The sequence below is a fragment of the Mus caroli genome, unplaced genomic scaffold (assembly GCF_978045245.1).
Source record: "Mus caroli unplaced genomic scaffold, Mus_caroli_1 scaffold_3, whole genome shotgun sequence".
NCBI classification, from domain to species: Eukaryota; Metazoa; Chordata; class Mammalia; order Rodentia; family Muridae; genus Mus; species Mus caroli.
In genome coordinates, this window is record NW_028227258.1 from 141,799,313 (window position 1) to 142,075,906 (window position 276,594).

General features: G+C 40.5%; 4 protein-coding genes across 17 annotated transcripts; 2 read left to right on the plus strand and 2 right to left on the minus strand.

The window, feature by feature from the left end:
* The first annotated feature begins 38,494 nt into the window (after positions 1-38,494).
* Gyg1 (glycogenin 1) lies at positions 38,495-72,116 on the plus strand. Of its 2 annotated transcripts, XM_029475534.2 has the most exons (8): positions 38,495-38,633; positions 40,773-40,908; positions 42,543-42,717; positions 42,969-43,131; positions 55,579-55,705; positions 68,741-68,960; positions 71,033-71,083; positions 71,337-72,116. In XM_029475534.2, exons 1-8 carry the CDS (start codon positions 38,495-38,497, stop codon positions 71,508-71,510), a joined length of 1,185 nt encoding a protein of 394 aa, XP_029331394.2. In that variant the 3' UTR covers positions 71,511-72,116. The 2 variants fall into 2 exon arrangements, with proteins under 2 accessions (XP_029331394.2, XP_021013564.2); XM_021157905.3 differs by lacking the exon at positions 71,033-71,083.
* Positions 72,117-75,586: 3,470 nt separating this feature from the next.
* Positions 75,587-134,600, minus strand: Hltf (helicase like transcription factor). Of its 3 annotated transcripts, XM_029475292.2 has the most exons (26): positions 134,418-134,600; positions 133,287-133,494; positions 128,132-128,298; positions 127,465-127,598; positions 126,744-126,841; positions 124,701-124,775; positions 122,886-123,077; positions 119,883-119,978; positions 117,297-117,363; positions 115,093-115,186; positions 108,432-108,511; positions 108,308-108,352; positions 107,420-107,500; positions 105,130-105,227; positions 100,875-101,018; positions 99,689-99,827; positions 96,067-96,202; positions 94,319-94,498; positions 88,406-88,590; positions 87,698-87,876; positions 86,106-86,231; positions 85,356-85,468; positions 84,755-84,935; positions 80,511-80,591; positions 77,393-77,564; positions 75,587-76,668 (listed from the first exon to the last, which is right to left on the minus strand). In XM_029475292.2, the coding sequence occupies exons 1-25, from the start codon at positions 134,435-134,437 to the stop codon at positions 77,412-77,414; spliced, it is 3,072 nt and encodes a 1,023-aa protein (XP_029331152.1). In that variant the 5' UTR covers positions 134,438-134,600; the 3' UTR covers positions 75,587-76,668; positions 77,393-77,411. The 3 variants fall into 3 exon arrangements, with proteins under 3 accessions (XP_029331152.1, XP_021013349.1, XP_029331151.1); XM_021157690.3 differs by having other exon boundaries at positions 75,587-77,564; positions 88,466-88,590; XM_029475291.2 differs by having other exon boundaries at positions 75,587-77,564.
* Positions 134,601-149,686: 15,086 nt separating this feature from the next.
* Hps3 (HPS3 biogenesis of lysosomal organelles complex 2 subunit 1) lies at positions 149,687-193,540 on the plus strand. 9 transcript variants are annotated; one of them, XR_015046787.1, is made up of 19 exons: positions 149,687-149,943; positions 154,063-154,554; positions 155,529-155,700; positions 155,801-155,886; positions 158,823-159,012; positions 160,884-160,965; positions 163,432-163,586; positions 164,463-164,571; positions 167,355-167,536; positions 169,142-169,322; positions 170,422-170,655; positions 171,951-172,136; positions 172,464-172,652; positions 174,073-174,180; positions 179,251-179,457; positions 180,281-180,371; positions 190,147-190,319; positions 191,599-191,640; positions 192,657-192,766. XR_015046787.1 is itself a non-coding variant. In XM_085836008.1 (18 exons), the coding sequence occupies exons 1-17, from the start codon at positions 149,727-149,729 to the stop codon at positions 191,601-191,603; spliced, it is 2,886 nt and encodes a 961-aa protein (XP_085692134.1). In that variant the 5' UTR covers positions 149,687-149,726; the 3' UTR covers positions 191,604-191,640; positions 192,657-192,766. The 9 variants fall into 9 exon arrangements, 2 of the variants coding, with proteins under 2 accessions (XP_085692134.1, XP_021013747.1); XR_003836218.2 differs by having other exon boundaries at positions 190,147-190,283; XR_015046789.1 differs by lacking the exon at positions 190,147-190,319 and having other exon boundaries at positions 180,277-180,371.
* Cp (ceruloplasmin) lies at positions 173,270-232,925 on the minus strand. 3 transcript variants are annotated; one of them, XM_029475374.2, is made up of 20 exons: positions 232,620-232,925; positions 225,337-225,584; positions 223,427-223,636; positions 222,516-222,689; positions 220,700-220,954; positions 219,639-219,810; positions 217,964-218,103; positions 216,808-216,960; positions 215,664-215,860; positions 213,449-213,599; positions 211,518-211,730; positions 209,791-209,998; positions 207,501-207,640; positions 205,936-206,064; positions 203,788-203,894; positions 201,842-202,058; positions 201,345-201,484; positions 200,208-200,373; positions 177,454-177,558; positions 173,270-174,450 (listed from the first exon to the last, which is right to left on the minus strand). In XM_029475374.2, exons 1-19 carry the CDS (start codon positions 232,763-232,765, stop codon positions 177,467-177,469), a joined length of 3,258 nt encoding a protein of 1,085 aa, XP_029331234.1. In that variant the 5' UTR covers positions 232,766-232,925; the 3' UTR covers positions 173,270-174,450; positions 177,454-177,466. The 3 variants fall into 3 exon arrangements, with proteins under 3 accessions (XP_029331234.1, XP_029331233.1, XP_021013744.1); XM_029475373.2 differs by having other exon boundaries at positions 215,664-215,863; XM_021158085.3 differs by lacking the exons at positions 173,270-174,450; positions 177,454-177,558 and adding an exon at positions 196,545-196,983 and having other exon boundaries at positions 215,664-215,863.
* Between the last annotated feature and the right edge of the window lie 43,669 nt (positions 232,926-276,594).

Below are 276,594 nucleotides of genomic sequence, written 5' to 3' on the forward strand. Positions count from 1 at the left end.
AAAAGAACTCCCACTTATCCTAACACTTGTCTTGTAAGACTTCAAATGGCAGTTTCAGGGATTTGAATACATTTGAGGATTTGAATATTTAATGGAGTTAGGGCTGATGTGATGGAGGTTCCTAGCATCCACCCTGGCATTTGAGGAAGTTATACATGTGCTACAGCATGAAGCTGCTCTCAGTGGACTTCAAAGCACAGGATCATTGGTTATCTAGCTTTTGGAGGGAATCTTAGCTATATGGGCATCCACATAATGTAACATCAGCCTTCAGAATATGTCCTTGTTCCACTTGGATCTCACCGGAACAAAATGCTAAAGGTCTCAGCTTGGTTCAATTCAAATTAGTCTTGGTTTTGCAGGGTCTCTCCCCAGAGTTGCAGTCACTGTACCATTTTGCATGTTCAGGCTTTGTGTGTAATGGAATAAGTAAGATATGCCCTTGAACTTCCTCTGAATGTCATTCTATGTCATTACTGCAGCTAACCTTACTTCAATTAGAAAAGTAATGTATCTTTTACCTTTAAAAAATGCCATTAAAAACATTTTTAATCCTTATTCCTTCCCTCTCTCCCTCTCCTTCTCTCACGTCTATCTCCCCCACTAGCTTTTCAGCTGATAAAAGAATATTGACAAGTATCCACCTTGCCATAAACAGGTGGGGTGGCTTAGAGTGTTCTCCACAGCTTATGAAATATAGTGAACTCAATAACAATCTGACTTCCATGAATATGTCTAGGGCCTGGCTTGTTCACAGCATGAGTTTCTATTCTTTATCCAAGAGGCTCCATGTCCTTCATGTGAACAACTATAAAGTAACAGTTTGCACCTGGCTTCGTCAGCCCACTTCTAAATGAGGACTGTCCTCAAAATGAATGACTTGCTGTATTGGAAACTGTTTGAAAACCGGGACTCATATTTCCTGAGCCACAATGGTGTGTGTGTGTGTGTGTGTGTGTGTGTGTGTAAGAAAGTGTGTGCTCTAGAGAAAAAAAGATAAGACAAGAGCTGGCTTAGAGGGTAAGGGCACTTGCAGTCGAGCTTGATGAAATGAGCTCAAATTCCAGGTCTCATAGAGTAGAGGGGAGAGCTGGAGAAGTGATTCCTGCTGATCCTCTTAACCATAGCTGCACCATGACCCTCCTCCTCACACTCAGGACCAAAACACACACAAATAAGTATATGTACTATAAAAAATTTTAAAAACAGAAAATAATAACTAAGGGATTACCAATGTTCCCTTGGCTGTCCCTATTGAAGACAAAGAATGAGAGAATTTGAGGGATACAAAAAGAGAGAGCAAAATCTAAGAAAATATTCAGAGAAAGAAAATTAACAAAAACTGATGTGATTTTTAAAAAGCATTTTTTAATAAAAATATCTTTAAATGTTGATGAAGCTCATCTTTAAAAGTTAAAACAAAATATAGAAATAAAAATTCTCAGAATGGCCAGCTCCTCATTGTCCTGTGTTTCTGATGCTGTTCTCAGTATATCTAGGCTCCAAATGATGTCTTGCTGATTCCAAGCAGCTGGGAGTGACTTGCACTATATACAGAACTCTCTTCTGGCACTTAAAGAATGCACAAGTCTCCTGGTCCTTCCATTTTCAGGAAGCCATTATTATCAAACGCTGTCATCTTTCTGGCAGGCAGGATGTTTGCAAGCTGTCTGTATGAAGTGTGGTGCAGATGATTTGACCAGATATCAGACTTGGCTTTCAAATGTGCATCTTTGAATTTGTCAGTTCATCCTGCTAAGTGCTGATCAGAAATTGGTTTTGTTTCTTGTAGCCAAAATTATACAGGGTCATAAATATTTAATACTCTTGGCTCTCTTTCATGACCTTGCCTTCCCCTAGATGGTTCTGAAAGGCATGCTGGATAAATTTCCCAGATGCCAGGCCATTGATGAAAATACTCAAATATGATAGGGTCCAGCAACTTCCTTCCTAGGGAAAAGATGTGGGAGACTGGATACTCAACAGATGTTTGATTACAAAGTGCTCACTCAGCCCTGCCTTCCACAGAGATGTGGAGCAGACTGTATTAAAGTTCCATGTTGGCTAGACCTAGGTTTTCAGGTTTAAATAAAGTATTATTCCAAATAATAATGTGCTATAAAATTGAGTTTATAAAGTTACTTTTAAAATCACATAGTCCATATATCTGACCTATAGCCTCTATGATAAAGCCATGTTGAATTTTATCACTGTCTCAAGATATGACATAAAAAAATTAAATGGAAGAATGAGTTTGCATTCAGTAGACAATTTGCTCCATTGTGTCCAACTTTGTGGCCAGGCAAATTAGAGCTGAAGAAGGCCATGGCAAATTGGAAATATTCATTTCACGGCAGCCAGGAGGCAGAGAGACATAGAAAGCATCCCTGAATTGTTGAGTCTCTACTTCCTATTTTTTGCTTCATCAGTATAAGCAATGTAATATAATGCAATATAATAAAGTTGCAAGGTTGTAGATTACAAAGCTGATATAGAAAAGGCAACTACTTTCTTATACAACAGTCATGTACAAATAGAATTTGAAATAAAAGAAAATATTTACATCCTTAAAATTAAATACTAAGGGAGCTAAAGAGATGGCTCAACAGTTAGAAGCACGCTTGCTGCTGCTCTTCCAGAGGGTACATGTTTGTTTCTCCATACAATATCTGGCAGCTCACAACTATCCATAACTCCAGATCCTGAGGATCCAGTACCTCTGCCTTTCATGGGTACCTGCACTCATGTGTACACCTCACATGCAGACACGCACACACACCTACACATACCTAAAAATGATGAAGATAAATATTTTAAAATATTAAATACTTAGGTATAACACTAAAAACAGATTCAAGAATAATATAAAGAAAGCTATAAACCCCAATGAAATATACTTTAAAAATTAAATCGAAGACATATTCCATGTTCACAGAGAATGTGTCAGTTCATTCAAACTGCTGTTATAATACAATACTATGGATTAGCAAACAAGATAAATTTATTTTCACAGTTCTAAAAATCTGTCCTTACAAGAAAATTTGGATCAATAGAGGTAATATTTATAAGAGATCATTTCCTGGGACACACAGTGTCCTGCTTGTGTCCTTGAATGTTAAATGGAATAAATGAGCTCCTTTGGGATGGTTTTCTAATACTAATTCTTTTTATGAAGGTTCTGCCCCGTGACCTAAACAGCTCCATCAAAGCCACGCATCCTAATGCTATCATCTTGAGGACTAAGACTTTAATACAAATTCTTCAAGACATAAGCATTCACTTGTAACAGAAGCAACCATGTAAGGTTATAGTTTTACCCAAGTTGATCTGTAAACTCAGTGCAATGCCTGTCAAACCCAGGCTATCAACATAGTAATTCTAAAGGTTATACTGAAAGTCAAAGGGCACGGAAAATCCACCTCAATATTGAAAAGCAAGTCCAAATGACTGAAAGGTACCATAAAGCTACAGTAATCTAAAGAGTATGTATGAAGAAAGATTAAAGTAAATTCCTATTACTTACCATGTATAAGGAAAATTTCAATTTCAAGTGGATCAAAGATCTCAGTGTAAGACCAAAATCTTTGAAACAAAGTTTCAAAAGCCCATGAGTCAAGCCATGTCCTACTTAGGTTTCCTTTTTTAATAAATAAATAAATTCTCTCACCAAGCATTACTTTTAATCTTTCCCAGGTTGGGCTTAAACCCAGACTTATAGGACAAATATTTCAAGATATGAAAATTGCAAGAAATTTTCAAAAAGGCATATACCAACACAGGACATAATCCTAAGAACTGATGTGATATTACATGAAATTAAAAAGCTGCAAAGAAAGTAAAACAAAGAAAACAGTCACTGGAGTGAAGAGACAGCTGAGGAGAGAAATCTTCACCACTGCATATCACATACCAAATGAATATCTAGGATATATGAAAACCTCAAACACCCAAACCCAACTCATCCATTCCACCAATCAATGGCTTGATGTAACGAACAGATAATTGTCTGAAGTATATGTAGAAAACTTTATATACTTGACAAAGTGTACAACACCCTTTGTCATCAGGGAAATTCAAATGGGAGGATGTGGGACTAATGGTCTAATGACCATATTATGAAGATGTCACAAGAAAAGTGACATCTTTCTATATGCAAACCTAAAGAAATGAAATTTGTAAAAAGTGAAGAAACTGAAGATTAGAGGGGAAAAACGAAGTGATTTTAATGAAGAAAAAGTCATTCTAATTAGTCAGTGCACTGAAGAGAGTCTAAAAATAAACCCACACGAAAATGGTCATATTTATATGAACATATTTAACAAGGGGAAAGGTCAATTTCAGAGAAAAAAGATAGTACATGTACACACACATGCTCATATACATACATATACACATACACATACATATACACATATACACATACACATATACACATACACACATACACATACACACATACACATATACACATATACATATACACATACACATACACACACACACACACTCAAACACATACACATATACATATACACATACACATATACATAAACACATACCAGTGAAGCTGAGCCTAGACTTTGTGACCTTTACAGAAACTAACTCGGGATTAACCATAAACCTGAGGATACAATGCAAAACTGCAAAGTTCCTAGAAGATAACTTAGGAAAAATTTATGATCTTGCATTTGTTGATTATTTTTTGTAATGATACCAAAAGGAAAACTGCAAAAGTAACAACCCAAATAGGCTAGATTTCATTCAAATTTAAAAATTTCTACTTTGCTAAAGCCATTGTCAAAGTAAGCACAGTCACACGTGCCTATAGTTCCAACACATGGGAGGGAGAAGTAGGAGAATCATCTTTTGCCATGTGAGAGATCAAGGCCTGCCTGAGCTAGAGGAAACACGTGCGATCAGGGTCATGAGTGTATCAATATAGACACAGACAGAAAAACAGTTATTCAAGAGATTGAAATGAAAAACCACATACTTGATTGGCAGCAGACATCTTGGTTCCGGAACGCCACTGAGAGAATTCTGCACAGGTGAGAGTGTGGAATACAGAAGCTAACAGCTTCTGGGACAGGCAGGAGCCACAGAGCTTCTAAGGCAGCCCCCTTTTCGGGCCCCAGACATCCAACCACTTTCCCGGCCAGAGGATAGGTGTCCACCTGACCTGGGAGTGCTTTGCCTGAGCATCAGCGGCAGACATCTTGGTTCCGGGACTCCACCAAGAGTATTCTGCACAGGTGAGAGTGTGGAATACAGAAGCTAACAGGTCCTGTTTTGGGCCTTCATCTTCATCTTCATCTTCAGCCAAGAGGGAGGTCTGAACGCAGGATATCTGTGCACCTTCCCTGTAAGAGGAGAGCTTGCTTGCAGAGAGTGCTTTGACCACTGAAACTCAGAGGAGAGAGCAAGTCTCCCAGGTCTGCTGATAGAGGCTAACAGAATCACCTGAGGAACAAGCTCTAACCAAAGACAACTAAATCAAGTAACTCCAGAGATTACCATATGGTGAAAGGTAAACGTAAGAATCTTACTAACAGAAACCAAGACCACTCACCATCACCAGAACCCAGCACTCCCACCTCGCCCAGTCCAGGGCACCCCAACACACCTGAAAAGCTAGACCCGGATTTAAAAGCATATCTCATGATGATGGTAGAGGACATCAAGAAGGACTTTAATAACACACTCAAAGAAATACAAGAACACTGCAAAACAGGTAGAAGATCTTAAAGAGGAAGCACAAAAATCCCTTAAAGAATTACAGGAAAACACAACCAAACAGGAGGTGGAATTGAATAAAACCATCCAAAGCATAAAAAGGGAAGTAGACACAATAAAGAAAACCCAAAGTGAGACAACGCTGGAGAGAGAAAACCTAGGAAAGAAATCTGGAACCATAGATGCGTGCATCAGCAACAGAATACAAGAGATGGAAGAGAGAATCTCAGGTTCCATAGACAACATTGGCACAACAATCAAAGAAAATACAAAATGCAAAAAGATCCTAACTCAAAGCATCCAGTAAATCCAGGACACAATGAGAAGACCAAAACTACGAATAATAGTAGATGAGAATGAAGATTTTCAACTCAAAGGGCCAGAAAATATCTTCAACAAAATTATAGAAGAAAACTTCCCAAAGAGATGCCCATGAACATACAAGAAGCCTACAGAACTCCAAATAGACTGGACCAGAAAAGAAATTCCTCGAGACACTTAATAATCAGAACAACAAATGGACTAGATAAATATAGAATATTAAAAGCAGTAAGGGAAAAGAGTCAAGTAATATATACAGGCAAGCCTATCAAAATTACACCAGATTTTTCACCAGAGACTATGAAAGCAGGAAGAGCTTGGACAGATGTTATATAGACACTAAGAGAACACAAATGCCAACCCAGGATACTATACCCAGCCAAACTTTCAATTATGTTACGTGGAGAAATAAAAGTATTCCATGACAGAAACAAATTCACACATTATCTTTCAACGAATCCAGCCCTTCAAGGGATAATAACAGAAAAAAACCAATACAAGGACAGAAACCACATTCTAGAAAAAGCAAGAAGGTAATCCCTCAACAAACCTAAAATAAGACAGCCACAAGAACAGAATGCCAACTTTAACAACAAAAAAAATAGGAAGCAACAATTACTTTTCCTTAATATCTCTTAATATCAATGGACTCAACTCCCATTAAAAAGACATAGACTAACAGACTGGCTACACAAACAGGACCCAATATTTTGCTGTTTGCAGGAAACCCATCTCAGGGAAAAAGATAGACACTACCTCAGAGTGAAAGGCTGGAAAACAATTTTCCAAGCAAATGGTATGAAGAAACAAGTTGGAGTAGCCATTCTAATATCGAATAAAATCGACTTCCAACCCAAGGTCATCAAAAAAGACAAGGAGGGGCACTTCATACTCATCAAAGGTAAAATCTTCCAAGAGGAACTCTCAATTCTGAATATCTATGCTCCAAATACAAGGGCAGCCACATTCATTAAACAAACTTTAGTAAAGCTCAAAGCACACATTGTACCTCATACAATAATAGTGGGGGACTTCAACACACCACTTTCACCAATGGACAGATCATGGAAACAGAAACTAAACAGGGACACAGTGAAACTAACAGAAGTTATGAAACAAATGGATCTAACAGATATCTATAGAACATTTTATCCTAAAACAAAAGGATATACCTTCTTCTCAGCACCTCATGATACCTTCTCCAAAATTGACCACATAATTGGACACAAAACAAGCCTCAACAGATACAAAAATATTGAAATTGTCCCATGCATCCTATCAAATCACCATGGACTAAGGCTGATCTTCAATAACAAAATAAATAATAGAAAGCCAACATTCATGTGGAAACTGAACAACACTCTCCTCTCAAGGAAGGAATAAAGAAGAAATTAAGGACTTTTTAGAGTTTAATGAAAATGAAGCCACAACATACCCAAACTTATGGGACACAATGAAAGCATTTCTAAGAGGAAAACTCTTAGCTCTGAGTGCCTCCAAAATGAAACTAGAGAGAGCACACATTAGCAGCTTGACAACACACCTAAAAGCTCTAGAACAAAAGGAAGCAAATTCACCCAAGAGGAGTAGATGGCAGGAAATAATCAAACTCATGGGTGAAATCAACCAAGTGGAAACAAGAAGAACTATTGAAAGAATCAACCAAACAAGGAGCTGGTTCTTTGAGAAAATCAACAAGATAAATAAACACTTAGCCAGACTCACTAGAGGGCACAGGGAAAGCATCCTAATTAACAAAATCAGAAATGAAAAGGGAGACATAACAACAGATCCTGAAGAAATCCAAAACACCATCAGATCATTCTACAAAAGGCTATACTCAACAAAACTGGAGAACCTGGATGAAATGGACAAGTTTCTAGACAGATACCAGGTACCAAAGTTAAGTCAAGATCAGGTTAATGATCTAAACAGTCCTATATACCCTAAAGAAATAGAAGCAGTCATTAATAGTCTCCCAACTAAAAAAAGCCCAGGACCAGATGGGTTAAGTGTAGAGTTCTATCAGACCTTCAAAGAAGATCTAATCCCAGTTCTTCACAAACTATTCCACAAAACAGAAGCAAAAAGTACTTTACCCAACTCATTCTATGAAGCCACAATTACTCTGATACCTAAACCACAAAAGACCCAACAAAGATAGAGAACTTCAGACCAATTTCCCTTATGAATATCGATGCAAAAATACTCAATAACATTCTCACTAACTGAATCCAAGAACACATTAAAGCAATCATCCATCCTGACCAAGTAGGTTTCATGCCAGGGATGAAGGGATGGTTCAATAAACGGAAATCCATCAACATAATCCAGTATATAAACAAACTCAAAGACAAAAACCACATGATCATCTCATTAGATGCAGAGAAAGCATTTGACAAAATCCAACACCCATTCATGATAAAAGTCTTGGAAAGATCAGGAATTCAAGGCGCATACCTAAACATGATAAAAGCAATCTACAGCAAACCAGTAGCCAACATCAAAGTAAATGGTGAGAAGCTGGAAGCAATCCCACTAAAATCAGGGACTAGACAAGGCTGTCCACTTTCTCCCTACCTATTCAACATTGTACTTGAAGTCCTAGCCAAAGCAATTCGACAAAAAAAGGAGATCAAGGGGATACAAATTGGAAAGGAAGAAGTCATGGGCCACTCCTCTCCCATAAGTCTTGGACATTTGAATACTTGATTCCCAGTAGGAAGCTGTTTGGGAGGCTTAAGCAGTATGGTCTTGCTGAAGAAAGTATGTCACTGAAGGAAGACTTGGAGGTTTCAAAAGACTCCTTTTGAGTTGCTCATTCTTCTTTCTGCCTGCAGTCTAACATGTTAAGCTCTCAGTTGTTCTTGGCTTTGTGCCTGGTGATTTCATATGTATGATGATGAACATCTCACTGAAACCAGGAGCCCCAACAAAACCCTTTCTTTTATAAATTGCCTTGGTTGTGGCACTTGATCACACCGACAGAAAAATGACAGACTAATGACAAGATCATGGCTTCCTTGCCTGACTGTTTTGAAGCCATGGATACCTTGCCAGGTGCCCTCCAGTCAGAAAGACTGTAGGCCAAACAAACTTCTTTATTTATGAACTTTGCAGTATAAGTTACATAGGTATCTTCTTATAGCAACACAAAATGGCCATCTCTTGTAAGTTAGTTATAAGCCAATTTCTATGTATTTCCCAAAAGAGTTAATTGTTTACTAATTTTTTAAACTAACAGAATCACACAATAGTTGGGTTTTTTTTTTTCATTCTAATCCTGGAAATTGGATTCCAAACTTCTTGAGACCAACAAAAGTATTTTTAAAATCACAAAATTTCCAAAGAGGGGAGGAGGAATCATATCCTAATACATGAAGGACTATATAACAGATCTGCATCCCTATTTTAAACTCTACAATCAAACTCCTGTGATGGTTCATCTTCTTCATCAACTTGATTGGATTTGCAATCACCTAGGAGACACAGTAGGGCAAGTCTGCGAAGCTGTTTCCAAAGAGGCTTAACAAGGAACATGAGAACGACTGGGAATACAGGTGGTGCTATCCATAAGAGGTCAATGACTGGATTGAAAAAGAAAGTGAGCTGAGCACCAGAATCCACCCTTTCCAGCTTCTAGACTATGGATGCAACGTGGCCAGTTGCTTCATGCTCCTACCCCATGCTTTTCCCCCCATGGTGGGCTGTATGCTCCTAAATTGTGAACTAAAACAAACCTTTTTTTTTCTTAATTTGCTTTTATTAGTATTTGTCACAGCAATGAAGAAAGTAACTAATACAGTTCCTAAGTCTTAAAGGTAACACTGGATCCTAGCTGTCTAGATCATGAGTATGTTAAAGAGTCCTTTACCCAGAACATAGACGATGAGAACTACTAGACACAAAGGCTCTAATCATTGGGCCAGCAGTTCTCAACCTGAGGGCTGTGACTCCTTTGGGGGTCAAATGACTCTTTCACAGGGTCACCTCTGACTGTCAGAGAACACAGATATTTATATTATGACTCATAACAGTAGAAAAATTACAGTTATAAAGTAGTAATAAAACCTATTTCATGGTTGGGATTGCCACCCATGAGGAGCTAACTGTATTTAAAGGCTCTCAGCATTAGTAAGGTTGAGAGCCCCTCGAAGACTATGTGAACTACGACACATAAGGCTCCAATCCTTACAAGAATGTTTCCCTGACCTTAACAATAAAATCATCTAAACACCTTTTCCAGACAAATGCTCTTTTACTTAAAACCAATTTGTCTAAGAAGTGTTTGGGGCAAACTGCTGCATACCACTGAGCTACTGTCTCATCGACATCCCTCTGTGATTTTTCTATCTCATGGTCTCATACTTTTATGGTGAATCTGATTCTGGTATAATACCCCAGAATTTTAAATAAGTAGCACTTCAGGACCAGTGGACAGGAAGTTCAGTCCCACATCCTTTTAGTAAAACTCATTTATTTCTAGAAAGGTCTGCATCTGACTGGCACCAACAGAGCTTGTGAAGATGCTCATATTTGAGTTTATGGGGAAGCCCAATGAGGTCAGCTACTGTCAGTCCTCCTAAGCTTTCGGCTGTGACAGAAGCTAGATACCAACCTGCATGAGCAAGTGAACTGTGACCAAGACCTTGGTCACAAAACTCTGGCAATAGAATGTATGGTATCAGAATCGGGTGAGGCTTTAAGATCTATAGCAGTAAAAGATCCCAGGATAAAAAGTCATTTTTATCTAATCCAAGCTGGCAAAGAAAAATCTTCAGCCCAAAGTCAGTTCATGCAATGCGGAGCCAACACATGCAATAATGTAAGCCTTTACATTGTTGATTGTAGATCTGTTTCCAACATATAGATATAGTAGACTTTACTCCATAATGATTAGTTTAGATTAACAAATAATGTCTTACTGAGCCTAGTAGCACAGACTTGGTGCCACCATGCTAAAGCTGTCTAGAGTTGCAAGAATAGATTCTTTTTTCCCTCCTAAATAAAAAGCAGAGAAAGCAAGTTCTCAGCACACAGCCAAGAAAGAAGAAGAAGGAGGAGGAGGACAAGGAGGAGGAGAGAACCCCATAATGGAGAAGGAACTCAGAAGACCTTGTCCACATTTGTTTGCTAGATCCAAGACTTTATTTTAGGGATTGGGTAACTCACTTACTTCCGCAGAATTGTTTGGTCAAAGAATGAGAAGCTGATTAGTCCAAAAATTATAGCACAAAAAATATAATACAAAAGGAAGAGGCAGAAGAAGAAAAAGAAGAAGAGGAGGAGGAGGAGGAGGAGGAGAAGCAGGAGGAGCATGAGGAGCAGGAAGAGGGAAACTGAAGGTTCGCTTGGGAAAAAGCAAAAGCAACCAGAAGCTTGCACTCTTCAGAGCCATGTAGCAGAAAAACTAGTGAGGACATTGTCTTATGGATCAAGGACCACACTGACCTATATGGAGTTATTCAGCCACTATTCTTATCTTTTAAAAATGCTGACAATATATCTGTGGGAATGAAGGCTTAAATATCCCTTAATGATCTTTAAGCACTAAACTAGTGTAATGGTGCTCACCCTTAATCTAAGCACTGGAGAGGCAGAGAGACAAGTGGGTCTCTGAGTTCAAGCCCAAACTCAGCATAATGCAACACTGTCTCAAAAACCAAACACAAACAAAGGAAAAAGTTTGAGTAATAGGTAATTTCTGCCTCTAGATAAAATCCTCTTCAGTTTATGACCACAAGAGAAGTAAATGATGTATTATTACATTTCCCAAAACAGTGATGCATTAGTGTAGCTTTTGAAGACATGTTTAGATATGTAAGGATGGATTCTATTGGTGGAGTATACAAAGCACATAGGACCTCTTTCAGGAGGATGGGTTCTAGTCACTGAGAGGTAAAGCTCAGGATTGGGGGGCGGGGCATACAGGTGAAGGCTGCACCCATAGAACACAAAAGATCACTAGGTTGTTAGACGACATTCACTCTAGCCTTCTGGGTGAGCAAGCATAGGTCATTTTCTTCCAGAGGAGGAAAAAATCCTGAGGGTTTAACAATTCTGGTTTTTGTTTTTGTTTTCCTAATTCTTTTGTAAGCTTTGCTTCCTACAGTGGGTGAAATATTTGTGTCTTTTGTAAAAGAAATTTCAGGCAAATGGAGATATTTGGAGGTCTAAGACATCAATATGCTGTTTTTTTTTTAAACTTTTTTATTTATTTATTTTTTTAATATTTTTATTACATATTTTCCTCAATTACGTTTCCAATGCTATCCCAAAAGTCCCCCATAGCGCCCCCCACTTCCCTACCCACCCATTCCCATTCTTTTGGCCCTGGCATTCCCCTATATTGGGGCATATAAAGTTTGCAAGTCCAATGGGCCTCTCTTTCCATTGATGGCTGACTAGGCCATCTTTCGATACATATGCAGCTAGAGACAAGAGCTCCGGGGTTCTGGTTAGTACATCATGTTGTTCCAACAATAGGGTTGCAGATCCCTTTAGCTCCTTGGGTACTTTCTCTAGCTTCTCCATTGGGAGCCCTGTGATACATCCAATAGCTGACTGTGAACATCCACTCCTGTGTTTGCTAGGCTCCAGCATCGTCTCACAAGAGACAGCTATATTTGGGTCCTTTCAGCAAAATCTTGCTAGTGTATGCAATGGTGTCAGCGTTTAGAAGTTGATTATGGGATGGATCCCTGGATACGGCAGTCTCTAAATGGTCCATCCTTTCATCACCGCTACGAACTTTGTCTCTGTAACTCCTTCCCTGGGTGTTGACTTTGGCTCAGGTGCCCTCTCCCTAATACCTAATACCAGGAGCAGCTTGAAAATTCCTGTAAGGGAAGCAACATTGTTGTCTTTAAGACTGCCTTTCTCAGGATCTAGAACCTTGCTCTTTGTTTGTTTGTTTATTTGTTTGTTTGTTTTCCTTCTAGTCTATGTTCCTTTTATTCCCACCCACAGCCTGGAGCCACTCCAGCTCCCTGAATCTATTCATCTCCTAGTATCCCCCATGTGTTTTTCCCTCATCAAAGGGGTCCTCTACAGATATGCAACACTCCACTCATTGTCGCATTTCCTCTGTTCATAGAAAAAAAGCAGATGATAGGAGCTTACTTCATTGGCAATGAATAGATGAATAACATCCTAAATTTTGCATTTTACTCAATTTAAGCAAAGCACTGGAGATGGGGAAGATCCATACACACAACTCTAGAAGGATGAAATTGAGCAACATTTTCACTCTCAGCTGCATCACCTGTAACAAAGGCACTAAAGCAAACTGTTTTTTACCCAAGGGAAAGAAACACATGATGCTGTTTCTAAGCTTGTTTTACACTAAGCAGTCATCAATCTGACCTATACTCTACGGGCTGAAGTTAGACATTAAACTTAGGTGCAAACGTGATTCATGATTCAACCTGAAGTTGACTGGTATCCATGTTACGCGTGGACTAAAGCTAAGATAGCTCCTAATAGACCAGGTCTAGTTTATATTATTATTTAAAATTTTAAAGCCACGGATGTAGCCAACCAGAAAGCAAAGTTTTACAGCAGATAGCAGGGGGTTAAAGGCAGTGACGACTGTTTGTGTCTTCCTCCACAGCATTCTGTTCCAGGTATGTGGGGAGGTCATGCTTGGTAAACAGGCACTGCAAGATAGGGTTTTAAATAAATCAATAAAAAAAAATCAATATCTAAGAGCCTTGGTTTTTTCTACCTCATTCTACTTCATTCCCTCCTCTGAACCTTCATAAGACCTTAAAATTTATCTTGAAGAAATACACTTGCTATATCATTGGTACTGTGCTCCTTGCTTTCATTTGTACCCTTATCCTTAATCTTTTAAAATAACATTTTTGCCTTTTCTCCACTTGTTCCTGGCTGATTAATGTAAAAAGAGCATTTCTCATTTAAAACCACATATATGCCTTTTTTAAAAGCAGCAATCAAGTCTAATCCTGTAAATTTTAGAGAGTCATTGTTGCCAATGAATCCATTTCATTCTGAAGACTATCTATTCTATATAAGAAAAAAATAGCTAATATTTTTTTCTTGTATAGAATAGAGTTTATTCAGTGCATGGGGAGGGAAGTTGAGGGAATAGAGACAGAGAAAGGCAGGGAGATGGAGTAGAGTAGAGGCTGGCCATGACCACGTGGGAAGGGGGACAGAGAAAGAGAGGGAGCAGGAGCAAAAGAGGCTCTCTCTCTCTCTCTCTCTCTCTCTCTCTCTCTCTCTCTCTCTCTCTCTAAGAATGGACAGCATGCAGTGGGAAACAATGAAGTAGAAAATGGTAGGGTATTGGGTGTGGGTGTCAGCAGGGGCGAGTTCTGGTCTTGAACTGTGGAGCTCTGGGGCAAAGGGAGTCTGAGTGAACTGTGAAGAGAGAGGAGCAAGGTGGGAAGTAAAGGTGCAGAGAGGAAGAAGAGAAGCTTCCCTGACAGGGAATCAAACCCCAGGCCGCAGTGGTGAGAGCATCGAATCCTAACCACTAGACCACCAGGGAGCTTCAAGACCTTCTTCATCTGAATAGAGAGCAGGCTTTAGTAAACCTGTTGGAAGCTTATTGAATTGGTGGTGGTGGACACTGTCAGGGTCATAACTAGCAGGGATGGTTAAAGTAGCAGAGTTATCTTATTTCTTGGACCTAAGGAATATGAGTATTTCTGGACCTCACTTCCTGGAAACACATCTAATTTAGCAGCCAGGAACACCAGTCTGCAAATGTCTCATATGCAGCTGATATAAATATACTTGGGTCAGGAGCAGTGTATATATACCATTAGGAGCTACTATACTTTTAGCTAGTCTGATACAAGCCTTTCCTTCCTCCCTCCCTCCTCCTTCCTTCCTACTTACCTACCTTACTTACTTACTTCTTTCCTTCTCTCTCTCTCTCTCTCTCTCTCTCTCTCTCTCTCTCTCTCTCTCTCTCTCTCTCTCTCTCATACACACACACACACACACACACACACATTGGACCTTTCCTATGACCTGAGCAAGTGCCATGCTAAACATGTTTCTTCTGTGTTGATAATAAGGCTTTGGTTAGTCATTCTTACTCCAAAACACACAACGTTTCTTGAATGTAAGCATAACTTGAAGATTTGGTCTAAGTAAAGGAGCTCATGGCTGGCATTTACTAAAGCCATATATCTTTTGTGAACCATAGTATCATTATGTACTCCTGGCTGGCATGTAACCCAATTATGTCGACCAGATTAATCTTTAACTCAGAGATCCACCATCATCTGCCTCTTGGGTACATTTAAAGTGTGCACCACCAATGCTTGTCTAAAGCCAGCATTTTATAACATGTTTTTCCTAGATGAAGGGATTTTTATGGTCAGTTTCTATATTATTCTTCCCTAGATCCCCTATATCCAAAGGCTCATTATGGCCTTAATTCCTTGTTTTTCTGTGGGAGCAATTTTAGATCCACCTTCCAAGATAAAGTCTATGCATGCAGATTTAGGTTAAGACCAACAGGTTCCCACATAATCCACAATCATTCTTTTATCGTCTAGCCATTTGTCCATAGCCTATCACTAGCTCTGGCCATCTCTAAAAGGAATCACAGTTTGTTTTATTACCATGGGACATTCCATCACAACATGATGAGGTTTGAAAAATGCTAAGTAGCTGGCCTATTTCTCAGTAGAAGCAATATCTGAAGGAGAGAGAAAACCTCTCTGTGGGCAGATATTTATATTAATGGGTGTCCAGGAATTGGAGTTTCCCTGAGACATGATTGCCTTCCAGATAAGTCGACATGACTACATGGCTCAGAGTGATTGAGTAGGGACTGTCCAAAACCATATTCATAGGATTAGAGGATTGGGAAGGACATATAAAGAACAGTACAATTTGATTGATTGTCTCCATTCTGAGGTCATTTTGAGCTAGTCAATTTGAGAGGCTGGTCTAGGTCAGATCTCACTATCCACTCCTCAAGCAGCTTCTGTATGGTTGTGGTATATCCATAGTTTGACATCTTCAACTTTAAGAGCTGAGAAAGTGGGAATTTTCATTCAGTATCAGCCAAAGCCTTCAAGAACTACTAGATGTAGGTGTATTCATACTCTCAAAGGTGCCCTTTACTGCCTAGTTTTATGTCAACTTGACACAGCTAGAGTTATCTGAAAAGAGGGAACCTTAATTGAAAAAAAATGGCTCCATAAAGTTCCAGTTGTAGGTCATGTTTTAAATTAGTGATTGATGGGGAGAGCCCAACCCACTGTGAGTGGTGATCCCAAGTTCTATAAGGAAGACATTTAAACAAGTCGTGAGGAGGAAGGCAGGAAGCAGCACTCAGGCATAACCTCTGCATCAGCTCCTGCCTCCAAGTTCTTGCCCTGTCTATGTTTCTGTCCTGGCTTCCCTCAAAGATAGGACTACAACATGAAAGAGTAAGGCAAAGAAACCCTTCCCTCCCCATTTTGCTTTTAGTCATGGGGTTACATTTCAACAATAGAAACCCTAACTAAGACAGAAGTTGATTCAGGGAGTGAGGTACTCAGACCTGGCCATGGTGTTTTGGGGAGGATTTTGGAAGAACTTTGGAACGTAGGCTAGAAAGGCCTTTGAGTGTTGAGAGGTCAATGTAATGTTTTGTATAATGTTGGAAAGTAAGAATCTTGAAAGCAGTGGAGACAATGGAGGCCTGACTTGTGAAGATTCAAAGAGAGACAAGGACTCTACTGGCTTTTCCTGCCTATCTCCCCAGAGGTCATTACTTGCTCTGGACATCCAGCCTTTCTTGGTTTCTTCCATTCAGAGACTCCTGAACTGTGTTTCACAGCACCATTGGCCACTGAAAAAGGACCCCAAAATTCCACTGAGGGCAACTGCTTCCCAGTTCCAGAGACCTCCAATGGACTGAAAGACCTGGGAGCAGTAGCCTTTTTGGACCAACTTAGGTAGTGGTAAAGGAGATTTTGCCAGGGCATCCAGAAATGTTGAGGGAGTTTTTCTGGAATAGCCACCCCAACAACAATGAAAGTAGAAAAGAGGAGAATGTCATTAGTGAATCAAAGCTAGGACTGCTCATGGAAGGCTTCAACTCCAGGTCTGGTTTGTAAGCTTCAGATCCATGTCTAGCGTGTATCTTCATTTTATATTCTAAAAGCACAAAGTAGGGCTAGCAAGCAAGCAAGATTTTACAGAAGTGTAAATGGCAGTCAGCAGGTTGTTAGGGGCATTGACCATTGTTTTGGCTGTTCCTCCAGGCCATTTTATTACAGGTAGCAAGTTATGCTTGGCAATTAGTTAGTATAAGCAGTGTTTTAAGAAAATTGTTAAATAAAACAATATCTAACCATTCGTCTTTTCTACCTTATTCTACTTCAGAACCTGCAGTCAGATTCTTTCCAACCCAAGACCTGGTGACAAGTATACTTTTTCCATGTTTGAGCTTCTGGAGTTTTCTACACTCTAAAAAATTCTGAAAGACCTTGAGTTAGATCTTAAACCCTTCTCAGATGGAGCTCTGAAAGCATGTTGTAGGAAAGGAAATCAAGCAAAAGCAGATGGCCTTGTATGTTTGTAGGAAATAGTTACCTTTAGTGTGCTGAGGGGAATATCCTCTTCTCCATGACCTGATATACAGATACATCATCCATTTTAAGTCATAATCAATTTTTATAAGAAACAATAAGTCCTACTCTTAGTGAGTAATCATGTCCAAATTTGACACATTGTACAAGTCAACTGCAGCAGTACAAGTTAACTGCATTAAATATAATACCTTGACCAACCAATCTTTTTTACTATTATTTTTATTGAAAATAAATTTTTTCACACAATATAGTCTGATTACAATTACTCCTCTCTCAACCTTTCCCAGATCCTTCCCTCTTACCTTTCCACCCAAATCCTCACCCTTTCTTTGTCTCTCTCATTAGAAAATGGGCAACAAAAAATCCAACAAGAAAACATAAAAAAGAACCTAAGGAAAAGTGCAAGACATGCATATAGACATATAAACACATTCACACAGACAGAAGTGCATGTAGACATAGAAAGAAGCACAGTCACACATACAGAAAGGCATATATACATAGAGAGAAATATATTCACACAGACAGAAACACATATAGACATAGAGAGAAAAACATTCACATAGACAGAAATCCCATAAAAACATAAAATAGGAAACCATAATATGTAAGCAAAAGATTTGTAAGGGGAAAAGTGCCCAGACAAAGCACTGAGAGAAACCAAACTCCAAGAATACCCCCGAGTTAACTTTATGTTGACCATCCACTGCTGGGCATGGAGTCAGCCTTTAAGTATGTCAACCAAACAATCTTATTCTTCACTCTTGAATTTTGATGACAGTTTTATGGTTAGTATGATTGCATGCAGAAGAATCCTATTTACTAGTCAAAATAAATGAATCCTTGGTAAAACTAGCAAAAAGAACAAATCCTTAAAGCAGTGTGCTTGATGAGAGAATTCAGATACACAAATACATATTCTTCTCAAATTTGTATAAAATTACAAAAAAAAGAAAAAGAAAGTTTGTATGGGCATAGATCAGAGCTGTTTGTCACAGGCCAGAATTATGGAGATGATTGTTTCCATGAAGTCAGAAGAAAAAAGTTTATGTAATGATTTAGGTATCAGATTTAAGACTATATGTAGTCCACAGCTACATGTCATAGCTCATTGAAATGTATACATTTAGATTCTGTTGTATGTACATTTTAATTAATAGAGATGATTTTAAGGAAAAATTTTCCCAACTTTGATGAGCCCTAGCTTGGCAGGAGAACACCCGTGGCAGCCTTTTCTGACCCCTGTTTACATCTCTGGTGGATCCCAGATCTCCTCCAGCTACTTAGTTATTTGTCTTAGCCCTCAACCCCAGCAGGCACCCCTATTAACCCAAGGGCTGCTCCTGCCAAAGAAACAAGTAGACTGAAAGTGGGTCCAGATCTCTCCTCTGTGCCTCTATATCTAACCCCTCTACTCTTGTCTGTAACTCTATAGCAAAATATTCATTGCAGTCTCCTGCTCCATTCTGACCCCATTCCCAAGGGATCACAAAGAGCTTCTCCTCCACTTTTCCTTTACCCTTCACACCCCATTATTCTAGCCTCCAATGCAAACAGACACACCCTGGGAACACACCAGCTGAGTAGGCCAGAGAAACAAGTCCACAGAAAATCACCTGCAAGACAGCACACAGCCACCACTCCATGCTTTATCCAGGGAGGAAACAGAAACCAAGGAACATAACACTCACCCAACAGAAACAAAGCCATATATTATTACCTCCTATAATCATTCCAGTCCCAGATGAATAGACATGAGAAGAAAAACACAATCAATAACAGCCAGAATAATATGTCTCCACTGGAGCCCAGAAACTCTACAACAACAAGCACTGGGTATTCCAACATAGCTGAATCACAAGAAAAACACCTTAAAATAGCCTGTTTGGAGATTATATAGATTCTTAAAGAGGAAATGACTAAATTTCTTAAAGAAATTTAAGAAAATATAAGTAGCGTGATAAAATAAAGAAATACCTTAAAGAAATCCAGGAAAACATGAACAGATTAAGAAAATTAATAAAACTCACCAAGACCCAAAGATAGAAATAGAATCAATGAAAAAAATCCCAACTGAGGAAATGTTAGAAATGAAAAACTTGGAAATTTGAACAGGAACTATAGAAGCAAGCTTTGCCATCAGAATACAAGAAATGAAACAGAGAATCCAGGCATTAAAGATAAAATAAAGAAATTGATATATGGGTCAGAGAAAATGTCTTGACATGACACAAAACATCCAAGAAATCTGGAACAATATGAAAAGACCAAACCTAGGAATAATAAAAATAGGGGAATGAGAAAAAACCCAGCTCAAAGGCCAAGAAATTATTTTGAACAAAATGATAGAAGAAAAGTATCCTAACCTAAAGAAAGACATACCTGTAAAGATACAAGAAGCATACAGAACACCAAATAGATTAGACCCAAAAAGAAAGTCCCCTCAGCACATAATAATATAAACAATAAATGTACAGATTTTTTTTTAAAAAGATACAAAAATTTGCAAGGTAAAAAGGCATATAAAGATATATAAAGACAGACCAATTAGAAGTGTACCTGATTTTTCAATAGACATTCTAAAAGCAAACCAGAAGGGCCTGGTCAGGTCTGTTCCAGATGCTAAGAGACCACTGCGGCAAGCTCAGATACTATATCCAGCAAAACTCTCAGTTATGATAGATGGAGAAAGTAAGATATCCCATTATCAAACCAAATTAAAGCAATATTGATCTACAAATACAGCCATACACCTGGTGTTAGAAGAAAAAAATTCCAACCTAAAGAGGTTAACTGAGACCATGAAAACACAAGGAATAAATATTCATAGATCACCAAACTCAAAGGAAGGAACGCAAACACCATCACTACCCCCACCACCTCTACCACCACTGCCAACAATAAAATAATAGGAATTAACAATCATTGGTCACTAATGACCACAATATCCCAATAAAAAGACACAGACTTGTTAGTAACTGGTGTAAAAACAGAAACCACCTTTTTGCCACATCCAAGAAACACATCTCGTCATCAAAGATGTCAGGCTCTGGCAGATCCTCTCAGAAGACAGCAATATCAGGCTTCTGTCAGCAAGCACTTCTTGGCATCCACAATAGTGTCTGGGTTTAGTGTCTGTGTACGGGATGGATGCCCAGGTGGGGCAGTCTGTGAATGGCTTTTCTTTCAGTCTCTGCTCCACACTTTGTCCATGGACCAGAAACTTTAAATCAGATCAATAACTGACTGAAATATATATATGCACGTTTGAACACATACACACATACAAATAAATACACTGTGTGACACACTGCAGTTTCCAGTGCCACTCTGACAGGTGATGGAGAATTGGGAAAGATGGAGGAACTGAGCAGTGAGTGAGCAGGGGAAAGAGATAGAACTGGAGATGTGATGGTAGTAATGGATGAGAGAGCGGGGACTGTGGTGGACAGGGAGAATGTGACAGTGCCCAGAAGAGCCAACTGGGAGGTGTGGAGAAGCCTGGAGCTTGCACTCCAACTCAGCTTTTGAACGCACTGCCCAGTTCTGAGCAACGACAGGATATCCAGGATGAAGAAGGGCTCATTTTCTGGATGAGACACGCTCAACAGTCCTCTGTTGTCCTTGATCCATTGCCCCAAGCTGTGCTGAAGCCTGGGGTTCATGTAGATGTCCATGGTCCTACAGCAATTGAGAGCTGTGTTGATGTCCCTGATCTAAGCTACTACCAAAGGCCATAAGAATGTCCTTGGCCTGCACTGCCACCTGAGGCCATATTGTTATGAGTGACCTGCACTGCCATTTGAGGCCATGGTGATGCTGGGTCTGAGTTGCCATCAAGGGTTATGTCTGGGCCCATGGTCTTGCTGCAGCCAGGTCTGTGTTGGTGTCTGTGGCCCGTGCTGCCACGAAGGACAACGTGGATGTTCATGGCCTGTGCTCTTGCCTGGGCCATGGGGATATCCAGGTCCGTGCAACTACCAAGGGTCACATTTGGATCCATGGTACAGCTGCAGCTGAGGTCTCTGTTTATGTGTGTGGCCAGTTTTAAAACTGAAGGTCAGTGTGGACACCCGTGGTCTGTACTGCTACCCGAATCCATGTTTGTGTCTGTGGGCCATGCTACTTTTTCCAAGGACCATGTTGTTGTGAGGGCCAGAGCTTCCACCTGAGGTCATTGGTAAGGTCCAGGACCTGTGCAGCAGTGGCAGAGCTGTGCTTATGTCTGTGGTCTCTACTACCACTGGAGCCCATGCTGAGAATGCTGGAGACCATGTGGGTGTCCATGGACAGTGCTCTCACTGGAAACCATGCTGAGGTATAAGATCCTTGCTGATTGTAAAGGGCAATGAAGCTACTTTTGCCGTGATATTGATGATTGCATGTCAGAGAGTGGACCCTGAAAGGGAGCCTGGTCCTCAGTTGAGCTAAAGGCTTTGAAGCCCCGTAGGCCCTGAAGGGACAGTAGGAGCTTCACCTGCTCTCAAGCACCAGGCCCCTGTCACTAGTCATAGCCCCCCATAGATTTGTGGCCATCAGTCACTTACAACACCCCAAGCCCCTCCACATGTAGGTGAGGTATCCCTAACATCTCAGACCAAAACAATAGGATAATAGATGTGATCTGTGGTCACATAGGCTCAAGACAGAGTTCTCCATGCTAATGAGGTACTTAGAGAGCTGGAGGGCATAGCCAATAAGCTTGCCTTCCCAGACATTCCTTTCTACAAAAGGTATTTAATCTCAGGCCTACCCTGAGAAGTGGGGTATGGTTTTAAACATCCACTTTCCATCATGGCAATAAATGATTTGGAAACACAGATGGTCTCTTTTCATGGAGATCCGCAGTGGGGAGCCATGGAGAAGGCCTTTGCCTACAGAGCCACTGTCTAATCTCCCATAAAAGGCCTCTCTGCACTTCCAGCCACAACCCTCACCAAGCCAGTTTGCCACCACCGACAAGCAAGGACTCTCACCGTGGGACCAGCTGCAGCTCCCTTTCTTCCCTCCCTACCTCGCCCTGCCGACAACTTCCAGTGGCACCTGGGTGTCCAAGAGCCTGGGAACTCCACTGCCCCGGCCTTGTCGCGAGCTGGGAACCCCTGAACCAGCTCCGGTGTCCTGTGCCACAGAGTGTGCTTTCCTACCCTGGGCAAGTGGTGTCTCAGCTGTTCCCCATGTGGCAAGGTATGGGATAATCGCAGTCAAACTCCCTATGTCCAGCCTCCGGAGGTTGGACTCACAACCACACAACTGCAGATTCACAGTTGAGAAAAAAACAAAGAAGGATTCTGTGACAATCACTACACCCCAAACACCTCAAAAGTAACAGCCTAGACAGAAAGCCATTGGAGAAATCTCTTTCAACATTACGATGTGAATGTTTAAAGTATTGATCCCCGCAACTGATAGTTTTTAGCGGTGGGGGTGCAGGAGGGGAAGGACTCAATTTTTAAGGGGTTGGCCACGCCACTGGGTGGTTGACCATGATCCAGTGAGTATATGGGAAACACAGAGTGGACTTGTTTGTTGTTGTTGTTTTGTTTTTTAGTTTTCCCTTTTTCCCCCCAGGGGAAGGATGTCCCAAGGTCAGGAAATGGGTCTGGGAAGACTGTGAAGTTAGGGCTGCTGAGGGTTCATGATATGAAATTTCTAAACAGTAAAAATATTAACAAAAAATGATACCATGAAATCTGAAGGCAAATGGACAGAACTAGAAAAACTCACCCTGGGTGAAGTAACCTAACCCCTGTCTGCTTTATCATACTAAAAAGTTTTACATCCATGTTTAAATTGTACTGCTGTACATAATAGGTATCAGACGATTTTTGCAGGTGTAATCAACCTAGCCCTGCAAATGTATTTGCGGCACATAATTTTTAAAAATGTTCTACTTGTTTATTTTATGTGGCTGGTTATTTGAAGTTTTGTAACTATCAACTTTTAAAATTAAATGTTACTTAGAAATTTGTGAGATGAATGGGTATTATCATTACACAGTGTAGCCATATGTAGAGAAGGTATGCTCAACATTTAAAAAACTAAATCTAGTGTTCCATTTGTGCAACTGCTCCTTTTGAACGGAAAATTTTTCTAAAACTCTAGCACTTTCAGAAGAATTTGAGATATCTGTTGCAAGGTGTTTTTCTAAAAAAATAAGAGAAATTTTGATTAACTTAATTAAAATTGGGTCTTCACAGAACTGTAATGATTCAGCTTGGTGGAAGTTCCTGGTTCATTCATTTGACAACATGGAAATTAGAATTCTGGATCCAATGTACATTAGTCAGTACTGAATTTACAGTGGTGTAATTTAAAGCTTATAGAGGCTGAACATGAGGTAAAGTATTTATGTTTAGGTTTGTGAGCTAATAACAACTGCTATGGTTGAAAAATGGTAGGCCAGTGGGCAGACAATAGCATTCAAGTGTAAACTTGGGAAAGGGATTAGCCAAGAGCTTAAAACTGTCTATAGCATTAGTTTATGACTTCTTTGACGCCTCTACCTACACAGTGGAGAAAGCATGATTAGCTGTTTAAAAGTAGGTCATTCTCTGTTCAGGCCAGTTAATTCTTCTCAGAGCAACTGACTTTATCCACCCCGAGAAGGCAACTAATTCAGGCAACGCCCATAAGCTGCATGGTTTCCAATCTAGCGTGATATGTTTCCCATGATTAATTTTCTTATCCCTGGTTAAATGACTCTCAAAAAGTTCACCATCTAACAAAGTTAAGCCATTGACCACCATGTTAGTTTTATTTCTATGCCATGGCTTCTAGTAGATTAAGTCATTGCTAATTAAAAAAATGAGTATCAAGGAATGTGTATCAAGGAAATAAAGAAGGAGTTGCCCCTATTACAAAGTTGAGGTCTCCTGTCTTAAAAAAAATAGATGGACTTTATGAAATGAAGAACAAAAGTCAGTCTCAAAAGAAATATAAATGGTAGACAGGTAGGTAGATAGATAGACAGACAGACAGATAGATAGTGGAAAAGGAGAGAGAGAAGGAGAATATGAATACAGGTACAGCACATGCAGCTAAGTGTATGTAGAGGTCCCAGGACAATGTGCAGGAATCAGTTCTTCCCTTTAACCATGTGTGTCCTAGGGATGAAACTCATAGCATCAGACTTGGCTAACAATAAATGCTTTATTCACAGAGTTCCCTGAAATCTTTTAAAAACTAGCAGAAAGCCTTTCTCACTTCTAGAGAACCTTCTTTGTTTTTGTTTGTTTGTTTGTTTGTTTTTAATTTTTATTTTATTTAATTTTTTTAACTTACTCACTTTATATTCTGTTTACTACCCCCTTCCAGTCCCCCCTCCTACAATCCTTCCAATCCCCTCCCCTTCTCCTCTGAGCAGGTATCTTCTCCTTTAACTCCCCCAAGCCCCCTTCCCCCCACCCCCACATCAAATTTCTTCAAGGCTTGGTGCATCCTCTCCCACTGAAGCTAGACAAGGCAACTCAGAATAATGTATCCAATGGACAGGCATCAGCATAAGAGATAGCCCCCGCTTCAGTTGTTTGGGCCCCACATGAAGACCAAGCGGCATATCTGCTACATATGAATGGGGAGGCCTAGGTCTCTCCTGTGTATGTTCTTTGGTTAGTGGTTCAGTCTCTGCGAGCCCCAAGCGTCAAGGTTAGTTGACTCTGTTGGTCTTCCTGTAGAGTTGCTATCTGCTTCAAGGCCTTCAATTCTTCCTCCTATTCTTCCATAAGAGTTTCCAAGCTCCATCCACTGTTTGGCTGTGGGTGTCTGCATCTGTCTGAGTCAGCTGCATGGTGGAGCCTCTCAGAGGACAGCCATCCTAGTCTCCCGTTCACAAGCATAAACGAGTATCATTAATAGTGTCTGGGATTGGTGCTTGCCCATGGATGGGTCTCAAGTTGTGCCGGTTATTGGTTGGCCATTCCCTCAGTGTCTGCCCCATCCCCTTTGACTGCATGTGTTATAGACAGGATCAATTTGGGGTCGAAAATGTGAGTGGGCTGGTATGTCTATTGCTCCACTGGAGTTCCTTCCTGGCTTCAGGAAGTGGCCTCTTCAGGAGAACCTACTTCTAGTCCCCTCAGCTATTTCTCTACTTCTAAGGTGTTTTTGTTATTGTTGTTGTTGTTGTTTTGCTTTGTTTTTGAGACTATAATTACAACATGTCTCTCTTTCCTTTCCTTCCTCCAAACCTCCCCATATACCTTTCCATACTCTTTTTCAAATTAATGGCCTTTTTTTTTTCAATTGTTTTGCAGACATGTACATATTTATACATACACTTACACTTCTAAATATAACCTGTTGAGTTCATATATGTTACTTGTATGTGTGTCCAGGACTAATGGTTTGGCATGGAACACCAACTTGGTGTGCTCTTCCCTGGGAAGACTCACCCCTCCTGGTCCCAGATTTACACTGTGGTTTTTTGTGCACTGTGCATGGTTGGGGGTCTTCTGGGCTTTTCCCTGTCTAGTTTGGCCTGTTTGTTTGTGTCCTCCTTCTTCAACTCATGTTAGGTGGCCATGTTGGTGAGATTTTATGAATATATCTTCAGATGTTACTACGAGACACAATCTCACAGCACACTTCATCATCTAAAGTGATTTTTTTAATTAAAAAATGCTATGTAAACACAGCATGACAGATAGAGGTGCAAAAGTTGTGATTACAATGGTGCTGCAGAGAGAAGTCATATGGGGATGCTACTGAGGGATTTAGTTATCTGAGACCTATCTGAGGCCTGTTGTTAGAATGTGTCTTTAGTGAGCTGAATTTTGCTAGAGGTACAAAGACAATTCAATAGGGACAGAATAGTTTTGTTAATAAACAGTAATATGATGATCTATACTCATGTACAAGAGAAGCAGATGGGAACCCTTATTTCCTGCTATTCCAAAACACAATAAAAACTAACTCAGAATGTGCAGTTGACCTAAATTTGAAATCTAAAGCCACAGCTCTTAAGAGAAAAACCTATGGGCAAATCTCCATGACCTTTGGTTAGGCAAAAGTTTCTGAGATATGGCAACAAAGGTCTAAGCAAAAGAAAAAGACAGATTGAACTATGTCAAAATTTAACTTTCATACTGGCTGCAAACATACCACCAGGGAAGTGCTGGTATTGGACAATCTATATTATGGAAGACAAGATTTGAAAATCTTCTATCTGATAAAAAGACTTTTAAAAATCTTTTTTTATTCTAGAAAATTGTTCCAGACATGTAGTATCCTTGAAAATATCTGTCAAGAGAAAGTAACCAGTCATAAAATGCTAATATAGGTAAATGCAACAGACAAACACATAAAAGAATTAGATTAATAATAGCCCAGGAATGGGAGTTGGAAGGAGGAAGGTAGGTAGCTGCTGGGTAGAGGCTTCTCTCTGTGCAGATGAAGTCTTCTAAACTTTGATTATGATAATAATTTTATAACTATGCAAAAACTATTTAGCTCCATTCTTTAAATTGAACTCAGTATAAATGGATGAATTTAATGGTAAGTAAATAGGTGTCTGTTTTCTTGAAGAGGTAATATAATCAATCAGTCACCAAGACACCAGAAACTGCAGTTCTTGACTGGAGAATGTGATAGCTTGAGATTTCAAAGATATTACTTCTTAAACTTCTCATTAGAATTACACAACTTATGATCAATCTCAATTATAAGTACAGAATTTGTACAATATCAATTATGGAAAAATTAAAAATGGTTAACTATCTCATTGCTGTATCTGAACAGGTATGATATAATTAGATCAGGGATCATCTATGGGAATCATCTGAGCCAGTAGGTTGTTCTCTGTTTTCTTTCTGGTCAGCTTCTCAACATTCTCTGTGTGATAACAGAGATGTAAGCTGATCTCAATATTATCTTAAACCAAACACAACTGGTGTATTAGTCAGGGTTCTCTATAAAATAAATGTATATGGGGGTGGGATGGAAGTAGAGAGAGAGAGAAGGGAGATTTATTAGAATGAATTACAGGATGTGGTACAGTTAATCCAATGTCTATCTATGAACACAAAGTCCAAAAATCCAAAAGATGCTCAGTCCATAAGGCTGGATGCTGGAATTCTGAAGAAGTAGGCTCCAATGCTGCTGAAGGTACAAACTTGCTAGCAAAGTGAGGGAAAGCAAGGCAAAAGGCAAAAACTTCTTTCTTCCATGTCCTTATACAGGCTTCCAGCAGAAGGTCTGGCCCAGATTACAGGTGTGTCTTCCCACATCAAGATCCTCCTCTGGCGTGTCTGAAGAGAGCAGTGGTGATGCACTTATTTGCATAAAATAAATAAATAAATTAAAAAAAAAAAAGAAAGACACTTTTTCCCCCACTGTTCGAGGTTCCATATTAAACCTAGAATCTCCATTCTGAGGGCCGTATCAATACACTCAGCCTTACCCAGTTTTATGTTCCTGCCACCATTATCCCATACTTTTAACATCCACTCCCACACATATTCTCCATATGTGCTTGAATGAATGAGCCAACTCATTAAGCTCTTTATTGTTACTGTGCACCACCTCATGGACTACACTTCCTACCTTTTCTCTAGGAGCCATTTGTGCATTAAGTCTAGTTATAGGTCTAGAGACAACAATTGGGAGGTCCTAAGGGACATCAGTATTTTCTTGCCTGTCATTTCTTTCAAAGGTCACTGTTGGTTTAGCAGACAATGAAATATTAATTTCCTCAGTCTTAGGTAGAAAAGACACTATTTCAGAGGGTAGTGAGATGAGTACATCTTCTAATGAGGTAGTTCCTCAGATAAGATCAATCGTTAAGAACCTGAGAGTTCAAAGTTCCCAGTTTCAGTAGGGTCCTTCCACAAATTTCCATTCAAAGTTACAGGATTCTATTCTTTACCAATTACTGTCCTGACTTAAACTGCCAATATTCTCTGAGCATGGGACTTCAATTTTGATTGCAATTGGGTTGATTTTCTGCAGCTTGAACTCTGTGGCTGCTGGAGAAAAGATTCTGTTCCAGGAGACATTTAGAAAGCTTTAGTCGGAGCAGGTCAATGTTATCACCAAGTTCATCGTCATCCTTCACCTTTCATGCAAGCTGTTGGTTCATTTAATGATGGTGCTCATTCCTATCATTTTTCAACTCATCCGGAGATGCTAAAAGCAACCAACCAGCATCGTTTCCCTTACTTTTTTTTTCACAAATTGTCATATGTGTGAATCAGAATAATCATGATTATTTATCTCCTTAGGTTTGTAAAATAGTTCACACCATGGGCTTTTATCATTCTCTTACCTCTCAGGAGAGGCTTGGGGACTGGCAAATTGGAAAGTCTATTCAAAATACATAAATAAATCATCTTTATACTTCTGTTGGTCTAGAAGAGCAAAATCTATATTATTCAGAGTTCTATAGATTAACAGAACTTATAGATTGAGTCTCACTCTCTGTCTCCCTCTCCTTCCCCCTTTATTTCTCTCTCTCTCTCTCTCTCTCTCTCTCTCTCTCTCTCTCTCTCTCTCTCTCTCTCCCCCCTCTCTCTCTTTCACACACACACACACACCTGAAAACGTGCCAGATATAATTCTGGTGAAGGAATGGAATTGGTAGTAATGTAAGAGCAATCACACAAAGAGCAAAGGCTTCCTGCTTCCATATCCGTGTATAGGCTTCCAGCAGAAGGTGTGGCCCAGGTCAAAGGCAAGTTTTCTACCCCCAAGATCCAAATTAAAGGTGTATCTACAAGATCTGGATTAAGAGTGCATCTTCCTATTTCACATTAAACAAATATCCCTCAGAAGTATGCTCTCCATTTTTGGATTTTAGTTAATTCCAGATGTAAACAAGCTGACAATCAAGAGTAGCCATCACAATAAGGTAGGTTCATGCCCTCAAAAGAATGGCAGAATGCATTTCACCGCCAGTTCAAAATGAATTCTGTGCTAAGTATGCTAAGTACATTCATTTAACATAGTTTTAATAGGTTAATACTTAGGCATAGCCATGTATAATATAAGTTAAATCCTTCTGGGAAGGAGTTAATAATACTGCTATTCAAGTTTCACAAGAAAATCAACAAGCTAAAATTTTGGAATATATCCATACACTTCCTCCAGTTTCTAATAAAACAAAATGTCCATCCACTTCAATATTCAAATTTGGTCCACAAAGTTGATCTAGAGATTATCTGGGAGAGTTACCTTAAGCTACTGTGATGGTTTGTATATGCTTGGCCCAGGGAGTGTCACAATTAGAATGTATGGCCCTGTTGAAGTAGATGTGGCCTTGGAGTAGATGTGTCACTGTGATGTGGGCTTTAAGACCCTCATCCTAGCTACCTGTAAGCCAGTCTTCCACTAGCAGCCTTTGGATGAAGAAGTAGAACTCTCAGCTCCTCCTATACCATGCCTGCCTGAATGCAGCCATGCTCTCATCTTGATGATAATGGACTGAATCTCTGAACCTGTAAACGAGCCCCAAGTAAATGCTGTCCTTATAAAAGTTGCCTTGGTCATGGTGTCTGTTCACAGCAGAAAAAAACCTAAGACACAACTTGGTACCAAGGACTGTGGTATTGTTGTGATAGGCCTGACCATGCTTTTGTTTGGAAGAATGTAGATTTGGGGACTTTGGATTTGGAAAGCAGTGGAATGCTTTAAATCAGACTTAATGGGCTATCCTAGTAGGAGTATGGAGGACTTTGTTAATGAGAAAGATTTGAATTGTGTGGACTTGGTCCAAGAGATTTCAGTGGAGAAATTCAATATGTGGCCTAGAGACTGTTTTTGTGGTATTTTGTTGAAGACTGTGGATACTTTTTGCCCTTGCCTGAAGAGTCTGCCTGAAGCTAAGATGAAGAGATTCAGTTTAGTTGCATTAACAAAAGAAGTCTCAGAAACACCCATCATAGACTTTGCTCTCTGGTTAAGTCTCATTGAGAGCATTTTAAACAAGCATAGCAAGCTGAAAAAGGAAAATTATAAAATATATGGTTCTAGTATTAAAGGGGTGTTGGGCATTGGGCTATACATAGACAGTCTGGTTTCCAGTTGAGTTGAGGTTTGAACCCCGGGACCGGGTGGTGATAATTCACCTACATGGAACTCTGGCTCCTGTCGAAGTTACTGCCACCCAGGCCACCACAGAGAAGGATGGTTAGTAGTCACATAGGCAATGTCCCAAGCTTCTGACCTTCAGGCTAGACTCCTCCCAAGTTACCTAGCAACAGTAAAGTTAACAGCATACCATAAGAGGGGCTGCTTGGCCCCACCTTGCTCTCTTACTCCTCTTACTCCCCTTACTCTCCTCTCTCCTCTCCTCTTCTCTCCTCTCCTCTCCTTGCCTCTCCTCTCTCCTCTCACTCTCTTCCTCTCTCTCCCTCTTACTCTCTAGCCTTTCTTCTCTCTCTCTTTCCCCTTTCTCTCTTCTTGGCCATGACCAGTCTGTCTGTCTGTCTGTCTGTGTCTGTCTGTCTCTGTCTCTCTCACTCTTTCTCTCTCTCTCTCTCTCTCTCTCTCTCTCTCTCTCTCTCTCTCTCTCTCTAAAGCTCCTAAACCATAGAAGGTCTCTGTTCCTCAAAGCCTGCTGCGCTTACTCTCACCTGTGTGGGAACTGAAACCTCTTTCCCTCTGCCCTCTCTCCCATAATCCCAGGGCTACAGGGTGTCACCCCAGGGCCCCGGTCAGGAGCTGCCCCTTGTCCATCCCCTGTCGAGTGGGGTCAGTGGCTTAGATGCCCACCTGGGGCCAAGTGGAAAGCATCCAGCAGCCCTCCCATGTCCTCCTGCCCAGAGCACAGGAGGAACTCTGGCCAGACATGGGCTATCCTCCCTCCCCACATCTTTCCACACTCCTTTTAGTTCCTACAAAGGGGCACCAAGAAGTGAAATGGAGCTGAAGCCTGTGTTCAAGGAGATATCAAATTATGGGAGTGGGACTTTGGGGCAAGATCCTACCCAGCTAAGTTTAGGTCCAGGCATTGTAGTACAAGCCTTTAATCCCAGAAGCCAAAGACAAGCAGATCTCTGAGTTCAAGGACAGCCTAGAACAGAGCAAATTCTAGGTAAAGAAAAACTTTTCTAGGCTTGGTGGACCACACCTTTAATTCCAGTGCTTAGGAGATAGACATGCAGATCTCGAGATCAAAGTCAGTTAACAGAGCAAGTTCCAGGACAGCCAAGTTTAGGTAGTGAAGGAGTTTGGAAACCGAAAGCTGATGATAATGTAATAGAATAAGGGGACTGGCCATGTTGCAGCCTCAGCAAGCAGCAGAACTTGGCAAGTACAAGAGCATTTTGGCCAAGTGGCTCTGGCAATAGAGTCCAGAATAGAAGGGACTACTGGGACAATTGATGCTGGTTAGCTGGAGCTAATTAATTAGTGGTGATTAAGAAGAGACCAGGATCAATGAAGTGAAATCTTCTGGAAAGTGTTTTTTGTTTGTTTGTTTTTTTTTTGTTTTTGTTTTTTAGTTTTTTTGAGACAGGGTTTCTCTGTATAGCCCTGGCTGTCCTGGAACTCACTTTGTAGACCAGGCTGGCCTCGCACTCAGAAATTCACCTGGCTCTGCCTCCTGAGTGCTGGGATTAAAGGATTGTGCCCCCATGCCCAGCTGGAAAGTTTTCTGAGAGCACAAAGAAGCTGTATTCCACAGACAGCCAGGATTGTACCTGGTGCTGCAGCTGGACTTGGTAATGTGTAAGAGTTACCCAGGTTGTACTGGTTTTGAGGCATGAAGGTGTCATGAAGAGCAGCTGTAGCTTGGCACTGTGAGATGCCAGGGAAGGCCAGGTGGAGGTGCGGCCTCAGTTGTAGTTGATGGTGTAGGACTGAAGGCGTCAGCAAAGGAGTTGATGCTTGGCACTATGAAGAGAGCCTATAAGAGGCTATTGGTGAAGCCTAGTTGCAGCAGAAGACTTCAGCATATTGGAGATGCCAGTACCATGGGATGATCACCAAGAACAGCAGCTATAGTGGAGTGGATCAACCTTAGCTTAAAGTGCTATATTTGGCAGAGCTAGAGAAGTGATGCCAAGCCTTTGGAGGAACCTAGAAGATCATGTGTGGATCCCAGGCATTAGATCTGCAACACTGAAATGACATGGAGACCCCAAGATATTTGAGATGCTAAAGCCATAGGATACCTGCTGAGGAAAGCTGCTAACAGAGAGTAGAACCATCCCAGGAGAAAGACATTTGTTATAGTCAACAAAGATGAAGAGGAGTTGGAGATCTGAAGACTGCTTTGACATCAGACATGGAGATGCAGAGTTTGGAGATTTCCCAGCTGGTTTCCTGTCTTGATTTGGAGATTATAAAAGTGATTTGATGGATCTCAGAAGAGATTTTGAACTTTGGACTTTTAACAATATAGAGAATACTATAGACTATGGGAAATTTTGAAGTTGGACTAAATGTATTTTATATTATGCTATGTTTAGGTATGGCCCCATAGACTCAGATGTTTGAACAAGCCTATGGGGGCCAGAGAGTGGAATGTGATGGTTTGAATATGCTCAGCCCAGGGAGTGGCAATATTAGAAGGTATGGTCCTGTTGGAGTAGGTGTGTCTCTGTGGTGTGGGCTTTAAGATCCTCATCCTAGCTGACTGGGAGCCAGTATTCTGCTAGCAGCCTTCAGATGAAAATGTAGAACTCTCACCTCCTCCTGCACCATACCTGCCTGGATGCTGCCATGTTCCTGCCTTGATGATTATGGACTGAACCTCTGAACCTGTAAGCAAGCCCCAATGAAATGTTGTTCTTTTAAGAGTTGCCTTGATCTGGAACAACAATATGAACTAACCAGTACCCCTGGAGCTCGTGTCTCTAGCTGCATATGTAACAGAAGATGGCCTAGTCAGCCATCAGTGGAAAGAGAGACCCACTGGTCGTGCAAACTTTATATGCCTCAGTACAAGGGAACACCAGGGCCAAGAAGTAGGAGTGGGTGGGTGGGGGAGTGGGTGGGGGAGCATGTGGGGGACTTTTGGGATAGCATTGGAAATGTAAATGAAATAAATACTTAATCTAAAAAAAAAAAAAAAAGAGTTGCCTTGGTCGAGCCATGCAGTGGTGGCGCACACCTTTAATCCCAGCACTTGGAAGTCAGAGGCAGGCAGATTTCTGAGTTTGAGGCCAGCCTGGTCTACAGAGTGAGTTTCAGGACAGCCAGAGCTGCACAGAGAAACCCTGTCTCAAAAAACCAAAACCAAAACCAAAAAAAAAGAGTTGCATTGGTCATGGTGTCTGTTCACAGCAATAAAACCCTAAGACAGCTACTAAATGAAAATCTAAATTTTAATAGGATTTCCAGTCAATTGGCATGTATGTTACAATCTAAAAGGCTTTGTTATCTCATACAATGGAAACTCAATGCAAAGAGGGCTCAGACAATGGGTCATTTAATTGTAGTATCATTTGAAAGAAGACTGTAATGGCAATATCAAAATGTTTATATTTGGTTCAAAGTGGTAATGTCAGAGGAAGTTGGATGTAGACAAGGCTCTGTCTTGCTGCTGGGTTGTTTGTTTTGTTTTATTTTGTTTGGTCTTCAGTGATCTCGACTCAGGTAAAGCCATACTATTGGATTCACTACAGAAGAGACTATCAGAACAAGCTACTGTGAAGCATAGTTGAAAGTTATTAAAAGATCCTTTTTAGGGGCTGGAGAGAGGGCTTATCAGTAAAGAGCACTGATTGCTCTGCCAGAGGACCTGGCTTCTATTCCTGGCCTCCACATGGCAGTTCCAACTGTCTATAAGTGTAGTTCCAGGGGCATCCCATGCTGATTTTCTGGCCTCCATGGGAACTGTACAGTCATGCTATACAGATATACAAGCAGGTAAAACACACGCATAAAATAAAAATAAACAATATTTTAAAAGATGTATTTATTATTTCATGTATGTGAGTACATTGTCGCTGTCTTCAGACACACCAGAAGAGGGCATCAGATCCCCATTACAGAGGGTTGTGAACCACCATGTGCTTGCTGGGAATTAAACTCAAGACCTCTGGAAAAACAGTCCATGCTCTTAACTGCTGAGCCTTCTCTCCAGCCCAGAAATAAAATTTTAAAGACATTTTTAGCATAGATCTTAAGCACAAGGGTTAATAGAGAGGTTCTCAGAACAAGAACAAGCCATCCATATTCAAGCAACAGTATGAACATTTTTGTAAATGTGACTGTCAATTTCATTTCCTCAGATGAAGGGATGAGATGAAAACCTGACTCAAGATTTATGAATACATGGCTTGGTCTGAGCCCGGAGCATTTTATCTAACTATCCCTAGGCCTAGGCAGGAAGCTTCTAGCCTACATGCAATCTAATCTTCCGTCAGCCTGGACCTTGAAGACTTCAGCTTCCAGTCTTTGTCTACATAGGCCTAAAATGTTTCAGCCGTTGAGTCTTACTGCTGAATAAATTCACTCTTTCTAGCTCTTTCTGAGCTCTGGATGGCTGGTTCAACTCAGGTGTTCTGGCTCAAACTCCTCTCCAGGCTGACTGATTCAAATGGGCTTTTCTCAGCTGACTGAATTGATCTGCTTGGAAAGACTGCCTTGAACCACACAAACTGAACTGCTCTGAACTGAACTGCTCTGAACTGAAGTCTGTCTCCCTCCCTGCTCTTTAAGTAACTTCTCTTACCTGTTTATTTTCCTGAAAGTTGGTTCTATCTTTGACTCATTCTGTCAGATCTTTCTCTGACTTGACACTTTGTCTGCCCCTCAACTGGATGTTATGTTTGGGATTAAAGATGTATACTAAAGGTGTGTCAATGGTGTATATTCCAGCCAGAGGGATTAAAAGTGTGTGGCATCTCTGCAGTCCAGCTGTGTCATATATTTGGATGTAACTCCTTGCTAGAGTAGCCTTGATGCTGAATTAAAACTCCTCTACACTTAAGGGAGACTGGCACTTTATTGTCTTTACAATGGCTATATCCGTAACCCTGAGGCTTTCTGAACTAATTTACAAGACTTGAAGATTAAACAAAACTTAAAATTTAAGTTAATTTTAGAAATTAATTGAAAACATACAAGCTTATTTATTTATGTAAAAGAATTTTCTTTTATAAATACACTCATAAATTTCTTTTTTCTGTGCCTTCATTTTTAAGTTATATTTCTTTAGTCTATTGTGAAAGGGTAGGAGTGGGAGCTTGCTGTTAATTATGATTGTGGAGAAAACAACTTGCAGGAGAATCCTCTCCTGCTTTGTGGTTCCTGGGCATTGAGCTCAGGTTGTTTCCTTGGCAATAAGTGCCTTTATCCACTGAGCCATCTCACTAGCCCAGAAAGTGGTTTTATGAAAGGGGGAGGTTATTTAGATTTAGAGGTGACACTGGCGTGCTGAAATAGTAAAATACAAAGTTGCAAATACATTGCCCCAAGTAAATACATTGTTGCTGTTGCCGATCATATCCATATTTAGAATGTCCTAAAACTTTATGCATTATCCCTTTCATTTTCTGTCTTTCTAAGCAGTAAAGGCTGTTCTCTCTCTCTCTCTCTCTCTCTCTCTCTCTCTCTCTCTCTCTCTCTCTCTCTCTCTCTCTCTCTCTCTCTCTCTCCCTCTCTCTTCCTCTCTCTCCCTCTCCCTCTCCCCCTCTCTCCCTCTCTCCCCCTCTCTCTTCCTCTCTCTCCCTCTCTCCCTCCCTGCTCTCTTGGAACCCAAGACCACGAGCACAACCCATAAGGGGCCCTCCCCCCTTGATCACTAATTGAGAAAATGCCGCACAGCTGGATCTCGTGGAGGCACCCAACTGAAACTCCTTTCTCTGTGATAACGCCAGCCTGTGTCAGGTTGACACACAAAACCAGTCAGTACATGGGTTTTTTCTGTTTTTTATTTTGTTTTGTCATTTGTTTGTTTGTTTACCAGACCCATCTGTTATCCTGGAAAAGAGCCACTCACCTTTGTAGCACCTACTCTATCTCCCTTCCTCCACTTAAGTACAGTTCAAGTATAGCCTTTATATCAAGTATAGCCTTTATACCTCCTAAAGAGAGCAATTCTTGTAAGCACACAAGGTTTGAGTAAGTGGACAATTGTGTTTTCCCTTTGCCCTGCAGTTTTGTTTCTTAAAAATGACATATATGCCAAATACTAGAAGGTCTTCCTTACATGGTCCATTGGCCTTCAAGCCACAGTGGGCATGGAAAGACTAGGACGGACTCAAAAGAGCTTCTTGAAGGGTAACACTTCAAAAGCTCTGACCTTAAGATCCCAGCACTTGAGAGGCAGAGGCAGGTGGATTTCCAAGTTCGAGGTCAGCTTTGGTCTACAAAATGAGTTCCAGGACAGCCAAGGCTACACAGAGAAACCCTGTCTACAAAAAAAAAAAAAAAAAAAAAAAAAGGAAAGAAAAAGAAAAAGATTCCGATTCTTTGTGTATCCCTGTAAAACTCAGGGAGAAGACTCATTTTAGGCCAGAAATATGAGGGCAGCTTTGCCTTCACAACTAGACCTTGTACCAAACAATGAAAATAGTCACCTTAGTTTCTCAAGGTAGGAGGACAGCACAATGGTGCAGCACAAGCCTGATGTGTACAACACTCTGTGTTTGAGCCCTAACATTGCAGATAAAAAAGAAAAGAAAAACATCTTATTCTATGCTGGCTCCTCTGACCTGATCATTACACATTGTAAGCCCAACCGACAATACTGCAAAAATGTATAAAGTTAATACATTATCAGTTAAAAATAGAGTGTAGTTTTCAAATGATGCCTCTAGGAGACCTGGACTAAAGAACACAAATGGACTTTTTAACTTGTACTGGTTGAGTCTAGTGGAGGAGGTCTAAGCCCACATGCCAAGGAGCAATGGTGTAGATATGGTCTAGGATGATGGGTGTGGGGCTATATCTTTACAGACCCTCTGTGAATAGACAGAATCTTCTGCCACATCTAGTACCCCATGCCATAGCCTAGCAAAAGAGTAGCATTTACGTGTTTACCTTAATGCTGCCTGGGGACTGGGGCAGGTGTTCGGCATCATGGAAGAATACCATATTGCATATCACTAACCAATGAAATATCAAAATTCAAAGTGGTTTCTGATGATGAATAATGCTTTTGAACTATTATGAAGTTGGAAATTGGAAGTTCAGCAACGACTGTAAGTTGAGGACTATATTGAGGATTGCAGTGCTGTCTTCCCTTATTCTTCAGTATCTGTTTCCTGCTTTGAATAGATATTGTCGCCGTTCATTATTGAGAAAAGATCTACAGAGCGCTGAACCACCACTGCTGTGCTTGGGCCGAGTGGGCGGGATGGAGAATTGTGTTTGCAAGGTGTAGACTACATTAGAAAAGTATTTCTCAACTTCCCCCCTGAAATGACAAATTGACCTTCAAGATTTGTGAAATAGATGAACCGAAACAACTGAATTACCTAAGCAGAATTACGGGAACTTACTACCCTTTATCCAGAACCAGTATGCTAAAGGCACTGGGGCTTTCTATGGGAGTGTGTTGATCTGAAACAAATCCTATCTTTCCTCTTAAGGCTTATTATCATAGCAAAGTAACAACTTTTCTGAGTCTGAGTTTCTCCTACCTACAAGTATATGGCAGTATGGAATTCCTATGCCCCTGACTTGGTAAAAGGGTCTTAACTACCTGATTAAAACCAGTGGTAAGAGTCTAAATATTTGGCAAAAACGTTCTCTTCAGTTTAAAAAGTTTAAATGAATACTGTAACTGGCGTGACTTTGAGAGGTCTCTGTTAATTCAAAGTTTATTACCCTTGCTTTTCCTGCCACAGGCCACACAGCTCTGCCCCCTTCCTTTCCCAGGCCCTGGAAGGAACGCCCGCGGCGCAGTCCCCAACAGGTGTCCCCTGGGCACAGCAGCCTGCGGGTCCCCAGGGCCGCCCCGCCCGCAGTGCGCACCGGGGAGGATGCGGCCTGGGCTTGAGCCTGCGCGGCCACGTGACGGCCGCTATAAGAGCAGCGGGCTGCGGACTCCCGCCCTCCCTGCTGGCCGCGGTCACCTACCGGCGCCCGGCTCCTCCGACCCACCCGGCCACACTATGACAGGTACGCCCCGCGTAACCGGGTCCCGCGACGTCGCCGCCCTTACGCCCGGGAAGCTCCGGGTAGCTCGCGAACAGTGGAGAGCGGCTCCGGCTGCTAACCGAGCCGCGCTGCATGCAGAGCGGCGGCTTCCGTCTCCCGCATCCGGGGAAGGCCAGGAGGGGTGGGGCGGGCGCGGGACGCACTGGGGTCGCACGGAGCCCCGAGGTGCTCTTGCCACCGGGAGCAGCAGGCGCCCTGCGGAAACACCGGGCTGCGGCCCTGCTCTGGCCGCTTCACTGAGCCTATTTTTAGGCCTCAGCAGCCGGGTGCTGCTACATGGGAGCCGGCTAGCGCCCCGGGCGGGCCTCGGTGCCACTTGTTGCAAAGTATCAGGCCCTAGGCGAATGAACCTCAGGACTGGGCACTAGAGGTAACTGGCCCTTCTGAAAGCTTGAAGCTGTAGCCTGGGTTATGACAGTAACTGAACGGCCATCTGAAGGTTAAACCACCCAGCTGTCAATTGGTCTTACTGTCCATTTGTCGGCTAAGTCTGGTGTTTTAGCTTGTGTTTATAACATCTGGCCCCTCCATTTGTTAATTTAACCTGAGAAAGCATAGCGTAGCTTCCTGTAGTTTTTACATACCCGTTTATTATACCACCTCCACGTTTCTCCGCCACCTCCTGAAGTCTCTTTGGATTTAACACATTGTGCTCATTTTTAAGTACTTTTGAGGCAAAATGGTTTTGAAATGTTACTGTCTCAGAATGTTCTAAGAATAACACAGATGAGTATCAGCCGAGGTTGATGGATGTGGCAGGTGTCATTACAGAGTATAATTGACTGGAGGTAGGGTATTCACAACTTTCTTCATCTTGGTAGTGTGTAGTGGGTTGTTCTGAAAGATGGCCCGGTAGTATGAGTTAAAATGGCTTTCAGGTTTCCTTCTGGGGAATGCGCTGGATAACCAGACAACCCACCCACCACACTGTCCCTGCTCAGTGGAATTCCCACGGCTTCTAGCATCCACACCGGAAAATAAGCAAGGGGAAATGAGGAAACCTGAGAGTAACACTGACAAAATCTCCTAACTCTCTTCTTGGGCATCAGTCCCCCCAAATGACTGCTCTGGAACTTGAGCCTTAGGATCCCTATGCATTTGGAGACCCAGCAACTGCTAATGTTAAAGTCCCCTTCAGAGATGGTCCCCAGAGTAATCTTACAAAAAGCCTGAAAAATCTTACAGGCTGATATAATGAGGACTCTTCAGTGGGAGAAAGAATTCATGTTTGACTTCTGTTTGGCTGGGGGTTTGGGAAAATTGGCATATATGTCCATGTCTCTTGTTAGGGGAGGAGGGGAGAATGGGGAAGGTGGTATATTGCTCATTTTCCCAGAGAAGTAAAGGCAGCTGGTCATGGGTTACACCTTTAATTACTAGTACTTGGTATGGGAGACAGGGTTGTTGTCTGGTCAGCTTGGTCTATGCAGCCAAGTCCTAGCTCAAAACAATAAAAGCTGGGAACGTAATTTATCGGTAGAACGCTTGCCTAACGTGTGGAAGGGTTCGGAAGCATGCGGATTGGGACCCCAGGGAAGAATGTGGGTTAGAATAAAGAAAAGACAGAGAAAGGAGATAGAGATGGAAGGAGACAAGAGAGAGGTTGGGTAGAGTTGGCGTCTAAACTCACCAACAGTGATTGGTCTCTAATAGGTAAGGCCACTGTGGGAAGTTCAGTCTTGGCAGCTGCTCGGTTACTTTCTGGGGTAGTGGGTAAGGAGGATCTTGCCTGGATGAAAATACCACTCACCAGGCCTTGTAAGAGAAAGGAAGTGTGCTTCGGAATATTCTCATCACCACCCGTTTCCTAAGCTCCACTCCCGGGGTACAGTTTGCTCTAAGGATTTGTATGGACTCTAACTGGGATTTGAGTTTTGTGGTGGTTATGATCGTCTTGAAGGTTATCTGGCATTCCTGCTAAACTGCAGGTTTAGCCTATTCCTAGATAGATGCCTGTGTGAGTTCTCCCACAAAAGGGGCTGCCGCCTCATTAACAGAAAGTTGATCTGTGAGGAGATGATTTTGCTGAACTGTTGGTTGAGAGAACACCTGGGGAAAATTCTTTTCAGCTGAGATATGCTTCTTTTTCTTTGTATTAAGATCAGGCTTTTGTGACGCTGACCACAAACGATGCCTATGCCAAAGGTGCGCTGGTCCTGGGCTCATCTTTGAAACAGCACAGGACTACTAGGAGGATGGTTGTACTCACCAGCCCACAGGTTTCAGACTCCATGAGGTAAAGATTACCTGCCTGTCTGTCTCCTTGTCCTCGGGACTCTAACACTCTTCTCCCTTGTACCAGTGGCACGGAGCCTGCACCTTCCTGGGGAGCGGAGCACTAAGTAAAAACAGATAATCGATGCCAAGCTAAAGATTATGGAATTTGGCATTTCTTCCCAGCTTTGGGGAGATGTCCCAGGATTCCTCCAGGGAGGTTCCATCTGTGCTCCATCTTCCTGATTCCATCTCAGGAGAGAGAACTGCCCCCTTACTGAGTCTTCTGAGGGGGATCCTGCCAAGTTCTGTCTGTCCTCACTCGTCTGTAGTCCTTTTCCCCCAAATGAAGCTAGGATTGTGTTGTTTCCTGTAAACAAGGAAACCTTCAGGTGCTATTGAACATTGTCATTTCTAGCTGACATTTGTCACCTAGTGATCTTTATGTATGAGAGAATAAAGTCCTTCTTATTAGGCTTCTGAAACTGCTACAGAATTTGTTGGGGACACATGCTGAGAAGTATAAGCTGCTTATTGATTGCATTAGTTCATTTTGAGTTTGGAAATTCAGTTTGCGATATCTGCATAGTAAACTTAAGAAGATTTTGGTGTTTCAGCAGCTTTGTGCTGTCTTGTTTTTACTACCTCCTGGCCTTCTTAGAAATTGAAAATACCTTTTATTTTTTTAAATGTAAACATAGGCCAAGGGCCTTTAAAAAATAAGGCACTATACATATGTGCATATACATATATATGTATGTATCTTCCACATTAATGACATTGATCCTACATAGCTCTTGAGAATGGTGCTCCAAACTCTTTCTTCTGATATATCCATTAGTGAGGATTGTGTAACACCCAGATCTGGTCTTGTACCCCACTACCATGACTCACTACAGTCGCCAGTGTCAAGGCCAAGGTTGCTCTGTGAACTAAAATGTATTTGTTAGCCAACTTACCTAACTTGAGAGATGAAATGCCACACCAATCGTTCTTCTGTTAAAGGCTTCTCAGTAGTTAAATGTTTGTATCGTTCAGTTTTCCTCTAGCTAGATATAGTGTCTGTTTCATTAACATGCCACTAAAGACATGGAAACCTGAATTCAATCCCCAGTACCCATATAAAAATCTGGGCCTCATGGTGGTGCATGTCTGTAATATCATCACTAGGGAGGCAGAGAGAGTTGGATCACTGGAGTTCACTAGCTAGTCATCCTAACCTAGTAAGTTCCAGGTCCCACTGAGAAAAGATTTCCCAAAGAACAAAAACAAAAACCACCAAAGCAGATAGTTCCTGAGAATGACTTCTGCACGCACATGCTCTCCTGTGTGTGCACTCTAACGGGTGAGTGTGTACACACACACACACACATACACACACACACACATACACACACACACACACATACACACACACATACTCTTAAGTTAGGTGACACCATAGCAGTTATCATTACTTATGGGATTTACTACATGTGCACGTGAACACAGTTTGTTCTGAAGTGCATAAAGACAGATGTAAGAGGGTAGACTATGTCAGCGCACCAGTTGTCTTGTGATTGACAGGTTATGAAGTAGAGTAAGGGAATAGTCTTTAAGTGTATCATGTGCTATGAAAAGAGTATATGTGATGCTTTCTGGAACTTATTTTTACAGAAAAGTTTTAGAGACTGTCTTTGATGAAGTCATCATGGTAGATGTCTTGGACAGTGGTGATTCTGCTCATCTAACCTTAATGAAGAGACCTGAGTTGGGCATCACATTGACTAAACTCCACTGCTGGTCACTTACTCAGTATTCCAAATGTGTGTTCATGGATGCAGATACTCTGGTGAGTGTGGCTTTAAGGGCTGAAAAGATGTGCATAGTAAGGGAGACCTGCTACTCATTTGAGAAATGCTCTCAAGACATGACAGATAAAGCCACTATCATAAGAAGTGTCAAGTGATGAAGGAGAATAATCCTAGGCTGCCATATAGCTGTCCCCATCTATTGTTTTGGGTAACAGGGAGAACCTCAGAAGGGTGTGCCAGGGCAAGAACATTCTTGAAACGCCTTTCTTTGTCTTTCTCCTTGAACCAGGTCCTCTCAAATATTGACGATCTGTTTGAAAGAGAAGAATTGTCAGCAGCACCAGACCCAGGGTGGCCTGACTGTTTCAATTCTGGAGTCTTTGTCTATCAACCCTCCATTGAAACGTATAACCAGCTGTTGCATCTTGCTTCTGAGCAAGGTAGTTTTGACGGTAAGTACCTGCTATCATGCATTTGATAAGCTACTAGTAAGTCTCTATATATTTAACTCTCTCTCTCTCTCTCTCTCTCTCTCTCTCTCTCACACACACACACACACACACACACACACACATCTATGACTGTATCAGAGTAACCTAAACTAAGACAGATATGTATTTCTGTGCATGTTTGTTTATGACAGGGTCTCACGTTGTCCAGACTAGCCTCAAACTCACTGTGTAGCTAAGAATGACCTTGAACTCTTGATCCCCTGTCACTACTTCCCCAAGTCGTATTCATCATAACTGGGTTTGTTGTGTACTGGTCGGATCAAACCAGGCTTCAGTCAGGCTAGGTAAATACTTCTCCAGATCCAGGCAGATGCTTAAGTGGCTTTCCCCTATCTAAATCAGAGTTAGTTTTTAAAAACTGAGAAAAGACCAAAGAATGACACACTTCTGCCTTAGTGCTAAGTTCAAAAATAGTGGCCGCTTGCTTGTTTTGAATATGTGATACCCTGGATTCAATCACTAGAACTGAATTAAACATTACTTCTGTTTTTAAACCCAAGTAAACTTCAAAAGTGTTTGTTACCCATTGCTAACAAGGATCCAGTGTTTTGTGAAGAAAACAGCCTGATAATTTGGCATTCTTTTGTAAGTTGTTAAAAACAAACCTTGGGTGAACAATCTCTATTTCCAAAGGCTCATTTTCTATAAAGCTATGTATTAAGTAAAATGCCATCTTCACAGCTGACGAGTGGAGCATTGACTAAGTTGGAAGCCTTTATTTGTATGTGTGAGTATGTCTATAGCTATAGATAACATAGGCCTAAATTGGTCTCTACAAACCCTAGGGCATGCAGTATAGTCCAAGTGATACAAGAATGAAATCGGTTCAACACTACTGGGCGGCGGGGTTGGTCCAAACCTGTAAAGTCTGATGCTGGGTACTTAATTTCAGGAATGCTTAAGTACAGTATAATTTGGAAAAGTGTTTCTTGGTGTAACACAATCCCAAGTGCACAATAAAGGATAATTACATTGAAGCTCCTTTCAAAGTGCTGTCACTTCTTTCATGAAGATAAGTTCTGTAGATAGGCTACAAGAGTTACCTTAAAAGGGCATAGGGAAGGCTCTGATCTGGGCTCGGTCATACAGATAGCACAGAGGTCATCTAGACCACTAACCACTTTCATTTCCACCCTCTGGGCAGAAAGCAGGTTCTACACCTCTTCCTCTGAGGAGGCAGCCCTGAGTGTTGTCTCCTCATGCTATCTGTGAGCAAAAGGACCTTTGTGCTCCCACTAGGCCCACATGTCTTTCAGAAAATTCTTCTCTCTCTTCTCTTTATTCCCGGTGTCAGATCTTGAACCTAGTGCCTTGAATGTGGTAGGCAAGTGCTCATCGGTGGCGAATATGAGCAGCTGAATTAGTAGTATTTGTTTCAGGCCATTGTTTTAAATAATATCAGAAACTTCACAAGACAAAGCCAGCAGTTAACACACAAAAGCAGTTCTTCAAACTGCTGGTAATGGTTTTTTAAGTAGAAAAGGTAATCTACTTAGTGCAGACAGAAAGGACACACTCTATAAAACCTGTTCAGTAGTGACTCAGTGTCAGACCGTTCGCTGACTGTGCCAGTCACAAGCAGGAACCATGGGGACAGTCAGATGCCTGGGCACTGTAGCAGATGCCTGCTTCAGCAGCTTCTTTCTTCCTAAGAACATACCTTTGATTTGAAGTAACTGGGTCTTTCAGAATAAGCTGAACCAGGCTTTCTCATTGAAATTCAACCATGATCATCAAGAAAGAGTCATTCTTGGGTTCAGGGATATGGCTCAGTTGGTAAGAGCACTTGAGATGCAAGCACAAAGACAGGTGTTTGCATCCACAGCACCCATGTAAAGGATTGGCCTGTGATCCCTATGCTGAGGTTTGGAGGAAGACATGCAGAGATTCATTTCTCTTAACCAGTTATAAAAGTTTAAAAAATCTTAATGTCTCAAAGGTTAAGCTGAACATTTGTAACATTGCTGAAGTCAAGCTTGAAACTTCACAGCATTTCAGGCTATGCATATGAGAGGTTTTTTTTCCTTGTCATAGACATCAAATTCTGTATAGTTATTTGCCTGAAGATTTGGGATTTACAGCTCTTTATAATCTCATTGCAAAGAATAAGGAGGGATAAGCTTCTCTCTTGTTTCACTAATTGGCTTATTTACATCCTGAGCTAATAGTTTTCAACTAGGAATGATTCTGTGTTGTACCCTCTGTTCCTTTACCCACCCCAATCTAAAACCAAAAGATGTGTAGCTACTTCTAGAGAATTTGTTTTTCTTGAAACAGATTGTTATCATGTATCCAAACTAGTTGTGTAGCTCAGGCTGGCCGTAAGCTCATTACCAATTCTGCCTCAGCCTTCCAAACTCTGCTTGGACACATTTGTCTTAGCTGAGGGAAGCCGGTGCTATTGGCACCTGAAGGGTAGAAGCTGACACCACTGCGTAATAGTTTGTAGTGCAGAGGAAAGCTCCTCACAATTAACTATCCAACCTACCATAGCAGCAGTGCTGAGGTTCAAATGCTCTGTTTAATGCCAGCGCTTTCTGTGCTGGCACCTCTGAGGAAGTAGTCAGGCTGGGGAGGTTTCTCCGTGGGTAAAGTGCCTGCCGTGCAGTTGTAATAACCTGAGTTCAGTTCCCAGGCACATGTAAGAAACTAATGGGAACAGAGTGCTGGAGCGTTTCTGTAACCCAAGCAATAGGGGATCCAGCACAGGAGGATCTCTGAAATGTATTGGCTGGCCAGCCTAGCTTAATTGATGGGCCTCAGGATCCGTGAGAGAACAGGAAAGGTAGGGGGCAGGCAGTCAAGCAACATACTAAATGTCAATCTTAGTGACAACAATTCTCTCTCTCTCTCTCTCTCTCTCTCTCTCTCTCTCTCTCTCTCTCTCTCTCTCTCTCACACACACACACACACACACACACACTGTCTTGCTTAAGCCACTTTAAGAAAATATTAACTGTTCACTGGGACCAATAGATAAGAGAGTGTCACTTTACTGACATGCTTTTAGCTGATACTATTTTGTTCTCATGAACAAAATGGGAATATGCTAATATTCATGTTTAAACATGTAGAACATTTCTGATCCTTACACTAAAGACAGCTGCCTTAGCAAAAATAGAAAGCAGTGATTTTTAGCAGAACTCTACTGCGTCTCCACCTTTGCTTTAGGTAGAGCTCTTTCCATTTCCTATACTCTAATTGAAGGAAGGCTAATCTTCTCAGAAAGCCAGCACAACCACTCTCAAGTTTAGAAAGTGACTCAAATTCTAAAATATATCTGATGGCCTGCCAGCTGCCTAAAAGCCATGTGATTTTCATCATCTAAAGGAATTCTAGCTTCTAGTCTAGTGGCTCGCAGTTCAGATCCCAGTAGTCACATGCCGTATTAAGTTATTCAGGGTACAACTAAAGATGAGGAAATGAAGTTAACAGCTAGCCGCCAAGAGGCACTGTGCATTATGGAGGCCCTGGTCACGGAGGGCCCGTTGCTAAGCAGCTTGAGTGTGTGCAGTGTTCCTTGGAAAGTGTGTCTGCTTTTTCAGTCAGAACTTGAACCTCTGCGATTCTCTGTGCTGCAACATGATTCTTCATTTAGCTGTAGCGTTCCAGACCCTGACCTTCTTTTCACTTGCTCCTGGCAAAGGGATGGGCTTTCTCAGGTATTCAAAGTGAAAAAGTTAAGCAGTTGGCTATTCAACATGTTTAAATTCAGTAGAAGAATAAACTAGATAATCTTAACTAAATAGCATTGCAGGGGTGTGTTGCTGAGTTTGATTCAGCAAGGTTAGCTAACTCCATACCTTAGGAGCCTGCCCTTCTCTGCAGGGATGTATAGTCATTCCCTTGGAGCAGCACTTGTGTGACAGTAATTAATGGAGCTTATACCTAAGGCCAGTAATGAACAACAACTTTCTGGTGGCAGTTTAGGATTTGTCTCAGAATTTTAATACATTTTATTTTTATTTTAATATATTAATAAATTTTAATATATTTTAGTTTGTAAGAATTATAAATACATAACATTTTTATGTGGATAAATGTTTTGTCCGCATACATGTGTTCCTTGTGCCCAGCTAGATCAGAGAGGACTTCAGAGTCCCTGGACCTGACATTACTGACTGTTTTAAGTCACCTTGGTCCTCTGCAAGAGCAGCAAGTACTCTTATATACCAAGCCTCGCTCTATCCCAATAAATATAGTCTGTGTAATATAGTATATATTACATAAGTATATTTATATGAAATAAATATATATTAATGTACTTTTAGAGTATTTTTGTTGCTGGGCATGATGGCACACACATTAATCAGAGAACTCAGGAGGAAGAGGCACAGCTCTGTGAATTCAAAGCCAACCTTGTCTGTATAACAAGTTTCAGACCAGCTAGAGAAACCCAGTGAGACCTTATCTTAAAAATGTTTGTTGTTGTTAAGGTGTTAAGTCATAGGCATGGAGGCAAACATTTTCAAATACTCCTTTCTCTTGTGCACATTCTAACACCCACAGGGTGCCCCTTCTCCTTTCACATACATTTATCAGGGCCTTGAGTATCAGCAGTGTCAGATTGCTGCCACAGAAAACTTGTTAGCAGATCATTGTATCTGTCTGAGTATCTTCAAAGTCTTGCTTAATCTCTTGGTCACATTCAAAAGACTGGAGCCTGGTGTCTCTGACAAGCCACACGGGCTGCTGATGGCTGGGCTCTTGCAGCTGCTTTTAAAGCCCTTCTAATGAGAAGGAATGTGCCTGCTATTCTTCTAATCACCAGCCTTCAGTCACATCCCTCAGCAATTGCCTCTGGCCAGGGGAAGCATCCTAATATGGCAAACCAGGCTTGACTTCTCTTCATTTCCCAAGTGTCTGAGCTACCAGAATTACAACTAGTGACAACATACTTCATTACTAGCCTCTGTTTTCCTTAGGGGCAAGTGTTAAATCCAATTTCCTATAAAGTTTTGTGTATTTTTAAATTAGCTTGAAACTTGTACTCTATTTGTTTCCTGAAAAGCTGAACAATAGCTTTTGTGAAAGTCCATTAGATTTTATAGGATACTACACAAACATTTCAGAGGAAGAAGATGAAGCTCAGGCGTATTAACGATAGAAAGAGGTCACCGTACCACAAGCCCTCATGGGGTGAAATGAAGCCGACACATTGGCCTCTAAATTTGCACTCAGTCTGCACAAGTTCTGGACTGTACTTTCTTTCCCATGTCTCTAAAATATCCTACATTAAGGCTGCTTATGGATCTGTATGTGTTAGTTTTAAAAACTCATTACAAGAGTTCATATTGCCCAATCTGGAGTGCCTTATTGTTTGTTTATTTAGTCTTGATAGTAGCTTTAATTGTTATAATAAAAGTACCCTAATTACCCTAAATTTTTAATTTATGTACTAGAACTTGGATTTATAATTAAAGTTTGGAGAAAATAGAGAATAAATATTTGTGGCAGAATATTAGATTTTATTTTACTTTAAGCTGTATCAAGGATCTGTAATAAAGTTGGTATTGCTCCAATTTCTTAATTTTCCTTGATATCCTGAGAATCTGATCATGTCTTACAGGTTTGGTGTACCTTCCCTAATCTGTGTAGTTAGTCTGGCTTTGTACTGAACTTGTCCAACAAAAGAAGGAAGGACTGAGGCATTTCAAAAGTAATGAGTACATATATACTTTTTCTTAAGACTGTTTTTCTCGTTGTACTCTTGATCCATTTTCTTAGCCATCTGTCTGCCCTTAGCTTTGGAACAAGGAGAAATGAAGAACTGTGAGAAAGAGGAGGAGGAAGGGACTAATGGGTTATGTGCCCGGAGACTCTAAACCAAACTGTTTTACATTCTCATTATTTCTCCACAGCCTGGGAGGGACAGGTTCTTGCAAGCATTTGTCAAGTAGTCACTGAGTACTCAATGCTAAAAGCTCAGGGCAGCAACTTTCCGACTGGCTCTGAGCTGGCAGCAGAGCCGGCTGTGAGAGGAGTCTTTCTCAGCTCTGCCTCGGTGTACAAGGGGAGGAGTAGAGAATTGTTGCTGTTGCATTGGTTGGTTGTTTTGTTACGTTTCTTTCCCAATTTGCCCACATTGAAACATTCCCTAGATTAAATTCTGAGAATGATTATACATGAATAAAAATATCCTTATTACCCTGTTCATTTTATGGATTCATTTCTTAAGATTCACTTCTCTGAGTAGAAAGAACAGCTAGTGCCTTAATAATTTTATAGATGAAGTGGAAAAGATTCAGGTCTTTTCTTTGGCAGCTGTGTTCCTCCCCTCTGCTCTGCGTCTGGAGACTCATTCTCAATCAGCTGTCTGTCCTCTCCTGCTGTTCTTGGATGTTACTGACTTCCCTCACCTGTGTTCCTATAATCACCCATTGACTTGATATTTCAAAACTTATCGTAACCTCTTACCAAATTGAAGGAACAAGAATAAGTGTCCTAAGTAGCACAGGTTTGGATTTCTGCCTCTCTAAAGTTTACAATATTTGAAAGCCTGTGGGTGTTTGACAGGCAGTTATGCAACTACCGTTCTGTCAGGATCAGCTTTCTAATGATCTTTCCAAGAGTCCCTGCCTCAGACTGGGATGTGTCATTCTTGCTAAAATCAATGTCTCATGGCATGCATGCAATATAACTTTGTCATTAATCTTTTTTTGGTAAGTGAAAAGAGCTGTGTGATGTGGAATGGTAAGTCAGTTGTTCTTGGTTTAAATGGATTAAAGCCAGTGAAATGCAGACATGCCCGGGCCAAGTGCCTGGATTTCCCTAAGCCATGTAGGGTTAATCCACTGATCCCTGGTAAACCTCATTACTCTAGAGGTAAACGTCCCATCTCCACTGTCCCCAGTGCAGTATTACCTGTCATTTGGGAATCTTTGGCCTGCTTCTGTGTGCAGCAGTGATGGTATCTTCCAGATAGAGTGTAAAAGACAGCTTTAGTAATCAGTTTTATGTCATTTCAGTGCCTGACTGATGATAGTTGGAAATTGTTTACTTAATATTGCACCTTTGCCCTCATTCTGAATTAAGAACCATTTGAGAGTTGGACCTTCTCATTTATCATATGCATTATACATATATCAAACATGAAACTTTGTTTTAAATAGAAATTTTTCAGTGTTGTATCCATTGATTTAGTAAATCTTAAAAGGAGTTTTTGTCTAAAAGATTGTGGACCAGTGCTCCTCAACTTGTGTGTGTGTGTGTGTGTGTGTGTGTGTGTGTGTGTGTGGTTTTCACATGGGAATGAAAATGGATTCTGAGTCAGTAGGACTGGGGTGAGAGTCAGCATTCTGCATTTCTATCAAGCTCTTGGGTAAGAACTATTGCTATTGCAACCTGAGTCATGATAAATGAGAAGAATATTCTTATGGGAGAGATACTGGGTTTCTTGTTTAATCTAGAATTGATTTAGACCTTCCTCTTGTGACAATGACCAAGCAATCTGCCAACAAACTTGGCAGTCCCAGAAACTAGAGAGTATTGGGCACATGTACACATTTCAGAGGCAACACTCCCTGTTTATAGAGCCAAGAGAACCAATGTCTTTTTATGTGTCCATGGTTACTAGGCTCAGGACCCTACTCAGAAATGCTAAGGAGCTATAAAGTAGCAGCTCTGGCAGGCTAGTGGAAGAAGCTGATACAGAATTGGGTATTTATTTTTGTTGCTAACTGGAGTCACATGTCCCTTGTTTCATTTTCTTGCTCTCTGCCTCATCTCTGCTGCCACACTCCAGCTTACCAGATCACGCCTGCTGCTGGTCAGTTCTGTGATGACTGAGGTTCAAAATTCTGTAACCTGCAAGATTAAGTCAAGATGCCTATAAGTCTGACTAAAAAGTACTAGACAAAATCCTGGCTTGTTATTTTTTGGTAGTGGAAATTGAGCAATCTTCATTGTATCTTTGTGTGTTTTGTGATGCGTGTTTACCTGTATGCACATTCTGCTTTGAACAGTGATCTTAATATTTCTTAAAAAAATATTTTTCATATCTAAATATTTCAAAAGAAAAATAGAGACAGTCTTACTGACACTAAGTATAGATCTTTCTAACCTTTCTGCATCTACCTTACTGAAATGTTAAGCTGTGTGTTTGAAAAGAGGTGACGGGAATCTCCAGACTGCTTAAGCAACAGCGTTGCCTGACAGTTGTGGTACCACACACCTGAAACCACAGCACTCTGAGGAGGAGACAGGAAGGACAGACATCTAAGGGTGCCTTGACTATAAAAGTTCAAGGCCAGCCTGGCCTACTTGGGACCCTGTCAAAACACTAGATATTACTCAATTCCATTTTTAATTCACTGTTTTGGGATAAACAGTGATTTGTTGTAGTTATATGATGGAGTCAGTAGTTATCTGACTTACTGAGCATTTCAAACACACAGTTTGACATTTCAGTAAGGTAGATAGATAAAGGTTAGAAAGATCTATATGTAGAGTCAGTAAGACTGACTTTTTTTTCCACCAGGGCAACTTTATTGCCTCTTATCCGTCCTGTTTCCTGGGGCCTCAGGGCCTCTCAGTCTTCCCTCAGCTAATGAGCTAGGAATGTCTGGGGGGATGGGCAGACAGAATGCGGAAACAGCCTTTCATGATGGAGGCTACCAGCTTGTGGCTGCACTAGGCCAGCAGCTCTGACTCCTCTTTCCTAAGCTCACATTGGGCTGACTTGGACATGAGAAGTTCTAGTCAGGCCTCTGTGGGATTCAATCGTTTAGATGCTTTGTATACATAGCAAATATTCATTTTAAGCATTGCTTTTTAATGGTCTTACATTGTACCCTAAAAAGACAATAGAAGGGCTGAGGATATAGCTCGGTGGTAGAATGTTTTTCCAGCAAGCACAAGGTTCTGGGTTCCATGCCTAGGTCTGCCAACAAACAAAACTGGTAGTCCAGACAAGTAAGTGGTTTTCTAAAGTTCAAAATAGGAGCTACTGCTTATATTGTCTGGGTATACAAATGTATACAAGTGTAGTAAGGCAATTGTGAATTTTATTTATGATTATATAACTTAATAATTACACTGGGGGTGGGGGACAATGAGATTGGATGGGTGTGCCCTCACAGAGAACACAGAACAGTCTGTAACATCCACGCTCTTAAACTGGATGTGTAAAGTTTTATTAATAAGATGTTTTATCATCTACATTATACTTTTCTGTTGATAATAAGAGCACATAAAGAGTACTTAGAAAGGTCTTAGGACAATTCTCATTCCTACTGTTTTGTATTGATATTTTTAAATTACAAAAATAAAATAAGGAAAAATTAGAGAGAAACATCTATAGCACCAATCCCCTAATATAATGTTGTTTTCATTTTTATTCTTATGTTTAATGCTTCTATCTCATGCATGCAGCCTTGTGTCTTTATAGCACACAGTGGACAACTGGTCTTTATGTTGCCTTTAAAGGCATGATAGCAATTATGGATGATTAGTGCCTTCACTAGATAGCCCTCCATGGCATGATGTTACTTCAGCTGCTCTGCTGTGGAGGTTCTTGAATATCTTGAGGGTTTTGCATTTATTCAGGAACGGGAAATAGTTTTTCTATATTTATGACATACTGTTATCTAGGAGGACGACAATGATAACCAAAAAGGAGCCAAAATCTTTGTCCTTGTGTAATTTAGAGTCAAAATGACCAACAGTTTCTTACTGTATTCTGCATTTTAATTACATTAAGCCTTTTAAACTTTTATGTGTTTATATTTCATTTGCATTATTTTTTATTTTGAGTGAATTGTAGCTTCTCATGCTGCTATAAGAAATAATAGAGATTCTCTATTGCCCTCATTCATCTCCCTCAGTGGCAACATCCTATATAACTATGGTATAATACAAAAATAAGGAACTTTACATTGATCAGTCCATGAAGATTATTCTGATTTCATCAATTTTATGCGCTGGTGTGTCTGTCTGTATGGATGTGATCTGTTCCATTTTATTACATGTATACTTTGTTGTGAACACTACCATAGTCAAGAACAGACCAGGCCCCATCATGATCCACTTTACAGCCACAGCTTCCTCTCTTCTCTCTCCTGTTCTTGGCAGCCACAAATATGCCGTCTGTGATTTTATCCCTCCAAGGAGTTTACATAAATGGGATCATTCTGGTTTTCACTCAGCAGTATGTCTCTTGAGATTGATGCCCTATGCATCAGCAGTCTTCTTTTTTCTCGGTGACTTTCTAATTATGGTTATATTTATGTACCTGTCGAATGGCATCTGGGTTATTTCTAGCTCTGCCCTTTAATAAAAAAAAAGCTGTTATGATCATTTCCTCAGATTTTGTTTTGATAACTATGTAAAAAGAGAATTAGTAAGACTGTAGACATGTGTCCTTGGCCATTAGTGTCTGTGTCATCCATATTGATGATCTTTGGGAGACTCAAAGTTAAGTTTCAGAATGGGTGTAGTGTTTGAGTATTACTACCTTAAGCCTCAGAATATATGTTGGTCTATACAGATAAGACCATCTTTTGTATTGATCTTTGACTGTAGAGTTTAGGGATGCTATTGACCAGGGGCCTGTGCATGATAGGGATTTATTTATTAGTTCTAGAGACTAGGAAGGCCAATGTCAAGATGAAGGCAGATTGTCCTACAGGAAGCTAGCACTCTGCTCTCTCACACCATTTTTTTGCTGTAACCTGAGGTGAAGAGCCTCCTTGACCACTCGGTTATGACACACATGCAGTCTTGGATCTAATCTCCTCTTGGAGATTAGGGTTTCAAAATGTACATTTGGGGATCATAGCCATTCACTTTATTGTATCTTTGAAACAGTGAAACATACTCTATTCCATTTCTGATTTCCATTTCAGTTGTTCATTGAGGAATGGGACCTGTCAGAGGCTCCTCAAACAGAACACTTTCTCCACAGATTGAACATCAATGAATGCCGTTCATCTATCAATTGAATGGATGGTACTTGGGAAGAACAGGATATACACAGTAGGGACCAGGCACATTTGGGTATTAAATACAAAGCTCCAATTTTACTAATTTTTCTTCATGTTACACAAATATCCATAATTTTGAAATCTTTTGGTCCAAAGGAAACCAAATAGCACAGATAGACTATTGATTGGACTTTTTGAATGATTAAAAAGAATACTGGATCTTGACACAAAGCAGACCCAGGACAGGATTGAAATACACGGTTGCTAGCCTCACACTTAAAGTATACTCATTTCCTCTATCACCTCACCACACACACAGTCACCATAAGTCTCTCCATAACACACACACACACACAGACCCCATGTGTCTCCTGTGTCTCACACACACTGTGTCTCCCCCACCCCACACATTTCATGTGTCTACTCAATGTTCTGACTCTTAAGCATGTTTTCTGAACTCTCAGAGGCTAAAATAGAAAACTCCTGGGCTGAAATAAAGATTGAGTTTGGAGATAATTTTTCTTAAATGTCTATTTAGGACTCCGGTCAGACGCTTAGCTTTTTAGATTGTTTCTTTGTCTCCCCTGCTTTGTTTCTGTTTGTTTTTTGAGGCAGGATCTCACTCTATAGCCTAGACTGCCCTGGAATTCACTGTGTGACCCAGGCAGGCAGACCTTAAACTCATAGCAATACTTTTAGCTTCTCCAGTTGGGGGATTATAGGCAAAGAGCTGAGAGTACAGGTAAAAACCATCATGCCCAGCTTATTTTCCTGTAAAGTGAATAGTATGTCTTCACTTTCCAAGAGAGACATAGAGTCTAGGCCCCTAACGGCACTTTACTATTTCATGGATAACCTTAGCCATAGACATGACTGACCAGCACTTGGCCAGGGACCAGGTCAGCAGCACACCCCTGATGGTTGTCACAGTGCTGGCTAAGGTGTGCGGAGAGTGTGCTAATTCTTCTCTGTCCAGATCTCCTTCTGGGCTCATCTCTCCTGAAGTTGTTAAGTGTTCCCCAGGAGAGCTCAGGTCTTAACTCAAGCACAGCTTTGCCTGGGAAGCCTCCTCTGAGCCGAACCCATGAATCCCTATAACACTTGTCCACTTTGCTTTTGTACCCTCATCCAACTGTGATCATTTTTATTGACTTTAACTTGTTAGTATCTCTATCTGCTATCACATTCCAGACCCTTGTGAGGACAGTGACCATGTGTCTTATTCACATTGGTTCCATAGAACCTGGTACAATGTATGACATAGTAGCTGTTCCTTAAGTATTTATTGAACATAAATCAGAAAAAATAGCCATTTACTCCAAGAATGTCTTAAAGAATATGACTTGAAATATATTACTTAAAACAGAATTAGTATATATTTTAAGCTTCCCATATATTTCTATAAAATTCCTGAATTGCCTTAGAGGTTTATAAACCATAATTCTATTTGTCCATTTCCTTCCAGGTGGGGACCAGGGCCTACTGAATACATATTTTAGTGGCTGGGCAACGACAGATATCACAAAACACCTGCCATTTGTGTATAACCTAAGCAGCATTTCAATATACTCCTACCTCCCGGCATTTAAAGCGTAAGTACAAACAGTTTAACTGCTGTTGGTTATGGTGAGGGTAGAGGAGTGGCCTTTCATGTCATCGTCTTTTGGAGGAAAATAATAGCTGGATGATTTTGAGAAAAGCTTGCTCTTGTAAAATCCTGGCTGCAGTTTTGAGAAGCTTGATATTATCCACTGCTCCATACTTAAAGTAGCCCAGAAACATTTTGCTGCCTTCTGGAACAGATTCCCCTCTGTTTCTGCGTTACACCACACTGGCTGCTGAACTTTGATCTTCACTCTTCCTCCTTGTCCTTCTCCTCTTCCTCCTCCTCCTCCTGTCCTCCTCCTAGTCCTCCTCCTTCTCCTCCTAGGCCTCCTCCTCCTCTTCCTCGTCTTCCTCCTCGTCTTCCTCCTCTACTCCTTCCTCCTTATTCACAATGAGGATGTTGCCAATCCCCTCCCTGGCTTTTTGTGGGGGGACTTAGAGCAGGCAGCACCATGCTGTTGTGGTTGGGAGAGGGGGTGACTTGCAACTGACTACACTCAGCTCATATCCTGAAGTTGCCGCTTACCAATTACTGATGCTGGACTAAAGTCTGAGCTGTTCTGCCTCTGTGTCTTCGTGAGGTCATTGTAGGCACTGAAACCGTAACCATGAAAGCAATTAGGAATCTGGCCTGCACTGAGCACTAAGTGAATGTCTTTCACTTAGTTCCATTTTAGAAACTCTGTGTCACTTCATTGCAGTTTATCAAACTGTGAAGGCCTGAGACCTGTTCTTTAGCTTCTGAATCGTTTGTGGTCAACTGAGATGATTCTCACTTCCTGCGCAGCGGCCTAGCTGGCAGGGTGATGCTAGGACATAGACATAAGAACAAGGCCCTTTTGGGAGTTAATCTACTCTCTCCCATCCCTGTGTGGCATGCACATTCCTGCTTTATCATCCAAAGTCCTCTCTGTGCATCCTGCACCACAATAATGAACAAGTCTGGGATTTTGTGGTAGAGATGTTTCCTTTACAACAATTTTTGGGGCAGACTCTGTGACCATCCCCAGATAAGGATTTTAAGTATCTTGTGGGGGTTTCTTTCCCCCTCAGTCCCTCAGTGTTTTTTGGCACCTCTCTGGCATGGAGTCAATTCTTTTGCCCTTCAATAGTAAGGCAGGCAAGCTCTTACACTACTATTCTGAGTAAAGCAAATAGAATAGGGTTGACATCATCAAGAACATAAATATTGTTTTTCATTCCTCAGTCCTTGGAATTATAAAATCCAATCTGTCTTGTGTGCACTTGTGGATCTGGTTTATTTTAATCCTATTGACTCATCACTAGCCTAGCCAGCTTGAACAGTGTCCTACGATCACGGCAGCTTGACCCCCTAGAGCTGAACTTGTCTATAGTAAAGCAGTTACTATAGTCCAACTGGGCAAATGAGTGTAACAAGCAAGAACCATGTGAGAGCAAAAAGAATTTAATGGCAGGAGCAGGATACTTCGTTCTTCGGAGCAGGTATCCGGGAATGAACGTAGTGGAGTGGCACAAAGCTGATGTTGTCTATTTAGCTTCAGTTTCCGAACATGATGAACTTAGTGTTCATGATGCTTCTGTTTCCCTGTGGCTTAGTTTAATCTGCTTTCCATCTTCCATGCCAACACCAGACACATCCCATGTGTCTGGACAGCTTGGTTTGCTTGAGCTCTACTTGTGCTTTTTAACACAGAAGAAGCAGGAAGAGCAGTCTTAGTGCTGCAAAAGAAGGACGACTTTGCTAGAGCTGTGGTACCTATCTCCAAGCTGTTGCATGTGCTCTAAATGAAGTTCCTAAAGTTTGAGATCTAAATAATCATAATGGCCAGGGTGGATTCTTCTTCCTAGTGCAGCACAGATGCTGGCTTTGGCAAGATCCTTGCTTTGTTGCCATTTCTGTAGAGTGTACGGTACATTGAGGAAATTTGGATCAGTTCCATTAATCACTAATCATGCGACCTATAGGCTGGCTGACACATGTATGTTCCCTTACGGTAGCTTGTCCTCAGTGGGGCCAGCTCTTTATTCCTTTGATATGATTGCTCAAAGCCAGACTTTATTTCCTCCCACTGCTGCCTGTTTAAGAACCCTGAAACCAGATTCACGAATTCATTTTCCCTACCTTCTGCCAGAAAATGTTTTTGTTTTTCTTCTAGAGACCTAGCCTGATAGACATTTCCCTCTATTTTCTTATACTGAGAAAAGGATGAGAAGATGTAGGTAGTTCCATTTCTTTTATGCTAATGTATCAATGTCAGAATCAGTTTTTTAGACTAAATTAGCCTGTCCTGGGCCACAGTAGTTTTCTACAGAGAGGCCTCTAAATTAAAGCCCATATCATGTTCAGAATAGCCCGGTGGTCTCTAGGGCTGAGTAGCTCTAGTACTTGCTGCTGCCTGTGGGTGACCATGGGATATGGTAGGTAGAAGGAGAGGCTGGACCATGGGTTAAAGCAAGGGGCTTCACTAGAAAGAATGGAGGTTTTGTCTTAAAACTGCACATAACTATTTGCTAAGATATATCTCTAAAGCCTTTAGTTGTTTCCAAATGTTATTCACAGAAGTCACTCAAAAATAGACTATTTACATACATGCACATGCACTCATGAACCCACACATGCACTTCGTGTGCATCCACATTCACTTTTAAAACATGCAGTTTCAACTAAGATGTCCTCATGGAAATTAATGTGTTTTTGAGCCATGAAGTAGTAAGTCTAATGCCCTCTTAGGAGGTACATCTCCTTGGAGAGGTATTCAGAATGGGCAAAAGGGGGTGAAAGGAGTGAGATCCCACATGCAGAACCTTGTTGAAGATTAACATCTCAATTGGAGAGGGGCTTATGGAAGGACAGAACAAGATTAAGTGGAGGTCCAGCCCTTCTCACAGATCTTCAGCCCTTAGGCTGCATTTGTCACATACGTTTCTTTCAGTTGTGCTATGCATAACTGAATTAAATTCAGTTGGCCTTGTTTAAAAATTAGGGGTTGACTCCCAGCACCACAATATAAAAAATAATTTCACATAAAACCTAGTATTCCAACTTCTGGTAGAATATGTTGAATATGACCAGTAGGTTTCTAGAGTGTGAGTGTTGCATTTCATGAGGTAGGAAGGACTTTGGATAGATGTTAGGAAGTGTATATGAACATCCTAGTGAGACTGTGAAATAGACAAGCTAATATAAAAGGATTCCTCCAACCGTGAATCACACATTTAATCACGGAACATTGAAAGCGAAGGGATGTAAAGGACGCAAGTTCTGGGAAATGGAGAGGGGAGGCTTGTGCAATGTCACCGTCTAGATGCTGTGCAGCGACTGCCCTCATGGGCTCACAGCAGCTGCACTTTCTCACATTGAGACTGCACAAGGCAGGCCTGTCACATGTCAGCTAGGGTTAGGGAAAAGGCTGAACTACTGGCTACTGATAAATCTATCCGTAATGGGAACCTTTGTTTTCAGGTGTGTACTCCATGCTAAGGTGATCAGGATCCACTGGATAGGATAGCTCCAAATCCATGATCACAAAGATGGCCCCAATCAAACTCAGTGGGTCACCCACAAACATGACAAAAGCCATGAATATAGCAATTAGTAAGGAAGGGAAGTATATAGAGGAGGGAGAGAAATTAGGGACAGTACTGGGTAAGAGCATATATACATCTTTGGAATAAGGCCATATACATACATCTATGTAACTGCCAAAGAATCAATTTTAAACAAGTCACACATTTAGGAGAGAGGTATGAATGGGACAAAACTGCCAGCACATAAATGTTTATAGCCACTAAACAAGATGATGTAACCAATGGACTGGTTATTGGTAGAAGAATCCCCAAAACTGAGCCTGGGGAGAAGGGGTAATAGACCCAGAACAGAAATGTACAAGGAGACCCAGCAAGATGGTAGTATTGTGGAAAGCCACTCAATGAAAATGTCTCCAGGAGAAAGGAACACTTTATCTGTGTGGAGTGCTATTGCAGAAGAAAGGACAACTTAGAATGGTACAGAATGTAGACTGTAGAGGACACTGGTGACTTCAGCAAGTATACCTGTGGTAGAGTGGTGGAGGAGAAACTCTGGCTGAATCAGGCCTAAGAGAATGAGGTTGGAAATGTACATTGCTTTCCTAGATGCCTGCTTATCAAAGGAACTGGAAGGGGGTGGCAGCTGACTGGGAAAAGAAAGCAGATGTTACATGTTTCTAGCAATAGGAGTGGATTTGGAAGGATGCCATTAATAAAGCAGAGAAGTGAGAGAAGAGCTGAGAGTGATGCCTTTGATAGGATGAGAAGGAAGAGATCCAGTATACACATGGAGAGGTTGTGCTCAGAGAACATCCTCAGAAACATGGGGGAAATGGGTGTGTAGTACAGGTATGGATACTGGCACATGAGTCAGCTGGTAGAGGCAGAGAATGACATGCTACACCAGGAGAATCTTCCTCTTGACGTTCAGAGACATTGTGGCAAAATGCTGTCCTGACAGGCAATGTAACTGACTAGGCCCAATCAACACTATAGAGTGTCTATGCTCTGACTAGGATACTGTGAGAGGATTTATTTGTAAGGCATGGAAAACAGTATGGCATTTCGTTTGTAGCTGTGAAACAGCTTTATCTGAGGATGGGACAGGCATGGTTCTGTGTTTCACATCCCTATTTCACTTGGTACACAACTCTCTCTGCAGGATTAACCATATCTCACAGGCATTTGAGTTTGCGACTTTTAAAAAATATTTGTACTAGGTTGGGCTGGCCTTGAACTCACTTTGTAACTCAAGCTCTCCTCAAAGTTAGAACAATGCTCTTACCTCACTCAGCTCCTCACTCCCAAGTGCTAAGAGTTTAGGCATGAGCTAGCACGCCAGGCTCCTGACTAACTGTGGATGGGTGAGAGGGGTCCATTTTGGTGAGAGGAGAGAGGTATTCATCACTAGTGGGGACGAGCTGTTGTGACACTGTCTCAGCATGTGTAATCTGAACAGGCATATGAGTGAGTGGTGATGAGACAGAGAGCGTACTCCACACTGGGGTGGGCAAGAGGATACCCGGTGCCTTGGACACATTTCCAGAGGAGTACCATGCAAGTACTTCTTTCTCTTTCGTAGTGTCTCATAGAACATTGCATATAAAAGTTGACTGATTAAATTGCTTCTGTGTGTGTGTTGTCCTGGATTAGTTCCTTTCTGTTCTCACTAGGTCTGAAGCCTCCTCTGTGTCACTAACCACTGAGCAGCCATACGATGTCCATCTGATCTTGTGGTAACATCAGGTCACAAGGATTATTTCAACAGCTAACATAAGCAGTGTTGTTGCTGGCTTCAGTTCAAACTATGTCTTGTGATCTGGATGATGACTCCTTAGAGATTCTATCAAGTTAAAATTAGAATACTTATTTTAAGAAATATATGCAAGCTGATACAAATCCCCTTAGTGGGTCAGAATAAATGGCTCTTGATAATTTAGAAACAATTGAACCAAACTTCCTTTTTAAGTTTCTGGCTAGTGATTTTGTGGATAAACCCTGGGTAGGTCAGGAAACCACCTCATTATTCCTGTCAGAGCTGGAGTTGATTGAGTATTATGCCCTCTTCCTAGCCACTGTGGTGGGTGTTTGTTTGTTTGTTTGTTTGTGGGTTTTTTTTTTTTTCTTTCTGACAGGTAGTATACCTTCTATCTACTTGCGGCTTTAACTGAGGGAAATGTAAACTGTTCACCTACACTAGTATTGAGGCTGAGATTATTTGTTCATTTATCTGTTTGTATGTTTGCAATGCTAAGGCTTGAGCCCAGAATTACACGCATGCCGGGTACCCTACTGAATGAAATTTCCATACCCTTAAAAGTCTTAAAAGACTAAAAGCATTTTTCTTTTACTTAGGACCTTACTCTTAATTCATTTTCATATCATTCTTTTTTATTTTATAAATGAGCAAAAGGTGGAGTTCTTTTTGCATTTTTAAAAACTCTTTTTTTGATCTTTGTGAGTTTCACATGATATACCCCAATCCCACTCATCTCCCTATCCCCTTGTATCTGCCCTCCTCCTTTGCAACCTCTTTCTCCCCCCAAAATAAAAAATACACAAACTAAAAAACAAAACCACAAAAAAAAACCCAAAGCATAAAAAAAAAAATATTGTCATAGAAGCTGGAGTGTGTCATGGTGTGTCTCAGTGTCTTTGTTAGAGTTTTGCTGTTGTGAATAGACACCATGACCAAGGCAAGTCTTATAAAGGACAACATTTAATTGGGGCTTGCTTACAGGTTCAGAGGTTCAGTCCATTATCATTAAGGCTGGAATATTGCAGCATTCAGGCAGGCATAGTGCAGGAAGAGCTGAGAGTTCATCTTCATCTGAAGGTTGCTAAGAGATTACTGGCTTCCAGGCAGCTAGGTTGAAGGCATTTAAGCCCATCCTCACAGTGACACACATACTCCAACAAGGCCACACCTCTTAATAGTGCTGTTCCCTGGACTGAGCATATGTAAACCATCACACACAGTTTATCCCTCTGTCTACACATCTTCTCTTGCAAATGTTCATTGCAATGAGTCATTGGTATGGCTCAAGATCTCTGGCTTCTGTGACATCATTAATGGTGGATCCTCTCTGAGACTCCTCCCAGTTATCCTGTTATCACTCATAGAGATCTTGCCGTTTTGGGTCAGCAGAACTGGCCCTTTCATGAACTCAAACAGTTCATAGATAATGTAGATTTGGGGGTGGGCCAACTCAAAACCCTGTTTCTGGGCCTGGCTAATAGCTGAGCTGGTCATCCTGACAGCTGTCCTGCATCCACACCCCCAGGGCACCAGGGCAAGCTCTCCAGCCCTGTTCAGCTAGGCTACCCAATGCTGTGGCAGGAGGCAGGGTCAGCTCTCCTGCTCTCATGCCCTCATGCCAGCTTGCATGTACCCACACCTCCAAAGCCAGCTCCGCTCTGCTGCCCAGTCCATGCACTGGACTCACTCTCCCAAGTGCTACAGCCAGTGAGGGGTGGACCAGATCTCCTACTCTCACATACTCAGGGCCAGCTCACCCAACGACTGCAGGTGGTGAGGGGTGGGCATCACCCCTATGCCCATTCTGCCTGATGGCAGACAGTGGCAAGGCCAGATCTCCCACACTCACAACCTCAGCCTGCTCCCCTAAATGCTACTGCTGTTGAGAGGAGGTGGGGTCAGCTCTCCAGAGTGCTATAACAGTGAGGAATGACATGAGTTCTGCATAGCCTTTGGATACCGACATGGTCCTAGGAGGCTGTCCAGACCAGGGATTTCCCCATGGTCTCTAGTGGTAATATAAGCCACAGGCATCAACACCGACTTGCTGCAGCATGGCCACAGACCCAGGCATGGCCCGCCCTCAGTGCCAACATGGACTGGAACTTCCCCATGGCCTCAGGTGGCAGGGCTGCCTACTCCTCCCCACCCTCTCATCTCCAGTTCTGCCTCTGTTCATAATGCTCAGTGCTCTGCTTCTCTTCCTCTCTGTCTGTCCATCACATACTTACACACTGTAGTGGCTTCCACTCCAGGCTAGCCACATGTCTGGCCAGCCTCTGGGTGACCTCATCATCTTCCACTGCATGGCATAGCAGCAAGCAGGACTCTAGGTATCTAAGCCTGCCGATGTGACATGGCAGTGGGTTGGTCTCTGGATGTCTTCCTCCTGCTGGGCTGAATTTCGCTACACTGCAATGGTGGCATACAAGCCTCTCTGTGTCTACAGCCTACCTGTGCCATGCAGTAGAGGGCAGGTCTCTCTGGGTGTATCTCCCCACCAACACTGCATGGCATGGCTGGAAAAAATATTTTTTAAGTCATTCCCTCATGCCCATAATGTAGATGTAAAAAGTCTGAAACTTGAATTCAGATAAATTGAAACCTTGGACACAAAAACTAGCCTAGTGTTTGAGACCTTCTGCTCATCGTTTTTTTATATAAGATTATTGGCTAAATCCTTTAGCCTCCTTGGCTGTTCTGCTAAGCAGCTAGTATACTGTGATAGAAGCGAAGGCACTCTTTAACTTTTGTGACCAGTGTGGGACCCAGATAGTGCTCCTCACACTGCAATAGCCCTACACGATTTCAGAGATTGTTCTCTGCTGTGACTACTTTACGTAAAACTGGCAAGTTTGTCTCCATTGCTATTCCTGAGTGCAGTCTGCTTCCCATTTAGCACTGCCTTATCACTCCCTTTGCCTCAGTCACCCAGGAGCTCTTGGGCTGGCCCAGACCAACCACTTGTTTAGTGACCAGTGCAGGTGCCAGCTCTTGCATGTTTTCTTTCTCTTGCTCTCCACCACTATCTATTTCTATAACCATTGTATATGTGGCAGTTTAACTACTAAAGTATGGAGAAGTCCTCAGTCCTTGCTGCCCAGAAATGAGTACCGTAGCCTCAGCTGAAACCAGCAGCGACTGCTCTCTGGTTCCTGCACAGCCATCCTTGCATCATTCTTCTCTCTTCCCTGCTTCCTCCCAGCTTCCTTCAGGAGCTGCTGCTTGTCTTCTCTTATGTAGTCTGCTCCAATTAGCATTTTAGAAAGCTACACAAATCCTATGTATTGTTTCGTTACAGAAATCTGGTCATTGTGCCATGTAATACTTTCTATGGTCCTGCTAATCTTCATCTAAGAAATTCTTTACCTTAGGTCAAAAAGAGCAATTCCACCCACATCTCAGACATCTTATACACTGGTTCTCAACCTGTGGGTCAACTCTTTGGGGAGTTGAACAACCCTTTCACAGTAGTCACATATCAAATTTTCATTATGAAATATAGCAGTAGCAAACTTAGGTTGAGGGACACCACATGTGACAAACAGCATCTACCTTAAACAAAGCTTATTAAGTAATTTAGGACTGCTTTGTCTATTAAAAAAAAATAACCACTGGATTTAGTTTTTTTTTTCTCTCTCTCTCTATTAGGATAGGATAAGTAAAGATATTTCGTAGGAAGAGGATCCTTTCTTTATTACAAAAGGCAATAGTGATCTAGCTAATGAGTATTGGAAACTGGCATTCATGAATGTAGATGCCAAGGCCTGGACCACAGTGAAATGTAGGCCTGTGGGTATCTCCAAATGCCGTTGCTGTGGACATTCGAGAGGAGAACCCTGGGCCCCAGCATAAATCCAGGGAGGTTGTGGCGAGGATCTGAAGATGAGCTGCACATTCCTGCCCACAGCAGAGGACCAGACCATCTGTGCAGATGGGTTGGCTCGTTTTGTCCTTCTCCTCCATGCAGCTTGAAGCCCCAGTTTGCAGACTGAAGTCCCAGGTACAGGAGAGCATTAGATGATCAGTGCTCTGCATTGCACAGTCTATGCATTGCTCACTGTGGACCTGAGGTACACCATCCACTTCTTGTTCTGATTTTCCTTTTTCTCCCCAGACTATGTATAAATTTTATCCTTCTAAGAACAGTGCTTAGACTCTTGGTACTATGGAATTTTCCTGTTGGTTACTTCTACTGCACAATCCTCAACTATACTATGTATTCCCTTTTCTGCTTAGATTGGCTGCCCATGGATGGAGATTAATAGATGCCACTCATCAAACAATGCCCGATACTCCCAAGCGTGTGTTTACAGAATAACTCATCCTGGCCTGGGTTAATCACAGCCTGTTCATTCACTAGCCCTGTGATTTAGCCTTTGACATACTCTTTAACTTTTAGCCTTGCCTGCCCTCCGACTCACACAGTAGTTTTAGAGACCAAATGAGGTACACAATGCAAATGCTAAACATAGCGTAGGGTTTGTACTTCAAAGTATGTCAACTGACTCCCGGTAGCTCACATCTGTGAACTGTCAGGACCCGTAGGAAAGGATAGCTACTCCCTAATATTTCCATGTATTTTAATTATCCTTGCCATCATGCTATGACAGTATAGCATTTATACAAGATACAGGCTAATAGAAATATAAAGATCAGTATATCAGTATATCAGTATGTAGGTTGAGGTTTAGTGCTTGGCTAATACTAGAGGAAAAAATAAGTGCTGTGGCTTCAAGCAGGGCATTTTCATCAGGACCGGTGAGTGTCTGAGACCTGTGCTTCCTTATGTGTGCCTTCTTGCATAATTTGTACTGCTAGGATCAGGCTGTGCCTGCTGCCACCACCTCTGCAGCACACAAACATACACACCCAGATCTCTGAGACAGAATCCCTCACCATCACTGGAACATGTGAGGATGACTACTTGAATCCTGCCTGCCTTTCCCAGGCACTGCTCCATCCCTTACTTTCTACTTGAAGCCTGTTTTGAAAACCCACCTTGGAATTTCCATAATCCATAATATCACCACCCTAGTGGCCCTGACTTGCTTCCTTTCACTGACTATTTTTATGTGACCATTCTTCCTTCCTGGACAAGGCTTCTTGTGGATACACAGCTAACATAGTACCTGGGATATAATAGGACATTATCTTTAGGACATTAGGATTTCTGTCTGTTTAAGTGCAGAGAGCGGGGAGGATGGATGGAATGGAGAGACTGCGCAGGGAAGACAAAGACTTTGTGTATAAAATAGAGAGCTTGGGATACAATCCACCCATTTTCAAAAAGAACTAAAGAACACGAGGAAGACTAAACAAACCTTGAAGAGGAGCTTTTCTTCCCAGCTTTAGTTTTCTTCCAAGATCACAGGTTAAGCTCTGGCCTCAGGCAAACCTGTATGTCTCTGCCACTTAACAGCCATATGACCTTGAACAACAGTCTCTTTAGCTTCAACTAGTATGTTAATCGAAGCCTACACAATAGGATTATTACGCCCAACCATGTCCTTACAAAATCTGGACCTATCCCAAACATTACAAAATAAAATTGGAAGGCAGGAAATGTTACCCAAATGGTCTATGCTATTTTGTTTGTTCATATCACTCAAATATGTTGACTACATATAGGGTAAATCCATAAGTCTAACTCTTTAACCCAGTACACAGGACATATATCACAGTTTCTGGCTATGGCAGTGGCACATGGTTGTGTCCACAGGCTCACACCTGCCATCTGACTGTTGGCATTTGGTACAGATACTCAAGATGTCATCCATATAAGCTTGAAGTTGCAATGTACTGTCTCAAACTTCTGCCCTCCAGCAACTGACTTGTAGTGCCTTCCTTCGCTCTGAAGTCTCCAGCACCCAGGGTTCCCTTTCCCCTTGTGGCGGTTCTTGCACTTGCACTTATTTTATCTTAACTTTGAGACAGATTCTCACTGAGTAATTTGGCCTGCACTTGAACTCACTGTGTAGCATAAGTAAACCTTGAATTGTAAATCCATCTTTCTTGTTCTCTCAAGTAGCCAGGACCACATGCCTGTACAAATAGGCCCAGCTGGTTGCTGGTTGCTGAAATTCATCACCATCATTTTTGTGCTTATCCTATGTGACATCTTAGTTATTCTTTTTTTTTTTTTTTTAAATTAGATTTACTCATCTTGTTTTGTCTTTTGACTAATTGTATGTATGGGTATCACATGCATGCTTGCTGTCAAACGAGGTCAGAAGAGGACATCAGATCTCTTGAAACTGATGGTTTGTGAACCACCATGTGGGTGCTGGAAACTGAACCCAGACCCTCTGCAAAAGTAACAAGTGCTCTTAACCACTGAGCCATCTCTCCAGCCCCTATTGTTTGTTTTTAAATTCACGGTTTTTTTTTCAAGCTAATCAAAGGACCAGGCTTAGCACCTATGCATTTAAAGTATCATTTGCTGTGAAATTGGGTGTGTATTACAAAAAAATTACCTGTCAAATAAAAGTGCAGTGTAAGGCTGGAGAGTTGGCTCAGCTGGTAAAGCCTGCTGTGTAAGCAATGGCGCCTGCTTGGTAAGCAATGACATCCTGAGTTTGGATCTCCAGCGTTCACATAAAAAGCCAGGTACAGGCACCTGTAACCCCAGTTCTGGGATACAGTCCAGCTGTCTCAAAAATCAAGTAGAAAACAATTAAGAAAGGTACTGACTGTTCCCCTCTGGTCTCTGCACATACAGGCATACATGTGCACACACCCACATCACTTCACACATATATCATATACAAGCTAAAGTGGGTTTCAATTTTTCATATGTCTGTGTATATGGGGGAGGGGAGATGTGTACAAGTGAATACAGTGTCCTCAGAAGCCAGAAGAGGTCATTAGACCCCATTGAACCATGTGTGATGTGGGTTGCCCAGTGTGGGTCCTGAGAACTGAACTCAGGTCCTCTCCAAGAGCAGCAGCACATGCTTTTAACATAACATAACCTCCCTCTTCCACCACAAACTACAGGGTTTTTAAATACTTGCCACTGAAGAAATATCACAACATAGTAGGATGACTGTAGATAACAATATTCTATATATTTCAAAATGCCAGAAGGATTTTCAAAGTTTTCACCAGAAGGCAACAATACAATCTTCAGGAAATGTTTGAGAACATTGATCTAATTATGTAGTGTATATATTTATCAAAACATTACATTCCTGATAAGCAAGTATTTATTACTTAATATCTTCACAGGCCAAAAGAGACAGTTTTAATCTATTCCTAGCTGAAACTGGAACCAGGCCACAGATTTGAGAGAGAAATCCTATGTAACTGGCAGGCTATAGACAACATGGTTCTGCTGGCAGGAGTTTTAACTTCCCAGAAAGAGTAAACATAAGCAAGTTGGCAAGGCAATCAAGTCAGATGAGCGTGTTTAGTAGGAGGTAGGAAGTCCATCCTCTCTGTGGAGAAAGGGAGGGGTGCACATTTACTGTTCAATAGCCTCATCTAACAAGGGTGTGGACTGCTTCTAGTTTGACTAGAAGCACTGTAGTAGCTGTGGCATTGTAATGTCTGCCACTGCACAAACCTATCTCTTTAGAACAGGTGCCTGAGGGATTAGCTCCTGGGAGGCAGAGCATGGGCATTTTGTGTCTCTTATTTTTGGTGTAGTTTTCTTTCCAACTTCTACCACAGGGTAGAAGGTGCGTAACGGAAGCTTTACAGGAGAAGGTGCGCACAAACTACTCACCCTCTCTACCTGTTCACTGGGCAGGTTTGGTAAAAATGCCAAAGTTGTGCACTTCCTGGGACGAACCAAGCCATGGAATTACACTTATAATCCCCAAACAAAAAGTGTCAACTGTGACTCCCAGGACCCGACCGTGAGTCACCCAGAGTTTCTGAACCTGTGGTGGGACACTTTCACCACCAACGTCTTACCCCTGCTCCAACACCATGGCCTTGTCAAAGATGCCAGCTCCTATCTAATGATGGTAAGTTCTGTTTGCTTTACTCTTACTTCAGGAAATTTAGTGCTGTACTTTTTAAACTTGATATAGAATTCAGTAATTCTTAGTAGTATTTTAAATAGAGGAGGACTGTATGGGAAAAACTATAACTATCTTAGAGCTGGGAAGAGAGAATACCACAGAAACAAGGACATTGTGTAGCAAATTTCATTAAACCTGAAAATAGATGGTTTTGGAATTCTATAAACTCATACACTGAAACTATAGAATTCTTGGCTGGATAGTCATAAAAATGATGCTTAGGTTATTCTTAATATTGTAAATCTACATAAAGAGTGCGTAGGCTAGCATTTAGCCTCGTAGAGAAATGCTTACCTAGATTGGGCAAGCTCTTCATTACATCTCCAGTAATGGCTAGGAGAGGTGAAGAGAATGCCATATTTAAGGTTTAGGAACCTCAAGCCTTTAAATATATGTTGTATTTTCAATATGCTTAGAAAAATGAACTTTCTGTTTAAAAAAATCACAATAGGGATACATAATACACAATAAATACTGTAGGAATAGTCTCATTTCCTGTTTTATTCTCCTAAGATCTTGAAAGGATCCCTTTGTGGGAGGGAGACGACGCTGTAAATTTTATAATAACAACGTTCATTAGCATCTTTTCTGATTTTAAAGGTACTTTTCTGAGGTTTGTTCTTCATGCTGAATTGGAAGATGAAGAAGAATGTTATTTTACATACTAAGATACACACAACAAAATTAATGAGTAAATGGTGAGGTAGTACTCAATATAGGTGTAAGAAAGGGATAAATACCATACTCTTCTTAATCAGTACTGTGTGCATCATATACCTGTTGATAGAGTTGGTAGCAACTATATGTTGGTAGTGTCTACCAACATAGTAAGTCCTTAACTGTCTAGAACAATTTGTCCACTCAACTAAATAGTTGTTGTTAATATCCCATCTTTATAGAGGAGTTATAAGGCTTAGAAATCATAGAATTTTACGCACATAAAAGATTACAGTAACAACTAGGACTCAAACCTATGGTCTGAAAGACTATACTCTTTACGAAAATTTGATCTCTAGAGCCTATAATTATAGCATTTTATGGTTGAAGGGAGAATTTTATAATTAGATGCTCATCTATTTTGTTAGCTCCATACCAGGTTTGATTGACCTCAGGTGCCTCTCTCTTAGGGGCAGTCACTAGAGTAAACTCTAGTTACTGTACTGTAATGACCCTGTCTTTAACATCTATGTTGCAAGTAGAAGGCAAAGGTAGGGTTGATCTGATACGCATACTTCCTTGCTTTGCCTGAACTCTGTCCTTGTTCTGTGCCTAAACTACTTGGAGCTTCAGGACATGGATTAATAGTTGTTCACATGATAGTTAAAAACCCTGTACCTTGGAGCTTCAGTACTCTTAAATGTTCATCTACAGTTTTACACATCAGTAAAAACCCTTTACCTAAACTCTTGGGAGATTCAATATCCTTAAAATTATAATATTTATGCCAATAAACCAAGTACAAAAAATGTTCCACCATTTTTTTTCTTGAAAAATCATTACTTGTTTTTATTCATTTTTCTTCCTCTAGTAAGATTTTCACCACCAAACTCAGCTGAGTTTCTGACAGCACAGTGTGCCATTTATGGTACACTTAGTTGATTGTCTAGCCTAATGCAATGAAAATCTAGTTTATTGTAGAGTAGGTTTGCTGCATGTACCATTCTTTCCACCACACAAAAGCTGAGGATTATAAACCAAGAAAAGGTGAAGATGGGAAGCAGTTGTCTAAAACCAAGCAGATTATCAGAAGCTACAAGAATAGATGCTACTTGCAAACCAAATGAAAGCTTGGACAGAAAAAATTGGTACCACCTCAAACCACTTAGCTTTCTTTCATGTAACAATGATTGAGTGTGCACTGTCGCTCTCTGGGTAAGTTTTCTATGAAGCACAGTATCTAGGAATCATTTTGTTTAAGTTCTCAACCTTTCCAAGCCCACATGGATCAAGAATTTATCGTGAAATTTGTGTGCCCTTGTCCGTCCATCTTACACTTTCTACTGAACTGTTTGCAGCTTTCAGACTTGGTCTATACACTGGCTTTCTCTTGTGGCTTCTGTAGAAAGGTATGCAGAACTTAAACATTAACCCTAATTATCTTGTTCTCCCAATGTTTCACTGAGTCAAGAAGTCTTCATTTTTTAGAGGAAAAAAAAATCATATTGCCCTTGTACTCTTGTCTTTTGTTTGTTTGTTTCATGTAATGCTTTTCAGTTTTTTGCATGATGATTCATTTTGGCTTTTCTCATTCTGTTGGTTACATTCTTTAAGTTCATCAGGACTTCAGCTCTTAAGGTGCCTCTGATGACTCTCTTCTAGGAACATGTCTCAGGAGCCTTGTCAGACCTGTCCTTTGGGGAGGCCCCAGCTGCACCACAACCTTCTATGTCCTCAGAAGAAAGGAAGGAACGGTGGGAACAGGGCCAGGCCGATTACATGGGAGCAGATTCTTTTGATAACATCAAGAGAAAACTTGACACTTACCTGCAATAGAAGCACTGCCATTTTCCTGTGGACACACCCATGTCTTAGGCACATTTCGATACATAGTATGTGAAGTCTGTTACAGTTGTTAGAGGCTTTCACTAAACCTCATCAGATGAGGGGTTTGGGCAGGACAACAGGTGAGAACTGGGCAAATGTTATTAAGTCATAATTCCATCATATGGACACGTGTTCTGTTTAATCCTAGACTTTTTTTTTAAACTCTCAATTCTTAAATTGCCAATGTGTGATAAAAGAAAGCCAACATTACGCTACTAAGATGGCTCTCTCAAGTGGTGCATAACTTGACTCTCCATCTTCAAAACAAGGTGTGACATTTTCCAATCTTCACTTGTTGCATCCTTCACAAGACCTGCAATGTAGAACTGCTCAAAGCCTGTCGGAGAAGTAGCTTTCCAGACTAAAGTGGCCTTTATTAACACTGCTGAGTGATTCCTAAGCCTACCAGCTAGTGTTAGTTCACCAGTTTTCTATGCACCGTGAAGGCAGCATGCAGACTTGTTCTTTCTCAGTTGTCTACTTGAAAATTGCAGTGTGCTCTCTGATGGTAGCTGTGGTAGCACTGTGTATAACAAATAAACACTTATTGACATATCTTGGTTGTTTAAGTACTTCTCTACCTCACCTTTGGGGGGCAGGGGAAATCATTCGGTAATGTTTCAAAATTTGTGCAATTAGTTTCAAAAATACAAACCTTCACACTGTAATATGCTTTAAAAATTATTTGAATTTTAAATCTATTCTCTAGCGATTGTGACAGATCTGATCAGTGGAGGAAAGTGAGATGAAAGGTACTTAGTCTATCATACATTGCATCACTGATGAGTATTCAGATGTATTCTTCAAACCTTAAAATTACCAGGCCATGGCAGTAAGCAGGATGCTCAGCAATCTTTCACAACTATCAGACTCAGTCCTGAACCGGTGATTTCTAGTGTTTTAGACAAAACAATACAAGTATTTTTGTTAAACTTTTGGATACCTGAGTCTACATTCCTTCAGTCACCCTAGGGGAATGACCTATAGTATCAAGAGTGTAGGCAGCAATGGGAGGCAAGCTGTGAAGGGTGAGGCCTAAAGCAGTATTATATAACCAAACCAAGGAATCACAAATGATTCTGCTGAAGAAAACAGAATATGAATGAGGAAAACAAGATTTAATGGACAGAATCTGCAAGGGCTTTTATGCCCTACCTCTTATATTCCCTAACTACTTTTCTGTAATATCTTACAGATACTTGGGTCATTCTTATTTGGTATGGCTGAATGAATACACAAGGGTTTGGATACCTCAAGACAAAAATGACTAGGAAGCAACTCAGAGGCAGACTATAGAAACTCTTAGTGATAAAGTATCTCTGAGGCAGTTGGACCAGTAATCATGAGCTGCTAGGATCTTCAATGTAAGAAACATTTACCAAAAGGACGGAGGTGCCTTTGCCACTGGTCAGATGATGTAACGGAATTACAGATGACGTCCAGTTAACTTAGCTAAGTCCTATGCTGCTTCCTTTTTGGCTTCTGAGTCTAGGCTAGAGATAAACAGACTTCCACCTTACCTGTGGCTAAGTAATATGTAGTCCAAACACAACATACAGGAAACAGTGTAACTGAAAATCCTTTTTTTATAATTTTTTTTTAGGTATTTTCTTCATTTACATTTCAAATGCTATCCCAAAAGTCCCCCAGACCCTATCCCCCCACTCCCCTACCCACCCACCCCCACTTCTTGGCCCTGGCATTCCCCTGTACTGGGGCATATAAAGTTTGCAAGACCAAGGGGCCTCTCTTCCCAGTGATGGCCAACTAGGCCATCTTCTGATACATATGCAGCTACAGACACAAGCTCCGGGGGTACTGTACTGGTTAGTTCATATCGTTGTTCCACCTATAGGGTTGCAGACCCCTTTAGCTCCTTGGGTACTTTCGCTAGCTCCTCCATTGGGGGCCCTGTGTTCCATCCAATAGCTGACTGTGAGCATCCACTTCTGTGTTTGCCAGGCCCTGGCATAGCCTCACAAGAGACAGCTATATCTGGGTCCTTTTAGCATAATATTGCTAGTGTGTGCAATGGTGTCAGCGTTTGGAGGTTGATTATGTGATAGATCCCTGGATATGGCAGTCTCTAGATGGTCCATCCTTTTGTCTCAGCTCCAAACTGTGTCTCTGTAACTCCTTCCATGGGTGTTTTGTTCCCAATTCTAAGAAGGGGCAAAGTGTCAGAAAAGATTTATAAACATCAAATTCTAGGAAATCAAGCACTGAATTACTATTCCCTATTTTTAATACAGCCTAAGAGAGTAAGCTTTAGGGAGAAAGCTTCCATGATGTTAGATTTTGCTTAGTAGGTATTTAGTGAAGCCTATCAATGTTGTTAGAGTTAGGAGCGGTACACATTTACCACACAACATGGTACAACACTGTGGGATGATGGTAAGCTGTGCGCAGACAGCCTGGTCCCGGTTGAGCACAGGCCTGGAACCCCAGTGACCCTAAGGGACAAGACATTTGTCCACACCTCCTGGGCCCCTGGCTCCTGTCTCAGCTACAGCCTCCCACAGCCCCCTGCAGAGAGGGGTGTGGCCATCAGTCACAGACAATGCCCCAAGCTCCTGGTATTCAGTCTGGACTCCACCAGATATGCTCCTCCCCACAGTTACCTGGCAACAGTCAGGTATGCTCCTCCCCAGTTACCTGGCAACAGCCAGGACGGCCCAGCCCCCTATAAAAGGAGTTGCTTGCCCCCTCCTTGCTCTCTTGCCTCTCTTACCCTCTTTTTCTCTTACTCTTGCTCCCTCACCCTTCCCCCTCTCCCCACGTGGTCACCCCCTGTTTCTCTACTCTCTCCCCCTGGCTGCCTTTCTACAATAAATGCCTTAAAACCATGAACCATTCTCATCAGAACTTGCTGTGCTGGAGCAATGGAGCAGGTCTTCACATTTAACCTCCCTAGGAAGTCTTCCTATACTCTAGTCCCAGCCACCAGCCAACCAAGCAGCCCTCCCAGATAGCTGCCCTCTCCTCCCCACGGTAACCTGCCAGAGGTCTCCTCCTACCCTTTTCCCTCAGAGAGTCCCCACCCGTTTCTAAGCTCTTCCGTGTCTGGGATGTACAGGAGCAAGAACCTGTCATCCCTGGCCTCCGTGTGGCCCAGGGACCCCAGAACTGGCTCTTCCGCGGTGCCCCAAAGCATCTGTGGTGCCGGAGAGTCAGAGCCTGACTCCGGCAGTTCCACAGTGACCTCAGATTGTGCCTTCCTCACCCCAGAGCTCGATCCTGCAGCTTCTCACAGTCCAACGCCCACTGGCCCCTGGCCCGCCCTTACGGTTCCATTGGGTTCCGTGGGGTTGCGCACAGGACGGTCCGCCTCACCCATCGGCCCTAGCTCCAAGTGGACTCGGGACCCCATTTTTGTCCCACACAATACAGATAATGATGTATCTGCCTGTGTGACTGCAGTGGCATCACCAGCAGCCTACCATTCCTTTGGTAGACTTCATCTTTCAAAGAAGCCTCAAAGTGAAGTCTTTCCTTACTGAAACATCTTTCAAGATTGTTTGCAGGAAGCTCACATACCAAAATACCTCCCAAAAGTCTGAAAGTTTGTAATAAGTTGTATTTGTTTTAAAAAAGGCATTAAGTCAATTTATAAGGTGGAAATTCAAGGAAGTGATCAATATGCCCTTATATTTTTAAACCCTGTGAGCAATACTGGTAATAAACTACTAATCGGATTATTTCTAAACATTATTTTAAGGGCAAAATCTATAATTTACTATACATGGTTATTATAACTCCCTTTGTTCTTAAAATGAGGAAATTAAATGAAACCCAGTGTTTTATGCCAATTTTTATATAAACTTTAAACATACGCTAAAATCTTAACAAGAATTTCAATAGTTGTACCAAAATTAAATGTGAATGAGTAAATTATAATAACAGTACTTTTTACGTGATTCAATGAAAAATTGTGTAACAAACATTTACAGAAGTGAGATGCTTTTGTTTATGTTAAAGGAAAGGTTAAATAGTTCAAAGGAAAATAGTCACTAAGTGACACCAAAGAAGGTAAATTAGATTTTTATTGATTTTTTTTTAATTTAAAGAACAATCCAGTTGGAAACACAATTTGAAATATAATATTTTCAGTACATTTCTAAGTAGTAAAACAGCAGAACATAACATTCTTCATCCCAGTGGTTTGTTTATATATCTTAGAATTCACTTTTTTTATGAACACCAACTTTGATTATTCTCATGTTTTAAAGCATAGAGAGCTCTGTAGTTTTCTGGACAAGACACACATGGCCTTCACTTTTGAACCTCGGTTTATTTGTAATTAAAATGAGTAAACTGTGTTTGTTTCTTGTTTATTTGGGCCATAACTAGTTTACACTTAATTTCACTGTGTATAGGAACTAAAGAACTCCAATGCCATACATAATGAGACTTGATTTGTATGTGATACTAGTCCTACAAAATCTCCTATGGGCTACTCACCCAAGCAGGCCAATCCCAGTTATTCCACTTTCACTGCTACAGAAAACCTGACCTGAATGCTCCTCTGCCTCGCCTGGCTGCCCGAGCACGGGAGCTGAGAAGATGCTTGCTGGCTATCCTGTCTCCTTGGAGGACTAACAGGCTGGGGAGGATTTTGTGAGGATTCAGAAGGGTATCTATCATCTCTCTTAGTCAAGTAAGACTCTTATAGCATAAATACAATCTCAGTTGTTCTTCAGTCTATACCATAAACCATAAAGCTTTTTCTAGGTCATCTTGTCTCTGGATTCAAAAACAACAACAGAAAAGAAAGCTATTGTTATATACCCTGACTGAGTATTTGTTTTAACTATGAGTCATAGTTCCCAAAAAAGGGTTTAAAAAAATGAAGAGATCAATTAATAAAATTCCAAAATTAAATTCTGATTCTAAACTCACAAAGGCATTTTTAGATTGGGGATTACAATGTCTTTAAGAGTTGAGCTGTGAAGGTAATTTCCATCCTGATTATCACCCCTCTCAGGCTCAGTAGTAAAATGTCTTTCAGAGTTGAGCTGTGAAGGTAATTTCCATCCTGATTATCACCCCTCTCAGGCTCAGTAGTAGTCTTCTGTATTAAACTTATAAAGTTGGACTTCCAAAAGACCTATATAAATAGAGAGCACTTATAAAAATATCTATTCAAATTACATAATATAAGCATTCAAGGCAAACCAGGTAGAACTGGTTCCTTCACCCCTACATACCATTTACACCTTGTGCCTCTATCATCACATTTAAATAATGAAGGCACCACTTCACTAAAATGAACACACAATGCTTTTTTTTTTTCTCTAAATTGTCTCTACATTTGGAAAGTCACATATTTGTTATATCTCAACAAAGAAAAAATTGCAATTAACTTGCCCTCTGAACTTTGGTGTTTTATTCAAGGTTTAGTTATGATTGCAACTATAATTTTTGAACATAAAATCTTTCTTATAGTCTGTATATATTTGTTCATAATTTACAAGGACTGTGGATTCACTGAATCATTACCAAAAGGCTTTGGTGAGTAAGTGGTTAGAAGTAGAAGCTTCAACTGCACTTCAGTGAAGATGTGGGATACACGGGAAATGTAGGAAAATACTCAGCAAGGGAATGCAAACCTGGAGCGCAAAGGGCCCTCTATGCACACGTCTCTCAGGCCGGTTTACAATGGAACTCACTGCTATGTGAAGTATCATAAAAAGAAATTCAGGTATAGAAGAGATGTGTCAGTAACACTACTGTATTAACATAAAATATGCCCCCCCATAAAGTATTCTCTAGATCCCATCCTTAAATATATACTTTTCATCTGTAAGACTTAAGTGTCTGTTCAAACTGACCTTAGAAACACCCCACAAATTATAAGTCAATTAAAGTTCTGATTTCATTGATTTTAGCTTGTTTCATTTCATTGGCGTCTGTTTTCTTAGTGCCAAAGGCTCCAGCTGCCAGGTCTCGCTTCGTGTTCTGTATTTTCAACATATTTTCTTCAACAGAGTCCTTCACAATGAACTTCAAACAGAAGAAAATAAGTTAAAAGTCAAGTTAAAGTAACAGTTAAGAACTTTTCAGCTAAAAAAATGAAGTTTTTTAATGCTCTTAAGAAACCTTTACTAAGAAAATTAGCCTTTTCCTAAACTGCACTAAGGATGGACTAACAACACTGCACACTGAAGTCAGAATGAAAACATGGAGACACAGTGAAACAGTAATATACATACCTTTAAAAGAACTTGTATTTCAGGAGTACCCACATTTCAAAAGTGTACCCACATTTTAAAAGTGACATGATCACTTATACATACATACAGTATTATCAAGAGTCAAATGAAGTTCCCACAAATGACAGTCTATATACATACAAAGGTACATATCAATGAGGCAACAGATAAGTAAGAAACTCTTGATAAAATTCATCATTTCTGGTAAGAATCTTAAAAAGTAATAACAAAGTCCTCACCTAGAAATAAAAGGCACATCCAAATTTTATTCATGATCTCTACTAGAAACTTCTTAGGAAATAATGAAGTATTTCTAGCAAATGCTAAAATATCCTTGTTACTGTAATAACAACAAAAGCTATATTTCAGAACATTACTGAAATACACTTAAAAAACTAGATATACTATTTAATATGTTTCTGTACAAAAACACGTCTTATTCCTAAACATGATAGTTATCAAAGGAATTATAAATTTAATAAATCCTGAGCAATATTCCACAAATGAGATATAATGGCATAGATTCAAATTTCCAATAGCAATAGTGATAACTAATAAAAGTTTCAAAATGAACATTAATTAGAACACTTTATCAGATATCTAAACATACTTTGTAGTCTCTGTCAGTAGAACCTAAGTCAACCTGCAGTACCCATATTTAAAAAGCTAAGCATTGTTCAATATGCTTCTAACAACAGGGCTGGGGAGGTGGGGGCAGGCAAATCTCTAGGATTCACTGGCCAGCCAGCCTCGCTATGTGGTAAGCTCCAGGCCAGCGAAACCCCAACTCAAAAGAAGGTACATGGTTAAAAAATAAAACCAAAGGTACCAGTGCTTGGGTAGCAGCACACAGGCTGTCCTCCAGCCTCCATGTGCACATGCTTGCACACACATACACATAGTTTTTACTGAAGTTACTTTTATTTGTGTGTGTGTGTATGAGAGACAGAGAGAGAGGGGGGGGAGAGGGAGAGAGAGGGAGAGAGGAGAAAGAGAAAGAGAGAGAGAGAGGGGGGAGAGAGGGAGAGAGGAGAGAGAGGAGAAAGGGAGAGAGGAGAGAGAGGGAGAGAGGAGAGGGGGGGAAGGAAAGTGAAGGAGAGGAGAGAGAAGGAGAGAGAGGGAAGAGAGGGAGAGAGGAGAGAGAGGGAGAGAGAGAGGAGAGAAAGGGGGGCGGTCCAGAAGAGGGTGTTAGATGATCCTCTGGAGCGGAAGTTACAGGTGATTGTGAGCTGCCTGACCTGGGTGATGTGAAAAATCATAATTATAAAGTATTATTCTAAGGACAGGAAGACATCAAGGAAAGAGAACAAGGGAACGGACTAGAAATAGACCCACATGCACATTTCTACATATCTACTAGCAGATAGACTATGGACTTTTTAAAGCAAAACAAACTCCAAAAGCATAAAAGGAAGGTGACAGAACAATAACCTCTTAATTTGGGAAAGAAATAAATGTAGAAGCACTTCACAAAACACAGTATCTTCCAGAAGAATCATACAGACTGCCCCTTTTAAAAATGCAAATAAGGCCATAAGTACTAGGACATTAAAACTAATATAAACAAAGACTGCTTTGATATCTTATAAGGTAAAGGGTTCTCATAAGGCTCACTGCTATGTAACTACAGAAAAAAGGCCTTAGAAAAACATATTTAAATAAAAATAGAACACATTTGAAAACATAGAACTTTAAAATCTTCTCTCAGAAAGGTTACAGATAAGAGCTGGGGATAAACCATTTTCAACATATATACAACTAAAATCAAAATGAAAGAAGTCCTTGATACTATAAAACTGTGCTTACACTACAAGCAAAAGCAAAGCAGAAATGAACAAGCAGGTCACAGCAGGAAATACAACCATGAGCAGCAGACACATGAAATATATGTAAGGCCTATGTTTAGGGTAAATGCAGATTAGCGCATTTTCATTCACTTATGGTCACATAAATTTACACCCCTCCATACGCCATAAAGACTGTTTGACTTTTGTCTTACAATGCTAGTGATCAAACTCGAGGCCTTCTATAGGCTCGCAGCTCCCAGCAGAACTACACGGCCTACACTGAAATCAACTTGAAGTTACTCAATATCAATTCCAAGTCTCCAAGTATAGTTTTGTAAATCTACCCAGAGGAATTACTGGTATACGTACACAAAGATGTACTCCTTTCATGACAACACTTTTTATTCCAAAGCTTAAGACTAAGTCATGGTGGATCTGTGTGGAGGTGCTAATGAGGACTAAGACTCACAAACAAAGCAAACAGTGGTTAGAAGTGGCTTGGGGGTAGAGAGCAATGGGGAGTACAAAGGAGAATGAAGTGTAAGTCCAGAAGAGTTCTGTTGGGTATGGCACAGACATTCTGTGATGGATGGTGATGGTGACAGCACACTGTGAATATTCCTAATGTAAATGTATGTGTTCAAAATAATGGCTGAATGGTCTTACCACAGGAAGAAAGTGTTCATCTAAATGGATATAGACAGTGATATGTTTAAGGGAAAGGAATATATTATGAAATAATAAAGCATTACCCCATTTTCTTTAAATTATTTTATATTGAGATATGTACATGAAAAAGAACATATGCTAACTACAGAGGAAAAACAAATCTTTGAAAATGTTTGAAACTACAAAGGAGATAAAGTGAGTTTTACATTTTCTCCATATTCTACTTCAATCGTGTGTTACTTTTAAAAAGCAAACAATCTTAAGTAACTTTTAAAACTCACTTTTGTGATGATCACCTCTTGCTTCTGGCCAAGTCGATGGCACCGGTCAAAGCACTGATCTTCTGCAGCAGGATTCCAGGCCTAACAGAGACATGACTGCATTACTACTGCTCTACTGAGGCATGTCCTCTGCACTAGTCCTTCATCCCAGTGTGTCTGTATGCCTTGTTCTCTAATGAAGCTCAAACACTGGTATTACATATATACCCAGAAGAAGGCTATTTCTCCATTACTACTAAGGCAGCCAGCCTTTTCCCAATATACTGCATTTTACCCACTACAACTGTGGCTGAGAATCTTTTCTAAAATGTTTAAGACCTGTGTGTTTCAAAGCTCAATTTTTTTTAAGATTCTGAAATGTTTGCATAGATCCACAGTCCAAAATCAAACATCCAAAACTTTCTGAAGTTTGTGACAGTACTCAAATAGATCCAAGTTTTAGGGCATCTCAGACAGGTATGTGCAACCTGTGTGCAACTAAAGCCTGACAGGTGTGGCAGGAACAACATAAGACCTGCCAGTTGATCAGAAACCTTGTGGCTTTCTGGTCACAAAATGAAACTGTGCATTCTCTCGGATGGTCTAAATGACCAAACAAAATATGTCATTCTTGGGCCCGCATATGAAAAAGTTTCTCCTCTTTTGGCGAGCATCGGTTTTCTTTATATATTTTTTGCTTTTCCATATTGATGAAATTCAAAACAGTTTCAATAGTAGTCATAAGTCTTAAAGCTGTTTCAGACTTGTTGATACAACCAACAATTTGTTTGCAATCAGCTGGATTTGAAAAAAATGTACTTTAAAAGTACGTACGTTCCGACTTAAGCTCAGAGAACACCCAGCTACAGAGGTCTTCAGTAGCAGCCAAATGGCTTCTATTGTTGTCATCCTTGATCATTTCAATGTTTACACAGTCACGTTAGTAAAGACTTTATGTGTGCAGCTTCTGACATGCTAATGTGTATGAGGAAAGCCCAAGGTGCCCCAAGCAGACACAGTGAACTACAGTCCACTAAGGAATGCTGAGAGTGGAAGAAATAGTCTTCCTCAAAGAGTACCCCAACTGGTTATCCAATACCAAATGGTCAGCCCTGAAAACATACACACAAATGACTTTATACAGGTTGTATTTATGCATTTAGGAATATACACATACACATATACATACATGCTTGTAACTACAGTCCCTGAGCAGGGTACCACAAAAGCCAGTCCCTCCTTCTGCCCCAGCCTCTGGCTGCTGCAGTTCAAAATGGCGGTTCCTGTCAACAATGGTGGCACCCTGTGGCCTCCCTTCCCCCAGCCTGGAACCTGCTTGCTCAAGGGTGGAGCTACGTGCTCATTCGTCCTGCCACGCCTACCTACTGCTGGAACCTGCCTTTGCTGCCTGGAGGCACACAGGTGTTCGTCCTGCTACTGGACCCTGAGTTACTTGGCGGGATATTGGGTTCCCTCCCCCTTCCTTTATAACTGAGTGTCTGGAATTAGTAAAATTGAGCCTTGATCAGAACTTGTTGTCTTGGCTCCATTGTTTCTTCCGCCCCGTCTAGATTCCTCTCTTTTCAGCCTGAACTGCCATTCTCAGTTGAACCGTTTGTGTTGTGGACTGAGGGCAGGCCGCAACAGCACCCCAGCATCTTCTCAGCCTCCAGCCCTCACAGGAGCTGTCCATCGTGGTGCATTGCCTTTCTAGTGTCCGCAGGAACTACGGAGCGGTCCAAGGTGGCAACACCTTTTCTGCCTCAGCCTAGAGCTTTCTGGTGTAAAATGAAGTTATGCATCACTGCAAGAGCTACCCCATAGGAGCTGTCCACTGGCAGTGCCTCCTCTCCAGCCTCACCCCAACCCAGCAGCCCCACAGAGATGGTGCCTCAGCAAAAGCTGGCTGGCTGCAGTGGGGAAGAACTTCCCACACTATGGGCCCAATGAAGAGAAAAGAGGAGGAAAAATAGCCACCAATCTCCGAACAGGAAAACACATCCATCACTGAGGTTCAAGCTCAAGACTTGAAATCCCACCAATACTCACTCTGGAAATCTCTGTCCTGAGAAGCCCTGCACCCAAAGATATCCTAAATAAGCACTGTTCCTTTGTCCAGTTCCCTGCTGTCTGCTCCCGGGAAAAGTGGACAGCATATCCCTGGATTCGTCCCTCAACACCCTGGACCCTCCAATAAATCTGTGTCATGAGATTTCCGAAGCCACGAAGAAACGAAGCAACGGAGGGAAGTGAAAAGAAGGAGCTGGGCTGAGGCCCTTGAGCTCCTCAGCTCAGCTGGGATTGCCTCCCTGCGAGCTGCAATGCCTCTGCTGAGAAGGCTTCCTCTCAGAGCTGTGTGGTTCCTGTCTTCTCAGGATGGCCTTCCACTGGGACACTATCCCACCTCGGAGCTGTGTGCTCCTGGGCATCCTAGTCCCAGGTTACCCTTCCTTCTGAGAAGAAACACTTACAATAACAACAGTTAATAAAAAAGTTCATGATTTTAAAAGAAAGCAGGGTACATGAGGGTTTAGAGGGAGGAAAGGGAAAGATGCAATATTATGATCTCAAAAAACTAAAAAGTTTAAATTGTAAAAAACTATCAAGTGCATTGTTCCTCATGATGGCATACACCTTTAATCCCAGGATCTCTGAGTTCATGTCCCATACAGCAAGCTCCACACTGTCTCAAAATAAAGAAGATTACATTTGCAGGCTGGAGAGATGGCTCAGTGGCTAAAGTACTTGCTGCTCCTTCAGGGGATTAGAATTCAGTTCTCAGCCCCCCATTCAGCCATCTCACAACCACCAGGTAACACCAGCTTCAGGTACCTGAAGCTCTCTGCCTGGATTCCCCAGGTATCTCCTTGCACACTGCAGATACACACACATAAACATAAATAAATCATAAACGTTAAATTTGAAAATTCTTAAAAATGAAAGCAAAAGCTAGAGGTGGCTAAGTGGAATGAGAATTTGCTGTGAAAACATGAAGACCTGGGTTTGAAATCCCCACCACCCACACAGAACCTGGGCATGGTCCCATGTGCTTGTATCAGTGTTGGGGGACAGAGACAAGTGGATTCTAGAAGACAGTTGGCCAGCAAGCCTGGACAAAAGGGCATGTTCCAGGTTCAATTCACAGAGCCTGTCTTGACAGAGTGACATGGAGAGCAACAGAAAAAGACAGCTAGTGTCCTTTCTTACACACTCACTTGTACAGGCACACACATTCACATATACATGTGAGCGTGTACATACACACACCCCAAAACGCACACAACCCACAAACTTGAAAACAGTATTTGGGGGTAAAAAAACCATTTAACACAGCAAGTGCTAGCTGAAAATGGAAATAATTATACCTCATATGCAGATGAGATTTATAACAGTAGTAATGCTTAAGTGTTACTCTCTTCTAAATGCCCCCGAGGTCTAAGAAAAGGAAACTTTTGCTGTTAATTTGCCAATAACTTAAATTGTGTATAGGAGACTGACTTTAGGCTGTATCAGCTGACAGTTTTCTAAAAATTTTATGAATTACTTGTATTTCAGACATTTAAAAATTATGATAGCAGTAGATGAAATCATTTTTTTCTCTTGCCTGTACTTTATCCAAGAAGAATGGTAAGCTGACAATATATATCTAATTTGGATTTCTAACAGAAATCCAAAATATCTCTAGGGCCTCTGTTACACAGCCACATTAAGTGCATGCTGTCAGCCAGGGAAACTTACTTAGAATATGTTCATGGACATCTGAACCTGAATCAACTAGGATGCATGTCTAAAATGTACTCTTTAGGTCTCCTCAGGAACTTCTATGTCTCAAAAGAGAGAGGCTTAAATTTGCATTTAATATTTAGGCAAATTAGAAGAATGACCATGACAAGAGCCAATATCTGATTTATAGTCAGATTCCCAATGCCTTGATCATATAATGCATGGTGATATCTCATTGATTTGCTGCTTATTGAATCTTAAAAGCATTACAATAGGCATCCTTATGTATTCAAAAAGTTGGAATGCACAGAACCGTACTTAAGAACACAGAAGCTGACTAGTGTTACAGATCACTGTGTGACTGTGGGAACATGGTATACTTTTCTGTCTACCAGTTTCCTCATCTGCAAGTAAGGATAATGTTACCTTCTCACAATTAATTGTCACTAAAAGGCGCCTCTCAAACAGGTTTTGTTTCTTTTCCTGTTGTTTTGTTTTGGTTTGTTGTAGTAACATTTTGAAAAATCTATATAAGTACCTACCGGATCCATTAAGAACACTCGAGAAGCTGCGCAGAGATTCAAGCCAACTCCACCTGCTTTTAAGGACAGCAGCATTATCGTCGGAGATCCTGCTTCTGTGTTTTGAAAACGCTGAATTGATTCAACTCTTTTCTTTTGAGCCATGGAACCATCTAAGCGAGTAAACACAAATCCTGAGGCTCTAATGGAAAAAGAAAACAGACAATATACTGTGAGAAATATTAAAAGGTTAACAAATATTCACTCATAATTTATTCCTGAGGTACTAAGGATCAGTCAAACTCAAGGCCTTGTATAAGCTAAGTAAACGGCTTCCAAGTGAATGACACATTCACTCAATAATTCATTTCTCGATAAAGCAAATGCCTACTGAGCATCTGGCCATCTGCCAGGTACTAATTATTTCCTGACTAATTTAGACTTAATTTTAAAATCTTATGTTCAGGAAAAGTTCTGTTGTTACACTGAATATCATATTAAATAGATGAAATGACTAAACCTGATAAAACATTACATTAAGACATTTTTTGGGGGGTGGCTATCACACAACACACATGTACAAAATTCTTCTATATGAAGTAAAAGGGCATGTTAAACTTACTTAAGAGGTGTTTCTATTAAAGACAAGAATGTGGTAAACTGAGAAACAACTAAACTTTTTATGTTGGGGTCCTTTGTCCGTAATTCAATCAAAGCATGCATTAGAGCATTAATCTGAAAAAACGAAAATATTGTATCCATTAGATTCCATCTCAATTAGTATGATAAGTCCAGACACTCTAGTTTTTACCAATTTATTTGCACACACTAATTTTAGTAGGGTTCACATAATGACATCATGCAGGACTCATTGATCAAATCTCCAACAATTCTTTTTTTCTTTCTTTCTTCCTTCCTTTCTTTTCTTTTCTTTTTTTTTTTTGTTTTGTTTGTTTGTTTGTTTGTTTGTTTTTTCGAGACAGGGTTTCTCTGTATAGCCCTGGCTGTCCTGGAACTCACTTTGTAGACCAGACTGGCCTCGAACTCAAAAATCCGCCTGCCTCTGCCACTCGAGTGCTGGGATTAAAGGGGTGCGCCACCACGCCCAACTTCCAACAATTTTTTTATTGAGAAGGTTTTCATATAATTTAACTAAAAGGTAAAAGTAAAAGAAAAAGACTGAAAACAATACCATAATAATTCAAATACCTTTCTTTTACAACTGAAACTCAACACTAAATATAAACAAAATCTGGTACAACTAAAAGAATATGAAATGACAGATTAAAAGCAGAATTGGAATTACTATTTTTATCATGACATTTCCTCATTAAGTATGAAACATTAGAATATTTACGTATGTGGACTTTACCTTTGAGCTGGACGTCCATTCCATACTGGACTCTTTGTCACTGTCACATGCCAGTTCTTCTGGAGGACATTCTAATAGATTATCTCCATGTATCTCATTTCTGCACAAAGGACACTTTGCATGTGGCTATATACCAAAGAACAAAGAATGAGTCACTCATAGAAATATAAATTTACCTACATTTTTTGTCACGTATAGAAAGTTCTACACTTCTTATTTTATTCAGGATTTTTGTCATATTCATTTACTCGGGATCAACCTGTACCTGAACTCCAAACATACAAACATGTCCTCGTGTTGTAAGAGACATGTTTACAACCTGTTGTAAAGGACAGAGCAAAAGAGTATAGTCCTGACTAAATGCAGAAGCTCAGAGCACGGAGTATCTTCTGCTACTAAAGAAAACGTGACAATTTCTCGCCCTTAGCTACAGTACAGTAAAAATACATAGAACATTTCAAAAGAAAAAAACAAAGTCCTTAGTGTAGCGGTTCCCACCTTGTGGATAACAATCCCTTGGGAGCTACATATCAGTTATCCTGCACATCAGATATGTACATTAATATTCATAATAGCAAAAGTGCAGTTATGAAGTAGCTGCAAAATAATTTTGTGGTTGGGGTCACCACAACATGAAGAACTGAATTAAAGGGTTGCAGCGTTAGGAAGGTTCAGAACCAGTGCAGGGTTTGACAAAACTTGTAGTTTATAAAGCTTTTTACAGCGGGAGACATCCATGTCTCTCAAATACTCCAAGTTCATTCAAAGCAGGATCGAATACAGTGAGATTGCATCTTAACTAGACACTCAATATCACTGCAAGAAAAAGATTCTAAAATTCAAACTGCATGAAAAATGTCTATGAAGGAGCACCTCTCACAGGGAAAGGCAAGAGACTGGGAGGAGAGGGGAGATTAGGATAGTGGTTCACAAAGCTCTTTACCTCAGAATCAAGCCTGTAAGTGCAATGTGTGCATTTCCCACACGTAGAGTGTAGAACATTTAAAAAGACTTGGAATTTGCATTAGCCGACAGACTGCTTAACATATCATTCAACTTCAGACTTTTTTCACAGAAGAATCTAGCCCTAGTTTACCCTACTTCACTCAACACAGTAATGAGTTGTATGTGTCAAGCAGATCGCTGAGACACAACTGAGTCAGATTAGGATGATAAGCACAATGCCATCAGATGTTAAACTTAGTTTAAGAAAAGAAAGTAATATATTAATAAGTGCTTTAAATATACTAGACTAAATTAAACATGTTGCGTTTTTACTTTTCAAAAATTATGGCTACTATAAAATTTAAATTCATTGTGTCTCCATTAATATATTTACTTAAACACAAGGATCTGAAATTTAGAACTAGAATTACTGACTAAATAATAATGTTCCCCCAAAGTCGTGCCATTTAATTTATAATAAACACATCACTTACTACAATGATGTGATTATTAACCATAAAAGGTGCATTATCAAATTCAAGTATGGAACACCTTATCATCTCTGGAACGTGGCTGGGTTTTTATTATACCAAAGAAAGGTAGATCACTCCGTCAAACACTGAGTCCATACTGAACAACAAACTTACCTGCTCACTCTGAATGACCTGACAGATACAAGGTTTACAGAACACGTGTGCACAATGGGTTATCACAGGAAATGTTAAGGAATCCAGGCAGATTGCACATTCCTCATCTGAACCAGAGCTCAGAATTATCTTCATCTTCTCTATTAACATCTTTCTCAGCTCTTCAGGCGTGTCACTTCCTAGGAAAAAAAGACACTTCAGAATTAGTTTCAGAACAAACTTGGTAATGTGACTAGAACAATTTATCTTATATAAGAAAATTTTGCTTAATTGTCTTTCATCTTTATTCCAGCATTTGTAGAAAGCATGCCATAAATTTGGAATCCTAAGAAAACCTATGAAGGTACAATAGCCATCTCACTTAAGCACCTCATAAAATAACATCTGCCACACTAGCAGCATACAAGAAATATCCAAAACCAGTTTGGATATTCTTCTACATTGGTATCATACTTCCATTTCATTCATAAAAAATTCTTGGAGCCAGCAAGATGGCTCAGCTATGGACATCTGCCACCACACTTGACAACATGAATTAACATGGTACAGAAAGAACTGACTCTTGCAAGTTATGCTCTGATTTCCCACACATGTATCCATGCAGCCATGATATTCATATACAAACACACAGAATAAAAATATAATTTTAAATAATCTTACAGCAAAGGTATATCAAAGTAATAGATCAAATTCAAGTTGCATAATAACCTGTCTTCCAACTGAAATATTTAGCAAACACAATGGTATGAACTAATCCCATTTCCTTACTGGAGGGGCCACTTGAAGACATTCCGTTTGTAAGAAGATGGGTATGGCAACAAATCTGCCGCAATCTAAGCAGAAGACCCAAGACATCTGCATAGTGTGCAAGGACAGTCCCTTCAGTAAAATACCTAGGGATAAAATGTCAAACATTATGAACATCTCTAAACAAGAACAAAAACAAAAGCAACCTCATCTTTAATGAAACCAAGAAAAAAAGTCACCTAGGAAAATGTCAATATGCATGATCTACAGACCTCATCTGGCTCTTCAAAGTAAGTGGTACATACATACTGAAAGGAAAATTCATATCTCTTCTGTAAAAACAGAAATAGGGTGTATGCATGATGACTTCAATTTTCAATCCAATTTATATATACACACACATACACACATACTCACAAAACACACACACAGTAGGGGGAGTGTTACTGTACAATAATCAATTTTGTAAGTAATTATGTTTCTGATCTCTGTTATATAAAAACCAATAAAACCTAGAAGAATTTACATTATACTGACTCCCATGAATAATAAGAAAATTGAGTATTTCTTCATGACCTGGACCTATATGTGACTCTGGACAAAACAGCTCGTCCAAAAAGAACTCAAAATAGTCAAACATTGAATAACCAGCAAAGAGCAAAGAAGGCAGTGAAGTTAAACTCACCAGAAAGTTACCACAGAAAACATAAAACGTGTGACTGTGAGCACCTCCAGGTAGCTCAGAGTTCTACATCTGCACTGGCAAACAGCAAGAAGAGAGTGCCACACTGGACACACCTCTGAAACCTCAAAGCCCAACCCCAGTGACACACTTCCTCCAACAATACCACACCAATTCCAGTAAGGCCAAACAGTGCCACTTCCTATGAGCCTATGAGGACCATTTTCATTCAGACCACCACACACTAAAACCACTGACAAAACCATATGAAAGGACATAGGACTAAGAAAACAAAAATTAGTTATAAGGGATGATAAATAAATCAATACCAATAAAGAGCAGTGGGAAGACATTTAAAAACACAGAAAGAAAATACAACAACAACGAAAGACAAGAAAAGATTTAAATGGTGCTATATCTTCCAGAAAGTCAACAGGAAGGTCCTGATCAAACTGCTGTACTTCTCTGGGGTATGGATGTGCACGTCAGGCTCCTTGCTATTATTTAAGTATGAAACATTCTCCAATGCTTCATATGCTGAACTCCAGGTCTCCAGCTGCAGCACTGATGCCTGAGGTTCTAGAAACTCTAAGCCTTTGGGGAATAGATGGATCTTGCCCTGACTTGAGCACTTGTTTCCAGTGCTCTCTTGTCTGCCTCTTGTTTATCATAATATTGCTCCGCTCCACTCTGTAGTTTCCACTACCATCGGTTGACACCTCTGGAGCAGAAAGCCAAAATAAAAGCTTTCTCTTTAAGTCCTAAGACAAGAATTGGCATTAGAAAGGCAAAACTGACTAATATTTTTTTTCAAAGAAATACTCAGTGCAGAAGAGAAGAATAATTAATCCAAAAATTACATATCCAATCTGAAACTTCAAGTTGATGATGCAATCAATTCTCCTGGTGAAGAGCACAAATTTTAAAGTCAGACTTGTGTATTTTGTCAATTTAGCTATGCAGACTTGGCCTGCAGCTTAATCCTGCCTGTGCTTCCTCAGCTCTAACAGTTACACAACACCATCTGGGAGGACTACTCATGAAGTTAGTGTGCACAAAGCAATTACAACATGACCTGGATTACTTTGTAAACCTTATATACTACTAGTGACAGTGGCAGTGTATTGGATAGTGAAGAAAGTAAAAAAGTAGGCAACATAATACACACGATAAACTTCCACGTCCTGAAACCCATCTGCTAGAATTCAAGTAACAACTCTGTCTCCTGTGCCTTAGCCTCCTAATCCAAAAAAATAATTAAAACAAAAGAGTGTTCATTGTACTTACTTAATAAGGCACCATTAATGTGCACATTTAAATACTTAGATCAACTATACTCAATCAATGCTTATAAAGTATTAATAAGTCTACTCCCTATTAAAGAGAATACTTTACCAATAACATCCCTGAGAATACAATTCAAACAGACAGCTTCATCGGCACTCTGCATTCCCTCCCTGGCATGGCTACATCTGACTGGCATTCAGCATGTTGGTTTAGGAAACTGCTTGTGGGACCCCACCACATGGCATGCTGACAAGAGGCTTCCCACTGTTTTACCAGCCACGTTAGTATCATTTTGGATAGACCTACTTTTAACTTAATCACTCTCTTAGGTGACTTTACTCAGGCTCATCACTCACAAGTAACAGAAACTTAAAGAGTCAAACGGGGAACACTGAATTCTATACCTGCATCTCCAGCTGGTAAAGTCAATCCTGTATCTTCACATGACAGGTCTAATGCAGAGCTTTTGATCCCACGTTAGAAACTGTTCTTCCTTTCTGCCCACCTCTGCAAATGGAGGTTTCCTCTGTTCTATCACTTTCTTCACGGTTGAGAACAAACACTAGGCTTTCTTGTGTAGGTAGGCTACCGTACACCAGGATGGGAGCCACCAGTGAGACTGCATCCAGTCAGGAGGCAGTGAGAGGAGAACTGATAGGCAACTTGCTTCCTTCTTTTTATCTCAGTGGGGACCCCAACCATAAAGTAGTGTTGCCATAGTCAGGGTGGGTCCTCTGTCTTCAATTAGCCTAATCTAGAAACCCTTCAGACTTGTCTGCTCAGTAACACTAGATTCTGTCAAGTTGGCAGAACCAATCATCAAAAGTCCACCTCATATCAGCTTAATGCACAAATACTCCAGTTTTAAGCCATGATCTTTCCCCTTATCTCCACAGGCTCATGGCCATCTCATAATGCAAAATGCATTCAATCCAACTTCAGAAATCCCCGTAGTCTCAACAGTTCTAAAATTTCAAACGTACAGAGTCTCTTCTGAAACCCAAGCAATATAATAACCAGGAGCCCCTATAATATGAAAAAGATAGAGTTAATTCAAACATATAATAGCATAGACTAAAGATTCCCATTACCAAGGGAGGAACAGTAGCATAGCAAAGAAAAACTTGACCAAAGACCAAAACCCAGCCGAGCAAACAACAGATCCTGCGGCTCCAAGTCAGTCACACAGACATGATGAAATGTTCTAAGACTCAAAGGACCCAGGCAGCCCTGCCCCTCCAGGTTTTCTTTCCTCTTGTAACTCACAGAGCTTGAGGGGTCTCTATACCATGCTTTCCTCCAGAGACATCCCACTGTCCTGGCATCTCCAACATTTTGGACTCTCCATTCTAACTTGGACCTTCACAACGGTCTCTCTGACATCCTTGTTGAGGATCTAATTCTGCTACATGTTGTTTTGACCTCAGTGGCTTTCTGGTACCTTTGACAAGACTTCTTGAGGCTCTCACTCTTGTGTCTTTCTTTGCTAAAAATCAGTGCCTCTGGGCTGCCGAGATGGCTCAGCGGGTAAGACTCCTCTTCCAAAGGTCATGAGCTCAAATCCCAGCAACCACATGGTGGCTCACAACCACCTGTAGTGAGATCTGATGCCCTCTTCTGGCACATCTGAAGACAACTACAGTGTACTTATTTATAATAATGAATAAATCTTTGGGCCAAAGCAAGCAGGAACTGAGCGAGCAGAGTTAACCCGAATGAGTGGGGCTGACCTGAGCAACCAGAGCGAGCAGAGGTCCTAAAAATTCAATTCCCATCAACCACATGAAGGCTCACAACCATTTGTACAGCTACAGTGTACTCACATACATAAAATAAATAAATAAATCTTTAAAAAAATAAAAATTCGTGGGCTGGGCAGTCGTGGCGCACGCCTTTAATCCCAGCACTTGGGAGGCAGAGAGGCAGGTGGATTTCTGAGTTCAAGGCCAGCCTGGTTTACAGAGTGAGTTTCAGGACAGCCAGGGCTACACAGAGAAACCCTGTCTCAAAAATATATAAATAAATAAATAAAATAAAATAAATAAATATAAATAAATAAATAAATAAATAAAATTAAATAAATAAATAACTTTTAAAAAAATTGATGCCTCTACAACACTACGTGTCAAATTCTGCTGCCATCATAAGAAGTAGCTTAGCCTCATTGCATTGGCTTCTGGGTGCCTTCCAGGATAACAGAGAAACACTTCCCTAGGTGTTCCCATGCAGGGAATACCTGAGTGGCACTCTGAATTCAGAATCTCTGTTTTTGTTTGTTGTTGTTGTTGTTGTTTGTTTGTTTGTTTTTTCTAGACAGGGTTTCTCTGTATAGCCCTGGCTGTCCTGGAACTCACTTTGTAGACCAGGCTGACCTTGAACTCAGAAATCCGCCTGCCTCTGCCTCCCAAGTTCTGGGACTAAAGGTGTGCGCCACCACTGCCTGGCTCAGAATCTCTGTTTTTAAATCAATTTGACTTTAATTAAGACAGAACATTGGATAGGAGGGGTCCTGCCCTTTAGAGTGTCTTTCCAGTTGTTTCAATATACATCAAGAGGTTTCTCTTTACTGGGATTAAATTTCTTTAACAATTAGACATGCTTTTACTCAGCATGTGCCTTGTCTAAAACTTCAAATTTGCTCAGGGCTCTTAATCTCACCACATTACATAATTCTAAATATCTTTCTGACTCTTTTGTTGTTCTTTTTCACCAGTCAGTGAGCCGTGAGGCCAGGGCATCTACAGAGTAAGATGGTGAGAAGTTATGGAAAACAAAGTAAACGTGCAACCATCTTTGAAAAACATCTCTACAGTATGATGGTATTCTAGGTAGTATTACAAACATGGAAGAAATACGTCAGCCTGTCTTACAACAAAATGTAGAAATCTAAGAACAGAAAATGAAGACAATTAAAGACTTAGGAACCAGAAGGTGAATAATTACAGTTCAAGAAAAAACATATCTGCTGTGAATGCCTACAGGGACCAGAATGAGGCAAAGACAAAAGAGGACTGTAAATTGGAGACTCCTCATAGCAATACAAACTTTAATGAGGTTGGCACAAAACAGATTTCATAAGAGAGAAAACAAACAAACAAACAAACAAAAAAACCAGACTTCCAAGTTCCAAATCGTTGTAGTGCTAAGTGAAATTTCTTCTCAAACTATTAAAATCAAGATTACTAAGAACCTAACATACATATATACTGGGATATATGACTAAAATGAGTTTTATATTTTCAATAAAATGAAGCAGGAAATTTAAAAACACTAAGCTTTATGGGGGAGGGAGAAGCAGGAGGAAGGATTCAGGAAGTTCTAATGCTGTTTTCTAGGACAGTGAGGGATACCTCGCTGAAAAGTTGATTTGTAGCGAGAAAAACCAAAGGAGACTGTGGTTCAGGAACATGTCAAAAGAGAAAACGAATATAAAAGCCCAAGTTGGATGCACGCCTCCTGCCCTGTGTGCATCCTCACATGACACTCAGAACGGAAGCAAGCAAGGCCCTCTGACCTCTGAAATCAAAGTTTTAAATAAGCTTTTATTTTTTGCAGGGCCAAGAAATTACTTAGCTAATGAATTGTACTCTTGTTTCATTCATTTCAACTATCTTTTAAAAAAAGAGAGAAAGAAAGAAAGAAAGAAAGAAAGAAAGAAAGAAAGAGAGAGAGAGAGAGAGAGAAGGAAAAAAGAAAAGGAAGGAAGGAGGAAGAAGGAGAAAATATTATATAATTATATATTAATATATATATTAATATAATATATATTAAAATATTATATATTATATATAGGTCACAAAACAGTTTTCAATATATTTCAGACTTTTAGCTAAAATGTTAAAAATCTGCAAGTCAGCTAAAGTAGACAAAGCCATACAATGTAAAGTGGCATTAGGTTTCCATACCTTCCAATGGCAGCTTTGCCTTCATTTTTAACAGACTGATAAATCTTTCTCTCTTCTTCTGACAGAGTAATGTGCTGAATAAATACTTTCCTTTCTGGCAACTCCAAAACAGGTTTCCCTTTAATTTTGCTTGTCTTTGTTCTTCTAAGCGTGATATTTTTTATTAAGGACTGTAAACGCCTAGTCAAAGTAAAACAAGTAACTATATAACTATTTTTAAATATACTGAGCAATAAGGAACAACAAAAAAAACCAAGTTTGTTGATTTATAATCTTACTAAATTGAAACTTTTAAAAAAAATCTTTTATTTAGGTTTTTATAGTCACAAAAATATTCTGTAAATAAAAAACTATTACTAAAAGTAATGAAATTACACCTCAATATAATACCAATTATTCTATATTGTGTACTTACTTTTTCACAGCTTTTCTGGTTGTGTTGTCAACATTGATAGTTTTTTTCTCAAATGCCTTCTTATCAACTTACCAGTCCATACACAATATCTGAGTTCTTACTAAGCAGCTTATTAAGTTTAAGGTACTTTATTTAAAGAGAGGACAGAGATGAGTAAAAGCTTATCTTCTGTACTCTAAAATAACCCTCTTCTCATGAGTTAAAGCAATCCCATGGGGTTGCTGTCACCTTTGGGGCCTTCAGTCCAAGGCAAAGGGGATGAGGGAGAACCCTGTGAGGGGGGGGGATCAGGAAGGAGGCAGCATTTGAGATGTAAATACATAAGTAAGTTTTTAAAAGTCCCATGTAATGTCATATGAAAAGTAAAGGTATAATATGAAAATCAAATAAGTTAATGAATAACTGAAAAGTAAATCATGCAAACTCAGAAGAGGAAAAAATGCCTTTCTTGGTTCCGTAATCTTCCCACTTTTTTCCCTCAATGTCAATTTTTTTAAAAAATGATGCTTATCAGTTATCATTGCCAATAATAATAAAATAAACAATTTTTAACAGACGAAATAGGGCAAAAATATTTCTTAGGAATCATGTGACCAGTTTTGACAACTAAGAATAATGGCTTATATTTTAAATCATTTCCACTTTAACAATGAGAAGCTCATTTTACTGTATCTAGCCATAACAGAAGTAAGTATTTCAGTACATATACCTTATACATCCTCACATGGAAAACATACTCTGGTACTTTTTTTCCATCTCTATTACGTTTCTGTTTCCTTTTCCATGCTGATACTTTTATAATGACTGTATGGCCCACATAGGGTCCCAAATCCTACTTAGACAATCACTGCTCTAAAACTACAGCACCCAAGTGTGTGGCAAAATCAATGTTTTCAATCCTTTGTCACCATTTATCTGTGCCCACCAAAATCAACCACATGAAATGTTCATTAAACCTTTTGAGATCACTGTCCACTGTGTACTATACACCATATCAAATGCCTCTATAAAAGTTATATACGTTATCAAAATATAGTGCATAGTGAATCATCAAAGGATATAGCTTTTCATATCATTGTGGGACCTGTTACTTTAGGGGTAACAGCTACACACAGTGACCATAGAGCTCTGCCTTTCCTTTAATCTTTGCTAAAATACAGAAAAGATGCACAAACAAAAAGCTTGGTTCCCCAAACACAAGTCACTAGGTTTTCAGAGTCAGTGACACGGAAGCTCTTATGCTTTGGAGACTCACGCTAAGTGAAAACAGTAAAGACAGTGGAATTAGGTTCCATTCATCGTCACTAATGGATGACCTCATAAACTTACTTACCTAAGTCCTCCCTCATCTCCTGAAGTGACAGGACGCTGTATGATCCTATACCACCACTCTCTATCAATGAATGGCTTAAGTTTTAAGAAGGACAGAAGAGACCACAAGTCCTTTAAAGAATTCTGGATAGGAGTACCTAAAACAAAACAATATTTAAAACAGGAAACCACTGTAACTCTTAAAAATAGATTTGTTTTGTGGTGCTGGGGAATCAAATCTATGCCACACACATGTAGGCAAGAACTGTACCACTGAGTTATGGTTCTGTAACCTGGTGCAATGAGACACACGACAGCTGAAACTGGACACTGTACTAGGTAAACACTAACTAAGGTCCCCATACACTTAACATGGCAAATGTTTGACACACTGAGCCATCTTCAGTCTTCATTTCTTTTCCAGATAATTTGCTATTGGACAATATTGCAGGAGGCCAGTTTATTTTAGACATATTTAAATACAGTATAATTTTGGGGAAAACATTTCCTAGGTAACGGCCATCCCAATTCCATGTGCACAATAAACCTCAAGGATGACTACACTGAAACTCTTTTGAAAAGTACATGTGACCATAAAAATTGGCCCTATAGCTTTAAAGAGATAGGATCTGGTGTGATCTCTGACAGAGACAGCTCAGCAGGATATAAACTACATGTGACAATAAGGATGGATTCTTACTCACTGAGAAACAAAGCTAAGGAAAAATATTCTGGTTTTGGGTAAGGCCTGTCCCCACCAAGTCACTAACTATGTCCTCTCCCAGCCTTCTGTATGCATGTCCTCCCGAGAAGACAACTCCGCTGATGAACAATTCCACTTTCACCGGGTGTGGTGGCGCACGCCTTTAATCCCAGCACTTGGGAGGCAGAGGCAGGCAAGTTTCTGAGTTCGAGGCCAGCCTGGTACACAGAGTGAGTTCCAGGAAAGCTGGGACTACACAGAGAAACCCTGTCTCAAAAAACAAAACAAAAACAAAAAAACAAACAAAAAAAACCCAATTCTGCTTTCTCCAACACGTATCAATGATCATTCATAGCCCCTACATCTTCCCATTCCTCAGTTTGTAAAGAAAAAAGAGTGTCTGTATAAAGGTCATAATAGATAATAAATAATAATAATAAAAGGCCTCTATGGTTAGGCAAGCAATAAGATGGTTAAAAGAATAGCTAATAGAGGACCAAAGAAATGGGAAAGCCATCATATCAATGATAGCCATTCAAAGATCACCTGAGAGATTTTGCATATCACTTTATGGAAATCATTAATTTGACCATTAGTATATAATAGTATCAGAAAAGTCTGACACAGTAAAGCAACACAAGCCAGGAAACTGTTGACACCAAGATTATACTTCAACAGCAAATAGTCGACAATAGCTCGACTTTGCAAAATTGTGATCACCGTTGGTACATTAAATGGTACAGAATTTTGCATGTTGATTTTGTATCTGGCAACTTTGAATTTGACTCCATTCAAATGCCCAGAGACTGCATAAAGACAGACACAGCAGCAAGCATCAGTAATCTCAGGAATTTAACAAGGTGAAAGATAATTACAGTGAAAACTACTAAGCCATCAATGAAAGAAACTGACAACAGCATAAAAAAAACAAAAGGCATCACTTGTTCATGGATTGGAAGAATCAGTACTGTGGGGAGGTGGAAAGGAGCTGGAAGGGGCTGGAGAAGGTGAAAGCATGACCAGAAATATTGTGAAAAAACAAAACAAAACAACAACCTTTTTCTCCAATGGGGGGAAAAACAAAAAGCACCCCCAGCTTTGTGCTGTAGAATGCTTGGAAATGCTACTTGGCGAATTTAGCAAGTGTGTAAAAAACCAAGCCAAAGAACAACCACCAAAAAAAAAAAAAAAAGAAAAAAAAGAAAAACAAATAAAAACAACAAGAAACCTGCCTGCACTAGCTCAGTGGTACGCCATGCCAAACCCATGCCATCCTGCAAGCAGCAGCATCGCCTGCGCAGGCTGCTCCCGATGCCTGTCTAGGTCATGCACCCATCTGGCCTTGGGGAGAAACTATTCCAAGATATGACCAAGACATCTTATGAAGGTTCTTATATTAGGTAATGGAATATAACTCCTTAATGGCCTGTAAAATGATTTAGTAACAAATAGATACATAGTTCTAAGTCAAATAATTGTTAAGGATTAGATAACCTGAAGTTATATACAATGAAGGAATACAAAAATATGTTTCAATTTATAGGAAAAAGATGGCCATTTGTTTAACTTAAAGAAATAGATACAATTAAAGACTAATATCAAAGAGACAAAATACTGTAAAAATATCCTGTGGTGGTTTATATATGCTTGGCTCAGAGAGTGGCCCTATGTGGAGGTGTGGCCTTGTTGGAGTAGGTGTGTCACTGTGGGCCTGGGCTTTAACACCCTTGTCCTAACTGCCTGGGAGTCTTTTCTAATGTGTCTTCTGGTGAAGATGTAGAACTCTCAGTTCTTCCTGCACCATGCCTGCCTGGACACTGCTATGCTCCTGCCTTGATGATAATGGACTGAACCTCTAAACCTGTAAGCCAGACCTAATTATGTGTTGTCCTTATAAGAGTTTCTTTGGTCACGGTGTCTGTTCACAGCAGTAAAACCAGTGTAAGACATGTTCATACTGTGCAAAATGATCTACAAATCAAAATCAATCCCTATCAAGATGCCAATGGCATTCTTAAAGAACTAGAAAAATTATATTAAAATTCATATGGAATTATGTTGCTGACAAGATGGCTCAAAGCAAGGACCTTGCTGTGAAGCCTGAAGACCAAACTCAGATTACACATAGTAGGAAAAATACAACTAACTGTAAGTTGTCCTCTTACATCCACATATATAGTATGGAGCACACGTGTACACTTACACACACACACACACAAACACGTAATTTCTGAAATTGGCTACTTAGAAATCAAAAGAAGACTGGAGGTCGCTGGAGACTGAAGAGTAGTGGAGGAAGAAAGAGGGATAAGACTGTTCAACTGTTACTAAGATACAGCACGGCAGGAAAGGTAAGCTCTGTTGTTTTTACTGCACAGTAAGGTGACTAAAGAAAAACAATGTACTATCTATATTCTAGAAGCTAGAAGAAAATATTTTGAATGCTTTTGCTACAAAATAAATGAGGAAACAGATACAATTACCCTAGTTTGAGAATGATACAATGAGCTTCCATAGCTCACTGAAGTCCATTAATATGTATAATGTTTAGACACTAATTTAACTAACCAAAAAAATGATATCTGGGAGTTAGTTCAGCAGATAAAGTGCTTGCCACAATGAGGGACTGAAGTTGGATCCACAAAATCCACATAAATTCTGAGTGTGTATGGCAGCCTGCCTGTAACGCCAGTGCTTGGAATGTAGAAGCCAGCTGGATAGCTAACCTAGCAAGACTGTGAACTCCGGGTTCAGCTGAGATCCCACCTCAGTGAAAAGGTAAAGAAGGATCCAAAAAGATGCTGATACTGACATCAAGTTCCTCCGTGAATGCACGCACACTTGGATGTGCACCTGCACACACACTCACACACACATACCCACATACATGTGAACAGACAAATTTAAAATAAGAAAAAATAAAGTTGAATGCTATAATTACCTGTCAATACCCATCTTCTTTCTGCTTCTAACTCAAGTACAGCTTTTGTCTGCTGAGCGTTTGGATTTCGAATGGCATGGCCTTCATCCAGGATCACCCTTAACCACTTGATGCTATGCAATGGACTATCATCTTTAGTCTGCAATAGAGATCTCATATGAATTCACAAAGCACAGTAAAATAACACAGTATATAAGTGTTTGGTACATAATAATAGTTTTGATTGTTATTACCAACTCTTACAAGGTTCCTGGCATTGTTACGTATTCCAAAGATTAAATTAGTGAACACTTACAAGCCTTTAATATTACCTCTATTTTAAAGCTAAAAACACAAAATACTAAATATGATGCACAAAGTGCCACTAAGAAGCACTAGCTGCTTCACCAAGCTAAGAAGTTGAGTAAGTCATACATAATACAGTGAATCATTCTGCATCAGATAGAAACGTGACAGAAAAGCCATCCCTTATAAAGAAAATTTCAATGTAACAACCTTGCTTTCTTTTACAAATAGTAACATTCTTTCTAGAACATTGAGATTTTTAACTATAGTATTTCCAAAATAACTTGAATTCTTAAGGAAAATAACAGGCTCATGAAAGAACTGAGAGCCTAATTAATAACTACTATAAGCAGAAAGTTTATTTTCAAGCTGTAAAACTAATCAAGTCATTAAAAAAACAAAAAGAAAAAAAATTTTTTCCAGAACATCAAGAAGAAGTTTGTGTATAGATGGTGATGAACCCTAGAGAAAATCCAAATTTAAAATTTTAATTGAAAACATTCTAAATGAAAACTGTTTCTGAATTATTATCTCAAGAAGGTACAAAGCTCTTTTTTGCAACATGCTATTTTATAGACTTTCTTAAGTATTTTCAACATCAAAAAGTAAACAGGTGAATTTTAGAGTAATCTAGAAACATGAAAAATAGCAATTAAATTCAACCTTAAACAATCTCTCCGTAGGACTGGAGAATAATTAAGTGGTTAGGAGAGCTTATTGCTCTTGCAGAAGACTGAAATTCTGTTTTCAGTACCCACCCCATATGACTCACTAATACCTGTAATTCCAACTATAGGGACCTCCAAAGGCACTAACACTCACCACACAGACAGACAGACAAGACAGGCAGATAACTGAAAATTAATAAAGATTTTAAAGGTCTAGGTATGTGCATACTTACTCCATAATCATGAGTTAAAATATTGTAAGTAGTCAAAATAATATCCTGTTTTGAAAGCCAGGCTGAATCTCTAATACGATCAGGACCATAATAAACATAAAAATTCAAGTGCACTTCTGATTTTACATGTTGTCCAAACTGGTCCTAAAAGAAAGTAACAAATATTTTAATAGGAAGCAGATGAGTATCAAGTTTACCATGTTAACTTTACTAAAACTAAAGTAGAGTAACTTTAAAGTATCGATTTGTGTCACATCATAAAACTAACAAACATACAAAGCACATTATATATATTTGGTCTATCCTACCAATAAGCGGCCATTTCTTGTTTTTTCTATTGAGTTACCACTCTGAGGCTCAAACTCATCATCCCCATTTATCCCTATACAGTCTCAAACTCGCCATCTTCCTGTCTCTGGCTCTCAAGCACTGGGATTACAAGTATATCTAGCATGTCTTCATTTTTAAGTTAAAAAAAAAAATCAAGTCTCTTAGTAAACAACAGACTTAGATGATTTTGAGCAAGATTCTTAGGTGAGAACTGCAACTGTAAGACCAGACGAGCAGAAGATGGGGCAGAATGGGATAAACAAGTATGAGAGAAAGATGGTAACAAACGGGAAGCCCAGGGCTTGGGACGTTAATTATGGGACATGAGGAAAACAGATAAGACAGTGATGTCCTTATATTTCAGATGGCTGTGTGGAAGAACTGAGTGATAAAAGTATAAAAAAATGTATCTAAAGAGGAAGAAAGAAGTAAGAAAGAGGACATTTGTCCCCTTTGGTCACTATAAACCAGTGGTTCTCAGAGGCCTTCCTAACGCTATGACCTTTTAACGCAGTTCTTCCTGTTAGGAGGACCCCAACCACAAAATTAATTTTGTTGCTACTTCATAACTGACAGTTTGCTACTGTTATGGATTGTAATATCTTTGGAGATAGAGGTTTTCCAGAGGAGTCACAGTCCATAGGTTGAGAACCACTACTACCGGCTATCTAGAATACACCACAGAGTGCAAGCACTGGCACTCAGGTGCAAGGAAGAGGAGTATGTATGCACATTTGTTATAAACAGACAACATATACAGCTAGGAATGAGTCTTTAAAGATACTTGTTTTAACGAGAACATGTACAGTGAGACAACACAGTGGTTGGGGATCCAGCCTGCCAACACTGAACCACTCTATGCAATTACTGGAGGAATGGCAGAGCCGGGATAAAGTTAGGTTATTCCACAGGGCGTTCACTTTACTAATCCTTGGGTCTTTTCATAATTAACTGGTTTTTACTTTTAGGATCACTACGTAACCAAGATGGCCTCAAAACTCTCAAGCTCCTGAGAGTAATTTTATATGAACAAGAAGCAAAGCAAAAGCAATGCAGTGGTAGCCAAAGAGTCCCAAGACGAAGAGAGACGATGAAAAGTCACATGAACACCCACGGAAGACAAGGAGTAGAAAGAGCTCGGGTAGTAAAGAGGTGAGTGCTCATCTGTAACTCACACACATTGTCCACACAGAGTCCCCAAGGATGAAAATAAATATGCAAATACTCCCCAGAGGAGGGGACACCGGGAGAGCATGGACTTTCCATAGCAAATGAGAATAAGCACCAGATTACAGTAGGCTGAAAAGGAAACGCGAATAAAATAGAAAAGACAAAAAATGCAAAGGTAGAGCAAAATCTGAAGTAAAAATAACAGGATTGTTTAGTCTGGTAGAGAAGAAATTCAGTTAAGGAGAAATTTTTAATTAAAAAATCTGAATCAGCCGGGCATGGTGGTGCACGCCTTTAATCCCAGCACTCGGGAGGCAGAGGCAGGTGGATCTCTGAGTTCAAGGCCAGCCTGGTCTACAAAGTGACCTGGTTTACAAAGTGACAGGACAGCCAGGGCTACAGAGAAACCCTGTCTCAAAAAACAAAACAAAACAACAACAACAACAAAAAACAACAACAAAAAAATCTGAATCAAATGGGTGGCAATGAAATGGAACAATGGCTATTTCCTGAAGGATAAGGCATAGAATGAAAGAAAATCAACATTTCTGGATAAAGAACAACAGGTCTCTAGACACTGTGTGTGCCATGTAGTCTATCAACAGAGGACAAAAGAAGTGCTTTGGAATGCACTTAAATCATTTGTCTTAATATCTGAAACTAATTAATGGTGTTTGTGTAACTGGTATTTAAAATCTTATTACTCCTTTAATTTGATTTTTTTTTTCTTATTTGCAAACAAAAAAGGGATGCTGGAGCAATGGCTCAGAAGTTAAGAGCAACTTGCTGTTCTTGCTGTGGACCTGAGTTTGGTTCCTAACATACATACAATAGTTAACATTAGTCTGTAACTCCAGTTCCAGGGGATAAAATGTCCTTTCATGGTCTTTATGAACACCCTCAAGTACATGAACATACACACACACACACACGCACACGCACACACACACATCCATACACACTCAGTAAAAATATAGATTTTTCTAAAAGGTGAGAGATCTTTGTTATTTTTAACTTTCTAATCTTCTCCTGGGAATGGTAGGTGATTAACAAGGAAGGCAGAAACTGCATGTTGTTGGGAGAATGAAGTACTGTTTACCAAGATCCTCTGCAACAACGGTTCTGAACTAATGGATCTTGACCTCTTTGGGGACTGAAGGACCCTTTCAGAGGGGTTGCCCAAGACCATTGAGAAGCGCAGATATTTACATTACGATTCATAAGAGTAGCAAAATTACAGCTATAATGTAGGAAGAAAAATAACTTTATGGCTGGGGTCACTACAACATAAGGTACTGTTGTGGTCACAGCATTAGGAAGCTGAGAACGAGTGCTCTGTGTGCTCAAATGCCCACCATGCCTTTACATTTTTGCATAATTTTATTGGCCAAGGCTTCCTTTTCTAAGTTTATATTACTCAAAGTTTTTAAATATAAAACTACAGTAAAATACTGATTATCCATTTTTATATTTATCTAAACATATTTATTCGTCATATATTTATTTATTTACTTTTCTTTCTTAATTTATTTTTTATTTATGGTGCTAGCCACACTGGGCAAGCAGTCTACTAAAGATCTATACCCCTTGATAGAGGGGGAAAAAAAATAACATGAAGAAGAAATGCATTAAGTCAATGCCTAAAAACAGTCAAAAAAAAATCAAGAAAAAAAAAGACGAATATAGAGTCAACAAGAGGACAGTGGGTATAACAAGTTCCTAGGTGTCTCTCCCAATGCAGTTCTGACAGCTGAAAACAGAAGCCAATTCCAGGAGTAGGAGCTTAAGGAAGAAATTATCAGCGAAGGGATACACCGGGGAAGGAATACATAAGAGCAACAACTTCAGTGCGAAACATAATTAAATGACGTGTTTAAAATGAGCACCTGAATATTTTTCATGAAGAAACCCAGTGGGATCAGACTGAATAACTAAGAGAAAGGGGAAAATCGAAAAAGGAAGTGGGAAAAATGGAATAAGACATAAAAATTAAGGCAACAGTTTTACAAAGAGCAGGACTTCCTCTTCCTGAGAGAGGGCAGATCAGGAGGGGACAGCTATCCTTGAAGGCAGCAAGAATGAAAGGTCACATCCAGTGGTCTTTATGTTTAAATGCTTCCAAAATAATATTTCATTATAAAACAAAGCTTGAGGTTCAAATTAGAAGGGACATAGAAGCAGGCTGTTCCTTACACAGAACATACAAGAATGCAATGTTCTTCAAAAAGGAAGGGGGAAGACACGCTTTTCTGGCTGGTTACCTTACAACAAGAACTACAGGGTCAAAGGTTGGTGACCACATTCAAACTCTCTCTTGGCTGGATGGCCCTAATCAAGTAAGTTAACCTCTCTGTTTCAATTTGGTCATTTAGAAACTGAGAATGGTGACAATTAAGTGAGAAAAATCTATGAGAAGAAATGAAGGACAAACCAAGCAAGCACATGTGATGTTACAAACTGTTATAGAAGTTGCTATCAGTGGAATTCTCATAATTCCCAAACTCAGTAGAATAGGAGTGTTAAATTAGAAATATGGTCCTCTTGGGGGGAACAAAAATGGCAGAAGCAGAAGTACAAATTAAACCCTATGTCAGCAATTAAGTTAATCAGATAAGCCTTCAATAAAGGTGCTTACTTCAACAAATATAATTCGCTTAACATATATGAAAATGGATGCCACATATATGTGTAACAACATGTTCTTACAGACAAACATGTTAACAACCCACTTTAAGCTGAAAGGCTTTAGACTTACAATCCAGTTGCTGAGCACAGAGAGTGGACAGATGATCAGTGTTGTTCTTGTCCTCTCTCCACTGTCACATGTCTCTGAGCACTCCATCATAGACGTGCCTAAAAGAACAAGACATTGACAGACTTGTTCGTAGACCGGCTTTTTTAAAATCTTGAAATATACATCTCAATAAGGTCTCAGCAATCATCATCTATACAGAAAGAAATCCAGAAGAATTTTTAAAAAAAACAGAAAATGGGCTGAAGGTGGGGATGGGAATGCTGGTATTTGCCTTTAATCCCAGCACACAGAAAGCAGAGGCAGGCAGATTTTTGTGAGTTCAAGGCTATCCTGGTCTACAGACCTGAGTTCCAAGATAGCCAGGGCTACTTGACTCAACTGTAAACTCTCATACTTCCCAAGCTGGGTGTTTGCCTTACCTTCCTGCCCTACTTGCAGGTTTCTCTGTCAGTCCAGTTGCTGAGCACAGAGGCTAAGAGCACACATGGCTAAGAGCAGTAAGAAGTAACCATAACATAGCCTAAGTGCTTTCCTGTGTTGAAATTCCTGTGCTAAACAACTAGTCAACCAACGCTTTTTAATTCAGGACCACTCAAATGATCAAGACATACACAGAATTCAGCAGATTCTTTGCCAGATTAAAACATAATAGGCCACTAGCCCAAGAAAGTTTCCTGAAACCTGATAAGCTAAGTCCCTACTATCCACATTTCTCTCAGCATTCTGATCTTCCAAATTCTCACCAGAACAGCCCAATAGTCTCTTGTCTACAGGGCATCTACAGCCTACAGCTCCAAAATCTTTCACATTCTTCCTGCAAACCAATGCTAACTGCTTACAAACCACTGTTAGGCTTATCACAGCAACAGTGCCATTGCTCAATACCAATTTCCTGTTAGTCTTTGTGTCAAAATACCTGACAAGAGCAAGTTTAAAAAGTAAAGGCAAGGATTGACGTTGGCTCACAAACTGAGAACATAGCTGTAGTGGATGGAAAAATCACAGCACCAAGAGCATGAAGCAGCTGGCCACACACCATCCACATCATGAAGTACACAGAAATTCATGCTGGTGCTCAGATAACTTCTTCAAGTGCTGACCGTCCATGGAATACTCAAGGTGGATTTTACCTCTCCAATTAAATATATTTAGATTCATTTTTAAATTATCTGTGTGCATATGATATGTATATGTGTCTGTGTGAGTGCCTACAGAGGTTAGAAGTAGTTGAATTCCCTAGAGATGGGATTACAAGCATGTTAGCTATCCAAGTTAGCTGTGGGGAAATGAATCTGGAGCCTCTATAAGAGTAGTGTGTGCTCTTAGCCCCTAAGCCACCCAGTTCCAAAATATATCATTTTTAAACAGGCCATATTCAATTCTACTTTTATGCACATTATACTGCTTTATTGTCTTTGTATCATCTAACATCTAAAGTCTCTTAATTATTCATTGCATCCCTTGTGACTACTCAATAAACCATGGAAATAAGATCTTGTGCTATAAATGGAGACCATAGCACAGAAATACAATTCTCTCAGACATCCATCCTTAATTCAATCTCTTTCCATCATACTCATAGGTAACTATGACATTTTTTAAGAAAAGTAAATCTTAATCCCAGTAAAAACTATATCTTTATTTAAATTTATCCAAGTCAAGCTTTGAACCAATCATAAATGACTTTGTTGATTTACAAGAATAAATAGCTCTTGGATTCGAGAGAGCACTCCATCACACCTTGATCCTTTCTAAAACAAATACAGTGAGAAAGGCATGGAGAAAGCTACACCAGCTTTCTTCCTTTTCATTATTTTCTAAATTTTTCATAGTATATGTCTTAGTCAGGGTTTCTATTCCTGCACAAGAAGCAAGTTGGGGAGGAAAGGGTTTATTCGGCTTACACTTCCATATTACTGTTCATCACCAAAGGAAGTCTGGACTGGAAATCAAGCAGGTCAGAAAGCAGGAGCTGATGCAGAGGCCATGGAGGGATGTTCCTTACTGGCTTGTTTCCCCTGGCTTGCTCAGCCTGCTCTCTTATAGAACCAAGACTACCAGCCCAGAGATGGTCCCACCCACAAGGGCCTTTCCCCCTTGATCACTAATTGAGAAAATGCCTTACAGTTGGATCTCATGGAGGCATTTCCTCAACTGAAGCTCCTTTCTCTGTGATAACTCCAGCTGTGTCAAGTTGACACAAAACTAGCCAGTACAGTATATTTGATATTGTTATTTAAATTCTTTTCATTACAAATAGGAGGGGGAGTAGAAAACTAGACTTACTGACCTTTTTTCAACATTTTCCTTTGTGTTGCAGAGGCAAAAACAGTAAGTGCAAATTTTGAATCTTCTTTAACCTTAGATGATCCTGATAAGAAAAATCACTAATAAATCATTAAAATTCTTCACTGTGCCTCCTTAGGAACTTTCTATATTCTGTAACTTGAGAGCTTATAATATTTAATAAAAATAGTGTTTGGTAAACAACATTGGCACTTATGATATAAGTATACCTCTATAGCTCAGAGAAATGATGCACTCATGAACCAACTATGACTCCACTTAAACGAAGTGAAAGCAGAAGACGACAAACGCATAGTGCGTCTCCCCCAGTGTGACGCTGTTCGTATCATATGTAAGTGAGGAGCTCCTGTCTAAACATAATCCGCGTTCTCCGCTAACTAGAAAGACGGTAGGATTTGAAATAAGGATAGAAAGCATGTTTCAAAGATGAAGGAAATCAACAGTATTCATTCTTTAATACGTGCATAACGTGAATGCGGCCAAGAAGATACTCCAAACCTGTTCATTACTGTGTGTGTGTTGGTGGGTGGGGGTGGGGTGGGCTGGAGGGGGTGTACATGTATGTAAAAATACAAAGTTTGATTCAAGTTATTCTATAAGTAACAGAAAAATGACTTTTGCTTAATGTTTATTTAAATTTTCTATCTTAGATTTCTTAATTGAAATTATTCATTGAGTTTGCATCATTTAATTCATCTAAAACATATGGTAAGTTCATGAGAAGCTCAAATGCAGGAAAGAGTTCAAAAGTAGCTGCATTTTATAGCTATTGCTAACGTCAACTGATTAAGATGTCAATTGATGAGGTTTTATTTTAATAATCTTTACATGCAGATTATAAAAGTCCTGAGAAGGGGTAATATATACTTACCTTTTACTCTACTTTTAGTATTTAACTGTGCATTTTTCAGCTTGCCTAAAATAAAACAAAAATATAAAATGGGCACATCAGAATATTAGAATACATGACAGAGTATCAAATCAAATCATATTACCTTTCATTTTCTGGGGCAGTTCGCTTGTCTCGATTTCCTCTGAATCACTACTTTCAATGTACTGTACAGAAACTTTTCTTCTGAAATTGAAAATTTCAAAATAAAATATAATAAATCAAGATGCTTATTAAATGCAATACAGAAGTTGTTTAAGTACAATTTGCTTTTTAAAAAAAATTTCAAAAAGTCTTTTTCTGCCAAGCAAATGACAAATCTGCTAAAAGCTTTTGGTTTTATGAGCAGACTGCTACACTTATAATCTAGTACCACCATGCCTACGTTTGAGAAGATATGCCTAGAGTTCAGTGCTCATTAGTTCATCTAAAACACTGATGTAACATTAAAACCAACAAGACCTAGCAATATGGAAGATGGCAGGTGACAAGTCCATGCAGACTGTTAAGTTCACAGGACATAAAGCAGGGACTGTGAGAGCCTCTGTCGTGTGAGGGGAGTGATGACAGGCAAGCACTAGCTTCCGCAGAGAAGAAAGGAACACTGAATAGTCAGCCCAGGAATGTCCACAACTGATTCTAAAAATACTCAAGTTCCAACTAGGGCATACTCTACTGCTAAAAGAGGACTGAGAAAAACTAGAGACTATGAGAAGCTCAGTTTAGGACAAAGAAGGGTTTCAGGTAGCCCTACTCTCAGTTCAAGGTTATTAATTTATAAGGCAGAAAAGGAAGGGAAGGCAGGCAGGCACCTGTAAAGCCAATGTGTAGAGCATTTGTGCAAATCCTCAGACAGAGTCAGGGGCCAAGTCCAAAGACAAAACAAAAAAATAAGGCAAACACTGAAAGTACAGGCAATACCAGACATATCATTGAGAAGTTTACAGTTCGAGACAGGGATGTGAAGGCCCATATTCCACATTCATATTTCTCAGTATTTGGCTGTAGCACATACAAGTCATTTAAAAAGACCTATGCTGAGCTAGCAGCTTGGGCAGATCTACAGGTAAACTTCTTCTCTGCATCACCCAGAGCAGGTTTTCAGGGAACTATTATCAGTCCTAGAACGCAGAACACTTCTAACGGGGGTGGCTGTTGGGGAAACTTTGATCAGTAGCACACAGTATTCTAAGTGGTAGACATAGGGTCTGGATCATGGACTAGAGTAAGTCTTACTAGTTCCCAAGTAGTAGGATGTATAGTATCAAGAACTTTAAACAATGCCCACAAAGCAGCCTCCAGATGCAAGGAAAACAACACAAGGATCAGCCAACACAGGAAACAGAATCACAAAGCCACTTCTATCACCAGAAAACCCCAGCCCAAATAGAGAAGTGAGCATGGGCCAGTGTAGAGATCCGATAATTACTTACACACACGAAAGTGTTAGCTCAGACATACTCCGTCCGTCGTGCACTCAGGGATGTGAGCACATAGAGAAAATACCTGTATATACTAAAGTGACGTCATGGCATGCAGCACGTGACTGCAAAGAGTCAGCAAGGGAACATACACAAATGGCTTTAGAGGAATAAGCAGATTCACTGGGCCTGCCCCGGCCATGTCAACACGCAGTTATAACTCGTGGGGTCCAATTCCTCCATGCTGAATTAGTGGGAGAGGGAGTTTGATTGTGTACCTACTTATACACCTACCAAGTTCCAACCAGTGCTTCAAACCCAGAGGCACAAAGATGGCCCTGCTTAAACTCAATGGATTACAAAATAAAACAAAAAATCATGAATGTAGGAAAAAGATTCTTGGGCAAGTGGGATGTTAGCAGGAATGGGAGAGAGAGTAAGGCAAAAAAAAAAAAAAAGCAATGAGAATGTAATTTTCATACATATATGTACATATATATATGTATGTATTATGAAATTGTCACTGACCAATTTTAATTGTTAAAAACTAATAAGGTGAATAGTAGTTAAGAATGAGAGCATTGATTTCTGGCCTCTATTCTCATTCTCTCTCTCTCTCTCTCTCTCTCTCTCTCTCTTTCTCTCTCACACACACACCACACACACACACACACACACACACCGCATGCATGCACACAAATCTGTAACATACACAAGTAGATACATAGAAAGGTGAACAAATATACACACACAAGAAAGAAAGAGGAAGGAGAAAGAGAAGTAGTGTCCAGAGCAGCACAGCAGGAGCAGCCACGATGAAGAGAAAGGCTCCAAGGGGCCCAGTCGTCCCAAGGCTGGTGAAACGCCCTGTCAGCCTGACAGCTGGGATTGCTTGAACTATGTGTTTCTTCAGCTCTTTCTGTTTTCATTCCTGCTTTAACTGAAGCTACCCCATCTCTAATTCCTTCATTGTTCACTCTTCTATGTTAATCACCAGTCTCACTTAGAAGATTACTTTTCATTCCAACTCTAAGTGACTAATATCTTAGTATACAATGCATCCTATTCTGCAAAATTATTGGAGTTAAAAGGGGTTATTTTTTTATTGCTATTACTGTATTTTCACTGTAAGCCTATCCATCAGTTGAGTGCATCTATAGTTCAAATTCTAGCCTAAGAGTAATGCTGGAGACAGTAGCTGCTTCCTCAGCAAAAGCTTGGTGGGAAGGAATGGCACAAACAAACAAACAACAAAAGACCACAGCTTAATCCAACTGTCCTACTTCACCACTGCAAATACTTCAACTGAAGCAGTATGATCAAGCCAATGACCTTGCATAAATCCTATGCCGAAATGCAAACAATCAAAGAAAAATATCTTCAAAACTATCAACTCCACAGCAATAGGTCCCAATGAAAGGGAGTTAGAATGAACTCTAAGACAAAACATGCAAAAGAATAACTATCAAAAACATTCAGTGAAGTGGGGGGACCCTCTAGAAAGTATCAGAGACCTGGGAGGTGAGAGACTCTCAGGACTCAATGGGAGGGTCCTTAGATGAAATGCCCAACAGTGGGGAGAGGGAACTCAAAGAGTCCACCTCCAGTATATAGACAGTACCTCAAGTGGAATGATGGGGTTGCCATCCCACAGTCAAAATTTCTGACCCAGAAGTGTTGCTGTCTAAAAGAACTACTGGGACAAAAATGGAGAAGAGACTGAGGGAAAGGCAGTCCAATGACGGGCCAACTAGGGATCCATCTCATGGAGACGCACTATTACTGATGCTATGGTGTACCTACAGACCCAACCAATAGATACTTACACCCAACCATTGGTCTGAAGTCAGGGTTGATTAGGGGAAGGATGGAAGAAGCTGAAGAGGAGGGCAACCCCATAGGAAGACCAGCAATCACAATTAACCAGGACACCTGGGAGCTCCCAGACACTGAGCCACTAGCCACTAACCAGGAAGCATACCATGGCCTGGTCTAAGCTCCCCCAACCCCCTACCCCACTAACACCCCCCCTCCCCGTTCTGACACATACATAGCAGAGGTCTGGGAGAAGTGCCTAATCCTTGAGAGACTTGAGGCCCCAGGGAGAGAAGAGGCCTGGCAGGGAAGGATACAGGGGGATGGAAGAATGGGATGAGGAACTGTGGGAGGGGGGAAAAGAAGAGGGGGCAATGGCTGGACTGTAAATAAAATAATAAATAAAAAACAAAACAAAACAAAAAACAAAATCAGTGAAACAAAAACATTCAATGAAATTAAAAGACAATGTGAAAAAGCTTCCAAATAAGTGCAAAGAGAATATAAACAGTAGACTGAAATCAAGTCACTACAGAGCACGGAAGAACGATTCAATGCATAGAGATACTGAAAAAAGTCAACCCAAGTAAAAACGTCACTAAATCCAATCAAAAGCTTGCTGGAAAGCCTCTCCTACAGATCTTGTGAAGACAGAGTACGAGGGCTTTAGAACAAAATAGACAAATCAGAACAGTCAGAAAATGAATGGAAAAAAATAGTAAGAATGAAATAGAACACACAACGTCTATGATACACCATGAAAAGACCATATCTACACATTATGAAAAAAGACAAAAGAAATTCATTTTGAAGGTAGAGAAAGTAAAACAAAATCCTAACAGAAATGCCAATTCCATACAGAAAACAGCCTTCCAAAAAGAGAAGACATTTAGAATAGCACACAAGAGAAAGGAACACCTCCATGGCATGCTGCAGTTAAATTACTGAGCACAGAGAGCTGGGAATAATATAAGCTGCAAGAGAGAACTACGAGTCACAGATAAAAGCAGATCCGTCAGAATGACAGACTTATGAGCAAATCCTCTAAAAGCCAAGAAGGCAGGAAACAGGGTACTTTCAAGTTCTGAGAGCCAATAACTTCGAGCTCAGATTAGTATATCCAGGAAAGCGATTCTTCCTAATTGAAGACCTTCTCATGATGAACATAAAGCAAGGCAATTAATGACTACTAAACCAACCTACCGAAGATAATGTGAAAGGCTCTTACACACGCAAAAGATTAGGCCATGTAAGGTTGTAGGAAAACAAAAACTACACCAGAAGACTGAGGGACAAACAGGAAAGTGCTACAGACCACAAAAACAGTTACGATGACCAGGTCAAGCCAGACTAAATAAATGTTCTCTTACTTTGTGGACCTTAAGATTGCACAAAGATACATATAGCCATATATACTCAAAAATTCTCCACACATATAATGTCACAGCAAAGGGATACTGAAAGAAAAGAGATTAGAGTAAGGTGGTGGGGGGAGCAGAGAGGAAGGAGAGGAAGATGGACAGGGTATGCAGGATGAAGATGGTCTAAGTATCCAGTACTGAAAAACACTGTCTTTATAAAGCCTACCAATGATTTCAATAAAAGAAATTAGAGAAAAAACTTAACAGAACCTTTGAAAATTGGGTAATAGGAGAAAAAAAAAGAATCTTGTCCAAAAAGGGAGAATATGATTATTTTATAAATTCTAGGTAGTAAGTGTTTAAGAACAATGGACTTTGGAATTAGACTACTAAGATTCAAATCGTCATTCTACTAGGAACTTGATATAACTTTAGGCAAATCACCAAACTATGTCTGTTTCCTCACTTGGAAAATAGGAATAAAAATATAACCCACTGTATAGCACAAATGTGACAGTATTCAAAAATCCTAAAACTATTACTATTTGAAGAGTAAGCATAGCTGTATTGGCTATAATACATGCAACTGGCTGCTGTGTCTAAATTTTCCTTGTTACATAACCCATTTCCTTTTATCTGATCTATTCTATCTAATAGTGCTATATTGCATAGGTGTATAATTAGTTCAGTTTTAAGATTCAGCATTTACACAAGAAGGACACTGGGGCTAGTAATGGCATACACTTTTAATTCCAACAATTGGGAAGCAGGGGCAGGCAGCAGATCTCTGAGTTCAAGGCCAGCCTGGTCTACATAGTGAGTTCCAGAACAGCTAGGGCTACTTAGAAAAACCCTGTCTCAATAAAACAAAACAAAACCAAAATTAAACAAACAAAAAAGACAAAGGAAACTGGGCTAGAGATGGTTCAGGGATTAGCAGCATGGGTTCCTTTTCTAGAGGACCTGAGTTCAATTCCCCATACCCACATAGCAGCTCACAATGATCTATAACTTCAGTTCCAAAACACCTGATGCCCTCTTCTGCCTTCCTGAGCACCAGGCACACATGTGGCACACAGAAGACACACACACAAGCAAACATATATATAAAACAATAAAATGAAAAGGGCTGGAGCACTGACTGCTCTTCCAAAGGTCCTGAGTTCAATTCCCAGCAACCACATGGTGGCTCACAACCATCTGTAATGAGATACGATGGTGTGTCTGAAGATAGCTACAGTGTACTCATATAAATAAAATAAATAAATCTTTTAAAAAAATAAAATAATTTTAAATAAGAAAAAAACAATAAGTCATGATTCTGAGTTCAGTTCAAGTGGAAAGAAATGACAGAATCATCAATTAAACCGTATTTTCTGTTTGCTGCTGAGGAATTGGTAATGGATATTTAGACACAAGATCACATCCATGTGCACTGATGGGAGACTACACTATTTAACAAAACCTGGGGTCTACACTTAGTTAAGAAGGTAAATGAGGGCTGGAGAGATGGCTCAGTGGGTAAGAGCACCCGACTGCTCTTCCAAAGTTCTTGAGTTCAAGTCCCAGCAACCACATGGTGGCTCACAACCATCCATAATGAGATCTGACTCCCTCTTCTGGAGTGTCTGAGGACAGCTACAGTGTACTTACATATAAAATAAATAAATAAATCTTTAAAAAAAGGAAAAAAATAGGTAAAAAATAAGGAGAAAGTAGCAGTGGTTATTAAAAATTAGTAAGTTGTGTATTTTATAGATTATTACTACTTTCACTTTTTTTTTTAAAGATTTATTTCATTTATATGAGTACACTGTAGCTATGTTCAGACACACCAGAAGAGGGCATCAGATTCCATTACAAATGGCTTTGAGCCACCATGTGGTTGCTGGGAATTGAACTTACAACCTCTGGAAGATCAGTCAGCGCTCTTAACTGCTGACCCATCTCTCCAGCCCTACTTTCAATTTTAAAATGAAAAATAGGGGAAGACTGGCAGCATGATTTAGGAACAAATTCCTTTTTTATAGAGCAATATTACCTATCATCTTTAAAAACGAGAACTGTCATTGTGATTTAGCAATCTGCAGCTAGAAATGTATTTACAGTAACTGAAAGCAGAGGAAGAGTGTGAGCGAGCATGTCATGTAGTTAAACTGCAGCACTTTACCTCTTAGGGCCGACACTGGACAGTTGTGACAGAGGACAGCTACTCTTCTCGGGAGTACCTGAAATACTGCGTTCCTCACCACACGTGGATGACTCTATTTCAAAGAAGCACAGAGCATAGCAACATGTGAGTGAAAGGTTAGATTTTCCCTAACCAGCCGTGAGCTTACTAACTTCACTCCTCCCAAGCCCCAGAGACTTGTTCCCACAGTTCTCCTAACCTAGTGGTTTTCCATTGGAAAGTACTTTCAGTTTTTTATGACCCAACAAAAACATCTTTTTCTAATATGCATTGGCCAACCTAAAGGCTGAATTTACTTCTGATCAGACACAGACACACACAGAGGGAGGGAGGGAAGGAGGGAGGGAGGGAGGGAGGGAGAGAGAGAGAGAGAGAGAGAGAGAAACACACTAATAGGTAGTTGATAAATCTGTATTTCCCAATATTAACAGTCAATTTCCTTACCACTGCTTAGTCCTCCCACATTCTACAATACAGTACTATTGGCCTAAAATCAAACTAATTTTAATTTGCAGAGAACTTGGTTAAACTTTCAATCACAATTGGATGCATTATCAACAATAGCCAACTTTCCTACCTCTCCCCCTCCACCCACTTGTTTATGTAGTCCTTCTACCTTAAGAATGTTAACTAACGTAGTTTTTCTTGAGTTCTCATTTTCTCCCATAAGCTTACCAACGATTCTTACCCCTATATCCAAATGTCTTCCTACCATTAGAGAAAGCAAACAGTTGCACTCAGTTCTACCCTCTGAGAATGTCTTCTGCCCTTCTCTGCTACCCAGGCTGATACAGGGCAGTTACTACCAGCTCTTTCCACACTCAGCTCTTGAAGCACAGCCTTTCTGTGCTTCAACCTGGATCAGAAATGCAAGTATAAACCTCATGACTCCTAAAATCACAGGTCTCTTCCCTTCATTGACTTCAGAATTGGTTCTAATTTATCTTTCTAGCTTTCCTTCCTTTTAACGAAGCACACTGCATTATAATTAAAATAGAGTTCTAAAGCAGAACATTAATTTTTCTTTAAACTGTTCTTTACAGAATTTTTTTCTCCCAACAAGAAACATTTTCCCCCAAAATTTCTGATATGCTAATAACCAACCCAACTATTTTGACGAAACCTTTCCTGATTTCCAATCTCCAGGAAGTGTTTTTTGTTTTTGTTTTTTTGTTTTTTTTTTAATTTTTATCATTTATTTTCTAACTTTCATAATTATGATGATGTAGAATAAGTTAATCTCTTAGAGATATAAAATATAGTGGGTAATGATGATTCTTATATTTGTGAGGTCCAAAAGTTCAAAAGGCATAATTCATATTTGTAAGCATATAAATTAATACAAATAAAAGTGTTATTATAGAAATAGAGATGGATCATTTAATAAGTTTGTGTAGGAGTAATTATACCTTTTTTTTTTAATATTTTTTTTATTATGTATTTTCCTTAATTACATTTCCAATGCTATCCCAAAAGTCGCCCATACCCTCCCCACTACTTCCCTACCCACCCATTCCCATTTTTTGGCCCTGGCGTTCCCCTGTACTGGGGCATATAAAGTTGGCAAGTCCAATGGGCCTCTCTTTGCAGTGATGGCCGACTAGGCCATCTTTTGATACATATGCAGCTAGAGTCAAGAGCTCCGGGGTACTGGTTAGTTCATAATGTTGTTGCACCTACAGGGTTGCAGTTCCCTTTAGCTCCTTGGATAGTTTCTCTAGCTCCTCCATTTGGGGGCCCTGTGATCCATCCAATAGCTGACTGTGAGCATCCACTTCTGTGTTTGCTAGGCCCCGGCCTAGTCTCACAAGAGACAGCTATATCAGGGTACTTTCAGCAAACGCTTGCTAGTGTATGCAATGGTGTCATCGTTTGGAGGCTAATTATGGGATGGATCCCTGGATATGGCAGTCTCTAGATGGTCCATCCTTTTGTCTCAGCTCCAAACTTTGTCTCTGTAACTCCTTCCATGGGTGATTGTTTCCAATTCTAAGAAGGGGCAAAGTGTCCACACTTTGGTCTTTGTTCTTCTTCAGTTTCATGTGTTTTACAAATTGTCTCTTATATCTCGGATATACTAAGTTTCTGGGCTAATTTCTGCATATCACCAAACCTAAGACAGAATTATGAAGTAAGAAAATCATCCATAAAGTGGTCAGACCATGTTCATAATTAAAACTCACCTGAGTGTCCATCTTCCTTCTTGTCCGTATTACTTCCTCTGAGCTTAATGGTCTCATCCTTGTATTCCTATGTAAAAGACATTTTCTACAGTGATGTATCAGTTTTAAATGGAGTTAGGATCTTGTTTTATATTGCTTTACTTTACATAATAAAAACTACTTAAAAATGCTACCAGATTTTAAAGTAATGGGAAGATAGATAGGAGGTTAAATATATATATACACACAAACTGATTTAAATGTTTTCAATGGTATCTCAAAAATGAAAATCGCACTTAAATCCACCCCTGTATTAGTCAGGCACTGGCAGAGCCTCTCAGAAGACAGCTATATCAAGCTCCTGACAGCAAGCTCTTTTTGGCATCCACAATAGTGACTGGGTTTGGTGACTGTATATAGGATGGATCCCCAGGTGGGGCAGTCTCAGCTCCACACTTTGTCTCTATAACTCCTCCCATGGGTGTTTTGGTCCTCCTTCTAAGGATTGAAGTATCCGCACTTTGGTATTCCTTTTTCTTGAACTTCATGTAGTCTATGAATTGTATCTTGTATATTCCGAGCTTCTGGGCTAATATCCACTTATCAGTGAGTACATACTGTGTGTGATTCTTTGTGATTGGTTACCTCACTCAGGATGATACCCTCCAGATCCATCCATTTGCCTAAGAATTTCATAAGTTTATTGTTTTTAATAGCTGAGTAGTACTCCATTGTGTAAATGTACCACATTTTCTGTATCCATTCCTCTGTTGAGGGACATCTGGGTTCTTTCCTGCTTCTGGCTATTATAAATAAGGCTGCTATGAACATAGTGGAGCATGTGTCCTTATTACCAGTTGGAACATCTTCTGGATATATGCCCACGAGTGGTATAGCTGTGTCCTCAGTTAGTACTATGTCCAATTTTCTGAGGATCCGCCAAACTGATTTCCAGAGTGGTTGTACAAGCTTGCAATCCCACGAGCAATGGAAGACCTACTTAGCTTTCTAATTATACATAGACATTTGCTTAAACAGCAATAATATAATCTCCAAAAAAACCCTAAAAATTAATTGTTCTTTATCTTTCCAAATGAATACACACAAAGGAAACCTCTCAATGATGTAACTGTGAAAAAATTAATGATGTTTACATTACAATAAAAAACAATCACACCAATTTTTCAAAAAAAGATTCCCCATTCAGTAAATAATACATCTATCACTAGGCTGCTATTACCATTACTCTCTTTTCTGGAATTCCCAAAGCTGGCAAGATACAGCAACAGTATTTATAACAAAACAAAAACCAAAAACCCACTAAATCTGAGATTCTAGTAAAGTCTCAATAAAAGTAAAATATTTTTAAAACATCTCAATAAGCAGGTCAAAGGACTCATTTTTCTCCTCCCCTGTTCTTCCCTTCTCCCCTCCCTCCCTCCCTCCACCCTCTCTGTCATCTCTCAGCTGCTGCTCTACAGCCATGCCTGCCTGCCGACTACCATGTTCCCCACCATGATAATGGTCATGGTGCTTGTCACAGCAATAGAACAGTAACTAAGACAGATATGGCACTTAAACTCTCTGTGTGTGTGTGTGTGTGTGTATGAGTGTGTGTATGAGTGTGTGTGTGTGTGTGTGTGTGTGTGAGTGTGTGTGTGTGTGTGTGTGTGTGTATGTGTGTGTGTGTGTGTGAGTGTGTGTGTGTGTGTGTGTGTGTGTGTGTGTGTATGTGTGTGTGTGTGTGTCTTCTGGGTTTTTAAAATTTGTTTGTTCTTTCTGTTGTTGCCCTTCTGAAATAGGTTCTAACTATGTAGCCCTGACTGTCCTGGAACTCACTATGTAAGGCAGACTGACCTCTGAATTCAGTGATCCACCCACTTCAGCCTCTTGAGTACTGACATAAAGATATGCACCACCATAGAAATTGGTACTTATAATTCTATAAGCACCATATAAATTCTGGTTAAAAACACTGATCATGTCTCAAAAAGATCAGCTATTACCAGGTACTTGACAACCACTTTTAGTGAGATACAAAGTTCTACAAAAAGTAAAATGAGATGGCTCAGTGGGTAAGAGCACTGACTGCTCTTCCGAAGGTCCTGAGTTCAAATCCCAGGAACCACATGGTGGCTCACAACCACCTGTAATGAGCTCTAATGCCCTCTTCTGGCACATCTGAAGTCAGCTACAGTGTACTTATGTATAATAATAAATAAATCTTTGGGCTGGAGCAAGCAGTGACTGAGAGAACAGAGTTGACCCAAGTGAGCAGGGCCGACCAGAGCAAGTGGGGTTGACCAGAGCAAGCAGAGTTGACCAGAGCAAGCAGAGGTCCTAAAAATTCAATTGCCAACAACCACATGAAGGCTCACAACCATCTGTAAAGCTACATTGTACTCACACACATAAAATAAATAAATCTTAAAAAAAAAAAAGAAAGAAAAAGAAAAAGAAGAAGAAAGAGAAAAAGAAGAAGAAAAAGAAAAAGAAAAAGAAAAAGAAAAAGAAAAAGAAAAAGAAAAAGAAAAAGAAAAAGAAAAAGAAAAAGAAAAAGAAAAAGAAAAAGAAAAAGAAAGAAAAGCGGCCTTCACTCTTTCTTACCTTTCCTGGATGATTCTTCTTGCCTCTCTTACTGAGAAGAGGCCTGCCATCATCAAAGTTGGTAAGAATGACAGCAATAGCAGTAAGAGTTTTGCCCTTTAAAATATTTTTAAAAGACAGATGGTCAGATTCTAAAACCCATATATAAAACATTTCAAGACCTATTCTAAAATCATAAAATACTGAGTATTAGTCAAATCCACAGCATGTATGGTTGTTAAATAATATAGTTATTAATGAAAAGTAAGCAGTTCACTTAATTAAGAAAAAACTTTCTTATACTAAATGACTTCAACAACATCATGGAAACTACAAACATCATGGAAAATTGTCATTTTATGGAAGGACTAACACACTATGAACTTCACAGCTAATTTAAAATAATTAGAAATTCTAACATATAGATGAAGACATTTCCATTATTTTCAATAGTAGGGTTCACAGTAATACAGAAATAAATCTAGCAATTTTAAAGCAGTCCCCAAAGTCTGGTCCTTTTATACCCTTTCAGGAGTATATAATATCAAAATTATGTATGTGTGTGAGTGTGTGTGTGTGTGCGTGCGCGTAGGAAGGTAGATGTGTGAGCATACATATGTATGGGGGCCAGAGAAGACTCTCAATAACAGTCCTCAGGCATGGTTAGCCTCCCTCCAAACCCTCTCCGAAATCCCTCCTCGCTCTTCTAACTCATGGCCTCTTTTTTCAGTAATTTTTGTTACATGCATATACGTGTGTGTGTGTGTGTGTGTGTGTGTGTGTGTATGTGTATGTATATGTATATGTATACATATATATATACACACACATATACACTCATATACTGGTTTTACTGGAAATAATAAATGAGCAACTGTCATTGCTAATGATTGAGTTCTAAGACAAATTTTCTTGAAAGTAACCAATGTAAGGTCTAAGGCATTGTCTTCAAAGGAAACTACAGAATATGTTGTTAGAGTTAATATCAATTTGTAATCAAAAGTTAAAATGTTACAAAACTTGCAAGTTATAATATGACTAAAGCAACTGCCAAAAATGTAACCCCTTTTCTCATACTAGGTTGATGAGGTGGGATAAGCTACTCAGTGTGTGGCACCGTTCCAAAGGCTGACATAACCATCAATATCTATTTCTCTGCCTCTTGACTGCAGTTCCAGGATGACCATCACTTAAATCTCCCCCTGTATCTTCCCCAGAACTGAAACTCAAAATGTAAACATATAAAGTACAGTAATAACATGACAGTTCAGCTCCCAATTTTTTCTCCTAAGCATCAAACCAACTTGCAAAACAAAGGAGACAGCATTCTCATATATGTTATTGTTTAGAGTTAATTAAATTGTGCTACTTATATAAGTTTTTGTCTATTGTTCAAGTATTTCAAAACTATTTAGTTTAATGTCTAATACTGTAAATGTTATAGAGCTCCAAGAGATAGCTCTATGACCAAACCAACAGGAATGGCTATGGTAACCAGTCACAAATATCTACTATGCTGCATACCTACGATCTGTGCTAAAATACGATCTCAAACACCGTCCTGTTTCCTCCCATAGCAATGGTGTTATTAAAGACATCAAGGAGTTTGAGGAGTAGGCCAGTAGGAAGGATGCATGCTTAGTATGGCTAACATCTATGTAATCCCCCGGATAGAGCAAAAAAAGGAAAGATGGAAAGGGGGCTGTAAGAAAACCGCCAGGGGTGCAAAGAGTCAGGGGTTTGTCCTACTGTTTGATTCTAGTTAGGGAACCGTAGCGTTAACAGGAGGATAGCCCCTCGGAATGGGGTTGGACACTGCTAGAAGAGTGAACTGTCTATAGTCATGCCAATGTTACTACCCATCAAGCCACACTGCACCTGAGCATGAGCTGAACCATGGGCTCTAACTCCCTCTCTTCAGCTTACCTCTTTCTTGGTCTGAACATAAGACTGCTTGAGGAGATGGCAGCAGTATCTTCTGTCCTCTTCCTCTGTCTGTCTTATCAGGCCTATCCATCCTGATCCCAGTCCCAGTCCCACTCCCACTGTACACTTTATTACAGCCATATTCTGATCTTGTTATGGCTCCAGTCTGACTTGTGGCCAATCTATCTTGTTTCGTCTGGCTACCATCTGACTTCTCATGGCTCTTGCTTGACTTTTCATGACTCAGGTCAAACTTCTCAGTATGGGTATTACTGTTTCTAAACTTTTTGCCACACCTAGTAACACTGAAACTGGGGTTATACGGAAAGCCAAGCCATGAGGCCAGTGTCCATGCTCTAGTAGCAAGGGAACCTGGAGGAAGGAACAGAGACACCTTGTCCTAGCTTAGCTTAGTGGTAGGCCCTCCCACCTGATAACCTCAAAGTCTGTGGAATCATCAAGCATAATCCTTAAGAAAGATTTTATTTTCTGGCTTGGCTCGATATCTGAGGACGCCTTTCTTGGCCAAGCAGATGTGCAGTAGTCACAGCAAGAAACACATAGATTAGTACAGTTATTTGGGTTACAAGAGGCTGTTAGACTATTCTTTCTCTCTTGTCAGGATTGCTACCACTACCAAAGGACTTCTTTCTTAAAACAGAAAATTAGGTGCAGGCTCCCCAGTTTAAAGTGTGACTCAGCCTTACTCTACTTACTACTGTTTCTTACAACTATGGGGACAGATTTTGCTATCACCAACCTTTACTTTTTAAAAACCCTATGAAAGGCAGGTTGCCATGAATTTCCACAAGAAAAGAAACTTGGGAATGAGTTTTTACACTCATTAATGTTGATGCATTCTGTTACTCATTTTTAACCATTCTTTGTTATTTGACCCATCTGTTGGTTCCCTAGTAGAACCTATTTTTAAAGAAAAACAAGAAAAAAGGAAACAAACAAACAAACAAACAAAACGTATTTTCTATCTACACTGAAAGCAAACCTAGTTCTAAGCTGACACCCTTCTTTCAGCTTAAAACTTTCTTTCTACAAAATCATAATTATAAGATTTTTCTAACTATAGAAAAAAAAGATTACCAAACCCATATCATCCGCTAGAATTCCTCCATGAACATTTTCCGGCCGTTCCTTCACAGAAAAATTTGTTATTGTATTGTAATATAAGTCATTGCGCTGTTCCCAGAATGGTGGCAGTTCTTTGCTGTTCTCTCGTGCGATCATCCAAGCTAGAGCTTGTTTTTGGTGTGGAAGCAACGGTGTTTCAATAGCCTACAAATATAGCATCATAAAGAGAAAGATAATCAGTCCTTTCTCATAAGCAGAACCTGAAACAGTTATCTTCTGGCAGTAGTAAATGTATAAATTACCGAGGCAGTTGATAATGCTGAAGCTTTACATTGTAATCATTGCTATACCTTTGAGTTCTTTAAATTCCCTACATAGCAACAGACCCCGACCCAGACATGGAGCTGGCAGAGATTTCCTCAGTGTTCTGACTATCTCTGCAGCCCATCAACTCCTTCCTTGTCTATGCAGAAGCTTTTTATGCAACACCATTGGTCAGTTCCAGGAATGATTTTTTGAGTTTCTAGAATCATTTTCTGAAAGTATTTGTCTATCAGGAAATGAGTAAAATGAAGAAAACTGACATTTCTTAAAAACAAAACAAACCACAGATAGCCAGGACTAGAGAAGTGGGTCAGGAGTTAAGAACACCATTCTTGCCGGGCATGGTGGCCCACACCTTTAATCCCAGCACTCAGGAGACAGAGGCAGGCGGATTTCTGAGTTCGAGGCCAGCCTGGTCTACAGAGTGAATTCCAGGACAGCCAGGGTTACACAGAGAAACCCTGTCTTAACAAACAAACAAACAAACAAACAAACAAAGAACACTATTCTTCCAGAGGTCCTGAGTTCAATTCCCAGCAACCACATGGTGCCTCACAACCATCTGTAATGGGATCTGATGCCCTCTTCTGATGTGTCTGAAGACAGCTACAGTGTACACATATAAATTAATAAAATAGATTTTATAATCAGCCTAGGTGCCATCAATAAATTAATAGAAATGAAAGGCAGTATATTTACAGAGTAGAGTTTTATTCAGCCATATTATTTATTCAGCCAAAACCATGTCTTATAGGAAAATAGATGGAATTTGGTCATTATTTTGTGGAAAAGGCCAGGCCCAGAAAGAAAGCCAGACCTACATTACATATTTTCTCTCATATTAAGAACTGTGTGTGTAGCCGTGGTGGTGCACGCCTTTAATCCCAGCACTTGGGAGGCAGAGGCAGGCGAATTTGTGAGTTCGAGGCCAGCCTGGTCCACAGAATGAGTTCCAGGACAGCCAGGGCTATACAGAGAAATCCTGTCTCAGGAAAAAAAAAAAGAAAGAAAAAAAATTCTGTGTGTGTGTGTGTGTGTGTGTGTGTGTGTGTGTGTGAGACTGTTCTTCCAGAGGTTCTAAATTCAATTCCCAGCAACCACATGATGGCTCACAACTATCAGTAATGGGATCCGATGCCCTCTTCTGGCATGTCTGAAGATAGCTACAGTGTACTCATATACATAAAATAAATAAATCTTTTTTAAAAAAAAAACTTTATACAACATATACAGAAAGTGTACTCATATACATAAAATAAAAAATCATTTAAAAAAAACCTTTATGCCGGGCGTGGTGGCGCACGCCTTTAATCCCAGCACTCGGGAGGCAGAGGCAGGTGGATTTCTGAGTTCCGAGGCCAGCCTGGTCGACAGAGTGAGTTCCAGGACAGCCAGGGTTACACAGAGAAACCCTGTCTCGAAAAACCAAAAAAAAAAAAAAAAAAAAACAACTTTATACAACATATACAGAAATAATTTTTTTTAAATATACAAGTTCAGTACCTCAGCTGGTTCCATTTCAACAGTTCTATCATCTTCTTTTAAATCTTCAAATAATTTGTCAAATTCCGTTTTGAGCTACAGTTAAAAAACAATAAATGCTGAACAAACCTATTAAAGTATAAATACTATGTAACGTATAGATTTAAAATCATTTCATTGAACAAGTCAAATGCTCAGAGGTATATAATATAAGTATCTGAGATATCCCACCACTCACTGACAAACATATAAGGTAATTTTTCTATAGAAGCAATGCACTCACTTTATATGCACATACACAAAAGTTATAAAGGAGCAAGGATACAGCCTGCAGAGAAAGCACTGGTCCCAGCATTTACCAGGCCCAGTCCTAATGCTACTGAAAGGACAGTGATGAAGCTCTAAGGTGCCAGTCACAGTCCTGTCACAAGTGACTCTGCATGTTTAGGCATAGATATGGCCTATGTCTTACCTTCATAAAATCAAGAATATGAAATAAACTAAACGACCAAGGTTCTTTCTACGATTAAAATTCTGTTATTCTTTTTAGCATTGAGTCTATTTTGGGAGACCTACTAGATACATCTAACTTGCTATGTTCTATAAAATGTTAGGCTAATAGGACAACTTCATCATTACACAATTTAGCTGACCATTAAAACTGATTTGCTCAGTTGTTTTTTGGGGGGGGAGTGGGTGGGTTGTTTGTTTGTTTGTTTGTTTGTTTGTTTTTATATGTGTGAGTACACTGTTGCTCTCTTCAGACTCACCAGAAGAGGGCATCCGATCCCATTATAAACGGTTATGAGCCACCATGTGGTGGCTAGGAATTGAGCTCAGGACCTCTGGAAGAGCAGTCAGTGCTCTTAACCACTGAGCCACCTCTCCAGCCCAATCTAGTTCAGTTTTAAAGTAACTTACACTGTATGTCTTATCATTTCTTTAAAAATTAGCATATGAATACATAGCACCCACCTAGAAGACAGCTTAATACAGGTGGCCTGCAGTTTGCCCACAAAGCACAGGCTCATGCCCTTTGAACACTGAGGAAAAACGAACTGGGAAACAAAAAGAACCTCACTAATGGATAAATGGATATAAAATGGTTTAGTGCTACTGTCAAAAACCATTAGTGAATACACAGTCATAAAAATGTTTTAATGTTATTGTCTAAATAATCTATATTAACATTAACAAACACTGTATATATTTTTTCGAAGTAACTTGGTGTAACAACATACTGAATTACAAATCAGACAAAAAAGTAGAATATACACCAAAATTTTTAAGTTTTTTTAAGATTGTATTTGCACCTTTTTGTAAAGAAAATAGTTGTCACATTCTAGTGTTTTTTATCACTACTTTGGACATTCTAAAAGTTTCAAACAAAAATTATATATATAATCATATCCATTTTATGAATGTATAGTTGTATATATGTGAATCTACCTTCCTTCTCATAGATCTAGCTAAACAACAGTCACACAAAAGTTATGTTTACACTGAGTCTGTATATATACATTTCCCTTGCCATTATTCCATAACCAATATGGTGTAACTACTGTATATCTTTTACACTTATAGCAGATTTATAATGTAAATTATGGCAGAAAATTAATTTAGAAATTGTTTAAAATACATAGCATGTGCAAAGACAATGCCTTTTATATAAGAGACTGGATGGTTCCAGAATTAAAAGGGATGAATGTATTCCTTATCACTGCCTTTTTAGACTATGTCTGCAAATAAATATCTACATTCTATTTGTTATACAAGTTTTCATTGTACTTTAAACAATATACCTAAAGATTACTAATACCAGCACATAGATATTCAACCTATTCTTTTAAACAGCAACCTTTAGCACTAAAAATTTACATTACAGTACAAAATAAGAGCGTATCAGTGGTAGCAGACGTGACAAACTTTTGTAATCCCAGTATTTGAGAGGCAGAGGCAGGAAGACCAGAGTTCCAGGCCATGCTCAGTTAGATAGTGATTCCTGACATAAGCCTGCATGAGACCTTGACTCAAAACCAAAGCAACCAACCACAAAAAGCTTACCTGGTCAGTTGTCATCTGTACTGCCACATGAGCCGGCCTACTATAGCTTGGTCCAGCTCTCCCAGAGCCCCATGCGTTCTCCAAACTCGACCCTAAAGCTATCATTTCCAAACATTAGGAATAAAATAGCCAAGTAAAAGGAAATTAAGCAACAGGAACAAACTAAATAACCAAACAGTATTAAAACTTCCCAGACCTGGCTGTGTACCTCACCTCAGTGGCAGAATACTTGGCTAGCATAGACAGTTCCCAGTACTACAATGAATATTAAAAATGAAACAAAATATAATACATTATTTAAGTGGTCTACCACTGAATCATATTCCTAGACCTAAAAAAAAATTTTTAAAGCTATATACTAAATGAAAAAAAAACTTATATTACTAAAATAATAACATACTATTTGAATAAGTTCTAACCAAACATTAAATTCCTTTCCATTCCTTACTAATCAGTTTTTCTTGTCTAAAAGTTAACTATTTTGTATAAGTAGTCTACAACGGTTACACAATGACAGTCAACATGATGCCTTCCTCAGAACGTGCCCTGCTGTTACATGATGAATTACTACAATATTCAACAGAAATATAAAAGGAAAAGTCAGCAAAGACTACCAAAAAAAGTTATAACTTGGAGCATTTTGTACATTACTACTTTAGCCAATCAAACTCATAGAGACTGATTACTTAATACTCCCCGCATCTTACAATATCAAACTTACTCTTTGGTGTGGGACCCAACTTAAGTCCATGTTTCTTCAACTGCTCTAAAACCACGTTTCTATTTTCTTCTTTTCCCCAGAAAGTCATATGAAGAGGCATGGTAAAAGTATTACTTGAACCAAAAGGAACTACACTATTACAGGACGGGAGAAAAAGGAGAAGTGGAAAGTTATTTCTATACTAATTCTGAATGCTAAATATACCACCAAACACAGACATGTAAAAGAAGGAATTATTTAAGCAAATTTGAAAAATCACAGTACACAGGAGGCTAAGGAAGGGTTCAGAGTTCGAGGCCAGGTTGTACTACCAGGAGCCCTCCATCATGAAATGCCTGTTGTAACGCATGCCTGTCATGCCAGCACTCAGGAGGAGTTTGAGGCTGGAGGGTCACTGTGAGTTAAGCTAGGTACAATAGCAAGACACAGGATATACTTCCTAATATGTAAACCCAAGGGAAAACAAAACCCTTTTTTTCTCCATGGTTATAATGTAAAGAGAATTAGAGAGGACAGCTATTTGCTGGATAGAAAAGGCAGAGAAGAAAATTGAACATATCTAAAGTACAGTAATATTAGGAGCCATGACACTTCCAGAGGCTCCAAAAGTGCTAACATAGTCAAAGATAACTAAAACCACAAGGATTAAACTCTAAAAGCACATTACCCTTCCACTTGTGCCAATTTGTTGTCCATGATATAGGCCACGGCAGCTGCAATCTCTCTCTTTATATGGCCAACCTGATTTCCATTCACATTATTTACTTTTATAGCATTCTTATCATAGGGATTATTAGGCTCTCGTTGTAAAGCAACCATTTCATTATTATTTACCTAGTAAAAATAAGGAACAGATGTAAATATATAAATATGAAGAGTGATAACTTGACTTAGTTGTTCGCTTTCTAGAGTTTCCATTCATGCATTATTGTTAGTTTTTCTTTGTTTTTTGTTTGCTTGCTTGGAACAGAGTCTCATGTATCCAGGACTGGCCTCAAATTAGATATGCAGTCAAAGATGATCCTGAACTAAAAAAATTGAACCTTCTTCCACTTGTTCCTAAGTGCTGAGATTACAGGTATGCACCGCCATTCTCAGCACTTTATTGTGTGTGGGACTGAACCCCAGGGCTTGGTAAGGACTACAAAGCATCCATCAATTGAGCCACAGTCCCAGCCCAAACTAGAAATATTAAGGAATTATGTTTTACAATGGCTCTTCTTCTCTACTTTTCTAATTTATATTCATTAGGAAGGCTAATAAACCATTAAAATCTGAAAAGTACAGTCAAATCTACTGTAAGATTCATTCGTCCTATATTGTTCAAGAGGTAATTTTTGGCTATACTTGCCCAGGTTGGGTCAGAGACACCTGCTTATCCATGTTCACATTTACTCTACTCATTGTGGCTAGGACATGGACACAGCCTATATGTCCATCAACTGACAAGAAGTGAAAATGCAGTGCCATCTACAATGGAATTTATATAAAGAAAAATAAAATGTGCAGGTCAATACAGCTGGTAAACATTACACTTAAGTAACCCAGACCCATAGCTACAAAGACCACATGTTCTCAATCATGTGGATCAGAGTGTCAAATCATTAGGTTTGTTTGATTTGGAATGCCTTACAATCCAGGAAACCAGAAACGGACAATGAGGGGAGGGCTTAAGGGTAGGAGAAAGAAGCCAGGTGGTATGAAAAGAAAAATAATGTGGAGGTTGAAGTGGGAGAGAACTGAGAAGATAGAGCAGAGAAACGTTTGGGGAGAGAGAATTTCCAGGAAGATATGTATGAAAATGGCAATGTAGAAATCGTGTGTGTGTGTGTGTGTGTGTGTGTGTGTGTGTCTGTGTAGTATTTTTCCATATAACAGAGTTTATTTAGAGTTACCCTACATGGGAGACTATGCTAATCCCAGAATCCACAGGTTTCCAAACAAAAAGTTCAGTGCCAGGTATGGGACACTACCAGTAGTCCAAACGATTCCCAAAACAATACAGGATATTGTCTTGGCTCTTGGCTTCCCAGAAGAACGTGATGGTAAGGCAAGCATAGACACATCATACATTGGCCACAGGACCGGGAGGAATGAAGGAGGTTCTGACTCAGTCCCTGCTGAGTAGCTTGCATAGTACTGGAAGGTGCTATGGAGTCCTCTGGTGGTGGGTGAGGGGGTCATCAACAATCTTACTCAGCTGTGACCTGCAGTGACTGGTGTGACAAGAACTGTCCATGGGTGTAACAGGCGTGAATGTTATGGGAGTAACTAACCATTTTCTGTTTGGGTTTCTTTTTATCAACATGATTTCAATTTATATATGTACATGTATTGAAAAATTACAGAATATATAAAGTCAGTTATAGTATTAAAAACTTTATGAAAAAGCCAGGCGTGGTGGCACACCCCTTTAATCCCAGCACTCGGGAGGCAGAGGCAGGTGGATTTCTGAGTTCGAGGCCAGCCTGGTCAGGACAGCCAGGGCTACACAGAGAAACCCTGTCTTGAAAAAACAAAAACAAAAACAAAACAAAACAAAACAAAAAAAAACCTTTATGAAATTCAATGTTTTAAAATGATATTACCTGCAAATACTATACAGTAGGAAAATGAACTAAACATGTAATCTATATACATTCTTTTTTATTATTATTATTACATGTAAGTACACTGTAGCTGTCCTCAGACACTCCAGAAGAGGGCACCAGATCTCATTACGGATGGTTGTGAGCCACCATGTGGTTGCTGGGATTTGAACTCAGGACCTTGGGAAGAGCAATCAGTGCTCTTAACCACTGAGCCATCTCTCCAGCCCCATCTATATACATTCTTATTAGTTAACTAGTATCATAGGAGCTGTGATGAAAGGATGGACCATCTAGAGACTGCCGTATCCTGGGATCCATCCCATAATCAGCTTCTAAACGCTGACACCATTGCATACACTAGCAAGATTTTGCTGAAAGGACCCAAAGATAGCTGTCTCTTGTGAGACTATGCAGGGGCCTAGCAAACACAGGAGTGGATGCTCACAGTCAGCTATTGGATATATCACAGGGCTCCCAATGGAGAAGCTAGAGAAAGTACCCAAGGAGCTAAAGGGATCTGCAACCCTATAGTTGGAACAACATGATGAACTAACCAGTACCCCGGAGCTCTTGTCTCTAGCTGCATATGTATCGAAAGATGGCCTAGTCGGCCATCACTGGAAAGAGAGGCCCATTGGACTTGCAAACTTTATATACCCCAATATAGGGGAATACCAGGGCCAAAAGAATGGGAATGGGAGGGTAGGGAAGTGGGGGGCGGTATGGGGGACTTTTGGGATAGCATTGGAAATGTAATTGAGGAAAATATGTAATAAAAAAAAAACAGTGAAAAAAAAAAAAAAGAAATTATTCTAAGATCAATATAACTGATTGTTCTAAGATTAATAACTATAACCTGACACTTCATAGAAGTGTAATTTAGAAAACTGTAAGTTTTGAAGTTGCACAAATATGAAATACAACTCATAAAAGGATGTGAGAACCAGAGAATAGATAGATGCCAACTAAGAATGGATAGATTCGGCTGGGCAGTGGTGGCGCACGCCTTTAATCCCAGCACTTGGGAGGCAGAGGTAGGCGGATTTCTGAGTTCGAGGCCAGCCTGGTCTACAAATGAGTTCCAGGACAGCCAGGGCTATACAGAGTCTCGAAAAAACAAAACAAAACCAAAAAAGAATGAATAGGTTCTTAAAATGCCTAGAAGAGAAAGATTTCACGAGTGAATACTAAGTACTACAGTCAGCACAAGGGTAAACAGAACATCTGAAAAGCATGGTAAGAAAAAGAAAGGATGTGGGAAAAACAGAAAAATGGAAAAAGACAGCACAAAGGATCCAGAGGCTATAGTAGACATGGGTAGAAAACAGAGAAACATCGAGGGAGTCAATGAGAACATAAGGAGCTTCTAAAACGGAAATGGCTTTAGAATAAACAAACACTTAAAAGTATAGTTTTAGAATTTTTTCTGAAATAAGAGAGAACAAATTTATAGAATAAATACTTTAATAAAACTATTAGACTTTTTTTTTAAACCCACATATCATTTAATCATCAGGCAAAAAAAAAAAAAAATTCCAATTTACTTAAGACAGAAAATCCTAAATTTTCAGTATCACTATATTGTGTAATGTTAGGATACCCAGAAAAAATGGGACCAAGCACTTTATTTATATTTGGACAAATTCTCAAGTAGAAAATGGAAATTATGAATTCACAAAAATTCAAAAAACAATTGTTCTTCCCTAAGTAATCTCCTATATACGACATCTCATACAACTACTAAACAACTGAGTTATGCCAACGTAAAAAATACAGAGAATAAAAACATGACAAACAGGAAACACAGAATTCCTCCAAGGAATCTCCTCAAATTTCAATTACAAATAAAGAGTTCTGAGATCATCAAGTACTCTGAAGGCTGGGACAAGTGGGCCACTATGAGTTCACTGAGTTCAGGGTCAACCTTGGATTACTTAGTGAGTTCCAGACCAGCCTAGGCTGGAGTCTTAATTCAAACGATTCCCCCCCCCCCACACACACACACACACACACGGAAAAAAAAAAAAAAAAACTTTTAATAAACTCAATAAGCTTTAATATAAAAATATGAAAACAATGAGAGAAGGGGGAAAGTAAGAAATTAAGAAGATTCCACAAAAGAGACCTTTCTTTTAAATGATACACATCTATAGCAGGAAATGAGAACAGACCTTATAGCTCATAACAGCCAAAACTAATATAATAATTTTGATCATAACTGGAAAAAATACATTTTAAATAATCAACAATATCCAATATTGATTGCATGTATATATATACATATATATGTATATGTATATATATATACATATATATATATATACTGATTCCATTAATAAAAATGAAATGTAAAAACTGAGGGTTTTTTTTAAGATGTATTTTATTTTTAATCATTCATATGTGTGTACTGGGGGACAGTAGTCATGTATGCCAGAAGAGGGCATTGGGACACCTGCAGCTGCAGTTGCTGTTGTGCCAGCCAAGAGTACTGAGAATAGTACTCCAAGAGTACTGAGAATAGTACTCCAAGAGTACTGAGAATAGTACTCCAATCCTCTGCAGGAACAGCAAGGGCTCTTACCTGCTGAGTCGTCTCTTCAGCCCCCAAACTGCAGTTTAAAGAAATACAGACCGAACTATACTAACGTAAAGTGATACAACTGGTATTTGTTTTTACAGGACAAGAAGAAAAAAAAAAGAAAGAAAGCAAAAATAGAAAATACTTGCTAACCACTGAATCTTTTTCTCATTTTGTTAAAAATTTTCTCATAATAAATTAAATATCATTAGAATTATATTACTAAATAACAAAGATGCCCTTAATAAAGATTATTGTTCAAAGAAAATTATATATATTCTCAATTTGTCCCATTTTCTTTCTCTCACACACATTTTCACATACATTCATTTCGGAGAACAGGAATACGTAAGAAAGAACCGGACTGTTTTTATTACAAAAATGGATCAGCTAATGCAAAACATGATGGATTTGAAGTCATTTCTTAAATTTACCACGTTCCTCAGTAATCACAAGGACCAAATGTGTGGGTAAAAGTGCTTTATAAACTGTAAGCATAGAAGAAATGTAAGAAGTTAATCCAAGTTAGTCAAGGTATTTATGACTAGCCTTTCATTCAAAGTAAAACATTCATTGTATACATCACCTTTTACTATAACTTACTGTTAAAACCATAGACATGCCACAATTTTATCATCTAATTTTATACTTACAACTCCTGTGTAATAGCGTAGCCCAACAACTTGTCCTCTCATAGTTCCAAATAAAACCAAATCTTGCTCTTCCTCACTCGTTAGGAAGTCATCTGGAGGAATAATGTCTTGGAATTCAAAATGTGGCAAGAAAGTTGAGTATGAAAGTCTTGGAATATTTTCGTGTGATCCATACTGGACAGACTGTGAATACTTCCAAACAGGACCCCTATTTTAAACAAAACAAAACCAGGACTTGTTTTTCTTTTTCTTTTTTTTTTTTTTTTTGGTTTTTTCAAGACAGGGTTTTTCTGTATAGCCCTGTATGTCCTGGTCCCCTAACCCCTTCCCCTCCTCTCCCCTCTTCTCTTTCCTTTTCTGAAACTGGGTTTCTCTGTGTAGCCTTGGCTGTCCTACTCGCTCAGTAGACCAGGCTGGCCTCAAACTCAGAGATCCACCTGCCTCTCCCTCCCAGGTACCTGGCTACCACTGCCAGCTATGAAAATAATTTTAAATTTTAACATAAATACATCCACAGCATCCTCTGCTTTAACTCCTTCGGAACAGAACACATTTTAAACCGAGCATCTAAATTGTGACATTATAGAGAACTGACCATGAAGCCCCATTATTTTAAAGGATAGGGATAATTATTGCAAAAATGGGCATGAAAGCCACAGAAGATGATGAAAAGAGGTGTTTGCTGGAAGCCTCCTAGAAGATGTCATTCTCCTAAAAACACACGGGGCTATCAAGTCGCGAGTTTCCCTCTCAGCTCCTCTGCAAATATGCTTTACTGCGCTTTTGCATAGTGCCGGGAAATACACCAAGTTGGAAGCTGTTACCATAACAATGCCTAGCGAACAGTGGGATAACATTGGTGAATAAATCACTTCGGGTGGAAGCCGCCCCCCCTCCGTCCCCCCCCCCCCCCCCCCCCCCCCCCCCCCGTCCAAGCCCTTGACGCAGATTCTCCGAGGTCGCAGCCACTCTGGTCAGCCGCGACAATGCATTGGTGCCTCCAGGAGCAACACCGGCAAGCGACCCGCAGAAGGGATGCAAACTGCACCTATAAAGCGCCGGGGCGCGCACCTTCACTTGAATAGAGCACAGAGCAATTGGCCTCACGCCCAGCCCCCCTCAGCCCTTCACCTCGTGAACGTATAGGACATGGCGCGGGGTGGGGTGACTTCGGGATGCCCTGGGCTCCCAGATCTTCCCAGACAGCCTGATAAAGCTCCTCAAGGCGTCGTGGCCCAGGCGCCAGAATCCAAATCAGAACCGCCAGGCCGCGTCCGCCCGGTGAGACGTGTCCACACCACTCCTTCCTGCAACAGTCTGAGAAACCGGTGACGTTTTGCGATCGGCACCGCCAGGGCCCAATCCAAAGGAAGAGTCTATGAAGACCAACCAATCACAATACAAGAGGGTGGGGAGCTCCGCCCAGTGCTGCGATTCAAAGGCAGTGCGGCGCGTCCGGGTTCTACCGGGTTCTTCCGCAGTCCGAGACGGCTTGCGCGGTAAAACATCGAGGCTTCTTGAGTGAGCCACCGGGCTCAAGGTTCTGACGGACTAGGGGGAAACAGGTCTTCTAGCCACTGCCCTAACGCCTCAAGGATGTCCCCATAGGTCAGACCCTCCCTATCTGATGGAATGGAGCCCTGGGGGGATACCTGCATTTCCTCTGCTGAGCCCTGACTATTTATTCTTAGCGACTTCCGTGTATGCGAGACCCTGAGTTCTGGAAATCTGAGTGAGAACTTACGAATTTCCTTCCCCCATCTCGCTTTTTTTTTTTTTTAAGATTTATTTATTTATTATATGTTAGTACACTGTAGCTGTCTTCAGACACTCCAGAAGAGGGCATCAGATTTCGTTAGGGATAGTTGTGAGCCACCATGTGGTTGCTGGGATTTGAACTCGGGACCTTCGGAAGAGCAGTAGGCACTCTTAACCACTGAGCCATCCACCAGCCCCCCATCTCGCTTTTATTGTGTTTAAAGAAATTTTCTTTCCTTGGTAGAAGAAAGCCATAAAGTAAGACAACCTAATAGCTCTTGCTGAAAAAGGCAGACTGGTCCAACATTAGTTGTAAGGTCCGAGGTGGCGGCTGGGGCCACGTGTGTTTTCTTAGGAAAATGAAGGAGGCACTGTAAAGAAACTTTATAATCTAAAGGGACATTTCACCTTGGAGTTTTGTATGCACCAGTATCAGCCAAGGTAAAGGTAATTCCAGCATCTTGAAAGACCATGAAACCACTTTGGACGAAGCAGCCATTAACTGCTGCATCTTCTGCTGCACCAACAGTAGGAAGCTAATGGTATTGTCCAGCCAAACATAATAGGGTGTGCTGTAAACCATCGGAATGTCTAGATGTGTTTGTAAACATTTTAAACACTGGAAGTCATCCTTCCTAGAGTGGTCCATTTTATGCTTCCATCAGCAGAGGACGAAAGGTGGTCAGTAAGATGTTTTAAGAGGCACGTGTTCATTGTCTTAAATATTGATGCTCTGTGAACTAAAAGTAAAATGAGACCATTTGAGGATAGGCTGCTGGAATGGCACCCTAGGGAATACTATGATAAAAAGAAAGGAGAGAGAGAGAGAGAGAGAGAGAGAGAGAGAGAGAGAGAGAGAGAGAGAGAGAGAGAAGCAAAAACAAGAAAACTAACTTTAACAGTATTAAGAGACAATTTATGCTGGAGGCAAATATCAGTAACTGGCCTGGGAAACACAGAATTAGGCCACCCCAAATGCTATGTTTCAACTGAAGCCATTTCATGAAGTTTTTATACTAACAGAACATAGAAAGTCATAAATCAAGATACTTTCCAAATACATTTGATGTGACCATTAGGTAGGTGGGAAAGAGTATTACAGGGAACCTTTATTAGAGACCAAAGATGCTGACACTATCCTTAGCTGTTTAGTTTGCTGAGTGGTAGCACTGTATGTACATTCCAAATGATTTACCCTGTGGTCACAGAAACATGTTAAGTGCAGAAGAGGACAATAAGTAGCTATTAAGAAGGCTAGAGATGGCCTCAGAAACTTTGGCTCTGGGTTTGCAGCATTTCAAATGCTGCACAATCAGTGTAGCTCAGTTAATTTGATGGTGCATCGTCTTTCCTGGGATTTTTGTGCATGTTAAGCAGCCACTCTTCCTCTGAGTTACATCTCTAGCCCTCACTGAGAATCTGAAGAATGAAATATTTCATTCCCCCAACAGGAAACTTACTGCAGATAATGATGTTTCGTTTGTTTCGGCTATTTCACTTTCTTCATGGTATATTATGATACAAATGTAAAGTTGGGTTTTGGGTTTTTGTTTTTTTTGTTTTTTGTTTTTTTTCAGTATTAGGTATTGAATCTTGGGGCCTGTCCAACCTGGGAAAGCTCTCTATACACAAGCTATATCCACAGCCTTTATTTTATTTGGAACTTTGTGACAAGGACTCAGAAAGTTACCCAGGCTGGGGGTTCTGAGCGCAACTTTGATCCTGAGGCAGAAGCCTCAGCCTCCACATAACTGGTAACATTTTATGTGTAAAATTAAGAAAGCTATGCTCATTGGACTAAATAATAAAATCCCTTATAACATGGTTCTTTAACAGCATTTTTTTTCTGCTGAAAGCAAAAACCTAAACCCCAACAACAAAGACAAACCATTGTCCTCTGACGCGGACTGGACTCAGTCGGCCCCTCAACCCGAAGGAGAATCAGGGTCCTGGTATTCAGGTGGGCAAGAAGTCAGCAGGATGACAAACAACACTGACACAGAGAGAGTGCTGTATCTGAATGTAATTGCTCAAAGTGAGCATCAGACTTATAAAACAGAAGAAAATAAGGAAATTAGGTGACACATCAGCCAAAGTACATTGAGGTTACTGGATGCTTAATGACTCTTTACACAAAAAGAAGAATGCATACATAAAGATTAGCAGGATCTAGGCAATGTAACAACTGAGACACAGTCAGCTCTATCTAAGGTCAGCTATATTCTTAGAAGCCAGGTGTGAGGTTGTTATGCTCCCAGGGCAAGGGCTTTCACCCTCAAGTCATGGTTCTAATTAGGAAGTTCCACTCTAGCTAACCTTCTCATGAATAATGCAATACTCTAAAACCACAGCCTGATCTACTTCCTAAACCATTGTAAATTCCTGTATATGGGAGTGACTTGGCTGTTATTCTAAGTGATAGTGTCGGGGACTTTCTTCTATTAAGTAATGTAGTCTGCCATACATAACTATAATAAGAATTCTAAACTTACTTTGCTAAGCTTGCCCTGAGATTTCTAACTCTATGTAGTAGATAGTAATGCCTGATTTCTTTCACTATCTCTCTTACAATACTGGAGGCAATTTTGAATGTTACTGAGTAGGTAACATTCTTACTAAATTCCAAGCCCAGGGTCGGCTCAAGGACTGCCTAGGACATTGGTGAAGGCCAGGAAGCAAAGTTAGGTGTTTGACAAATCATTGCTTGGAGGCACCTGTAATAAAACAATACTGAAAGAAAGCACACAGATCCATTCCCCGACTAATGAAAGGAACAAGTGTGGAGCATCCCTGCTACAGGATGCCAAGTCTCCAGGACACTAAGTTCCTGTGAAACTTTTTGCCTTGGGATTGTGTCCGAGCTTTTGGGCCTGCCACACAGTTTTTACTGGAGTGGGTGTGGCAGTCCTTCAGCTACAAAACGAACCTATTTACTCAAGTAATCATGTAGAAAAAAAAGCCCTATACAAGCTCCCTTTGCCAAAGGGGTTGCTATCACTCATACAACACCTGAGGATTCATCTGAAGATTAGACTCAAAATGTTCCATACCAAGTTTCCTTAGATACTTCCCCAAGATAGGTAAATGTATATATGTGTATTTCTATACTACCAATCTATTAAAAATGCCATATAATTCTCTATTGATAAATACATATTGAATAAATGAGATAGGAAGATGCCTGGGGCTAAGACTGTCTAAAAGGAATACAACAGAGTATGACAGAGCAAGACACACAACAACTTGTGGCCTCTGTGTGTATAACCCTGCATGCATAAATACACATATATCACACAAACACACACTCATGCACAGGTGTGCTCACCTATGCACAAAAAGCCAAAGAATATTTTAAAAGAGAAAAATTGTTACTTATTTATAACTGCTTTTTCTCACATAACCAGGTACCAATAGATTAGTGTTCATGACAAAATGCTGGGCAAACCATAACTGGGAGAACAGAAAAAGAGATGGAAAATTAATGCTGAGTAAAGTTAGTTCAGCTTGGCTAGTTAGTATCAAGCACTTGCTTTTAGAAATGAATAGTATGGCTGGAAGAGAACGGGCTGTCTTTCCAGGTGGACCTGGATTCAATTCCCAGCAACCATATGGTTGCTCACAACTGTCTGTAACTAGACATACATTCAGCCAAAACACCAATGTACATAAAATAAAAATAAATCATTTCTTAAAAGAGCAATGAATAATATGATCTTTGCTATTATTCTTGTAAAATAAGTTATTGTCTAATGAGTCCTTCAACCCATAATGAGAAATATGGTTGGTTGAAGTCTGTTTCTGAATGAGGTTTAGTTGGCATCAGATCTCATTATAGATGATTATGAGCCACCATGTAGTTGTTGTGAATTGAACTCAGGACGTCTGGAAGTGCTCTTAACTGCTAAGCCATCTCTCCAGCCCCGACTTGAACTATTTTATTAACAATCTCTTGTTTAAACTCCTTCCTAGTTCACCTCCCAGTGTAGTTTTGTTCTTTATCCAGCAGCTAGTGATCTTTCCTCTAATTAAATAATATCATACCATCACCCCAGATGTTCTAATGAGTTACATTGATGTAACATGATGGCTAAACATCTATGGCATTTTGTGTTCCTTCTTTGTCCTAGTTCACATCAGGAGTCTCAAGACTGTGTGCTCCAGCCATGATGGTCTTTGTTGGTTATGGCCCTGGTACCACCAGCTTGTTAAGATCTTACAGGTTCTGAAATATCACTTTTCTCTGTGTGGACCAACATATCTTTCCATGCCTAGTTTTTTCATGCTTCATTCAGATCTTAGTTCAAAAACCACGCCCTCAGAAATTCACTCCCAAACTTCTCAGTTTAAAAAATAGTTTCCTTCTCAAGCTGATGCTGGGCCCTTGCACTCCCAGGCACATAGAGTGGGAATATGGGATTCCTTTTCACTGCTGGCCTGCCTCAGAGTTTCACCAAAAGCTGCAACTTTATTTGAGTCACATGAGGGCTGTGGACTTGTCCCTGAATTGGGACTGTTTGTCTCTCTTTTCTCTAGGAATGCCTGGTTCCATTTATGGATGGGGCTCTGCCCATGCCCTCTGTTCAGTGAGGACCCTTCTATCTGAAGCTATCTATGTTCTTGTCTTCTTTTCAATGTATCTTCCTTCTGCTACTTTTCAACTGTTCAGTCACCATCTTTATGCATTTCTAATGAATGTATTCCTTCTTCGTCTCTTTGGAAAGGAATCTGCTCTTACACTTGCTCTTCTCTCTACCTGGTCGTATGAAGACTTTGTCTGCATCTTACCCATCTACCTGTGGATTTCTAATCTCTAAAAACGATAGGCAGTGCAAACGTTAAATTGTCAGTTACATACCCAAGATGAATGCTCTTGGGAGAAATGATATTTGGGTGATGTAAATTGGGGCAGGTGGGGAGAACATTCAGCGAGTTGGTAAGGCCACAGAATTGGTTGATTTCCTTAAAAGAGTGAGCATAGATAAAGTATGTGCACAGGGTATCTAATTTTAGAGTCTAGAAAACCTAAAGGTAGGATCCAGCAAAAGAGATTGTAGGAGAAATATTTGAGAACAGAAGCTAAGGAAAAACAGTGATTTAAAAAGAGAACATGAAACCAGGTGGTAGTGGTAGTGCACACTTAATCCCAACACTCAGGAGGCAGAGGCAGGCAGATCTTTGTAAATTCAAGGCCAATCTGGTTTACACAGAGAGTTCCAGGACAGCCAAAGCTACACAGAGAAACTCTGTTTTAGGGGGTTGGAGTGGGGGGAAGAGAATATGAAGCCAGATTGGGTGGCTGGCACCTGCAATCTGATTACTCAGGAAACAGAGGCAAGAGGGATGCAGTAATTTTTAGGCTAGCCTGAGCTATTGTGATTAAAAAACAAGATCAAGAAGAAACCCCTCACTCCAGAAATTGGGTATGAGTCTGTTATGGTTTGTAAATGATATATCCCATTTTTGATGCATGTGTTCTGACATACGTGTCCTGCCCATCCCCCACATGGATAAAATGGGATCACCTAGTTTCTTGCTCCTTTTACCGTGACTGCCTGTGGCATGCCTTCTCTGCCATGATGAAATTGTCTCCCTATTGCATTACAAGCTAAAATAAACCCTTTATCTATAACTTTCTTTCTTTTTCTTCTTCTGGTTGTGTGTGTGTGCAATAGTAACTAATACAGTGTCAGAACTTTAACACAACTGATTAAAATAAAAAATATCCACAAAAGGAGCATTTGCCTTCCAAAAGACTCTTCAAAGATATATAAAAAATTGTTTCCCTAAATATAAAAATATAAATTATATAACTCATGAAAGAAAGAAGAAAGAAACAGACAGACAGACAGACACAGAGAGAGAGACAGAGGAAAGGAAAGGACATAACTGCTCCTAGATATGGTGGAGGAGAAAGTTTATTATAGATAAGTGGGAGAGCATAGTCAGAGGCAGAAACATCTGGTAGAGTCCAGAGTGGTCATGACCCTGAACCATGTGCAGAGAGGGGGAGAGTAAGGCGAACCAAGTACAGCAGCCAGGTAGCCAAAGGAACAATAAAAAATACAAAACAGGAGTGTGTAACCAAAATGTCTGGATTATATAGGGAAAAGCCCAATCCCTGGGCTGGAGAGTTCAGGGTAGAGGGCCCAGCATGTCAATCATATGCTGTAATAAGTGGGACTGAGGAATCCTGGGGGAACCTGTAGGCCAAGTATTGGCTTGCAGACAATTCTACTAAGCTCCTCCAAGTAAACTAGTTACACAGTCATCTGCTGTCAGGTGTGAGCCAACCTGGCTTATAAGAAGGACTGCTCAGCTCACTCTCTCTGCCTCCCTCTCCCATCTCCTCCCCACGCCCAGAAGTTTAGATGCCCAGAATCACAATGGAAAAACATAGCAGGTAGAGGTAAGAAGTGGCTGAAGAGGCAAATCCTAAAATTTGAGTCAAATATAGTGGCTGGCAGAAGCCAGTAGAAACAAATGATCCAGACATATCATAGGAAAGTCAAATTAGCAGCTTAGTTCAGTTCGGAGTCTGGGCTCATTGAAAAGAGGTCCATTTATGCCCCATGCCAGATTTCAGCACCAGATTCACAAAGTGAGGACATGATGACTCCAAGGTACTGCTGAAGGAAATATTTCTATTGTAGACATGAAGGAGTGTATAACCAGAGGTGCCTGGAAGAGTCTAGGGAAGGGAGAGAAAGTAGTATGCTGAACATGACCAACAGAGTCAACTTGGCAAGGGGGCTAGGGGGTGGAGGAGAGGAGAAGAAAACAAGAGAGAGAACAAAATGAGTGCATGGCTGAAATGTCAAGATTATCGGAATGAGAAGCTAGAGGAAAGGAAGCCTAGGAGCTGAAGAACTTTAGGGTAAGATGTGGGGTAAAAAGAGCAGAGGCCAGCATGTACTTTGGTATGCTAATAGGCATCACAGTTAGCCATGTGTTCCAAGTTTGTTGGACTTGACAGCCTGCAAATTCACCAGGACAAGAGAACTAGAAGAGTAAGTCAGGTGTGGTGGGCATGTCTTTAATGGTGCTCAGGAGGCAGAAACAGGTTGATCTCTGCAAGTTCAAGGTCAGCCTAGTCTACAAAAACTGTTGCAGGCCAGACTGTCTTGGGAAAAAACAAAAACCAACCAACCAAGCAACCAACCAAAACAAATGAACAAACCTAGAAGAGTGGCACCAACCAGGAGAGGAAAAACAAAAGTGGGGGATACAGAAAAGGAAAGCGAGGAGCCGCTTGAGGTTGTACGTTACTTCACACATCAATGCTCATATCCATAAATGCAGGAAGTTGAAAACTTCACTGGATTTTCTGAGGCACCTTGAGCCTTTCTCATCTTCCTGTTGGTATTTATCAGAGTTGTCGGACCTACTTTACCGATCATTTTGACAAAGTCTTCAGGAAGATGCTTATTCCATCACTTAATGTTGAGTTTTGTTTTTAGGGAGGGTCTTGGTTAGTAGCCCAGGCTGGCCTTATGCTGATGATCCACTACCACCATCTTCTGAATGCTAATGAAGGACCATAAGGGCTTTTGCCAATCCCACACTCCACCCCCCTCCCACCCCCCACCCCCCACAGCTTCCCCCTCCCACCTGGGGTCAAGGCTAGGCCAAGTTCCATTCTTCACCTACAGGAACATTCTTGAGTAAACAATTCGCAGAATGTACCAACTGATAGTCATCTGACCCCCTGGAAAGTCCCAGGTAGAGTTTAAATGCATGTCATGATTTGCCCATGCTTGTTAGCCAATAGAGTTAAAGGTCAATATGCTTAGCCAATAAGTGTGAACTGTGAACTTGCTGATGTAACCTGTACCCCTAAAAAGTATAAAAACCGATTGTAATAGCCATTCATGGTTGCCTTCTAGTCACTCAGCTTGAGGGACTAATTGAAGGTCAACCCCCACGATCTGGAAAATAAACCTCTTGCTTTTGCATTGATCTGCATCTCGGTGTCTCACTTGGGGATGTCTTGAAGTAAGTACCACTGACAGAGGGTCGGGGTCTTACACTGGGATTATGCATGTGACATGTATCAGAGTATCTACCTTTGCTACTTTTCCAGAAAGATATTACTACATATTTTCAAGGCTATGTAGCACCTCATACACTATGTAGATTAGATATCCTAGACTTTAGCACACAGAGAGGAGTAAGAATGAGTGTTCCAAGATCCAGAGCCTGCTCTCCCCACAGAGCCTACCTTCCCTATATAGCCTGTCGCACCTACATAGCCTGCCCCCTCCCTAGGCTGCTGAGGAAATATGTCCCTGATTTTGGAGATTCATTTTGTAGTTACCTCCACAGCTTATAAATCCTGGAAAAAAATCTCTCAAGCAATATAAAAAATACAATGTGGTTACAGTCTATTTTTTAAGTGAATGATTACAATGAGTAAATGTTTTACATATTACAGGTGAAAAAAACCAAATTATTCCTAAGAACCCACATACATTTAAGCAATTTGCTGATTAACAAAGTGTAAGCAAACAAAATAGAGTGAATCAATCATTTTATTATATATCTTGAAAAGTAATCTTATAAGAATCTTAAAAGAATCACATATCTAAACTTTTATATATAAAGAACAGTCACTTTTACTTTAAATCCTCAAAGGTACATACCTACTCATTAACAATTTTTTATTAAATCACATCAGGAAGCTGAGGGCAAAAATGCTACAAAAATTGATCATCATCTTGATCACCTGCCCAGGTTTAGCAAGAAAGGCAGGTCAGCTAATGCTTACTGGGCTGCCATTGTTCTTGTTACCTGACCTCAAAAGATCCCTGGCTCAACTGTCAAAAGTGTGCCTGTCAACTGTAAATTGCTCCCCGTGATTTTCTCCATCACAGCCACTAACATTTTAACCTAATTTTACTGACAATCTACATGTGTAAGTTCTGACTGAGGGTGGTAGTTGAATCATTTATCTGTTCCTGTTAGACCTAGTGGGGAAACCCCCACCCAATTCCCGATTCGGCGTGCACCCAAAAAATCACGAAGGACCATCTCTTGATGTAATTACATGAGGACCTTTAATGACGGCGCTCCGGACCGACATGCATCCCACACAGGAGATAACAGATGTCAGCCCCAAGGCTCGAAAGCTAGGGGTTTTTATGGGGTAAGAAGCTTAGGGTTGTGGAATTCAGCATAGCAACACACTATTGGCTTATTTAAACATTAACAGAAAGATTACAGGGCATCAGGACTTTGTTCCTGTGGGCTGGGGGCTTATCTTTGTTCACATAGCAACCAGTTGATGTATGACTTTACCTGGAGTCAAGGGGCAGTAGACAGAGGGGAGGTTCTGGCCAGGTGGTGTTGACCCAGACAAGATAGCCCTGCTTGTACAATCAAGCTGTTCTTAGGAATGTCTTAACAACAGCCCTGTCTGTTCTGCTTTGTTCTCGGCCCCAGGCCAGGGGCTCATAGGCAACTCTTTTACATGAATCACAAAATCTCATTTTCTTTCATTCCAGCAGCAGTCTTTGAAAAGATCAGCCACTATTGTTGTAAGTGCCAATGACACTGCCCAGTGAGGGGCTGGACACTCCCTTAGAGTTTTCATATAACTCATAGATTATGAGGGACATGATGACTGGAAACTTCACAACAGAATGAAGTCCTCAGGGCTCTGCCTCTCTGAGACACACCTAACATGACTGTGCTAAATTTCATGAGTTCTAAACTGTTTTGACATTCTTCTTGTACAGCCCCTTCACTTAGGGCTTTATTGCTGTGAAGAGACACCATGACCACAGCAGCTCTTATAAAGGAAAACAATTAATTGGAGCTGGCTTACAGTTTTAGAAGTTTAGTCCGTTATCATCATAGCAGGAAGTATGGTAACATCCAGGCATACATAGTCCTGGAGAAAGGCCCGGGTGTTCTATATCTTTATCTGCAGGTAGCAGGAAACTGTGTGCCCCACTGGGCATAGCCTGTGCATGTATGACCCAAAAGCCTGCCTCCAGGACACACTGCCTCCAACAAGGCCACACCTCCTAATATTGCCACTCCCTACGGCCAAATATTCAAACCTATGAATCTTCGGGGGCCATTCCTATTGAAACTACCAAGAAGGTTAATACCAGTGACCATCTGGGACTACGATTTATACCTGTACAATCCACCTAAGCTTCTCCAGGAAATACAGTGTTAAGAAGTTCCTAAGGTTAGTCTCTTCAACCAGAATATCATCCTTAGCAACCTCTGTTATAGACCAAGCTGTCTATATTCAAAATTCCTATTGAAGCCTGTGATGATTTGTATATGCTTGGCCCAGGGAATGGCACCACTAGGGGTGTGACCTTGTTGGAATAGGTGTGTCACTGTGGGTGTGGGCTTTGAGACTGTCATCCTAATTTCCTGGGACCCAGTTCTCCTCTTTGCCCTTGGAACAAAAAGTTAAACAAACTCTCACCTCCTCCTGTGCCATGCCTTCTTAGTTGCTGCCATGTTCCTACCTTGATGATAATGGACTGAATCTCTGAAACTGTAAGCCAGACCCAATTAAATGTTGTCTTTTATAAGAACTGCCTTGGTCACGTGCCACGGACAGGCGCCATCCTGCCACAGACTGGCCTCAGTTGGCCCCACTCAATCCGCAGGAGAAATCAGGATCCCGGACAGGTGGGAAAAGAGTTGGCAAGAAATGACAAATAAATATGGCCACAAGGGAGAGTGCTGTATCTGAATGTAATTTGTCAAATCGAGCATCAAAAGTTTTATACAGAAGAAAATAGGGAAGTTAGGTGACACATCGGCCAGGTACAATGAGGTTACCAGATGCTTAATGACTCTTACACAAAACAGGAATGCAAACATAAAGACTGACAGGAACTGGGCAATAAAAGAACTGAGACACAGTCAGCTCTATCTAAGGTCAGCCATATTCTTAGAAGCCAGGTGTGAGGTCTTTACACTCCTGGGGCAAGGGCTTTCACGCCCAAGCCATGGTTCTAATTAGGGAGTTCTGCTCTAGCTAACCTTCTCATGAATAATGCAATACTCTAGTTCCTCCTTTTTTTAAAAAAAAATATATTTTTTTATTACGTATTTTCCTCAATTACATTTCCAATGCTATCCCAAAATTCCCCCATAGCCCCCCCCCCCCCACTCCACTACCCACCCATTCCCACTTTTTTGGCCCTGGCGTTCCCCTGTACTGGGGCATATAAAGTTTGATGTCCAATGGGCCTCTCTTTTCAGTGATGGCCTACTAGGCCATCTTTTGATATATATGTAGCTAGAGTCAAGAGCTCCAGGGTACTGGCTAGTTCATAATGTTGTTGCACCTACAGGGTTGCAGATCTCTTTAGCTCCTTGGATACTTTCTCTAGCTCCTCCATTGGGGTCCCTGTGATCCATCCAATAGCTGACTGTGAGCATCCACTTATCCACTTATGTGTTTGCTAGGCCCCGGCCTAGTCTCACAAGAGACAGCTATATCAGGGTCCTTTCAGCAAACGCTTGCTAGTGTACGCAATGGTGTCATCGTTTGGAGGCTGATTATGGGATGCATCCCTGGATATGGCAGTCTCTAGATGGTCCATCCTTTTGTCTCAGCTCCAAACTTTGTCTCTGTAACTCCTTCCATGGGTGATTGTTTCCAATTCTAAGAAGGGGCAAAGTGTCCACACTTTGGTCTTCGTTCTTCTTCAGTTTCATGTGTTTTGCAACAGCCTGATCTTCTTCCTAAACCATTGTAAATTCCTGTATATGGGAGCGACTTGGCTTTTATTCTAAGTGATAGTGTGGGGGACTTTCTACTAATAAGTAATGTAGTCTGCCATACATAACTATAATAAGAATTCTAAACTTACGTTGCAAAGCTTGCCCTGAGATTTCTAACTCTATGTAGTAGATAGTATTGCCTGATTTCTTTCACTATGTCTCTTACAATACTGGAGGCAATTCTGAATGTTACTGAGTAGGTAACATTCTTACTGAATTCCAAGCCCAGAGTCGGCTCAAGGACTGCCTAGGACATTGGTGAAGGCCAGGAAGCAAAGTTCAATTTTGCTTAGGTATTTGGCCAATCATTGCTTGGAGTCGCCTATAATAAAACAATACTGAAAGTGAGCACACAGATCCATTCGCAAGGACAAGTTTGGAGCGTTGGTTATTTGGGATGCCATGTTTCCAGGAGGCTAAGTGTCCATGAACTTTTCACCTCAGGATTGCTTCCAGGTATCTAAACCTGTCAAGCAAGTCACTACTGGAGTGGATGTAGTAGTCATGGTGTCTCTTTTACAGCAATGGAAATCCTAACCAAGACAAAGTCCTAAATCCCAGGACCTCAGAATGTGATTAATGTTCAGACAGCACATTTACAAGGTAGCTGAGTTTAAGAGAAATCATATGGGCAGATCTTAGTAGAGCTGGCATCTTTAGAAGAGACAGCAAGAATGAAACAGACCCTGCGAAGACAGTGAGAAGGTGGCCATCTGTAAGCCATGGAAAGAGGGCTCAAGAAAGTAGGCCTTCTCACGTATTGACAGTGGACTTCCAGCCTCCAGAACTGAAGAAGTGGAGGAGGAGGAAGAGGAAGAGAAGGAGGAGGACTCTGTTGCTGAAACCAAGCAGTGTTTTTTATTTGTCATGATAGTCCTAAAGAACAAATGGGACATGATGGTATGCCACCCTGGTCCCTGCTTTTGTAACAGGAGACAAGTGAGTGGTTTCTACTCACAGATCCTCACAAACAAGGAAACTAGGCATACACTCACTCCACGCTATCTTCATGCAATGATTAATTTTATCAACTTTTCTGTATTCAGAATTAACTATGTAACACACTTCTGAATGTGTCTGTGGGCACATTTCCAGAAGGGTTTAATGCGAGAGGGAAGACACAGCTTGAATGTGGGCTCTGCCCTACAATGCTGTGAGGTCTTGGACTGAAGGGATACAAAACAGTATTGAGAAGGCCATTTTCTCTCTTTTCTGATCAGCCCAGGTAGAAGCAGTTTCCTCCATGATGGACCCTACCTCCTAAATACTGATCTAGACCAAACCTTTCCTCTCTGAAGTGTAAGGATCCATGATTCACCAAAGAACGATACCCCAGACTCAAATGTGGGGTCTCTCATTACCAGAACAGAGAGACCACCAAGTGAGCTTGCAGGCCTGATTTAAAGCACATTAGGGAATTCTGGGGTAGGTGACCCTGTCAAGATTGACATAGAGGTTGGGTCCATCTCTGCAGACACCCCATTACTGGGGTGTGGGGGCTGGAAACTTGCTGGGGAGGTCTGAAAACTGTTTCTGAGGAAGTCTGGAAAGTGCTGCTGACCCAGTGTCCTTGCCTCAGGCCAGGTGGCACTGCAGCTTCTAAGGCCTGCACTTGTCCAGTTCTTAGAGACAGAGATTTAGGCCTATTCTCCTTAGCTGCCAATTTGAAGTCTGTCATGGAATCAGCCTAGCTTTCTCATAAGCTGATGGTCACAGAAGTGAGAAAAGCGGTTAATAAAGATAAAATCTCTTCCCAACATTTCTTAGGTCGGCCAGGTATAGGGACTATATCAAGGGAGAAGAAGCTATCTCTAGAGAAAGTAGTGCCATTCTAGGACTTAATGAATCTCACAAAAATCAAATTACATCCAATTAATATCCTGAAGAGGAAAAATTAATCAAAAGAGACAGACACTTAAATCAGATACTCGTAAAAGGGAAAAGGGATGTTTATGGATGTCACATGAGTAGCAATCTGCTTGTTTTCCTCTCTGATTTCTGTAGCCCAGATCTCTAACTGGGACCATTCCGTGTATTCTTTGCTCACTGAGTTTGATGAACCTGTCTCCCAGAGTGTTCCTAGTAGAGGATGAAATACATGATTCTTCATCATCTGGAAGGTATTCGAAATGGCAGCAGTCCAACTTCAGTCCAATTGCTCCCACATTATAAATTCTCAGAGCAAAGGACTCAAGGTAACAATCAGCATGTGAATTGAAGTTTGCTCTTTTCAGTGTAAAAAGAAGAGCATCCTCCAGTCAACCAATACATACATATGTGCATGCATACACATATATTTTCTAGAATTGTTAAAAAAAGATTATAGATCTGGTTTATTAAATCTCCCAAAATAGAAAAATTCCGACGGCAAGTTTCTTCAATATAGGAAATACTTAGGAACTGTATATTGACCATCCGGGGATTTCTCTCCTCCCCTATTATCTAAGGCTAAGAGGAATCTTTTGCCAAATGCCTGCAAAATGTTTCCATAGATCTTCTCATCCAATGCATTTTTTTTTATTTTTTATTTTTTTGCTAAGCATCTTCAAGGATTTGCCGGTTTCAATAAAACCATTGTAGGATCCACAGTATTTGTGGTGTGTTTAACCCTACGTTGGGAGTTAAACTTCAGGTTTTGCAGTTTCATCCTTTAGAAGTTCAAAGTCTAAGGCAAGTCGACCAAGGCACAGACCGGCAGATGATCCAGTGTTAAACACGCTGAAGGTTTCACATACTAATCTGTCCAGAAGCAGCAAAATCAACATCTCCAAAGAGGAACCGAGGTCTCAGCATCCACTTAGGGTAGCACTTCACTTAGCGCGCGGCCTCTTTAAGGAGCGGTGCCCGGGGTGAGGTCGCAGCGCTCACGTGATCCGGAGCAGCTCTCTAAGCTTGCGGAAGCCGCCCAGCGGTCTGGCCGCCGGGATGGTGCGTCTGTACAACCTGCACCCGTTTGGGTCGCAGCAGGTAGTCCCCTGCCAGTGGGAGCCGGAGCAGGTCTGCTGCGGCGGGAGCGACGCGCTGTTCGTGGCTGCCGGCTGCAAGGTGGAGGCGTTCGCTGTTCAGGGCGAAGAGCTGTGCCGGCAGCGCTGCGCCTTCTCCACGCTAGGCAGGGTGCTGCGCATGGCCTACAGCGAAGCCGGTGAGGAGAGGCTTTGGGGCGGGACTCTGGGTAGGGAAGGGATTGGTGTTTTTCTAGGCTGGCTGCTGACACTGTGGGTCGGGCACTTAAGTGCTAAAGTCATTTTGTGTAGATGTCTTAGCGACCGCAGATCCGGTGTCGTGCCACGGTCCGGTGCTTGCCTAGTTTGCTTGAAGCCTTGGTCTGATCCTCCTTACTCAGATTGCTCAACCAGTCATTCTAGCACTTTGGAGGTGGAGACCGGAGGATCTGAAGTTTAAGGTCCTCTGCTGTTTGGTGAGTTCCATGCTAGCCTAGGCTACAAGTAATCATGTCTCGAAGCAAAACAAAACAGACACCCCACGTGGAGATGCAACGCTGACTGATCCCTTCCACAGCTTAAAATAAAGACGTGTGGCTCGGTTTCACTTATGCCAGACCCTTAAAAGATTAATGTAAGAAAACAAACCTGGTTCAAGAGAAAGAGGAGGGAGAATGATATCCTGAAGTTCACAGGAGGCTCGACCTCAAAAGTTATCTCAAATCGGAGCCAGCCCTTTTACCTCTTAAGTCACTTATGGTCGATTTATTACATTGGGGTGTATCAAATGCTTGCCCCTGGTTGGATACTAATCACTTGAGCCACACCGACTGGAGGAGGCTAGCACTAAACCATGATAACCTCGTTCATGAAACCTTGAAGAACAAAGATGCTTCTATAACCATGTTGGCTGCCTTAAAGAGCTTCAGGAGTCATGTGGGGTGGCATAAGTATCACGGGCCATATAACTCAAAGGTAGCATTCAGTCCACAGTTGAACTTCAACTTCTGAGTGTAACTTCTATTAACCCATGCATGACTAAACATTAATAGGCTGACCCCGGCTATGCCTACATCCAGAAAAACCTGTCTTTGACGTCTTTTTACTTCTGAGTAAATGTTCTGGTCCGTGATCTCAGTGCCTAGTGTCCTCTGCCATAGCAAATCCACCTTGTCAACAACCAGGACCATCTGTGCATTTATATTTATGGCTATAGGAGGAGTTCTGGTGTTTAGTTAAAAGCCAGCCTTCATTCCTCTGGAACTTGTGGAGGCAGTTCCTGTCTGTCAGAGGAGTCACTTCCCTTACCTCTGGCAAAAGGATCTATGGCTCTCCAATCTACATACATGTGTGATACTCCTCAGCATCCCAAGGTCCAGGCTAGCCTCAGGCCCCCTCAGTCCCTGAAGTACCTATTACATATTTCAGAGTCCATGCTATCTCACTGTGCTCTTCTCTCTCTTGCAGATAACCCTGGCCATGTCTATTCAGTTGGCCATGTTCACGTTACTTCTTTCTCTCTCTGCTCTGGATTCTTCCAGATCTTCTGGCTGTTTCCTCTCCCTCTCCCTCTTCCTCTCCTTCTCCCTCCTCCCTTTCCCTCTCTCCCTCTCTCCCTCTATCTCTATCTCCCTCCTCCCTCTCTTTCTCCCTCTCCCTCTTCCCTCTCCCTCCTTGCTCTCCCCTCCTCCCTGTACCCCACCTATCTTCAATAAAACAAAACCATTTCCCTTAACTATACCATGGAGGGGTCATGTTGACAGTTTTACTTTGTACGGGCCCCACCCCCCTCACCCCTCCAAGCCTACACTTACTAATCAGCCAGATGCTGCTCTCCCTTTGTAAGTTGTGGGCACTAAGTAAGTCATCTGTGGGGTCCCTGTAACCAGATTTCTGTGGCTCATGGTGTGAGAGGGTTCAGCCCACCATAGTGGGTAGGATTCACATCATGGTGACTAGAAGGTAAAGTAAAGCAGAAACAGGAAGGACTAGGGCAAGATAGAATTGTCAGATATCCCCTCTTCATCAGTGACCGTCCTCCCAGAAGTCTCTTTCCTCTAGCCAGACTCCCCTCCACACCCCTACCACACCAAAGTTTCCAAAACGGATTAGTGCATTCACGAGGTCAGAGCTCATGATGTAGACATTTTTGGAAACATTGTCAAGGAAGGAAGGAAGGAAGGAAGAAAGGAAGGAAGGAAGGAAGGAAATAAGGAAGGAAGGAAAAATGTAGATGGTAGGTTTGGAATTTTCTTTTATTAAACAATTTTTTATTAGATATTTTCTTCATTTACATTTCAAATGCTACCCTGAAAGTCCCCTATACCCTCCCGCTGCCCTGCTCTCCAACCCATTCACTCTACTTCCTGGCCCTGGCATTCCCCTGTACTGGGCATATAATCTTTGCAAGACCAAGGGCCTCTCCTTCCATTGATGGCCGACTAGGCCATCTTCTGCTACATATGCAGCTAGAGACAGGAGCTCAGGGGGTACTGGTTAGTTCATATTGCTGTTCCTCATATAGGGTTACAGACCCCTTCAGCTCCTTGAGTATTTTCTCTAGCTCCTCCACTGGGGGCCCTGTGTTCCATCCAATAGATGACTGTGAGCATCCACTTCTGTGTTTGCCAGACACTGGCATAGCCTCACAAGAGACAGCTATATCAGGGTCCTTTCAGCAAAATCTTGCTGGCATATGCAATAGTGTCTGGGTTTGGTGGCTGATTATGGGATGGATCCCCGGGAGTGGCAGTCTCTGGATGGCCCTTCCTTCCATCTCAGCTCCAAACTTTATCTTTGTAACTCCTTCCATGGGTATTTTGTTCCCAGTTCTAAGAAGGGGCGAAGTATCCAAACTTTGGTCTTCCTTCTTCTTGAGTTTCATGTGTTTTGCAAATTGTATCTTGGGTATTCTAAGTTTCAGGGCTAATATCCACTTATCAGTGAGTGCATATCATGTGAGTTCTTTTGTGATTGGGTTACCTCACTCAGGATGATATCCTCCAGATCCATCCATTTACCTAAGAATTTCATAAATTCCTTGTTTTTAATAGCTGAGTAGTACTCCATTGTGTAAATGTACCACATTTTCTGTATCACATTCCTCTATTGAGGGACATCTGGGTTTTTTCCAATCACACTCATTTCCCTGTCCTCTGACACCTGTACTAATAGGAAAATTATTAAATATCTATGGCACATGTGTATAGAGTATTTTATAAATCTAACAGGTGGATAGCCATATATCAGTCTGGAGGAAAAGATTTATTCATTATTTAAATTATTACAGGTGGTTTTTGTTTTATGTTTATGCTATGCAGTTACTTGGATTCCACCACCCCAATGCCCCAGAAAGTTACTGACCTGCATGCTTCAGGTTTTTAATTCATGAAACAGGTATAATAAAAGTTACTATAGAGCCGGGCGTGGTGGCGCACGCCTTTAATCCCAGCACTCGGGAGGCAGAGGCAGGAGGATTTCTGAGTTCGAGGCCAGCCTGGTCTACAAAGTGAATTCCAGGACAGCCAGGGCTACACAGAGAAACCCTGTCTCGAAAAACCAAAAAAAAAAAAAGTTACTATAGTTATAGCAAGTCATTACAAAAAATGTGATTATTAAGTTCAACATAAATTTAAAATTGTAGATTGTTAAATAGATTTAGTGTGATAGTACAAAGCAGACAAAAGCCTTTCTGGGACCCCTGTTTATATGAGAGGATTGAAGGTCACACACCGGGCTCTGTAAACCTTAGCTCTTAACGATGAGATTGAAAGGGGAGGTCGTTATGTTTTATTTTGTATTTCACCATTTTAATTTTCACAACAAATGTTATTTTCATAGGGAAAACCATCCCATATCATCACCAGATAAAAGAAGATTAACTTGGATTATATTTCATTTGGCTATTTCTAGCTTTGAAGTGCTGTGACTTTTCTAGGATGGGAAGGAAATGTCATACGTTAATTCTGTTTAATTCAGAGTCCCTTAATTCATACCTGAATTTTGTAAGTTATACTAATATTACTGTAACTTAGTAGAGCTTCACGAGAATTATACATTTTCAACGGTGATAAGATTGCTACATGAAATATAAATGAGTCGTCATAAGACACTAAGATGGGAAGAGACTGTATTTCAGAACCTCTATGGCTGATGTAACCTAAAAACACACCTCAGAGGCTGTCGCTTAGAGGTCAGCTGTGTTCCTTCTTTGAGTCAGTGATTCCTGTGTTATATTATACATTCCATTTTCAGGCAGCAAAATAAGTGGTTGAGTTTGCAATTCTAAGATCCAAATGCAATCTTGCTTCCTTTTTTAGGAGACTATCTGGTAGCAATTGAAGAGAAAAACAAAACTATATTCCTGCGTGCTTACGTGAATTGGAGGAGTAAGAGGAGCGACAACTCCCGTGTGTGCATTCGAATGGTTGGCCACAATGTGGAGGCATCCTTCTGTGAAAGCTTTAGAGACCAGATGTCTATAATTGAAATGCCAATGTCTGAGGCCCCTTTGTGCCTTTCGTGTTGTCCTGTGAAAGGAGATCTTCTTGTTGGATGTACAAATAAGTTAGTGTTATTTACTTTGAAGTATGATATCATTAATGAGGAATTCTCAATATTGAACTTTGAACGTTCATTAATTATACACATAGATAACATCACTCCTGTTGAAATCTCTTTTTGTGTTGGATATGTTGCTGTCATGTCTGATTTAGAAGTCTTACTCCTAAAACTGGAGTCAGACCCTATACATGGAGAGAGTATTAACCACCACCCACAAGAAACCAGCAATCCACTGAAACAGGCGGAAGGTAAGTGATGAATTTGACTTTCTAGTTTTAACTATAGAGAAATCATCTTTTTGATAACCTTTAAAGAAGCCTGGTATCTATAGTGGCATGCCACAGTTCTTATGGGCTTAGGTGTTCCTGTTACCCTGGTTTGTGTTAATGACTATCCATAGCTGATTCTGCACTGTGTAAATATATTTCTACTTGTATTTGTCAGTAGGTGAGTAATGGAGCAACAGTTAATAGATGAGGGGTTTCTAAAGGGAAAACAGTTGGTGTTCTTTTGTTGAGACAGGGTCCCATTGTGTCCCTAGCTTCCCTGGAACTCAACTTGATGCAGGCTCTGCTCAAATTTGGGATATTCCTGTCTCAGGTTCCTGAGTGTAGTCATTACAGCTGTGAGTCCCTGTGCCTGGGTTCCTGAACTACATGGCTTTCCAATCTGTGTTCTCATAGTCAATATTTAATGACATTTAATAACACATTTAATAACACTAGTTATTAAATGTTGCCCCCTTCCCATTTTTTTAAATTGACAGTGAGCTAGAGGGTTTTTTTTTTTTTTTTTTTTGAGAGGAATAAACCTTAATTGAAATAATGCCTCTGTGATATGGATCTCTAGGCAAACTAATGTGGCATTTTCTTAACTATTGATGTGAGGAGGCCTAGCCCATTGAGGATGGTGGCACTCCAGAGCAGGTAGTCCTGGGTTGTATAAGAAAGCAGGCTGACTGAAACCACTGGGAAGAAGCCAGTAAGCAGCCCTCCTCTATGGCCTCTGAATCAGCTCCATCCCTGAGTCCTGCCCTAACTTCCCCAGTGATGGAGTGTGATCTGAGAATTGTAAACTGAAATAAACTGTGATCCTCCCTAAGTTGCCCTTGGTCAATGTTCTGTCATAGCAGTATAGACACAGCTAGGACATATATGTCTAATGTTCATTCTGGAAGGTGGTAGCACTTTAGTGGCTAAATTCTTAAATTTTACTTTTTAAGATGTCAGTAATGAAACTTCACAGCTTGAGTCAGAAGATTTTGTTATCTGCCTAAAACCCATGGAACTCCTTGGTGAAAAATGTGAACAGTCTGGAATATCTGTTAAACTGGAGTCCACAGGATTAGAAGATGAAAAAGTAAAATATTTACATGTTCGGCATCTATTGTATAGGTATGAGAGTCCCTTTTTATTCACAAGCTTTTAGCTTTTTCATGCCAGCTTAAAATCTCTGGAAATTAGATCTTTTCCCTGTCTCCTCTTCAACCCACAGACGTTTTGCTCCAGATGTCTCGTCCTATGTCTTGTCTGATAACATCAAGTTACATTCCCTTCAGCTGCTACCCATTCACCAAAGCGGTAAGTATAGCTGAGCTGCAGGGTAGAGAGGTTTGCAAGGCCTGAGCTGGAAGGAAGACCCGTGTGGAGACAGTAGGTTGTTTTTTTTTGTTTTTTTTTTTTCCTGCTGAATCTTCCTGAGGAAAGCAAAGTCATATTGGCTAGGAGAAGTGAAACCATTAGGAGGATATGACCAGAAAACCTCATTTCTTTTTTCTTTTGGAATAGTCTATAGACCCAGAGAAGGAAATCTGTGAGCACTATTGGAGTAGAGGTCTGTCTAGGTCCAGCTGAGTAGTATTTGACAAACTTTCTTAGGATGGCCTTGAATGCGAGGTAGAAAAGCACGGTTTGAGTGGAAACTCATTTAGAATACTACTTTTCAACCCTGCTGCATACTGCATTCCTGGACACTTAAAAATATAATGCAAGATGTAGTGAAGTTGGTCAGGTACTTTTTTTTTTTTTTTTTTAGTGGGAATAAAGCTTCATTCCTAGCACTGAACAAACCTGGTGTTTGTGGCGGTATGCACTTGTAATCCTATCACGTGGGAGACAGAGAACGGAGGGCCAGAAGTGCAAGGTCATTCTCTGACTCCACAGTGAATTCTAGGCTAGCATGGGCTCCATAAGACTTTGTCATTTAAAAAAATATATATATGGTGGGGACTCTAATTCTGACTTAATTGGACTGTTTTGAACTTTGGCACCAGTGTCCTTAAGTGTTCACCAGAAATCTGATGAGCGCTGCACTTGCTCATGGCCCGTTCAGCATCTTCAGATGGTTTCTGGGAAGATATTGTTGTAATCGCATGTATTTATAACATTTAAGTAGATGCTTATTGAATAGCTACACTTGTGCTGAGTACTGAGAGAAAGCAGGCAACATGCTTGTACTTATGAAGCTAATTACCTAACGGTGAAAGCAGATACTCATCACATACTAACAACACTGAAATAGTGCTCTAAGGGAAACGAGCCCTGGTATACAAGCCTGTAGCAACAGTAAGCCTCTGGGTTAGGCAGGAAATACAGGTGGGGCATCTAGAAGGAAAAAAAAAAATTCTGGAATAGAGCCAAGGAAGGGGATGCTGGAAAGGAGACCGATGCATGGTACCTGAGCACAGAGAAGTAGCCACGTGACGGAATGTAGGTTAAAATAAATGGGTTATCTTAAGTCATGATTCTAGTCAGAGAAGAGCCTAGATATATGGCCAAGGAATTGTAAATATATTTTGAGTCTGTGTCTCATTTCTGGGAACATGGGGCTGAGAGGAAGAACAAGGCCCAACTTCAACAACCCCCTGACTTTTTCTTGGGTCTAGGAAGGCTGTTTCCTGAGACTGGATCTGTAGGGTGCATTGTGCTGACTGGGATTGAGATACTTTTAGTGGAGGAAGGGGAAGAGAGTGTTCCAAATAGAGGAACTCACAAAGTTCTCTCATGGGCAAAGAGTCTGTATTTGAGGAACTGAAAGAGCCAAGACCAGAGAGTGGAGAAAAAAATGGGTGTGTGTGATACAAAGGTGGACATAGAACTCAAAGCTAGTCAGCATGTCAGCTCTTTCATTCAGTGAACTACCCATACAGTTGGAATAAAAAGCCCTAATTGTCCAGGGCCAGTGTGACCTAACTCTGCATTCATTTTGTCTCACTTCCACCTGGACCTGCTTACTGTTCTCTAGCCAAGTTTCCTTTCCTGTAAAACCTATAATTCCTTCCACCGAGGCCTAGAATGTGCGTGCTTCAGATACTGCATGAGTGGTATATTCACATCTTTTAGAGCACAGTTCAAATATCACCATACCACAGAGGACTTCCCTTGGTTCTCTCACTTTGACTCACTTTTATTTTTATTGTGTGTGTGTATGTGTGTCTGTCTGTCTGTCTGAGTGTGGGCTTGGCATGTGTGTTGCTGGCAGAGGCCAGTGAAGACGTTACAGGTTGTTGTGAGACACCCAACTTGGGAGCTGGGAACTGAACTCGGGCCCTCTGAAGAGCCTCAAGAGCTCTTAACTTCTGAGCCCAAGTTTAGGCCCTGTGCTCTCTCTATTTAAAATCTCTCTTCTCCACTTACCTTGGGAGTATTTATTGAAAGGCTAAAGGACTGTAAATGTGTGGCTTATATTTGAGCTGAGTCCAGGAAGGGGTATGTAGACATTTTAGAAGATGAAGAATTTTGCAAGGTGTTGCATAAGAGGAACCAACATATGTAAGCTGTAACATTATCTTGTGCTTAGAGATTAGTGGCTAGTTCTGTTTAGCCAGAGCTCAGATATGTCCTGGAAAGAAGGAAAAAATGTAGTTGGCTTTGGGATAGTTGTGAACAGTACAGAACTGGACTTTCAGTATCCATGGGGATCAGAGAAGGAGGAAGAAGACTTTAGCATTTGAAATATACCTAATTGAAACTGATATATACTATAAGTGTAAGCCATACACTAGATTTTGAATGTTCAGTATAAAAATAAAAAATCTTAGTTTTTTGTTTCTTGTATGTTGAAATGGCAGTGCTTTTGATATACTGGATTGCTGAGCAATATTATTAAAATTTTTCTGTTTCTTTTAGTTTTTGGAAACAGTAGAGAACTTTAAGTTCCAGTTGTGGAATAATTATGTTTTTATTGACCATGTTGATGTAGACTCATGTTTAATCAGGATATTATTATTGTTTCTTGTGCAAGTAGTTTTGCTGTCTCTTGGAAAGCTTGTGGTCCCTGGTGGACACTCCAAAATTAATGACCACTGATGAGTGTGACTTTCTGTTAGTTCTTGCAAAATGGTACTTTCCTAAGTACCTTCTCCTCATAACATAACATTTCTTACTGTCTGCTCACCCTGAGCACCTCTGTGGTCATTGTATGATACAGTAGAGTCTGTCTGCATAGGAAAGTCTTGATATTGATTCCTTTATTTACTGGCTTCATAGCATGTCTTTCTTGAATTTTTCCAATGCAGGTTTTCATCCTGATGAAAATGATTTATCGCAGAAAAAGGAGATGCCAAATCTCTTCTGTTTCTTCTCGTTACCTCATGTGGGCTATCTGTACATGGTTGTGAAGTCTGTTGAATTAATGTCAGTCTATTGGTATCCTGAGAAGTCTCAACAAGCCGTGCTCACACCACAGTTCTTGCATGTCATCACAAGGTACGGCCCCAGTGTCGCTTGTTGGCCTTGGCCTCACTTCCTTTTCTGTAAGTTCTCAAGCTGGTGCTGAAGTCTTTGACTGCTGAGCTATCTCTCCAGTCCCAAGAAAAAGTTCTTTAAGATATACTATCATCTCTCAGAAGTGGAGGGAGAATGGAGGGCTAGAAATACTCATTTCCATCCCATGTGCAAAAAGACTTTCCAGTTTTTCCTCTTCTGATTGTATACATGGATAGTAGAGTGAGAAGTCAGTGAGCATACCTGCATCCAGTACATCTGTATGTTACTTCTCACGTCATCATTAGGACAGTAGATCTAGTAACAGGCTTAGAGGCTTACAGGTTTACAGGTTTAGAGGCCGTTGTCATCGTGGTGGAAAGCATGGCAGTGTACAGGCAGGCATGGGGCTGGAGGAGCCCAGACTTCTCTACATCTTGATTCTCCACCCTGAGTGGAGCTTGAATTTAGGATCCCCTGCAGTGACAAATTTCCTCCAACAAGGCCACACCTATTCTAATGAGGACACACCTCCTGATGGTGTCACTCCCTGTGGTCAAGGCATTCAAACCCCTGAGTCTAGGAGGCCAGACCTATTCAAATTACCACGCTTCCTTTTGTCCCTAGCAGCTAAAGATCCTTGACTGTTGTATCCCAGCTTTCCCACCGTCACTCTCCTCCCACAGTGCTTGTCTCTGCCCCACCCTCTCAGTCTCACTTCACATAACAATGCTTTCTCTGATGGAGATTAGTAAATGTGCTGCTGCCTTTCTAGTTTCTGTGATAGCTTCAGAGATGATTTCCTTTAAGGTAGGAGACGCTCTTAATGGTGGTTTGAGATGGAAGTGGTATCACTGAGAGATGGAAGTGGTATCACTGAGAGCTAGGGAGAGGCCTGGCTGTATGCCCTGTCTTAGGAGGTACAGAGCACCATTGTGAAGGCAACACCACTCCTAATAGGTTTTCTTTATTCTGGAACTTACTGTGTACCTCAGGCTGGCCTCAGACTCACAGAGGTCCAACTGCCACTGCCTCCTGAGTGTTAAAAGGTGTGCATCACCATACCAGCCTCCCCCTTGTTTTAAAGAGCTCATGCTGTTGTTTACTTCTCCAAGCTCCTAATTTGTTTTCAGAGTCATCCTTGTAAATCATTCTCACGATGGATCCAATACTAAATTCTAAGTGAATACATTTCTAATCAATATTGATATTGATTGAGAGAACCACAACAGATAACAACAGCTAGGTGTCTGTGGGCTCTCAAAGTGTCCTTATGTCTCTTTACCCTGGGGTTGTAGAGGGAGATAGAGTCAGGACCTGGATCCTGTTGGTTCTACTCTTTAGAGAGGCTCAGGGAACATGAACGTTTCCAGTGTTCAAAGCAAGATGGTGGACAAGGCATTTCCGAAGAGTCCTGTTGCTCATGTTCATTTTACCACTGTTGTGTCTGTGTATTCTGAGTTGGTCACACCACATAATCGAGGCTGAATTTCATTCTGAGATGATAGGGTAAGCAACAGTCAGGAAATAGGTCCTAATCTGGGCTCTGAAAGTCACAGGTTCATACTTTGAGTTCCTGTTAAGGGTATTGGGCTGCTTTGTAAAATGTGGATGTTGACTCCAGCCTGGCCAGCCTTACTCTTTGGTCAGGGTCAGTGTTTGAGATTGTGTGGGAATGAGGTAGTCTACACACATGCCTCAGGGATTCAGCAACACTGTCCCAGTCTAACTCTCTATCACGTGTCAGATACTAGTATTGTCGTCTTCTCTCTTCTATTTTTCTGTTTGCTTATGGAGACCTCTCCACCACCGTGGTCATGGGTGCATTGTTTCCTGGCTCTCACTTTGCTCACTGCATATCTCTTCTTCCTTAGCCAAAGCCTGCAGTGTTTCACAGTGCGATGCAGTGCAGCGGTGGCACATGAGGAAGACCTATACATGGATACTACACTAAAGGTTAGCACTGGCTTCTGTTGACAGTAGAACAGTGAGCACAATGGAGCACATGAATGCTTATACACTTGTTTTTAGGCCTGAATTTCTCGAAGACGAAAGGCCCAAAAAGGCCGAATTCGTTGTGCTGGGTGATTTTATGTCAACTTGACACAGGCCAATTTTATGTCAACTTGAGTGGAGGGAACTCCAATGGAGAAAAATGCCTCCATAAGATCAGGCAAGCAGTGGAACATCTTCTTAATTAGTGATTGATGGGGGAATGCTGGTTATTGGCTGGTGGCCCTGGCTTCTGTAAGAAAGCAGGGTGAGGGAGCAAGGAAGAGCAAGCCAATAAGCAGCATGCCCCCATGGCCTCTGTATTAGCTCCTGTTTCTAGGTTCTAGCCCTTCTTGAATTCTTGTCCTGAATTTCTTTAGTGATGGATTTGGACTATGTTGTGGAAGTGTGAGCCAAATGAAACCTTCTGGTTTGGTCATGGTGTTTTATCATAGTAATAGTAATGCTAATTAATACATTCATTAAATTACTCATTGTGGAGAGAAACTACTAAGCATTATGTCTCATGTGTGAGTTGACAGTTTTAAAGATGTTTCAAAGTGTTTTAAGTGTAATAAGTGATAGGTATAGTGTACTTTTAGGGCAGTGTTTCTCAACCTGTGTGTCTTGACCCCTTTGGCAAACCTATCTCCAAAAATATTTCCATTATGATTCATAACAGTAGCAAAATTATAGTTATAAAGTAGCAATGAAAATAATTTTATGGGTGGGGCACACCACCACATGAGGAGCTGAATTTAAGGGTCATAGCATTAGGAAGGTGGGGAACCACTGCTTTAGATGGCAGCTCATAACTATGACATATTATTATTTATTTGTTTTGTTTTGTTCTTAGCTTTTCTTTCCCCCTTCATATAGCAGCCCAGGCTGGCCTGGAATTTGACCAGGCTGGCCTTGAACTCCACCTGCCTCTGCCTCCCAAGTGCTGGGATTAAAGGCGTGCGCCACCACTGCCGGGCTTTGTCGATCTTTAAAGTGCTGAGATCACAGGTTTTATAGTCTTGCTTTTGAAGACGTATTGGTAGCAATTGTACAGAACTATTACAACAGCATGGTCAGCATTGTGCAATTGAATGTGATGAAGAAAGTTGTTTCTTTTACTATCATCACAGTACAATTATTTTTATGTTCCATGCCTTTGTTACTGGATATGCAAGATCAACCATCAGTTCAGTTTTGTTTTTACTAAGAATAGCCTTAATATCAGAAAAGCTTGGATTACAAGTGATGTTCAGATGTAGTGTTTGATGATCATCTGACCTTGAATTTCTTTTCTGAGAAATGTAGTCAACTGTATGATATTACCTGGGCTGTTTTACTTCCAAGGTATAAGTTAATGAATTTTTGTAACAAGTGTGCATGCTGCAAGCAGCCCCCAAATTATGCTGGTTTTTACAGATTACTTTACGTCTGCCTACAATCTTTGGTGCCCTTTTTGGGACTGATGGCAGGGTGCTGTCTGTTAATGATTAATTAGTAACAGATATGATGACTAGTTAGTAAATAACTATTGGGTTCTGCCTAGTGAGCCTATTGTTATTTTGTTTTTCGAGACAGGATTTCTCTGAGTATTCCTAGCTGTCCTGGAACTTGCTCTGTAGACCAGAACTCTTGCTTCAAACTCAGAGAGCTGTCTGCCTCTGCCTCCCAGTGAGTACTGGGATTAAAGGCATGCACTACCACCACCACCACCACCACCCAACTGAGGTACTGTTATCACAGTACTATTAGCAGATATCTGGAGAGTGGTAGTATCCTATAGAGACACATGGCCCAGGCTGCTACATCTCCCAGACTTTATTCACAAGAAAGGGGTTAGGGTCAGGCAAACGTACAAGTGTTTCTTTCACACAATCATTTGAAAGTGCTGTAGTGTGGCCTTTTATAGCATCTGATTAGGCCCAGAAACTCCATTCAGTACAGATTGCACTGGTGGAAAGGTATGAGTCCAGGCTTCTCTTCCAGCAAGGTCTTCAGGAACAACTGCAGTAGTGTCCATGGCTGTGAGACCCTCTCTGTATTTATAGTCAGAAAAGCTCTATAGAGCAGATGGTTACTGACATGCCTAGGTTAGTATTCTAAAGGACAGGAACTGGGTGGAAGAGTTTTCTCAAATGAACAGACTGACTTTGTTGGTTTGTTTTTAAGGACAGGGCCCTCATGTATCTCAGGTTGGTCTCTAAGTCACTTTGTAGCTGACTGTAACCTTTGCCTCCTGGTCATCTTGTCTCTGTCATCTAGTGTGGGGATTATAGACATGAACCACTACCCCTGGTATGATGTGCTGGTAAATGAACCCAGAACTTCATGTACCCTTCCAACTAAGCTACATCCCCAGCCCTAACTTTTGAAGATGAGGTTCACATACCTTCATTCCTGGGGTTAAATTTGTAATATATCCTTTATTAGGCTTGCCCACCTGTCAGTATGGACGTTTGTGCTCTAAGGATACAGCTTTTCATAGGTTTGAAAGCCATCTGTCACTTTAAAAACCACATCATACTTCTGACGAAGGCAGAGCCTGAGGCCATTCCAGAGAGAAGAGAGTCACCCAAGAAACTTATGTAAGCATTCCGCTAGCCCTACACATCTCTGCTAGTTTCTGGAACAAAGTATAACTGGTATATTTTATGTTTATCTTAGTTTTATTATTTTATTGAAACTCAGAATGATGAAATAGATGGCTTTTCCAGAGATAATAAAGAAGATATAAAGGTCTCTATAATGTTGCTTATAATTTACCATAGAACTTTTATAAGCAATACATTTTAAAATGGTTTGAGTATCTGTCACCTGTATTGTGAATAAGAATCTAAAAGACATGCCTTCTCTGTGGAACTATGGGGATACACAGATCCTATAATGTTAGTCCTGGCCACAAAGCTTTTTGCTGCTTTTCTTCTTTGGACTTTAAGCAGTTGTATTTTTTTATCCAGTGGTCACTTTTGTATTGTAAAAGAGCCTATTAGTATATTTTTTAGATTAAGGAATAATCCGTTTTATACTAATGAATATACATCACAGTAATAGTAGGAGATAAGATAATGCTGCAAACTAACTCACAGACTTGTGTAATGTGAACATTTTCCAGTGAAGTGAATGTTTTACATGTTGTTTCTGTTAAGATGTTATGGCCATGGCATGCTAGACTCATGAAGCCATGGTGAAGAGAGCCAGAACAAAGCTCATGCTTGCCTGCTTGGAGAGCTTAGTGTTGGAAAACTGGAGGCAAACTGGCTTATCAGCTTATGACAGAATAGTAAATGCTGTGTACCTGTGAAGTTCTGTGAGCTATGCATATCGACTATATGTATCCCAATTGACCAAGGAAAAATTAAATGGAAGTGATGTCATACTTGTATTATTTTATAGCACCCAGTATTTACAGGTGAAAACTGTAGTTTATTAATAACATGTCTTCTAATTTTGATCCTTTTCAGTTCTAGAAAAGATGCCAGTGTTAGGAGCGGAATCCCTCACGTGGCTGAGGCTGCATGGAATCTGTATATCGTGAATACCACTGCACCAGTTCAGCTATACAAAGAAATGGTACTTTTTCAGACATCTTATTCTTCATAGAAATTTAGAGTGAAATTGGACATCAGAGGGTGAGTCTAGGCAGACATTGTTCTTGTTGCTGCCTAATCTCTGCCCCTTGTATTTCACCAAGGAAACCTCAAATGAGGAAAACTCCGTGGATGTAATTGATTATACATCCAGAACACTTCATCCAGACAGCTTCCAGCCTTCACCATGACTGTCAAGCATGTGTCTTTCTCCACCTTGTTTTCACAGCTTCTCCCATTGAGAGCAAGTAGTGATTCCCTCCCTCAGGGGAAGGCCCCTTACCATACTCACCCCCAGAGAGGTTGGACTGCTGCATTAGTTTAAACACAAGTAGCCATTGATGTTGAGCCCCAGGGTGCCGGTTGGGTTTTGCCTACATGCCACAAACCTAGACGTAATCTGGAAAGAGAAAATCTTAATTGATTCTTCCATCAGATTTCCCTGTAGGCAGGTCTGTGGGGTGTTGTCTTAATTAATCTCTGAGGTAAGAAGGCCTCGGCCACTGTTAATGCCACCTCCTTATCAGGTGTCGCTAAGTGATATAAGTTGAGCAAGCCATGAGATCAAGTTCAGAAACGGTTGTACATCTGCCCCAGTTCCCGTTTCTGCCTCTTGGCTTCCCCTAATGTAAACTGTATGCCAAATAAACCCTTTCCTCCTCTAAGTTGATTTTGATTAGTGTTTTATCATAGAAACAGAAGCTAAACTAAAGCACCCGGCAAAGAGAATGAGAAAATGGAGTGGAAAACTGCAGATCATTTATTAATAACTCATTCTTTCTTTGGAGCATAACAGGTTGTCCCAGGTGTAGTAGCTACAGCAGCTGCAGCCTGTGAAGGGTCTAGAGTGGGCATTCCTGTCCTGTCTTAGGAGTCACTGTGCCTTACTCCTCTGTGGCAATTAAAATACTTTCCTTTTACATAACTCCAGGTTTAGAGAAGTAGTAAGAATGAGAAAAATACAAAATATAGCTGACACACAGATTGACCATTGTCTGCAGTCCTCCCTATTTGTCCTCATGGTGTACCTTGTCCTTTCTCAACACAGTTATTCCCCTGGGTCCATTGACAAGTAACTGCATAGCTCACAGATTTTTTACTCTAAATAATCAGATACTGTCCTGTCTAACCACAGTAAGCTATATGCTGCAGTAAGCTTAGTCTTGACACAGTATCTAGTCCACAATTTATATCCCACGCAGTTTAGTCAGCCATGACTTCATAGCTTTCCTACCAGTCCAGTCTAGCATCAGGTAACATGCTTAATTGTGTTGCCTTAGCTCCCTTTAATCTAGAACATTCCTAGAGTCTTTCCTTTTATAACATTAACATTTTGGGGACAGAGTTCCTCTCTACTTTTTCTTTTCTTTGTTTTGAGAATGTTCTTAATTTTGTTACTTTTTTAAATAATTAGGTTATGGTTATACATTCTCAGGCAGAAAACTGAATAGATCAAGTTGTATTTTTCTACACTGTGGAAGCAGGTAATAACATTGATACCTCCCTGGTGGTACCGATTTTGGTAGTATGGTTAAATGTTGATTGACTGATCTCTGATATTTGTACTCTAGTAATTATATCAGCTTTGTCTTGGAAAGTCTTAGATCTCATCTAAATGTGAGTGCGGAAGTCTGATGACTCTGGCTATTTAGTTATCAGATGATGGCCCGCATCCCACTGTGAGGATGGAATTAGATGTCATAATTAAGTCACCCGGTGAAACTCAACAGGGGAGACGTGTTCTTAGTTTGAAAAAGCTAAGTCACAGACCTTTAAAGAAAAAAAAACTGATTATTTCAAGTGTGTTCAAAAGCCTTATCAAATTGGGAACAAATTATTGAAATTACATTATTAGTATTATAATATCATTTGGAATTTCTTAATGCTTTAAGCTCCTAACACAGTAATGTTTGTAATCATATGTGTATCAAATTGATCTATAGATTGTGGAGAATGAAAACTCTGCTAAGGCTCCATTAATAACCAGGTTAGGGGTTTTGTTGTTGTTGTTGGTTTTTGGGTTTTTTTTTTTTTTTTTTTGCCAACTTGAAAAAACTAGAGTTATTTGGAAAGAGAAACCTTGTTCGAGAAAATACCTGTATCAGATTGGCCTGTAGGCAAGTCTGTAGGATATTTTCTTGATTAATGATTGATGTGGGAGGTCCCAGCTCTCTGGGACAGTACCAGCCCTGTCAGGAGGATCAGGATGATATAAAAGAGCCGACGGAGGGAACCCAGGTTTAATTCTCAGCACCCACACTGTACCTCCTGACTATCCATAGCTACAGTTCTCGTGGGTCTGATGCCCTCTTCTGACCTTCAGGCATTCATGAGGTACACAGACATACTATATGAATGCAAAACATTAAAGAAATTCAGACATAAAATTCATAGACTTATATAGTCTAAGGGAAAAAAAAGAGGAGGATGAGAAGGAAAAGAAAGGAGGCTGAGCAAGTCGAAGCAGCGGTCCCTTCTGGTTTCTGTTCCAGTGTTTGCCTGCAGGTTTCTTCCTTGGCTTCCATTAGTGATGGACTGGGACCTAAAGCCCAGTAAACCTTTAGTCTCCAAGTTGCCTTTGATGGTGGTATTTTATCACAGCAGTAAAAAGCAAACTAAAGTGATATGCAGCTACTTTTTTAATTTTAGTGTTTAATATACCTACATATTAATTTTAATAACAAGGTGTAACAGTTCTTAAGAGTGGGGGTGGGGTGGGGAATGGGCGGTCTTCAGAGACACTAGCCGTTTGTCTTCTTGTTTCAGGTAGACTATAGTAACAGCTACAAGACCGTGAAAACCGAGAGCTGTCTCCACTTGCTCAGTGAGGCTCATCTGCTAGTGAGAGCTGCCCTGATGGATGGCAGTCAGCTGGAGCCTGCAGAGAAATCAGAGCTCCTGGAAGCTTTTAAAGAAAGCTGTGGACACCTTGGAGACTGTTACAGCAGGTTGGTGAGGCCTCGTAAGCGTTGTTACAGAGTTTTGCATGCATATAGCAGGCTTTTTTTTTATCTCTGGGAGTTGGTTCATTTTCTCATTTGTTTCATAAGCATGCTATGTGCCCGGTACATATGTAGGTGTGTGGCAGGCTTAGAGATACAGAATGGATATGACTTACTCAGTGTCTTGAAAATGTCACACTTTGTTAAAGGCGTAATAAACCCACGACCTAACTTTTGGATTTAGAGGGTGATCTTGATTTATGTATTATTTATCTACTTACTTTTCAGGATTATTTTATTTTGTTTTCAGAATGTTAGCGGCACATGCTCAGAGAAAAAGAACTGTGATGGTTTGGGTACTTGTTGTTTGTTAGCTTCAGGGAGGGGTGTAGCTGGAACAGCTGAGATATTAATATTAGTAGTCAGTGCTTTCATGATATCAGAAAGGCATATTAAGGTCAATAGAGTTTTGTATTTCTGAGAACCATTTTTTAAAATTTTGTATTGATTCTTTGTGCATTTCACGTCACACACTCTAATCCCACTCATCGCCCTGTCCCTTCACAACCCCCCCAAAAAGAAACAAAACAAAATAAAACAAAAAAAATCCACAAAAATAACACACAACATCTCTTCATGGAAGCTCTAGTGTATCCCAGTGTGTCACACAGTGTACACTTTTGTCTACACATCTTTACTTGTAAATGTTTATTAGTGTGGTGATGCATGCCTTTAATCCCAGCACTCGGGAGGCAGAGGCAGGTGGATTTCTGAGTTTGAGGCCAGCCTGGTCTACAGAGTGAGTTTCAGGACAGCCGAGGGCTACACAGAGAAACCCTGTCTCAAAAAACAAAAACAAAAACAAAAACAAAAACAAAAAAAATGTTTATTACAGTGAGTAATTGGCATGTGCTACAGTATGAACACTGCATGCTCACTGATCTCCTGTTGTGGCCCTGTGTCAGGAGATCCTGAAGCTTTGGATCTGCTGATCCAGCCCCTTCACAAGGTCCATTAGTTCATAGATGAGGTAGATGTTGGAGCGGCCCAACATCTGTATCTGCCCTGTATCTGGGTCTAGTTGGTAGCTGGGTTGGTCAGCCTGCCAAAGCTCTCCCACACCCTCACAACCAGAGCCAGCACTGTCCTGGCTAGCTCACCCAGTGCTGCAGCAGGTAAGGACCCAGGCCAGCTCTCCTGCCCTCAGGGCCAGCCACACTATGCTGCCCAGGTGAAGAGCGGGGCTGGCTTCTCCTCAGTGCTATAGGTGCTGAGGGCCAGGGACAGCTCTCCAGTTCTGAGAATCATGCTTATAGAAATTTTTCTAGACAGTGTTTCATAGGCTTACTTAACCTGTGTAAGAGATTGTCAATGACTGAGATGAGTGAGATAGACTATAAATGCCATTTTTAGAGCCATATTAAATATTAATGAATGATTGCTTTTCTACCTTTGATATGCTCAGGAAAAATGTTACTGAGAGTGGCTTTATAAAAGTCAAGCTGTGAGGCTTATGCCTTTGAAAAGTGTGATCTGTTTTATTACTTACTGTGTTAAGTAGCTGCCACACAAATGCTCATTTGAAGCCCTTTAACATTTCTCTCTCTCTAGGCTTACCACTGAGCAATCCCATCTCACCTTACCATACTATAAGATGTCTGGTTTGTCTCTGGCTGAAGTCTTGGCCCGTGTGGACTGGACAGAAGAGAGTGAATCACAGAAATATGAGAGAGGACTAGTATTTTATATTAATCATTCTCTTTATGAAAACCTGGATGAAGAATTAAGTGAAGTAAATATAATTTTCTATAGTTATAGCTTCTCTTTTTAACTTTTAGTAGTATTTAGAATTTAAGTTCCAAAATTTTCTTTTTTTTTTCCTGAAAAAATTAGCATGCCCTTTACTTCTTTAATGGTCTTAGAATTATAGCTTGGAAAAGAATTTAGGTGTGACTTTCCCATGTGTCCTTAGTATTCAGCATGGAGGCTGTTGTGGCTGAGGGGCCTGCCCAGGCACAGTGAGATCTATTCTCAAGTGAAGACAGAATGCTGGCCCCTGCCTTCCTCTGCACTATGTTTTTTCCCCACAACTCCATGTGCCCTATTTTCAACGTCCAAACTTTATTTAAGGGCCAATGACCTCTTAAAATATTATTATTATTTTTATTGGATATTTTCTGTATTTACATTTCAAATGTTTCCCCTTTCCTGGCTTCCTACCCGGAAACCCCCTGTCCCATCCTCCCTCCCCCTGCTTCTGAGGGTGCTCCCTCACCCACCCACCAATTTCCCCTCCCTGCCCTGACATTCCCCTACACTGGGGCATCGAGCAGTCACAGGATCAAGGGCCTCTCCTCCCAATGATGCCTGACAAGGCCGTCCTCTGCTACATATACGACTGGAGCCATGGATCCCTCTTGACTACTCTTTGGTTGGTGGTTTAGTCCCTGGGAGCTCTGGGAGGTCTGGTTGGTTGAAGATTATTTTTAGTCCCTTTTGTATTTTAAGCACAGTTGAAAATTGAAATACCATATACTTGGAGATTTCAAGAGAAGTAAATTTTCACCTGGATTATATTATTGAGTATATTTTGAATTAAGTTGTAGTTTTTAAACCATAGGTTTTTAAGTATAATAATATTTTCTCCTATGTGATTAAAATTAAAAATGTTGGTCACAAATGGGTATATCTTTTTCACTGCTTTTATTTTCTTATTGTCTCTCTGCAGACAGATCATGTCAGCTCAGTTTTGGCCTTTCAAATATTTTAGTAATCTCTGTCTTTCTCAATAGCATTATATTATTTATCTAGTGCATTTTTATATCTTCATTCCTTTTTGTCCCCTGTTTCCTATTGGCTAACTGTTTATTTTTTGTTCATACTCATCAAAGGAGTTAGCAGCAAAAGTGGCTCAGATATTCCATGTGGCTGAGCCGAAGCAACTGCCTCATGTTCTCTCTAGCCCTGCTATGAAGAATATTGATCCCTTAACTGCCTTGCATTATTTAAGGAAGCTGGATAGTTGTGGAGTTTCACCCATCTTAGTGACCTTGACCAAGGCTGCAGTGGCCTTGAAAATGGGACATCTTGACATGTACAGAAAAGAGATGAAAAGCCATTCGGAGGTATAGTACAATGCCTGGTGTTAACAAGTCTGCAAAGAGAATTGGAGTAGTTCCTGAGCCATGGGCTTTTTTCTGGCTTCTTTGTACCTCATGGTTTCTTAGTAACAGAAAACAGACAGTGTTAGATGGAACTTTAGATCTGTCAAATGGAAAAAAAAGATTGATAAATATCAGCAGTGGCTACTGAAAGATCTTTCATCATCGATGTACCACATATATTCAGAATATTATGTTTGTTTGCACAGAAGAGTATAAAGCTATGCCCAGAGCCAACAATTAGAGTAGGTGTTCACTAAAGCACAACAGAGGGGTGAGTTTCTTAAGAATAGGAAGGAGGATGTTAACTGTCAGCCACAGGACGTTAATAGGAAAATCACACTGGCACCGAAGGAGGAAAGGCCATTGCTTTTACAAAAGGGATCATTTAGGAATAGAGGCAAAAGATGTTAATCTCTTAGGGCTCGAGGCAAGGGGATCATTTGTGTTTCTATGTCCCAGGCCTTTTCTAAGTTGCTCGCATGTATTATATCACTTAATTCTTGTTGGGTGCTGAGATCAGTGTTACTATTAATGTCGTATACATGAGATAGCTAAAATAACGTGTTTGCGATTGCACAGTCAGTCAGCATTGAGCAGGCAGGGTAACTTTAGAGCCTAGGCCTTGTTCTATTGTTGCCTGCTTGGCCAAATGCTCCTGGTATAACTGTGCTTCCTAAAACAGGGAACACATCATTATACTAGGAGATGGTTTGCCGTGAGAGCAAGTCAGCATCAGGGAATCTGCTTTGAAGAGTAGAATTCTGAAAATCTGAGTTATCTATCTTTTTACAACTTTGGAAAGAACTTAGGATATGTGTATGTGTGTTTATACATATGTATGTATAATTAATCTAAAACTCTTTACAAAAATGGAACATCTCAAAGCTTAGTTCTCTATTAATAATTTATACGAGAAAGATAATATTCTTCTTGGGAATAAGAGTTGGGGGGCTGGCGAGATGGCTCAGCCAGTAAGAGCACTGACTGCTCTTCCAAAGGTCCTGAGTTCAAATCCTAGCAACCACATGGTGGCTCACAACCATCCGTAATGAGATCTGACCCGTACTCTTCAGAGTCAGCTACAGTGTACTTATGTATAATGATAAATAAATTTTAAAAAAGAGTTGGTTTTGTGGCTAAAACTCAGAAATACAGTGTTATTAACTGACCCCTAAGTCATGAAGACACTAGAAAGAGATGAATAATGTAGATGCAATGTACATTTCATTCCAACATTTTTTTTTTTTCATCTGAAGATGAAGCTGGTGTATGGCTTCATTCTGGAACCCCGGCTGTTAATTCAACAGTGGAAAGGACAGATTGTTCCTACTGAACTTGCGATTGACTTGAAGGAAACTCAGCCTGGATTGCTTGTGGCTTCAGTCCTGGGCTTACAGAAGAATGATAAAATTGGAATTGTAGAAACAGATTCTTTCTTTAAGGTTTGTCCAGTTGGAAATGTAATTTTTCTGAGTGATCTGATAGAAAGCAAAGGAGATTAAGGAATTGAACTGAAGTGTCACTCATTACTGAAAAGACAGACTTCTGTATAATGAGTTTATAATGTAAACATACAAAATAAAAGACTTTGCAGAAATTCCATACATGCCACCTAGAGTCTATTTCTTATTAACAGAAAGTGTGTAACTTAGTTCTTGCTGTGGCAGTCAAGCCAAAATTATGAACTGCATGATCGCATGGCGGACTGATAGCTCTACTGTCTGACCAGTCACTGGCTCTGCATTCATGCGGGATGCTTTTCTTTCTAGGTGCTGTGTGGAAAGGATGAAAACACAGTTCCGCAGCTTTTGATAGACTTCTGGGAAGCTCAGCTGGTAGCTTGTCTCCCAAATGTGGTACTTGAGGAACTCTTTTTCAAGCTCATCTCTCAGTATGTTTGGAGATTATCCGAGAGGCAGTGCCCTGATACCGTACCATTGAGAACAGCAGAGGATTTGGTAAGACAGTGAAATACCTTCAATGCATGCATTTTGTGCTGCAGTAATCTGTATTTTGTTTTTCGGAGAGAGGGAGCTAGTGCAGTGCACACGCAGATCCCGATGTCCTATGCAGAGTCTAAAGGTCACGCTCAGGGGTCATTCTTAGGGACTCTGTCCATTTACTCTGAAACAGGGTCTGTCATTGGCATGCAGGATAAGAGCTGGCCAGAGAGGCCTAGGTATCCTCTGTTTTGCCTCCTCAACATTGAGATTACAAACTTGTACCACCACATCTGACATTTTCCAGGTTGTAGGACTCACACTCAGATTTTTATTCCTATGAGGTAAACACATTATCTACTACGGCTATCTTCCTAGTCCCTACCTTATTTTTAATGCTTAGAATGTACCTATGACTGGAGTTACCTGCGACTTATATACTTTCCCATTCTAAAGAGCACCAACTCGGGCTTCCAAGATTGCTTATCCTGTAAAGGACCTTGCTGCCGAGTCTGGTGATCTACCTTTCATCCCTGGAACCCACAGTAGAAGGAGAGAACTGACCTGAAAATTGTTCTCCAACCTCTGCACGTGCACACACAAACATACACAAGTAAATAAATGAAAGCCAGGTGTCATGGCACACGCCTTTAATCTTACCACTCAGAAGGCAGGGGCAGGGGGATCTCTGTGAGTTCCAGGCCAGCCAGGGCTACAGATGAGACCTGACCAACTCAAATTTCACACCCTCAACATAAAGAATACGACCATACTCCTTTATTACCACCCCGCAGTGTCCCAGCATATGAGAGGCTCTCTTCAGAAGGGTCGCCTCGAGCAGTTTTGAAATGGCTGAGGTAAGGGCCTACTGCACTATTCTCTTTCCTGTCAGGGCCTCGCTTAGGCTTCAGGTGTGCTGTAGGCAACTGTGACAGCCTTGGTCACCCTCCCATACTGCTCTGCTTTTCATAGAATCCTGTTGCTATGGCTGCTGTGGGCACTGCGCCGTGAGTGCAAAGGTCACCAGTGTAATTTCTTGGATTAAGGATACTCCATGACAGTCATCATGAGAACTTAAAAGGATATTTTCTCATCCCCCAAAATCATTTCCACTCTTATCTTAGGAGTAATGCTATTCTATTCTATTCTATTCTATTCTATTCTATTCTATTCTATTTATTTATTTATTTTGCTTGAAAGCACTTCTGTAGAATATTTTTAAAATTCAAAATATTAGGAAATATTTATTGCAGATTATTTGATACAAAAGCAACAAGACTACACACTTTTCCAGGGAAATACATCTGCAAAGCTTCCTTCTCCTAGGAGAGTATGCAACTGAATCTACGATGTGACAGAGAATTAATGAATGGATGAAGAGATTATTTGTTTTGCTGTTGCTGTATTTGGCCTGTGATGCATTTCTGTAATGTTTCAGATAAATGCCTGCAGTCATTATGGCTTAGTAAATCCATGGGTTCATGTGTTAACGACCTCTGATTCCTTAGCTGCTAAAAATTACACAGACGACCTTCTGAAACTACAGGTAAATAAAAACGCCTCTCTTACTTTTAAAATATGCACTATATTGCAGTATAGTAAACAATTTCAATGTGTTGTGATAGCACATGTCTTGTTAATTTAGAGTATAGCTTTTTGAGGGGCAAAAATCTATAATTGATCACAGTTAGGAGCTTTGGAATGCTGGCTTCTGGATGGAACTGCTGAGACGAAGCCTCTGAGCGGAGGGACTGGTCTTGCTGCAGGCGAATGAGCTGTACAATTGCCTTCCTGTTTAGAATATACGTGAAAACACCTGTGGGGAAAAAGTGTCCAAATGTATAGGGATCTTTTGTAAGTATGAGCTTTGTTTAATGTGGCTTAGCACAATGTAGACTTCATACCCACTGAACCAATACCATCTGCCTTATGAATAATATGTCAAAGTAGCCAGTATCTGGCCCCAGAAGAGAAGGTTTCAAAAGAATCGAGGGACACAATTATGGTATAGGAATTCTGACTAACTGTTTCTGCATGGGACACGGTAGGCCAGGCTGGGCTAAATGTATCTTTTAATACCATTTGTTGGCCCAAGGGCTGAATATAATTTTCACCTTTCTTTTTCTTTTCTTTTCTTTTCTTTTCTTTTCTTTTCTTTTCTTTTCTTTTCTTTTCTTCTGTTTACTCACTGTAGCAAGCCACATATAGAAATCAATATTTCATATTAGGAATTCTGAGTTAAACGTTACTCTTGAAAAATTCAGGAGTACTGGCCACCTGTGCCCTGTACTGTTCCTGAGGCCTGGTCTGCCAGATGCTGATGGCTCTGTCTGAGCAGTGCACAGCGTGTTCAGTCTGCACCACTCTTATCTCCACAGCTTCTCATCCAGACGCTGAGGTTCTCGAGTCTTATACCATACCATACCCAGAGGCCCTTAGGCATTTTCTTCTCCATGAGCTTTTTACGTTTGGGGTGTATAATTCCTGGTTTAAACTTTAGAAATTGGTCACAATGTGGACTTTATAGAACATAGAGACAGCTGTTGAGTTGGGGATGGGCTGGGGAAGGAAAATCAGGAAGCTAGAGTGTTTAGACTCAGTTTTCAGACTGTGGCCTATATTCTTCTATTAAAATCACCAGAATTGGGTATGGTTGTACATGCTTATAATTCTAGTGCTTGGAAGGCTGAGACAGAAGAATCATGAGTTCAAGTCCAGCCTCAGTAATTTATTAGTTGACTACAACAATATATCACTAAAGGAGATTCTTTCATTGTCTCTTATCTCCAGTACATATAGACACTGCAAGTCCTGAGGTGTTAGCGGCTTGCTTGTTCATTTGATAGCTCAGTCTGAGAAGTACAGTTAATGTGGGAGACAGAATCGGACCTTGTCCTCCCAACACACAGAACAGTGAAGCAAATAAAGTTGTACGTGTAATAGGCTATGAAAATTTTACTGATATAACTTCTAAGCACATTTATAATCACAATCAAATGGTATAATTCAGTGATTATTTAAAATCTCTGTATGTAACAAAAGATGGATTTTTGTTACTTAATCTTTCCAATCAACGTTTTCTTTTGATTGGGAAGTTGAAGCCAATACTTAAAGTTAGTATTGGAAAGGGTTTGTTGATTGCTGTAATTTTGTTGTGTGTGTTTCTGGGGGGATTCTGCTGTGTTCTTTGTCTTATTTCGTGTTCTTGTTAGATGGCTTCACTTGTTTTCTTTATGTGGCCTGTTGGGTTTGCTTATCCTCTAAGTATCTTCAGGTTCTAGTATTCTCAGCGGGGCTGGCTTGGTGGATACATTCCTTTAACCTGTTTATATCATGAAAACTTTTCTTTCTTCAACTATGGCAGAGAGCTTTGCTGGGTAAGGAAGTCTGGTTTGGCGTCTGTGGTCCTTTGGGGTGCATTGCACCAGACTCTGCTGGTGTTCAGCCTCCATCAGCAGTTTTCTGGTGTGTTTGCCTTTGCATGGGACTTGTGCCCTTTCTCTTGCTGCTTTCAGTATCCTCCGTGTTGTGTATATTTAGTGTTTTAACTTATGTTCCATAGGGAACTTCTTTTCTTGTTCTAGTTGGTGTTCTGTGTGTCTATATGGTTGTGGTTTTCCTTATTCTGGGAGTTTTCTATAATTATGTTGAAAATCTGTTCTATGCCATCGATCTTCCCTCTCATCTGTGCCTGTGCTTTGTAGACTTCTCATAATGCCCTCAGTTTTTGCATATTTCTTATATTTTTGGTTGTGAGCCTAGCCTTTAATGGCTGAGCCATCTCTCCAGCCCTTCTGCATATTTCTTTCACCCTTTTCTGGGAATGTTTGCTGGTGAAGATGGAAAATATTCTGGTTAACCTTTTCTAAATTTCCTCTGGATATACTTCTTTTAAGATTACCCACAGGTCACTTAATCTCAGTCATTAAGAAGGATTACCATCAGCACTCCCAAAGGGTCTGTTTAGCTCCTATTTAGAGGTATTGGACATTTAGAATTACCTAAGGATGTTTCCAAACTGTGGCTCCCTTCCCAACCCTGTGGTTTGGTATGTTTGGCTACAGTTACTACAGGGGCATATTTGTATAGTAATTACTATATGTCATTGGTAGGTTAGAGAGCAATATTGATCAGTTAGGGAGACCACCATGACTAGCAAATATTTGCTCTTTTCCCAGATTGTCCTGGTACCTACCCCTTGTACACCACCTCCCCATATCCCTGCCTTTAAAAGTAGAGAACCAGAGAAATCTGCTGAATCAGACCTCAGGCAGAGGGATTTTGGTAGTAAAAAGGAATAAATAGGACATATGTTAAAAGTGAAGAGAATTGATTTTCAGAACTGAAAAAAAAAATGAAGATGTCCAAGAAACCAACCTTAGCAATATTTTACATTATTTGGGCCGTTTTTAGTTCTGTGATACTTTTGTTGAATATTTACTTATTTATTTTAGACAGTGTGTTTTTCTGAAGCCAGGGTGACCCGGAATTCACTGTGTGTCCTGCATTGCCACCAAATCATCTGTTCGTGCTGAGCTTGTAGGGTATGATGCCACCCCTGGCTAGAGTCCCTTATACTGATGGTTACAATTCTTAAAAAAGCTTTCCAGGCAATCCACTTTGTGCTTGTTTGGACTAGTTTCATTTCAGCTGTGGTTGGGTCCCCAGGCTTTTGCCTCTCCTACTATCACATTTAATCAGGGGTCTGGGCCTCCTTCCATATAAGTAGGAGAGTCTTACTTTATTTCATCCTCGCTATTTTACTACCAGGAAATTATCCAGATAAAATATTTAGTTTGGGATAAGAAAATATACCAACCTTATTTTCCTGGCTACTCCTTGGTAGACATTTGGAATAAAATAATGATGCTGATTAATAGTGTATAGAGGATGTTCCAGGTCATCCTGTAACTCTGAGATGATGCTGTAGCAAAAGAAGATACAGGGATTAAGAAATAAATATATCTCTTATAGGAGAAGGGGAAATGGAGAATATTTTGATGGTAGAATAAAAAGTGCTATAGAATGTGAAAGTTAAACATTAGTAAAGTTGCTTAAAAGGAAAATACTATAGTAAATATGTGAACATTGAAGTAATGCCTGTCATTACTCCGTGGGAGGTGGTGTTGCTGCAAAGACTGGGTTCTAACCAATCACCTTAGAAGGAAATTGTGCCTCTATTGATTGAGGGAGCAGTGAGATTAAGACGCGTGGCACAGATTGAGATGCTTGTCACGCAGAGGGAAACGCGGGAAGCTCACTTCTCGATTCTGTCACCTTGGTCTCAGGGAATGAACTTAGTACATAGCCTTCCTCATAGTACAATCACTTCTCAAAAATACATTACATTTTCTCTGTGGTTCTTGTTCTAGTTAGCAGCTTAGGAGAGGAAAGGATGCATTTGGTCTAAACTTCCTGGTCATAGTCTATGGTTTCGAGAGCTCAGAGGAGGAGCTCACGCAGGAACCTGAAGACACAACGGCCTTCTGTGTAGCATTACCTCCAATCAGGGAACTCACTCACTCACAGCCAAGGAAGCACGGCACACACCGTGACTGATGCTGCTTGCTAGTTCACCCTACGCTCATGATTACCTGGCTTTTTTTCTTTTTTTGTAACTTTTTATTGATTCTTTGCGAATTTCACCTCACGCACCCCAATACTCCTCATCTCCCCTGTTCCTTCGTATCTATCCTCTGCCCTTGCAGCCTCCCCCAAAAGAAGATAAAAAAAACAAACAAACAGAAAAAGGACGAGGGCATGGGAGACACCTCATCATGGAAGCTGTAGTGTATGGCGTGTCACACACTATAGCCTTGTGTCTACACATCTTTATTTGCAAATGTTCGTTGTCATTGGTCTGGTTTGAGGCCTCTGGCTTCTGCTGCACTATCAATACTAGAACCTCACCGGGACTCCTCTCAGATGTCCTGTTGTTGCCCTGTGTCCTGGAAATCTTGCAGCTTTGGATCTGCTGGGCTGGTCCCTTCACCAGCTCTAGCAGTTCACAGTAGTAACTGGGTAGTAGCTGAGTTGGTCAGCCAGCTTCCTTATCCAGCCAAGGAACAGTTGCTCAGAGAACTGCTGCTGCGTTCTCCATCAATTAGCAATCAAGACATGCTACAGACTAAACTAATAAGGGCAGTCAATCCACTGAGATGCTTACGTGTTTAAAGTGACAGTTAATGCTAGTGAGGACAGCCTCTCTCTCTCTCTCTCTCTCTCTCTCTCTCTCTCTCTCTCTTTCTCTCTCTCTCTCTTGCCATGCAACCCCCCCCCCATGGTCTTTCAGTGTTATAAATCAGACATTATGGGGCATAAATCTCTGACATGTTGTTTATATCCTTAAGTTAGAGTTCCAATTAATGATGATTGCTTTGTAGTAAACAAAAAAAAAAAGTAGAATTTATAAAGTAGAATTTAGAGTAGAACTGAATTTAAGATTATCTAGTACTTCAGTCCAAGTATTCCAGGGCTATATTCATGTTTTCTAAAATTGCATTCTCTTTCCTTTTTTGGCAAAGTGGGATTTTATTATTTTGAAAGAGAATATGCTCTATGTTGTGTTTTCATTTGGGACGCTTCATTCCATAACCTTTCATCTTTCTCTTCATAGTCCCTCATCTGTAGCCCTTCATTGGACGTAGCTTCCATTATTCCATTTTTGGAGCCACTCTCAGAAGACACTGTTGCAGGCCTCAGTGCTCATGCTCTCTGTCATACACGCTTACAAGAGTATGAACAGTGCATAGACACGTTGCTAGAGAGATGCCCAGAGGCCGTCATTGCGTATGCTAATCAAGAACTGAAGGAAGATCACTGGGTATGTATTTCAGATTGAGCTTCTAGCCTTGCTTAGTGGCGAGAAGATTTGATACTTTGCTTGGCTTATCTGCAGAAGGAGGACTGTTTATGTTAGTCTAGCTTTACAGGGCCGTGCGTCGAAGGAACATGTATGTTTAATGGTAGACATTTCTTTTTTTTTTTTTTTTTAAAGATTTATTTATTTATTATATGTAAGTACACTGTAACTGTCTTCAGACAGACCAGAAGAGGGCGCCAGATCTCGTTAGGGATGGTTGTGAGCCACCATGTGGTTGCTGGAATTTGAACTCAGGAGCAGTCAGTGCTCTTACCCACTGAGCCATCTCTCCAGCCCCAGTGGTAGACATTTTGAGTACTTGTAGATGCTATTAAAATACATGAGGATGATTTATCTCATTTCTAAAGAGGTCTTTTGTTCAGATAAGATCACTGATAACTTAAGGTGTGGGAGTCTGTGTGTGTGGTGGGGAAGATTCCTTCTCTATATTTGGTCTTTAATTTACCAGTTAGACAAATTTCAGCTTTAGCATTTTTCTTTTTCCCCCCCTTCTTGACAACCACGAAAAAAGGAAGGCATATCCACATTTTGTGTTGAAAATAAATAATGTGTACATGTGTACGGCTAGTTGCAGGACTGCCTTTTGTTTTAAGTTTCATCAGGAGCCTAGCTGCTGGTTAAATCCTTGTTATAACAGAGGTGCTTCCTTAAGCAAAGGATATAGTTTTTCTGTGTGCTCTCTTCTGCACAGCCTCCTTACTCTCATTAGAAAGCTGGGGATAAAGTGCATCAAACTAAAATGGATTTATTTTCCATAAGATAGATTCTGTGGTGGAAAAAGCTGCTGCCTGAGCTCTGTCAGAGAGTCAAGAGTGGTGGCGAGAGATACCACCTTCACCTGTCATTGTTAAAAGGTAATGTTTCCTTTTTTGGATGCCTCTGAATTTTGCCTGCGATGTTTAATTGGACAAGTTCTTACATTCTCTAGTGTTGTTTGTTGGCCGCCATGTCAGGTGAGGTACCCAGGGTGCAAGAGTCATCTAGAGTATTGCCCTCAGACTTGATTCTCAGTCAGCATCTCCACTCACAGCGCTGATAGCCTTAGATGTTAACATTTCCAGACTCTTAGCCGATTATTGTAATAGAAACTTACAGTTCCAATATTTAAAAAAGTATGGAAGTTTAGACCACTTTAGGCTTATACTTTACTTAATGTGGGAAATTAAGATTAGTAAAAATAATTGTAAGTATTGAAGAACAGTGAGTTCTTTAAAGATTTAAATCATGAATGTATAGATAACAGTTTTCTGCAGCTTAGTAAATATTTTGGTTTTTATAATTCATAGACTACCATTTATCAATCTTGATGTATGTTTTTCTCTTTCTATCTGATCATGTGTTACTAGATAACACAAGGGGTTGTGGCAAAGGGTAGGGTTACTTTGGGGTCACTTGTTCTTACAGCTGTCCTCTATCTTCACTTATCAGGAATGTTACTACGTAATCAGGAGACTCTTCGTCCTTCATTTTACAGTATGCATGCTGTATGTATGTTAGAGTTCTCTAGAGGAACCGACTGATTGTGTGTGTGTGTGTGTATGTGTGTGTGTATGGAATTTATAAAGATATATATTTAAAAATGGGATATATTAGAATGATTTATAGGCAACGATTGGGCTAGTCCAACAATATCAGTCTCCTGACAGAAAGTCCAGGAATCCAGTAGTCGTTCAGCTCAGGAGGTTGGATGTCCCACTGCAATACCAGTGAAGGAATGGCCTTGCCAGTGAGGCCCCCACTGCAATACCAGTGAAGGGATGGCCTTGCCAGTGAGGCAAGCACACAGAAACTTCTTTGTTCCTCATCCTTTGTACAGGCTGTCGTCAGATCATCCTTTGTACAGGCTGTCAGATCATCCTTTGTACAGGCTGTCAGATCATCCTTTGTACAGGCTGTCAGATCATCCTTTGTACAGGCTGTCAGAGGATCCTTTGTACAGGCTGTCAGAGGATCCTTTGTACAGGCTGTCAGAGGATCCTTTGTACAGGCTGTCAGAGGATCCTTTGTACAGGCTGTCAGATCATCCTTTGTACAGGCTGTCAGATCATCCTTTGTACAGGCTGTCAGAGGATCCTTTGTACAGGCTGTCAGATCATCCTTTGTACAGGCTGTAAGATGATCCTTTGTACAGGCTGCCAGATCATCCTTTGTACAGGCTGTCAGATCATCCTTTGTACAGGCTGTCGTCAGATCATCCTTTGTACAGGCTGTCAGAGGATCCTTTGTACAGGCTGTCAGATCATCCTTTGTACAGGCTGTCAGATCATCCTTTGTACAGGCTGTCAGAGGATCCTTTGTACAGGCTGCCAGATCATCCTTTGTACAGGCTGTCAGATCATCCTTTGTACAGGCTGTCAGATCATCCTTTGTACAGGCTGTCAGAGGATCCTTTGTACAGGCTGTCAGATCATCCTTTGTACAGGCTGTCAGAGGATCCTTTGTACAGGCTGTTAGATCATCCTTTGTACAGGCTGTCAGATCATCCTTTGTACAGGCTGTCAGATCATCCTTTGTACAGGCTGTCAGATCATCCTTTGTACAGGCTGTCAGATCATCCTTTGTACAGGCTGTCAGAGGATCCTTTGTACAGGCTGTCAGGTCATCCTTTGTACAGGCTGTCAGATCATCCTTTGTACAGGCTGTAAGATGATCCTTTGTACAGGCTGTCAGAGGATCCTTTGTACAGGCTGTAAGATGATCCTTTGTACAGGCTGTCAGAGGATCCTTTGTACAGGCTGTCAGATCATCCTTTGTACAGGCTGTCAGAGGATCCTTTGTACAGGCTGTAAGATGATCCTTTGTACAGGCTGTAAGATGATCCTTTGTACAGGCTGTCAGATCATCCTTTGTACAGGCTGTCAGATCATCCTTTGTACAGGCTGTCAGATCATCCTTTGTACAGGCTGCCAGATCATCCTTTGTACAGGCTGTCAGATCATCCTTTGTACAGGCTGTCAGAGGATCCTTTGTACAGGCTGTCAGAGGATCCTTTGTACAGGCTGTCAGATCATCCTTTGTACAGGCTGTAAGATCATCCTTTGTACAGGCTGCCAGATCATCCTTTGTACAGGCTGCCAGATCATCCTTTGTACAGGCTGTCAGATCATCCTTTGTACAGGCTGTCAGAGGATCCTTTGTACAGGCTGTCAGAGGATCCTTTGTACAGGCTGTCAGATCATCCTTTGTACAGGCTGTCAGATCATCCTTTGTACAGGCTGCCAGATCATCCTTTGTACAGGCTGTAAGATGATCCTTTGTACAGGCTGTCAGATCATCCTTTGTACAGGCTGTCAGAGGATCCTTTGTACAGGCTGTCAGAGGATCCTTTGTACAGGCTGTCAGAGGATCCTTTGTACAGGCTGTCAGAGGATCCTTTGTACAGGCTGTCAGATCATCCTTTGTACAGGCTGTCAGATCATCCTTTGTACAGGCTGTAAGATCATCCTTTGTACAGGCTGTCAGATCATCCTTTGTACAGGCTGTCGTCAGATCATCCTTTGTACAGGCTGTAAGATGATCCTTTGTACAGGCTGTCAGAGGATCCTTTGTACAGGCTGTCAGATCATCCTTTGTACAGGCTGTCAGAGGATCCTTTGTACAGGCTGTCAGATCATCCTTTGTACAGGCTGCCAGATCATCCTTTGTACAGGCTGTCAGAGGATCCTTTGTACAGGCTGTCAGATCATCCTTTGTACAGGCTGTCAGATCATCCTTTGTACAGGCTGTCAGAGGATCCTTTGTACAGGCTGTCAGATCATCCTTTGTACAGGCTGTAAGATGATCCTTTGTACAGGCTGTCAGATCATCCTTTGTACAGGCTGTAAGATGATCCTTTGTACAGGCTGTCAGATCATCCTTTGTACAGGCTGTCAGATCATCCTTTGTACAGGCTGCCAGATCATCCTTTGTACAGGCTGCCAGATCATCCTTTGTACAGGCTGTCAGATCATCCTTTGTACAGGCTGTCAGATGATCCTTTGTACAGGCTGTCAGATCATCCTTTGTACAGGCTGTCAGAGGATCCTTTGTACAGGCTGTCAGATCATCCTTTGTACAGGCTGTAAGATGATCCTTTGTACAGGCTGTCAGATCATCCTTTGTACAGGCTGTCAGAGGATCCTTTGTACAGGCTGTCAGATCATCCTTTGTACAGGCTGTCAGATCATCCTTTGTACAGGCTGTCAGATCATCCTTTGTACAGGCTGTAAGATGATCCTTTGTACAGGCTGTAAGATGATCCTTTGTACAGGCTGTCAGATCATCCTTTGTACAGGCTGTCAGATCATCCTTTGTACAGGCTGTCAGAGGATCCTTTGTACAGGCTGTCAGAGGATCCTTTGTACAGGCTGTCAGAGGATCCTTTGTACAGGCTGTCAGATCATCCTTTGTACAGGCTGTCAGATCATCCTTTGTACAGGCTGTCAGAGGATCCTTTGTACAGGCTGTCAGATCATCCTTTGTACAGGCTGCCAGATCATCCTTTGTACAGGCTGTCAGAGGATCCTTTGTACAGGCTGTCAGGTCATCCTTTGTACAGGCTGCCAGATCATCCTTTGTACAGGCTGTCAGATCATCCTTTGTACAGGCTGTCAGAGGATCCTTTGTACAGGCTGTCGTCAGATCATCCTTTGTACAGGCTGTCAGATCATCCTTTGTACAGGCTGTCAGATCATCCTTTGTACAGGCTGTAAGATCATCCTTTGTACAGGCTGTAAGATGATCCTTTGTACAGGCTGTCAGAGGATCCTTTGTACAGGCTGTCAGATCATCCTTTGTACAGGCTGTAAGATGATCCTTTGTACAGGCTGTAAGATGATCCTTTGTACAGGCTGTCAGATCATCCTTTGTATAGGCTGTCAGATCATCCTTTGTACAGGCTGTCAGATCATCCTTTGTACAGGCTGTCAGATCATCCTTTGTACAGGCTGTCAGATCATCCTTTGTACAGGCTGTCAGAGGATCCTTTGTACAGGCTGTCAGATCATCCTTTGTACAGGCTGCCAGATCATCCTTTGTACAGGCTGCCAGATCATCCTTTGTACAGGCTGTCAGAGGATCCTTTGTACAGGCTGTCAGATCATCCTTTGTACAGGCTGTCAGATCATCCTTTGTACAGGCTGTCAGAGGATCTTTTGTACAGGCTGTAAGATGATCCTTTGTACAGGCTGTCAGATCATCCTTTGTACAGGCTGTCAGATCATCCTTTGTACAGGCTGTAAGATCATCCTTTGTACAGGCTGTAAGATGATCCTTTGTACAGGCTGTAAGATGATCCTTTGTACAGGCTGTCAGATCATCCTTTGTACAGGCTGTCAGATCATCCTTTGTACAGGCTGCCAGACCATCCTTTGTACAGGCTGTCAGATCATCCTTTGTACAGGCTGTCAGAGGATCCTTTGTACAGGCTGTCAGATCATCCTTTGTACAGGCTGTCAGATCATCCTTGTACAGGCTGTCAGATCATCCTTTGTACAGGCTGTCAGAGGATCCTTTGTACAGGCTGTCAGATCATCCTTTGTACAGGCTGTCAGAGGATCCTTTGTACAGGCTGTCAGATCATCCTTTGTACAGGCTGCCAGATCATCCTTTGTACAGGCTGTCAGATCATCCTTTGTACAGGCTGTCAGAGGATCCTTTGTACAGGCTGTCAGATCATCCTTTGTACAGGCTGTCAGATCATCCTTTGTACAGGCTGTCAGATCATCCTTTGTACAGGCTGTCAGATCATCCTTTGTACAGGCTGTCAGATCATCCTTTGTACAGGCTGTAAGATGATCCTTTGTACAGGCTGCCAGATCATCCTTTGTACAGGCTGTCAGATCATCCTTTGTACAGGCTGTCGTCAGATCATCCTTTGTACAGGCTGTCAGAGGATCCTTTGTACAGGCTGTCAGATCATCCTTTGTACAGGCTGTCAGATCATCCTTTGTACAGGCTGTCAGAGGATCCTTTGTACAGGCTGCCAGATCATCCTTTGTACAGGCTGTCAGATCATCCTTTGTACAGGCTGTCAGATCATCCTTTGTACAGGCTGTCAGAGGATCCTTTGTACAGGCTGTCAGATCATCCTTTGTACAGGCTGTCAGAGGATCCTTTGTACAGGCTGTTAGATCATCCTTTGTACAGGCTGTCAGATCATCCTTTGTACAGGCTGTCAGATCATCCTTTGTACAGGCTGTCAGATCATCCTTTGTACAGGCTGTCAGATCATCCTTTGTACAGGCTGTCAGAGGATCCTTTGTACAGGCTGTCAGGTCATCCTTTGTACAGGCTGTCAGATCATCCTTTGTACAGGCTGTAAGATGATCCTTTGTACAGGCTGTCAGAGGATCCTTTGTACAGGCTGTAAGATGATCCTTTGTACAGGCTGTCAGAGGATCCTTTGTACAGGCTGTCAGATCATCCTTTGTACAGGCTGTCAGAGGATCCTTTGTACAGGCTGTAAGATGATCCTTTGTACAGGCTGTAAGATGATCCTTTGTACAGGCTGTCAGATCATCCTTTGTACAGGCTGTCAGATCATCCTTTGTACAGGCTGTCAGATCATCCTTTGTACAGGCTGCCAGATCATCCTTTGTACAGGCTGTCAGATCATCCTTTGTACAGGCTGTCAGAGGATCCTTTGTACAGGCTGTCAGAGGATCCTTTGTACAGGCTGTCAGATCATCCTTTGTACAGGCTGTAAGATCATCCTTTGTACAGGCTGCCAGATCATCCTTTGTACAGGCTGCCAGATCATCCTTTGTACAGGCTGTCAGATCATCCTTTGTACAGGCTGTCAGAGGATCCTTTGTACAGGCTGTCAGAGGATCCTTTGTACAGGCTGTCAGATCATCCTTTGTACAGGCTGTCAGATCATCCTTTGTACAGGCTGCCAGATCATCCTTTGTACAGGCTGTAAGATGATCCTTTGTACAGGCTGTCAGATCATCCTTTGTACAGGCTGTCAGAGGATCCTTTGTACAGGCTGTCAGAGGATCCTTTGTACAGGCTGTCAGAGGATCCTTTGTACAGGCTGTCAGAGGATCCTTTGTACAGGCTGTCAGATCATCCTTTGTACAGGCTGTAAGATCATCCTTTGTACAGGCTGTCAGATCATCCTTTGTACAGGCTGTCGTCAGATCATCCTTTGTACAGGCTGTAAGATGATCCTTTGTACAGGCTGTCAGAGGATCCTTTGTACAGGCTGTCAGATCATCCTTTGTACAGGCTGTCGTCAGATCATCCTTTGTACAGGCTGTCAGAGGATCCTTTGTACAGGCTGTCAGATCATCCTTTGTACAGGCTGCCAGATCATCCTTTGTACAGGCTGTCAGAGGATCCTTTGTACAGGCTGTCAGATCATCCTTTGTACAGGCTGTCAGATCATCCTTTGTACAGGCTGTCAGAGGATCCTTTGTACAGGCTGTCAGATCATCCTTTGTACAGGCTGTAAGATGATCCTTTGTACAGGCTGTCAGATCATCCTTTGTACAGGCTGCCAGATCATCCTTTGTACAGGCTGTCAGATCATCCTTTGTACAGGCTGTCAGATCATCCTTTGTACAGGCTGCCAGATCATCCTTTGTACAGGCTGCCAGATCATCCTTTGTACAGGCTGTCAGATCATCCTTTGTACAGGCTGTCAGATGATCCTTTGTACAGGCTGTCAGATCATCCTTTGTACAGGCTGTCAGAGGATCCTTTGTACAGGCTGTCAGATCATCCTTTGTACAGGCTGTAAGATGATCCTTTGTACAGGCTGTCAGATCATCCTTTGTACAGGCTGTCAGAGGATCCTTTGTACAGGCTGTCAGATCATCCTTTGTACAGGCTGTCAGATCATCCTTTGTACAGGCTGTCAGATCATCCTTTGTACAGGCTGCCAGATCATCCTTTGTACAGGCTGTCAGAGGATCCTTTGTACAGGCTGTCAGAGGATCCTTTGTACAGGCTGTCAGAGGATCCTTTGTACAGGCTGTCAGATCATCCTTTGTACAGGCTGTCAGATCATCCTTTGTACAGGCTGTCAGATCATCCTTTGTACAGGCTGTCAGAGGATCCTTTGTACAGGCTGTCAGAGGATCCTTTGTACAGGCTGTCAGAGGATCCTTTGTACAGGCTGTCAGATCATCCTTTGTACAGGCTGTCAGATCATCCTTTGTACAGGCTGTCAGAGGATCCTTTGTACAGGCTGTCAGATCATCCTTTGTACAGGCTGCCAGATCATCCTTTGTACAGGCTGTCAGAGGATCCTTTGTACAGGCTGTCAGGTCATCCTTTGTACAGGCTGCCAGATCATCCTTTGTACAGGCTGTCAGATCATCCTTTGTACAGGCTGTCAGAGGATCCTTTGTACAGGCTGTCGTCAGATCATCCTTTGTACAGGCTGTCAGATCATCCTTTGTACAGGCTGTCAGATCATCCTTTGTACAGGCTGTAAGATCATCCTTTGTACAGGCTGTAAGATGATCCTTTGTACAGGCTGTCAGAGGATCCTTTGTACAGGCTGTCAGATCATCCTTTGTACAGGCTGTAAGATGATCCTTTGTACAGGCTGTAAGATGATCCTTTGTACAGGCTGTCAGATCATCCTTTGTATAGGCTGTCAGATCATCCTTTGTACAGGCTGTCAGATCATCCTTTGTACAGGCTGTCAGATCATCCTTTGTACAGGCTGTCAGATCATCCTTTGTACAGGCTGTCAGAGGATCCTTTGTACAGGCTGTCAGATCATCCTTTGTACAGGCTGCCAGATCATCCTTTGTACAGGCTGCCAGATCATCCTTTGTACAGGCTGTCAGAGGATCCTTTGTACAGGCTGTCAGATCATCCTTTGTACAGGCTGTCAGATCATCCTTTGTACAGGCTGTCAGAGGATCTTTTGTACAGGCTGTAAGATGATCCTTTGTACAGGCTGTCAGATCATCCTTTGTACAGGCTGTCAGATCATCCTTTGTACAGGCTGTAAGATCATCCTTTGTACAGGCTGTAAGATGATCCTTTGTACAGGCTGTAAGATGATCCTTTGTACAGGCTGTCAGATCATCCTTTGTACAGGCTGTCAGATCATCCTTTGTACAGGCTGCCAGATCATCCTTTGTACAGGCTGTCAGATCATCCTTTGTACAGGCTGTCAGAGGATCCTTTGTACAGGCTGTCAGATCATCCTTTGTACAGGCTGTCAGATCATCCTTGTACAGGCTGTCAGATCATCCTTTGTACAGGCTGTCAGAGGATCCTTTGTACAGGCTGTCAGATCATCCTTTGTACAGGCTGTCAGAGGATCCTTTGTACAGGCTGTCAGATCATCCTTTGTACAGGCTGCCAGATCATCCTTTGTACAGGCTGTCAGATCATCCTTTGTACAGGCTGTCAGAGGATCCTTTGTACAGGCTGTCAGATCATCCTTTGTACAGGCTGTCAGATCATCCTTTGTACAGGCTGTCAGATCATCCTTTGTACAGGCTGTCAGATCATCCTTTGTACAGGCTGTCAGATCATCCTTTGTACAGGCTGTAAGATGATCCTTTGTACAGGCTGTCGTCAGAAGAAGCTGGGGTCTAAATTTAGGGTGAGGCTTTTGACCTCAAGCGACCCAGATTTAATTGGTCTTCCTACCTCAAATAATCCAGTTAACAAAAACCCTTCCCAGGTGTGTCCCACTGTTGGAGTTTTTAGTTAATTCCGGATTCAGTCAAGTTGACAACCAAGAAGAGTCATCGCAGTGTGTATGTGGAGGTCAAAGGACAACTGGAGGATCAAACTTAGGTCTGCAGACTTGGCAAAAGGTGCCTTAATCCACTGAGCCATCTCACAAGCCAACTTCATCCCTTCTTATTTTTCTACTGTGATGTTATTACTCAAACTTACTGCATTGCTTTGGAAAATTATGTGTGTTGGGAAGGGTTCCCATTAAGAGTGTTAGTCAGCATCTTTGGCTTCTACCTGTATCCTCACTGCCCAAGTTACAACAAATACAAATATCTCCACATATTGGCCAGCTGTCACCTGAGGACAGAATTATACTAGCTAAGAACCAGTGCACTAATACAGACCTATTGAAATGGGAGTGAATATGTGGCCCATGTAAGGAAACATTTGTTACTGACTTTGAAATATTGACCTATTTTTAAATTTATTTTTATTTACATATTTTAGGTGTATGAGTGTTTTTTGTCTGCATTTCTGTGTGTATATCATGCGTTCTGCCCTCAGGTATCAGAAAAGGGCATCAGATTTCCTGGAACTGGTGTTATAGACAGTTGTGGGTGCTATGATCCAAACCCAGGTCCTCTACAAGATGAGCCAGTACTTTTAACCAGCCTACTACTTCTATTTTGTAAAAATTTAATATTGTAATATATTCTAAAAATAATCCTGACAGTGGAATTACCTAACATTTAGTGAATCTATTTTAGACACGCTGGGGATTTTAAGTATGCAGATTTACTTCTGTCTGTGTCGTCCTTAGATAAAGCACAGATTTCAGTAGCTGATGAGTCGAACAAAGAAAACCATTTAAATCTCTTTGTGTGGGTAGGGATGTCTGTGGTGTGCACACTCATGCATGAGTTTGGATGTATATGCAGATACCTGTAGAGCTCCAGTGTTAACATCTGTCTTCCTTAACGACTCTTCACCTTACAGATTGAGACACTGTCTCCATCTGGTGTTTGCTGTTCTCACTAAAGTGCTGGCAAGTTGACTTGCACTGGAAAACCTGTCTCCTGCTTCTCAAGGCGCTGGAGTTCCAGGAGTGCTGCCAAGCCCACTTGGATTTTCATGTGGGTTCTGCCACTAGCAGTCATCTTGCTTGCATGGCAAGTTCGCTTCCCACTGAACCACATCTCCAACCCACATTTTTATATTTTGTTTGTTTGTTTGTTTGCTTCTTTATTGTGTGTGCACATATATATGCATGTGCCATGATGCACATGTGGAAGTTAGAAAGCAACTTTGGAGTTGGTCCTGAACTTCTACATTTTTTGTGGTTCTGGGGATTGAACTCAGGTCATTTGTGTGGCACACACTCTACCTGCTGAGACAGCTAATTGCACTCTCTGACCCCTAATCTTTTCTTACTTCAGTTTCTCCAACTGAACCTATTATACCCATCAGTATATCCTCGTTGGTATGATGCCTGGATTAAGTAAATAAAAACATTACTCTACTCTTCATTCAGGAAGAACCAAGTGAGAGGTTAGGAGGAGCTTTTAAAATACTCTGTACGTTTAAGGTTTTAACCTTATTCATATAGTTATAATTTATATTAGGGCCTCACTGGTAGGAGAAGAGAATTGAACAGTGGTGATATTTTTACTGACTTTGTAACTGCTCAGTACTTATCCTCAGTATAAGTTATTATATACAGACTACTATTTACAGGCTCCACATTTAGGTAAGTAGAATATTTGATAGGAAAAATATTAATAATTTATGTCTCTTGTATGAGTTTTTCAACTAGTTAGTGGTTGCTGTTTATTAAGATCATCTTTTATGTGAGAGAAGTATTCTATTGTAATTCTCACAGGAACCGTGGAAGCTAGCATATGGTACCAGGATTTTAAATTATATGTAGGTGCGTGTGTGTGTGTGTGTGTGTGTGTGTGTGTGTGTGTGTGTATGTATGCACACGTGCACCTTTCTCTGTATATGTCTCTGTGTGTGTATCTGCATGTGGGTATATGTATATGCATGTAGGTAGCCTCAGAGACCCAAGGTTTCAGTGTAGACATGGAATTACTAGAGGTTGTAAGCTACCTGACATGAGTGTTGGAAACCAAACTGAGGTCCTCTGGAAGAGTAGCAGGGGTTCTTAGCCACAGATCCATATATGCAGACCCTGAGTAACATTCTTAAAGTCACTCAGCATTTCAGCTGAAGATTCTCCATCTCTTCTCAGATATATCTGACTGCAAAGCTAAAAGATTTTCCATATGTCAGTGCTGTGTTGTTTAATTTCAGTGTGTGAAGGGTGATTTAGATTGACAGATGACTGGAGATGATGCTGACGTATGAGTAGACATTAAAGAACAGAATGCTTCTTAGGACAACACGATCTTGAAGACATTCTTATTATTTATTCATTTATTTTTGTAGAATGAATGAGGGCATGTGTGCATCTATGTGGACAGGACAAAGGTCAGTTTTGCAGTTTTGGTCATCATTCCTCCAGCACCATTAGCTTTCTTTTTTTTTTTTTTCTTTTTCTTTTTCTTTTTCTTTTTCTTTTTCTTTTTCTTTTTCTTTTTCTTTGTTTGAGACGGGGTCTCACTGGGGCTAGTCGCATGGAACCTGTGGCTAACTAACCAGGCTAAGCTGGCTGGACAGGGAGTTGTAGGGATCCACCTATCTTTGCCTTCCCAGATCTTGTATTAAGGTGTGCTGCAGTGCCTGACTTTCTCTTACATGGGTACAGGGGATTGAGTGCGCAGGTCTTCAAGCTTGTTCAGGAAGCACTACACGAATCAAGCTGTCTACCCAACTCTCTGAAGGCATTGTCAATAGGGTAGGGCAACACTAACTAAGAAAGAATAGAAACATAAAATTATCTAATTATCTTCTTGAAAATGTTTGGCAACACCTCCAACCCCTGCCACTGCCCTGTGCTCTTTCATTGGTGCTGAGGATTGAATTCATACAAGAGTTCTGTTGCTGTTGAATCCCCAACCCCATTAAATTCCTTAATATTGAAAATGTTTTTAGAGCACTTTACTATGTAGAAGAAAAGCTATATGGTCATCATAAAATGTTTATGATTATTAGTAACATGAAAATCTCATTATAGACAGGAACCTATAGGAAAATGTTTTCTAGTAATTAATGGTATTACTGTCCTAGCAAACAATCTTTATATACTAACTACAGTTCTAAAATTAAGTCAGCATGATAGAATGTTTTATTTGTAAATGGTAGAATTGACTAAAAGGTAATGTCGCAATCTACTAGTGGTTTAGTAACTCAAATTCCAGGGGCTAAACAAAAAATAAATATTGAAGGGTGTTAGAAGGAATAAATTAAGTATGAACTAATTCTATTTTCTTACTTTTATAATTCATTTTGTTACTTGAAGGAACTTTGAATCATTAAGAACAAAAATTGGAAAACCAAATTGGACTTTTAGTTGTTTCTCATGAGTTCTTCTTTTCCACAAACAGAAACCTTGTCAGTTATTGCTGTGGGACTGGACCTGAGGGATTTCTTGAGTGTTCTCCCAGAAGATGGGGCGGCAGCATTTTTCCTGCCCTACCTCCTTTTCTGCAGCCGGAAGAAATCACTAACTTGATGGTATCCTTTGCAGCATAGTGGCATAAGTTACTGCACTTTGAATGCTCTGCCTTAGATAAAATAAACTCAAAGGTTTGTGTTAATATGTATTGTAGCTGCTTACCCTGTAATTGTAGCTGTTAGCTTAATCGATAACCTGATCCCATTTACTTGTCTAAAATGTAAAAATCTTCAAAATATAAGGTCACTTCACATGTATTTCCTTTTGGTTTTTATTTATTTATTTTTTTTTACTCTATTCTGTGTGAGTCTGGTACCATGAACCTTGTGCTGACCTCAATCTGTGCGAGCCTTATAGGTGCAAAAGGCCACAAATGTAATTTCCAAACCAGACTCAGGCTTCTATTGTGAGAAATAGCTTGGCCTCAGTGCTGAAGGCATGACAATCATGTCCACCTAGGGTCATTGGAAGGAAATGCATCACAAATTGCTCAAATGCCCTTCTTACTTGTCAAATAATATCTTGATTGTTACAGATTTATCTTCTGGGTTACTAGTTTGTATTTTTATGTAAGTATAAAAAAGATTTAATGTGCCACCCCAGTGAAAGACCACATACTTGGCTGTGGAACTACTTCTGAAACTCATGGTATCTTTCTCTCAGAATCAGATAAATGGACTCTTGTTTGACTGTTAACATGACTTGTTTACACATATTTTCAGCCAAAGTCTTGTTTCTATTCTTTATATGTATATACCCTATCCTTTCAACCCATAGTATACGAGAAAATAAAAAATTATCATGATATTCAAATCTGTCTAATAATTTCCTATGTTTATTTGTTTGCTTGATTTGGTTTTCTTTAAAAGTTCTTTTTTTTCTTATAAGCCCTATTTTATTCACAAACATTTCAATATACAATTATATAGAAAAGTAGTGTGCAAAATTGGACTCAACCCTGTGAAAAGAAATCCCCCAGTGTTGGTCTTTCTAAGAATGTTTTATATCTGCACACGGGGAGAAATGTAGGTATCACCATTGGATCGGATGGGGTTTGCATAGATTACCTCTATCCCTCTATCATATTTTCAAATCTTAAGCTTATCGCACTAGAAACATCTTTCTGCAGGTTAATAAAGATGAAAAGCATGTGAGGGAAAAGGACTGAAGCCCTGAGGGCCAGCAGGAAGAAGGAAAGCAGGCAACCTCAGGAAATAGGAGGTTGGGGGGACCTTCCAGAATGCACCAGAGACCTGGGAGGTGAGAGACTCTCAGGACTCAAAGGGAGGGACCTTAGATGAACTGTCTGACAGTAGTGAGAGGGAACTTATAGAGCCCACCTCCAGCAGGAAGACGGGACATCAAATGAGGGATGGGGGTTGCCATCCCACAGTCACACCTCTGACCCATAATTGTTCCTGTCTGAAAGAATTACAGGGGTGGAAATGGAGAGGAGCCTGAGGAAAAGAAGGTACAGCGACAGGCCCAAAGTGGGATCCAGCTCAAGGGGAGGTCCCAAGGCCTGACACTATTACTGAGACTATGGAGTGTTCACAAAAAGGGATCTATCATGACTGGCCTCCGAAAGACCCAAAAAGCAGCTGAAAGAGTCAGATGCAGATATTTGCACCCAACCAATGGACAGAAGCAGCTGACCCCTGTTGTTGAATTAGGAAAGGCTGAAAGAAGCTGAGGAGAAGGCGATCCTGTAGGAGGACCAGCAGTCTCAATTAATCTGGCCCCCTGAGATCTCTCAAACACTGGACCACCAAACCGGCAGCATACACCAGCTGATATGAAGTCCCCAACACACATACAGTAGAGGACTACCAGGTCTGTGCTCATTTAGAGATGAAGCACCTAACCCTCAAGAGACTGGAGGCCCCAGGGAGTTTAGAGGTCAGGTCGGGTGGTGGGGTGGGGCATCCACATGGAGACTGGGGTGGGGGTGGGTGGGGAGGAGGTGTGGGATGTGGAGCAGTATGAGGGTGAATGGGGACAGTGGGGGCCAGGGAGGGATGAAATATAGAGTGTAAAAAATTAAAAATAAATATTTAAACTTCTGAAAATATTCAGAAATAACCTGAAAATCAAAGTCCCTTAGTTAATTCAGCATTATAAGTAAAATATAAACTTTTAAATTCTTTTATATATAAAAAAAAGATGTACATTTAGAATGAGCTTCAAGGATGAAAAAAAAGTTTTTTTAAGTTAAGGTAAAAACAATGAATTAATGAAATTCTTAGGCAAATGGATGGATCTGGAGGATATCATCCTGAGTGAGGTAACACAATCACAAAAGAACACACATGGTATGCACTCACTGATAAGTGGATATTAGCTCAGAAACTTAGACTACCCAAGATACAATTTGCAAAACACATGAAACTCAAGAAGAAGGACGACCAAAGTGTGGATACATCGCCCCTTCTTAGAATTGGGAACAAAATACCCATGGAAGGAGTTACAGAGACCAAGTTTGGAGCTGAGATGGAAGGAAGGACCATCCAGAGACTGTCCCACCCGGGGATCCATCCCATAATCAGCCACCAAACCCAGACACTATTGCATAGGGCAGCAAGATTTTGCTGAAAGGACCCTGATATAGCTGTCTCTTGTGAGGCTATGCCAGTGCCTGGCAAATACAGAAGTGGATGCTCACAGTCATCTATTGGATGGCACACAGGGCCCCTAATGGAGGAGCTAGAGAAAGTACCCAAGGAGCTAAAGGGGTCTGCAACCCTATAGGTGGAACAACAATATGAACTAACCAGTACCCCTAGAGTTGTGTCTCTAGTTGCATATGTAGCAGAGGATGGCCTAGTTGGCCATCAATGGGAGGAGAGGCCCTTGGTATTGCGAAGATCATATGCCCCAGTACAGGGGAATGCCAGGCCCAGGAAGTAGGAGTGGATAGGTTGGGGGGAGGGTATAGGGGCTTTGGGGATAGCATTTGAAATGTAAATGAAGAAAATATCTAATTAAAAAAAGTTAAGGTGGTTTTAAGTATGTATTCTAAATGAGAAGGACAACGGCATTTGTAATATTTTTAATTCTAGTTTTACAACTCTGAAGAATTAGAAGTGGAGGAAATTGGAAAAGTTACATTGTGTTTTGAAAGCTAACATTTGTTTTCTGAAGATTTTATCTTATGTCAGGTAATTCTTTAGGTATTAAGAAAAAAAAATAAAACATTGTCCCTGTTGATTTTTGTATTTTTAGATTTTATCTTCCCATTCTTTTCATCTTTACTGACCTGCATAAAGGTGTATTTTGTTTTATGTGTATGTGTGTAGGCCTGAGTATATGTATGTGAGTCATGTGCATGCAGGAACCCAAGGAGGCCAGAAAAGGAGCTGCCTGATGTGGGTACCTGAGCCTAGGTCTGCTACAGGAGTGGCCAGTACTCTCAGCCAGTTACTGCAGCCCTTCTGGTAACCTGTTGTTGCTGATTGTAGTGTCCAAGTCCAGCGCATTGCCAGAGCCCAGGAACCCAGTAAGGCTCTGCAAAATCTCAACAGTGTCTTATGGAACCCTGATTTGAAATTCTCTTATTGGCATTTTTAAATTTATTACTTTATAATCTGCATTTCATTTTTTTCAAAATTTAACATTATTGGATTCTGACTTTATTTTCAGTTAGCATCCTTTGACTGTTTTTCAGACTTTTACAAAGTGCATCTTGGTGTCTTCATTTTTCCTTCTTTTCCGTACCCCCTAACCCCATGGTTTGTTAGGAGACTTAGTGAGAAGGGAAGAGTTGCAGACAGTTTAGTAAACTTTACAGTGATCCTGTGAGACAGCCAAGGACAGCATCTCATCATGTGTTTGTTTATTTGGTGCCACTTTGCAGAGTCCTTTTCTTTTTTTTTTTTAATTTTTTTTAATGGTTTTAGAGCTTTATTGTAGAAAGGCAGGGAGAAAGAGAGAAGGTAGAAAGAGGAGAGAGACTGGCCATAGCCATGTTGGGGGTGGGGGTAGGAGAAGGAGGGCTAGAGATGAGAGTAAGAAAGGTGAGAGCTTAAAGAGCCAGAGTCCTTTCAGTGCAGATAAGTGGGCTGTGTCAAGTGATTCTGTTACCCAGCGAACAAATGCATGGCATGAATCAGTCTGTTGATCTGTCCATCTGTAGGATTACCAAGTTCCTCGCAGATGAACAGTTGTGTAGCTTGGATTTTTTTTGAAATGTTTGAAATGACTCATTGTTCTTGTTTTCCACTTATCGCCAATTTATTTCATTCAGCCAGACTTAGTCTCTATAGAAAAAGAAATTGTAAGATGATTACTTAAAATGGTGTGTTTTATATGGTTAAAAAGTCTGTACATGGGTGCTTTACATGTATTCCTGTTTTTTTTTAAATACTTGCTACTTTGATTAATTCTTAATTTATTTATCTTTCAGATGTTTAAAAATCTTCCATTTTAGTACTACTGCCTTAATTAAAGAAAATGTATTTTCTCCTTTGCAGAAGATCCCAATCATAAAGGAGAAAAAATAATAAATGTACAGTGGAAGCAGATACCATATTGATGCCATACTTGGCAGATACCATATTCCCCACAGCTCAGAGTTCCGCAGGGATGGGCACATTAGGATGCAAAGCTTCCTGGTAGCGGATGAGCACATCAGGGCCCTCAGTGTGTCGCCTGAGCCTGACAAGGAGACACTGAGTGACTTCACATGGAAAAGTCTACAAGGTGGCAAAATGTCACTGAGGGGACTGGACCTGGGTTTGGTTCCCAGTACCCACATGCTGGCTCACAGCCATCTGTAAGTCCAGTTCCAGGGGATTTGGTGCCTTTTTAGGACTGTATGGTTGCCAGGTACGTACTTGGTGCACAGGCATAATTGCAGGCAAAAGATCCGTGCACATAAAATTAAATTTCAAACAAAAAGAAGTCAGTGATGTTAAAGACTAAAGTAAGAAGCTGTTCCCTAGGGTCTTTGTACGAGCTGGGATTTTTCGTTTTGTGTATAGAATAGAATCTGATGGGTTGGCTGTTGACATCTGAAAAAGAGCTATAGCTTTTAATCATTTTAAAAGAAATTCTTGGCAATGATGATGGTTACACATAAGACATTTATGAAATATAAATATACATATTTGCACACAGACATGTGAAAGAAATACAAGGGAGCGCAGGAGGGGAGGTGGAGAGAAGAAGGTGGCAAAGGTAACTATATAAGTATGGAAGGAAGGTTTGTGGGAATTCTCCATTCTCCTTCTGTACCCCTTTTTATGAGTCTTAAATTATGTCCAAAAGCTATTTAAAAAATTCTACTTTGTCAGATGAATGGATTTAGATATTCACCAGAGTATTGTAGTAGACTTGACTATTTAGCTAGAATTGAAGGTGTGTATAGTCTGTTTTGAGGAATTTCCTACTAAGCCAGCTTTCCCATTATAGTTTGTATCATAAACATGATCTGACAGCAGTTATAGTTCAATAAAAGTGCCTTTTACACTTTACACTCAAAGGAGGTCTTTGTGTGTTTCTTCTGATAGGGAAAAAGAAACATCAAATTTACAATGGTAGATTAGCCACTATTTTTAATTATTTTTTTTTCCTTGAAGAGACAGTTGTCACCATGCATGATGTCAAAGGGTTCCATTTTATTTCTGTATGCTTCTGTCTGTGTAATGAAAGGCAGTGCTTTTTTGTTTGTTTGTTTTTGTTTTTTGTTTTTTTGAGATGTTGAGTTGATGTAGGTTTCCCCACAGCTTTATCTAACTCATTTAAAGATTTAGATTTATAAGCATGGCTCCCTATTTTTCTACTTTTTTCTGCTACTCTTTCTTTCAGTCCTATATAATATCTTTTCTTGTCAAAGTCAAATTTCTTTTGAATATTTTCCATGTTCTTTTTTTCACATTGGTTATTTGTTCTATAATTTCCTCTACTGTTGTAAAACCACTCTTCTTCTTAAACAGCCATTGCCTCTCTCCTTCCCCCATGTTTGTTAGACATGGGCGATGCCAGTGTTGTTATGTGCAGGACCAGCCTGTGGCAGTATCTCCTGGTGCTAAACATATGCATACATAGATTCTCAAGTGCTCCTTCCTCCTCTTCCTCCCCCTCCTCTTCCTTCTTCCTCCTCCTCTTCCTCCTCTTCCTTTCCTTCCTTCCTTCCTTTTCCTCCCTCTCCTTTCCTCCCCACTTTTCTTTCTTTGGTATGGGTGTATTGCTTGTGTGTGTGTGTGTGTGTGTGTGTGCATACATTGTTTCCACAGAGTCCAGAAGAGGGCTTTAGATTCCCTAGAACTGGAGTTACAATACACAACTGGAGTCCCAGGGGGTTGTGAGCATTTAGGTGCTGGGAATTGAACCCTGATCTGGAAAAGCAGCCAGTGTTCCTAACTGCTGAGCCATTTCACTAGCCCTGCAAGCTTGTTTATTTAGAAAAAGGCTCTCAACCTTGTAACACTGCAAGCCATTAATACAATTCCTCCTTTTGTGACCTCCAACCATGAATTTATTTTTGTTACTTAATAACTTTAATTTTGCTACTATTATTATTAGTCATAATGGACATTTCTGTGTTTTCAGATGCTCTTAGGCAACCCCTGTGAAGGGATCCTTGGACCCCAGAAAGGGTTGCAACACACAAGTTGAGAAGACTGATTTAGAGATTGTTTTAGACTCATTTTTATTTTCATTTAGACTGCTTAGAGACTCATTTTCTTTCTTAGCCTTTTTACTTTGGTCAAGTTATTGGTATTAAACCCAGCAGTTTATTTGCTTTATTTTGAGTCTTAGGTAGTTTTGTATTACCAGTAACTGCTCTAGTGAAAGTAGTTTTATTTTTCCAAAAAGATGTTGGTGGGTGTAAGAGCAGGATGAAAAGTTTATTTATGATAAGGTGTAATCTTGAGTGACTTAGATTTGCAATACTTGGACTGAAAACGCAACTCACTAGTAATAGTCTTACCTAACATGGACAGAAACATGGACTTTGTCCCTAGGGTTCCTGTACATGCACACTCATAAACATATACACAACACAGTCACACACATGTATGGACACTTGTACAAATGCATATATGCATACACATGCACACACCCACATACTCAAGTAAATACACACACGCCTGCCTACTCCTTTTATTTTTAAGGAAGAAGCATACTCGACCTGTAATTTCCTCCATTAGATTTGCCATTTCTAATTCCAATAATTCTCAACTCAAAAGACCTATCAAAGCCTGTAAACTATAGTGCTGGAATTTCCTTTTTGTGTACATTTTGTTGTTGGTTTGTATTCCTAAAAATCATGAATTGTTCTATACTCTGTGTATGTGCACATGGGTGTGCATCTATGTGTCTGTGTGTACTTATAGCAGTAAAACATTCTTATTTAGAGGCGAGAAGGAAGGCACCAGGACAGCCAGTTCACAAGTGCCCTAATACTGGGAGATGTATTTAGGCAAAGCATTCATAATGTATATCTAGAGATACTACCTGGATATTCATCTTGATTTACCTTGTTCTACTGGTAAAACAGTGTAGGTAGTTGCCATCCCAGCATGGACATGGTCAGTCACGTGGCAGTGGAGTAACCAGGTTCCAGGTGTTTGGGGAAACATTTCTAGGGTTTGGTATGTTCCAGGGAAAAGGTCAAAGACATCAGAACTGTATATTCCCCTGTGCTTTATTAGAAAAACAACAAATATGAGAGTTTATTTAATAGCCTTTAATTAGCTAGCTCAAAATATTAGAAAAACAGATTTTAAAAAGATAACCCCTCCATATTTTATGTTCTGAAATTTGTGGTTCTTACCTAAAGCCTCAGAACTCTAGGGCATCAAGGAAAATGAGAAAGAAGGCCTTCATTAGTCAGGACTAAGCCTAGTGATTGCCACAGTTCGGGCTTGCCTCTCTGTCAGAGACTTGATCTACACAGAGCAAGCAAACTAGTCCCACATCAACCTTCACTTGTACTTGGATTTATAGACTATTTTGTTTATGAAACTGTAAGGCAAAGAAAGTGTAAGGGAAGCAGAAGAGGAAACTGATAGACAATCTAAATGATACTCAAATATGTTGCTGGCATGTTTTTGTGGAAATAATACTGAAAATCCATTCATGATATATGTATAGAAAGCAGCATATATTATAAAATCTTTAGTATGCCTGTTTTTAAATTTGTTTTTGTTTGGTAGCTTGTGCACTTTCTACATTAATTTAGAAACAGAAAAAAAAAAAAAAAACCCTGCGTCTTCAAGAGGATGGTTGCTTTCCTTAAGTGAAGCGTAGTAGAATTGTGTTCTGGGGTGTCAGTTGCTTGACACCTAAGTGTTAACCTCCCACAATTTAAGAGAGAATGTAGCATGGACAGGGCTATAGTGAAGTTTTGTTCTATCTCTGCTGCCTCACCCTTGTGTGAAGACTTCTGCCTTCTCTGTCAGCCATTCCATTGAGAATGTGTGAGCAGAACTACAAAAGACAGGAAAGCCTGCAAGTGTAAGGAGGAGCCCAAGTTGTGAGGAGGCTGCTGTGTCAGTGGAGACTGCAGAGCTGGGCCAGTTTCTCTTTTTACGGGGATCTCCATGGAATGCATTGTTGCCTTGAGTCAGAACATGTTAAGCAGAGCAGGACTGAGTGCTACTGCAGCTCTTACCTTGTATTGGAAGCTGTGGCCATGGAAGTGTACAGTGTGCAGGTCTATTTCATTGCCCATTCCCATCACATACCAGTTGACTTCATCTTTCACGTGCATTGTGAGGCCTTGTAGGTTTCCAAACATTTTCCCATTAATAGCTGAGGGAAATGTAATATATTTCAGAATAATCTTAACCCGTAGCAGTAACAGGAAATTGCTAGGTTAACATGACAGAGCTATGGGTCATGTTAACCCCATGGGTGGGGAAAACAGTTCAAGTTCAATGGTATCACTGCTACTTTTCAAGTTACTTTATATGATTGCGGGTTTACTTAAAAGGGAAGGAGGGCTTGGAATTGGGAGAAAAATTAGTAAAGACTTTAAACATAGTGCAGTTTGGTTCTGAACAGAATTTTACATCACAATATTTTAAAATAAAACAGCCCTACAATATGATTTTCTTTGAAAGAAGGAAAGGGTAAAAAAGGAAGGTGGCTTAGAATAGTATCTCATACCATGCATTTTATTGCTCTCTAGGAATTCCTCGTTGTCTTTGTTTACTTTCTCAGGGTGTTCAGAGTATCTTTTGATGTTATCATCTAAGTACCAAGATTCATTCTCATCAAATACTAGAAACAAAAGGAAAAACTCCATTTTCTTTTTAGGATTGAATACTTTCACATAAGACTTCCGACAAACAATCAATGGGCCTATTAGCCCACTATAGAGATCCTGCAAACAAACAGAAACTACAGTTACCCTGGAAGTGTGCTGGTCAGGACTTCAGAGAGCTGGGTCCTTATCCACAATCCCAGCCATTTTGGAGGGGCTGATTGTAGTGCGTACCTAGCCCAAAGGGATGCCACCACGCTAGTATCTTCACACTTGGTGTGGTTACGTTGAAACAGTGATGAATAGTAGGTAGGTTATGTGGGTGGTGTGGAACTTGGATCCGTCCAGCGGCCAAAAATTGGCCTAACTAATGAGCTATCTAAATGAACAGTGCTTGTTGTTTATTTCATAAACTCATCGTGATGAGCCAGGCATGCTACCAGTTACTATACATCCATGGCTGAATGAAATAAAGCCTTTTACTATAGGAGCTCATATAGGAATAGAAGAAATGTGTAGAAGCCAAGGAAGTTGTCTACTGTCATGGAGAATGCTGTGAGTGCTAATGAATACCCATGTGAAAGACCACAATTAACCCTTAAACACCTGAGGAGTTCTGTGTGGCCAGGTGTCAGTGATGGCAGATTGTGTCTTGCATCATCCTTGGGCTGTATCTTACTAATGAAATTCAAGTTGTGTCATCAGTAGTTTCTGAGACGTTGGACGGGGGAATGACAGACAGCAAAACCACATTTTAGTCCAGTCATGTTGGTCAAATGAAGGAAGACTTAGGGGAGAATGTAGCTTGGGAGGCAGCAGTTGAAACAGATTACAAAAACTGACGAGAAAGGAGTGGGCTGAACAATTGTAGGGTCAAATTGTCTGGGTAAGAAAAGTGCTTCCAAATTCCTACCTGAGTGAACTGGTAAGAGTGGTACTTGTGCTGTTTGTTTGTTTAATTTATGTATTTTGCTCTCCATCCCAATCACAGCTCCCCCACCCTCATCCTTCCCATATTCAGCCTCTCGTCCATCCCTCCTCCCCTTCTCTGAGAAAGGGGAGGGCTCCCTTGGAATCACCCTACCCTGGCACATCAAGTCACTGCAGGATTAGGCCTCTCCCACTGAAGCCAGACAAAGCAGCTCAGTTAGGGGAACAGGATCCACACAGGAAAGCAACAGATTCTGGGACTTCCCCCAACCCCTCATTTGATGAAGATCAACCTGCACATCTGCTACCAAAGAGCAAGCATGGGCTGGATCTAGTCTTTCTTGCAAATATGTAGCAGATATGCTGCTGTTTTTCACAGTAGGAAGTAAAGGAGGTAGAGGAAGACCCTTTTAGAAGGGTCCCTACATCTGGGGATTTCTGGTGTAGCTGACCAGCAGGCAGCTGCATTGACAGCTCAGGAACTGGGAAGAAATTCTGGTCAGGATTTAGTTCTGCAGACCACTGTACTTGAGGTGGCCATTGGGTGTTTTTGTCTTTACAATATTTTATTTAACAATACCCACAGTTCTGATTAGCTGTTGGGTTTGCAAAGAACTCTGAAGCTACACATCTCAGTTCTTTGCATTTAATATGTTTTCATATCAAAAGAAACCTAAAATACATTGGTTTTAAATTTTTATTAGGTGCTATCAATAATCAGCAGGTATGAGATAATTATAGCTATATTTAAAAGCAAACAGACTAAAAGTGTAAACTGAACTAGATTAGAGAGCAATTTATATTCCTGGGATTTTGACAGACTGAAGCACAGGAAAACTCTGGTAGCTGTACCTGCTTTCAGTTACATTCTTCTGTGTCTATCTGGAAAGTCTTAGAGAAGAGATGGTTTAAAGTTTACCTTAACTCGATCCACAGTTGAGTAATAAGCCCATGGGATACAAGCTGAATCCTCTCTTCCAGCCCCTGATCTTTCTGGAATTTGCCATGTATAAGTTCGAACTTCACCTAAATTAACCAAGAGTTACATGTCTGGTTATGTTCAGTTAGTATCTGACATACATAGTGTGTTTTATATACATATGCATTTATGTGTATATAAAATGCATATGCATATATTAAGACTTAATAACTAGCGGTCCAAAAAGTAAAGATGTCAAAATAGTTATTAAAAAATAAGAGTGCTCAAGATTCTCCCAGGAATTTAGATTTTTAATTTTATAGGGAGTGCATGTGCATGCTTGCACACGTGGGCTGCAGCACGTGAAAGTATGTGAGAGGTCTGTCTTCCAACCACATGGGTTCTAGAGATGGAACTTGGGTACTCAGCCTTGGCAGTAAGTACCTTTAACTGCTGAACAACTTCAATGACTTGGGGGTTTCTCTCTAAAACATACTAAGGCATCTTTATGTCATTATGTATACTATAAGTTAATCAGCTCTTGTTCACTTGCTGAACTATAAAGTCAGAGGACAGCCATTTTAATGCCATGGGTTGAAGAAACTGCATAGATCCATCTTTTCCTACTCTGCCACAGAACTTCCTGAATATCTGTCCACAGACCTTTCAGCTACATCCACACACATGTCCAGACTCCCCTCTGTCTGATTTGTTTGCATAGACCTCGATGTTTCCTGCAAACATAACGCTATCAGATCAACACTCTGGAGTCTGAAATCCTACAAGAGGAGCAAGAATTGAGGTCTGGCCTGAAGGGATGTGTAGGCTTTCCTCCCTGTTTTCAAACTATCACTTTTACCCCAATTTCCTCATTCCTTGTCTAAGCAGAAAATCTCACTAAGAACATAAAATGTAAATGTTTAACATACAATGTAAAAGTGAGACCTAACCATCTCCTTCTGCTGACCTCATTTATTTCTATAAATTCCTCTTCCAGCTGGCTCTGTTACCAGGGATTGATTCTCAAAGCCTTAGATTCATCCTTCACACCTTCTTCCTTGACTCTAATGCCCAGTTCCCAGCAGGCCCTTTAGTATCACTTTAAAGTAGAATTGCAGTATCATGACCTCTTACCTCCTCATCTGGTTCAGGACCATGCCAAATTTTGTTCATTCTAATTTTGGGAATTTATTTTCCCATCCAGTTTAGTTCAGGATTTACCTAATTGACTCCTAATTTTCCATTTCTCCCCTATAGTCACTTACTCATGAGTGGGCCAGAAAAGCTCCCTTAATCAGTTAAAACCCCCTTAACTCAAATCCCTAGGTGAGTGTGTAATATAACACCTTCAGTCCAAATCATAGCCCCTGGGTCCTTCCCCTCTCCAACTCCCTTCTCTCCTTGTTCCCAGAGCTGCACCTCCCCGAATCATTTAAGTACTTTCACCAATGTCAGGCTCTACTGATTGTCCTACCTAAAATATACCATTGTTACTCTCTTACTCTAATGAGTCTTTTTCATAGCTTTGTTAACAACTCAATATTATCTATGTTCATCTTTTTTAGAAGATAAAGAGAGAAGTCTTCTTTATCTTCCTTTAAATTATAAAAGTAATTCTAAGGAGCACTATATTTTGTTTGATATATTTGAAAACTGATAAAATTTTTAAACCTTTTTCTGTCAAATAATTTTCTCTTTTATTTCAGTGTGTATCATATATCTCAGTTTTTAATCCTAATTAAACATCTGTTGTGCTCCTGGAACATGCCAGATATAAATGTGCAGGTTCTGAAATTCTGAACTGTCTGAGAGGCTGGTATGTGAACATTTTACCCTGCAGTGCAGCAGCAGATGCCCACCCCAAATCTGTTCTAGTTGAGTGAAGGGAGAATCTTTCTAATTTAGTCTTCTATGTCTTTCAATGTCTAGTACCTTCATGTTTGTTTTATAGTCCTTCAGCAAATAGTTTTGGTATAAATGTGTGTGTGTCTGTCTGTTCAAGCACCCACACAGAGCTGTTCCCTGTATCCTTTTTGCTCACCTCCATTTGCATTCCCTTCCAACATGCTCATTTGGAAGGACTGCTCTTTACAACAGCTAGCATTTATGGAATAGTATCTGTGTTCTACATTCCTCTCCACCCAGTACCTGGTAACGTTGGAACAACTGTAGCACTCTCTGTTTTCACCCCGTGGGCATGTATTGAATATGGCCTGGTTGCCATATTTTTAAAGACAACTTTAACTTTGTCTCCAACATTTGCATGAATTGGTGGACCTGGAAAAATTAAAATGGAAGGGGAGCTTAGTAGATTGGAATTTCTGTCAGTGATAAAGGCAAAAATCAGGTAACTTTTCAGAGTGAAAGATGGAGTCTCATTTTTGTGAAAGATGGAGTCTCATTTTTGTGAAAGATGGAGTCTCATTTTTTTGCCCATGGTTTTGTACTGTTACAGTTCATGATTTATTTCTGGTTCCAAAAGATGTGCATAAGAACACTAGAGGTGGCTTCTCTAAATATAAAGACAATTGTGTATCTCTTATTCAGAGTTCCAAACTACATTGAACCTAAAAACTCCTGAGTGTCAGAGGTCTAAGAGGGATAGCTGGTGGCAGGCCTGGAGCAGCTTTCCACTGCATACTCTCTGTTTGGACTTCTGGCCCCTGCTGAGCGTAAAATTACCAAAGGGCTATGCTGGCAAGGTTGAAGGTGGCCCTCCAGCTTGCTTTCCAGCTAGCTGTAGCTTTTTCCTGTATACTTCTGTTACCTTCAACAGTGTTATTAGCACTAGAACAGTGTTTTTCAGCCTGCGGAGTCAAATGACCCTTTCACAGGGGTGGCCTAAGACCATCAGAAAACAGAGTTTACATTATGATTCTTAACAGGAGCAAAATTACAGTTATGAAGTAGCAAAGAAAAGAATTTTATGCTCGCAGGTCTCCACAAGGGTCGCAGCATTAGGAAGGTTGAGAACCACTGATCTAGACTATCTGATCAGGGAAATTCTGATCCCATGGAACCAATGAAAGGTTTAAGAGTATAGCACCTCATGGGTTTCAGGTTACACATTCTGCCTTAATGTGGTTCCTGAAGGTAACTTTCCCTTGATCCAATGTAAGGAAACACATTTTCTTATCCATATATATATCTATATATATATATATCTATATATATATATATATATTAAGATGTAATCAGTTATATATATATATTAATATTATATATATATTAAGATTACATCTTAATTTTTCAAGTAAAAGTGAAGGAGATGCTTCTTTGGAATAAAAAAGGAGAATTTGGCTCAGGTATTTATTCAGAGGTATTTTCTAGGAACTTCACTAAAACTATAGGCATCGAGTATAAGTAATTGTATCGATCTATGGAATAATACATTATTCCTGACAGAAATAAGTGATAGCTATATTCTTTAGCAAGCACAAACTTCTCTCTCTCTCTCTTTTAATTGAATGACTTACTTTCTTTTTCTTTTCTTTTCTTTTCTTTTCTTTTCTTTTCTTTTGGTTGGAATAGCTTTGATATATGAACTAGAAAAATGCAGCCTATATCCATAATGCCACAGGCGGCTCTTGTCACTAACACAAAGCTACCAAGATGGGGCTGCCATCTTACCAAGAATATAGCCTATATTCATGATGCTACAAGGTGGCTCTTGTCAGTAACACAAAGCTACCAAGATGGGGCTGCCCTCTTACCAAGGATGCCCAAGTGCTCGTCTTCGGCTCTTTTCTTCACCTGTTCTCTGAATGAGCTGTCAGTAAACTGGCGATACACAACCTTCTTGTACTTTGAGCCTATGAAGAACTCTTCTTTATCCAAAAATACATTTGAAACACTAGAAAAGGAGACCCAGTGTAGGTTAGTATTTGTTTTCATGGAAGAAAAGAAATTAAGTCTTAAAGAGTAAAAATTCTTATGAATAGTTATGCTCATTTAAAATTATTTTCCATCCCAGTGAGAAAAAAAAAAGATTTTAAAATAGAGAGGTATGATATAAAGAGACCTGTCCAGTGTGCTACTTCAGTCCTGGCCCTGCCTCTTTTCTTGTTAAGCTGATGTCTCGATCCTTGCTATCTGAGGAAAGGCGCCTTAGTTCTTATGCCCCTAACGAGAGGCACAGATCAAGTCATCTCATCCCAGTTTCCCATTCTAAAATGCTGAGTCTAGGGTCAATCAAGAGTTAATACAGTATTTTCAGTCAACAGGAACTGAAGTGGCACATTTGTGTGTGTGTGTGTGTGTGTGTGTGTGTGTGTGTGTGTGTGTGTAGAATCTGAATGTAATTTGTCAAATCGAGCATCAAACTTTTTATACAGAAGAAAATAGGGAAGTTGGGTGACACACCAGCAAGGTATAAAGAGGTTACTGGATTCTTACACAAAACAGAGGAATGCAAACACAGAAGGTCTAACAGGAACCACCTGGGATAGAATTCATTGTTAACAACTGGGATCAAAAAGAGCTCCACCTAAGATCTGCTTAATCTTAGAAGCCAGGGTCAAGGGCTTCGTGCCCTTGCCATAGTTCCTATTTTAGTCTATTGTATAGTCCACCTTCCCCCTAGGCCATTGTAAATACTTGTATGTGTGTGTGTGTGTATAGGTGTAACTCAGCTATCTAAAGTTCTAAGTATCTACTCTGGTTCCTCTTTAGGTCTCAAACTTCCTTCTTCCTAGAAGATGGTAAATTCCTGTGTAGGGCAGTGACTTAGCTTTTATTCAAAGTGATAGTGTAATACCAGAGGCAATTCTGAATGTCACTGAATAGGCAACATTCTTACTGAATTCCAAGCCCATGGTCAGCTCAAGGACTTTCTAGGACATTGGAACAATGTGGAGACTTAACTATAAGAGAATTTAATCTTAAAAGGCACTTATAATAAAATATTAAAAGAGAGCTCATAGATCCATACACCAGACTAACTCAGGAATAGGGTATGAGTATATGGGTTAAAGAGAACACCAGACTCCAGGAGGTGAGTTTCCATGAAACTCTCTGGAAGTGGCACATTTTTATTTAACGTTTTAGTTAACTAATGGTTCCTTTTAACCACTTTATCCAAATCATAAAACCAACCTTTCAGTCCTGTCTGTCTCAGACCACCTCAGCACTGAAATCAAACTAGCAAGCTATTGTCAGCCAGGGTACTGGGCACCCTGAGCCTACCTGTCCCACTGCTCATACTAGTTCCTCAGATCATGGACACATGAGGTCACGTGATGAAAATGACATGCTAGAGGAGGCATGCCTGGAAAATTTATTTATTTATTTATTTATTTATTTATTTTTGGTTTTTCGAGACAGGGTTTCTCTTTATAGCTCTGGCTGTCCTGGAGCTCACTTTGTAGACCAGGCTGGCCTCGAACTCAGAAATCCGCCTGCCTCTGCCTCCAGAGTGCTGGGATTAAAGGCGTGCGCCACCACGCCTGGCTGGAAATTTTTTTTAAAAAGGACCACTTAGAGCATCATGTGATGCCACATGATGCTGAGAGGAATGTTTCTAATTCTCCTGAGGCCATTTTTTACTTGGATTTATTCTTTCTGGTTTTTTTTTTTAATAATTTCTTTTTACAGTGTTTGTGTCATTAATGGCTTGGAATGTAGTTTTGTTTAAGATCTTAGTGGAAAGAATTACTAAAGTACTGACGAAGCACACAGTGGATTTAAGTCTATAGAATGACTGATTCTTATATTAGCGATGAAACCAGGAGGATGGAATAAGCCACACTGGCTGTTCCCAGTTTGGGGGAGTTTGAAGATGAGCAAGGCAGTGCTACCACAGAGTCAGTCGGAATAAGTCACATAAGGTATCTTACGAAGATGCCAAGAGAAATGGAAGTGAATGGCCACAGGTTCCCAGGAAGTGAACATTGCTATTGCTTATTACAGCTGTTGCTTTGTTCTGAGGGTTGTCATAGCTCTTTAAGTAAAGGGAGTCATACAATTATAGCTGAGCACTTTGGGAATCTGAGACTGGAAAGTTACTTTTGCTCTTGCAAATGATGCAGCTCCTTTTCCCAGGCCCTGCTTGGTGAGTAATCCCATTCCACCTCTACGGCTGCAACATAGTAGGTCCTTTCTCCAAGGTAGACAGTGAAATCTTCAAACTGCTGCTTGCACTGGTTCACAGTGTATTTTTGCTTCATGCCACCTGTGTAGTGATCCGTTGTAAGGCACTCAACATCAAAAGACCCTGGAATGGTTAAAAAAAAAAAAAAAGGAAACTTGTCATATTTTTGCTCAGTATTTTTATTTCCCAGATTTAATAAGCATGAGTGATTTTCTCGGATCATCAGGCTTTCCATTCCTCTGGTCATCACTCACCCACTGCTCAGGCTTCTCCAAACACAAAAGTCTCTTTACTGTTCTGAGAACCAGCAAAGGGTGTATGTGTCTCAAGACAGCTATAAGTCTCCCTGCTCAGAACTTCACAGATAGATGAGTGCATAGCTCATGCTTAAGATTATCTCTCACTGTTACCCATCACCCCTTTCTCCTTATTTTTATTCACTGGCTTACAGTTACCTGATCTTGAGTAACACACAGTGAATCAAGTAAGGCCAGAGACAGGTTATCATATTTTCATGACCCGATTAACATTCTTCCCTCTTTGTTTTAAGTTGATTTAATCATTGAGAGCCAGGCCCAAAAGAGGTGTCTAAATGTGGTTGGCTATAGTTCTAGTATAGAATACCCAATTGTAAGCAGTCAGCAGGCCAACCCCACATCAAAGCTGTAGAGATAATATGAAAGCTTACATGCAGAACACATGCAGGAATCATTTCTTCTAGCCTGCTTTCCCCAGTTATCTTTAAAAGGACCTAACTGAAAAGGGCCCATCTAGGAGATTCTGCTGTTTCAAACAAGGAAATCTCTCTCTCTCTCTCTCTCTCTCTCTCTCTCTCTCTCTCTGTCTCTGTCTCTCTCTCACACACACACATATACACATCCTACTCCACCCATATATAGGAACTAGGTCCACCTGATGTCTGCTTCAACAACAATGGCCCAGTAACCCTCTTAAGAGAAGGTCTATTTGGGAGGCTTTGAAAGTGATGGCTTAGCGGTTAAGGGCACTAATGCCTCTTCCAGAGGTCCTGAGTTTCAATTCCCAGCAACCACATGGTGGCTCATAACTATCTGTAATGGGATCCAATGCCCTCTTCTGGTGTGTCTGAAGACAGCTACAGTATACTCATATACATAAAATAAATAAAAATTCTTTTAAAAAAAAGTAAGTTTATCACTCCATATGCTTTTCTATAGAGTTTTCAACCAAAACCACATATATTTACTGTCTTGGCAAGTTTTATTTCAATGTGACACAAGCTAGCATCATTTGAAGGGAGGGATTCTCAATTGAGAAAATGCCTCTATAAGATAGAACTATAGGATATTTTCTTAATTAATGATTGATGGGAGAGGGCCCAGCATCTTGTAGGTGGTCCCATCCCTGAGCTGCTGGTCCTGGGTTCTTTGAGAAAGCAGGCCGAATAAGCTATGAGGAACAAGCCAATAAGCAATACCCCTTCATGCCCCCTGCATCAGCTCCTTCCCTGTTTGAGGTCAGTTCTCTACCAACTTCCTTCAATGATGCACAGTGGTACAGAAGCTAGAGCCAAATATACTCTTTCCTCCCCAAGTTTCTTGGCTCATGGTTGTCCATCACAGCAATAGTAACCTCTAATTAAGGCCAGATAGGAGAAATATACCTTTTGTGTCAGGGTTCATGAGAAGGGTGAGACTTTTATGAGGGAATAGGTTTGCAGTGTCTCTTCTTTCTCCTTTAGACAGATAAGTATTTCCTGAAAAGTATATCCCATGCACATCAGCCTCATTTCCAGCGCTGAACAAATACCACACAATGGATTCTCCTAGACACATATTGAGGCCAGGCTGATTGCCATACATGAATCCATTCATGGCTGCAAAAGTTGAAAGAGGGGGGAGGAGAAAAAGGGTAGAAGATAGCACATTCTGTTAAATAAAAAGTCCTTTGTGCTTCCTCATGTAAGCACACATTTAAGCCTCCCCATCATGTCAATGCCTCTGCTGTCCCCAGAGCAGCCTGACTACAGGGAGCGGATCTGACTTCACATAGCATGGACTTCTGTGACCCTACCGCCTTGGGGATTTCAGTGTTTTCAGCTGGAGTCGAATTCCAGGCTGTTTTTCTCATTTCTTCCAAAGGTCATGTTTGTGAGCAACTGTGTCAGGAAATAACCCAGCTTACTCTGGGTGTCACAAATTGGCAGTGTGTTTGCTGTCTCTTATGCAAAAGTCCCTGACTCAATGAAAAAAAAAAATAGGGAAAATGGTGTGTAGGAAAATTTCTCTCATTGTTGATCCCAAAAGATGATATTGTAGAATTTAAAGTAATATTGTAAGGATTGTGGGTAGTGTGACTAAAATCACTGCAGCTTAAAAAAATTAGTTTGTACTGCAACTTTACAGTTTTTACTTCTACCAACTAAAATTTAAATTAAATGGCTGGAGACCTCTCTGGGTTTGAATAATTTTAAAAGTTATAAGTTGGTTCTGATGAGCAATCAAGTATAAAAATCAGGATGGTACAGAGTTCATGTCTTTGGATCATTGGAAAATAAGAGGAGCCTGCCATTATTGAGCTACAAATGAGAAAAGCACCTAACCCATTATTCTCAAATTGAGTATGCCATCAGAACCAGGTAACGGATTTGTTAAGTACACACTCCTGGGACATAGTCCAATGTTTATAATTCAGCAACTAAAAAGTAGGTCCAAGAATTTGCAGTTCTAACAAGCTCTTGGCTGAAACAGGCTGTTGATCTAGGGACCACACTTTAAAAGAAACATTCAGGGGTCAACAAAATAGCTCAGTTGATAAAGGCACTTGATAGTAAGCCCTCCAGCCTCAAGTAAACCCTGAAACCCAAATGCTAGAAAGAGAAGTTTCTTGTGCATGTTGTCCTACAATGAATGACCTTCATAGGCACTATGCCACATACTAGTTCTCTCTCTGTTCTTCTGTCCCTCCTTTCCATCTCCACTTTCCTCTAAATAAATAAACTTTCTTCTTCTTCTTCTTCTTCTTCTTCTTCTTCTTCTTCTTCTTCTTCTTCTTCTTCTTCTCCTCCTCCTCCTCCTCCTCCTCCTCCTCCTCCTCCTCCTCCTCTTCCTCCTCCTCCTCCTCCTCCTCCTCCTCCTCCTCCTCCTCCCCCTCCCCTCCCCTCCCCTCCCTCTCCCCCATCATGTTCCCCTTCCTCTTTCTCATGGTCTTCTTCTTCTTTTTAAAAAGACACATTGGATATACCTGAGTTCAAAGCCAACTTTGTCTACAGAACCAGCTCCAGGAAAGTCAAGGCTACATAAAAGAAATTGTGTCTCAAAAAAACCCAATAAGTAAATAAATGAATGGATGAATAGATGACCTATTCATCAAATTAGCATGTATGCTATATCTTGTTATTCTGAAGTAGGATTCTTCTTGCTTGTTTTGTTGTTTGTTTGCTTTTGATAACCAAAGATATTGCCTTCGGAGCACTAGTAAATATTTGTTCTATGTAATGAATGCAGAGTAGTGACAAATGCTGTTCACTGGGTTAAACCATTATCTATGCAAAACTGAAGTAGCCTGGGCAGGTGGAAGAGATGCAGTACTCACAGTGCATCTTATTAGACTCCTGAAAGTCTTCATCTTCCTTATCCACTTGATCAGGTGCAGTTGTGAACATCCTGATATTATCATCTAAGAGTAAACTCTCATTCTCATCAAACACTGTGGGAAACAAGTAGAACTCCTTGTCTACATCTTTCTGCAAATCAAAATAGCAATGAGATGAAGATAGAACAAGTAAAGCAAAAGATTTCTAAGTACAATACTCTGTGTACAAGCCATTTCAAGAAATGCAGACAGAAGTTTCAGTTCCCCTTTAAAACTTGGCCAATGACATATATCATTTAGCCACCCAAATCTTCACTGGTGCCTGTGGAGGATTTATGGTTGACTTTTTCCTTCATGCCCATAGTGCCAATACAAACTGAACCACTAAAATAAGTTATTCAAATACATGTGTTGTGGTTTAAATTTGAAATGTCTCGAAACTCATCTCTTAAAGGGTTGGTTCCTCGCTGATGGCTATTGGGTGGTAATGGAGACTTTAGTTAGTCCCAGTTGAAGGGACAAGATCACTTGGACTGTGTCCTTGAATATGGTAGAATCTGTCCCTCTCTCTCTCCCTTGACATCCTATTTCTTCTCTCCCCCATCTGCCCCCTCTCTCCCTTTCTCTTGTACACACCTTGGCCATCTGATGAGCAATCAATGTGTCTCCATCATGAGGATAAAGAGCTTTCTTCTAACATATGCGTGTTCACTACAGCCCAAATGGAATGGAACTAGCTGACTCTGGCTGAACCCTCTAAAATCAAGAGCCAAAATAGATCCCCATCCTTTTAGTTATTTGTCTTGGATATTTTGTTGCAGTGATAAAAAACTAATGTGGGAATATCTATGTACTAGAATCAGGAAAGGTGAAACTAGTAAGAATTCCTATAGGCCACACAGATCATCTTCAGGGAGGAAATGGCATGCCCAGGAGCTAGAAGATGGATTCATACAAATACTCTCTAGTTTAGAAAATGGTCTAATCATTCAGAAGACAGTCAGTCCATGGAGCCAAAGCAAATAAGCTCTCAGGGAAGAGAATCCTGAAGCCTTGTTTGTCTTTCTCTTATGATTCATTCAAGTGAAAAATGATTGTCAAAGTGAAAATGGCTAACTGATGTGCAGAGTTGACAGATCCTTCACAAAGTGATGAGGGTTGCTTAGTCTGAGTTTATTGGTGATTTAGATACATTTAAGCTATTCATGCTCCTGTAAATAAAGTCAGTAAAGTCACTTGTGTACTGAGCTAGACGTGGGTGGGATCATTCCTTTGGGCTAGCGATGGCCTGTCTCGGGTGAAGGGATGCTTATTTTCATCTCCATGGGAAGGCTCTTACTACTGGTCTCAAATATGGTTGCCTGGCCCACCCCCTTTCTGGTTTTTGTTTTGTTTTTTGAGACAGGTTTACAAGTTCCTCTGTGTAGCCTTGTCTGTCTTAGAACTTGGATCTATAGATCAGACTGGCGTCAACCCTACAGAGATCCACCTGCCTCTACACCTAAGTGCTGAGATTAAAGATGAGTGCCACTGCTCCTGGCTAAATGTGGTCCTTTTGTCTCAAGCACTAGAGCTGCAGGGCCTATGTCTCCGTGCCCAGTTTAGAAGATCATATCTGTATAATTTTGTTTGGTTTGTTTGTTTGAAACAAGGTTTCATGTGGCCCAGAATTGCCTCACCCTCTTAGGTAGCTGGGGATAGCCTTGAGCTCTTTATTTTCATCCTTCCACTTCCCAAATGCTGGGACTACAGGTATACGGATCACATGACAGGATTTCTTATCTCCAGAGATACATCATAAACTACTTATTTTATAGATTTAAAAAAAATGATGGGATCGTGGTGGTGAGTCAAGAGGTTGTTTTTTATTGCTAATTTTACCACAAAACAGTATGAATTTCATATATAATGCAATCCCTGATACACTTGAGATATTTCTATGAGAAAATAAATGCATAATACTTTTAAAAACTGTATGATCTTACTATGAAGACCAGATTGGTTCCATACTTTTGATCTTCCTGCCTTACCATATCATAGTGCTGGGAATCTCAAGTGTACATCACTATGCCCAACCATAATACAAATCTTATAAATCGGAGAAAAATTTAAAATAATAAAACAAAATTTTGGTTCTTTAAAGCGTATAATTATTCCTATAGTGTAATTTAAAACAGATTAGGTGTCATTTTCCCTCTCCCCTGCCCAGGCTTACCTGTCTCCCATCTGCAAGTAAGCTGCCTTTCTTGCATATTTTCATTGGCCCAATAAGCCCAGTAAATATATCTTTGGTGGGGTCAACGCCAGAGTAATACATCTTAGACAGGCACACAGGATCTGCATATGTGGGTCCCATTTCTTTGGGGACAGTCCATTCGTATGTAAAGGTTTCTTTGGGAGCCACATGGGAGGCTGCTTGAGGATGAGGATATAAGAATGGTCACAACAGAGAGGTTACATATGTGCTTTCAAATGTGACTACTGAGCCCAGAATAGGTTAGGGCTAATGATACGCTTCTAAGTTCCTTGAGCCCAACTAAGATAGAACTCCCCCTTGTGCTACCCTGTAACATTTGACAGACTGGTGTGACAAACTCAAGAAGCCCCAAATATCTGCCTAGAATTGATCTCCCTCTTTGTATTCAGATATAGAATACGACCATTTTCTTTCAAGCAGAACTAATGTTGAAGGTAAATACCATCGCCTTCAACATTAGTTCTATCCTTCTGTCAGGTGCTCTATCCTTTTGTCAGGTGCAACAGTACCTGGCAATAGGGGGTAATCAGTTCATTTTCTGTAGAGAAAACTGAACAGAAAGTATTAGTAGAATTGAAATGAACTTAACCTATAATCCTTTGCAAATTATCTAAATTTTCAACTGAAACTGAAGCCAGAAAGCTTCAATAACCAGCCTATAGTCATGTTGCAATTGGTAGCAAAGCTAGGAGATTTCTTTGATATGACTCAATAAAAATATTTAAATTATGTTATATATACACAGATGAAAGCAGAAGTATTAAATATATATATATATGTATATGAAATTATGGATTACTAATAGTTTCATTATAGCATTCTGTATTTTTCAAGTATTCTAGAATGAGCCTCTAATCTTAACATTGCAGGACCTTAAAAACATTCACCTAACACTATTTCAGAAATATATAATTGATACAGCTTAACTAAGTTTTTATTAGGATTGTCAGTAGTTTTCCAATTAAGACATAACAAAATTCTGTAAACTGATTGGGAAGTATAGAAAATAATTTTATTTTCTGTTTATATTATTCCTAAAAGTAATATGGGCAGTCGTTGGTATCCTGCCTTCAGCTTTCCCATGACTGAGTTCCCTACTCACCTTGCTGTGAGGAGCGACCTGGTGGGCCATAGTATGTTCCCTCATTTTCTGCGGTGAAACTTACTCCCATTGGCTGAATGCTGAGAGGATGTTGTCCTTTGTTATGAAAGGTGACTTTAATGATGTCTCCTACTTCTGCCCAAATGACGGGACCTAGGGACAAAGCGAGCATTAGTTGTCTTCATTCATCCTGGGACATACAGATTGTAGCTGTGTGTGTGGCACGTTGGAAAGCTTGGTGTTTTTAAAAGTCCAATATTGCTACAATGTAGGAAATTTGAAAAAAGGCAAGGATTTTTTTTTCTTTTATCCAACTTGAGAGAAATTACTTTGGTTATTGTCTTTCTTTAAGTAAGTAAAAATTGCACATCAGGAAACTAATTTATAGTATTTATACACCTACAAAAACATCTGGAGTATCTACACTTTCTTCAACCTGTTTTTTTCAAACAATCTGGGCTGTGTGGCCTTTGACCTCAGTTATGGTAAGTTTAAGTTGGGTGTGACAGATAATAGTGTTTTAAAATTTCAAACTCTAAAATGAATGTTACCAATTGTAGAGTAAAGATATAGCTATATAGTACACAAATGCTTGATGTAATATCCAAAAAGCATTTATTGAGGGCATCTTATCCTTTCTTCTGAGTGTTCATTTCTAATAGCTAACCCTTTCTTCATAAGAAAATAATCATTATTGTTTCAATTTTATAGAAAAGAGCAGGCAAAGAAAATTAAGTCACATTCAAAAAGTCGCCCAGCTAGTAGATAAAGGGAAAGACTGTGTTTACCAGTTGTGAGAGAACTTGGAACTGGGAGCAGTTTCTGGGACAGATCCAGCCTGGGTCATTAGTAAGCCCACATTTGGTTTCTGAGAAAGTGTACTTTTTGGCTAAGTCAGTTATTTAAACCAACTCAAACAATTTCCCTTATCTGTCTGAAGAGATAAGCACTCGTTTGCAGTCATCATGATATAATGAAAGTGAAAATTTATGACTGATAATTTTTGGGACAGGAGTGAGCTACTATGTTGGGTGGTACCGATCTCCTTAGCTTCTATCTAGGAATCATGCTACAGGTCCTGACACTTTTGTTCTTCCTGAAATTGCAATAGCCAAGAAGAAAGTGTTTTAGTCACGTGTGTTCTGCTTAGACTCACCTAGGATTCCAAGATGTTCCTCATCAGGGCCTCTTTGTTTTCTGTTCGTGAAGGAACCATCTGTGTACTCACGATATGCCATTTTTTTATAAGAGCCACCAATTCTTGTGGCACCTTGCTCAAAAAATACCCTTGAATCACTGCCAAAAGGAAAAATGGGGGTTGATTCTGGTGTGGAGTTAGAACAGAGGAAAACACTGTCAAAATCACCTTGGATTCATGCTATATTATGTTTTTACATTTTTTCCTTGTTGGGCATTCAGAATCTTTTACTGTTGACAAAATGTTTGTGATACCCATGTTCATTTGCTCAGTCCCATATGGCAGCCCACGGTGAAAGAAGATGGGCCCAGAAACCACAGCAGAAGCAGAGGAGCAAGGAATGAGGCTTAGAGAAATAGAGGTGGGCAAGGGGCCCTGGTTAAGGTTTAGGTACTCCATTCCATGGCAATAATGAAGGATTTAAAGTTTCAGTATGAATATTTTAGGGGAATCCCTCCAATAGCTGCTTAGAGAAAGCATTGGGAAATAAAATACTATATGAGAAAGGTCAGTCAGAAGACAGTTTTTACAATTTTTATGAAAGACAGTTAGACGTTTGGTCATATTGGCAAAGAGGATGGAGGAAAGAAGACAGCTTCCAGAGAAGCCTAGACTCCAGTGATTCAGTACCTCATGAGGGTGTAGGCGGCACTGGTGAGGGAATTGGGGTCAGAACAGTGTAGGTTCTGGACCTCAGCACATGGGTGAGTCTGATAATACTGATCACTGAGTGCAGAGGAAACTGTTTTGCACAGGACACAGTGAATTCAGTTTGGACACACTGAGTTGGACAGGCCTCAACCAAGTAGAAATGTCATTAAGCAAAATCGAAATACAACTCTGCAATTTGTGAGAGTCACAGCTTTGGGAGTTGTTATGTGGGGTTGTCAGTGTAGCCTGGGTCTTAAGTCTATGCTTTAGTCTGTGTTGTGCCAGGCCCAACACTCCAACATTGGGTAACAGAATAAACTTCTAAAAAAACTTTTAAAAAGGAAAATTTAAAGATGGATCACAGGCAAGTATTCTGTGAAGCAGTAGTGTGATGTGAGTAGACATAGATTAATGGTATAATCTTGTTGACACTTGTTTTGTGTATATGTACCAATAAATGCCATGGTGTATATATAAAGGTCAGAAAACAGCTTTCAAAACTAAGTTGTCTCCTTCCACCATGTGGGTCCTGGGAATGGAACTCAGTTTTCCAGTCTTGGCAGCAAGCACCTTTCCCCACTGAGCTATTTCCATGATGCCTGCTGACTTTTAAGATAGCACCTTCTCTTCTTTGTGGAAAGTTACAGAGAAGAAAGGAAGTCTGAAAAAGAATGTGTCATCTTATGAAAACCAGCCTGACATATCCAGAGTGTCAATTGTGTGTATCATAGGATACCATATAGAGAGGGAAGGACTACACAATAGGAGAAAATACTCTCTTGAGTATCTGATGAAGGAATAATATTCAGGCAGTATAAGTTAACTCCTAACTAATAAATACCAACAGAAACAACCCAAGTTGGAACTGGACAAAGGACATAAGTAAGCATTTCTCTGAAGAAAATATATGTATGGCCAGTAAGCCCTAAATAAATACTCAACATCTTTAGTCATAAAGGAAATGGTCTTTGTGTGGGGCTACCTTTCCAGAGCTGTTAAGTTCTCTCCAGTGAAGATGTCTGTCCCAGAAGGAGCATAGTTCCAGATGACCTCCTCAGCAGCAATGTAATACTGTCTCACATGCCTATCTTGGATATTATCCTCTGGCGAGGGCTTGTTACAGTCACGAACCTGGAAAAAGGCCTGCAACCCAGCTGAAAGAACACGGGGAAGACTCTGATGATAGTGACAACTGCTGAGGAGCCGGCATGTGGAAACTGAGTCAATCCACACAGGCAATGCAGCAAAGCACGGTAAACACCTGTTCACAGACTACTGGCTGGAAGTTGTTTTTAAGACAGACATATGTGTGTTTTAGGTATTTATGGATTTTTATGTATTTATGACATTAAGAAGCATGTGCGTGTTTAAAATAAGATATCAGTGTTTGTGGGATTCTTCTTGAGAGTCTGGACCTTCATTGTCACATACCCACTAAAATTTTAACTGAGTCAGCCTTTTATTTTGAAGGGGCTGGCTGTTTTAAAACAATAGTCTTTGAGGGAATTACCTTTCAAGAGGTAAAAATTTTCAAAGACTGATTTCCTCTAGGGATAAAATTTACAAATAGGTTTTAAGAACAAAGTGTTTTTATACATTGCATCACAGAGAGAAATGACATTTACAGCTAAGGCAAAGAAAAGACAAAAAATGAATAAAAAAGTTGGTTTTACTTGACACAAGTCAAAAACCAAGCTACTTTCCAGCATAACATATAAATCTGTTTTTACAGTATTTTATTCTACTTTGAGATACTAAAAATGATGCTATATATTTCATGTCAGACCCATGTCTGTATTTTAGAAAAATAATATTTTTCCACATTACTTTATAAACATTCCAAGCTTATCTGCTCTTATTTCATTATGATGTAAACATGGAGATAAAACTATGCTAATAATTCAGTGTTCAGATTACTTAACTAGCTTATTGGTCTTGTTTTTCTTCTACCTTCTACTAGTAGATTAACTAATACACAGCTTTTTTTTTTTTTTTTTTTTTCTTTTTACAACTGGCAGCTAACTGGAGGTGAAGCCATCTTACCTTTCAGATGGTTTAGGTTCTGGCAGCTGAGCATCCAGACTCCGGGATTCTGGGCCACCATATAAGCATCAATTAGGGTGGCAGGGAACAGGTTGATTATATCGGTTTGATAGTTCCTACTGGTCAGGGCTTGGCCATGAAAGAAAGCTGAATGCACATCAACTTCATTACCCATACCAAAAAGGTACCACTTCACTCTGTCTTCTGCACACATCGAGAGCCCTGGGAGGCTTCCAAATGTATATCCATTTATAGCTGCAAGTCAAGATTAGAATTTTTGCCCCATAGACATTAGTGCTTGGGCTAGTAATAGTTACCTTTACAAAATACAAAATCAGTTTAGTATAGGAAATATCTGCCACAACAGTAGTTACCTTTTCCTCCTTATTCATGCCAGACACTGCTAATCAATAACATACTCTTTCATTTTTGGACTTTAATTCAGACTAAGAGTCATTGTCAAAACTATACTGAAGATGAATAGTAAATGCAATATTAGAAACAAAAGTTATAGGGTCTCTGATTTTTATAAACTATGCACATTGGTTTTATATATGTGTGCATATAAATATGGATACATCCATATACAGATAGAAAGTACTCATTTAAAGATAAAGTACTAAATGTTATTTAATAATTAGTTATTAACTATGCTTATGGGCAAAGGACAAATGATTTATATTTTTTCTTTTCGCTTAAAACTTTTTTCACTTTTATGAATTTCTTTTGTAATAGCAAAAATAACTAAAAGTGTTTCTAAGATTGAAAGACAAAATTGAAAGAGATTTGAAGAAAGAAAAGGAATTCAGGAAGGGGCAGAAATGACCAGGACCAGGAAACCCTGAAAGCTCAAAAGCATTAAGGAATGAGATCCTTGGAGGAAGCCAAGGGTCACTGTTCAGTTGGGCAGTTCTAGGAAATTCATGGGGAGAAACATGAATGTTAAGAACCATTAATACACCAGGTGTGACAGAGGAAGCAAACCGTATCCATTCTGACTAGAAATTTAGGTATATTTTTTAATGTCTATTTTTGTTAAAAGGATAACAGAGGAAAAGGTGAAAATGAATTGACAGAAGATACTCATGTAAATGAAACAAAACAAAAACTTTTAGATAGAAAGTTGGGAATGACCTCATCTTCTAATTTGGAAGTACAGTTATTGTTTTCTCAGTTTTTAAGTGAAGATCATTTTAAAGAAGCCAAAGGAAAATAACATGTATGCTTTTGGATCTAATTATTGTAAAATTAAATAATTTTCCACGTAAGTTCTGAAGGATAGATGACCCAATTTCATTATATTTGTGCCTGATAATTAAGGAAACGCTTGGGCTGTCAAGACATTTTTAGGAGTCACTTGGCACAAGCTAGCGTCATCTGAGATGAGGGAGCCTCAATTAAGAAAATGCCTCCATAAGATCCAGCTGTAAGTCATTTTCTTAGTGATTTATGGAAGAGGACCCAGCCTGTTATAGGTGGTGCCACCCTTGGCTGGTGGTTCTAGGGTCTATAAGAAAGCACACTGAGTGCAGTCCTCTGTGGCCTCTGCATCAGCTCCTGCCTCCAGGTCACTGCCCTGACTTCCTTCAAAAACGGGCTATGATATGAAAGTGTAAGCCAAACCAACCCTGTCTTCTCAAACTTGCCTTTGATCATGGTGTTTCATCATAGCAATAGGAACCCTAACTAAGACACATACTGAATTGCAAGTCCAATATGCTTTTGATATTAGGGCTTCAGGCTAGAAGTATTCATGTGAGGGAATAATCTTAATAATTATTAAAACAAAAGTGGAACAAATCTTTTGTAATCTTACAGTACATCCTGTTGCTTTCCTGGAAGTCTTCATTGTCTTTATCAACTTTCTCTGGTTCAGAGCAGAAGGTTTTGATGTTTTCTTCCAGATACCAGCTGAGATTTTCATCCACCACAGAGAACATTAGTACAAATTCTTGGTCAATATTTTTCTCTTTTTCCTTATATAGAGAACCTGAAGTAGAAATTTGTAATTTAGTAGATATGAGATTTTAGCATGTGATTCAACTTATATTTTTATTAGATTTGAGCTTCTTTTAAAATAAATTTAGTATTTATTTTCTTGGTACACAGGTGTTTACCATCCACTCCACTTTGTGGAAGCATTCAGTGAGGTTCACATGCCATGCACCGCATGCCCCTGTATCTATATACTCACTGACAAAAACATTAAATGTATTTTGGCTACTGAGAAGGTTACAATTCAAATGTATCTAAATCTACTGGCACACACACATATAGCCACGAGCCAACACATCAAGGTGTCGCAGGTAATTATTGATCTGATCCAATAAAGTCATACTGTCTTAGTGAGGCAAGGAATAAATGTACTATTATACTTATTAATATAATACAGGTAACTGCAGACATCGACAGGGAGTGACACTGAGGTAGTCACAAATAGTAAAGCCATGTATCTCTATATCACACCATTGCAGGAAGTTACACCCAGCAAACCTATCCTTCACAGCACTGGTTTCAATCGTTGTCATTTTCTCGCTAAAATGTTAGATCCATTTTTCATGTCCACAAGGCCTCCCCTATATTTTCTGTCATTTTCTATTCTTACCTTTATCTACTCAACTGCAACACAGAATAACTTGACGTTTAAGAAAAAATTGAAAAAGAAAAAGAAAACAAACCAACTGCCATGTACCTGTGTCCCATATTGTGAGCAGTGAGAAGACATACCTTTTTTACAGAGTATTAAAGGTCCTATGAGTCCTGATGCAATATCTTTTGGAGCATCAACATGGGAGTGGTAAATTCTGGTCACACAATTGCTGTCTCCCTCTCCAGGACTTGGCTCATTGGCATGCAGCACATACACATACTGTTGTCCGGGAAGCACTTTGTCATCAGCCCGTTGAAAATCAGTGGTGTTGTCAGGGTAGACGGCTCCTGGATAGCATCATGCAATGAAAATAGAAAGTGAGTACATATGAACATAATTGAAATAATTGTCAGTCCTCATCATCTCGTGGCTGTCCTTTGGACATTTAGTAATGTCCTATTTGGACTTATAAAAAAAAGAAATGAGAGGCTAATGTCTAGGGGGCCTATAAGTCTCAGAGAATGATAATTATTAAGTTGGTTATTGACTGAGTCATACACAACAGACATTTCAGGATGATTGAGAGTTTCATAATTTAAGGGAAAGTTCTCACCTTTGGGTCATGGTATAAAAACATTAAGCAAAGTAACCACCCTCTCGAATAATTTGAAATTTCCTATATAGTATCAGATTTCTCTGTGTGTTGTAATTACAGAACCCAAAAAATGTACAAGTAATTTTAGAAATTTTCAAACTTCTGCATTCCTCTAAGTATTGGTGGATTCCCCGTGAACCTGTCAGCCCAGCTTTAACAGTGGTGAACTGAAAGCCATTCTTGTTTTTCTCCAGAACCCACTCAACTTTATCTTCAGCCATATATTATTTTAAAGCATATGTCAGACATATTTAACTACTAAATATCAGAGCATGTATCATTAAAAGGTAAGAATTTTTTCTTTAACAAAATTACAAGCCTACTATGGCCTTTTGAAAGTTGATGTTAATACTCTAGTATACCATGGTGCTGTAAAAAGGAAAAAGCATGGTTTTCTGAACCATTTGGTTCAGAAAAACAGATAAGAAATGATGCAATGTGGAATTCTGTCCTTTGGTTATGATATGGCCACTGCACTTTTGCAATCAGAGCAGCTGTGCTTATTTACAGGAGACTCTCAGAAGATTGGACCCAGAGAGATGACTCAGGAGGTGCGTCAGGGAGCCGTGTTTCAGAACATCCCCGTCCTCCCCTAGGATGCTGCCTGTGCCTTGCCATGCTCCTGCAACTAAACCTAGATAAACTCACTGGTCTATCATGTGAAACTGAGGTAGAATCATTTCGTTAGTCTAATCATTTTTTTTTTTTCGTGCTCTATCTGGGCTAGAAGACAAAAGTCCATGTCTCTTCAGAAAAAGAAACACAGCACCTAATATTCACTTCCTAAAAAATTACTGTAAAAATAAAATTTATTTCACATGTAAGTGTGTGTGTGTATGTGTGTGTGTTGTTATGGTGCACATGTGGAGGTAAGCTGACAACTTGTCTCTCCTTTCACCATGTGAGTTCCAGGGACTCATACAGGTCCTCTACCTGTGTGGCTGAAGTATGAGATTATTCAGGCCACCAGAGCTGGGTTGGAGTTTATGAGAGGTCAGAATGGAAGATGATAGCAGCTACAATATGAACAGTGGAAGAATTCCAAAGATAAGACAGCTTCTACACTGAACCCTTCTCTTCTCTCTGACTTCATGCCACTTCTAAGTTGTCAGGCACATTATCTGCTTCTCACATTCTCATATTCTTCCTCTATTAAATAAAGAATTAAGTACTGGTGATCCAGCTGTGGCTCTCATTATCAGCTTGCAGTCCATTTAGTCATGTGTGGCATTCCCATTACACAAAGTCACATAACTAGAGGAAACCCAGCACTATTGTGATGTGATTTTAAAGGGTGCAGTTATAAGTTCTATCTAAAGGCATCAATTCTAGAAGTCAAAAGGTTTCCTACTGAAAAGAGGAAACTCCAACTAGAACACACACTGCACTTACCCTCATACTCCTTGGAGTACGTTACCCCATGTGCATGAAAAGTGTAGATCCTAGAGGCAAGGTTCTTTAAGTGAACATAAACTTTATCTCCAACTTCAGCTTTGATGACAGGGCCTAAAAACCCTAGCCAGGCTGGTTTGTCTATAGTCTTACTAAAGGTGCCATCTGTGTACTCAAAATAAAGGGCCTTCTTATATTTTCTTCCAATACGATCTGGACCATTTTGAAGATAGAAATTGGACTGTTCCCTGAAAAGGAAAAGACGCTTTCATCAGACTCCATCATTTCTGAAGACAGCATAAGAACTTAGGAGATCAGTGATCACATCACATTTAGCCTTGCCTATAGTCTAGACCCCTCCAACAACAAAGTGGGATGCTGGTGAGGGGCTTTCTTGTTTTAATTGTATGGGGCATTTCACATCAGACACCTGGTAGAGAACCATCTGTGAGGATAATGTAACACCACGGTGCAAAAACACAACTAAAGAAAACTGTGGAACTAAACTAATAATATCTTGTAAATTATTTAATTATTTTAATTAAAGGCACCTGAGTGCATTCACTTACCTGTGGATGTGGAGGCTAGAGGTCTATGTTAGGATCTTCCTAGATCACTTTCCACTTTGGTTTCTGGGACAAAGTCTCTTACACTGTAGTCAGTGGAACTCTGTATTTCAGCTAACCAATGAGCTCCCCAACCCCACCTCCCAGGGTGTCTCTACCTCCAGTCGTATGTTAGACTCAACTGTGTCCTGCTTTATCTGGGTGCTGGGTATCAGAACTCAGATCTTCATGCTTGTACAGCAAATTCATTAACCCCCATCTTTCTCCCCAGCCTTGATCTATCCTTTTCATTTCTATTAGAAGTCCTAGAATTGATTTGTGTAATATATATGGGTTTAAAAATTACCTTTGCATTTCAATTACCACTGTTATTTTTAATCCTTCCCTACTATAGAATAGTGAATGTTTATATTCTGATTAACGCCAGTTAATAATTTGAAAATTCTCTTAAATATATCAACATAATAAATAGAATCAGGAAGGAAGAACAAGAAAAAAAGAGGGGGACATTTGATATTTGCACCTAAACTGAACTTACGAAGTTAGTTTTCAGTGGCATCTGTTAGTAAACAGTGCCATGAAGCCATTCAGAAGGACTTAACTAACTCCTAGTCTTGGTAAGATTCTCCACAACCAAGGTGCATGACTGTGCTATCTGTTACGGATCATCAGTTTTCAATACTTTACCATGATCCAGTTAATCATCACAGAGGAGGATAACCTGATTGAAACGTAAGCTTTATCATGTTTCCTGGGTAGAGATAATCAGCAAGTGTCAGATCTATTTTTCTTTTCATGTTTCAAGACAAAAATAAGGCTAGTTAGGGGCTCTGGAATTGTTACAAAAGGTGAAGATGTGATTGTCAAAAGTCTAGGACTCTAGCCTCATGTTGTCTAAATATTAACCTGAAGAGTTAGCTACTAAGGCACTATGTAATATGCAAATATATTCCTGGCTTCAGTTTGTTGATTCTGACTGGGGGCAAAGGGGAGTGGAACACAGACACCTGCGTTTTTTAAACACACAGGCTAGTGTATTCTGGCCCAGGCATCCACTCCGGACTTTGAGAACCTATAAGGTTGAAGGTGATGAGCAGCCAGTACAGAGGAAGTGGGGTTCCTTGGTGCTATGTGACAGGAATAAAGAAAGTTGTTTTCAGCTGGCACCAACCATTGTGGTGCTAGATCTTTTCATTGTGTGGCTGTACAGAAGAAACCTGGAAATTGTGGTCGGGAAGCACTGCTACTTGGCAGTGTTTCTGGTGGCTGAATTTGTGCAGAAGGAGCAAGGAACTGGTAGAAACAGAGCTGCATTCCTCCAGATATACTAAGGACTTCTAGGGTGACAGTCTCAAACATCCCTGATTATCTAAAACACACCAGGACTCCCAAAGGAGGCAAAATTGCATACTGAAAAATGACAGAGATGGTGTTTCTTGCTTTTTCACACCCATCCTGGTGGGATAGTTTCACCAAAAGTAAAAAGAATAAAGCAGTTATAAGATACATCAATTATGGGTAAAATCCTGCCCAAAACACTTGCCCTGGTGTGTCCTGCTTGTGTTACCTTGTAGTTGTCACATGCCTCTTGTTGTGTTAAGGAAAAGCAGAAGGAAAAATGAGATGGCTTGAGAGTTCAGAAAAATCCATGGATAACAGAACATATGTATGAATTCTGCCCCAAACCCACAGAATTAGTATGGACAGGAGAAACCGTAATAGAGATGTGCTTTAACAGCATCTGGGCTGTGCAGCACTGAAGTTCCCTGAGATCCAGGCTGTCTGTTGTGCTGAGAGGAGCCCATAAGAGACAAATTCAGTCTCAGCCAGTTGTAGCCGATGTCTCCTTTCCCAGTTGCCAGAAGAACCTGGGTCTAGTCTCAAACCTGTTCGTCTAAATCTCAGAATAGATTGTCTTCAGAGTTTGACACCATTTCTAGGAGACTTGTCTGAAAATATCATTAGCAAAGAGCCTAACCTACCATGCCCTGTTGTATCAACACATTTTCCACAGATCCAGGTTTTAAGGCAGCCTTCAAGTTCTTAAGGCTTTACTGAAATACCATATACTTCCATTTTCCTGAATGTGACTCTATAGCAACCAGGATTCCATCCCATCCCATAGACTGTAACAGGTGTCCAATTGTCAACATGCATCCACTGTACTAGTGTCTTACTGCTCTTTTCTTAAAATGGAATGTGCTTAGATTTGTGACTTATTTTTTTCTAGACAAAGTTTTTTGAGGGGATCAAATATGTTTGAAAATTATCTTTAAAATAAGAATTGATCTGAAGCAAAATATTTTCAGAGTTTTTATATATTTGGAATCTCTCTCTCTCTCTCTCTCTCTCTCTCTCTCTCTCTCTCTCTCTCTCTCTACCTCTCCCTCTCCCTCTCCCTCTCCCTCTCCCTCTCCCTCTCCCTCTCCCTCTCCCTCTCCCTCTCCCTCTCTCTCTCTCTCCCTCTCCTCTCTCTCTCTCTCTCTCTCTCTCTCTCTCTCTCTCTCTCTCTCTCACACACACACACACACCAGACTGTTTTTTCAATTTTGCCTGGGCATTGTGAGAAATTTTCCTTAGGAAATTATCAAATATTTAACTTGGGGGAGGTCTGTTTGCTTCTGGTACTGTTTTCCAAGCCATTCTTGGTTTGGGGACAAAGGGTCAGCCACCTACTGAAAGCTTATGAGAACCTTGACCTTCAGCTGTTTAGCCACAAGAATCTATTATAGTTAGTTTCTGAAACAAACAAATTATTCAGATTTATTTTCAGCCCTTCCTAATGACAACTGTAACCTGCTTCTTTCTGTTCATCACAGCGAATGGGTTTCCTTCCCAGTAACCACATTTTCTACTTTAGCCCCTTTCCACCCTTTAAAGGAAAGAACAAAAACAAACATGAAACAACAACAGCAGCAACAACAACAGCAACAACAACAACAGGCTGATTTCTGTCATTTTTGGTAGACTCAGAATCAGAACTCAGTTCTTAATGGCAGATAATTTGTCTTTAATGCTTCTATAATTAGTTAATAGTACCATTCTGCTGGTGAGTTCAGAGTTCACTGAAGTGGTTTTGGTCTATCCTTACCTTGGCTACTAAAGTTTTCAGATTAAAGCAGAGTTTTGACTTCACTAGTTGAAATGCTTCACTTAATGCTCACTGCTGCATAACTAATTATCACACAGCAGCCTGAAGTAACAGGTACTTATAACCTCCTAGTCGGATGAGTCATCTCTGACAGCTCATGTCTGTGTTCTGTGTCTTGGACATCATGGCACTGAAATCAAGAGGACGCTAGTCTAAACGCTCCCCTGAAGACTTGTGGAAAAATCCACTTCCTGAACAAGTCAGGTTGTAGGAACAATTCTGTGTCGTTCGTTAGTCTGTGGAACTGTTTGCTTGTGGCTGATTTCCAGGTGCCTCTCTCAGGAGTCTTGTCTACATGCTTCTCAAGTAACCCTTTTCAACTCCCAGTCAGCAACAGTACACAGAGTCCTCCTTAATTTTGGAAATTTCTAATATTCTCTTCAGAAGCAGGCCCCTCTGCTCCCTAGCCCCACAGCAACTCGTCTTCCACCCCTATCCCAGGCAGCTATGCAATTGACTAAAACATGAATCCTGTAAGGAATATCTCATTCTAGAGTTTTAGGCCAGAAATGTTTTGCAGGCTGTTTCAGAAATACTTCCTTTAATATACTGAAACCACAGGAAAATGTCTAGCTACAGGCAGCTCAGCTACAGGCATATAGCAAAAGCCTAAGTGAATTATACATCAAAAATAAGTTTGCTCTGAACACACAGCAGGGATTCAATGCTAATCAACCTTCTTAGGCAGGAGAAATGGAATTTCTTATCGCAAATAGAGCATGGCAAGCATGAAATATTAGAGTTGTTTAGTGTGTCTGGAGAAGCTGCCCTTTAGGAGGTGCTTGCCCCTTAACAGCCATTGCTTGTTATTTTTACTTAGCAGCCTCAAAGAATGGGGCGCTGTAAGTGGATTTTCCCAGTAACGTTAGTGAAAATGTGTTCCTCTTTAGAAGGTTTAAAAAGAAGAAATTGAGGCAGCATCTCATGTACATCAGGTTAGACTCATCCTTACCAAATAAAATTGAGGACATGATTGCTCATAAGTATTGTTGAGGAGAAATGTTTTATTGTAGATATGAGGGAGAGTACATTCAGAGACATCTGGAAGAGTCCAGACTGAGAGGAGAGAGAGAAGGAAAGTGAGAGAGGAAGAGAAGAGAGCCAAGAGAACGAAGAGGTTAAGAGCTAGCCAAGAGAGAACCAAGAGGCATGGATGAAATGGCAGGGTCATTTAGGAAAAAGAAGCCAAGGAAAGGGAAATTAAGTGCCTGAGTTGGAGAAGTTTAAGGTAGGAGGAAGGGATGAAAAGAGCAGAAAGGAATCATAGATACTGAGAGAGCCTGAAGGCCAGCTGTATATAAGGGTATGTTAATAGGCACCAGGGTTAGCCTTTGGTCCTCACTTTCTTTGGCACCTCACTCAACCATACACTCCTTTAATATTTTTAAAATTATTTTTGAGGGGGTGTTAAAATACTTAATTTGGGAAGCCATTCAGTTGAGCCAGGTCTAGGAACTTGGATACCTACATAAGCAAACAAACAAACAAAAATAAAGTAATGTAAAAGGAGTATCCAATACTTGACATTGCAATATGACATCGCCACTTTCTTTAGCTGTTCTGTGATCTCCGAATGTGGCTTGTGGAGCCCAGGTTGAATATACCTGACAGTAAACAGGAAAGTTATACATGAACCTAACCAATTTCAAACTGCTAACATCTAACTAGAAAATTTCCACTTTAACTAATCAAATGTATTCTTCAACCTAGTCTTCTTCTACCTGCCACTTATACTAGGCACTTTCCTGATGTATTTCTCAACTTGTTTATTTCTCCTCTGCTTTGTCCATTACACGAGGAAGAGAACGACCCATGTCTGGTGCCATTTCATCATGCCTCATGTACTGATTCAAACATACCACGGATTTAGGACAAAGGACATAGATAAAAGTTGCCACCACACTCCTCTGGTAAAGTTCAGCCTAACATGGGCAAAGCCACTGAAGGTGCAGTCATTGTTTATGTAAATGGGGAGAGAAAAGATACAGATTCTAAGATGCTGGTGAAGCCACAGAAGAACAATAATTAAAGAGAAAGCTGAATGCAACTGAAAAACTGAATGCCATGTTTTCCTTCTGTGCACCCTTGAGTGTCCCTATTAAGTACTAACAGCGTAAGCAAGCTTATCCTCCATGCCATTAGAATGTTTACAACAAAGAAATCCCTCCCTGAAGTTCCTATCAACCCTCTTCATTCTTCTACTTCATCGTACTTAGAGTTTACTACATTGGAACATGGCCAGTAGGTTGCAGTTTATACTCAGTGGACTGACTTGATTTTTTTTTTTTATACAATAGCAGGGGTGGGTGGAGCAATGAGTAGTACAGCTTTCTATACAATTAGGTACCACCGAGGTACAAACTTAGTCCAGTACCTTTTTTAACAATATCCTTAGCTCACATCGTACTTAATCATGGAAACAATGAACCACACATAATTAGGCTTCTCCAAAGAAACTGTAAGAATAAGACCAACTCTTGGGAAGAGAATACAACCTCAAAACCATGTTTACAAAATCACAAGTTCTACTTCTCTTTGTAATCAGTTTTCAAAACTTTTTCTTACTGATTATTATTAGGTTAATAAAGTAACAACCTGATATCATTAGGAGTACTGCACATTTCTTACCATGAAAAATTTAACCACATATAAAAGTAAACAAAATACCATGTACCCATCAATGACTCAGTGCTTACATAATTTGGCTCAATAGAGCTGTTTTTATGGAGAGAGTCTTAGTAGCTGCTGTTCATTTCACTCATTTGAGTTCTTTTGTCATTCTAATACATTTGCTAATATACTAAATATTTGCTTTGAATGCCAAGTTTCCATTTGTTGGTAAATGTTTAGATACTATTAATAGTGATGACCTCACCTTAGAGAAACTTCAAGGAGACCCTACTATTCAGTAAAAGAATGCTGCATATATAAAGCAACTAAAGCACAAAGACATTTAAGTTACATGATATTTTATCAGGACCTCTGCACTTGTTATGTGGTGAGCACTGTGGTATAAGAGCTTTGCCTGCAGTTTTAAAACAGCCCTGTGCTTTATAACTGGGCTGTTTCACTTTATGGATAAGGACTCAGAAACTGTGGGAGATTAGTATGACTCCTTTACTGTCCTGAATCACACAAAAAGTAGTAGGCAGCATCGTCTTTCTTTAAGTAGTATTTTATTTCTATATTTGATATTTTAAAGGATTAAAAGTACTGTATTTTCACCCTTAGGAACAAGTAATGATATGCTTGCATTTTATACAGTAATTGTTTGAAAGTAAACAACTTCTGCATCCAGAGACAGAACACATTTGGGAGATAAAGGCGAGAGAAACCACAACCATAGGAGAGAGTAAGAAACCAGTATAGCTCCCTCAGACCAAGAAAGAAGAGACAAGACAGCTTCACAATAACAAACATTAGGGACATAAAGGAAATCAATAAAAGCATTGATTTTTCAAGTCAACATTTTGCATTTTCTATGGTTAAGTTACTTTCCTTGTTGGCTTCATTTTCTTTAAGGTAACATAAATTTGGCCCATAAACAACAAAAAATAGTGACTTACGTGTCAACTGAAATAAGTTTCTTTTCTTCAGTGCCAGAAGCATAGTTCCAGACTGCTTCAGTAATTCCGATGAAATAATGCTTATCTCTTGCCAAGGCTAAGGAACTATACAAAAATATAAATGTGCTAAGCAGCAAAAACTTCATTTTTCTCCCTCTCGGAGCCCACGATGCAATAAAGTGAAACTAGAAGCAAGCAATTTTATAAATAGGGCTTTATTTGCTTGGTTGACACAATTTAATGTTGCACAAGAGTAACTAATTTCTTTAAAGCAAATAGCATTTTCCAACTCAGATTGGTTCTGGTAAACCATGAAGGGGAAAAACCAAAACAAACACAGTTCCCTGTGGCCAGGCTTCTCCAACTACAAAGGAATGTCATCTGTTTGTGTTGGACATGCACAGCATGCGCAATTCTGTATCTTCTTCCATTCATCGAGTAAATTCCAAGAGGGCAGAGACCATCTCTAAATGCTCCCTTTGTTCTTCTAGCAATCCCGGGCACTACAGCACCTCACCCAGAGCCAGTTTTTAATAAGCCAAGGTAAAATGAATCAAATATGTCATTGTTAATGATTTTAGAAGACTAACAAAAACTTACTTGTAATTTTGAAGATATGAAACATATTTAGCACATCGTAAAAGTAGCCAATAAAATTTTCATTTAAAAAAATTTTTGTACTGTGTGTTATAGACACTTTATCAGTTGACATGGATTGCTATGTAGAAATTAATAAAAGGACATACCAGGAAATGATAATTTTGTTTGAATGATAGAAGTCAGTCACAAACCAAATAAGTTATGCATAATGGGGAAACTGGCACATGACAATCTGTTGAACCCAGGATTTTAGTACCAGTCTGTACAATGTAGTAATACCCTGAGAGAGAGAGAGAGAGAGAGAGAGAGAGAGAGAGAGAGAGAGAGAGAGAGAGAGAGAGAGAGAGAGAGAGCAAAGAAGGAAGAGGAAAAGAGAGAGGAAAGAGAGAGGAAAAGAAAAAAAACTGCTGCAAACCCTCTGGGCCCCTTTGTCTGCATGGAACGGGTCTCTAGTCGTGGGTGGACAAAGCGTAGGATGAATTGACAGACAGACGCACACAGGAGAGGTCTCGTGGAATCTGAATGTATTTTTCAAATCAAGCATCAGACTTTTTATGCAGAAGACAATAAGGAAGTTGGGTGACATACCGGCAAGGTACAAATGAGGTAACCAGATGCTTAATGACTCTTACACAGAACAGAGGAATGAAAACGCAAAGACTAGCAGGAACTGGGCAATAAAATAACTGAGACAAAGTCAGCCCTATCTAAGGTCACAAACCAAATAAGTTATGCATAATGGGGAAACTGGCACATGACAATCTACTTCCTAAACCATTATAAATTCCTGTATATAGGTGTAACTCAGCTATAATTCTAAGTATCTATTCTGGTTTCTCCTACGGTCAGAAACTTCTTTCTTCCTAGTTGATGGTAAATTCCTGTGTAAGGCAGTGACCTAGCTTAATACCAGGGGCAGTACTGAATTCCAAGCCCAAGGTCTTGCTCAAGGACGATCTAGGACTGTTTGAACACTGAGGCTTTAGCTATGTCAGAATTCAATCTTAAAAGGCACTTATAATAGGATAATACTAAAAAGAGAGCACGTGGATCTATACACTAGACTAACTCGGGAATGGAAAATTAATGTATGGGTTAAAGGGAACGCCAGACTACAGGAGGAGAGCTTCCTTGAAGCTCTTTGCCTCATGGGTGACTTTCAAGCCTCTCAGCTTAAGCTGACTTGACCAGAGTGCGTGGCAAAAAACAATCACAATTAAGCCTGTTTTTACTCAACTGAAAAAAAAAAAAAAGCTTTGTTTATTAACCTAGAATTTCTCTTTGTAACATGTATGAGATCTTTAAGGTAAAAGACTTTTGGTTAGAACCCTGTCTTTACTCGTGGCATGTATCTAAATGTGTAAATTTTTTTTCCTAAAGTGAAATACAATCCTGATGATAGCAGTTACTATTTTGTGTTAATAAAGCGATTGTTGTTATTGTTGTTTTCTTGTAGGATACTGTATAGCATTAAAGGCTATTTGCTGAAATAGACTGGTATCAGAACAAGTACTCTTATTTAACAAATATTGAATGAGTTCCATGGTGTGTGCAGTTCTGTCCTCAGTGTGCAGATAGCAGTGGATATAACCCCATGGAGCATGCATGCCATTATATACAACATGAAAAATTATTAACACATGAGAAATGAAGAACACAATGTCAGTCATAGATGCTAGAAAAAAATTTCAGGATAAAGTTAAAATCTGATGCTGTCAAAATTCTTACCCTTAGCTTCAGTTTCCTCATTTGTAAAGGTCAGCCTTGAAGGAATCATCCAGATCAATTGAAATGACCTTGCAAGCTACTAACAACAGTGTGTGTGTGTGTGTGTGTGTGTGTGTGTGTTTTAATGGAATTGAACACAGAGATTTAGGCATCCTTATGTATAACTGGCAAGTGCTCTAGTGCTGATCTACTGGGCTATCCTAGCTACTGATAATCTTGACCACTTGACTTAATACAGAAAAGTGAATTATAGGAGGCGAGGTGCCCAAGCCTCTTTCTGGAGCTTTCCTGAATAACCCTTCCTTCACATCCACAGAGAGGACAGGAATATATCTGAAATTTTGTCCAAACTTCATTGGTCAAGCTCTATGTTTTGTAAGAAACTTCTTCCCAAATGGCTCTTTCCTCTAAGACAGATGATTAGAAGGCATCTTCTAGCAGCTCATTCTCTAGAGGGAGGGATGTGCCTCTAACTGACATTGATCTTACTTCTCTACATGTTTAAATTTACTGTGGGTTTAAGGAGGCCAGAGCAGCCATCTCCACAGTGCCTACTTCCCAAAATATTCTGCCAACTAGTAAATAAATGGGCTCATATAGGCTCCAGATGAATCCTATCCCAATAGGACCCTTCACAGTGATGGTGGAACTAAATGATTAAACACGAATCCTAGTTGGTGCCAGTGAATCCTTTACATATAGTGTAGGAGAAATCATTAAGTTTGAATTGTTGTCCCATTTTATGTTGATTATTTTTCCACTGAGAAGCATGTGGCTTGCTGTATGGCAGGAAGTGGGGAGAATCCCATAAGCTTTAGGGCTACTTAAATAAGAAGGAAAAGTTCCAAGCAACCAGCTGTTTGTAGAGGCATTAAACACCACAATCACTCCCCAGAGCAATTCCAGAGCTGATATGTAAAAGGAAACTTTGAATAATAGTGTAGTGGAGATTTCTCTGCACTCAAAAAGTGCAGCACAACAATATAGACTGAGCTGACCAGAAACGTGAGCGGGAGTGTAAGAGGGAACTACGCAAACACAGGGCAAAGCAAAAGAGGCATCCCGAGCCTTGAGCATTAGTGTGTAAGCTAACCGCTTGGTGATGTCAGTGTAGTAGTAAGGCGAAAGCTTCATTTCTCACAGGTTCTTTTTCATTGTCTTGAAAGGTTTTGGACAGAGGGAGTTTCCTCTATATTTAAGATTCTGAAGTCCTCTATATTTAAGATTCTGAAGTTGAGAATGGTTCAAACCAAGGGAGAAGGTCATCTTATCAATATCACTTCAGTTTATTTCTGTCAGGTTGAAATTTCTCTTCATTTTCAATATTTCTGTTCATATTTCTTGTGGATCAAGTAAGAACTGTCAACCTCTGTGCCAAGAGAATTACTAAAAGACACATTAGCATTAAGGATTGTCCTTCACTCTGTTAGCAGGAGATTTAGTATAGAATTGGGCATTGCCCCAGAACAGTCTCACCATCAGCCGGCTGATTTTTACAGAGGAAGTTGTGCAACTCTGGAATTTTATCAGTGGTCGGGCCACCTGCAGAGCTTTCATTATGGGTACACAATGTTAGCCCAGCACAGTGTGAGCCCTGCCAAGATTTTCTGTTCCACTGACCATTTCATGGCTATTTAGGGATGGGTTCTCAGAAAACTCTGATTGCTTCATACTCCTTTGAATGCCTAGAGAGAGGTCATGGCCCTGTCTATCCGTTCTGGCAAGCAAAGCCCTCACAGCAGAGAAGGAAAGTCTTGTTGCTGCCAAAGCTAACAGTACAATGTGAAACAAAAGGAGATTTTATTTTTAAATAGTAGAAGGGCATCAACTTATTTTCATTTTCTTATTACTTTGAATGATATAGACACAAAACCTATGGCTTATCAATAGTGAACAAAACCTCAAAGACTGAAGTGGGTAAGTTTATGTTGTTGTGATTATGTTTGTTTTTTGAGACAGGGTCTCACTCTATAACGCAGAATGGTCTGGCACTCATTAGCTTTGAACTCATGTGAATGCTTCTCTCTCCTAAGCACTGCGATTACAGGAAGGAGTGACTGTGTCTGACTAAAGACCTTTGTTGAGGTTAGGGAATGTGAGGGAGGGTCTCACTATGTAGCCTTGGATGGCCTGGACTCTCTAGACTGGGCTGACCTCAAATTCATTACATTGTGTTTGTCTCTGTCTCTGCTTCCCAATTGCTAGGAATACAGGCAGGAGCCACCACTAATTATCCACTGAATAATAGAAATGTATCCTTTAGACTTGGTTACCTCAAATGTCTGTGGGAAACACGAAATATTCTTGATCTCAACATATCTGACTCCATTTCTCTTGGCTTCTGCTCTATGATGGGATGATAAGTTTATAAATAATGCTTTGTGCCAGAACTTAATTTGTAAAAAGAAACAGTGATAAAATAGACCAGAGTGCCTTATGTTTTGAAAAGTATATTAATGCTCTCACCTCCACCTTGAAACAAGAGGGTAGCACACTACACAGAGCCTTGCAGGGAAAGCATTGAAGCTGATCAGGAGAAAGGAGCAGAGGTAAAGAGAAGCATAGATTGCTGGCTTCTACTGGTAGTACAAGGCAAACAGTTTAGAATTGGCTAATTAAAAAAAAAAGTCCAGTTCATTTAAGGGCAGAAGTGCTGTCCCTATGTCTAGTATCTTGCCCTTGGATGAGTTTGGATGGAGAAAACAGTGGCTTGGCACAGGAGAATATAACCAAGCAGTTATATTTACATACTTTTAGGACTATGTAAAAGGCCTATTTGCCAGGAAGTTCTTTACTAAGCCAGTCAATTAACTTGCTTTGGAAGGGTAGTATTTCTCTACTTAGAAAAATCTTCCCTCCCCAAAATGTTATAGCACCATAAAATATGAAAAATTATACAAACCAATACATACTTCTTTTTTATTATTATTACTTTTATTTTTTTACAATTTAGACATAGCCCTCCTCCATTTCCTCATCCCATTCCTCCTCCCACTGTCTCCATGAGGATGTCCCCCATGCTCCTGCTGGGCCTCCCCACACTCCCTGGGGCCTCAAGTCTCTCGAGAGTTAGGCACATCTTCTCCCATTGAGGCCAGACCAGGAAGTCTTCTGCTGTATATGTGTTGCGGGTCTTGGACCAGCTCCTGTATGCTGCCTGGTTGACGGCGTAGTGTCTGAGAGATCTCAAGGGTCTGGGTTAGTTGAGATTGCTGATCTTTCTATGGGGTCGCCCTCCTCCTCAGCTTCTTCCAGCCTTTCCCTAATTCAATCACAGGGGTCCCCAACTTCAGTCAAATGGTTGTATATAAGTATCTGTGTTTGTCTCAGCAGTATATACTTCATATTAGAAGCATGTGTTCCCTTCATTGCATCAAGCCTGTTTTGTATTTAATCCTAAGTACTTGGATTGATATTTGATATATCAGATCAACCAACACAAAAAAAATATTAAATGTTAACTACCATAATGTTCACATTTCTTGTATTATCACTATAAAGCTCTATACCAAGAATCATATCAATTCTTCATTTAATCTTTATACAACTGATTAGGTAAATATATATTTCTATTGCCACTGTAACAAATTGTCATGCACTTAGTGACCTAATAACACAAATTTGCCTTATAGTTTCATATGTCTGAACCACAAATTACTGGGCTAGAATTGAGACTCAAGGAAGCTACCCATCTTCTGTGAGGTTATGGCGAGAATCTGTCACTTTCTTGATGGTCATGGACTCTACGTTTGTGCTGTCCTTAAACTTCTAGGTCTGGAGCCATCCATTGGCAGGTTGTTGTCCTAACAGGAGCAATGCCCTTAAAGAAAACTTTTCTGTCGCTCCTCTGAAGACATCAGTTGTTCATAGTTCCCCAGTGTCTTAGTTCCCCAGCGTCTGTCTTATTGCGGTGAAGAGATACCATGATCAAGGAAACTTATAAAGTCAAATATTTAATTGGGGACTTAGTTTTAGAGGTTTAGTCCAGTTCTATCATGGTGGGGAACATGATGGCAGGCAGGCATGTTTGGCACTTGAACAGTAGCTAAGAGCTCACATCAGATCCATAATTTGCAGGCAGAGAAAGGAAAAAAGAGAAACAGAGATACTGGGGTTGGGTTGCGCTTTTGAAACCTCAAAACCCACAACTAGTAACAATCTCTTCCAACAAGGCCACACCTCCTAATCTTTCCTCCACAATCCACCAACTAGGGACCATGTATTCAACTATATAGGCCTCTGGGGCTAATCTTATTCTAATTGCCATACTCAGTTAGGTGTAGGGGCTTATAGCCTTTTCCGTGCTAGAATGTTGACTTTGTATTTGCTGGCAGTCATAGATGCTGTGAGATTCTGAATACAGTGGTTTTACCATGCCTTGAAGACACCATTTCTTCCAGACTTTGACTTTAAAAAGCTTTCCATTTGGTCTTTTGCAGTTGATTTTGAACTTTGCATATGATGATACAGATGTCCGGTTTGTGGCTGAGCAGACCACAGATACTTCTGCATTAACTATCATCCACTGCAAAAACAAATTTCTCTGTTAATGTCTGAAAGCTTCACTGATCGTGGTTAGGTAGATAAGGGTACTATGTTCACTTAGTAAAATAATAGAAATAGGATAACTCCTGTGTTCTTGAGCTCCCTAGTCCTGAATTCATAATCAGACTTATAGTCTTGCGTGAGTCCGGCTCGACCAGCAAGAACGACGCTGCAACAGGATCCTTCTGCACACGTTTATTGGGAGAGCTTGATTGTAGAGGCGAATAGACCCCGAGCCCAGAACTGGTGCTGCTTATATAGGCCTAGGAGAGGCGTGTCTCACACCCGGATTGGTTGTGCTTGGTTGATGCTTACCACCTCATTTGCTTGCCTACATCTGATTGGTTAATTTCTCTCTCATCTGATTGGTTAACTTCTCTCTCATCTGATTGGCTAACTTCTCTCTCATCTGATTGGCTAATTTTGGTTAATTCTCAAAACCTCATCTTGGCAAAAAAAACTTTACTGCCTATGTATGCGTGGTGGCCAGCAGAAGCCAGCACCACCCTGCAACGGCACATGTGGCTTCCCACATCTCCCCCTTTTTGTTTTAATAAAATGAGGCTGGACTAGGCCTGTGCAATTATGTCCATTCGCTGTGGCTCCTGTTTTAGGTCGTTCCTCCAATGTCACAGCCTTTCCCGTCATAGGGTAACCCTATCGCCACCGGGCCCTGTGTCTTAGGTTGGCCTGTACATGAGGAAAGTTGCTCGTCTCTGGATACCCGAGTGCTGTGTGACAGTAACTGCTAAATGACCTAGGCGAACTCTGCAAAAGAGGCCAGCCAAAAAATGAATTAGTGGGGAAATCATGATCACCCTGTCATGTGCAGCAATGTGCAAGGGCTGATCAATGATTGTCGAGTCTCTCTCATGCGCAAGAGCAGAGAACTCAGATGCAGACTAATTCTTGAGCATAGATAACCAAACTTCAGGGGAGGCGCTGTTTTCAATAGCTAATAGTGCCTGAGTTATAATCACCTTGTCACGTTTTTGTTGGGTTCTAAATTTGCATACCAACCAGAGCATGAACGCCAGTCCACAGCATATGGCAGCACCAAACAAAATCACTCCCACCCATTCCTTAAAGTAAGAGAAAGCAGAGGAAAGCCAAGAGGTAAAGTCTCCAAAGATCACAGGTTCCACTCTGGTTCCATTAAGATTCAGGATCTGTATCTGCAGCCTCCTCTGCAGCCTGTCCAGCTCCTGCGACCAGTTCCCCTTCAGATAATTTGATAGGTCTGTACTTTTAATAAAAGAATTATTAATATACCTATTGGGAGTAATGCATACATGTGGAGTGGATGCCACACAACTCATTTGAATGACATCCATCATCTGTTCCATGTTATGCTGTAAAATATCCACTCTCTGATTCACTAACATTAATCCTGAGGCGATATGAGAATCCACCCTTTGCAGAGTGAGCAATGCCTCAGACGTATTTTCTGCTATCTGACTTATGGTGTCAGCACTATTAACTTGATTGGCCATAGCAATTCCTGTGGTAACCGCTGATGCTGCAGACACCACAATGGCAGTGACAATTGCAGCTGTGATTCCAAAATCTCTCTTCTGCCAACTAGACTCATTATTGGGAACTTCTCTGGATCTGCCTCAACAGGTACAGGGACCAAGATTGGTAGCTGTACCACTAAGGCTAAGAATTTGGTTCCATTCCAGCATTGCGTCAAAAAACAAGTGATATTTGTACAATCTAACCATTCTGTATCATTTTGAAATTCAGCCAATATAAAGAAAAATGGAGGACTAACACAAACTTCTACTGGAGAGGTAGTCATATTTCTGATAACTCTATTAGTTGTCACATTATCTAAATGAGCAGAAGTATTGGAAAGTGTGGCAGAAACATTCAATATCTCATGAAAGGTTCCAGTCAGCAGTGCAAAGGCTGACAGACTGGTACTAGCACCTGCCTCATTACTTAAAATCCATTGGTAACATGGCCAAATATTTTCTTTTCCTGTAGCATCTCCTTTATCATTCATTACAGTAAAATCTAATGGAGGTGACAAAACAAAACCCTTTGCTATTTCTTTTCAAGGAAAAATTTTTGATTGACAAGGTGAAAAAACTATAGGAAATGTGAGGTCCGGATGACACCAGGGCACGCTGTGTTTAGCAGTAGCATTGCCAACAGGCCATCGTGATCTTTTGGGAATAGTCACCTTTCCCTTTATCATAATAGTGGTGATGTTTATAAGTGAAGTTACATTATTTCCAACATCACCTGAGCCTAATTGCGCTCCTTGGACAACTTGCGTTAAAGCATTAAGTAACACTCCAGAGCTCACTTTATTTTGGATAATGGGGTCTGCCCAATTAGAGATAATCTTTTTCTTTAAAAATATACAGGGTGTAAAAGGTTTATCCACATTATGCACAAAGCATAGTGTATAATTTAAATGAAAACTCGTACTATTATACACCCGTGGCTCTTGAGGAGTTTGTCGTGCACAAGGCGCATCTAGAAAACATTCTGTTGCATAAAACAAAGGCAAGGTAGAAGAATTGGAATGTATCGGTAAAGGTACTGGCCATGATCTTACTATGGCCCACAAAGGTATACTCATCCCGGTCTCAATCATCAGGAGCAGGAATAGCAGGATCATCTTGGGATTCATCTTGCTCTTTCACGGTCCTTGTCAGTCACGTTGGGACCCAAAGTGGATTTTCTTCACCCTGTGGAAAAACACAAATAGCTCCCCGAGATCTGATTAAGATAGGATCCGGGCCATACCATTTATTATCAAGGACATTTTTCCATTTGACCATTTCATTGGGCGATTGAGGCCATTGTCCATGCCTTTCGGCTGGTGATATTCCAGCATCATCCAATTTAAAAAAATTAAGAGTAAATATTGTAAGGGATAGAGGCATCTTTGGTGTCATAACCTCTATTCCCCCTTTCTGTTTTTGCAAATATTGTTTCAAAGTACGATGGGCTCTCTCAATGATGCCTTGGCCCTGTGGATTATAGGGCAGTCCAGTAATATGTTTCACTTGCATTTGTTTGCAAAATTGGCTAAACTTAGAAGAAGTATATGCAGGACCATTATCTGTCTTTAGCACTAGGGGCTTACACCATGCAGCCCAAGCCTCTAAGCAGTGAGATATGACATGAGCTGCTTTTTCCCCTGACAAGGGAGAGGCACGTAGGACACCAGAACTGGTATCGATGGACACATGTACATATTGTAATTTCCCAAAAGCTGGGATATGCGTGACGTCCATTTGCGAAACATCTAGGGGTCGCACTCCGCGAGGATTAATGCCCACAGAAGGTGCATTAATAAATTCTACACACCTACCACACTGTAGGACAATATCTCGAGCTTCTGTTCGTGTGAGCTTAAACTTTTGTCGTAATGTAGAAGCAGGGACATAATAAAGTTGATGAAAATTTTTTGCACTTTCTTTAGAATTTTGTGATAGGAAAACTATATCTCTGGTGGCTGAATCAGCAATTGCATTTCCCTTAACCATAGGTCCAGGTAATGATGTATGTGCTCTAATATGTTGAATATAAAAGGGATGCTCACGCATCAAAATACAATTTTGTATTTTCATCAAAATTTCAGATACTGGACTAGACTGCTTAAAATTTCCAGCAGTCTCTAACGTTAGTACAGCATTAACCACATAAACAGAATCAGAGATAATATTTATGGGCATTTGAAATCTTTTAAAGACTTCTAAAACCACCAAACATTCTATCAATTGAGGGGCTCCTGGTGTAAATTGCAACCTTACAGCCTTTTCATTAATCACATAACTTCCAATTCCTGTTTTGGATCCATCTGTATAAATATCAATGGCTCCCTTTATAGGAGTATTAGCCGTTACCTTTGGAAATATCACTGGATGCAATAACAGAAAATGTAATAAAGGATGTTTAGGATAATGATTATCAATTAAACCAGAATAACTGCATCTAAGAATAGCCCATTCATCTATAGTCGCACACAATGTTTGCATTTGTGCAGCAGTATAGGGAACAATTATGCTATCCGGCATTTTTCCAAAGTGAGTAATTGAACTTTTTATACCTTTATGGGCCATATTTGCCACCATGGTGGGATAATGCTCTATAGTCTTATTAGGGGATATATGTGGATGTATCCATACTAAAGGACCATCTTGCCATAATACAGCAGTTGGCAAATTTATGGTTCGTAATATGCATAGGCATATGCTCATATGCATAGGTTTTTGCTCATTTATACGATTTAGCTGTGCTGTTTGGATCACTTCTTCTACCTTCCTAAGAACATCAGAAGCCTCAGGTGTTAATTGTCTCAATGAGGTAATATGTGATTCTCCTTCTAAAATTTGAAATAAAGGTTTTAATTCCGAAGTAGGGATCCTTAAATAAGGTCGAATCCAATTTATATCTCCTAATAATTTTTGAAAATCATTTAAGGTCTTTAGATGATCTTTTCTTATACTAATCTTTTGTGAGGTAACACACCGTAAAGTAATAGTGGCTCCTAAAAATTGACTAACATTAGACTGCTGCACCTTTTCGGGTGCAATAATCAAGCCATTATTTTTTAAAGTTTCATTAAGCAAGCCATAATCTCGTATACTTTCTTCTTCAGGTCCACAAATCACAATGTCGTCCATATAATAACAAATTTTTAAGGAGGGGAAACCATCTCTAACTGGTTGTAAAGCTTTTCCTACATATAATTGACATATGGTAGGGCTATTTGCCATTCCTTGGGGTAACACTCGCCATTGATACCTTTTATCAGGTTCCATATGATTAACTGAAGGTAGAGTAAATGCAAATCTAGGTTTATCTTTCTTGTTTAATGGAATGGAAAAGAAACAATCCTTAATATCTACTACTATAATTCTCCAATCCTTAGGTAGAGCTGAAAGTAGGGGGAGTCCTCTTTGTACAGGACCCATAACTTGCATTTGTGCATTAATGGCTCTTAGGTCATGTAACAATCTCCATTTACCTGACTTTTTCTTTACAACAAAAATAGGGGTGTTCCAGGGTGATTGTGTGGGTTCTACATGTCCCAGGTCTAATTGTTCTTGTACTAATTCTTTAGCTGCTTTTAACTTCTCAGAGGGTAAAGCTGCTTTTAACTTCTCAGAGGCACCCACAATGCATCCTCCGTACGCCACAGAATGGGCAAAGGCTCCTCAGCAGTCCCTAGAAATCACCCAGCCCTTTCTTATCTGCTTTTACTGTGGCTTTAACTGGTGAAATTCTACCTTGTAAGTTTTTTCCTAGACCTAGTCCAGGTATATATCCCATTCCTTTCATTATCTCCTTGCTTTTCAGAGAATAATCTTTACTCAATATAAAGTTCATGGCTGACAACACATCTCTTCCCCATAAGGTTGTAAAAGCCCTGTCCTTCCTTCTTTATCTTTCCATTGTAAGGATTTTGCACTTATAGTTGGGGTAGCCTCATATCCTAATCCTTGTAAGCTATGTGACGATTGATTAACAGGCCAAGAAGCAGGCCACCAATTACTAGATATAATGCTTTTATCTGCTCCTGTATCCATTATGCCTTGAAAGGTTTTTCCTTCTATTTGTAAAGATATGTACTTTCTTTTCAAACTTACTCTTTCTACCCTTTGTACACTGCTTTTGCATATGACCTGTTTTCTTGGGTTCGTTCATGTTGTTTAGAATGACTCCAACCTTGAGTTTCCAATTTTAAGCTAACATTCTGTTACAAGCAAAAGGCTGTCTGCCCCTTTAAAAGCTCCATTTGCAATTGGCCCTCAGCAGGGCTTTTTCAGCTGTACTTGACTCCCAGCAACCGTGCAGCTAACTTGTCAATTTTTGCTGTGCAGACTGAGACTGCTTTTTATATTTTTCAACATGAAACACAGAACAACAATCATTCAATCATCCAAGCAAAAACAAACATGAGTTGACAGACATATAGACGATTTGGTGCACCAAAAACAGACAATAGACAGCTCAAAGGGACACAGATATCCTAACCAGAGCTAAGAATATCTCCATAGGAGTCAGAGAGGAAGCAGGACATCTCCCGTTTTCCTTCTGTCCCTAGGAGGGCTCTGAAATAGCTTATTTTCATTTTTTCTCTTTCTTCTGGGAATTCTGCACAGTGGCTGCTTCTAATAGTTACTCCTCTTTCCCTGAGAGCTATCTTTAAGCCTTTGATGAAGGCTGCCTCTTTAGTCAAAGTCCTCGAGAGGAGGGTAAATTGACTTAATTTTTTGTTCTTCATTTTTTATATTATCCTTTATATCTTTATATTATCCTTTGTATCTTTATATTTTATATTATCCTTTGTATCTTTATTTTTAGCTTCCTTTCTTTTTCTCTCTCTCTTTTTTTAAATATATTTCTTAAGTTACTTATTTTTCTGCGCGCGTCTTCTTTTTCCTTTCTCTCTGTTTCTGATATGCCTTCCTGGTACTCCTACAATATCGCTGCCCTTCCTTAACAGCTTGTCCCACACAAACCCAGCAACAACTACCAGACCTACTGCGTAAGAAAGCATACCTCTCAGAGACTTACCTTAATTTCTTTATACTTACCGGTACCACCATTCCTCAGCTGAAGAGTTCTGAATCCACGCAGTTGAATCCTTCTCAGCAGTCTGTTTTGCAGGAACACTTCATTACCACCGTTCCCCAGCTGAAGAGTTCTGAATCCACACCGGATCCTTCTCAGCAGTCTGTTTTACGGGAACCTTTATTAACCACTCCTTCCCCGCGATGCAGTTCTGAATCCTCCCTGTAGCAGGGGGTCTTCGCTCGTGCCTGAAGATGTCTTGTCCCGGGTTTCGGCACCACTTCTTGCGGCGTCAGACTCGACCAGCAAGAACAACGCTGCAACAGGATCCTTCTGCACACGTTTATTGGGAGAGCTTGATTGTAGAGGCGAAAAGACCCCGAGCCCAGAACTGGTGCTGCTTATATAGGCCTAGGAGAGGCGTGTCTCACACCCGGATTGGTTGTGCTTGGTTGATGCTTACCACCTCATTTGCATGCCTACATCTGATTGGTTAATTTCTCTCTCATCTGATTGGTTAACTTCTCTCTCATCTGATTGGTTAACTTCTCTCTCATCTGATTGGTTAATTTTGGTTAATTCTCAAAACCTCATCTTGGCAAAAAAACTTTACTGCCTATGTATGCGTGGTGGCCAGCAGAAGCCAGCGCCACCCTGCAACGGCACATGTGGCTTCCCACATTATAGTTCCAGGCATATTGTTCCTTTTGTGAAGAAGGCATCAAATCCAATCGAAAAGTGGTTAGTTACCTCTATAACATTTATGCCATTATACACTAACAGCCATGGGCACATCTTTCCATGGAATTCATTATTGCAATTCATGGGGTTCACAGCTGAGTACGAGTATTGATGTTTTCCCCTACCTGTAGATAGCACTTACCACCGCTGTCAAAGCTACAAAGAGCGAAGGAACTTCCTGATCAGTACCAACTTGATGTCTCCACATCCTGTAACTAATGTATGTCATGTCTGACTACCTTACTAGTATTGAGGTCTTCCTATCAAGTTCTGGTGGTAACCTAGGGCAAGAGTAATAGCCTGTATTGCCTTGGAGGTATCTAGGATACCTCCGAATAATAACTTGAGGTGGCTCCTGCTCTTGCCTTCTTGCTGCCACTCTGTCCTCTCATTCCTACCCCTTCTCTCCCCATTCCCCTCCCCTATCTCTCTCCATGTGCAAATGGACAGCCTCTCCACTCCTCTACTCTCTCTGTCTTTCTCTCTCTCTCTGTCTTTCTGTCTCTACTATCCTCTCAACTCCCCTCCCTATGTCCTGAATAAACTCTATTCTATACAAAAAACAAAAACAAAAACAAAAACAAAAGAACCCCCAACAACTTGAGGTGACATATACCATACCAAAAATTGGGTATTTGACAACCTCTCTTTTGGTGTTTTTTTTGTTTTGTTTTGTTTGGTTTGGTTTTGTTTGGTTTTGGTTTTGGTTTTGGTTTTGGTTTTGGTTTTGGTTTTGGTTTTTTTCGAGACAGGGTTTCTCTGTGTAGCCCTGGCTGTCCTGGAACTCACTCTGTAGACCAGGCTGACCTCAAACTCATAAACCCACCTGCCTCTACCTCCCAAGTGCTGGGATTAAAGGCATGAGCCACCTCGCCCGGCCTAACCTCTGACTTTTGGGATGAACATAATTACTTGTATAAGGTAATGTTTTTGTTAGAATTTTATTGCTGAGGAGAAACACTATTACCAATGCAACTCTTATAAAAGAAAACATTTAATTGGGGCTGGCTTCCAGTTTCAGAGGTTTAGTCCGTTATCATTATGGCAAGATAGAAGGCAGCACTTAAGCAGATATGGTACTGGAGGAGCTGAGAGTTCTATATCTTGATCTGAGTAGGAGCCAGGAGGAGACTATATTTTTGTGCTGGCTAGAACCTAAGCATAGGCGACCTCAGAGCGTATCGACCTTGTGACACATTTCCTCCAACAAGGCCATAGATCCTAATAGTGCCACTCCCTATGGTCAAGCATTCAAACACATAAACCAATGGTCAGCATTCCTATTCAAACTACCATGTTATACTTCCTTGCCCCCGTAGGCTTGTAGCAACAACACAATTTGAAAATTCATTCAATCCAACTTCAAATGTTCCCATAGTCTATAATAGTCACAAACTTGTTTAAAAGTCTGAAGTTCAAAGTCTACTTCGATATTCATGAAATCTTTTAACTGCAATCCCCTGTAAAATCAAAATTAAAAAAAAAAAAAAACAGATCACATGCTTCCAACATAGTATATCCAAAATAGAAGAATGGGAGAATAGCAAGAAAATACTTCTCCAAAGCAAGATGAAAAATCATCTGGGAACACTGCATCTCTATATTTGATGTCATAATGTTTTTTAGATGTTCAGTTCTTTTCAGCTTTGTTGACTGCAAAACATTTCTTTCTCTTGGGCTGGCTACACTACCTATTAACAGCTTTCCTCTGCAGATATCCCAAGGCTCTGGCATCTTTAGCCTCTTGGGGTCTCCAAGGCAACCCAGACTTTACTTTCACAGCTTCACACAAAAGCCTCTCTGAGCCTTTATGTAGTGACGCCCCTGACATATATACCTGGCTTCAATGACTTCCCTTAGTCATTGAGAGAGATTCTGCAACCTTTCTTCTTCTTCTTCTTCTTCTTCTTCTTCTTCTTCTTCTTCTTCTTCTTCTTCTTCTTCTTCTTCTTCTTCTTCTTCTTCTTCTTCTTCTTCTTCTTCTTCCTTATCCTGGAAACTACAGTTTATTTCAGAACCTAGGTGACTGAGTTAGCCAATCAATACAAGGTCAATTATAACATATATGTATCTACATAGAATGGTTATATTGCAACCTTTCTTCTATCCTTGACTCTAAAGCCAGAAGAAAATGTGGCCAAAGCTATCAAGTGCTGCTTCTTGCTGGGACTAAATATAGTCTTATTATCAGCTTAAATTGTTTAGGATTTAAGATGTTTTAGGTTTACAGTGTTTTTAGGTTGATAATGAAAATTAGAATAGAAACTGATTTACATACAGGACTCTGAACTCACCAGGATAGAATAGATAACAGAGTACTCTTTCCTGATTTGCCAAATACAAACAGGCTGGACTTTTTTTAAAAGTAACTCTCACCTAATAATTTTCATAATGGTTCCTACTGAATGTTGTTTATTGTTATAAAGAGAAAGAGCCTTTTTATTTAGACAGAAAAGGGGGAATTGTTGAGATTTGGTCTGTTGCTGTGTATTGTAATGCTAAATTCTGTACCTGAAGGTCTAGTTGCCTATGAGTGAATTCTCACATATATCAGCTTTTGTTGTGCAAACCTTGTTCCTTGATTCCTTGATTTAAAACTATTACTTAAAATAAAATGGTTATAGCCAATTACTGAATGGAGTAGAGGTAGGCAGGTATCTTAGGGTTTCCATTTCTGTGAACAGACACCATGACCAAGGTAACTTTTTTTTAAAAAAGATTTATTTATTTTATGTATTTGAGTACACTGTCACTCCCTTCAGTCACAGCAGAAGAGGGCATCTTGGGGATCACATTACAGATGGTTGTGAGCCACCTTGTGGTTGCTGGGAATTGAACTCAAGACCTCTGGAAGAGCACTCTGTCTTCTTAATCACTAAGCCAGCTCTCCACTCCACAGCCCCCAAGGTAGCTATTATAAGGACAACATATAACTGGGGCTGGCTTATAGGTTCAGAGGTTTAGTCCATTATCATCAAGACCAGAGCATGGCAACACCCAGGCAGGCATGGTGCAAGAGGAGCTGAGAGTTGAACATCTTCATCTAAAGGCTGCTAGAAAAAGACTGGCTTCCTGACAATTAGGGGAGATCTTAAAACTCACACCCACAATGACACACTTCCTCCAACAAGGTCACACCTACTCCAGCAAGGCCACACCTCCTAATAGTACCACTTCATGGGCCAAACATACTCAAACCACCACAGCAGGTTTGGAGTTATCCAGTTAGAGGTTGCAGAGAAGGAGAGGAAGAATGATGTAGGAGAGAGGCAGAAGCCTACATGAGAGGAGATGGACCATGAGCACATGGTCAGGAGAAACATCAAGTATTAGAGGTACACCACTGGTGAAGTAGCCAAGCCAGAAGTTAGGAAAGTAGGTTACGGGTTACTTCCCAGTAATTGTCAAAGCCAAATAAAATAACCACAGTCTCGTTCACTTGTAAGCCAGACAGTGATAAATTTAAATTGGATCTACTATACCACATCCACTGTCATTAGTAAAAATCACTTTTACAGTTGCCATTGTGATGGGAACAGCCCAATTTGGATGTAAAGTAGCTTTATGTTCTTTATTAAAGTAAAATAAAACTTTTATTAAAGAGATTATACAGGGAATAAAGAGGTAATGATGTGTTTTGTTTATAGACAAAACATAGCACAAATAATTTGGGTCAATTATTATTACAAACATTAAAGATGTCTCTTGAATATAATTATTAACAAATTCCATTTGTGTCCATTGTACTCCTTTGTCAAAAAAGTGAAACGGTTTTCCTTCTTCAGCCTGGGGGCCTAAATTGTGAAGATTGGATTGGGCAGCATAAACAATTAGAAGATAAATTTGCTACAACACCAAGATGGAAAGCACAAACTATGCACTCATGAATATTCAAGACCAATGTGACCAATGAAATGCAAACAGGATGTTATGCAGTAAAGTAAGAAGTAATGTTGGTTACAGATAGATAGGTGTGACATGGTTATCATGAATATATTTTTCCATTTATTGTTTTTCATTAAAACATTTGACTTAACTTTTTGCTTAAATATACAAAAATAAGTCTACCTTTACTTAAGAATTTATTTTGGAAATAGGTATGTTGAATATAGAAATCCATGTACAAAATTCAGATCTGTAGTTATTGAATGAATATTTGTCAAGCATATTTGAATTAATATATTCATTCAACTCTCATGTGACCAGAAAGGCAAAGGGAGGTGCAAATCTTATCATGCCGTTGACTTGTTAAACTCATAGCAGAATGATTCTTTTAACAGCAGAACTTCTAGCATTTGAACAAGGCAGCAGTGCATCATGATCTTTCTTCATGGTCCCCAAAATTAATATTTATACACAACTTAATGAATAGCTTTGTAAGACTTAACTGTGTGATTTCCAAGTTTATAATTTTTTCTTGTTGCTTGCCATATCACTCAACAAAAAATGGTTTTGTGAATGTCTTTAACCCTTTGCTGGTCTGAGGAATCATATTTAGGGCCTTTTAACTGAGTTATATCCATGATTGAGAAGATACTTCTTTCTATGATATAAAATATGTGCTAGATATAAAATGAATGGAGCAGTTTCTCTGTCTATTAAGGTGCAGTGGTTTGAATATGTTTGGCCCAGGGAATGGCACTATTTGGAGGTATGACCTTGGAGTGGGTGTGTCACTGTGGGAATGGGATTAAGACCCTCACCCTAGCTGCCTGAAAATCTGTATTCTGCTAGCAGCCTTGATATGAAGATGTAGAACTCTCAGCTTCTCCTGCACCATGCCTGGATGCTGCCATGTCCCTGTCTTGATGATACTGGACTGAACCTCTGAACCTGTAAGTCAGCCCCAAGTAAATGTTGCCATTGTAAGACTTGTGTTGGTTATCATGTCTGTTCACAGCAGTAAAACCCTAACTAAGACATAAATAATCTACAGAACAAAGGGGGAAAGGTATAGTAATTTAACACTGTTGAAATGAAGTCCAACAATTAGCATTTAATATGGTGACAAGTCCATACAATATTGGTTAGTAGAAATCCATAAAAAAACACAGGAAGGCACTGGACTTCCATTCCTACTTTTGAAGCCTAGAATGGTCTACAGATTGGACAGCTGCTGTCTGACCTTGAGGGGCATGAAGTGTGTACCCCTTGGAGAGAAGTGGTAACCTCATTACAAGCAAAGGAATAACTGCTTTCTGGAAGATGAACAGGTGTTGGGTTAAAGGAACAGGCACAGATGACCATAACTAACAGGAGGATAGGTGGAATTTTGGCCCTATAGGGCCAAAAACTTAACATGCTTTGTAAACAATTTTTGACATTATCACACAGGGTTAAGGAGCCATTTGATACACCTTAAAGAAAAACTATGGGAAATTCGTTGTTTGTTTGTTTCCTTCTTTCTTTTTCTTTCTTTCCTTCTTTCCTCTGTGTAGCCCTGGCTGTCCAGAAACTTCTTTGTAAACCTGGGAGGCCTTGAAATGAGAGATCCACGTGCCTCTGCCTCTGTCTCCCAAGTGTTGGGACTAAAGGCTTGAACCACCACAACTGGCTATTTCTTTCATTTTTTAAAACAAGCAAAAACAGTGGCAAAGAAGAGAACACATCAAAATGTCCATATTTAATTCAGAAATGGAGAAATGTGGACCAATGGCCAAGTATGAAAACAAGGATAAAAAGAACTATACAATCAACAAAACCAGGAGCTGGTTCTTTGAGAAAATCAACAAGATAGATAAACCCTTAGCCAGACTAACCAGAGGGTACAGAAACAGTATCCAAATTAACAAAATTAGAAGTGAAAAGGGAGACATAAAAACAACGGAAACCAAGAAAATTCAAAACATCATCAGATCCTACTTCAAAAGCCTATACTCAACACAGCTGGAAATCTGGATGAAATGGACAATTTTCTAGACAGATACCAGGCACCAAAGTTAAATCAGGATCAGATAAACCATCTAAACCATTAACCCTAAAGAAATAGACACAGTCATTAAAAGTCTCTCCCAAACAAAAAAAGCAGGATCAGATGGGTTTAGTGGAGAATTCTATCAGACCTTCAAAGAAGACCTAATACTAATATTCTTCAAACTGTTCCACAAAATAGAGACAGAAGAAACACTACCCAATATTCACGATCATCTATTGGATACAACACAGGGCCTCCAATGGAGGAGCTAGAGAAAGTACCCAAGGAGCTAAAGGGGTCTGCAACCCTATAGGTGGAACAACATTATGAACTACCCAGTACCCCCAGAGCTTGTGTCTCTAGCTGCGTATGTATCAGAAGATGGCCTAGTAGACCATCAATGGAGGAGAGGCCCTTTGCCTTGTGAAGATCATATGACCCAGTACAGGGGAATGGCAGGGCCAGGAAGTGGGAGTGGGTGGGTTGTGGAGCAGGGTGGGGGGAGGGCATAGGGGGCTTTGGGAATAGCATTTGAAATGTACATGAAGAAAATATCCAATAAAAAAAGAAACACTACCCAATTCCTTCTATGAAGCTATAATTATGCTTATACCTCGTCCACACAAAGACCAAACAAAGAAAGAGAATTTCAGACCAATTTCCCTTATGAGTATTGATGAAAAAATACTCAATAAATTTCTCGCAAACTGAATCGAAAAACACATCAAAATAATCATTCATCATGATCAAGTGGACTTCTTCACAGGGATACAGGGATGGTTAAATATACCTATGCCACTATGCCTCAAGATGTCCATGTCAAGATCTGGGTCAGAAGCCTGTGTCTTACAGCCTCAAGATCTGGATCGCAGGTGTGCTCCATTTTTGGATTGTAGTTCATTCCAGATAGAGTCAAGTTGACAACCAGGAATAGATATCATGCACTATCAGTGATACTCTGCTGTTTTTGCAGACAGGAACCGAGCATAACCATCTCCTGAGAGTCTTTATCCAGCAGCGGATGGAGCAAGATGCAGAGACCCACAGACAAACATCAAGCAGAACCCAGGGAGTCTTGTGGGGAGTTAGAAATGAGCAAGTCAGAGAGGTCAAGAACACCACAAGAAAGACCCACAGAGTCAACTAACCTGGGACCATAGAGGCTCACAGAGCCCAACAGAGCATGCTGGAGATAGACCTAGACTCCAAACACATTTATAGCAAATGTGCAGGTTAGTCTTCATGTGGGTCCCCTAACAGTGGAGCATGGGGAAGGGGGCTGTCTCACTCTCTGTTTCCTGCCTACTTGGACTACAGTCACTATCTGGACTGCCTACTTGGGCCTCACTGTGAGAGAATGTGTCTAGACCTGCTGGGACTAGTTGCCCCAGAGTGGGGGGAGTACTCAAGGGGAGGATCCCCTCCTCTGAAAAGAAGGGAGGGAACAATGACAGGAGGGATTTGTAAGGGTAGAAATGTGAAGAGATGAGGGAGTGGGTTGTGATGTAAAGTGAATTAAAAAAGAAAAGATTAAAAAAAAGAATGATCCTATGCATATCACAAAAGCCCCCTGCCACCAGCCACTCATCAAAACACCACTGCAAGTGACTGTATCAGTCTCCACCTTGAGGTCAAATTTAGCAACTTCAGTTGTGATGTGGTACTGGGCTTTTACTCTCAGCATCTCCTGGACACAGTGGAACTGTCCTTTGATGTTTTAAGCCTGGTTTTGATGCACATCACAGATCATTGCCTAAAGCCACCTTCTCTCAGTGGTGGAAGGGTCTTGGTGCCCACTGAATGTTTGCTGGTATCTTGAATATGGTTATCAACTTAATGCTAAGGTCCTGTTCCCAATTGGTTCTTAATCTGTCAGTAAAGTAAGCCATGGGCTAGTTGTTGGGCGAAAGGTACAAGCAGGTCTTCTGGGTCCCTGGAAGAAAGGGGAGATGCAAGGGAGGAGAAGGAGTTCATTGTTATACTTTGAAGAGAGAAGAACCAGGCAACCGTGTGAGGTCTTGGGAAGACTGATGGGCTGTGGCCACTCCTGTAGGCACGTAGTCAGAGACATTTAGCAGAGATTAGATGGGACTAGCCACTAAAGTTTAGGGAAGATGGGAAGTTCGGAGTAATGATAACTGCATCAAGAAGGCAAGTTGGAAATGAACAGCTGTATATTCATCTTTTATCTGAGGATTCAAGGGAAGCTGGGCAGGGGCTGGCACAGCCCATTCTTGGCGCATAGGCAGGGTGTCGAAAAGCTACATGCAACAATCAACTTGGTTTAGGGTTTTATTGCTCTGAAAATACACCATGACCATGACAACTCTTTTTTTTTTACAGGTGATCATAATTGTTTTTTTATTGAATATTTTTAATTTACATTTCAAATGCATGACAACTCTTTTTTTTTAAAGATTTATTTATTTTTTATGTATATGAATACACTGTAGTTGTACAGATGGTTGTGCGCCATCATGTGGTTGCTGGGAATTGAACTCAGGACCTCTGCTCACTCTGGCCCACAGATTTATTTATTATTATATGTAAGTACACTTTAGCTGTCTTCAGGCACACCAGAAGAAGGCATCAGGTCTTGTTACAGATGGTTATGAGCCACCATGTGGTTGCTGGGATTTGAACTCAGGACCTTTGGAAGAGCAGTCAGTGATCTTAACCACTGAGCCATCTCTCCAGCCCGCATGACAACTCTTATAAAGGAAAACATTTAATTGAGGCTGGCTTACAGCTTCAGAGATTCAGTCCATTTTGTCATAGCAATAAGTATGGTGGCAAATAGGCTCAAGAAGAAGATGAGAGAGTTCTTCATCTTGATCCACATGCAGCTGAAGGAGAACACACACAGTGAACATAGCTTAAATATAAATGACCTCAAAGTCTACCCCTACAGTGATACACTTCCTCTTATAAGGTCATACCTACTCCAACAAGGCCAATTCCAACAACATCTTCTAATAATGCCATTCCATCTGAATCAATAGAGACCATTTTATTCAAACCATCACATTTCATTCCATGGCTCCCATAGGCTTGTAAACATATCATAATGCCAAATGCATTCAGTGCAACTTGAAAGGTTCCCATGGTCTCAGACTCAGACTTGCTTAGAAATCCAAAGTTCAAATCTCTTAACTCTAATCCCCTGTAAAATGAAAAAGCAGATCACATCCTTTCAACAATCAGTGACACAGGATATATATTACAGTTCCAAAAGGAAACATAGTGAGAAAATAGCACTCCAAAGCAAGAAGGAAAACCAGCTGGATAAACTCTAAACATTTCATCCCCATGTCTGATGTCAAAATGTTCTTCAGATCTTCAACTCCTTTCAACTTTGTTGACTGCAACACACTTCTTTCTCTGGTTCCACTTCCTGTAAGAAGGTCTCTTTGGAATATACACCAGTTCTCTGGCATCTTTTGAGGTCTGCTAAGCAATCCAGGCTTCACTTTCAGAGCTCTACACAATAGCCTCTAGTGCCTATATGAAAGGGACACCCTTCCATACACCTGGTTTATTGTCTTTCCTTAGTCACTGAGTGAGATTTCACAATTCCTCTCTTCTATCCTTGACTCTATGAAAAGGAGCCATTTTCATTTTGAATAAGGGTTAAATAAAGTTTAAGTTTCCAAGAGCTCTCTGGGTAACTGACATCCGGCTTTGGAGAGAGAGCTATGTGGGTACCTAATATCTTGGTTGGCAAGTTGAGACATGAAGAAACAAACCAATGACACACCAAACAAGAGAGGTGTACTCTTACACCGTGTTCATTGTGCACCACAGGGGAGAGCAGAGAAAATACCTGTGGGCTTGTGAAACAGCAAAATCATTTATTATTCCCAGCACATGAACAGAGTCACTGATCAATCTGGGCCACCAAAGACTTGAGAGCCTTGTTCTTTCTGACAGCACCAAGTAGGGGCAGAAGTAGGGTTTGTAAGCATAAAACCCCCATGCATCTGGGCCAAATTACAGTTATAATTCTTACCAATCAGAACTCATGGATTAGAATGTTCCCAACTGTTCCATCATTGTATGATATTGAATGTAAGTGTGTCTGCCCAACCAATCAAATTCATTTCTTACTGTTCTTAGGAATAAGCATTGAGCATGGGGTAACTATTGTTTCTTAGAGAGGAACTTGGTAACAGGTATGTCTTGGGGAAGTATTGCTGCTTAGAGAGGGAGTTGGTCAGCTTAGGTAAAATGAAGTCAGGCATCAAAATGGTAGTGCTTAAGACAAGTGAAAAACAGGTGTTTGTTGTTTTCAGTCTTCAAAGCTCTGTAACATTTTGGTTCAGAGTTGCATTTCAGCTCCTGAATCTGTTCTGCATCCATGATGGATTAATAATGGCTTGATTACAATAAATTTTGGTTTTCTGTATTGACCTGGTGTTTGAGTTGTGTTGGATATAGGCAGACACTATATCAACTCTAAAGCCAAAACCAAGCGCCCAAAGCTGCCAAGTTTTACTCTTTGTTGGGACTGGAATGTGGCCCCCTTGTTGTATTGTATCTCCACCTGTTTTCTGGTTTTGATAGTTTCCTTCACTGTCTAAGCTTGGATGTCCTGAAACTCACTCTGTAGTCCAAGGCAGGCTTTGAACTCAGAGATCCCCTGGAGTGCTGCCATTAAAGGTGTACACCACAATGCCGGGCTCAGGCTTTTCTTTAGTCCCCTTTCACAAGTTGGAAGCTTAGCTGGTTGGGATCTTGCCATGAGGTCACCACTTCCTTTAATCCATTTAACATTATTTATTTCTTTAATCTGTTTTTCCTCCTTGAACACAAGATTTAACTATATTGTATTTCCTGGTGTGTCTTTTCTCCTCAAATTGTAAATTTTCTATTTTTTCCTGTTCAGCTTGCTCCTTTTCATTATAGATCTTCATAAGAATGAGAATTAATAACCACAGATAGAGTCTATAATAGTCTGTTTTCAGACTTCTTCTGCCAACAGAAATAATCCAAAACTCTTGACTTTAGCCCCAGGCAGACTTTCCAGACAAGGGCAAAAAGCCACATTCTTCACCAAAATATCACAAGAATGGTTTCTAGGCCACATACTAACAGAGTTTTTACCTCTGAAACCTCTTGATCCAAGCCCTCACAATTCAAATTACTGTCAGCACCACTGTTTTCCATGATCCTACAAGGATGGCCCATTAAGGCCCACTTAAATAATTCAACTGATTTTCTAATCCAAAATTCCTGTAGTGGTTTGAATAGGAATGACCCCATGAATTCATGTGTTTAAATGCTTGGTAATAGGAAGTGGCTCTATTAGGAGGTTTGGCCTTTTTGAAGGAAATGTGTCACTGTGGAGGCTGACTTTGGCGACTTTTATGCTCAAGGTATACCCAGTATGACCGTCTCCTGCTCTTGCCTGTAGATGAAGATTAGAACTCTCAGCTCTTCTCTAGCACCATGTCTTCCTGCTTGCCACCATGCTCCTTGCCATAATGATAATGGACTAAACTTCTGAAACTGCAAGCCAGCCTCAATTAAATGTATTCCTTTGTAAGAGTTGCCATGGTCATGGTGTCTCTCCACAGCAATGGAAACCCTAACCAAGACAGAAGTTGCTACCAGGTACTGGGGAACTGGTATGATAGGTATGCTTTTGATTAGAGGAATGTGGACCTTGGGACTTTGGATTACAAAAGCAGTTAGATGCTTTAAGTAGAGTTTCATGGACCATTCCTAGTAGGAGTATGGAAGACAGTGATACTATGGGTAATTTGAACTATGGGAGTCTGGCTCAAGAGGATTTAGAGAAGAATTTTAGTATGATGCCTAGAGATTGTTCTTGTGATATTTTGGTGAAAGTGGCTGTTCTTTTGCCCTTGTATGAAGTATCTTCATGAGGCTAAAGTAAAGAGATTTAGGGTAATTGCATTAGCAAAGAAAAATCTCAAAACATCCTAGTAAATCTGTTGTGTGGTTACTATTGCTGACTCTTATAGTGTTTTGATGAAAAGAAGCAAATTGCAAAAGAAAAATTACAAAATGTACATTTTGAGGCAAAGGGGAGGGGGCACCAAAAAGTGGAATAGAGCTAAGTCTATGTTAAAGAAGATAAATAGATTAAGAAGTAGAATAAAAGTAGTAGTGATCTCAGGGTAAGACTCTACCCTGCTAAGCTTCCACATTGTGAAAAGGAATTACAGAACAGCTTAGGTCCAGGATTGGTGGTGCACCCCTTTAATGCCAGCTGTCAGGGGACAAGAGCATGCAGATTTATAAGTTAAGGTCAGCCAAAACTACTGAGGAAATTCCAGGAGAGCCAAATATAGACAATAAATGAAACCACTGAAAACAGAGCATTGGTGAGTATGTCATTGTGAGCGAGGAGTCTGTTTGTATTTGGCAAATCAGGAAAGAGTACTCTGTTATCTATTCTATCCTGGTGAGTTCAGAGTCCTGTATGTAAATCAGTTTCTATTCTAATTTTCATTATCAACCTAAAAACACTGTAGACCTAAAACATCTTAAATCCTAAACAATTTAAGCTGATAATAAGACTATGACTATCTAGTCTTCAACACCATCAGAAATTTGAGATGGAAAAAAAAAGATCTGAATATTCAGCAAGTGCAGGCAAGCACTTCCAAAATGATAGAAATGACAGACAATTGGCTTTCTAGACAGCTACCCAGAAAACGAAAACATTAGAGCATCATTTTCAACCTTCTAGCCCAGAATATCTGACAGACTTTTTGTGAAGCAGGAATTCTGAAGGAATTGCTTACCCTGTCTTTGCAGAGCTTGACAGTCAACTTCCCTGCATCCATTTGTCCTTTATGTACAGCACTGTCTTTACATAAAATTAGGCCATTTTCTTTGCCTGGTGGCTAGTTGAACAGACAATATTCACTCTCTACCATTGAATAATAGGTCTTTTTTTATTATTATTATTATTATTATTATTATTATTATTATTATTATTATTATTATTATTATATGTAACTACACTGTAGCTGTCTTCAGATACTCCAGAAGAGGGAGTCAGATCTTGTTACGGATGGTTGTGAGCCACCATGTGGTTGCTGGGATTTGAACTGGGAACTTTGGACCTTTGGAAGAGCAGTCGGGTGCTCTTACCCACTGAGCCATCTCACCAGCCCGAATAATAGGTATTTTCATCAATTCAAAGTAAACTGTTCCCCCAAGAGGTGAGTTCTAATAGCTAATGGGCTCTTTGTTTGTCTTGACTTAAATTCAGTTGGTTCTGCCAATAATTTATTTGTGATTTAATTCCAGAAACTTGATTTACACATATCTTGTGAACTGCCTAGCATTCAGTCGCATATTGCTTTTCCATTCTTGATGTTTCACAGAGAAAATACTGCAGCAGTGACAGGGAAGGGTCTAAATTCCGCTATGAGGAGAGTCTTTGCTGAGGAGGAAAAATGGTGAGCAGGAGAGAGAGTTTAGCAGGCAGCAGAGTCTCGTGTTCTGGAAAATAGGTGGAAAGAAGCAGAGGAAATGATGATCATTACAAAAGTGAATTTCATTCTGTCTCTCAAAACGGGAATGTGGCATCAAATTTGATGGATTTATAAAAAATATACTGACTTAAAATATGAACTGAAGAATGAAGCAGATATTCTTTGAAACATGCAATCTATCCTTGGAGGCTCTGTTATTACCTATGCTACAGGTAGAAGCTTAGAGTCAGGTCAAGAGCAGCACAGCTTCACAAGTACAGTGCAATGTGAGATGCAAGAGGAATTATTTGTCTGAGGACTGGGTGCTTTCCTTGGCCTATTGGATAGGCAATTGACAGTGTGAGAATGGAGAGCATGTTTTTTTCTGCCTCCACTTCATTTAAAGTTTCTAGTTTTGTGCAGTATATACTTTTGAAATGAGACTTAATGATTTTCAAAAATTTCTTCAGTTTCTGTTATGTCTCCCTTTTCATTTCTTGTTCCATTAATTTGGATGCTGTTTCTCTGCCTTTTTGTTAGTTTGGCTAAGGGTTTGTCTATGTTGTTGATATTTTCAAAGAACCAGCTCTTGGTTTTGTTGATACTTTGTATTGTTCTCTTTGTTTCTAACTGATTGATTTCAGTCCTGAGTTTATTTCCTACCATCTACCCCTTTGGATGTGTTTGCTTCTTTTTGTTCTAGTTGTTAGTATGGATCTCTCTCTCTCTCTCTCTCTCTCTCTCTCTCTCTCTCTCTCTCTCTCTCTCTCTCTCTCTGTCTCTCTCTCTCTCTCTCAGACAGGGTTTGTCTGTATAGCCCTGGCTGTCCTGTAACTCACTGTATAGACCAGGCTGGCCTTGAACTCAGAAATCCACCTGCCTCTGCCTCCCAAGTGCTGGGATTAAAGGCATGCACCACCACAAGCCTTAAAGAGCTAGAGCTGGGTAGATATCAACCCTCTGTGCAATTTTGTCTATTGCCCTATCAATAAGAGACATCCCTTGCCTTGTTCTGCCTGGGTCACTCCTACTCCCACTCCTCATGTCTATATGTTCACCATCTACCTACCCCATGGTGCCTTTTTCTTTCTTCTCCTTTCTCCTTCCATAGTCTTTGACCCCAAGCCTGGAAACCAAAGTCTTGCCTACCTCTTTTTAGCCCAGCTACAAGCTGTAGGCATATTTATTCAGTCAAGAGTTTTAAATTAAGGAGCAAAGTTTGTACAACTTTGCAAACAACAGAATCCACTCATCTTGAGGCAACTAGATCTTGAGATACAGAATTTAGTATCACAATATATATCAAAAGACCAAAATTCAACAGGTATGGACCTGCTTTCTCCAACTACAGCTTCAAGGGCTGGGTCCAGCTCTCCCATCTGTTCAGGTATCAAGGTTCTGCAGGGGCAGGGAGGATCTTTCCCATCTCCATACTATTGCATGGTCAAAACTGGTGAGGGGCATGGCCAACTCTATGCAGCACTGGGATATCAAGGTGGCCTCCAGGCAGCAGCCAGAACCAGGGATGAACTTTGGTGGTAATATGGGCCTTGGATATTGACACAGACTCCTGCTGCTACAAGCCCATGGACCCAGACATGACCTTCAGTGGCAGCATAGGCAGTGACATCATCGTGGCCTCAAGTGGCAGTGAAGGCTACTCACATCAGGCTGTTCCTTGGCACCCTTAAGTTTTCAGTTCCTGTTCACTTCATAGTGCCCAATCCATTATGCTTCACTTTCTCTCCAATCTCTCTACCACACACCTGCTTATCATATCAGCACCCACTTGCCTGCCCACCACCAGTGGGTGTGACACAGGGCTTATTTCTTATTCAATTCCCAAATGTTGTTTACTAGCATACCATTGGCCATTTTCCTACTCCTTGCTATGTGACACTGGACAACTCACTTAACAACTCTGAATAGGCCAGAATAATATACATAGCTGGATTAATATGGTTAACATACATGAGTGTTTAATATGCATGCCATCTGTATATATACAAATGTGGTTTGTAATGTTATACTGAATATATGATAAATTAACATACATGTATTAGCATGCATGAATATTTAACACAATGCTGTTTGTACCTATGCAAACGGATTTATACATATATTGTCTGTGTGCCTGTACTAACATAAATCTGTGTTGAATATATGTTCTCTGTTGTAACACATATGTATGATATCTGTGTCAGTATTAACCTATGTATAATAATCATACCTATGTGGAAAGTCTGTGTCACATTAACAGCAATGATCTCTGAGAAGCACAGCTGTCTAGAGTCAGGGATCAAATTGCCTAGCAGCACCTCCATTAGGAACATTTGCACATCTGTCAGGAGCCATCTAGCAAAGGTTAAGGCTAGCAGGTTGCCTTCCTGAAGGTGGACCACCTTTTTGAGTAGCCTAAGATCAGTGATCTCTAAGAGTCAAGCTTCTAAGAGACTTCAACTCAGGATGGCTTCTTGAAGGTGATATGCCTTTTATGTCACTATTATATAGCCTAAGGATTCCTGGGCATTAGCCCACTCTATTTAGCAGATTTTCTGCAGATCAATGTAAAGATGAATATTCATTAAGTAATTAGATGAAATAATGATTTTATAGAATTCTGGGTTTGATTAAAATAATCTTAGAAAGTTTTAAGAGATTGTTTTAGTTTTTTTGCTAGAAAGTAGTAAAGTTAGAATCAAGACTAGAATGTGCCCACTTCTCATAATACCAAGTAAAGGCTGCAATGAGCTTTTACAATTACACTAAAAAGAGATATAGTCTTGGAACAAATTTATGTCTAAGGAAAAGCATTCTGGTTCAAATTTGAAGCCATAGATGTGTATTATGATAAGACAAGGCCAAATGGAACTGTTGCTTTGATAAGATCAAAAACTCAGCTGACAGCAGATGCTGGTGAGGATGTGGAGAAAGAGGAACACTCCTCCATTGCTGGTGGGATTGCAAGCTGGTACAAGCACTCTGGAAATCAGTTTGGCAGTTCCTCAGAAAATTGGACAAGTACTATTGGAGGATCCAGCAATACCACTCCTGGGCATATACTCAGAAGGACACATGCTCCACTATGTTCATAGCAGCCTTATTTATTTATTTTTTTTTAATTTTTAATATTTTTATTACATATTTTCCTCAATTACATTTCCAATGCTATCCCAAAAGTCCCCCATACCGCCCCCCACTTCCCTACCCACCATTCCCATTCTTTTGGCCCTGGCATTCCCCTATATTGGGGCATATAAAGTTTGCAAGTCCAATGGGCCTCTCTTTCCAGTGATGGCCGAATAGGCCATCTTTCTTTCTTTTTTTTTTTTTTTTAATATTTTTATTACATATTTTCCTCAATTACGTTTCCAATGCTATCCCAAAAGTCCCCCATAGCGCCCCCCACTTCCCTACCCACTCATTCCCATTCCTTTGGCCCTGGCATTCCCCTATATTGGGGCATATAAAGTTTGCAAGTCCAATGAGCCTCTCTTTCCATTGATGGCTGACTAGGCCATCTTTCGATACATATGCAGCTAGAGACAAGAGCTCCGGGGTTCTAGTTAGTACATCATGTTGTTCCAACAATAGGGTTGCAGATCCCTTTAGCTCCTTGGGTACTTTCTCTAGCTTCTCCATTGGGAGCCCTGTGATACATCCAATAGCTGACTGTGAACATCCACTCCTTTGTTTGCTAGGCCCCAGCATCGTCTCACAAGAGACAGCTATATTTGGGTCCTTTCAGCAAAATCTTGCTAGTGTATGCAATGGTGTCAGCGTTTAGAAGTTGATTATGGGATGGATCCCTGGATATGGCAGTCTCTAAATGGTCCATCCTTTCATCACAGCTACGAACTTTGTCTCTGTAACTCCTTCCCTGGGTGTTTTGTTCCCAATTCTAAGAAGGTGCACAGTGTCCACACTTTGGTCTTCATTCTTCTTGAGTTTCATGCGTTTAGCAAATTGTATCTTAAATCTTGGGTATCCTAAGTTTTGGGCTAATATCCACTTATCAGTGAATACATATTGTGTGAGTTCTTTTGTGATTGTGTTACTTCACTCAAGATGATGCCCTCCAGGTCCATCCATTTGGCTAGGAATTTCATAAATTCATTCTTTTTAATAGCTGAGTAGTACTCCATTGTGTAAATGTACCATAATTTCTGTATCCATTCCTCTGTTGAGGGACATCTGGGTTCTTTCCAGCTTCTGGCTATTATAAATAGGGCTGCTATGAACATAGTGGAACATGTGTCCTTTTTACCGGTTGGGACATCTTCTGGATATATGCCCAGGAGAGGTATTGCTGGATCCTCCGGTAGTACTATGTCCAATTTTCTGAGGAACCGCCAGACTGATTTCCAGAGTGGTTGTACAAGCTTGCAATCCCACCAACAATGGAGGAGTGTTCCTCTTTCTACACATCCTCGCCAGCAACTGCTGTCACCTGAATTTTTGATCTTAGCCATTCTGACTGGTGTGAGGTGGAATCTCAGGGTTGTTTTGATTTGCATTTCCCTGATGATTAAGGATGTTGAACATTTTTTCAGGTGTTTCTCTGCCATTCGGTATTCCTCAGGTGAGAATTCTTTATTCAGTTCTGAGCCCCATTTTTTAATGGGGTTATTTGACTTTCTGGAGTCCACCTTCTTGAGTTCTTTATATATATTGGATATTAGTCCCTTATCTGATTTAGGATAGGTGAAGATCCTTTCCCAATCTGTTGGTGGTTTTTTTGTCTTATTGATGGTGTCTTTAGCCTTGCAGAAGCTTTGTAGTTTCATGAGGTCCCACTTGTCAATTCTCGATCTTACAGCACAAGCCATTACTGTTCTATTCAGGAATTTTTCCCCTGTGCCCATATCTTCAAGGCTTTTCCCCACTTTCTCCTCTATAAGTTTCAGTGTCTCTGGTTTTATGTGAAGTTCCTTGATCCACTTAGACTTGACCTTAGTACAAGGAGATAGGAATGGATCGATTCGCATTCTTCTACATGTTAACAACCAGTTGTGCCAGCACCATTTGTTGAAAATGCTGTCTTTCTTCCACTGGATGTTTTTAGCTCCCTTGTCGAAGATCAAGTGACCATAGGTGTGTGGGTTCATTTCTGGGTCTTCAATTCTATTCCATTGGTCTATTTGTCTGTCACTATACCAGTACCATGCAGTTTTTATCACAATTGCTCTGTAGTAGAGCTTTAGGTCCGGCATGGTGATTCCACCAGAGGTTCTTTTATCCTTGAGAAGAGTTTTTGCTATCCTAGGTTTTTTGTTATTCCAGATGAATTTGCAGATTGCACTTTCTAATTCGTTGAAGAATTGATTTGGAATTTTGATGGGGATTGCATTGAATCTGTAGATTGCTTTTGGCAAGATAGCCATTTTTACAATGTTGATCCTGCCAATCCATGAGCATGGGAGATCTTTCCATCTTCTGAGATCTTCTATAATTTCTTTCTTCAGAGACTTGAAGTTTTTATTATACAGATCTTTCACTTCCTTAGTTAGAGTCACGCCAAGATATTTTATATTATTTGTGACTATTGAGAAGGGTGTTGTTTCCCTAATTTCTTTCTCAGCCTGTTTATTCTTTGTGTAGAGAAAGGCCATTGATTTGTTTGAGTTAATTTTATATCCAGCTACTTCACCGAAGCTGTTTATCAGGCTTAGGAGTTCTCTGGTGGAATTTTTAGGGTCACTTATATATACTATCATATCATCTGCAAAAAGTGATATTTTGACTTCATCTTTTCCAATTTGTATCCCTTTGATCTCCTTTTGTTGTCGAATTGCTCTGGCTAGGACTTCAAGTACAATGTTGAATAGGTATGGAGAAAGTGGACAGCCTTGTCTAGTCCCTGATTTTAGAGGGATTGCTTCAAGCTTCTCACCATTTACTTTGATGTTGGCTACTGGTTTGCTGTAGATTGCTTTTATCATGTTTAGGTATGGGCCTTGAATTCCTGATTTTTCCAAGACTTTTATCATGAATGGGTGTTGGATCTTGTCAAATGCTTTTTCCGCATCTAACGAGATGACCATGTGGTTTTTGTCTTTGAGTTTGTTTATATACTGGATTACGTTGATGGATTTCCGTATATTGAACCATCCCTGCATCCCTGGGATGAAACCTACTTGGTCAGGATGGATGATTGTTTTGATGTGTTCTTGGATTCGGTTAGCAAGAATTTTATTGAGGATTTTTGCATCAATATTCATAAGAGATATTGGTCTGAAGTTTTCTATCTTTGTTGGGTCTTTTTGTGGTTTAGGTATCAGAGTAATTGTGGCTTCATAGAATGAGTTGGGTAGAGTACCTTCTGTTTCTATTTTGTGGAATAGTTTGTGAAGAACTGGGATTAGATCTTCTTTGAAGGTCTGATAGAACTCTGCACTAAACCCATCTGGTCCTGGGCTTTTTTTGGTTGGGAGACTATTAATGACTGCTTCTATTTCTTTGGGGGATATAGGGCTGTTTAGATCATTAACCTGATCTTGATTCAACTTTGGTACCTGGTATCTGTCTAGGAACTTCTCCATTTCATCCAGGTTCTCCAGTTTTGTTGAGTATAGCCTTTGGTAGAAGGATCTGATGGTGTTTTGGATGTCTTCAGGATCTGTTGTTATGTCTCCTTTTTCATTTCTGATTTTGTTAATTAGGATGCTTTCCTTGTGCCCTCTAGTGAGTCTGGCTAAGGGTTTATCTATCTTGTTGATTTTCTCAAAGAACCAGCTCCTTGATTGGTTGATTCTTTGAATAGTTTTTCTTGTTTCCACTTGGTTGATTTCACCCCTGAGTTTGATTATTTCCTGCCGTCTACTCCTCTTGGGTGAATTTGCTTCCTTTTGTTCTAGTGCTTTTAGGTGTGTTGTCAAGCTGCTAATGTGTGCTCTTTCTAGTTTCCTTTTGGAGGCACTCAGAGCTATGAGTTTTCCTCTTAGAAATGCTTTCATTGCGTCCCATAAGTTTGGGTATGTTGTGGCTTCATTTTCATTGAACTCTAAAAAGTCCTTAATTTCTTTCTTTATTCCTTCCTTGACCAAGGTATCATTGAGAAGAGTGTTGTTCAGTTTCCACGTGAAGGTTGGCTTTCTATTATTTATTTTGTTATTGAAGATCAGCTTTAGTCCATGGTGATCTGATAGGATGCATGGGACAATTTCAATGTTTTTGTATCTGTTGAGTCCTGTTTTGTGCCCAATTATGTGGTCAATTTTGGAGAAGGTACCATGAGGTGCTGAGAAGAAGGTGTATCCTTTTGTTTTAGGGTAAAATGTTCTGTAGATATCTGCCAGATCCATTTGATCCATAACTTCTGTTAGTTTCACTGTGTCCCTGTTTAGTTTCTGTTTCCATGATCTGTCCATTGGTGAAAGTGGTGTGTTGAAGTCTCCCACTATTATTGTATGAGGTGCAATGTGTGCTTTGAGATTTACTAAAGTTTCTTTAATGAATGAGGCTGCCTTTGTATTTGGAGCATAGATATTCAGGATTGATAGTTCCTCTTGGAGGATTTTACCTTTGATGAGTATGAAGTGCCCCTCCCTGTCTTTTTTGATGACTTTGGGTTGGAAGTCAATCTTATCTGATATTAGAATGGCTACTCCAGCTTGTTTCTTCAGACCATTTGCTTGGAAAATTGTTTTCCAGCCTTTCATTCTGAGGTAGTGTCTATCTTTTTCTCTGAGATGAGTTTCTTGTAAGCAGCAAAATGTTGGGTCTTGTTTGTGTAGCCAGTTTGTTAGTCTATGTCTTTTTATCGGGGAGTTGAGTCCATTGATATTAAGATATATTAAGGAAAAGTAATTGTTGTTTCCTGTTATTTTTGTTGTTAAAGTTGGCATTCTGTTCTTGTGGCTGTCTTCTTTTAGGTTTGTTGAGGGATTACCTTCTTGTTGTTTCTAGGGCGTGGTTCCTGTCCTTGTATTGGTTTTTTTCTGTTATTATCCTTTGAAGGGCTGGATTCGTGGAGAGATAATGTGTGAATTTGGTTTTGTCGTGGAATACTTTGGTTTCTCCATCTATGTTAATTGAGAGTTTGGCTGGGTATAGTAGCCTGGGCTGGAATTTGTGTTCTTTTAGTGTCTGTATAACATCTGTCCAGGATCTTCTGGCTTTCATAGTCTCTGGTGAAAAATCTGGTGTAATTCTGATAGGCTTGCCTTTATATGTTACTTGGCCTTTTTCTCTTACTGCTTTTAGTATTCTATCTTTATTTAGTGCATTTGTTGTTCTGATTATTATGTGTCGGGAGGTATTTCTTTTCTGGTCCAGCCTATTTGGAGTTCTGTAGGCTTCTTGTATGTTCATGGGCATCTCTTTCTTTAGATTTGGGAAGTTTTCTTCTATAATTTTGTTGAAGATGTTTGCTGGTCCTTTGAGTTGAAAATCTTCATTCTCATCCACTCCTATTATCCGTAGGTTTGGTCTTCTCATTGTGTCCTGTATTTCCTGGATGTTTTGAGTTAGGATCTTTTTGCATTTTCCATTTTCCTTGATTGTTGTGCCGATGTTCTCTATGGAATCTTCTGCACCTGAGATTCTCTCTTCCATCTCTTGTATTCTGTTGCTGATGCTTGCATCTATGGTTCCAGATTTCTTTCCTAGGGTTTCTATCTCCAATGTTGCCTCATTTTGGGTTTTCTTTATTGTGTCTACTTCCCTTTTTAGGTCTAGTATGGTTTTGTTCATTTCCATCATCTGATTGGATGTGTTTTCCTGTTTCTCTTTAAGGACTTCTACCAGTTTGGTTGTGTTTTCCTGTTTTTCTTTAAGGACTTGTAACTCTTTAGCCATGTTCTCCTGTAGTTCTTTAAAGTCCTTCTTGATGTCCTCTACCATCATCATGAGATATGCTTTTAAATCCAGGTCTAGTTTTTCAGGTGTGTTGGGGTGCCCTGGACTGGGCGAAGTGGGAGTGCTGGGTCCTGATGATGGTGAGTGGTCTTGGTTTCTGTTAGTAAGATTCTTACCTTTACCTCTCGCCATCTGGTAATCTCTGGAGTTGTTATAGTTGTCTCTGTTCAGAGGTTGTTCTTCTGGGGATTCTGAGTATCCTCTGTCAGCAGACCTGTACAGACTAAGTTCGGCGGAGTCCCGGAGCCAAGATGGCGCTCCCTGCAGGGCAGGTCACTGTCCTGCGACTGGGAGGGTGCCGGATGTCTGCGGCCCCAAAAGGGTGCTGCCTCAGCAGCTCTGTGGCTCCCGCCTGTCCCAGAAGCTGTCTGCCTCTGTGGTCCTCACTCTAACCTGTAGACTAAGTTTGGTGGAGTCCCGGAGCCAAGATGGCGCTCTCTGCAGGGCAGGTCTCTGTCCTCCGGCTGGGAGGGTGCCGGAAGTCTGCGGCCCCAAAAGGGTGCTGCCTCAGCGGCTCTTTGGCTCCTGCCTGTCCCAGAAGCTGTCTGCCTCTGTGGTCCCCACTCTGACCTGTACAGACTAAGTTCGGCGGAGTCCCGGAGCCAAGATGGCGCTCCCTGCAGGGCAGGTCACTGTCCTCCGGCTGGGAGGGTGTCGGATGTCTGCGGCCCCAAAAGGGTGCTGCCTCAGCGGTTCTGTGGCTCCCGCCTGTCCCAGAAGCTGTCTGCCTCTGTGGTCCTCACTCTGACCTGTACAGACTAAGTTCGGCGGAGTCCCGGAGCCAAGATGGTGCTCCCTGCAGGGCAGGTCACTGTCCTCCGACTGGGAGGGTGCCGGATGTCTGCGGCCCCTAAAGGGTGCTGCCTCAGCAGCTCTGTGGCTCCCGCCTGTCCCAGAAGCCGTCTGCCCCCGTGGTCCCCACTCTGACCTGTAGAGACTAAGCTCGGCGGAGTCCCGGAGCCAAGATGGCGCTCCCTGCAGGGCAGGTCACTGTCCTGCGACTGGGAGGGTGCCGGATGTCTGCGGCCCCAAAAGGGTGCTGCCTCAGCAGCTCTGTGGCTTCCGCCTGTCCCAGAAGCTGTCTGCCTCTGTGGTCCTCACTCTAACCTGTAGACTAAGTTTGGTGGAGTCCCGGAGCCAAGATCGCAGCCTTATTTATAATAGACAGAAGCTGGAAAGAACCCAGATGTCCCTCAACAGAAGAATGGACACAGAAAATGTGGTACATTTACATAATGGAGTATTACTCAGCTATTAAAAACAATGAATTTATGAAATTCTTAGGCAAATGGATGGATCTGGAGGATATCATCCTAAGTGAGGTAACCAATCACAAAAGAACTCACATGATATGCACTCACTGATAACTGGATATTAGCCCAGAAGCTCAGAATACCCAAGATATAATTCACAAAACACATGAAACTCAAAAAAAAAGTTAGACCAAAGTGTGGATACTTCGACCCTTCTTAGAAGGGGGAACAAAATACTCATGGAAGGAGTTACAGAGACAAAGTGTGGAGCAGAGACGGAAGGAATGAACATCCATAGACTGCCCCACCTGGAGATTCATCCCATATTCAGTAACCAAACCCAGACACTATTGTGAATGCCAACAAGAGCTTGCTGACAGGAGCCTGATTTAGCTGTCTCCTGAGAGGATTTGCCAATGCCTGACAAATACAGAAGTAGATGCTCATAGCCATCCATTTGACTGAGCACAGGGTCCCCAATGAAGCAACCAGAGAAAGTACCCAAGAAGCTGAAGGGGTTTGCAGCCCCATAGGAGGAACAACAATATGAACTAACCAGTACTCCCATAGGTCCCTGGGACTAAACCACCAACCAAAGAAAACACATGGTGGGACTCATGGCTCTAGCTGCACATGTAGCAGAGGATGGCCTAGTTGGTCATCAGTGGGAGGAGAGGCCCTTGGTCCTGTGAAGGCTCCATGCTACAGTATAGGGGAATGCCAGGGCCAGGAAGCAGGTGTGGGTGGGTTGGTGAGCAGGGGGAGGGGGAGGAGATAGGGGATTTTTAGAGGGGAAACCAGGAAAGGGGATAACATTTGAAATTTAAAAAAAAATATAAGAAAAAAATAAAATGGAAAAAAAGAAACTGCTACTTTGAGCTTATAATGAGTTATAGAATGAAACACTGCTTTGAACTCAGTATCAATATCCTTCTGTAATTCTCATTTTGTGTAATATTTTATCTTTGAGGTCATTTTCTAAAGAACCTTAGTCTAAGAAGGTATAAAAGGGCCAGAGAAAAGAAATAAAGTTGGTGGCTTGAGGGCTCTGCCCCGTCATCCATTCACCCATCCAAATATATGGGTGTAACTGTTTTTTACTTTACTGTGTGTGTGTGTGTGTGTGTGTGTGTGTTGTCTGCATGAGTAGCTTCTTTTCTTTCCTTTTTCCCCCTGTCTGGCTTAAAAAGAGTTAATGAGCTCCCTGGCTGATCTACCCAGGAAAGGATCACTAGCAATAAATTCTTTACCTAATTCTCTGGTGCTATACTACATGTATTAATCACCAAAGACAGAAGTTTTCAGCCAAATAAGCAAGAGAGTGTTAAATTTCCAGAAGCCATCTGTTTCCAGCCCCTAGTACAGTTAAAGAGCTAAAGGGTGGAGACCATTAGTATTTTGACGGGGGGGGGGGTTCCTCCCCCATCCAATTCTGTGTTTCAACTCAGCTCAATTCCACTAAGGCCAGGCAGGCCCCAGCATGTATTGTGTCTTTGAAACACATCTGTGTGATGCTGACATGGTTTCATTGGTGCTGTGTTCTTCCTCCAAAGCATGGCAGACAAGCTCCTTTCTCCTGCATCTTCCTTTTTCTCTTGGGACCCAGAAGTCCCACTGTGCCTTTCACCCAGCAATTGCTTCTTTACTGACAAATCAAGAACCAGTTGGGCAACAGGACTAACAATCTGTATCAGAACCTCCCCTTACAGGTCCCTTTTGCCAGACTCCAATTACACTGTTTCCTGCTCTCTCTCTCTCTCTCTCTCTCTCTCTCTCTCTCTCTCTCTCTCTCTCTCTCTCTCTCGTCTCTACTGTGACAATGTGACAATTTATAAGAGGAGCAGAAGAAGGGAGAGGTACAAAACCTACATAGAGAAAGTTTCCCGGTTTCTAAGTAATGTCTTATAACAGCAGAACTTCAGTGAGTAGTGTGCTAACAGCTATTAGAAATGAGAGGGAAGAAAAGACTTGAAAAGTCCAGTCTCCTGTGGGTCTATCAAGCTACTTTTGATATGGATTTGTGCACTGGGAAGCCATGGAGCAGATGTCATCCAAAATAACGTGTCCATACTGGCCACATGTCCCAAGGAAGACACAAAATTCCAGGTCATTTGAAGAGCCATTATATGGAAGAAAGGGTTAAGTTACTGAGAGAACACAGCAAATGTTCTCTGCAAACTCCACAGAGGCTGGGAAATGAGACAAAGCAGACAGGTCTGGAGTCAAGGCTGCCAACAGGGAACCTACCAAATATCAGTGAGGATCCTTCCCTCCTCCACAATGACACCATGGCCTAAAGTTCCAAACATCCTTCCACTGACCCAAATTGTCTGTCTGCAATGAGGAGGGTCAAAATTTTCAAATGGAGTTGCTGCTGTCTGCTTTGGTCTCTAAAAATGCATTGATTTGAAATGAACAAATCTGAGGTTCTGGAAAGGTAAACTTTGAAATTAATAGCTGGCATGGCTCCTAGGTCTTTTTTGCCAGTTATGAAATAAAGTGGAATGAGGAGATCAGAGGCGTAAGAGGCACAGTCAGCTTTGTCCTCTCAGTGGGAACATTGACATAACCAAGGCCTGAGAGCTGAATACATACAGATTAGTGGCTTTACAGATGTCCATGGTAGAGAGCCCATCTACAGCAACATTTTGCAAAATTCAGTAACATTCATGAAGCTTAGGGAACAGAAAACAAAAGAGCATTATGGTATATTAAGAAAAAAATATAATGTCATGCTGTTAATTAAGGCCTGGGACAAATCTTCAATGACAGCCATTTTTGTTGTCTTCTGATTAAGAAACTAACAAGAACAGTCTGGCATTACCTTCCATCTATAAGTTCCAACCTCATGTCATCATAAACCTGAAATATGGTGCCATTCTTCAATAGGGAATCAATAACTACTTGTACAGAAGGGAGCTGGGAGAGGTTCTTGTCTGACAGCAGGCAAACATTCTTAGCTCTCATATTCTGTAGATCCTAGAATAAAAATTAACTCATAAGTTAGGCTTGAGTACGATAACACTGTTTTAGTGAGAGGTTTATTGCTGGGAAGAGACACTATGACCACAGCAACTCTTATAAAGGAAAACATTTAATTGGGGCTAGTTTACAATTTCAGAGGTTTAGTCCATTATCATCATGCAGGAAATATGATGGCATGCAGGCAGACATGTGCTGGACAAGGAGCTGAGTGTTCTACATTTTGATCTTCAGGCAGCAGAAGTGTGTATCACACTGGGCATAGCTTGAAAATAGGAGACCTCAAAGGCAGAATCCACAATGACATACTTCTTCCAACAAGCTCCAATAAGGTCACACCTCCTAATAGTGCAAACACACGGATCTATAGGGGCCATACCTATTTAAACTATCACATTCCACTCCCTGGCCCCCACAGACTTGTAGCTATAACATGAATTCAGTCCAACTTCAAAAGTCCCCGTAGTCTATCCCAGTTTAAAAGTCCAAAGTTCAAAGTCTCTTTTGAGATTGATGAAATCTCTTAATTGTAATCTCCTAAAAATTACAAATAAAAAAGGCCCCATACTTCCAAAATACAGTGGCACAGGATATACATTATCATTCCAAAATATAGGGGAGGGAGCACAGTAAGAAAATAGTGGACCAGAGCAAGACGAAAACAAGGTGGGCAAACTTCAATCTCCATGTCTGATGTCCAAATGTTCTTCAGATCTTCAACTCCTTTCAGCTTTGCTGGCTACAGCACACTTCTTTCTCTTGCGCTGTTTCTCCTCCCTGTTAACAGTTTTCCTTAGCAGGTGTCCCACAGCTCTATCATCTTTGGCATCTTGGGGTCTCCAAGTCAATCCAGGCTTCATTTTTACAGTTTTACATAATGATCTTCCTAGGCTTCCACACAGGGGTACCCTTGTCACATACCTGTGCTTGGTGGGTGACTTTCTTTAGGCATACGGGGAGATCCATAACCCATTTCTTCTATCCTCGGCTATAAAGCCAGAACAAAGTTTGTCTCTAAAGCCAAAGCCAAGAAAATCCAAAGCCAAGACCTGCTGCTTGCTAGGGCTAGAACATGGTCCCCTCCTTGAATTACATTTTCACCAGCTTTCTGTTTTCAATGGTTTCCTTCACCAAACTTGGCTGTCCTGGAGCTTGCTCTGTAGTTCAGACTGACCTTGAACTCAGAGATCTGCATGCCTCTGACTTATTTCTGAGTGCTAGGATTAAAGGTGTGTATCAGCACGACTAGGCCTAAGCTTTTTAAAATTTTCATAGTTTGAAGCTTACCTGAGTGAGGTCTTGCCCATCCCACACCTCCATTTAAGGATGCTTTATTTAAGGTCATGTGCTGGACACTGATAACACAAATAACTAAACAGAAATGCACGTTCTTCTGTTGTTTACATACAAAGGCAGAGCTTTCCAACTAATGCACATTTTAATTAAATAACAAAACAACACGACATATGCTTTGTTTGAATCATGATATTTTCAGATTTCTTTTGTCTCTTTTTCTTTTTAAAAAGTTGGTTATTAACTCTTTAATTGAAGGATTTAAGCAATCCAGCAGGGTAACCTGGATCTCTTTCATTTTTGATGATCTAACAATCATGTTGCCTGTGCCCTGGACTACTCATGGCCTAACCCTACCAGCCCTTGGGTGTTGGAGGTTAGGTGGTACAGAGTCAAAGACACAGACTCAGGGAGCAGGTGAGAATTGCTGCAGCAAGCTCATCTGAGCACTGCTGTAAGTGCCTTTAATACCCTCCACCCACACCCCATTGGTCCCAATAAAGCATCTCTTCTAAACAGCAGTTCCTGATTGGCTGGCATTGGCTACACCAGGAATCCTTGGTCTCTCAGACAGTCCTCAGTTAAGTCCTCCTGCAGGAGATGCTTTTGTAGCTGTGAGGCTCAGGCATTTACATAGAGGTGGTACCACCATTCCTGCTACACATCAGGATGATTTTTTTAAACTGTCAGCAATCATGTGGGGCTGAGTGGTGTCTGCTACCTTCAGATGGGGCTTGAGCTATCAGAGGGCTCCTGTGACCTTCTAATCTATGACACCTAAATGAGGAGGGGCAAAGAGTTAAACAAATAATTACAAGTAATTATGTGATTAGTATGGCAAATCACACCAGAATTAGTTGTTCTTTTCCTCTTGCTTCAAAAGACTACTTAGACTTCTTTTGCTAAGTAAGACCTAAAGCAAATTTTCAGAGACTTGATATATATATATATATATATATATATATATATATATATATATATATATAGTGCATATAATTTGGAAACTGTAGAGCTGGGAGTTTTTCATATTTTAGTAGTTGTATAAAAGATGGTGTTTTAAACATTATTTCTGTTTTCTGACTATATTCCACTATCTTCACAATGAACATTGCTGTAGAGAACCTGACCAAAATGAGACTGTGGAACATTAGGTATAACAAATTTGAAATGAAACAGTAATGCTTCAGAAAATACTGTAGTTTTCTTCAGGTCATCCATTAAAAAAAAAGAAAAAAAAAAAAAAAAGAATGAATCAATGTAGTCCACCTCAAAGGCATAAACTGTTGTTTTTCTAGAAGGTGAGAATCCAGGGGCTGAAAGCATAGAAAGGAGTATCAGAGAATGCATTAAAAAAAAAAAAACAAAAAAACAAAAAAACAACCCAAAAAACTGGGTGGTGGTGGCACACACCTTTAATCCCAGCACTTGGGAGGCAGAGGCAGGCGAATTTCTGAGTTCGAGGCCAGCCTGGTCTACAGAGTGAGTTCCAGGACAGCCAGGGGTATACAGAGAAACCCTGTCTCGAAAAACCAAAAAAAAAAAAAAAAAAGCATACATAATTGCTTTTTTTAAAGATTTATTTATTTATTATATGTAAGTACAGTGTAGCTGTCTTCAGACACCCCAGAAGAGGGCATCAGATCTCGTTATGGATGGTTGTGAGCCACCATGTGGTTGCTGGGATTTGAACTCAGGACCTTCGGAAGAGCAGTCAGTGCTCTTAACCGCTAAGCCATTTCTCCAGCCCCATAATTGCTTTTTGATAATAAAATCCAGCAGTGAACACAACCATCTTCCTTCGAATTTTACCTAAAAGTATAACCTTTTTAGGATTTCATGGTTGCACATCAAATGTAGGTCAATATTTACAAAAGTCACTAAACACTGATGTTGTTGTTGTTATTTTGGTAAAGCAAATTGTTATTTGAGGCATTAAGGACCATCAACAAATTTCATATTCTAAAAAGTTATTATTGTGTGTGTGCATGATGACTCTGTACAACAGCATGCATTTGGAGGTCAGAGGACAAAGTCATGGAGTTGACCCAACTTCATGCAAGTTCTAGGAG

Coding starts and splice junctions, on each gene's coding strand:
- Gyg1 (XM_029475534.2), top strand. CDS start 38,495: ATGCGGCCTGGGCTTGAGCCTGCGCGGCCACGTGACGGCCGCTATAAG. Junction 42,718..42,968: donor TCATGGATGCAGATACTCTG/GTGAGTGTGGCT, acceptor TCCTTGAACCAG/GTCCTCTCAAATATTGACGA. Junction 71,084..71,336: donor CTTGTGGCTTCTGTAGAAAG/GTATGCAGAACT, acceptor ACTCTCTTCTAG/GAACATGTCTCAGGAGCCTT.
- Hltf (XM_029475292.2), bottom strand. CDS start 134,437: ATGTCCTATACGTTCACGAG. Junction 85,469..86,105: donor AATGGACGTCCAGCTCAAAG/GTAAAGTCCACA, acceptor TCGTTTTTTCAG/ATTAATGCTCTAATGCATGC. Junction 77,565..80,510: donor AAGAGGTGATCATCACAAAA/GTGAGTTTTAAA, acceptor TTCTGTTTGAAG/TTCATTGTGAAGGACTCTGT.
- Hps3 (XM_021158088.3), top strand. CDS start 149,727: ATGGTGCGTCTGTACAACCTGCACCCGTTTGGGTCGCAGCAGGTAGTC. Junction 159,013..160,883: donor TTCTTGCATGTCATCACAAG/GTACGGCCCCAG, acceptor CTTCTTCCTTAG/CCAAAGCCTGCAGTGTTTCA. Junction 172,653..174,072: donor TGAGAACAGCAGAGGATTTG/GTAAGACAGTGA, acceptor GTAATGTTTCAG/ATAAATGCCTGCAGTCATTA.
- Cp (XM_029475373.2), bottom strand. CDS start 232,765: ATGAAGTTTTTGCTGCTTAGCACATTTATATTTTTGTATAGTTCCTTA. Junction 215,864..216,807: donor AGGTCGCTCCTCACAGCAAG/GTGAGTAGGGAA, acceptor CTCATCCTCAAG/CAGCCTCCCATGTGGCTCCC. Junction 202,059..203,787: donor CAACTGTGGATCGAGTTAAG/GTAAACTTTAAA, acceptor GTTTGTTTGCAG/GATCTCTATAGTGGGCTAAT.